The sequence below is a fragment of the Pristis pectinata genome, chromosome 4 (genome assembly GCF_009764475.1).
Source record: "Pristis pectinata isolate sPriPec2 chromosome 4, sPriPec2.1.pri, whole genome shotgun sequence".
Classification (NCBI taxonomy): Eukaryota; Metazoa; Chordata; class Chondrichthyes; order Rhinopristiformes; family Pristidae; genus Pristis; species Pristis pectinata.
This window is the reverse complement of record NC_067408.1, coordinates 47861008-48138632: the sequence shown is the minus strand read 5'-3', so window position 1 is coordinate 48138632 and position 277625 is coordinate 47861008. Positions and strand designations below refer to the sequence as shown.

Here is a 277625-nt window from a genome sequence, read left to right as displayed (position 1 = left end):
TTTCCCTGTTTACTCCCACTAACCACTGTGCTTTGCAGCATGTGTCTCAGGAGTAAAATAATCCATTGTACAAATAACAAACTCTTTAAAAAGAAGTATTTGAAGTTGCAGTCAGTACCAGCAACAGACCTGAACCCATCAAACTCTGCCCCAGTGTTATACAATGAAAGACATGCTTCGACGAATGTATACCCATTGAAAAGCAAAACACTGCAGATGCTGGAAATCTGAAATCAAAACAAAAATTCTGGAGGTGCTCTGCAGGTCAGACAGCATCCATGGAGAAAGGAACAGAGAGAAAGTTTCAGTACTAATGAAAGGACATTCTTTTCCCCCACCAAAACTGTCTGAATTCCTGAGAATCTCGAGCATCTTCAATATACGTTTTACCATTGTACCCATATTACACAGCGATAGGCCTTAATCCATCTCTACTGTATCCCAGTACAGGCTATTCATGAGTTATGAACACCCCCTATATATAAAAACGAGCTCCCATAATGTTATTAAAATCTAATATCTGACATACACACATACGTTTGATCCTGCAAATGGTAGAACCAGTTTTCTCTCTTTCTCCACTTTTAGTAATTATTCTTTCTTATCAGTTTCATGTGCCTTTGATGCCATTCATTACAATACTGTGGGGGTGTGGTTACTATATTAAGTGATTTTTGTTTATCTTCTGACATGGACAAAATCAACTTACGGATGTCTGTAAAAACAGAACCCATTTGTTACCCAGGGATGTTACCCAGTATTATCTCAGTGTACCCCATTGTTACACAGTGACTGACCGAAACTCACCACTTCTGTATCCCAGATATTGTAAAGTATAGAACCTGAACCAACCACTACTCTACCCATCACTACTGTAGTCAAGTATTATACAACAAACCTAGAGTCATAGAGCAATACAACACAGTTACAGGCCCTTTGACCCAACGAGTCCATGCCAACCATGGTGCCCATACATCTAGTCCCAATTTCCTGCATTCAGCCCATATCCCTCTAAGCCCCACCTCTGAATGTACCTGTCCAAGTGCTTCTTAAATGATACTATTGTACCTGCCTAAACTACTTCCTCTGGCAGCTCATTCCATATACTCTCATCCTCTGCGTGAAAAAGTTGCCCCTCAGGTCCCTTTTAAATCTTTCCCCTCTCACCCTAAATCTATGCCCCCTAATTTTGGACTCCCCTACCCTGGGGAAAAGACTGTTACCATCCACCTTATCTATGCCCTTCATTTTATAAACCTCTATAAGATCATCACTCATTCTCCTACATTCCAAGGAATAAAAACCTAGCCTGGCCAACCTCTCCCCTTAACTCAGGCCCTCTAGTCCTGGCAACATCCTCGTTAATTTTTTCTGCACTCTTTCCAGTTTAACTACATCTTTCCCATAACAGGGTGACCAAAACTGTACACGGTACTCCAAGTGCGGCCTCACCAATGACTTATACAACTACAACATAATGTCTCAACTCCTATTCTGAGGGACAGGATCTACCAGCTACATGTCTCGGTCCTACGCTGGTTTGACTTTCCAAAATGCACCACCTCACACTTAGCTGTATTGAAATCCATTTGCCACTCCTTGGCCCACTTCCCTAACTGATCAAGATCCCCCTGTCATCTACGATAACCTTCTTCACTATCAACAACACCTCCTAATTTTGTGTCATCCACAAACTTACTGATCAAGTCTTGTGCATTCGAATCTAAATCATTTATATAAATAACGAATAACAAGGGTCCCAACACTGACCCCTGCGGCACACCACTAGTTACCGGCCTCCAGTCCGAGAAACAACCTTCAACCACCACCCTCTGCTTCTTACCTCTGAGAAAATTTTGAATCCACCTAACTAGCTCTCCCTGGATTCCATGGGACCCAACCTTCCAGACCAGCCTACCATGCGGGACCTTGTCAAAGGACTTGTTAAAGTCCAAATAGACAAAATCCACTGCCTTACCCTCATCTACTTTTTTGGTTACCTTTTCAAAAAACTCTAAAATGTTCATCAAACACAACTTTCCACGCACAAAGCCATGCTGACTCTTCCTAATCAAACTCTGTCTATCCAAATCCTGGTAGATCCTGTCCCTCAGAATTCCCTCCAGTAACTTCCCCTCTACTGATGTCAGGCTGACCGGCCTCTAGTTCCCTGGCTTGTCCTTGCTACCTTTCTTAAACAATGAAACAACATTAGCCACCTTCCAGTCTTCAGGTGCTCCACCAATGACTAACGATGAAGCAAAGATCTCCACAAGGGCCTCCGAAATTTCTCCTCTAGCCTCCCGCAAAGTTCTAGAATGCACTCAGTCAGGCCCTGGGGATTCATCCACCTTAATGTTTTTTAAGGCTGAAAATACCTCCTCCCTGGTAATATGAATGTTCTCCAAAACTAGTTTCCCTTATCTCTTGAGCAACCATGAATTTCTCCTCAGTAAACACCAAGGAGAAATATTCATTAAAAATCCTACCCATCTCCTGCGGCTCAAGAAGTAGGTGGCCCTGCTGATCTCTAAGGGTCCTACTCTCTCCCTGGCCACCCTTTTACTCTTTATATAGCTATAGAACCTCTTGGGTTTTCCTTAACCTTACCTGCCAGATCCATCTCATACCCTCTCTTTGCCCTCCTGATTTCCTTAATTCTTAATCTTTTTATTGTCATCAAGGGATTCACTTTTTCCCCGACCTCCTAAACACAATGTATGCTTCCTTCTTTTTCTTGACCAGAGCCTCAATATCCCTCATCAGCCAAGGTTTCCTAAACTTGCCAGATTTACCCTTCACCCTAAACCCACCACTACTGTAACCCACTGTGACAGACTTAAATTTTCCATGATAACATCTCAATATTACACAATTTTGACATGAACTTGCCAGTACAGTAACTCATTGATATTACAATGACAGACCTGAGTCCACCTCAAATGCACCTCAGTGTTATACAGTATCAGCCCTGAACCTAGCACTGGTGTGATGAATTTTTGATGGAGTTATATTAAAGTAATCAAGGGATATGTGATTAGTACTATAAAGTGAAACTGAGGTAAAAGGTCAGCCTTCATCTTATTGAATGATGGAGCAGGCACAAGGAGCCGTCTACCCCTGCTTCTGTTTCTTATACTCTTTGATGCATTGGAGGAGAACCTGAAGGTAATGGGTTTCCCATGTCTTTGATACCTTTGTTCATCTGAGCAGGTTTAGGAGGTGCTGTCAAAGACAGCTGAGGTAATTAACTGTAGTGCTTTTGTAGATGATACACGCTGCAACCACTGGTCTGATGGTAGAGGGAATGAATGCTTCGAGTGATGGATGTGGTGTCAACCATGTGAGCTGCTTTGTCCTGAAGCTGTCAAACTTCGTGAGACTTGTTGGAGTTACACTCATCCATCATTCTCCTGACTGGTGCCTTTGTAAATAACTGAAAAGCTTCGGGGTGTTGGGAGGTGTCATTTACTGCAGCTTATCTGGTCTCCAACATGCTGCTGTTGTGCCACTGTTTATGTGACTGTTCCAGTTGTGTTTCTGGTCATTGGTGATCCCAAGGTTCAAAGCAGGGTCTCAGCAATGGGAAAGTGAGAGTCTAACCACCTAACGTTGATATTCAATGGTTCCATTGAATACCAACATTCAGGTGTGGACTGTTTCCTTTCCTTTTGAGGGTTGTGACATTGAGCTTCATGAGTGTTGCTGGACCTGCACTAACTGAGGCAAGTGGAGGCCACTGCATCACAACCTGTGATAACAGACCTATGCCCTATGCCCATCAGTGCTTGGCCTGTGCTCAATTCATAGACATAGACCTGGATATCAACTCTCACCCCAGAATCCCTCAAACCTGCCCACTCAACCCCTCTAATCCTCCCCATTAACCCCTCCCCAATCACTTTTACCCAATCCCTCAACTACAATATCAACCAATAATTCCAGAGAACAGCTTGATGTCCTCATTGAGGAAGGAGATGGATGCCACCTGTGGGCAAATTGCTGTTCTGAGGGGGAGGCAAGTTGTCTTCAGTGAGCAGGTTGCTGCTGTCCATGGACCCAGAGATATCCCCTGTAAACAGCTCACAGTCCTTCAGGAATAAAGGTCAGCCAATTGCTCTCCTGTAGGGACAGAGAGATGGCACCCACAAGTGGCTCACTGTCCTGCAGGAGCAGAGGTATGCTACCATGTGATCTTATCTCTGTTCTTCAGGAGTCAAGAGATGCTGCCCATTAAGACTTAGATGCCTCCCCATCTTGGGCAGAGCTGATCAGATGTTGGTGTGGGTCACAGCAGATTAGACCAACACTGGTCCCCTGGTGGTCCACAGGCATTACACAGTTGGACATTGCTGTCTTCACTGTAAGTCAGCAATTCCTCCCCCACTGCTGCCTCTCAGGCAACATGGTCACCCATGACCCACAGCCAGCTAGTCCAGATGTACTTTCAATTAGCTCAGAACAGCAGTCTGAAGCCAGGCCACTAAGGGCAAGAGCTTCTTATGACACCTATCATGGTGATCTGAAGAGACTCATAGTAAAGGGAGCAGCCACAGTAGTGTAGCGGTTAGCATAATGCTATTACAGCGCCAGTGACCCAGGTTGAATTCCGGCTGCTGTCTGTAAAGAGTTTGTACGTTCTCCCCGTGACTGTGTGGGTTTCCTCTGGGTGCTCTGGTTTTCTCCCACATTCTGAAAAGATGTACAGGTTAGGAAGTTGTGGGCGTGCTATGTTGGTACTGGAAGCGTGGTGACACTTGTGGGCTGCCCCCAGAACACTCTACGCAAAAGATGCATTTCATTGTGTGTTTCGATGTACACATGACTAATAAAGATATCTTATCTGATTGAGGAGGGTGCCCACTACTTTTCAATGGTTTTCTCAAACTATATCATGTTTAGACAGAAAAAATTAGGACTGGCACTGTGGATTCTTCGCTTAAATTTGAGGAAGTTTGGAGAGCATTCATTCAATATTTCCATATGATATAGATCCCTTTTCAATAATCTTTGAACTCAGAGGAGTGGAGTTGACGACATAATAATGCTCTTTGTTCATCGAGAAATGTCAGTCCAGTTTTTTTTCTTCTGAAATTTATTTCTAGTTTGTTTTGTTTTATTACTTATAATTTTTCTTTCAATTTGGGATATTGATCTTTGGTGGTCTTTTATTTCCATTGAGATTGTTAATGACAGATGAAAGATCATCTTTCAGCCTGGGAACAGTCTTTTTTTATATCCTAAAAAACTGACAATCAATGAGTACAGTTATAAATAATGAAAAATGCAACTAATATTGAATCATCTTTAATTTCCAGCTGAATTGAACTTTTAATTGACTAATGTTACAATTAATATTAAACTGGCACTGCTACTAGAGATCTTAGGGCAATTATCTTTGAATAATCTTTTGCCTAATACTAGGTGGTTGTGTAATCTAGAATTGGTGCCAAATAGCCTCAATTCATTGTCTCAGGCAAGTGCAAAATGTTCATATGGGCATTAGAGTTAGGGTCAGATTGGTACTGAGTGACCAATGTTTTATTCAATTGAGATTGTCACCAATCATGATCAGAGGGGAAAATATGATTGATTTAGGTTAATCAATGCATATTACAACCGCTTGTAGTACTGACAACATTATTGACTATTGATCATCATTAGACTGTCATTTCTGCTGACCAATGTTTTATGTTCTGTTCAGCTGGACTAATTACTGCCTGGCTTCCAAGTATTATTGGTAATAGTTGTTGATGGCCAGTGTTTCAAGTTATTTTGGAGTTGATGAATCTACTCTGTGTAACACCGGAATTGTTACTGACTGATACTACATGTCCCATTCAATTGGAATTGTTATTGGCTGCCATTAAATTCCTGCTAGACTAATGTTTCATACCTTGTTGAAATGTAGTTACTGTCTTATTGTTTTGGGATGGCTACTGGCTAAGTTTCATGTCTGTACGTCTGGAATTGTTGCTGGGGCAATTGGACCTGATTGGACTGCTCTGGCTTTTGTCTAGTATTAGTTTTAATGATGATATAGACTTGCTATTGGTTAGCAATCAATCTCTTATTAGTTTGGTTGATCTACTGATTAATGATACATGTCCTATTGGACTGTAATTGCTACTGGCTTGCAAATGGCTCCCTTGAGGATTGGTTTAACTATTGGCTTCTGGATTATTTTGGTTACTGGCTATTGGATTGTTTTTGGTTACTGGTTGGTATTAGATATTCTGATGGAACAGAATGGCTCTGTTTGACAATTGATATTTTAAGAACTTGGCATAGCTACTGACAGGGGTTAGATATCCTGCTGGAGTAGAAAGGGGACTGAATTGTAATGGGTTCACTCTTGGAATGTTTTGGCTGCTGACTGAAATTACATAATCTACTGAACTAGAATTATTACTGCCTGACAAGTGATGAATTACTGGTTTCTGATAGTTACTGACTAATTCTACATATTCTGTTGAATTGCTTCTGGAATGTGATTGATTCTCTGTTGAAATGGTTTGATTGCTGACTGATGGTAGATCCTCTGGGGGGAAAAAATAGAATTGTAAGTAGCAGTCAATGGATGCCTTATTAGTTTAGGATGGCTCTTAAATCGTGTTACATGTCCTATTAAGTTGGAATAGATGTTTTATGGTATTGATTTTCTGACTGGTATTTTATATGCTATTTGGTTTCATTAGTGGCTGATAATTGGCTCCCTGTCTGATTGTGTTGGCTGCTGACTGGTTTTCCATGTCCTGTTGATGATCTGGAAAGCGATTGATACTTTTTTGCACTTTTGTGGCTTCTGGTCTTAGTTAAATGTTCTCATGGACTTGAATTATTACTGGCTGACAATGAACTTTCTGTTGGAGGTCTCTTAATTATTGTTCCTTATTCGGTTTGACCAGCAGAGCTACTGGAGGACAATAAGTTCCCTGCTGGACTGTGATAATTAATGACCAGCAATTCATTTTCTAATGTAATATTACTGTTGCTGACTGTCAAGAAACCTCCTGTTGGACTCCCAGCTAATGCTACTCCTTCCAGTGGAGACATTTCACTGCTGGCTGATGTTACTTCTTCCTTTGGAGAGGATTTTGGGGCAGCTGACAATCTCTGTCTTATTAGTTTTGGATAGTTAGTGACTGGAGTTTTAACTTCTTGTGGATGGTGATCCTTATCTTCTTTTGTTTGTCTCACTTTTGATTTGATGTGACTCCTGCCCATTGTTATAAGATTTTGTGAATGGGAGTGCACTCTGGTGAATAAAGAGTGTCGCATTTGTTTGAGATATCTACTGACTGGTGGTTCCTGTTCTCCTTTATCAGAATTGGTACTGACTGATGTTGAAAACTTAGTTGGGCTGAAAGAACTACTGGTTGTGGTTTCATGTGATAGACTGGATTTATGACTAGCTGATTGAGGGTTACTTACTGGGCTGCTAGAGCCTCTGGTTGATGAAGTATTTCTTGATGGACTAGAACTGCTACTGATTGCTAGTGGCAAAGTTACATAATAACTATCATCTAATGCTTCATTTACTACTGGACTGGAATTGTTGCTGGTTTCTAGATGAAGGTTTGTTAGGCTGGAACTTCTGCTGTATGGGCTAGCGCTATCTTCTGTTGGGTTGTCAACATCTGGCATGATATTTTCTGGTTGGCTGGAATTAGAACGGAATACCTTGTATTGTTTTAGCCAGGTCATCTTTTCTTTAAATAAATTTTGTTGTCTAAGTTCATCCTGAATTCTGTCCATTGTACCTCGAGGAATTATTAAATAAGAATCATAATCAATGAATGGTGGAGCTAATGCATTTTCTGCTTGAGTAATGGTAACTAGAGATATGGTTCTTGTCTCATTGGGAGTGGTCTTGAAATTGAATTCACTTTGTATTGGACTTGTGTTTTTCCTGGTTGAAATTCTATGCTCTTTTGGATCCTCTGTTAAGAAGCCAATTGATGGTAAAACTGTTAAATTAGGGTTTTGTAAGGTAACTTCATTAGCTGATGGAATTGGATTAGCTGTAACAAACCTCGGGAATTTTCTTGGAGGATCCATATCTGTGGCGGAAGTACTATTCTGTTTTGTAATGGCTTTTTCACTGACCACTGAGTATTGAGATTCTGTATTGTGTGTTCTGACATCATGCTCAAAAGCTACTTCAACATAATTCGGAATTGTAGCAGCATTAACTAAATGAATTTCTTCATGATTGAAGTTTTTTCCAGGTGACATATGACCATCTGTTAAAACAGCACTGTTGCTGGTATCTAGTTCAAGTCCAACTTCACTGACAACCTCACTGACAGAGCTGTCATTTTCTGTCCAGCTAGAACTATCACTGTCTGACGAAGGAGAATTATCCTTTTGGGATTGTACCATAAAGAAGTTGCCTGTCATTGGATCCTGACTTGCTGGAAAACCAGCCATGGAGGTTGATGACTTGGATTCATTTAGAATATATTTATTGTCGATCATACCTTGAAATTCTGCTGAATTAACACTGTCTGTCACTGATACTTGAGTAGGTATTAACAAGCTGGCATTTTCTATGCTTTGTCTTTGATGTCTACTTTGACCAATTTTAATGTTGCCATGGTCGTTGGCCAATCTTTCATGCCCTGTTACACCGGAATTTATGTCATCGGATGGTTTGGTTTCTTTCTGGGGTGAAAACTCACTCGCCATTACACTTGGTATTGTGCTGATCACTGTTCAAGCTCCATTTATAAAATATTAGTTACTAAAAGGTGTTGAATGTATTTTTTCAAAAATGATAGTCATTGATTCAATATGACTCTCTAGCAAGCCTTTGTTGCTATTGGCTGATGTCGCGCTATCTGCTGTACAGTGCATATATCTTGGACACTTGGATGGAATTGCCATTCATTGATCTTTAATGTTTGTATTGGATTGTCATCAACTGATATTAGACAGCTAGATGAGATGTTTGTTCACATTTGAAGAGATGTCAAATTGTCACTGATGAATGATGATTTTCTTGCCAATTTTTATTGTTAGTAGAACTCCTATTGGACTTGGACTGTTCAGCATTTAATTAAATTGGTGTGGCTGAATGGCTTGTCTGGTGGTGATTCATGTAAGAATTCACCTTAAGATCAAATTTTCCTCTGAAACTGAATTTATTTATGAGTGATGTGCAGCTACTTGTCAACCTCACAGTCACGAACTAAGAGCAGGCCTCTTCGCATAGCTTAACTTTCAGTTATTGACAGATGTTTTTCCACTCGCTAACACTAGATTCTTTATAGGACTCTCCAGTCCTTATGAAACTGCTGGCATAACCAGCTAACTTTAGAGGCCCTGATGAGCTGGGACTATCTCTGATTAATCCTTGATCACTTGTTAGCTGGTGGCTGTCTTTGATTAAAGTTAAAATAATCAAAGTATCAACGTCTTTAATGTTAAACCTAATTTTAGACCAAGATCATCATTAACCTTATGGACTAAAGGGAAGGCTACTCTCCAAATTAGGTCTCTTGTTGACTTGGTGTTAGATGGAGCAATGATTCAACATGTCATCACACTAAAACAGCCCCTGGCTGACCTTGGAAAGCTGATTGTTTGGGGTTTGTTCCTAGTTAATTCTTGATGTTGTAACAGACATGGAACTGCCTGTTAGAGCTCCGTCCAGTCTGTAATTGATGCAGGATTGATATTAGAGTTCTGATTAGACTCCAGCTGAAATAGAACAATGGGAAAAAGAATAAAACAGAATCTCAAATTTTCTTTAAAAATTACCATGTTAATAACATTTGAAAATTCTTCACGCTCAGTGATCATTAGTAAAGAAAGCTTAATGGTCAAAAAAAAATTGAATTCATAAGCTTTGAAACAAACAGCAAAAGAAAAATGTAATTTCAAATACAAATACCTTGCAGTGTGAGAAACAGGTATAGAAATTATTTTACTACATTTTAAATGGTATTAGCATAGCACTGTGTGTTAACCTAATGCTAATTCCACAAATAGCTCCATCTTCAATTTGCATTGTTCCCCAGAACAGTGGTTATAGGTTTTTCTGCATTATGTTATGTAATATTTCAGTGCACATTACTCTATTATCACAGGTTCTCTCAAGGACTACGACCAGGTACTTCTGGCAGGTGAGTCCAGCAAGGTCTCTGTAGGGAGTAACTCTACATGGGTGTAGTCTACGAACCTCTGCACTATGAGATCCACTGCCTGATTTGCCTGCTCCTGTGGGTGAGAGATTCCTATGCACATGCAAGAAGTTAGTGTGACCTCACTAACACAGCAGTGAGCAGCAGACTGTGACTATGGCAGAAACCACCATTTTCCACTTGGAATAATTGCGAGCTGGGCATTTCTCCCCTATACTGCTGGCCTAACTGCAGCTTGCTGGTGCCAGATGTCTCTCCACATGAAACATGTACCTCATACCTAGCCTCTTCAAAACTTGCAGTGCCATTGTATTAACTGGTGGTTTGTGGTGTCAGGCACAATGATGCATCATTTGCCTTCTCTATCTTCTTCTCCTCCTCCTCCTTCCCTGATGATGTGGTAAGTAGGGCTAGTGGTCAGGCACTACCTCTTGACACCGCTCTTTTTGCCCTTATTTCAAAGCTATGGTTACTGCATGGTGCTCTCGCCCAGAGCGGTCGACTCTCCCGCATTTACTTAGAGACACACAATTGGTTCGTATGAGAGAAGGAGGCATGGTAATGCTTACAGCCTAAGTTATCACGTTGCCTGTAGCATCAAGATCCTTTTCCTCTGACTTGTTGTGCAGATGCCTGTTGACAGATGTTAATTGCACAATACTGTAACAACATGGTTGCCACACTTGAACTGTTGTGAGAGTGAGCATTTGCGGTGTGTGCTTTGAACTGTGTGCGTTGCAGTGAGGAGCCTTGGTGGAGGGTTGGAGAAAGGTGACTGAAGTTAGATACGTAGGTGCCCATATGTGCAAGTGTGAGGAGTGTGATTTGCATATGTTTGAAAATAGCATGAGGCTAAGTTATTGTAAGTCATTAAACTTTTATCACCCCAATGTTTCTGGGTCTAAAAGGACTTATTCTGGGAGGTGATTTTAGTGGATGCCTTCTGGAATTTGATCTTCGTTAAGGACTATTTCTTAACAATAGTTGTGAATGCCAACATGTGATTGAAAGAGATAGTGCTGGCTGCATGCATGAATAATATAAATGCCTTTTAAATTAGCTCTCCCTTCTTTCTGCAGTCATCATGCTTTACATTCCAGAGATTAGCATTGTCTTATCACTACCTACTGATTTACCTCACTTCCTTTTGTTTATCTTGGAAGTTTCCTGCACTTTCTTCATTTAGGTCACTTATCAAAATGTTACATTTAATCACTGAGCTCATAACATTGCTGCAGGAGACTATTTGTCTAAATCATCCATATTTTGCCATTTTCTGCCACGTATTCAGGGAATGCGATTGCCGTTCACTTTTTTCCCTTGCTGGAATTGCCCCTCCTATATCTAGAGTCAGTTGCTTTCTTGTCACCTTCCAGAGAGAATCTACGAGTGGCTCGGCAGTTTAGTGTAACGTTGTCCCTCCACAATTTGCATTTTTCCAGTGGTTGCTCTGATGTCACAGTAGCTGCCTCATAACATCACAATGGAATTCACGGATCCTTCTGCTTGCTGCTCTCACTGACCGCCTAAAGGGAGCTCCTGTCAATTTGTTTTCACTCAGAAGCCAGGGTCATCACCAAGGATAGAAAGTAGATGTTGTAAACTAGAAAGGAATAACAATGTAATATAAAGCTTGGGTTTGGAAAACCAGGAACTTAGGAGGGAGGAGAGTGTTCAGATGCTAAAGAGTTCCAGAATTTTGAACTCTTAGGAAGCTCTAAAACAACAAATTGGAATAAGATACAGGGAGAAAGGATGGGGCAACTCAGCCCAATGCACTATCTCCATCCATCACTCCCATTTCAGTTCAATGTGAGCCATGCGAGAAACAGTGGTGATTCTACCAAGTTTGCAGGCTGACCCTGTGGCACATTCCATATCCATCTGGTTGCATCAGCTTGCAGGGTAGGTCACGTGACCGGCCCTTGTGCGTCCTGATAGCGTAACTTCCTTTGTTCACAGGTGATTGATCCGGAAACCCTTGGTGAAGTTTCCCAGCTGAGGCCTCATTTGGGGTGCCCAGTCCCAGCCCCAAAACTGGACACAGCTGAGAAACCTCACCAGGATTTCTGTGTCAGGAATCGGGAGTTAGAAAAGTCTCAGTGTCAGTCTCTGTCTTCAGTAATTTGCTTCAAATTCCTCTACCTCATTGGTGATATTTGGTACAAACCATTACATGGATGCTCAATATGTACCACATATATTCTCCCCACACACTGAGTGCCAGATTGAGCCAGAAAACCCAGTCCTCCTTGGGGTCTCGCTCAGCCAGAGGCCTACCACCATTCAATGGTGCTGATGTGCTGAAAAGTCTCCGTAGAGCTGGATTGGTGAATGGCAGAGACTGCCCTTTGCCCCAAAGGCCTGGATATTCTGGCTCCACGGTAGGCAGGCACGGTAGTGTAGTGGTTAATGTAACACTATTACAGCGCCAGCAACCCGGGTTCAATTCCCGCTGCTGTCTGTAAGGGTGTTGTACATTCTCCCCGTGTCTGCGTGGGTTTCCTTTGGGTGCTCTGTTTTCCTCCCACATTCCAAAGACGTATGGGTTAGGAAGTTATGGGCATGCTATGTTGGCGCCGGAAGCGTGGTGACACTTGCGGGTTGCTCCCAGAACACTCTACGCAAAAGATGCATTTCACTGTGTGTTTCGATGTACATGTGACTAATGAAGATTTCTATTCTATCCCTAGTGGTGCAGCAAGGGATCAGCTTCGCTGGCAAGCAGGCAGCAAGTTCTCCACTGTCCCAGCAGCTTCCAGTCAAGGAAACACTGTTTAGAGAAAGAAGACAGCCATAATATGAATTGTTTCACTCATATTATGGCCACCTTCTTAGAGGTGCCTTCCTCTGAAAGCTAACCAATACAATCCAGATATGGTCATAATTGTACCTCACTCTGGGGAAAATGTAATGTTTCAATTTGCATTATGCCAAAAATCAGTGCTACCTATCTGGTGAGTGGTGCAGACTGTGTGAAATTTCTCTTTGAGGCAGCCACTAAACTGGTGCTACCAGGACTTTCATACAGTGGCTTCTCACTGCCATGGCTGGAAAATGTGCAGGAGTAAGCAGCCAGGGAGGGGAGAGCAGTTATCCCCAGTGTCCATTAACCAGGGGTGTATGGCCTCTGATGGATGATAGGCAGCTGTGACTGCCCTAGGAACGAAGGAGTTACAAGAGTCCCAGGACACCAGGAACTGACCATGAGGAAGTCCACCCAACCTCCAACCTGGACACAGAGGGTGTGGAAGCCCCTGCAATTCATGAATGTTCTGCAGTGGAGACTTTGAGGTATAGTGCATGAGAGCCTGAACAGTGGGGAAGCTGACAAATCCACACACCCATTCTGCCTTTCTGTCTCGATGGAAGGAATCTAGATGCCCCGTTGACCCAAAATTTAATTGGCTGAAGAAGACCCATTTTGTGGGCAGAATCATCCGATTCATGTACATACTATTGTTTTAAGTCAGAAGTTGGGTTGGTTGATTGCTTAACAATCAATCACTTGCCAACAAGTCTGCTTGGTCACTGGCCTAACCTCATCATTGGAAGCCAAATCTTCCAACTGCTGCATCAGCAGTCACTCCTCATCCAGCGATCCAGGCACTGCAGGGAATTTTCAGCACACCTGGACCACTGAGTGACGTGAGAGCGTGACTGAGACACGAGGAAGAAACAAGGATTCTAGCTCAGTCTGGAATTCAGGGAAACAATGGGAGAGATTTTCCCTGAGTAAGGACAATCAGAGGTGGATTGGGAGATGGAGATTAGGAAATTGGGTTTGAAATTGGGTCAGGAACAGCTACTTTCCAACAACCATCAGGTTCTTGAGCCGACCAGCACGACTCTAACCCTACCTTAGCAATGGAACACTATGGACATCTTGCACTACTATGGACATGTCTTTTTTTTGCACTAAGGTCTTGTTTTTGCACCGTCTTTTTTTCTCTGTCTTCATTGTCTTGTTTAATTTATGTATAATTTATCTATATTTATATTCTGTGTTGTCTGTACCTACATGCCCGTTACGCTGCTGCAAGCAACTTTTTCATTGCACCTGTACCTCACTGTACTTGTGTTTGCTGATCTCCATCAGGAGTTCATTAGGCTAACCAACAATCAATATACATCACACATTTGCAATCACAACTCAACAGTGAGTGGTGGGCAAATGACAATTCAGATGATCCAGCCCAATGTATTCAGCAGCATGTAATTACTGCTACTGATGGCCTTCTGATTTTTCTGTTTGACTGTTTGACGGACTAATAGTATATTTGATGGAAAGTGATATTGGTGCTCATAGAAATTCAATCTCTCATCAAATTCTAAACCTGGCTGAGCATTGTTAAATTAATTAACTTGCACTGGCATGAAGTGTTGTTGGGAACTGCTTACCTCGAGTGAAAATATTGCATCTTTCGGTTAATTAGGATTATCACTGGCTGACGTTGAGCAATTGTCATTTTTTATGATCAATTGGACCATAAATGATGATGATCTCCCAGGTGAGAAGTGACACTGAATGTTTGTTTTGCACAAGCTAATACCTGATATTCTGTTGCTCTGAGGTTATCATTTGCTAATATTGACCTGCCAGAGAGAAGTGGATTACAGCTGACTAATGCTAAGTAAGAGTTGGGATTGTCTTTGGTCAATACTAGGCTCCTGTAAGTTTCAAATTTTGTGTGTCTGATGTCCATTTTATTTGATTTGTTTACTGTCTGCTGTCAAACCCCTGGTGTGAACCCCAGTGTTGAATTATAGTCATCACTATTCATGTGATGCCCTGATGGATCACTGGCAGTCATGTTGTTTGATTAGAATTGTGATTGACCAGTGTTGAATATATTACCAGTTGAGAATCATTGTTGGCTAATGTTTCACTCTCTAATTAAATCAGATTTAAAATGACTTGGCATTTGAACTCCAGATAAATTTGCTTATTATTGTTTGAAAATAAATCTCTCAAGTGATTAGGATTATTGATGTTTAATGTTTGAATTGTGTTAGGTGAGGATTAACATTTGACAAAGATCTATTTCTCTCTTTGACCAAGGTCTTTGTCCAGCATTTTACGTGCGGGTGGATCAGGAATGCCATTTTTATCACTGGCTAATGCTTGAGATTCTGATATATCAGCATTGCCTTTTTTAGATAATCGTGATTTCCTTTGGGTTGGATTGGAAGTTGCCAGCGTTTGCTGCTTCTGCTTAGGCAGCTTTCTGCTAACTGAATTACTTTGCTCTGACTTCTCTAGCAGGTCCTGACTGAAAATTAGACCAATTGTTCTAGTTGAATTCTCACTCCCCAGAGCAGAACGTTTTTTCAGATAGGGAATATTGCTGATTGGAAGGTGGAGTCCTGTTTGATGAAAGCCACCATTGTTTGATGTTTGACGTTCAGATGGACTAGATTCATTACTACTTGTTATTGAATTTTCTATCATGGCTGACTGCATGTAATACCTTGACTGTTGAGCATCATTACTGAGTGATAATTTCTCTCTCATGTGATGAGGATCAATATTGATTGATGTCAAATGCTTTGATCTTCTGTGCTTGGCTCTTTCTGATGCTTGATGTTCTGTTTGAGTAAGTGGATCAACTGCCATTAACTGATTTCTTGTAAGATGGGGAATATTGCTAATTGAGCTTTGACCTTCTGTCTGATTAGAAGTGATGCTATCAGATGGACTGTCTCTCCTGAGAGGGTCGTTTGGCGTTAAACATTCTAGTTGAGTGGGATCAACATTTTCTAATGTGGAATCGTTCAGAAAATATTTTTTTCTGACTGGGATTTGATTTTCTGTTTGATTAACATTAATGCCGGATGACTGACCTTCTGATGTACTGGGAGATTCATTGGCTGATACTTGACTTGTTGGAGTTTGTAAGTCATTGATTAATATATTGATGTTATGGTGTTTAACTGTAATTTTACTTCTATTTTCCTGTAGACTTGCTATCTCCCTATCACAAATGATCTGATGTTCCGATAGCGAAGGCTTAGAAGAAATCAACTGTAGATTATTCGTTAAACTAGGATCACTGGTTGGCCTTAAACCTTCTGGCCAAATGTTAGTGTTATGGTCCATCATTAAATTTCTTGTGTCAAAGCTGCCAGTAAGTGACTTCAGACGTCCTATTAGACCAGGATTATCTTTGACTGACATATGCCTTCCATTTAGGATATCATTATTAGGAGTCAACATTTCAGAGTTTTTGTGGAACTCCTGCAGACGTGTTGTCGAACTGAAATTGTGTTCATCTAATGTTTCACCTCCTGTTAGAATGACACAATCACTGACTGATTCCAGAATACCACTTAGACTTCGGTCCACAGGAGATGTTGCAAGTCTTAAATTGTCTCTGGATCCCTGAGAAGATAGAAGGTGATCATTTCTGCTTTCTGCTTTGTGTTTATTTGTACGTTTGCTGTCACTGACCATTGATCTTGGTCCTTCTGTAGGCATCCTGCTTTTCCTGCTTGATAACAGAATTCCCATGACACTGAAATTAAAATGGCTAACTTTTAATCTTGTACCTCTTTTTAGATAATATCACTAAGTGACTGTCACAGATGGATATTCAGAGTTCCCATCAGAATTCTCGACCATCCAGACATGTGTAAGGTGGTTTATCCAAACTCATTTATCACAGAAAGGATCCCAGTTAGTCTAGGTTTGTCAATGACTGATATAAATAGCCTGTTAGACAGTGAGTGATTTGGTCTTCGTTTTGTTGTTTATTCCTCTTTCTATAAGTCTGATCTTTGTTCTTCTGATACACTATGATTGTGATTAATTAAATGATGTGTTTTTCTTCAAATTGAATTCTCACTAATTAAGCTAACGTGATCAATGGCTGGCATTTGTCCAAAAGACAGTAGATTTTTGGTTATTGAACTCAATAACAAAGTTCAGTTTGACTGATACTGGCTCTTCTGGGGTTGTTGTTATCCAGTGAAGATGGAGTTAGAAATTGTGATAAACATCAATTTCATTCAAATTAAATATTGGTAGTCTGTTAGATTTCGATAGATGATGATGAAAAATCACACTTCTTTTGAACCAGATTCAAATTCATTGATGTTTTAAATTTCTAATTACTTTAGGACTGTTATTGGATGAGTTTAGGCCTTTTGTTAGGGTGCGATTTTTGCTAATTGATGTGCTATGCTCTGTTAAATGGAGTTTGTCACTGAAAATTGAGGTACTTTCAAATTGAAATTGAGGTTGGTCTTTCTGTTTGAATGGGATTATCACTGATTTACTTTAACCCACCCAACAGAACAAGAGAGTTAGTAATCAATGTTCAATGTCCTTTTGGAGAAGGAGGAATTTACTGATTGATGTTTCATGTTCCATCAGATTCAGCTTGCCACTGTGTCACTGACTCACTGGTTGGATTTCCTGTAGATTTGTTCTAAAGTGGAAATAGAAAACAAATTAAAGATGGTCAAAGCATTGTTTTTAATATGGGAATGATTGTTTTCAAAGCTGATATCTTCACAAGTGGGACAAATAGATTCCTTCCATGCTATGTATTTTAGTTATTCTAGTTTGCTAATCTACTCTTTCGAGGCAAGAGGACTTTGTGTATTTAAAATTAGTGGCCATGGGAACAGGTTATTGAGGTGTTGCAACCTCCTCCTTTGTCCATCATCTTAAACACCGGCTTGCGCTGTTGCACTTGCACTGGTGGCAAAAGGATTGAGAAGAGGTAACAAAGACTTAATGCACAGTTCTCAGTTGTGTGTAGGAACAAAGGGTCTGGGGCTTACATGCCTAGACTTTGAAAGTGGCTGGACATAATGACAGTAACAACCAGAACACATTTTACTCAAAATAAACCAACATTAAAGGGTGATTTGTAACGTAAAAGGCAGTTTCATGACCTTCACATGTAATAACCGATCAAGCTTCATATCCCAGAATGCTGCAAGATACTAATATGTGTTTAAAACAAGCTGTGAGATGAAAGGAAAGCAGGAAAAGTTACTTATCCAGGGCATAGATGCAATTGTTTGATATTAGGAATATATTAACCAAGAAAGCTGCTAAAGTAATCAGTCATAAAATGTCATGAACTTGTTCAAATTCATTTGCTTGTACTGTCATTGAACTCCTGCAGACTATTAATGAAAGGTGCAATTCAATGGGACAGGAAACAACCAAGTTTGGATTTGTCCCCTCAGCCTTTGAAAAAGTTAATAACAGAGTTGTTCCCAAAACCTATGCTATAATGCTGAAACAATCAGAACTCTTCTCCATCAAGACACCTTTTCTGCGATAATGGTTGAACACCAAAAAGTAGGTCATTTCCTTGAGGTGATGCTGAAGTAATTCACAGAGTATGACTTAACATGACACAATTTATGACGCAGCAAACGGACAAGGTTAAGATGGGAAAAGGAAGGGATATTGCATTTTATGATTTTTCTTTTATGGGAAGTGTCCTTTTATGGGCAAACTATAACAACATCCAGGGAAGCTGTGGACAGATATCACTGTCCAACACTCTCGTGCCGTGACAAAGCTGTCCAACACTGTCACACTCTGGTGACACCGTCCAAACTTTGTAAAGTTTTGCTTGGACCATAACTCAGATTCAGGTCATGGCACTCTGGGATGGACATGAATGACCTCGTAAAGTGATTTGCCAAAAATATTTCCAGGTTTGAAGAATTTTTGTCAAGGTTAAATTGTGGGGTGATTTAGTAGAGGTTTACAAGAAGATAACATAGGCAAGGAAAAGCTGTTCCCATTTGCTGATGGTACAAGGACCTTGCTACACAATTTTAAGATTTTGGGCAAGAGGTACAAAGAAGATTTGAGAAAGAACCTTTTACTGCAGCAAATGATAGTGATCTGGAACCTGGTGCCTCGGAGGGCGGATGAAGCAGAGATGATCAATGATTTCAAATGGAAATTGGATAGGCCCTTGTGGGAAATAAACCAAGAGGGCTATGGGGATTGAGAGGAGAAAGGGAACTGATTGGATTGCTCTTCAGAGAGCCAGCATGGACTCAGTGGGCAGAATGGCCTTTTTTGTGACATACTGTCTCTATGACTTTGTTAAATTTTGATGAAACATCATTGGTCTGAATTTTTCAATCTTACTCTCGACACAGAGATTGCTTGACCAGCTGAGTATTTCCAGGATCTTCTGTTCTGTTTCAATCTGCATATTTTGTTTTTTCAGCCATCACTTCTGTATCTTTATAGATGTGGTTTTGAGTGATAGCATGGGACTGCACATGGATATTCTTGACACTCCTTTGGAGGGAATGTTAGTCTACTTTTACATTCAGGAAATGTTATGGGAAGTGCTTGCTACTTACAGCAGCTAGAAATAGAAAAGATGCACTATTTGCCAGTATTTATATTCTTTTATCCTAATACATACATAAATTCATCACATTGTAAAGCTAACATGATCAAAAATTTGGTGCTTAGGAATATAAGGAACAGGAACAACAGTAGATCAGCCCCTCAAACCTGCTCGGCCATTCAGTAAGGTTGTGTCTGATCCAATCTTCACTCTTTATACCATTTTCCTGCTCTCTTCCCATTCCCTTGACTCTCTTGTGGTTCAAATGTCTGTCAATCTCTAACCTGAATATACTTAACCTCCACAGCTGTCTGGAATAGAGAATTCCAAAGATTCACTATCCTCTAAGAGATGAAAATCCTCTTTATTCTTAAATAGGTGACCCCTTTCATCTGAAACTATGCTCCATTGTTCTAGATACCACCACTTGGGGAAACATCCTCTTGCCATCCACCCTATCGATCTCCCTCAGACTTCAAGTGCTTGAATGAAATCAACTCTTGTTCTTCTCATCTCCAAGTAGCCCAACCTGCTCAGATTTTCTTCATACATCAAACGAGCCTTCTCTGCACTGTCTCCAAGTGTATCTTTCCTTTAATACAAAGTTCATAACTGTTTTCAGTACTCCAAGTGCAGTTTAATCAGCACCCTGTAAAGTTGCATCAGAATGTCCCTGCTGTTCATTGCTTTTGGAGGTGTGGAGACAGGTGATATGGAGACATCTTCACAGCTCACAGGCAATTTAATGAAATTATGCTGCTGGCGACTTCCTGCTTGCAACCAATATGTATCAAAAGATTCCTGGACTGCGTTCCCCAATGATATGGATAGGTTCACAGAAGCCTTTAAGTGAGATTTACACTACTCAATCGCATTGGTCAAAACCTACTTCAAGATGATAAACTGAGGACAAAATTTTATAATCAATAACTGCTGTTGTTTCCCATTACTGACTATATGTTCCATGATCATTTGTCAGAGAGCCTCTTCAATTGGATCATCATCTTTTTCTTAACCTTTCTCTCCACCTATAGCTGGGAAATACAACCGCCAGAATACTTTGATTTAACTTACGTATTGATCAGCCATTTCCCATGGGAGGAGCAAGCTAAGAAGATTTCAAATTTTAAAAGTTCATGAGCAGTGGGAGGAGATGGAGATGGGGGCAGACATGTCGGGGGAGGGTGCACAATTATCCTTCCACTGTTTGTAAATTGACAGTGTTTTGTGACGTCACTGTAGTTGCTCTGATGCCACAGTTTCCACCTCATGTCTTGCCTGCCTTCATTGCTGACTTGTTTCAGAGAGTCTGAATGAAATAACATTCCTTAAATCAACTGATGTTAAATACAAAGAAGTTACATGCAAGTACATGGAAACCCAGAAGTTCCCAAAGCTATCCTCTACTCATTAGGTTTAGCAAACACTTTGAACTGATGCTACAATGTACAGTTAGGAACTTACCAAGCAGCATATTTCCTTTTTGTCCCATAGTAGAATCAGCAAAACAGATGCTGAATGAAACTGTTAGAACTTGGGTAAAACAAAATGTTCCGAAAAGCAATGTTTCTTTTTTTTCTAATTTGAATGTGGGGCAGCACAGCAGGTAAGACTGCTGCCTTACAACTCCAGAGCCTAACCTCTAGCACAGTTTGTGTGGGGTTTGCACGTTCTCCTTATGACTGCCTGGGTTTCCCGCAGGTGCTGTAGTTTCCGGCCACATCCCAAAGATGCGCTGGTAGGTTAAATGGTTATTTCAAATTACCCCTAGTGTAGGTGATGGGGAGTTGACGGGCATGTGACAGAGAATAGATCAAAGGGAAATTACTAAGGGAATGAGAATTCTGTGAGCTTGGCAAAGAGTGAATGGGCCAAATTGACTCCTTCTGTGTTGTAAGGAAATATGAAATGTGGAGTATTTCTTTACAACCCAGAGGGCATTCTGCTCATCAAATCAACATCAGCCCCAAGGGAGGCAATGCTTACAAGTGGATGGCATTGGAGGCTGGCAAGTCAGAAGGTTGAGGGGGAGGACCGGGGTGGGCATTTGAGCAGTCAGATGGCAAAAGTGGGAAGAGGCATTTTCAGTGGTGGGGTTGTGGCGTGGGGCTGATCCCAGGGTCAGGTGACAAACTAGAGAACAGGGGTTGAAGTGGGGAGTCCGTGCAACATTGGGGGTGTGGGGTGGACCAAGGATGAAAGTACCAGAAGCCAGAATGGTAGCATTATTAAGTGCTTTGTATTTGTCCTATGCATTTTAATATGATTTTGGTAAGATGTTGTAAGATGACTTTATTAATTGTGTTACCACACGATAGATATATGCAGCAATATTTTCTGTTCTTTTGTTACACCAGTAGAGCTAAACAGCATCCAATTACGTTCTCATTGCAGGACAAAACAAGTTGTCCAATTCCAGAGCACAGCTGCAACATCCACAGCTATCTCTAATAGACATGATCACACAGATAGATCTACCTCCACATTCATAAACTGCCAACACCTCAACCCAGGACGTGGAGCAGCTAAATTGTCCACCACCTAAGAACAGGTATGTAAGAGTTTAAGACATTGTAAACTTGAAAAGTATAGAACTATTCACAACTGCAGACTCACTTACTGTATAGAGTCAGTTAGTTTAATGTATGCAACGTCAAGACCACAATGCAGGTTGCGAAGGCAGAAGGACTAGCGACGTTTGAAAATCCATCTGTGGTCCCAACATTGGAGTTAAACAGAAGGCTGGAAAATGTGCTTTGCAATGGAAGCTTGTACTAAAGTGGAGGAGTGAGTGTGTGTGAGAGAGAACACTGCATGGTTTCAGGAGTCGCACATGAACAGTGAACTCGCCTGCACAGTGTGACAGGATGGCTGGTGCTCTTAAAATGAGATTCCTCATTGGAACTGCTGCTTGAAGTAATGGGGCACGGTGGGTCATTTGCTAAGAATGCTGGAATGTACATGAGATTGGGCACCTTGTTTCTCCACCACTTGAGTAGACGTTGTGGCAGCAGAGGCAGACACCCAGGGGTAAGGATGTAAATGCCACTCCCAAAGAATGTACACCTGATTTTCAAGATGCTGAGAAATCTGAACTGTCAGTGTATTGGAGAGATGTCTAGCATCGTGTCTGACAGGGTCTCTAATAACTGCTCAAGGTCTCGCTCTTTAGGGAGAACTTGGGCAAGTCGTCATCTTTCTATGAAGGCTGCTTTTCAAGTCAAGACCCCTTCTATTCTGTTGCCAAGTATTTACACTTCAATGTTACAGCTGTGATGTCAAATGTGCTGTATCCCAATTGACACTACTGCTGCATGCCCTGCAACCTCCACATATTGGTGTATCACCTGATGGAAGCAATGTATAGCTATGTACCTCACTGGGAAGTTCTAATCAATTTCACACTTTGATTCAGAATCATAGTGAATAAAAAAAAGGGGTTTACACCATGGAGTTGTCAGGCCAGTTTCTCTATCTTTGATCCATTACGTGGCACAAATCTAATTCTTATGGATGAGCTTTACTTTGGAATTACAGAAACAGTGAGTTTGCGTTATAGGTGCAGTTCCTTGTAATCATGGAGAAGGATATCTGAGGAAGAAAATTCATTGCATCTTGTATTTCTGTTTTATGGTGTGTGATGCAGTATAAATCAGAGCAGTATACAACATTCACCTTAGAATGAAGGTGGCTCTAACTGAAATAATGTTGTCAGATTTTTCTCAGTCCACCAGTTGTTCATTTTCCTTATCTGAAAGAATGATGACAATTGTCACAGGACAAGTCACAGATTGCCAATAATCCTGACTCTATTTTATCTACCCAGCCAGGGGGAGCAGTTACATACAAGACTGTTCAGGTATGAAGGAAATGCAATATGGATTGCTTAATCATATCAGTGAAAAAAGCCTAACCTTTGTTTTACACCTTTCACATCTTCAGGACCTACAGGACTTGCAGCCAATGAAATACTTTGGTAGTGTGGTTATAGTTGTAATGTAGGAATACTTTCACATTGCTCCTCCTAAATGGTGACTTTTTTTTTAGAAAGATCTTAAATGAGGCAATGAAGAGGGGTAGGGAGGCAATTCCAGAGATCAGGGTAGACTAGTGATGGGGCAAAGAAATTTTGGCCAGAGCTGGAAAACCACAGGTACTGGTGAAGTAACTGTGAAAGGGAAAGCTGAAGTCTTCAAAATAGGAATCCTGATGCAGGGTCTCGACCAGAAATATCTACTGTTCCTTTGCCTCCACAGATGCTGCTCAACCTACTGAGTTTCTCCAGCAGTTTGTTTTGTTTTTGCAGCCTTCAAAGCACATGAACATATGGATGAAAATTTTAATCTGAGACAGTGGGAGACTATTACTTGAATGCCAGATCATAGGATGGCATGTAATTCCTGTGCGCAAGAGCTGCCAGGCAAACACATGCTGTGCTTATTATTTAATCACCGGAGAAAACAGAATTCATGATATTGAATGTTTTATTAATATTGTGAGATTTATTTCCAGTTCCATTCTGCGCAAAAAGTGGTCAAAGCATCCTGAAATATGACAAAATAATTTCTAAGTACTACTTTGGCTCAGCCCAATGGGTGCACTCATGCTTCTGACTCGGAGGTTCATGTGTCCAAACACTATACCACGAAGCACGTAATATAGGTTGACAATTCGATGCAATGGTAAGGGAGCAATATAAACAAATGGTGCATTAGAATGAGGCCAGACTGGTTAAAAGACTTGGATGGTCCATGCACAGTTGGGAGAAGAGCAGTGGACCTGCCCTGGTCAGCATTGGAGAAGAGGTAAACTAATTACTATTACATGCTATTTCTGGAACCATGCTGTGTTTGCCTACATTCAAAACAGTGAGTACATTTCAGAATATGCTGGTTCAGGAGGGTCTTTAGTGAAGGGATGAAGAGGTGTGTGAAGGGAATGACAGAAATCAGGCCAGAAACAACTGAAGGTGTTGCCTGTGCATTAGAATGTTGTGGGTTCAAGTTCCACTCCAGGAATTTGAATACAGAAATAAATCTAAACTGAAATTTCAGTACAAATCGAAGGGAATGTTGCATGTTGGGATATGCTGTTAAACCAAAGTCCTATCCTCTCCCTCAGGTGAATGAAATAGATGTCTGGAACTTTCTGGAAGAATGGCAATGAGTGTTCTGGGCGATATTTATCTTTAACTCCATATTACTGAAACAGATTATCTGGTCATTATCACTTTACTGTTTGGGAAAGTCATGAACAGCCACAGTGGAGCATTATGCAAAGGAAAACTAAAGACTGGTAGTAAGAAAAGATAATCACCTGGCTGTCTTAGCCATTGCTACATTAAGTTTCTGTGTTATTAGTCACATGTACATCAAAACACACAGTGAAATGCATCTTTTGCGTAGAGTGTTCTAGGGGCAGCCTGCAAGTGTCACCACACTTCTGGTGCCAACACAGCATACCCACAACTTCCTAACCCATACATCATTGGAATGTGGGAGGAAACTGGAGCACTCAGAAGAAACCCACGCAGACACGGGAAGAACATATAAACTCCTTGCAGACAGCGGCTGGAATCGAACCTGGGTCGCTGGCACTGTAATAGTGTTACGCTAACCGCTAAAATATATAAATATTAGTCTGTTGCACCAATTCCCCTTCATGCCCATTCTTGGTGGCTGGATGGCAAGTTGCCTATTAAGATGATCAGTGCCGGATTGGAAGTAAGGAATGGGAGATGACCAATGGCAGGGGATATGAAAGGGACATCTGTTTCTTTGAATTGTTTTGTGCAATGACATCGGATGGGAGGAAGGCAGAAATGTGGTGCTTGTGATAAGTGTACGTGCTTGTGAGGTGTGTGTACTGATGAACTAGAAAGTGAATGGGTGAGTTCACTGAGCAGGCCTAAGCCTTGCTGTTGTGCAGGTGCTGTAGGGAATCCAGCACTTCACAACTATTCTGAAGATTTGGCTGGGATATTCTAAGGTGGTCCTAGATCTATCCAGGCACCTGATAGCTGGTGATGTTGGCTTCTTTGGGAACATAACTGCCGATAAAATGGCATTGATAGTAACACTGGGTGAAAATTCCCCAGCTTCTAACCAATATCAGCCATGTTTTAAGTTGGTATCCCTTCTCACCCAGCAATTGTGAAGATGTCACTGAAATCTGTCTGCTTCAGGTCTGAAGCATTGTGGCAGCTGCCTGAAACTTTGCACCCATTTGCATTGGGATGGGTGGAGGCCCCTGCATGCTCTGTGACTGTGTCAACAGTGTTCTATACATAGCTTAAGCCAAAAAGCTGACCACTGGATCATTCTGACACGTGTCATCCCTGGTAAAGTTGAGGCGATTGCTGGCCTGACAAACAAGCAGTCCTCTGCTTTATGCATTTTGTGGGTCTTCCACTGGGAAATGCCCCAAGCACCTCCCAAAAGAGCCCTGGAAGGATGCAGAGGTGTGTGGTGACCATTAGGTCCAGCCAGCTGTAGTCATTCTAGGAAGTTTCAGATGTCTACCCCTACCTGATGCAACAACCTGAGCAACCTTGAGTCACTTGTGTTTCAATGTATCATGACATATATCCCTGCCTGCCTTCAGCCTCCTCAATTACTGCTGTGCTCTGGCCTTGCTTTCACTTCTGAGCATTAGATAGCCAGTAAACCTGTAGATCTCAGAATCAGGTTTATTATCACTGACTTGTATGTCGTGAAATTTGTTGTTTTCTGGCAGTAGTACAGTGCAAAGACATAAAATTACTATAAATTATGAAATAAGTAGTGCAAAGAAAAGGGAATAATGTTCATGGGTAGTGTTCATGGGTTCATGGACCCTTCAGAAATCTGATGGCGGAGGGGAAGTAGCTGTTCCTAAATTGCAGTAATGAGAAGAGGGCATGTCCCAAATGGTGAGGGTTCTTAGTGATGGATGCTGCCTTCAAGAAGTGGTGCCTCGAGATGATGTCCTTGATGGTGGGGACAGTTGTGCCTGTGATGGAGCTGGCTGAGCCTACAACCCTCTGCAGCCTCTTGCGATCCTGTGCATTGGAGCTTCCATACCAGGTGGTGATGCAATCAGTTAGAATGCTCTCCACCATACATCTATAGAAATTTGAAAGAGTCTTTGGTGACATACCAAATCTCCTCAAACTCCTAATGAAGTAAAGCCACTGGCATGCCTTATTCGTGTTTGCATCAATGTGTTGGGCCCAGGATAGATCCTCTGAGATGTTGACACCCAGGAACTTGAAGCAGCTGCTCACACTATCACATTATACTGATCTCACATTATACTGAATTTTTATTCCAGCTCCACTCTGAACAATGATTATATGGCTGTCAGCACCAGGTCTACCTGAAAGGTATTGTTCATGCACAGTCCAATGCTCTGGACTGAAAGCTGGAAGTCAGCAGGTTGGGGCAAGCTTCCTGGTGGCTGTCAATTCCACCAGATTTAATTCTCCACCTTCTCCTAAACCCAGGTACTCCTCCATTTCAAAAGTTAAATGTTTCAAAAACACAGAATACTGCAAAATACTTCAACATCTGTAATTCAGATGACCTTCCATTTGAAAGGCTTGTATAATATCACAAATCGAGAACTACCAATTTCTTTCCATTTGGGAAACTTCTGGAGACATCAGTCTTCAAGACTCCCACCCAGGAAAGCAATTACACTGTGATGGGGACTTCCACATCTCCATTGGAATGTGAAGACATGGCTATGTGGGTGGGTCTAACATAAACCATGAAAGATTGCATGGTAACTGTAATCCTAGCAGTAATCACAGGAAATGGCTTCAGATTTGGAGTGGGACCTTTGAAAAGAGGTGACTCTGTGTGTGTGTGTGTGTGTGCTTGTGAATTTCACCTTGCAAGAGTCGAAACGAGGCACATTTGTGAATTGTTACCAGTTGATTGGCTTATTAACAACAGCAAATAAAGGGAAGCAGGTATAAGCAGAGCAGCCATTGTGGCAGTGGACTAGTGTTAGAGTGGGGTATTGAGACTTTGGCTCAAGAGGCTTCTGTGAGACGAGGCGAAGGTAAGTCTCTGGTAAGTTCCTTTCTTTCTTGCTTTGGTGTTTCCTTTAGTGCCAGGCCAGAATAGTGAGAATGGCTCCAGTGTCAGTGGTGTGTTCAGCTTGTGAGATGTGAGAGTCCTGGGATACATCCAATCTCCCTGATCACTACATCTGTACAAGGTGCATCCACTGCTGCTCCTTACAGACTCTGTTAGGGAATTGGAGCTGCAGCTGGATGACTTTGGGCTCCTACGGGATAACAAGGAGCTCAGAGCTACAGGGAGGCAGTCACTCCTAAGCTGCAGGAGGCAGGTAGCTGGGTGACTGTCAGGAGAAGGACTGAGAATAGGCAGGTAGTGCAGTGTACCCCTGAGGCCATTCCCCTCAATAACCAGTATACCACTTTGGATACTGTTGGGGGGTCAACCTACAAGGGGAAAGCTGGAGTGACCAGATCTCTGGCACTGAGCCAGTTCATGAGGTGCAGAAGGGAAGGGGGGAGAAGAGGTTGCTAGTGATAAGGGATTCCATAGTAAGGGGGAGGACATCACATTCTGTGGATGTGAAAGAGACTCCCCAATGTTATGTTGCCTCCTGGGTGCCAGGGCCAAGGACATATCTAATCGGGTCCACAGCATTCTGAAGGGAGAGGGTGAACAGCCAGAGGTCATGGTACATATTGGTACCAATACATATTGGTATGTGGTACATATTTAACCTCTCCCTGCTTCGATCTCAGGTTCCCACCTGTTTTAAGAAGATTGCTATCATCGTGGTACCGAAGAAAAACAAGGTAACATGCCTCAATGACTACCGACCAGTGGCTGTGACATCCACCATCGTGAAGTGCTTTGAGAGGCTGGTTATGGCACGCATCAACTCCAGTCTCCCAGACAATCCTGACTCACTGCAATTCGCCTTTCACTGAAACAGGTCTACAGTGGATGCCATCTCCCTGACCCTACACTCAGCTGTGGAGCAGCTGGACAGTAAAGCCACATACGTTAGACTATTGTTTATTGACTACAGCTCTGCCTTCAATACAATAATCCCAAGCAAACTTGTCACCAAATTCTGAGACCTAGGACTCAACACCTCCCTCTATAACTGGATGCTTGACTCTCTAACCAACAGACCGCAATCAGTGAGGATAGGCAGCAATACCTCTGGCACAATTATTCTCAACACTGGTGCCCCACATGGCTGCATCCTCAGCCCTCTACTCTACTCCCTCTTCACTCATGACTGTGTGGCCAGATTCTGCTCTAACTCCATCTACAAGTTTGCAGATGATACCACCGTTGTAGACTGTATCTCAAACAGCAATGAGTCAGAGTACAGGAAGGAGATAGAGCTTAGTGGAATGGTGTCATGACAACAACCTTTCCCTCAATGTCAACAAAATAGAAGAGCTGGTCATTGACTTCAGGAAAGAGTGGTGTACATTCACCTGTCTACATCAATGGTGCTGAGGTTGAGAGCTTCATGTTCCTGGGAGTGAACATCACCCACAGCCTGTCCTGGTCAAATCACGTAGATGCCATGGCCAAGAAAACCTACCAGCATCTTTACATCCTCAAGAGGTTAAAGAAATTCAGTTTTTCCCCTTTGACACTCACCAACTTTTATCGAGGAACCATAGAAAGCATCCTATCTGGATGCATCATGGCTTGGTATGGCAACTGCTCTGCCCAGGACCGCAAGAAACTGCAGAGAGTTGTGGACACAGCCCAGTGCATCACGGACACCAGCCTCCCCTCCTTGGACTCTGTCTTTACTTCTCGCTATCTTGGTGAAGCAGCCAGCATAATCAAAGACCCCACCCACCCAGGTCATTCTCTCTTCTCTCCTCTTCCATCAGGTAGAAGATACAGGAGCATGAGGGCACGTACCACCAGACTTAAGGACAGCTTCTACCCCACTGTGATTAAGACTATTGAACAGTTCCCTTATACAAAGAGATGGACTATGACCTCACGATCTACCTTGTTGTGACCTTGCACCTTATTGCACTGCACTTTCTCTGTAGCTGTGACACTTCACTCTGTGCTGTTATTGTTTTTACCTGTACTACATCAATGCACTCTTTACTAACCCAATATAACTGCACTGTATAATGAATTGACCTGTACAATCGGTATGAAAGACAAGTTTTTCACTGTACCTGGGTACAAGTGACAATAATAAGCCAATACCAAAACCAATGACATAGGTAGGAAAAGAGAAGTTCCTGAAGAAGGAATATAGGGAACTAGGAAGCTGAAAAGCAGGACGTCAAGGATAGTAATCTCTGGATTGCTGCCTGTGCCATGTGCTAGTGAGGGTAAGAATAGGATGATTTGGCAGATGAATGCATGGCTGAGGAGTTGGGGCAGGGTTTCAGATTTGTTGATCATTGAGATCTCTGCTGGGGAAGGTACAACCCGTACAAGAGGGATGGGTTACACCTGAACTGAAGGGGGACCAATATTCTTGCAGGTAGGTTTGCTAGAATTGTTGGGGGACAGTTTAAACTAGTTTGGCAGGGGGATGGGAACCAGAGTGATAGGTCAGAGGTTGGTTCATTTAGTGTACAAGTGGATGCAGAGTGTAGAAAGACTGAGGAAGGATAGGCAGTTGAAAGGGCAAAATTGCAGCCAGTTGGATGGACTGAAGTGTCTACTTTAATGCAAGAAGTATCAGGAACAAGGGTGATGAACTTAGAGCATGGGTAAGTACTTGGAACTATGACCTGGTGGCCATTAGAGACTTGGCTGTCACAAGGGCAGGAATGGCTGCTGGATATTCTGGGATTTAGATGTTTCAAAAGTGACAGGGATGGAGGTAAGAGGTGGGGGAGTGGCTTTGCTGATCAGGGACAGTGTCACAGCTGTAGAAAGGGAGGATGTCTTGGTGGGATCGTTTACTGAGTCAGTGTGGGTGTAAGTCAGAAACTGGAAGGGAGCAATCACTCTATTAGGAGTATTCTACAGACCCTCCAATAGCAGCAGAGATGCTGAAGAGCAGATCGGGAGGTAGATTTTGGAAAGGTACAAAAATAACAGGGTTATTGTCATGGGTGATTTCAACTTCCTTAACATTGATTGGCACCTCCTTAGTGTAAAGGGGATAGATGAGATGGAGTTTGTTCGGTGTGTCCAGGAAGGATTCCTGACACAGTACGTGGACAAGCCGATGAGAGGAGAGCTCATTCTGCACCTGGTACTAGGCAATGAGCCTGATCAGGTTTCAGATCTCTTGGTGGGAGAGCATTTTGGAGACAGTGACCATAACTCCTTGACCTTTACCATAGCCTTGGAGAGGGATAGGAGCAGATGATATGGGAAGGTATTTAATGGGGGGGGGGGGGGGGGAGGAGGAATTAAGATGCTCTTGGGCAGGAACTTGGGAGCGTAAAATGAGAACAGATATTCTTGGGGAGGTGCACAGTGAAAATGTGGAGGTTGTTTAGGGAGTACTTTCATGGGGTTCTGGATAGGTTTGTCCCATTGAGACAGGGTAAGGATGGTAGAGTGAAGGAACTGTGGTTGACGAGACGTAGAATATCTTGTCAAGAGGAAGAAAGAAGCTTACATATGGTTTAGAAAGCATGGATCAGATAGGGCTCTGGAGAGTTACAAGGTAGCCAGGAGGAAGCTTAAGAATGGACTTATGAGAGCTAGAAGGGTGCATGAAAAGTCCTTGCTGAGTAGGATCAAGGAAAACCCCAAGGCATTCTACACGTATGTGAAGAATAGGAGGATGACTCATGAGTGTAGGACCGATTAGGGTAAAGGAGGAAACGTACCTGGAGTCGGAAGAGGTAGGGGAGGTCCTTAATGAACACTTTGCTTCATTATTCACTAGTGATAGAGACCTTGGTGATTGAGGATGGTGTACAACAGGCTGATATGCTGGGGCACGTTGATGTGAGGAAAGAGGATGTGCTGGAACTTTTGGGAAAAACATTAGGATAGATAAGTCACTGGGACTGGATAGTGTATATGCAAGGTTTTAAAGGGAAGGGAGGGAAGAGATTGCTGCGCCTTTGGCAATGATCTTTGCATCCTCACTGGCCACAGGAGTAGTGCCAGATGATTGGAGGGTGGCAAATGTTGTTCCTTTGTTTAAGAAAGGGAGTAGAGATAACCCTGGGATTTACAGACCAGTGAGTCTTATTTCAGTGGTGGGCAAATTACTGCAGAAGATTCTTAGAGACAAGATTTATGGGCATTTGGACAAGCATAAGATGATTAGGGACAGTCAACATGGCTTTGTGAGGGGCAGGTTGTGCCTCACGAGCCTGATTGAATTCTTTGAGGATGTGACAAAGCACATCGATGAAGGTAGAGCAGTGGATGTGGTGTACATGGATTTTAGTAAGGTGTTTGATAAGGTTCCTCATGGAAGGATCATTCAGAAAGTCAGGAGGCATGGGATCCAGGGAAACTTAACTGTGGATTCAGAGTTGGCTTGCCCATAGAAGACAGGGTGGTGGTAGACGGAGCATATTCTACCTGGAGGTCAGTGACCAGTGGTGTTCTGCAGGGACCTGTTCTGGGACCCCTGCTCTTTGTGATTTTTTTTTATATATAGATGACTTGGATGAGGGTGTGGAAGGGTGGGTTAGTAAGTTTGCTGATGATACAAAGGTTGGTGGTGTTGTGGATAGTATAGGAGGTTGCTATAGATTACAACAGGATATTAATGGAATGCAGTCCTGGGCTGAGAAGTGGCAGATAGAGTTCAACCCAGAAAAGTGTGAAGTGATACACTTTGGGAGATCAAATTTGAAGTCGGAGTACAAGGTTAATGGCAGGACTCTTAGCAGTGTGGAGGAACAGAGGGAACTTGGGCTCCATGTCTATAGATCCCTCAAGCTTGCCATGCAGGTCAATAGGGCTGTTAAGGAGTATGGTGTGTTGGCCTTCATTAGTCGGGGTATTAAGTTCAAAAGCCACAAGGTAATGTTGCAGCTCTATAAAACCCTGGTTAGACCACATTTGGAGTATTGTAGAAGCTTTAGAGATGGTGCAGAGGAGATTTACCAGGATGCTGCCTGGATTGGAGAGCATGTCTTATCAACATAAGTTGAGTGAGCTAGGGCTTTTCTCTTTGGAGAGGAGGAGGATGAGAGATGACTTGATAGAAGTGTACAAGATAAGAGGCATAGATCAAGTGGACAGTCAGAGACTTTTTCCCAGGGTGAAAATGGCTAACACAAGGGGGCATAATTTTAAGGTGATTGGAGGAAGATATAAGGGGAATATCAGGGGTAAGTTTTTAGTGGTAGGTGTGTGGAACACACTGTAAGCAGAGTTTGTGGGGGCAGATACATTAGGGACATATAAGAGAATCTTAGATAGCCACATGAATGATAGAGAAATGGAGGGCTATGTGGGAGGGCAGGGTTGGATAGATATTAGAGCAGGATAAAATGTCGGCACAACATTGTGGGCTGAAGGGCTTGTACTGTGCTGTAGTGTTCTATGTTCTAAATGTCAGTGATATTGGCCTGGAAATAAACTCATTCATTAAAAAAAATGTTAAAATAAAACTCCAGTGGGGGAGCTCCCATAGTTATGTCCAGTCCAATAATGTGATTTGTACCTTGCGCAATGACTTGTGTCTGTATTGGAGGTGCTGATTGTCATAATTACTCCTTAAACACATTCAAAGCACAAGTAATCTTGGTGGTCAGTTCACTGCCCAGAGTGATTTCCCCCAAAGACCAGCTTCTGTGGCCAAAAGTTTAATGATCTTGCTTGTATGATCAAGGTCAATGAAAATGTCAACAAATCTCATCTGCCAGCACGCACACTACTACACTCTCCTACATACCACTAACCTAACTGGAATGGTAAGTCATGAGTCACCAGGCAGAAATAGGCTACAAGTAAGTGAGGCAGAAATGATAGGTTGTGCATCAGCTGCCTATAGAGTGAAGACATGCATCATGTGCTCTGGTAGAGGAGGAGTAAAATAGGCAGGGGATAGATGAATGGGGCATTGCACTGCGTACAGTTCAGGTCACCACACTACAAAAAGGATACACTAACGTTGGAAGAGTACAGAAGAGATTCACCTGATGTTGAAGAAGAAAAACACTATCACGCTGGAGGAACACAGTAGGTCAGGCAGCATCCGTGGAGAAAAGCAGGCGGTCAACGTTTTGGGTCAGGACCCTTCTTCAGGACTGAAGTTAGGAAAAGGGAAAGCCCAACATATAGGAGGGAAAAGCAGAGCAGTGATAGGGGGACAAAAGAGGGGAGGCAGATGAAATGTGAGGACAAGGGGGTCCCTATCCCCATTGGGTCTGGGAGGGGTGGATGTGAGAAAAGTGAGAACAAGGGGGACCCTATCCCTGTTGGGTCCGGGAGGGGTGGGGGTGAGTAAGGGATAGGGCCCCCCTTGTCCTCACATTTCATCCCACCAGCCTAGTATCCAACACACCATTCTCCGCCACTTCCACCTTCTCCAACAGGACCCCACCACCAAGCATATCTTCCAGTCCCCACCCCTTTCCACCTTTCACAGGGACAGCTTTCTCCGCGACTCCTCTTTTCTTCACCCCACTCCCACTCCCCGGGTACTTTCCACTGCCCCTAGGTGAAACACCATGGGTGCAACACCTGCCCCTACGCCACCTTCATCACCTCCATCCAGGGACCCAAACAGTCCTTTCAGGTGAGACCAAGATTCACCTGCACCTCCCTGCTGCATTCATCAACTGCATTCAGTGCTCCAAGTGTGGCCTCCTCTACATTGGTGAGACCAAACACAGATTAGGTGACCGTTTTGCAGAACACCTGCACTCTGTCTGTAACCGTGATCTGCATCCCCCCCGTTGCCAGTCATTACAACTCCCCCTCCCACTCCATCACAGATGTGACAGTCCTTGGCCTCCTCCACTGCCAGGAGAATTCCAAGCGCCAACTAGAGGAACGGCACCTCGTTTTCCATCTTGGGACCTTGCAGCCTAACAGCATAAACATTGAATTTTCCCACTTTAAGTAGTCCCCACCCCCCCCCCCCCCCCCAATGCTGCTTCTCTTCTTCCCTTTCCTAGCCTCTTTTCTTTCTACCCCATTTTTCCCTTTCTCTCCTTACCTTTGACCCATCCCCCAGTGGATCTGCTCTCCCCACCTCCCCCATACCTGCCTATCACTATCTCTTACCTACATCTACCTATCACCACCTTGTGCCCACCCTGCCTCCCCTCTTTTGTCCACCTATCACTGCTCTGCTTTTCCCTCCTATATACTGGGCTTCCCCTTTTCCTGTATTCAGTCCTGAAGAAGGGTCCTGACCCGAAACGTTGACTACCTGCTTTTCTCCACGGATGCTGCCTGGCCTGCTGAGTTCCTCCAGCGTCATCGTGTTTTTCATCTAGATTCCAGCATCTGCAGTCCTTTGTTTCTCTTCACCTGATGTTGCCTGAAATGGAGGGCTTTAGTTACAAGGAGAGAATGCTGCCTCAAAAGCACATAGGAGATGTCCTGGAGCATGGGGAATCTAACTCCAAATTTACACTTGTTTTTCCAGGGAATTGGGAACCCATTCTTTCCATCTCCGAAGTTGTGATCAGCTCCACGTCAGTTCCCACAGGCTCAAACATGTTGAGGCATTGGCTGGTTAATGAAACAAAATTGCACTACACCACATCAGAAACCACCCAACAAATTGAATACTTTTACTGGAAGCTCTGTCTTCTGCCGTCATGGCTCCAGAGTGCACTGTGGCCAGGGTTTTCTGATCTACCCTGGAGAAGCAATCATCCTCTAGCAGCCACTGAGGGAGCACTGCGTATGAGTGGTAGGGAAAGGCACAAGGAAGGCAAGTACGAAGGAGAAACACAGAAGATTAGTGAGTAATTCTATGGTTTACATCATGAATGATTGTATAACTTTGCATATTAGGTCGTCTGTCTCCTGTGCTCTTGACTTGTGGAGAAGAGGACAGTGAGATAATCAGTAACAGAGGAATGATGATGTGGGAACTGAATCACCATGGGAAATTTGTTTTCTTTATTCATTAGCATGTAGGTGATGAGTCTGGCCAAGATACCAGCATTCAGAGCTCATCCCTGCTGAGGATAATGAGGAGCTGTCATCAGACCAGCAGCAATGTTTATGTGATGGAAGACCAATATTGCCTCAATAGGGACAGCTCCAATATGACCAAGCACATGGGAAAGGCATTTTATATTTCCAAATGATGGACGTAATGCAACTCAGAATCCATTTTGCCCATACTCAAGTATCCAAATGACAGCCCTTGCTTTCCTGGATGGTACAGGTTGAGGCTTCTCCCTATGATGGAAAGGAAATTTGCTGCGATTCAGTAGGATAAATGGCAGACTGCAGGCATTGCACCATTGTTGGACCACAATGAACGCTCAAGGAGGTTCATGGGGTTGAGAAAGAAGTGGGCTGCTTCCAGGTGAAAGAAGCAGGGCATTCTTTAGTATGTTTGGATCTACATTTAAAGAGGCAAATAGAGGTTTCCTTCAGTGTTTTGGAGCTTCTCCTGCAACCATGAGTTAAACTTCGCAGGTGATGCAATAAAAGAGGAGTTGTGTCACATTTTAGAGTCACAGAGCTGTACAGCACACAAATGGGCCTTTTGGCTCAACTTGTCCATGTGACCATGATGCCTATTGAGGCTAATCCCATTTGTCTGCATCCCTCTGCTCCTTTCCTATCCAAATACCAGTCCAAACACCTATAATGGTATCTGCCTCTGTCACCTCCTCCAGCAACTCATTCCATATAATCTTGTATTTTCACGAAACTTGCCCCTCAGATCTCCATTAAATTTCTCCTCTCTCACCTCAAACCTATGCCCTCTAGTTCTAGACTTTGCTACCCTGGGAAAAAGACTCTGACAGTCTACCTTATCTCTGCCCTTCATAATCTTATAAATCTCCATAAGGTCAGCACTCAGCCTCCTACATTCCAGAAAATAATCCCAGTCTATCCAATCTCTCCTTATAATTAAAGCCCCCCATTGCAGGTAACATCAGGTGAATCTCTACTGCATTCTTTCCATTTGTGTAGTGTACATCCTTCATGTAGTGTGGCGACCAGAACTATACACAGTACTTCAACTGAGGCCCAACCAATGTTTTGTATAGTTGCAACATGGCGTTCCAAGTCTTGTACTCAATGCCTCAGCCTATGAGGGCAAGCATGCGGAATACCTTCTTCACCACCCTATCCACTTGTGTCACCATTTTCAGGGAACTATGAATTTGCACCCCCAAGCACTCTGTATATCAACACTCCTAATGTACTTACCGTACATGCCCTGCCAGTGTTTGATGTCCCAAAATGCATGATCTCACACTTGTCTGGATTAAATTCTATCTTCCACTGCTCTGCCCAAATTTCTAGCTGATCAATGTCCCTCTGTGTCCTTGGACAACCTTCTTTGCTTGCTACAACTCTACCAGTTTTTGTGTTGTCAGCAAACTTGTGAAACTTGTGAGTCAGGCCACCTACGTACTTGTCCAAGTCTTATAATGACAAACAACAAAGGTCCTGGCACCACTTCCTGCAGTACACCACTGCTTACAGTCTTAAAGTCAGAAAACAATCCTCCACCTCTATCCTCTGCCTCCTATTTCCTCCTATCACCAAGTCACTTTTGGATACAGTTTTCCAACACACCTTGGATCCCATGTGCTTTAACCTTCTTGACTAGCCTACCATGCAGGACCTTGTCAAAAGCCTTGCTAAAGTCCATGTATAGCACATCTATCACCCTGCTTTCATCAATTTACTTTGTTACCTCCTTAAAAAAAAACTCAATCAATTTTTTGATACAGGGTTTCCCCTCCTTCCCCATGCTGACTGCTCCTAATTAGTCACAAGTGAACAGAAATCCTGTCCCTTAGAATTTTTTCTAATAATTTCCCTATTACTGACGTAAGACTCACCAGCTTGTAGTTTCCAGTCTTATCCCTATTCCCCCTTTGAATCAGCAAATAACCTTTGCTATCCTTCTGGTACATCAACCAAGGCCAACAAATGTGCTCTGTCAGAGCCCCAGCAATTTTCTCCTTTGCTTCCCATAACATCCTGAAATAGATCCCATCAGACCCTGGGGATTTATCCACCTTAATCTGTGCCAATATCTTTAACACTTCCTCCTTCCTGACACAACCATGTGGCAGAATATCAGCATACCCCTTCCCATAACTCTCCATCTTCCACATCCTTCTCCCTGATGAATACTGATGAAAAGTATTCATTTAGGATTCTGCTTATATTCCCTGGTACCACACACAGATTTCCCTGTTGGACCCTGAGGGGGACCTACTCTTTCCCTAGCTACCATCTTGCTTCCATCTTGACTTTTCTAAATCCTGCAGCCTTTGACATTTTCTTGCAGCCAGGGGCATACCTTGGTCAATGGTAATGCACTGGACGTTACTGTCAGGGTGTATGGTCAATAGTAAACATCAAGGAAAGAGAGTAGGAGTTCGACTTGACGTATGTTGTCAATGCCAGGCAGCAGAGAGGTGCAGCGGTAACTTACTACACAGCATTCCATCTAATTTTTGGCACTGCACATTGAAGTATTCAGCCAGAGATTGCCTGTCTGATTGTACCTCCAGCTAATGAAACAAATCTGTAAAGTGAACTTCAGAGCTATATATAATGTGTCCTGAAAGTGGCCCCCCAGAAGAATGCTGTCTGCTGCCTTTCCACTCCTGCTCCTCCTCCTCCCTCGGCTGTAATACAGCAAGAAACGTCTGTTCCCTGGTGAGGACCAGATATTTCAGCAGGCAGCAGATGTCCATGAAGTATGCAATTTTCTCTGGAAAGTACTACAGTATTCTTCCTGAGTAGCCTTGCAGTAAAATAACACCCTCAGAATTCCAGGGAGCCCAGCCCAATGCTATAGTCCATTGGCTGTGGTTATACTTGTGCTACCCTGCATGATCAGGTGCACAGACTAGGTTAAAAAAGTGAAAATGTTACTTGCCAGAGAGTGAACAGGAAATTGTGGAGAGAATCACTGGCATAAGTTCAAATAAAACCAGGATTATTGTTCTAATATGGTGCAACCTTGTCATTATATCTTTCTGTTACTGCAAATCCTTACTCTTCCATATGTTAGCACCGTGTTTCCTCTGTATTTCAGCCACAGTGGCTTCACTAGACATAGTTGCAGGTTGCTGAGATCCCTGCTCTGGCTGCTGAGTTGTCCATGGCTTACATTCATTTGGCTTTGTAGATGGAGGGGGTCCCAATAAAGATAATGTCTGCATGGACATTAATTCAACTATTAGCACATGAGACTGGAGGTGCTGGAATGTAACATTTGAAAATTGAAAGCGATTTGGCCAAAGTACCCCATGTTGTACTGTTCTCATGCTCACTTGGTTAGCAATGAGATGGTGGACACGTTTCAGTAAATGCTGGGGTGATGATTAGCCAAGGAGGTATGATAGCCTAACCTATTTAAAATGGTCATCCTACCTATTGGTGAAGATTCACTTGGAGGTGTTGGCAATCAAAAGTGTTCTCCGTGAAGGACCTCACAGCAAACTTGATGAATTGTTGTGTGATAACATGGATCCATTGTTGAATAAAGTCAGTTCATTTGATGGTCACGTTCAATGCTGTGCAGGTGGGCACTATTTCCATAAATGATGGGCATCATCACGAAACCTGGCAACTCTCCCTCGATGTGTTCCTTTTAATTCCTCTTCAAATGTGCACAGTGCCATAGAAATGCTTGATGATCCAGCACACAATCTCTGCTGCTATTCCCAGAACAGCCTATTAAGAGTACAGCACCTGTAATTACCTCTCTGCTGATTAATTACTCCTTTAGTGAGACTTGGGGTTACAGCTGCCTTTTGTAAACTGGACCAGAGGAGCCTTAGTCATGGAATGAACCAGAAAATTACTGTGTTGGCAAATGCTGCCCCTTTAGCATCTACACCAAACCATACCATAACTGAACCTTTAGAGTTACACAGCCTCAGTCTCTCTGAAACTGATCACCACTGTATCTCTTTCTGTATAAATCATGAGAGCTAGGTCAAAGCATACCAAACATTTCTATACATCCAGTCAAAACCAAAGCCAAACAGTCATGACCCATAAGGCTTGTGAATCCCTTTAATGACTTGCTTCCACACTTTTTTGCCTGTCTACTGCTATATCTATGTAGCATTCCCACAGTGGCTGCAGCCATGCTGGTGAATGGTTGCTCTCATGTAGGTGGAGACTGTTGCTGATGAAAGTTGAACCACAACCCACTCTGGTTCTAGATGGCTTGGTCTTGGACCGCATCGTCTCACCAAAGGTCATGTGCTACACAAAAGGCCAAGGAACAGAGCAGTTATATTGGTTCACAAAGAAATGACAGCTATGATAACTATCACAGAATTTTGTAGAAATTAAGCATACAAACCACAACAGATGTGACAATTCTTTGAGGTGGATTGATCATTCAAACGGTAGAAGCTGAGATCAGCAAAGGTCATCTTCTATCCTGTCATCAACTTCTTGAGCTTATCAAGGTGTCAAGCCAAGGCTAACATGAAGGGCCCATCTCTCATTATCTGTTTGTTATTCTTTTACCTTCCCCTGCACAATCTTATATACTCTATTTTAAGGAGTTGGCAAATACTCCCTGTCCATCACTATCCTAATTACCTCAGCCCATTCATAAATCAATCGTACTCAACCAGCACCCCTTGATAAAGTAGTGTAGTTGTGACCGTTCCCCATCTCTAGCTTCACTCAACTTTTTTTGCTAAGCCCTAGAAGCTGACACCAACTTAATTTACTGGACTCACTTCACGACTAAACATATTGAAACCCTTCTCTTATTTGCAGCCCAGCTAGCATGGTGTATTCATTTTATTTCCACATAGCAAACGTAACCTGGCCTTACCCGGACAACGGATGCACAGTGTTGCTTTTAGAGCTCTGCTAAAAACCATCCTACTTCTTCCTCACCCCGCAACCTCTTCTGCTTTTTAATGTCCTGATGATCTGGTCCTGCTTTACCAGGCTAGGAAACTTTAGACTATTAAAAACACCCATAGAAAATCTATTTTCACTGGCTGTGCTGGGGCAATAGATGCACCGGAGCTAGTTTAAAGCAATGTGCTGTATTTCCCTGTTATATTGTGTCTGGTTTCACCAACAAATTACTCACACCACCCCTCCCCAATGAAATTGTTGTCACTCATGGGATATTAAACAAAACAATGCCTCCAGTAGTTTTACTTAAATTAAACATGGCCCTTCCTCTCTGTCTCTCCCTCAGGGAGCTTGATACAACATAACAAGGCCTTTAAAACCAGAATTAGATAACAGTGACCAAAACATGTTGTGCTGGCTGAATGCCCCAGGGCTATAACAAAGAATTGCAAGTAGAGATTTTGGTTGATGGGAAGGCTGGAGAAGTTGGGGACTTTGTGTGGCAGCTTCTACCCTACTGAAATCTTTGAAACTTTTGTGAGCTGAATTCATGAATAAGGGAAGAAGACGTGAGTGCTGACAATATTATTGTCTTTGTTTAGCTTTGAAGAGTCTTCAGCCTCTGGTTTAGACCACATGGGGCATGACTGATGTTGCAATCACTACGAAACTTGTACCAATGCCCTAAAATCATATTGGAGTTGTAATTGCTTAGGCCCTTGACTGTTACAGCGCAGAAACTGAAGTGTGCCAAGGTAGTCAGGACCTGACCCCATGCAACAGAAGCTGGAAAGGACGTCGGCAGCGGGGGGAGTCCTGCTGTCTAGGAGGAGGGCTGGGCCAATTAACCACCATGTCCCAGGAGAGGATACCTTATCAGAACTTGACAAGTTGACCTAAATTACACATGATATTCAACCAGTAATGAAGGTATTGATGCATTTAAATGAACCTAGATTCAGTTGGTGTGAAAATATGCCTGAATATTTCCCTGAGCATTGCCTGTGTGAATGTATGTCTTTCAAAAATGTCTGCTATTGGTGTTCAGTATCACTTTAAAGCTGTAAACCTTTTATAGTCTTGTCTTTGTTGTTGGAAATATCCAACCCTGCTTTAAGAACACTGAATCATGTTTTGGTTTGGATGCAATTTAACTGATGTGAATGTTTGTTGGTTCATGACCTCAAAATGTTCCTTAAAAGTTGGCAAATTTTAGAATCCCTAGCACATGGATCAGTGCTTCTGAGTTGTTTGAAAAGCAGTTGATTTGTTGATCTCTTGATTTGTTAATTTTAAAAGTTTGAATGCCCTGTCTTCGTAGAAATTTTGAACTAAAGACTAACGACTAAAGAAAATTTTCAGACGTTTTTGTTTTTAACTAGAGACATCTTGACAGCTGTGAAGAATTATGAGATTTTTGAGAAGTATCCTTGAAGCTTAAATTCCAAGTCAAAGTGTTTTGGTTTTGAAATGATTGGTTTACAGATGTAGAGGTTGTTTTTACTTCACACAGTTTAATTTAGAATGAATGAGTGAGGAATAGTGTTTACAGTTATATACAGTTATTTACACTAACCCAAGGGCAACTGAAGGAAGAACAAAATACTATTATAAATGATTCAATTTGTTTACAATATACGATCTCTGTTTATCTGTCCTTCTTTCTTTCAAGTCTCATTTTATCAGTTTATAATATTGATCTGAATTAAAGCTGGAAGAAATATGGGTCTGACATCTAAATGGTCATGTGAAATTCTGTTTAATATTGAGTTATGCGGTGGTGTCTAATTCCAGATATGAGATTCCCTCACATTAAACACTGGTAACTGCTGAATAATTTGAATTGGCTTTTCAAAATATTTGAGATGACTTTGTTGATCTGACTCATTTTTGCTCTAAGGGAAAAAGAAATGAGGGAAGTTTTGAAAATTGCAAAGGATGAACCCTTTCCTACAGTGACAAATTAACCCATTGGTCTCCTAAACAGGTAGCATTAAAATTTTGGAACTACAAGAAGCATAGCAAGAGTTCTAATTTTAAGAACCTAAGAATCTATCTGCAGAATGCCATTATCTCAAATATCGAGTTAACTGGGGAATAGTAGCTCATTATAGTGCTATCTCTCTCTTTTAAAAATTGGTACTATATTGGCTACTTTCCAGTCCTCATTTACAGTACAGCCCAAATGTATATGTCCAGAACTTCTTCAATTTCCTTCCTTATATTGCTCAGGAACACTGTATCCAGTCAGATCTGTCTGGTTGAAAAAATCTCTTAGAAAGGAAATACAAACATACTTAAACTACAAAGTTATAGATTACATCTGTCAGTTTATGACTGTAATATGAAGGCATCAATCACCCCTTATATGGTAATACAGGATGGAAGAGGATAGAGAGATCTTACTCTAATAGTGATCTGTATTCTTAATGGAACAATGAAGAGCAAGATTTAAGTAGAAATGTTTATTGCTGATAGTAGGTAGCAAATGAAAAATGTTACAATTCTTCACAATGCTATGGCTTAATGTGAACCAAAATTCATCAAACAGTAAAGAAAAAATAATGTATAGAATTAATTCTGTGATGTTGCAAGAAAGAGGCCATTTTAAATGTAGCTTCATAATTCCCAATACCATATCAAACAATTGACAGGAATAATTTCACAAGTCTTTGTTTCCAATAGACTCTTACACACCAGGAGCACAGAACAGAAATACAGGTCCATATTGTGTCACAAACCAGCAACAAAAGAAACACACTGAGCATGATTCAGTGTTAAAAACTATTTTATTAATCACTACTTATGATAATACGTAAAATAAAAGTTAAAAAAAAGTTAGTATGTTAGAATTCGAAAATGTTAAACCTCGAACGTTAACCCCAAAACTAAACTCTTTGTGTGTGTGTGTGTGACAAAGTCCAAAACTCCCAGTTCCGGAATGGTTCTTAAAGTTCAGTTCCGCAAGCCATAAGGTGAAACATGAGCAAGGGCTTCTTCAACAACCACCGTTGTCTGAAGATAAGATGTAGATGTAGAAAAACATAGAGAGAGTACATACGAAATCCAAATGTTCCACGATGGAACCCAAACGACACTTCAGTGTTTACTCGGTAGTGGACTTCCTCACCCGCAAGCATCCGAACCGTGGTCGTCCACACACAAATACCTGTTTCCTTCTACAGGTCAGCAACAAAGTGAACTCCACCGGATTACTTCCAACTTCCATACATGGATTTCAGTGGCAAACACAGTTATTGTTTCTCATCCATCGATAGAGAAAACAAGCAGGCTGGTGTCTCTCTCCCTTCTCTCTCTCTCCTCTCTTCTGACTTCTCAGCAACGTCATTACGTCCTTTATCTTCTATGACGTAAGCACGCCCCACACACACATACACACACACTCTCTATCTTAAAGGGACTTTCACTGAGTCCGTAAACAATTGTACATTTATTTTCCATTGTGTGCTCCTGGCAAGCAATATTTCCTATGATCAGTGCCAACTCCTTTACCACATGCATGACTCATAACTATTGCTGTATTTATCAGAAGTACGATACTGCTTACTCACGTTGTAATTAAACACAAGTTACAAACACACTCCCAAATTTGATATTGTGCAAACAAGCATCTTAATATTAGAATAAGAAACCAAAAACAATGCATAGTTAATAAATTAAATTCCTAAAAATTACATCATACACTCTATCTTGTCGGGAAAATCAAATCAAATAATATGGGTTAACATATTCACCATTATCAATTTCATCTTCATTTTCTCTATAAACGTAAATGAGCTCTATCAGTCAGAATCCTATCTGATACAAGATTATGATTTCTCAACAACCTTCCATTTTATAGCAGCTTTAACGTAGTAATATTACAGCTCTCTTTTCCATGTTCTTCTTCATCACTGTATTTTCTCACAGAGAGTGCAGGTGGGTCATCAGATTCATGTCCAGTCCTACCTGCATGCACTCGGATACTATTGGCTGTTCCAAAAGGCCAAAAAAATTGGAGGAGTGCAGACATCTCAATCAGGTTTGAACCTGAAAGGGATTATTGAGATAGGAAGGGACAAGATACTGGAGGGATTTGAAATACCAGTGAGAACTTTAACTCATAGAGTCATAGAGTACTACAGCGCAGAAACAGGCCCTTTGGCCCATCTAGTCCATGCCAACCTGATCTTCTGCCTAGTCCCATCTACCTGCACCCAGACCATATCCCTCTGAACCCCTACCGTCCATATACCTATCCAAACTTCTCTTAAATGTTACAATTGAACCTGCATCTATCACTTCCTCTGGCAGCTTGTTCCACACTCACACCACCCTCTAAGTGAAGAAGTTTCCCCTCCGATTACCCTATATATTTCAACTTTCACCCTAAAATTATGTCTCTAATTCTAGGCTCACCTAAACCTTAGGGGAAAAAGACAGCATGCATTCACTCTGTCTATACCCCTCATAATTTTTGTATATCTCTCTAAGGTCTCCCCTCACTCTCCTGTGCTCCAGGGAATAAAGTCCTAACATTCAACCTTTCCCTATAACTCAGGTCCTGCAGTCCCAGCAAGATCCCCATAAATTTTCTCTGCACTCTTTCAAGCTTGTTGATATCTTTCCTGTAGGTAGGTGACCAGAACTGCACACAATACTTTAAATTCAGCCTTACCAATGTCTTGTACAACTTCAATATAACATCCCAACTCCTATACTCAATGCCATGATTTATGAAGGCCAAAGTGCCAAAAGCTCTCCTTACGACCCTATCTACCTGTGACGCCACTTTCAAGGAACTGTATTCCCAGGTCCCTCTCTTCTACCGCACACCTTAGAGCCCTACCATTCACTGTGTAAGTCCTACCCTGGTTTGTCTTCCCAAAATGCAACACCTCACACTTGACTGCATTAAATTCCATCAGCCATTTTTCAGCCCATTTTTGTAGCTGGTCAAGATCACGCTGCAAGTTTTGATAGCCTTCTTTGCTGTTCACTGCGCCCCCAATCTTGGTGTCATCCGGAAATTTACTTATCCAGTTTACCACGTTATCATCTAAACCATTAATATAGATAATAAACAACAAAGGACTCAACACCAATCCCTGTGGCGCACCACCAGTCACAGGACTCCAGTCAGAGAGACAACCATCTACTACCACTCTCTGGCTTCTCCCATTAAGCCAAAGTTGAATCCAATTGGCCACTTTATCCTGAATGCCAAGCGACTTAACCTTCTGGACCAGCCTGCCATGGGGGACTTTGTCAAAGGCCTTACTAAAGTCCATGTAGACAACATCCACTGCTTTTCCCTCATTGACTTCTTGGTAACCTCCTTGAAAAACTCTATAAGATTGGTTAGGCATGACCTACCACACACAAAGCCATGTTGACAATCCCTAATCAGTCCCTGTCTATCCAAATACTTATATATCCTGTCCCTTAGAAAAAAACTGCAAATTTTTTCTTAATCTTATCATTAACCTCCAGGATAACGCTGTAGTAAGAAACGGTTTTGACAGGCTATGTGTGGTCTAGCCAGATTCTGCGGTACATGGCCAAAAACAATTGTTTGCCTTATAAATTCAAGTCCACATTACTTAAAATTAAAAGTCACCAATAACTCAGTCAGTAATTGATGTACCCAAATTCTGGTGAATTTCTTCTCCTGCATATCTGCATTTTCACTATGCTGAAGTCAAGACTAAATGAACCGCTTCCTAGACAGATGTCATTCCTCTACCCAGTCCCTCCAAATTACCTAGTCCCTCCCCAGAATTTTGGAAGTCTGCCCTTCCTACCTTACCTTCTTCTTTAATTTATAGACCACTCAAACAGATTTAGATTAGTAATTCCTGATTTACTGCAGTCATAAGATCATGGTTTGCACCAAATATCTTATGACTTGCACCAACAGTGTTCTAATTTTAAAAATTAATTTAATTATCAAGGTGGATTGCATTTCTAAGAAGCAGCATTTATGTAATTTGTATGTTCTTGTACCTCAAGTCTAATGCAGAAATTCATTCAGTTTGCTGAACTGAAGTCTTTTGTAACTTGAACATACCCTTTGCCTATCCTAGTGGAAAAACAGCTGAAGCATTTTTGTTTTGTGAAACTCAGCAGTCGGACAAAAATAAGAGCTGCCCCTTCCACAGTTAGTATAGTTACACTTCTCTATGGTGCCATAGTTCTGATGTTAGCTTTCAAGAATTGTAAGTTTAGATTTCAATACCAGCATACAGAATAGTGCACTTGCTCCTGTGGGCTGAATTATTTTTTAAAAATTGGAATACTAGAAATACCTAAGCAATTCTGATACCTAGGCAGTGTTTGCAAATCACTGCAAAAAAAAATTCCACAAGAAAGATGGACCAGTAAAAGGAAGAACTGAGGCAAATCATCCCTGTGCAGGATGGTGAAAAAGCAAAGCAGGTAAATGGAACAGGAAGGAAAACAGCAACCCTAATATCCCACATTGTTAAACTCCAGAGAAATTAGATTTAAAAGGTTCCAAGTATTTTACAAAAATAATAAAACTGAATAATAATTTCTTAGTCATTTTAACTGTTTCAGGGTACTGTAGACTACTGAAAGTTGGCTATGCAACTACTTTTGTGCCTTTTCTGTTGGCTTCCATTCCCAGTCAGTTCCTACGAACTCATTACTTTGTGCATGAATGTTTCATGTCCTGTGCACTAGTGTCCACCTGAACAGATCTTTCTCTAGTCTAGTGTTTCCCATTAGTGTCAAGACAGGAAGCAGTGATGCCTAACTGTTCTTCAAAATCTGGTTCATCTTCATCTGACACCCCTTGAGGAGGACAATATGAAGAGGTAGAGCAACAAGCTGCTTCAAAGCAGAGTTTACATGTCACATTCAGTGGTCTTTTAGTTGGACAGGAGGATTTCATGGTCTAGTTACTGATAGATAATAATATCTACAGAGGAAGAAGAAGTAGAAAACAAGGGCAAACCTTCGGTGGGCAAACTACTGTCCTATTTTCTTACTTACAATATCCTTCATTGCTGTATTTCTTTTAATGTGTGAGAGGCAAAGTTTCAGGCATTTGGAACAGTTTCCAAGAATCTGTAAGATTAATTGAACCTATTATTTCTTTGTTTTATTGATAATCTTCTTTTTAAAAGTATGCAAAACGTCAGAATGATCTCCGATTTCCATGATGCAGGCATCAGACAACAATCCATAATCAGGGTCATAAAGGATACATGAATGAAACAGGCATACAGAAAGACATATATAGTCCCAAGCAGGGTATCTCAAAACACTTTACAGCTAACAAAACACCTTTGAAGTGTTGTAATGAAGAGAACATAGCAGCCAATTCACACATAGCAAGCTCACATAAATTTGTATTTTGTGATACTACTTGATGGATAATATTGGCCAGGACCCCAACAATAAATACCCAACTTTTCTACACAATAGGGCTTCAGTTTAACACAGCACCCCTAGCAGTGCAGCATGCCCTCAGCCCTTCACTGCAACATCAACTTAGATATTTGTGCTCAAATCTCTGGAGTGTGACTTGAACCCAGAATCCTGTTACTCAGGGGCAAAGTTGCCAGCAATAGAGGCAGTGTGGAAATGGCTGCCTAATTTGTGTATTCCACTGCATTGCTCACGATGAACCTCAGGTTATGATGCTCCAGGAAAGAAGTTAGCAATTTATAGTGCAAGAATTCAGATACTTGCAGAGGATTTGCAAGAAGATTCTAAAGCATTTGTTTTTTTGGAAAGTACATTGTAAGCTCAGTTGCAGTGAATGAATGATTGCAGACGTTCATAATGTTTACATTTGTACAGAGGTTTTCCCTGAGATTTTGCATTGTTGTTTACTTTGGTTAGAAAGCTACTTAACATGGCTCCCGCTTCTGGGGATCTCCAACCTATTTCAAAAGGGAAAGCAAGCATATATCTCCTTTACCAATCATATTGAAGAATTGGTATGACCTACAAAGCCTTTGAACCAGAAAGTGTAAGTTAGAATAGTTAATGCTAAGTCATTCACAGAATTGAAATAAATATCTTTCTTTCTCTCTTTAAGAGAAAAAGTGAGAGACTGATAGAAAAAATGTCAGGAAAATATGTAAACCTTATTTTCAAAGAAAGGTCAAAACTTACCAATGTGCCTGAAAGGTGAAACTATCAACGATGTAGGAATCCCTCAATGCCCCATTGTGTCATCAGCCTACATTTTCTGCTGAAGTCTCTGGAGAAGGAGACCACATTTAAACCTGTTCAAAGAAAAAACATTACTAAATAAGATAAAACTATCCAACCTCAACCCACACAGAAGCTTCAGCCATGACGAAGCCATACCCAGACAGCTCAACCTCACTATTTCCTCTCACAAACATCCAGAGACATGCCTAAGTTAGAGGAGCTCTTCGTCCAACAAATCAAGCAATAGTGTGCCAATAAGTGCATTTAAGAGGCCGTTAGATAGACACATGAATATGCAGGGAATGGAGGGATATAGATTATGTACAGGCAGAAGGGATTTAGTTTAGTTCGGCATCATGTTCAGTACAGACATTGTGGGCTGAAGGGCCTGTTACTGTGCTGTACTGCTCTATGTTCTATGTAAATCATATTTGCAGAATCATAGCATTTAGCCAATGACCCCAATACCTTCGTTACAATCCCTGGACAATGGGAATCAATATTAACTCCACCCCACTGAGGACTCATTGCAATGGATCAAAATCAGACAAGGAAGCTTCCTGCCAGCTATCAAATATCAACCTCCCTCAGGATATAATTTCCTAAATCTCTATGTTGAAATCTAGATGCAAAAAGCACGGAAGCAAGGGCACAGAGCATTCACTTGGAAGGTGACTTCAATGTTCATCACAAAGAGTGGTCCTATTGGCTGAGCTGGTCAAATCCTGAAGGTCATAATTGCGAGAATAAGCCCATGTCGTGGTGAGGGAACCAAAGAGCAGAAGATACATTGTCCATTCCAATCTATCTGTCACAGATGCACCTGTCCTTCACAATTTTGATAGAAGTGTCCACTGCATTTGTGTCCAATTGTATCCATCACAATCTTCAACCTCTTAGCCTTGGATGTCCCTCAGTCAACCATTATCTACAGCTAGGAGCTCACAACATGATGGATAGGAATAAACAAAGTAAGAGAGGAAATTTTAAGGGGTTTAGCCTTTTGGAAAACAGATAAATCAACAGGCTTGAATAAAATATATACCAGGCTGTTAAAAGAAACAAAGTAATATATGGCAGAGGCTCTGATTATCAATTTTCAATCCTCCTTTCTTTAAAACTTGATGAAGATCCACATTAAATAATCCGCTAAATACTTTTAATCATTTTTGAATACTCACAAGTACTTAAAAGAGTATAAATTTACAGTCAGTCAGAAAGCTTAATAAAAGATTAAAATGGTACTTTATACACAAGAAAGCTTTCCATTTGGTTTTCTTTAATATTAAAAAGCAGATAGCTGAGGCTCTCACACCCATTCCCTTCCATCTAAACCCAAGGGGAAAGAGTGTCACTGCTCATTCCTAGTGCAGTATGGTGCAGCAAGCCTAGATAATGTTACTTTGTCTATTTGTTTACAGGATGAGGATGTCACTGACAGTGCCAATATTTATTGTTCATTCCATTTGACCTTGAACTAAGGAAGCAGATAAGAGTTGATCACGTTGTTGGAGTTGCATACATACCAGAGCAGGTTAAGGGTATTAGTGAAGCAGACAGGTTTCATGGCTACCGTTATTGATGCCAGCCATTCTTGGGTCTAATTCCAAATTTTATTGTATTTCATTCATTTTAGATTATCAAGCTGCTCTAACTAGCTCAAACCCATGGGTCAATAGTCCAGATCTCTGGCTGTTAGCTCAGTAACAGAATCACTGGAATTCTCTGCTCCCAAGGGTGGAGATATACTTAAATGTATTTAAGGTGGATATAGATAAATATTTGAAAGATCAAGGAATTGAGAATTATGGAGAACTCACACAAAAGAGGAGTTGAGGCCAGCATAGATCAGTCACGATCATCTTGAATGGTGGGGCAGGCTGGAGAAGCCAGGTGACCAGGAGAGGCCTGCTCCTATTTTCTTGTGTTCACTGCTACTATAAGTGTAGGTCATTTTGTTCAAATTCTTACTCTTATGTTAAACTCCACCAGGAATCCAGTGTTGCAATGCAGCTGTCCAGCTGTAGAGCATTGACTACAACTTTGGGATTTGGTGATCCTGTGCATAGATGCAGAGAAAGCAAATTCCCTGTCACTCAGCCAGAGTAACATGGGTGAATTCTCGTCACATATCCCCACAAAATTCGGGCCAGTGTTGTAAACCTCACACAGAATAAGAAACAGAATAACTAATATACTCAGAAATTAAAGTAGAAGCTGAAATGTTAGAAGTGAATATTTTGAAATAGCAAGAAATAATTTTTCTTGGCTTCAGGGTTTGTATATTACTCAATGGACAAATCATAACAATTACTGGCCCACAGGTCTCACGTTGCCATTAGTGGTCTAAACAATGCAACATTCTAGTTGTTTTAAACGCTATTGTGTTGTAATGTTCTGCTGATTTTATAGAAACATTAAGGTAGAATGCTTACTTCTTAAAAAGCAGAATTGGGAGTGTCAAAAATTGGAAACAAGGCAATACTTTCATCTGATTGAATTTATTAATTCTTATCTCAAGTAGTGGACAAGAAAATGTCTATGCTATTATTTATATGGACATTCAAGAGGGTTTGGATGAAGTCACTCAAGAGGTAGTTAAAGTTGAAATGCATAGACATGAAGCAAAATTATTGGCCTGGCTGAGAAGCCAGCTGATCAGCAGGAGGGCAGGGATAATGGGCAGGAACCCAAATTGACAGGACATGCCTTAGTGGTGTTCTGTGAAGGGCTTGTTTCTGTGCCGTATGACTCTATGACTCTGTGTAAGGGTCTGATTCTACTTAAGCTATCTGTAGAAGATGAGACAGAAGCCATGTATCTACATTTGCCAATGATATAAAAATAGGCAACATTATAGGAAGTGTACATAGATGGAAGTGCAAGATTACAACAAGATGCAAGTAGATTAAGCAGAAGGACGAAAAAATGTGGCAGATAGATTTGGGCCTAAAAACGAGTACTATCTGAATGATGAAAAGCTGGAAATACTGATCATTAAAATTTCTTGGACAGGCACAAAATATATAGTCAAAATGCAAATAGAATGCTGGCCTTTTATCTGGGTCAGAAGTGGGTAGAGGTTAAGCTACATCTGCACAAAGCCCTGGCTAAATCAAATCTGCAGCCCTGTAAGCAGGGTTCTGGTCACCACACCAAATAGGACAAATTGGCCTGAGAGAGAATTTATTACATATTTACCAGGATGATGCACATTTCCAATGGCTTAAATTAAGGAGATACTATACGAACTAAAGTTATATTCCCCATAATTTGAAAGCTTGAAGATTGATTTAATTGAAGTATTAAAGGTGTTAAGGGAAATAAAGGGAAATTATTTCCAATAGTTGTAGAGTCTTGGACCTGGGCCACAATCTGAAAAATACAGCCAAGTCTTTGAGGTGTGGTTATGAAACATTTCTACACTATAAAAGGGTAGTAGTAGTTGGAACATGCTTCAACAGTCATTGATGCTGGATTTAATCATTAGCTTAAAAGCCAAGACTGAAAGATTTTTCCCCCCAAAGCATTTTAAAGGATGCAGGACACTACAAGTATGGAAGGTGGATAACAAGTTTGACTGTAAGAGCAAGCTCAAAACCACTATGTGGTCCACTTATGTTCCTGTTTTTCTACCAATTACAGGTTGTAAATAAAGTACTGTGGAGGGAAAGCAAACAGGTTCATCCAGTTCCTGAAACATGAATGATAAATTAACATTTTAGGAGTAAGACTGCATCAGAACCTTGGTTCTAACAAATGTTTGTATGTTAGATCTTAACTGAGATTTTCACCAGTTTTGAAACATTTGACCAAATCCAGTAATAATGTCGCATGTGGGTCCTAACTGGAATGTGTGAGTTTATGACCATGCTAAAGATATTGCTGCAGTCTGCAAATAGTGGGGGAGAAAAGGCATTTAATTATTCACAGTTTGTTTATGAAAACTAAAATTACTGGCAAGTCACCCGTCTCTTGAAAACTCATTCTGATGTTTCAGTTTAAGAAATTTGCTCTGAGAAGGATATGAATCATAGCTGAATAATCGGTTCCATATCTTGGCAGTTGAGTCAACTCCCCATCAAAATGTCATGGCTACCAGATGGTGGTCACGATGCTTTGTACAGAAGCTGCGTTTACGTATTGTGAAGAACCATTCTTCTTGTGTGATGAGTCCGGAAATTCTATTGCAACATCTGGTAACATCAAAGAACAAGCTCCTCTGTCTTCTTCTCAGGCAGTCTCTTGGTGTTGAGGATGAATTTTCTCCTGTACCAACCCTGAGGAGTGAAAGATGCCCGTGTGCAAGTTTATTTGGGGTGGACATTGCACACCAGTTCCTACACCATCAAGACATAGTGAGGTCTTGGTCCAATGGTCAGCAGGTCTAAGACAATTGGAGACAAGGCGCTGCTGCACAGACTTAACGGACAAATGTGAAAACGCACATCCCTCCCCCCCCCCCCCCCATTGTGCACGCGCACACACACACACACACACACACACACACACACACACACGAATACAAATCACATATGGACGGACTATCATATAGATACACAGACACCACACGGATATACACACACACACACACAAACCTTTGCTGCAATTATTTCAGCTCCTTTTCAACATTGTGAATTATTCTCTCAATATCTCTATAATTGTTTTTGAGGGATATTTTTTACTTAGACCTTATAGTAGGATTGGTAATAAAAAGGGCTTATTTTCCCTAAAGGCTGTAAAACAGGACTGATCACTTACAGTACATACGCAGAACAGTGAGAGAAGGCACATGAAAAATATTTTTCCAACACCCAGTTTTGCAGGAATTTATGAGACTATGGGAAAATTTGATGAGGGTTGTTGGTTTAGTTACAGTCCAAGGTGTAGAATTTCATTGATGATGCTCACTGCAAGAAGCAAAAGGGGATGAGGGGGCAGGGGGGGCGAAGGAACATTTAAACCAGAGGTTTTCAATAGAGCAGTTTGGTGGGGAGTAGTGTTTGCGGAGGTGAAGGTTCTTCTTAGGTAGTCCCTTGTTATCGAGGATGTGTTGCTTCCACTCCAGTTCTGTGCGTCAATTCTTTCAACATAGGGTAACTGTTGTACACCAGCTCCCATACAGCACCCAATGGCAAGGGAAAGCCTCTCAATTCATTCATGGAGCCAACAGGCAAAAGTGTTTAAGACAGCAAGAAGTCCTGCACTTTCCACACAGCTCCCTGTCATCATTCTCAACTTGCAACTCAAAAAAAGCACCAACTAACTGTAGAATACAGTGGCAGTCAACGAAATCAACCATCAACTAATTTATAATTAGCAATGGATAATTGTTTAAGTTATGACAATAAGGGCTCCTCCCTGCTGTTGACTATGTGTTCAGCAGTCCAAAGTTAGGAAAGGGCATTATCTAGAATATTAAGCTCCAGAGTGATTGCAGTGGAGCCAACCCTGTGTTGCATACTCATGTACTCCCAATTCTGCAAACTTTCAGTAGACATTGACTACCAGTCCAAATTACACATCAACCATAAAGCAATCAATGTAAGATAATAGTCGCTGAAACCATCCATAAGAAAAATCTTTGCCCAGAGAGTAGTGGGAATGTGGAGTTTATAAATCAATGAGTGGTTTAGATAAAGAGCACATGTGCAGAAACAAGATAATCACATAGAGAATAAAGTTTGATAAGAAAAGAAGAGGTGGTCTGAGTGGAGTATAAGCAGTGGCATGGGCTGCTGGGATTCAATAGATCCCTTCTGTGTTATAAATTCCATATTGTTTTAGATAATTCTATTTCAGCCAAATTTTTCAAAGCTGTCCAGATGTTGTTTTTCCACCTTTTGGATTAGAAATCGGAGAACTACAGACATTTGACTTTAATGTCAGTTGTGGGGAAATTACTGGAATCTATCATTAATGAACAGATTGACAAAACATTTGAGCAAGACTGAAGGGACTTGGTATAGTGGTGTGAAAGATTGGGCCTGTATGATTAATTCTGTTGTATTTGTTGAGGAAAGCTATTAATATGGTTTTAATTAATTCATATTTCAGAATGTGGACATTACGGACCATTTACTAGCCTTCCCTAACTGTCCCTGCATAGATCGGCTTGTTTTACTTTAGAAATAGCCACATTATTGTGGGTCTGGAGTCACATATAAACCAGACCAGGTAGGAATGGCAGATTTCCTCCTCTGGATCAATTAGTGAACCAGATTTTTTATTACAATCCAGTAGATTCATGGTCATAATTATTAAGACTAGTTGCTTAGTTTTTAAACTTAATCAGTAATTTAACCAGTATGTCACTGGATGATAGCGATATGGACTTGCAGAAGGATTCGATACAGCCCACATAAGAAACTGATTTTATGAAAAAACCACACAGAATTAAATTTGCAACTATATGGAATGCGTTTGGAATCATTTTGGGAATAGGAAGGAGGAAATTGAGTTGGAGCTTAAGGAATTGTTTTGTGAGGAACTGGATATGATGAATAGTGTTCCCCGATGATCTATTCAAGGGCTTCAGATTTTACCATATTTGACAAAAAAAAAACTGGAAGAAGAGATAGCATTGTGTATTCAGTTAGTAAATGGGCAGCGCAGTACCACAGCTGGTAGAGTTGCTGCCTCACAGCTCCAGTGACCATGGTTCAACCCTGACCTGCGGTGCATCTGTGTGGAGTTTGCACATTCTCCCACTGACCATGTGTGTTTCTCCCAGTCCTCTGGTTTACTGCGGCATCTCAAAGGCATATAAATTCATAGATTAATTGGCCACTGTAAATCGGCCCTAGTGTGTAGGTGAGTGGTAGAATCTGGGGGGAGTTGATGCCAATGTGATGTAAATGGGTTCTTTATGCTCAGTGCACACTCAGTGGGCTGAAGGGCTTGTTTCCGTGCTGAATGACACCATGACACTAATTTAGGAGGCACAGTATGTTGTGTGGCGAGGAGCAGTAGAATCCAGAGGCTTATAAATAAATTCAGTGATTGAAATTTAACATTCAGAAGTATGTACTCATCTACTTTGGATCGATGTAAAACAATCACATTATATTCTAAATGGAGAGAGGCTAGGGATGTGGACAAAGAAAGGAATGTCGGTGTACTTCAACACATCATCAAAGCCTGTGCACAAGTGGAAAAACTAATCAAGAAGGTTCAATATTTTTTATTATGAAGGAGCTGGAACATAAAACAAAGTAAACCCTCGGTACATGCTCTTTTACTGTGTTAGTCCATCCAATACCTCACAGTCATTTAATTACAACAATGCATCATTCCCCTCTTTGGTAAATGCACTCACAAAGGATACATTAAGAACCTTCCACATCCTCCATCTCCTTACACATGTTGTCTTTTGGTTTGTGATAGGCCTTACATTTTCCCTAATTACCCTTTTGTTCTTGATGTACTTACAAAATATCTTTGGATTTACTTTGCTTTTACTTGCCAGAATTTGTTTCTTACTGTCTCTTTGCTTTTAGAATTTTCCTTTTAATTTTACCCCCACACTTTCTATACTCTTCCAGGCTTTCTCTGTGAATGAAGTTCTCAGCATCTGGCAGACCCCTTTTCTTTACCCAATCCTGACTAATGCACCTTGTCATTCAGAGAGCTCTTGATTTGACAGTCCCACCTTTATTCTTTGTGGAAATATGATTGATCTTGATCCTTCAAATGCCCTTCTTAAACCTCCCATTGTTCGGTAGCTGATGTACCTTCAAGTGATTGTTTCCAGTCCACTTCCGTTAACTCGCTTCTCAGTCTCATAAAATTAGCCATATTCCAATTCTTAGCCTATAATCCTATTTTATCTTTGTCTTTTTCTATAGATGTGCTAAGCCTAGCTGAATTATCATCACTACAAAAATATTCCCTCAACAATATTTCTTCATCATGCTCCAGGAATGAAGAGCTATAAGCACATGAATAGTGTGGAGAAGCTAGGATTGTTCTCCCCAGAGCAGAGAAGGTTGAGGAGATTTGATGGAAGTGTTTAAAATAAAAGTGTTGAATAAATAAAAACTTACTATTTCCATTAACTTAAAGGTTATAGTCAGAGAGCACAGATTTAAGGTGATGGTTAAGTTAGAACTAGCATTACAGAAGACACGTGGATGGGATTGGCTGGTGGAAATAGGTTCAGTTGTTGCCTTCAAGAGGGAGTTGAATAAATACTTGAAGGAGAAACAATTGCAAGGAGATCCTCTGTGCTGTACCATTCTATGACTTACTATTGTAGGTGTGGGTGCTGAGCATTACTGTTAAAAATGGTGACAACAATAACATCATCTCTCCCAGAAAATCTAGCATAATCCATAGCAAGGATAGTTCCCTGAAACATAGGCAACAATTGCGGGAAGCAATTTGAAGTTATAATACTCCCCCAGGTTTCCTATTGACTTGAAGGAAGCAAAGAAACAACAGGAAATGTTGCCAGTGTAATTTGAAATGTAGAACAGCTAAAGATGCAACTAAATAACAGTGAATGGTGGGAAGTCAAGATCGGCTTATGGGCTGAAGTAGCCTCAGATTTATTGCCCTTAATTAAACTTGAAATATAACTACATCAATGAGGAATTCATCAAGCTGTTCATAATTATGTTTCTTCAAAACAACAGAAAGCAGTCAGTGCAGTCACACTGCCACTTCCCGTAAAGGCATAAGTCACAGTTGCTTTTGGGAAAGGGAGAAAGAACAGGAACACTGTATTGTGTGAAGGGTCATCCATATTTTCTCTTACTCAATCAGGTACTTCTCGCTGCAATCATGGTGAACTTTTTGTCACCCTGCTCGCTGCATTGACCCTCACAGTGTAACTCATGGATTCTGTCCCAGACTCAACAGGGATGTGCTCAAAAGGTTTACCATAAATACTTAAGCATGACACATGTAACAGCTCAGAGTTCATGAATGAGTCTACAAACAGAATGAGTTTAACCCCAGGACCCAGCTTTGGGCTATAAACAGTGTATACTACATACAAAGAACTTTATGTTTTGAAGGAGGCCTTGGGTGAAATCAAGGGCAAACCCTACAAAATAAAGAAATTTCAATGATGGGATTTTTGTACTTTGCAGGTCCCCTGGCTTATTATTGGCCAGTGTTTTATTCTCTTTCCCAGCAGATGATTAGAGGATAGGTTCCTGTCTGCTCAGAGCAGCTGATTTACAGAAACTATTCTTGTTTGTCTGGCATTTATTGTTGCTGGTGGAATATACTGACAATCACAGTTAGCACTTTTTTAGTTTGACAAGCTGTGTACATGCAGGTCAATGGGGAATGAGAAGGACTAATTAGATAGCTTCTTAACTGTACCAGTGCAAGCATGAATAAGCAGAATATCTCTCTGAAACTTCAAGATTTGGTGACATCTGATGCACAAGTCATAGGTTTTCATTGATTTTGTTTTAAGTCTCCTCAACCAAGGTACAACAAGGAAATTGTTTTAATGGTATATTCACCAAAAATTATCCTAGGATGACCTGAATTAGGTGTCATTTTAATGTTTGAAAACCAAGACAACTAGTTTGCAAAATATCTCTGATTTGTATTTTCACCGCCAGGAATTTGCTCAAGCCTTCTCCTAGCCTTTATCTTATCGAAGGTTTTCTTCAGTGGCCTTGACCAGTGACAACAATCCAGTTCTTGTGGTAGTGGCTCCAATGTCTTGAGCAAGCAGTGGAAACCTCTTGAAACCTCTAGGGGAAAACGCCACAACCTGAGGTGGTCAGAGTAGACCATCTCCTGTGGTCTGTGTGGACCTCAGTGAAAAGGTGAACCAGGGACACAACAGCTGCCTTCCCTAAACTTCAAAGTCTCTTACTTAAGCTCATCTGAGCCCTTATCATGTTCCTAATCACAGTTATAAATATGAGGATATCTATGTGAAATCTACCTCCCAATGTAGAGCAGGACCTTGAGCAAAGCGGAGTAAACTAGTAGCAAAAATACTGTCAAATCTACAAAGTTTTTAAGAGATGAATGTGTGAGTAAAGTGACACCAACCTCCAGTAACCACAGACAAAATTTAGTGTGTTATCAACCTAGGGAAAGCTTCCTGAACCTTTAATACCCTACTTATATTAAGACTGTAATTAATTCAGTTGGGTTTGGAAAAGCAGTTGGGACAATGTGTCAAGAGAGTTAACCATTCCACTTTAACCCAGTGGCAGACGGAAAACATGGGAAGTCCTGAAAACAACTTTTCAATTGATTTCCATTCCATTTCTTTTGCTCATTATTTACAAAAAAAAGCAAGCAGTATTTCAGGTGATGATCCCACCCTGTCTAGGTACAACAGAAACCTTTATTTACATTTTACTTCTAACACTAGAAATCAAGGTGCCTCCAAGAGGCAAAACCAGATGTTAATAGCCTTCAACCAGAGAAGGCAGTAGTTGGAAGGGTGGCCAAAAACTTGGGAATAACATGAGCTTTAAGAAGGATCACAAAAGATTTTTAAGAAAAGGAGCTAGATGGACAGTGAGAGGGAATTCCAAAATGTAAAGGCTGGCCATCAGTGGCAGTGCAGTGTGAGGGATGTTGCATTCAAAGCAAAGTCAGACAAAGTTGGACTTTGATTTGGGAGGTAACAATATGTTTAAGAAGGAAGAGTGGTTGGCAATAAGGCCACTGTTTAAAAGGGACAATTTCTTTGAGAAGAAGAAGCAGTTTTGAAACAAAGAAGATGGAAGAAATCACTTGCAATGGAGCTTCTTAGGGTTGGGACCAGGGAGGAAAGTTGGGTGGGGAAGCAGTTTAGTTGAAGTGAGGTTATAATGTGTAGAAGGAAGGTCTCGCTGACGAGATAGACCAAGAGACCACATGAGCAGAGATAACTAGGACACAAAAACTAGAAATAAAAACAGAAAGTACTGGAAATACTCAGCAATGAAGCAGCATCTGTGAAGAGTGAAACAGAGTTAATGTTTCTGGTTGATGACCTGAATTCTGATGTTTTGGATAATGTTGGTTAAAAAAGGAATTTTGGCTAGGACTTTCAGAGAATATCATGTTCTTTGCCAAATCACCAAAACCCATATGAATGGGTGGATGAACATCAATGTGATGTCTTTACTGAAAGATAGCAGCTCCAACAATACAGCAAGCCCTCAGCATCACATTTTAAAATAACAGTATAGATTACAAACTCAAATTCTGAACTGGCACTGGAATTCATGTTCTTCGATACATGAATTCAGTAGACAAAAATGAAGTTAACATCTCAGGTCAATGACCTTTCATCAGAACTGGAAAAAGGTAGGAAAGACACTAGATTTAAGTTGCAGAGAAAGGGAGAGGGGCAGAGAGAGATAAAAGTGGGTCTGCAGTAGTGTGGACACCAGTTGAGATGGAATGCACTTCGCAGTGGTCCCAGCTGAAGAGGGTGATAAACGGGTGCCTGGCAGAGATGTAAACAGGAGGGGACCAATGAAATCTGAAATACCAGGAGATAAAAAGAAACTGAGTCTGGAAATGTGAGAATCAAGATTGGTAAAGCTGATTATCTGAAATGGTTGGATCCAGAGTTGAGTCCTGGAGCCTGGAAAGCATCATATCAGAAGATGAAGTGCTGTTCTTTAAATTCACATTGAGCATTGTTGGAAGCCAAATAGAGAGAGGTCAGAGCAAGAGTGGCATGGAGACTTACAATGACAGGCAAATGGAAGCACAGGGGTGACTATCGCCAACTGAACACAGATCTTCTGTAACAGGACTGAAGAATGCCTATGTTGGTGTCAATGAGGGGTGTCAGTGTTGGTGAAAGATGCCGATACCCAATGATTTCGTGCTTTATTCCAACATGTTTACAATGAGGGCTAACAAGCCACTAGATTTCCTAATCACTTACTGTAATTGTTGGTTCATTTTCATATACCAGAACATCCAGATTTCTATGAGTCTAATTTTAGCATCTTTTTAAAAAAATGTTGTTTTTTTGTTTTCCAACCACAATGGATAATTACACATTTCTCTGCATTGTATCCCATCTGTTCTAGTTCTTGTCTTATCATGCTGAACTGGTGGCGTTTGCTTATGGGTATGCTTGATGAGATCAGAATAGCTCAGCTCTGGGTTGTTGAGCCAATGATTTCAGCTATTCCAATGCCAGCTGCTCTTGCTCTTCCTCACTTGTGTTCAATCCTTCACCTCCAGCTCCCTCCTCTACCTCACATTCTAAGTCCCCCCTGGTGGAGTGACCACTGGTGTCACTTGTCACAGTTGAAGTGAGGTGCTGGCTGTTTCATAGAGTGCCTGAGCTGCATTTGTTTTGGAGGGAAATATTATACTTCACAGTAGGTGTAACAGTACTTATCAGTATTCACTAAGGAAACAGACTTTGGAGTTGGAGAAATTAGCGAAAGGGAAGGTGGAAGTCTACTGCAGGATAAAGCTTACAGCTGGATAAACCATAGAACCATACAGCACAAAACAGGCCCTTCGGCCCACCGTGTCGTGCCGTCCATCAGACCACCCTCACACTACCTAACCCCTTCCTCCCGCATATCCCTCTATCTCACGTTCCTCCATATGCCTATCCAACAAGCTCTTGAACCTGTTCAATGTATCTGCCTCCACCACCACCCCAGGCAGTGCATTCCATGCACCAACCACTCTCTGGGTGAAAAACCTCCCTCTGACATCTCCCCTGAACCTCCCACCCATAACCTTAAAGCCATGACCTCTCGTCTTGAGCATTGGTGCCCTGGGAAGGAGGCGCTGACTGTCTACTCTATCTATTCGTCTCAATATTTTATATACCTCTATCATGTCTCCTCTCATCCTCCTCCTTTCCAGTGAATAAAGCCCTAGCACCTTAAGCCTCTCCTCATATTCAATACCCTCCAATCCAGGCAGCATCCTGGTAAATCTCCTCTGCACCCTCTCCAATGCCTCCACATCCTTCCTATAATGAGGCGACCAGAACTGAACACAGTACTCTAAATGTGGCCTAACTAGAGTTTTGTAAAGCTGCATCATAACCTCGCGGCTCTTAAACTCAATCCCACGATTTATGAAAGCCAACATCCCATTGGCCTTCTTAACTGCTCTTTCCACCTGTGAGGCAACTTTCAACGAACTGTGAATATGAACCCCCAGATCCCTCTGCTCCTCCACACTGCCAAGTACCTTGCCGTTTACCCTGTACTCTGCCCTGGAGTTTGTCCTTCCAAAGTGTACCACCTCACACTTCTCCGGATTGAACTCCATCTGCCACTTGTCAGCCCAGCTCTGCATCCTATCAATATCCCTCTGTAAGCTCCGACAGCCCTCCACACTATCCACAACACCGCCTATCTTAGTGTCATCCGCAAACTTACTAACCCAGCCCTCCACCCCCTCATCTAAGTCATCTATAAATATCACAAAAAGTAGAGGTCCCAGAACCGATCCCTGCGGGACACCACTAGTCACTGCCTTCCAATCCGAGGGCACTCCTTCCACCACAACCCTTTGCTTTCTACAGGCAAGCCAATTCCTAATCCACACAGCTAAGCTTCCTTGGATCCCTTGGCCTCTGACCTTCTGAAGAAGCCTACCATGAGGAACCTTATCAAATGCCTTACTAAAATCCATGTAAACCACATCCACCACACTGCCCTCATCAATCTTCCTGGTCACCTCCTCAAAGAACTCTATCAGGCTTGTAAGGCAAGATCTTCCCTTCACAAAGCCATGCTGGCTGTCCCTAATCAGTCCATGATTCTCTAGGTGTTCATAAATCCTATCCCTTAGAATCCTTTCTGACAGCTTACCCACCACAGACGTGAGACTCACCAGTCTATAATTCCCTGGCCTATCCCTATTACCTTTTTTGAACAAGGGGACCACATTTGCAATCCTCCAATCCTCCGGCACCACCCCCGTAGACAACGAGGACTCAAAGATCCTTACCAGCGGTTCAGCAATCTCCTCCCTAGCCTCTCGAAGCAGCCTGGGGAAAATCCCGTCAGGCCCCGGAAATTTATCTGTCTTAATATTATTTAACAACTTCAACACATCCTCTCTCTTGATATCAACAACCTCGAGAACATTACCCCTACCAGCACTCCCTTCCGCATCATCAAGACCCCTCTCCCTGGTGAATACCGAAGAGAAGTACTCATTCAGAACTTCTCCCACTTCCGCCGCCTCCAGGCAAATTCTCCCACCTTTGTCCTTAATCGGACCTACCTTCACCCTAACCATCCTCCTACCCTTCACGTACTTGAAAAAGGCCTTGGGATTTTTTTAACCCTACTAGCCAATGCCTTTTCATGTCCCCTTCTAGCTCTCCTCAGCCCTTTCTTAAGTTCCTTCCTCGCTACCTTATATTCCTCACGGGCCCTGTCTGAACCTTGCTGCTTATACCTCACATATGTTACCTTCTTCTCCCTAACAAGTCGTTCCACCTCTCTCGTCACCCACGGTTCCTTCACCACGCCATTCCTTCTCTGCATCACCGGGACATATTTATCCCTAACATCCTGCATAAGATCCCTGAATATCGACCACATCCCCATGGTACATTTTCCTTCAAAAAGGACATCCCAATTTACACTCCCAAGTTCTCTCCTTATAGCCTCGTAGTTCGCCCTTCCCCAATTGAAAAACCTCTTGTCCTCTCTGCACCTGTCCCTGTCCATGACAATTTTAAAGGTTATGGAGCAATGGTCACTGTCCCCCAAATGCTCACCCACCAATAGATCCTTCACCTGTCCCGGTTCATTTCCTAAAACTAGATCTAGCATGGCATTCCCTTGAGTCGGCCCGTCAACATACTGCGTCAGGAATCCCTCCTGGACACATTTAACAAATTCCGTCCCATCTAAACCTTTGGCACTAAGCAGGTTCCAGTCTATATTTGGGAAGTTGAAGTCTCCCATTATAACAACCCTGTTATTTCTGCTTCTCTCCAAACACTGCCTGCCAATCTGCTCCTCTATATCTCTACTGCTACCGGGGGGCCTATAGAATACTCCTAGTAGAGTAACTGCTCCTTTCTTGTTCCTTAACTCCACCCATACGGACTCTAGAGATGATCCTTCTACAACATCCATCTTTTCCACAGCCGTAACAGTGTCCCTGACCAGTATCGCCACCCCTCCACCTCTTCTCCCCCCTTCCCTATCCCTCTTAAAACATCGAAAACCAGGAATATTCAATATCCACTCCTCTCCTGACGTCAGCCACGTCTCAGTAATAGCCACGATATCATAGTCCCCCATACTTATCCAAACCCTCAGTTCATCCCCCTTATTCCTGACACTTCTTGCATTTAAGTAAACACACTTCAGTCCATCTACCTTACTACTTTTACAGCCTGTATTCTGCTTCTCCTTCCCCAAAGCCTCTCTGCCTGTTTGATCTAACTTTTCCCCATTCCCTTCTTCCTCTGACCTTCTCCTCCGGTTCCCTTCCCCCTCACAAACTAGTTTAAACCCTCCTGTACCACCTTAGCAAATCTCGCCGCAAGGATATTGGCCCCCTTCTGGTTCGGGTGTAACCCGTCCTCTCTGTACAGGTCCCACCTTCCCGAGAAGAGATCTCAATGCTCCAGAAATCTAAAACCCTCCCTCCTGCACCAACTTCTCAGCCACACATTTATCTGCCACCTCCTCCTATTCCTACCTTCACTATCACGTGGCACTGGCAGCGATCCCGAAATTGCTACCCTTGAGGACCAGATGGAAAGGGACTGCTGGGACCTTAACTGACATTTTTAAGTCCTCGCTGACCACAAAGGAGGTTCCTGTTGACTGGAGGGCAGCAAATGTGGTCCCCCTTTCCAAGAAGGGCAGCAGGAGAAAGCCTGGTGTTTATAGAACCGTGAGCCTAACATCAGGAACATGGAAGTTATTGGAGAAAATGCTGAGATTAATGATTACTTGGCACAACAGGGTCTAAGTAGGTATAGCTAGTTTTTAGGGAGATTTATGGAGTGTTAGCCTTTAGTGCAATGGAGTATAAAAGTAGGACATTTCTATACGACTGTACAGAGCATGACTGTGCATGGAGAACTGCCTACAGTTCAGGTCTCTACGTCTTAGGAAGGATATATGTGTATTGGAGGCAGTGCAGAGAAGGTTCATAAGGCTGATTCCTGGGAGGTAACGGTTGATATATGAAGAAAGATCAAGCCGGTGGCCTTATATTCATTAGATTTAGAATGATAAGAGTTGATCCTAATGAAACATGTATGATCCTGAGGGTGATGTCCGGGCTTCCTTGAGTGAGGATATCTAGAACCAAAGGATATAGTTTCAGAATAAGGTTTGCCAATGTTAGGTGGATCTGGGGAGGAATTCCTTCTCTCAGTGGGTCACAAATCTTTGGAATTCTTCACCCCGGAGAGCTATGGAGACAGAGACATCGAATATATTTAAGGAGGAGCCTGACAGACATTTAACCCGCAAGGGAGTGAAGGGGAATTGGAAGAGAACAGGAAAGTGGTGCCAAAGCCAAGATCTGATCAGCCACAGTCTTACTGAATGGTGCCAGAGGCCAAAGGGGCCAATTGGCCTCCTGTTTCTATGTTCTAATGTAACAGCTGGTACTAGAATATCCTTCCCTTTCTCCTACCCCTCTTTCTCTGACCTGAATCCTGTGTATACACGCAAACATCCCCAGGATAAATCTGCCGAGAACTCTGGATTACATACCAGGTGATCAAACACAATTTCAGTAGTTATAATGGGATTACACGTTTCACTTCCAAGGGTTTCAAATGGAAGAGCAGTTTCCATTGAATTATTTATTGATAATGGGGCTACACATCAATGGAAAATACAACTTAAAACTTCCCAGCATCTGTCCTCTGTTCAAACTGAACTAAACCCAGATTAACATAAAATGCCATTTTGCTCTTTCTGATTTTTGTTTCAATAATTTTTGTCGATTTGCATTTCCAAAGTTTCTAGGAGAGAACTCCCAACAAACAGCCTCCACTCTACAGCAGTATTGTGAATATTACAGCCCTCTTGACAGTGAAAAACCATGGAGGGGTGGGGTGAGGGGAGTCAGAGAAGAAAAGACATTGTTAAGCAGCAATGAATCTCTCTCCTTCTCTCTCTTTCTCTATCTATCCATCTACTCTTGCTCCCTCTTTCTATCTATCTGTCTATTCTCATTCTCTCTCTCTCTCTCACTTTCCCTCTCTCTTTCTCACTCACTCTCACACCTGGGATATTGAACTTTTAGTTAATGTCTGGATTTGTGAACCACAAATAGTCTCTTACTTTGCAGTGAACCAGCCCATTTAACATAGGTACGATTAACCATACTTCCTGCAGGTACTTCTGCACAGTGAAAACTCTGCAGAGGTAACCAATGCAACACATGTAAAATGCTGGGGGAACTCAGCAGGTCAGGCAGCATCTATGGAGGGAAATGAACAGCTGACATTTCAGGCCAAGACTCTTCATCAGAGGTAACCAATGGTCAGCTTTATTCCTTCCCCTCTGTTTATAAAATGAAGTTATAGGCGTACAGCACAGAAACGCACACATTGTGCACCATCTGTGCCAACCATCAACCACCACTTACACTAACCCTACACCAGATCCTATTTTATTTCCCCGACTTTCCCATCAACTCCCCCCCCCCAATTCTATCACTTAACCACTAGGGCTAACTTATAGCAGCCAATTAACCTACCAACCTGCAGGTCTTCAGGGTGTGGGAGGGAACTGAGCATAGCCTGAGGAAACCCAAGCGGTCACAGGGAGAACAATGCTAGCTCCACACAGACAGGACAAGGTCAGGATTGAACCTGGTTCACCGGAGCTGTGAAACAGCAGCATTACTCCACTGTGCTGCCCAACAGTGCCCATAAATGCAGTAAAAGTTAGGGTCTCATGAACATTGCAATAATTACGTATGAGTACTTACATTTCCTTCATTCCAATTTACTAATTATGGCTTGTAAATAATAAATTATACCAGATACTAAGAATCAGTGCCATTGCAGCAGTATGAGATGAACACAAAGATAACCTTTTCATCTATTTTACCTTGTGGATAGGTATTCTGGAAGTACAAGTTGTAGAATCACATTCTCTCAAACTTATCTTCCGAGATTGTCAGAACTCATCCCGTGGAGTCAAAATCCATCAGAGAAATGACTAACATTGACTGTCAACAGCTCAAAATACCGGAAAAGAAATCCACCAAAATTAAGACAACATATTGGCCATTTCATTAATTCTGTTGATTAAGATGATGATTGCAAGAGGTGGGAAACTAAATATCTAATTTTTATCACCGTGTTCCCAATAGGTGGATTAAAGGGCGATGTTATGAGTTACAGCTTCAAATGTCTGAGGCTGCAAATGTTCTCACATTTTGAGTGCATTCTTAGAGTTCCCTTTTGACAGGGATTAAGGTATTATATACAATTATTAGGGTGGAAGGTCACATTAGTAGGGTTTGCAAGCTATAAGGGAGTAGAGTGACTGAAGCAGTCAGTTCTACACCCATCAATGTGAGTACTGTCACTCTGTCCCTGAAGAAATGCAATAAACTGACAAAGTTACCTAATGAGAGTCTGGGTTTCCTTGCCGGCGTGAATACTCTATCATTCGTAAGGAGTTCATCAATCCTCACCCATCTTCCACCAGAACTCCTGGACCCAGGCCTGAATGTACATCCCATCCCCTGACCAGCCACCTGATCACATTCCGGCCCTCCTGACCTCTGATTGCCCATCACCTGATATGTTCCTACCCCAAATCTCAATATACCCAGCTACCCCCAGTCCCCACCTCCTGTCCCAATCCTCCCTACTCCACTCCACCTCAGTCCTCTACCCTATTCAACAACCCCACCACTCTAAAGCACAGCCTAATGGGCATCCTCCCTTAGCTCGTTCATGATGCCTATTCTACCCTGCACCAAACCTCCGTGTGCATTTCTCACACAAGGCCAATTCTATTGCACACAATGATTTGGGCCTTTGCCAGAAACAAATGATTTCTGAGCTAACCTTTCCAAAACATTAATCACCATCTTTTTGAAAATTACATTGTCATCTCATTTTGCCTGCCTCAAGGGCTGTATCTAATTTTCAAGGACAACAGTCTAAGTGAGCGATACACCTCTATCTTGTCACACCAGCACATGTGACAAAGTGTTATGTCAATCCCTTCATCAACAATGTCTTCATATCCCTCCAGAGAGAAAGATTGTCTTTTCCATTTGTAGGAGACCAGACTGGATTCACCAATACAATATAATCATCCATGATGCCAACAGGGAATTCAGAGGAAGCTTCCAGGAATGACCACCATATGGAACCCATTACCACAGGTAGTGGCTGAGAGACATAGCATTGATTCACTTAAGGAAAGTTATGCTTGAGAGAGGATAGAAAAGCTGGATATTCTGATAGATTAATGATGAGAAGGGACTGGAGAAGTCTTGCATAGAACACAAATAATTACATTACCAAGATGAGTCCGATGATTCCCTGCTGCATTTTATAAGTAATCCCATCTAAACTCAGTATCAAAGAATAGAGGACCACGCAGTGATGCTGAAAATCCTGTTGACAAGGTCCCTCATGGGAAGGTCACCCAGAAGATTAAGATGCATGGGATCCACAGTGAATTGGCCATTTGGATTCAGAAGTGGCTTGCCCGTAGAAGACAGAGGGTAGTGGTCCATGGTACTTATTCAAGCTGGAGGTCTGTGACTAGTGGTGTTACTCAGGGATCCTTCCGTACTGGGAGGTCTGCTGTTTGTGTTGTATATAAATGACCTGGATGAAAATGTACATGGGTGGGTTTGTAAGTTTGTAGATGATACGCAGATTGGTGATGTTGTGAATAGCATAGAAGACTGGTAAAGGATACAGCGGTATATGGATCAGTTGCAGATATGGGTGGAGAAATGGCAGATGGAGTTCAACCCAGCCAAATGTGAAGTGTTACACCTTGGGAGATCAAATGTAAAGAGGCAGTACACTATTAATGGCAAGACCCTTAACAGTGTTGATGAGCTGAGGGATCTTGGGGTCCAAGTTCATAGCTCCCTGAAAGTGGCTAAACAGATTGGCATGCTTGCCTTCTTCAGTCAAGGCATTGAGTTCAAGAGTCAGGAAGTTATCCTGCAGCTTTATAAAACTTTAGTTAGGCCGCATCTGGAGTATTACATTCAGTTCTGGTCGCCTCATTATAGGAAGGATGTCGAAGATTTGGAGAGGGTGCAGGAGAGGTTTACCAAGACGCTGCCTGGATTAGAGGGCATGTGCTATGAGGATACGTTAGACAAACTTGGGTTGTTCTCTCTGGAGTTGTGGAGGCTGAGGGTAGGTCTGATGGAGGTTTATAAGATTATGAGAGGCATAGATAGACAGCCAGTATCTTTTCCTTAAGGTTGAAATGTCTAATACCAAAGAGCATGCATTTAAGGTGATAGGGGGTAAGCTCAAAGGAGATGTGTGGGGCAAGTTTTTTACACAGAGAGTAGTGGGTGCCTGGGATGCACTGCCTGGGGTGGTGGTGGAGGTAAATATGACAGGGGTGTTCAAGATGCTCTTAGACAGGCACATGAATGTGAGGGAAATGGTAGGATATGGATATTGTGAAGGCAGAAGGGATTAGTTTAGTTGGGCATTTTATTACTAATGTAATTGGTTCGGCACAACATTGTGGGCTGAAGGTCCTGTTCCTGTGCTGTACTGTTCTATGTTCTATGTACATATGGGGAGGGAACGTGTATCTGAGTACAAACAGATGAGAGGAATGGAAGAGTTTCAGAGTAATGTGCAACTGAAGCAGAGAAATGCTCACTTTAATAAGTCTCATAATTGCTAAGTCCTTACACTTAGCAATTATTTCTTCAAAGGAAAAATATAAATGCCTGGAAATGCAAATTTTCCTGTGGTTCACATCTTCAGGATGGCTTTCAGGAAGAGGCTAGCCACAAGGATGAGCTTCTTCCGCTGGGAAATTAACTCCCCCAACCACTACATCAACGGCTCTCACTTCGTCACTGACTGAACACAGCATCCTCCGAGCAGCTATGTAAAGGAACACCCTCAACTCTGTCACTAGGTCACTAAGCACTAGTGTGAATGAGAGTCCAGCTGTACAAGAAAAGGAAGCAATGGAGATTTGAGAAAGCAGTGCACTCCACTCAAGGAGAATCGAGACCAGACCTCGAGGCCAATTCATATCAAGGGCTGTGATTAGCAAGAATTCATCTTATGCAAAATCAGGCAAAATGCTTGAAATTATGGAATAATCCACTACACACGCCTGTAAAATTACACGAGAGGTTTACTCAGACCTGCAGTACTCCTTGAAGGATCTGATGGACGGAGCGGTTTCTGTAGCTTCTGACTATCAAGAACAGCCTGCAAGGAGATTGATAGTTTCTGACATGGCAGCTTCCATAGATGCTTTAAATGGGATACTTTCACAAGGTCATAGTTAAAAGAATTTAGTCTGAATCTCCACTGGACATCAGCAGCTTTGAGCTTGTGCCCAGTGGCTGTGGGCAGCACAGAGTGGGCATGGACATCACTCTGTCCAGAAGGTGGTACAGAATCTTTTCCTTAAGGCCTCCTTCAGGTGGAAGTTTCAAATGAGGTTTAAAGTTTTACCCAGAACTATTACAACCTTAGTCCAAACAAGTACAAAAGAGCTGGATTCCAGAAGAGATATAGGTATAACTGTCAAAGCAGCCACTGAGTCATTACAGGACTGAAAGAGGCCATTTGCCCATTGAGTCTAGGCCAGCTCCCTGTAGAGCAATCAAGTCGTTACCATTCCCCTACTCCATCCCTGGAGCCCTGCAGGTTTATTTCCCACAAATACCCTGTTCAGTATCTTTTTGAAATCATTGGTCATCTCTGCTTCCAGTTTAGGCAGAGTTCAGGGTTGTTACCACTGATCATATTAAATGCCTGTGAAAGTTTCCAGTTCAAACCACCTTTTCCTCACAAACCCCCTGCATTTCTTAAATCCGTGTCCCTAATCCTTTTGCCATGAGTACATGGGAACAAATTTTCTTAGTCCAACTTAACCAAACCTGTCACCAATAGAACATAGAACAGCAAAACACAGGAACAGATCCTTCAGCCCACCATGTCTATGCCAAAATGATGTCTATCTAAAGTAATACCATCTGCATGCACGTAGTCCACTTCCCTCAATTCCCTCTGAACACGTCTGTCTAAATGCCTCTTAATGTTGCCATTGTATCTGCTTCTACCACCTTCCCTGGCAGTGTGTTCCAGGCACCTCCCACTCTTTGGATAAAAAAAAAACACGCCTCACAGATATCCTTTCAGCTTTTCCCCTCTACCTTAAACCTACGCCCTGTAGTATTTGACATTTCCACCCTGGGATAAAGACTGGACTGGCTACTCTATCTTTGCCTCTCATGTTTTTATATACTTCTGTCAGGTCCTCAGCCTCCAGCACTCCAGAGAAAACAATCTATGTTCGTCCAACCTCTCCTTATAGCTAATACGCTCTGATCCAGGCAACATCCTGGTGAACCATCTCCAAAGCCCTTCCTATAGTTTGGTGACCAGAACTGCAGACAATACTCCCAACGTGGTCTCACTAAGGTTTTATACGTCTGCTGCATGATGTCCCAACTTTTATACCTGACGCCCCAATTGATGAATGCAAGCATACCGTACACCTTCTTTACCAAACTTTGCATGTGTTGCCACTTTCAGAAAGCTATGGACTTGCACCTCAAGATCCCTCTGTATGTCAATGCTCCTGTATCCTACCATTTACTGTTTACTTTCCTCATTTGACCTCCCAAAATGCATCAGCTCACACTTGTCTGAATTAAACTCCATTTGCCATTCCTCCACCCAAGTTTCCAGCTGATCTATATTCTCCTATATTCTTTGACAACCTTCCTCATTATTCACAACTCCAACAATTTTTATATCATCTGCAAATTTACTAACCAGACCACCTCCAGTCAATTTGTACAGCTCTGTCAAATCAGCCCTCAACCTGTTCTCCCACTTTGAAAGATATATGAACATGAACCCTGGGGTCCCTCTGTTCCTTCACACTCTTCAGAACTGTGCATTGTCTCTATCACCTCTCCCCATACCTTCTGCCAAAATGTAACGCACTGCACGTTCCTGTATTAAGTTCCATCTGCTACTTGTCTGCACGTTCTATCTATGTCCTGTTGCAGTCAGCTACTCCCATCCTCACTTTTACCTCTAAGTTTGGTATCATTAGGAAATGTTTAAACTGGATTCACATATCCATGTTGTTTGTATATCACAATAGAAGCGGTGGTGCTGGTTTTCACCCAACAACACTATCCACCATCCACCAATCTAAAGCACACCATTTACCACCATTCCATTTTCTGTCTTTAAATCAATTTTTTATTCAATATGACAGTGATCCTCCTATTCCACAGGCCTTGGTTTTGTTAACCAGCATCCTATGTGGCACTTTGACAAATACTTTCCTGAAATACATATAGACAATGGCTACTGCATTTTCTTTACTAGTCTTCCCTATGACTTAACCAAACAATTCAAGTAGGTTTATCAAACATGATCTATCTTTTACAACTCGTTGTTGGCCCTCCTTAATTGGTAATTTATCTATTATTGTCACATATACCAAGATAGAGTGAAATGTTTATGCTTGCATGCCGTCCAGACAGATCATTCCTTACATGAGTACGTTGAGGTAATACAAAAGGAAAAACAAAATGCAGAATATGGTGTTGCAGTTACAGAGAAAGTGCAGTGCAGGTATACAAATAAAATGCAAGGGTCATGATGAGGAGAGTAAGAGATCAAGAGTTCATCTCCATGTTACCGCCCCAACCCAGTGGGTGCATTGCATAATGTAACACCTTATTGACTTTGCAAGCATCAGCCTAGGAAGATGCCAGAGTGAGCAAACTGAGAGACACTCTCACAGCTACTGGCAAAGTGGTGTGTACATGGCCAAGTGGCTGCAGTTGAGGCTTCAACATGTGGTGGATCTTGGTCAGAACTTTCTTGTTGAAGAGGCAGGGCTCCTCACCCAGGTGCATGTACTGCTGGGGCCCTCTCCCCTTCATCATTCTGCCTCTTCCGACAGGATGCTCCACTCCGTCATGTTGGAGGCCCAGAGGAGTTGGCTCTGATACCCGCTCAATACTGATACCTGCTCCTGTCAGCAATTGGGTATGGCTATGGGTACAGCTTGAGAATGCAAGCTTGATCAGAACTACAGCAATCCCTGGAGAGTTTTAAGAACATTACCTCTGCAGGTAAAGTGCTTACTGAGGTCCTCTACAATAAACTCTTTCAATCAATGTCCAACCACACATCAGTGGATATCTTTTAAATAGTGCATTGATGGCGAGATGGGTGTTCCAGTTGGTTGTGATAAGTACCTGATGGATCGTCTTAGACCAGTTCCAATTTGACAGTAATGCAGTCAAACCAACACTGCACAAGTGTTGACATCACCAGCTGCCCACTCTGCATATGTCTGTAATACATGCCACGCAAGTGCTGCTGTGCTGTCCGATTCGCTGGGCCGTGCAGTTTATGCTGCAAGAGGGTGCTTGTGATTCATGACTGAAAGTACAAAGAAACAGGTACTTCTAGCATCAAAGAAACTGGTGATCCACAGCCCAATCTCCCAGCCTATGGCAGCTGCTGATTAAATAGAAACTCTGGCAGGTGGCGTTTAGTTTTACAAAATAAATCGGGTTGCCAGATCAGTTTACAGATTTTAGTGCCGAAAAATGAACTCACTTCTGCGCACAGATTAAAAATGTATTTTTGGTCAGGACTGTCCAATCAAACCACAAAGCCAACAACAAAATAAACAAATTGCTTTCTTGGAATCTATGTTGAGAAGTTATGCATGGCCAGGCTAATGCCAAACTAGCCTTTGTTATGTTCAATCCAATTCCAGGCCAATTGAAAGGTTAAGTGTAGTTTATACAGGGATTACATTTCTAACATTCATTCAGGCTAAAAGTAGGATTTGTTCACAAGTTAAATAATTCAGTGAAATATTGAAATATAGTAAGACACCAAGAGAGATCTGAAAAGACAATTTGAAATATTAACATATACAATTAAAAAATCTCACAAAATTAACAAATTTCATCATTTGTTTGTTGACACATGAAGCAAAATGTTTGCAGGAACACAGTAACATCTGAACTAACATCCAGCTCACAGATTCTGAGACCTGGCAAAAATGTTGTAAGGTCTTGCTCTCGGTTCAGAAATTCACTCAGTTGGACCACAGTTTGAAGATAGTTGCTGACAATCTTAGGACCAATTTTGTAGTTGCAGAAATGTACAAGTTTACTTCAGGTCATTCAGTCCATTGTGTGCACCCATGGAACAAAAACCAATATTAGCAGCGTTGGGTGCAGGAGTTGGGATGTTATGTTGAAGTTGTACAAGACGTTGGTGAGGCCAAATTTAGAGTATTTTATGCAGTTCTGGTCACCTACCTACAGGAAAGATATCAATAAGCTTGAAAGAGTGCGGAGAAAATTTACAAGGATGTTGCTGGGACTTGAGGTCCTGAGTTATAGGGAAAGGTTGAATAGGTTAGAACCTTATTCCCTGGAGTGCAGGAGAATAAGGGGAGATCTTATAGAGGTATACAAAATTATAGATAGGGTCAACGCATACGGGCTTTTTCCCCTAAGGTTGGGTGAGACTGGAACTAGAGGACATAGGTTGAGGGTGAAAGGTGAAATATTTAAGGGGAATTTGAAGGGAAACTTCTTCACTCAGAGAAACGAGTGGAACGACCTGACAGCGGAAGTGGTAGATGTGGGTTCAACTGTAACATTTAAGAGAAGTTTGGATAAGTACATGGATGGGAGGCATATGGTCCAGGTGCAGGTAGATGGGACTAAGCAGAAGATCAGGTGGCATGGACTAGATGGGCCAAAGGGCCTGTTTCTGTGCTGTAGTGCTCTATGATTCTAGCAGCCTTACTTCAACAAATTTAGAATAAAAATAGATGTTGGTGATATTATGCTGGGGATCACCCCTTGTTTCTAAGTCAAAAATCTGTTAGATTTGAATCTTATTTACTGTAGATGAGTTAATTTGAGTCTAAAGCAGCTAACATTGCATAACTCCTGTGCTAATAATGAGATCTATGAAAGTCATACAGAAATGTAGGAAAAAAGGAAAAATAGTTGTTAGAGAAATCTCAAATAACACCATGTGAATTTACTAAAAGCACCATCAAACACATGTATTGAATTTCAAGATACAATGCCTAGAGCTTCAGACCTCAGATCAAATTCCCAAAACCAACACAAAATTCATAGTCTACCTTGCAGCTTCCTGCCTCCTATATGCTTCTGAGATTTGGACAGGAAGAACCTCGAGGTACTGGAGAGATACCAGAAACACTGCCTCCACAAATCTTCCAAATCCACTGGCTGGACAAGTGAACCAATGACAGCTTCCTTTTCCAGGTCAACATCCCCAGAAATGAGGCCCTAACTATACTCAATTTGCTCTTGTCATTTGCACATTCACCAGATTCCTGAGATAGACACATGGGAAGAGATTCCCAGGTGGATAGAGAAAAAGATTCAAGGATCTGCTCAGAACCTCCTTGAAAAAAATTCAACATACCCACCAACTCCTGGGGATCTCTGTCCCATGAACACTTAAAGTGCAAAAGGAGCACTTGGGATGTTATTGAGAACTTCGAGTCAATGTATCAGGAGTATGGAAAGGCCCTGTGTAAGTGGTGGAAGGAGCCAACTGCCCTAGAAACTAACCACTCACCAGCCCCGTCAGACGCCTCCTGTTCTATCTGTGTGAGAGTCTCCAAGTCCTACATTGGCCTCACAGTCACCTCAGATTCCACACCACTGAAGTGAAGACAGATCATTTCTGATCCTGAGAGAACTCATGGGCTTTGTGATTTTTATGTTTTCTGGGGAAAATGTTTAATTGTAATAAAAATGTCACCTCTGATCTTTTTAAAACAATTGGACATGCATGTTCAGCAGACTCACCAGTCCAACAGAGACAGCAGGCCATGTTATTGACTATAAACAGAAGATGTGATTTCCATGTGTGCAATAACATAGCACAATAATGTACTGGTAAATGCTTTCACAGTGGTGTTTCAACAAAGGAATGCTCGATCCAATTGGCTTCCAATCTAGTATATCCACAGCAGAACAATAACTTCAGAGTTTTCTTGAAGGGATCTTGACTACATTTATGGTTCTTTCAGGCCAGTATAATATTTACTACTGACTGAAGTAAGAATGGCTTTGAGTGGTTAACAGCAATAGTTTTTTCTAATTTAATACAGACTTCTGTTGTAATGACTGAACTGTTTGCCATTAGGCAGCTTCTGATCATGAGTAATCTTCCAAATCATGTAGAGATCCCCCCCCCCCCGACATGGCACAGTGATAACATTGATTCATGAACACAGAACCCTGCCAGTGACAGCTTTAACTTTCCCGTGTTATTCTGAGAAATGGTGCTGGGGTAAGGTATTTCTCTTCCTATTGCTTGTCTCGGCATATGGGGAATTCCATATCTAGGTCTAACTACTGAAATAATAGAAAACGTTCCCTGTTGGTGATGGGTTATAGATTTTGATTGCACTTATTAGTTGCCAACTTGACAGGGAAGATCCTGGTGGAGGGAGGGGTAGAAGGGAGCTCTTTGACACTCACCTGTAGGATGGAGCTCAGGGGGAGAAGAGGAGGGCAGTGGTAAAACTGATGATTCAAAGATATTATTCCATTCTGTTTCTGTTATCAAAACTATGAACAAAAGTGCACAGAATTTCACGGCTAGGTTCACACTCTTCCCCCAAGTTAACAAACTGGTACACATGTGTCAAAGGTCATAAATGCACCTACTTACTGAACTGTAAGGAAAGCACAACACTGTGTAGAGGTGATCTGACTCCTTGTTTATTACCTGGGACTTATTGTTCATCAGGTAAGCACCTGCAGCCGATCATCAAGTCTGCTACCAGCTGTCACTACACCTTTCACTTATATTTGTCAACCCAGCCCTTATTGGAGTTGGAGCAAGATCTTTGAAAAGAGGTGAGTCCCTGTGCCTGTGCCTGTGAGTTTCACCTTGCAGAGTCAGGAGTTGGAGTGAGATTTGGAGCAGGACCTCTGAAAAGAGGTGAGTCTCTGTGCCCGTGCTTGTGAGTTTCACCTTGCAAGAGTCTAAACAAGGCACACTTGTAAATTGTTACAAGTTGATTGGCTTATTAACAGCAGCAAATAAAGGGAAGGCAGGTATAAGTGGAGTGGCTATTGTAGAGTGTGGGAGTTCTGGTGGCTTCAGTGAGAAGAGGTGATGGTAAGTCTCTGGTAAGTTTCTTCCTTGCTTGCTTTGGTGTTTCCTTTAGTGCCAGGCCAGAGTAGGTAGAATGGCTCCAGGGTCAGTGGTGTGTTTGGTTTGTGAGGTGTGGGAGTTCTGGGAGACATACAGTCTCCCTGATAACTACATCTGCATGAGCTGCATCCAGCTGCAGCTCCTTACAGAGTGTTAGGGAACTGGAGCTGCAGCTGGATGACCTTTGGCTCCTATGGGATAATAAGGAGTACATAGATAAGAGCTACAGGGAGGCAGTCACTCCTAAGCTGCAAGAGGCAGGTAGCTGGGTGATTGTCAGGAGTAGGATGGAGAATAGGCAGGTAGTGCAGTGTACCCACCAGCCCCCCCCCCCCCCCCACCACCCTACCTGGCCTCTGGCTGCCCCTCTCAATAACAGGTTTACTGCTTTGGATACTACTGGGGGAGGGGAACCTACCAGAAGAAAGCTGTAGTGACCAGGTCTCTGGCACTGAGCCAGGTTGTGTGGTGAAGGGGAGAGTGATAGGGGTTTCCAATAGTAAGGGGGGCAGACAGGAGATTCTGTGGAAGTGAAAGAGGCTCCTGGATGGAATGTTTCCTCCTGGGTGCCAGGGTCTGGGATGTCTTGGATTGGATCCACAGCATGGGGATCCAATGGGGAGGGTGAACAGCCAGAGGTTGTGGTATATTTTGGTACCAATGATGTAGGTAGGAAAAGAGATGAGGTCCTGAAAAGGGGATTTAAAAAAAAGTAGGAAGCTGAAAAGCAGGACCTTGAGGGTAGTAATCTCTGGGTTGCTGTCTGTGCCATGTGCCAGTGAGGGTAAGAATAGGATAATGTAGCAGATGAATGTGTGGCTGAGAAATTGGTGCAGGGGGCAGGGTTTCAGATTTATTGATCATTGGGATTGCTTCTGGGGAATATATGACCTGTACAAAAGGGACTGGAGGGGGACCAATAATCTTGTGGGTAGGTTTGCTAGAACTGTTGGGGGAGGGTTCAAACATGTTTGGCAGGGGGATGGGAGCCAGAGTGATAGGTCAGTAGTTGGTTCATTTAGTGTACAAGTAGATGCAGAGTGTAGAAAGACTGAGGAAGGATAGGCAGTTGGATGGGCTGAAGTGTGTCTAATGCGAGAAGTATCAGGAACAAGGGTGATGAACTTGGAGCATGCGTAAGTATGTGGAACTATGATGTGGTGGCCATTACAAAGACTTGGCTGTCACAAGGGCAGGATTGGCTGCTGGATATTCTGGGGTTTAGATGTTTTGAAAAGGATAGGGATGGAGGTAAGAGGTGGGGGAGTGGCTTTGCTGATCAGGGACAGTGTCACAGCTGTAGAAAGGGAGGATGTCCTGGAGGGATCATCCACTGAGTCAGTGTGGGTGGAAATCAGAAACGGGAAAGGAGCAATCTCACTATTGGGAGTATTCCACAGACTCCCTTTTTCTTCCCACCCCCCTGCCAAAAAATGTCAGCAGACACTGAGGAGCAGATTGGGAGGCAGATTTTGGAAAGGTCCAAAAATAACAGGATTGTTGTCATGGGTGATTTCAACTTCCCTAATATTGATAGGCACCTCCTTAGTGTAAAGGGGATAGATGGGATGGAGTTTTCTCAGGAAGGATTCCTGAGACAGAATGTGGACAGGCTGACTGGAGAGGCCATTCTGGACCTGGCACTTGGCAATGAGGCTGATCACGTTTCAGATCTCTCAATGGGAGAGCATTTTGGAGACAGTGACCATAACTCCTTGACCTTTACCATAGCCTTGGAGAGGGATAGGAGCAGACAATATGGGAAAGTATTTAACTGGGGGAGGGGGAATTATGATGCATTAGGTAGGAACTTGGGAGCATAAATTGGGAACAGATGTTCTTGGGGAAGTGCACAATGGAAATGTGGAAGTTGTTTAGGGAGTACTTGCATGGGGTCCTGGATAGGTTTGTCCCATTGAGGCAGGGTAAGGATGGTAGTGTGAAGGAACCATGGTTGATAAGAGATGTAGAATATCTTGTCAAGAGGAAGAAAGAAGCTTGCATAAGGTTTAGAAAGCATGGATCAGATAGGGCTCTGGAGAGTTGCAAGGTAGCCAGGAGGAAGCTTAAGAATGGACTTGGGAGAGCAATAAGGGGGCATGAGATGTCCTTGGTGAGTAGGATTAAGGAAAACCCCAAAGTGTTCTATACATATGTGAAGAATAGGAGGATGACTAGAGTGAGGGTAGGACTGATCAGGGATAAATGAGGAAACGTGCCTGGAGTCAGTAGAGGTAGGTGAGGTCCTTAATGAATACTTTGCTTCAGTGTTCACCAGTGAGAGAGATGTTGACATTTGTGAGGGTGGTGTACAAAGGCTGATACGCTAGAGCAGTCGATATGAAGAAAGAGGAGGTGCTGGAACTTCCGAAAAACATTAGGATAGATAAGTCACTGGAGCCGAATGGGATATATCCAAGGTTATTATGGGGAGGGAAGAGATTGCTGCATCTTTGGTGATCTTTGCATCCTTACTGGCCACAGGAGTAGTGCCAGATGATTGGAGAGTGGAAAATCTTTTTGTTCAAGAAAGGCAATAGGGATAACACCGGGAATTACAGACCAGTTAGTCTTACTGAAGATTCTTAGAGACAGGATTTATGAGCATTGGAGAAGCATAGGCTGATTAGGGACAGTCAGCATAGCTTTGTGAGGGGCAGGTTGTACCTCATGAGCTTGATAGAATTCTTTGAGGATGTGACAAAGCACATTGAAGGTAGAGCAGCAGATGTGGTGTACATGGATTTTAGTAAGATGTTTGGTAAGGTTCCTCATGGAAGGCTCATTAGAAAGTCAGGAGGGATGGGATCCAGGGGAACCTGGCTGTGTGGATTCAGAATTGGCTCACTCATAGAAGACAGGGTGGTGGTAGATAGAGAATATTCTGCCTGGAGGTTGGTGACCAGTGGTGTTTTGCAGGGATCTGTTCTGGGATCCCTGCTCTTTGTGATTGTTATAAATGATTTGGATGAGGATGTGGAAGGGTGGGTTAGTAAGTTTGCTGATGATACAAAGGTTGGTGTTGTGGATAGTGTAGAAGGTTGCTGTAGATTGCAACAAGACATTGATGGAATGTAGACCTGGGCTGAGAAGTGGCAGATGAAGTTCAACCTGGAAAAGTGTGAAATAATACACTTCAGGAGATTGAATTTGAAGGCAGAATACAAGCCTAATGGCAGGATTCTTAGTGTGGAGGAAAAGAGGCATCTTGGGATCCATGTCCATAGATCCCTCAGGTTGCCACACAGGTTCTTTAAGGTTGTTAAGAAGGTGTATGGTTTGTTGGCCTTCATTAGTCAGGGTATTGAGTTCAAGAGCTAGGAGGTAATGTTGCAACTCTATAGAACTCTTGTTAGACCATACTTGGAGTATTGTGTTCAGTTCTGGTTGGCTGATTATAGGAAGGATGTGGAGGCTTTAGTGAGAGTGCAGAGGAGATTTACCAGGATGCTGCCTGGATTGGAGAGCATGTCTTATGAGGATAGGTTGAGTAAGCTAGGACTTTTCTCTTGGGAGAGGAGGATGAGGTGACTTGATAGAGGTGTACAAGATAAGAGGCATAGATTGAGTGGACAGTAAGACTTTTTTCCCAGTGTGACAATGGCTAACATGAGGGGACATAATTTTAAGGTGATTGGAGGAAGATAAGGGGGAATATCGGGGTAAAATTTTTTGTGCAGAGTGGTGGGTGTGTGGAATGCACTGCTGGCAGAGGTTGTGGGGGCAGATACATTAGGGACACTTAAGAGATACATGAATGATAGAGAAATAGTGGGGCTTTGGGAGGGAAGGGTTAGATCTTGGAGCAGGATAAAATGTTGGCACAATATTGTGGGCTGAAGGGCCTGTACTGTGCTGTAGTGTTCTAATTCTATCACCATTGCATGTTTTCCCTCAATGCCACAGTCCATGTGAGGACTCACTGAAATCTCCAACAACAAACTATGCCATCCCAGTGTTCATTCATGCATTCTCTATTAGAGGTGCAGATCATGTTAGATCATATATGCCCAATATCAGACCTCATTGTCAGACAACACAGGTTCAGATGAATTTCATCACCCATTGTTTTCCCAATGCTGGAATGTGCCTTGGAAAGGTCCTGCATTCAAAACTGGGGAAGGAAAATGTTGCCTTGCACAGAAGGTTTGTTGTTCATCATTAACTGCCCTTACAAAGGTGGTGAGGAGCCATGTTCTTGAACCATTTGTGATGGCAGTACTTCCACTGCTGGGTGGAAGATTGCAGGACTTGAGTGCATCAACAACAATAAAATGTACACCTCCAATTCAGGATAAGATATCTTTATTAGTCACATGTACATTGAAACACTGAAATGCATCTTTTGCATACTCTTCTGTGGGCAGCCTGCAAGTGTTGCCATGCTTCCAGCACCAGCATAGCATGCCCACAACTTCCTAATCACCACATCTTTGGAATGTGGGAGGAAACTGGAGCTCCCAGAGGAAACCCATGCAGACAGAATTGAACCTGGGTTGCTGGTGCTGTTATAGCATTACACTAACTGCTACACTACCATGCCTGCATACTATATGATTGGAGGGAACTTGAAGGTTCCCATGCTTGCCCCTGAAGGCTTGAGAGATCACAAGACTGAGAGGAGCTGTCAAAAGTTTTAATGGGAAAAACGAGCATATTTTGTAGATAAGATATGCTGTAGCCACTGTGATGGAGGGAATGAATGTTTGATGTGAATGCATTGTCAATCAAACAGGTGTGGTGAACTTCATTAGAGCAAGTGGAGAGTATTTTATTGTACTCCTGACCTGGGCTTTGTGGCAAGACTTTGAATTAGGAGGTGAATCATTCACATAAAACAACAAACCTCTGACCAATCCTTGTAGTTGCATGTATTCATATGGCTGGACCTGTTCTATACAGTATCTCATCAATGGTGACAGCTAGGATAAGGATGGGAAGTTACTTGGTGATAGTAATTCCTTAAAAGTCTGGCCAACTATTACCAACATTAAAGTTACAATTATTACTTGGCACATCACTCCATGCCTGAATGTTGGCTGTGTCTTGCTGTATGGATGCATGATTGCTTCATTTTCTGATGAATTAAACATTGTGCAATCATCAGTGAATATCCCCACTTATAGTGGAAAGATGGACATTCTCCTGCAAGGGGAGAGGCAATCTGATGGCTGTTCAGTGAGAGTTCACTTGGATGATTCCTGGGATAAAGGGGGTTTTCTAACTGAGGAAAAGTTGAGCCTTGTTTAGAAATACGAGAAGAGATCTTTGCACTCCAGCAATGAGGCTTTCCTGATTGGTGGAGATTGTACTTGGTCTGCCAATACAGAGCAGGAGGGAGGAGGAGTGAACAGGACAGTGTCCCTAGCTGACTGTCAAGGAGTGAATTGTAATTTCGGTAACGAAATCCTGAGCCAAATCACCACATCCTGAAGACAAACTCCAAACCTGCATGAAACAAAGAGCTGGTAAATGGGAAGTAATATTTGCATCAGACAAGCACAAATGTTGACAATCTTCAATGAGAGCCATTCAATGACATTACCATCACCAAGTCTCCCACCATCAACATGCTGAGGGTCACTATGATGCTGGAAGAACCCAGCAGGCCAGGCAGCATCTGTGGAGAAAAGCAAGTGGTCAACATTTTGGGTCAGGACTCTTCCTCAGGACAAGATGGGAAAGGGGAAGCCCAATAACTCAACCAGCCCAGCCCCATTTAATTGGAAAGGCAGGTTGGAGGAGGCTGTGGGTCTTGTGATCAATGACTCGCTTCCTGGTTCTCCAAAGCTTTTAGATTTGTTGGGAAAGGGACTAGTTGAGAACCAAGTAAACAAAGTCATTAAATGTCTTGTCATTGCATCTGTATCCTTGGGTCTTAACTCCTGGTGCCAACCTTATTAGTGAACACCTGATTGTAGCTTAACTTTGTCTGAAGAGCTTCCTGGAAAGTTATGGGTGAAATTCCTCTTATTTCTCTCTAGCTCATTCACCTGTGCTTCCAGAGAAGAAAAAATATAGGCTGCCTGCTTTCAGTACTCTTCCATAATTTTCCCAAGTGGCCAAAACCTCTGAAGTGACTTCCACAAGGCAGGCAATGACATGCAAGCACTGGGTTCAGTGAACCATAGAACTATACAGGCCCTTTAGCCCACCATGTTGTGCCAACCTTTAAACCATGCCTAAGACTATCTAAGCCCTTCCTCCCACATAGCCCCCCTATTTTAAATTCCTCTATATGTTTATCTAACAAACTCTTGAATTTGACCAAAGTATCTGCCTCCACCACCACCCCAGACAGTGCATTCCATGCCCCAACCACTCTCCAGGTTTTAAAAAAAACTCCCTCTGATATCTCCCTTGAACTTCCCACCCATTACTTTAAAGCCATGCCCTCTTGTATTGAGCATTGGTGCCCTGGGAAAGAGGTGCTGTCTACTCTATCTATTCCTCTTAATATTTTGTATACCTCTATCATGTCTCCTCTCATCCTCCTCTCCAAAGAGTACAGCCCCAGCTCCCTTAGTCTCTCCTCATAATCCATACTCCCCAAACCAGGCAGCATCCTGGTAAATCTCCTCTGCACCCTTTCCAACACTTCCATATCCTTCCTATAATGAGGTGACCAGAACTGGACACAGTACTCCAAGCGTGGGCTAACCAGAGTTTTGTAGAGCTGTATCATTACCTCACAGCTCTTAGACTCAATCCCATGATTTATGAAAGCTAACATCCACTAAGCTTTCTTAACTACCCTATCCACCTGTGAGGCGACTTTCAGTGATCTGTGGATATGGACCCCCAGATCTTTCTGCTCCTCCACACTGCCCAGAATCCTGCCATTAACCTTGTATTCTGCCCTGGAGTTTGTCCTTCCAAAGTGTACCACCTCGCACTTCTCTGGATTGAACTCCATCTGCCACTTCTTAGCCCAGCTCTGCAACCTATCAATATCCCTCTGCAATCTTTGACAGTCCTCCACGCTATCCACAATACCACTGACCTTTGTCATCTGCAAACTTGCTAACCCACCTTTCTACCCCCTCATCCAAGTCATGCATGAAAAGTAGAGGTCCCAGAACCGAACCTTGTGGGACACCACTAGTCACGGCCCTTCAATCTGAATGCACTCCCTCCAACACAATCCTCTGCTTTCTACAGGCAAGCCAATTTTGAATCCACACAGCCAAGCCTCCCTGGATCTCATGTTAGCTTCAACTGGTGCTAACTGCTCATGATATTGGGCCCTGTGGATATGTTTTAAGTAGTAAACCATTCAGTTAGCACAGCCTGAATGCTGAAATTATTGAGGTGCCAGCACAAACTTTATCTACGTCCTGCATCTGGTCAAGTAGCAGTGGAGTCCCAGTGCACTTTTTTATCAGTTCCTCCCCACAATTTTTTATGTAGACATGTAATGAAGAACATAATTGAATCTTTTAGTAATGCACTACTGCATTGAAACATTAGTACTGAAGCCAGTTCCAGTGAAGTAATTCTATTTTGATGTGTATAAATAAGAAGACACGGAACTACAGTTAACTAGGAAGTCCAAAAACAAAGGCTTTACAGTGGAACATTCCACTATCATCACAGTATCTTCTGCAGCTGGAAACAAGTAGTGATACAGCTGATGATAAAATCAGACCACACTCCACATACTCATCAGAACTTAAAAGAAGAAAGAACCTTGTTCCTGATAAAACCCTGTTATCAAGATAGAGGAGGTTTAATGAAGAGATAACATATAGCAGTAACCTATTAATATTTCCTTTCAGATTTTGGACATTCTGTATAATCCCAATGTTTTCTATTTTTCCTTTCAGATTTCTAGTAGTTTCCATGTTTTATTTTAATCACTGCAATATTGTTGACTTGGGTTTAGGGATTACACAAGGGAAGGAGTGCATCCCACTGTACAACAAACATAACGTCAATAACAAAGTCATTAGTGAATTGTAAATACTTTACTCATGAATAGATTAATATGGGCATTTCCCAATCCCACTAATTCCTTTATTCATTCAATAAGAATGAAATGTTGCAGTTTAAATATAAATTATTCTTTGAAATATTGTTGCATGAAATAACTATGCTGTTGGAATTGCCTTTTGCTTCCCAGGGATAAACTGATATCAGCTTAAAAATCACTTCAGCATCAATCAAGCTCACTTTTACAGTACTGGGCTAGATTCTTCTTCTTAAGAGTTTTCAGAAGTAAAATACATGAGGTAGCAGACTCCCAATGTTAAGAGTTTTATTTGGATTCCAGAGAGCTATCCTTCCCAAATCCCAGATGTCTCACTCACTGTGGTACTGTGTGCCACTTATTGTTTCCTTTATATAGATTAATAAATAATTTGTGTGAAATGTATTGAGAAGTTTCTATAAGGCATGATAAGATGCTATATAAATGCTGGTCTTTTTAAATAAGCAATGATATCAGGACATACGCCACCAACTCGAACAGACGCTGAGCCACAGACAAACTGTAGTCAATAGGGTCATGGATTCTTGTAATTACTAAATGACTTCTTTAATGTTGTTGTGAACTGGTGAAAGACTAAAGTTGAATTTGTAGTAAGTGATATTTTGTTAAGAGATGCTATAAATGTGTTCCCCAGCTGTAGAAAATTAATTGAAATCTCTGCCATCCCAATGCTTGCAAAGTCAACTTGTGAAACTGAAAATGATTTCCAAAAGCTCTTCTGAATAATGTCCGGTCATTCAATAAAAGTGAAAATGAGTACAGAATGTTTTGGCATCTTTAACTGTACAGTCTATCGCACATTAGTCATTTATTTTAGCTCTTCCTTTTCTCCTGACTATATTTTATTTACTCTCTCAATGCAGCAAACGTCACATTTATTTCTAAGCTCCCTGTATGAAATAATCTGTCCAAATGTGTTGTGGCTCCTATACAGCAGTCTTTTTTGTAGCTCTCCAGATGCTCAACAGATTACAAGATTGTGGAGAATCACTTAACGACCTGAATAATGTACCCCTGCTTGCCTCAGATATCTAGAAGAGGATCTGATCATCAAGCTGCTGTACCTAGAGCGGGTGAGGAGATGGAGAATGTGGGTGAGAGGTGGCGAATGGTGGGTGGGGGAGAGTGGGTGTAGGGATTGATGTTTGGCTACACTCCAGTGAAATACCAAACCACTGAGTGTATATTCAAGTCTCTATATATAAGGACTATGTAGTTCTAATTCAGATCATTGCAATTGGTCCTCTGATGCAAAACCACAGGGCTCTTCAAACTACAAGTAGCTAATTTTGGTCCAGTTTTGTTAGCGCTATAGAGTACAAGTCTGCTCTGCCAAAGGCTTTTGTTTAGCTAAAACTTCTGAGGATGGTTCTAATGGCAGCATTGCCATTCCTGATCAGCCTTTTTGCTTCTGTGGCTCCCACCATTCTTCTAGTGGCTGTCGGCACCTATCTGTGGCAGCTTCAATGGAATCTGAAACGAGACAGGAATTGGAAGCTCCCTCTGCCTCCAGGATCCATGGGACTTCCATTTGTTGGTGAAACTTTCCACTGGTTCCTACAGGTACGTCTGACTGGTAATTAAATTAACTGACCCTTGAATGATGACATGATGGAAAATTAAACTGGTAGTTGGGGTTAGTGTTTTTGCTTTTAGTTTGCATCACTTTTTTTAATGTTCTGACCACGTTTCCACTTGTGTCAGTATTACCCTTGGGGTAAACTCCTGAACAACTTGTATAGCAGAACTCTGTGTAGAAAGGTCTAAAGGAAACAACTTGCTGCAATCTGGAGACATAGCTTTTCTTTAAAAAAATATTTGCTTATGCATGATGTCAATCAATACCCTTGAATTTCTTGAAGCGTTTTCCCATCATGAAAGTCTACTCGCTGCTGTATGTCAGAAAACCTGACAGTCAATGTGCGCACAGCAAGCTCTCTCAAACAGCAATTGATAATAACTAGATGTGATGTTGATTGAGAGGTAGATGTTGGCCAGAAAATTGGGGGATTACTTGAGCTCTTCTTTCAACCAGGTATTTTTGAACCTTATACATCCATCTATGAGGGCAGGCAGGGTTTGACTAAACACCTTATCTGAAAGGCAATGCAGAATTCACTGTGGTGCTGAAGGAGAGTCTGTCTTAATTTGTGCTCCTGTATATATATTTTTTAGTATCAGTTACAATAGAGTGAGAGAACCTGCAATATTTTAATCCCTTTTACAAACTCAATGTTTAATGTGCTTTCTGGGCAGGGAATCCTACTCAGTTTTGTAAATAAAAAGATGAGAACCAACTTTCACATAAGTCTGCAACAAACAATGAGATCAGATGATTTAATTTATACTGCCCAGCACACCAGGAAGAACTCTTGCTGCTCTTCCAGTTGTTATTATTATGGGACTTTTCACCTACTTGGTAAGGCAAACAGAATCTTGGTTTAATCTCAACCTCACTGACCAGTGTATAGAGTAGTGACTGATCACTGTACTCCAAATCTCAGGAGCACTGAGGTCAACAGAACCAGAGTTCAGTGGTACAGTACAGTGAACAGCTGCTCCTAGCTATGTTTGTTTAGTAAAAGTATCTGAAGGCAAATTTCCAATCCAACATCTTGAAGCACAGCATTACCTTGGTACAAGGCTGGAGCAACAGCTCAGATCCCATGTTCAAGTGTCTGGTGTGAGACTGTGGCATGTGGCTCAGTGGCATGAACTCCTCCATTTGAGCTGATACTGACATTATGGATTCTGGATTAAAGAGAATAATTCATTCCATCTCTGTACTTCACTTGCATCTTGAACCAGCTCCTTTGCAAACCAAGTACAAACAGTAAAAGGAAACCACCAGCATTCATTTAGTGCTGCAATTTGGGTGTGCTTCCTTAATTCTCACCCATGCACACATGGACCTTGCCACATATCAGGATTGGACACCGATGTAGATAAGTAACAAGCTGTACTAATGCTAGAATAATGATTCTATTACAGAATAGGAAGAAATAAAACCAAACTACAGGTTTTACAAGAAATGTACAGCAGGTCATTTGAGTGGAAAAGAGCAGTTAACTCCTTCAGAATTTATGCTATTTTTAAAATACCCAGAGGGAAGAAATGAAAAACACAGATTAATAGTATAGAAAAATAACTACCCTTTCAAAGGGCAGTGAGTGGGTTTAATAATGTATGGCAAATGCCAACAGTCATATAAAGAAATTCATTATGAGAGGAGGAACAGAATACCTTCAATTTTATTTTTGACTCCAGTAGACCCTTTTCTGAACAAGAGGTTTGAATTTGTTAAACATAATCATTTACCGTGTATTCTAGTGGCATTCTTCTGCCTATTGGCTCAATGGTCTCAGCAACCAATTTAGTAAACGTTCCTGTTAAGATAACATGATGTATTGTCACATTGGATCCTCAAACACCAGTGTCACAGACAGATGCTTCTTGGTATCAATTGTCCAGAATTTTTTTTTTGTCAGGAAGAAGTGAGTAACAGCAAAATCATTTAGTGAGCAAATAGGAGAGATGGGTGCGTGTGTGAAGAGCCCATTTTCAAACCAATACTTTTCTGATGAGAACCTCTGGGACTTGAAGATTTGGGCATGCTTGCAGGTAGCTGTTTTGTACAGCTATGGTTTGAAGATCTCTAGAAGATCTGTTCTATGAGCCTGTGTAATCCCTCCCCATCCCACAGTGTTTCACCTTACTGTCTCTTTTGCGCACTCATGCTTAGTGTCTCTCTGCCTTTCTTTCTGTTCACTAAATGTCCTCCCTTTCTACCATGACTCTTGTATTGATCACTCCCATTTGCAATTCTTTTTCATAAATTTCCCACAGAAAGAGCAAATCTTTAGAAGCTGAAACTTGAGCCCTTAAGACGGAGTTATCAGAGCTAACATTGGAGGTCAGGATGTATGCACATTCACTCTGTTTTGCTTCACTTCAGAACCACATTATGCCAGATCCAGGACAAAAGCTGTGAGGGAAGATGTAATCATGATAGAGGCAAGGCAGTGAGTAGAGGGAGAGGGAACTGAGAATGGTAATTGTGGATGAGCTTATGATTTTGTGTATGTGTGAAGTTTTGAATTAAAGTGCAAAAGTTGCTTCACTATCTCATTGCCATTTCTAGGAGAATTTCCTGACCTGGCCAACTTTATTTTTCTAACAGAGTTTTGTATAGGAAAATAGGAAGTTGAGTTAGAAAGGAGGACCAAATATTTTTGCACGTGTACTTTTTTTACTGGACAGTGTTTGAGTTTGACCTCCACCTTTTTACAGGGCTCTGAGTTCCACGCCTCCAGAAGGAACCAACATGGAAATGTGTTCAAAACACATTTGCTTGGACGACCTGTGGTTCGTGTGACAGGGGCTGAATACCTACGTCCTCTGCTTATGGAGGAGCATAATTTGGTTGGCGTCAACTGGCCTCGCAGTGCCCAAGATATGCTGGGGTCCAGCAGCCTGGCAAACTCCATCGGAGACATCCACCGCCACCGGCGCAAGGTACCCACCCTGCTAGTGAACGCCAAACGTGAAACTGGTTCCCTCCAATAGGGCAGCAAGTTTCAAGTGACGTGTGGTGGCAAAGATTTAAATTGGTGAACAATGAGCCTTAAACACCAGATGAATTCAAACATCTCCAAAGTCAAATGATTTGTAATGTGACCTTTGACTGTCTCTATCTCAATACTTGAGTTCAGAATTGAATGAGGTTCAGCCCAGGAGTATGATAATCCCAGGATTAATTCCACAGCTGTGAGTCCCAACATTCCTTGACCAGGGATACCATTAACTCAGAATAGGGGATGTGAGCTGTAACAAGAAATCAGTCTCTTCAGAGTCATGGAGCAATACAGCACGGATGCAGGCCCTTGGGCCCACTGAGTCCATGCTGACCCCAGTGCCCACCTAGCTCATCCCAAATTCCTGTGTTTGGCCCATATCCTCCAGGCCCCTCCACTCCATGTACCTATCCAAGTGCTTCTTAAATGATACTATTGTACCTGCCTCAACCACTTCCTCTGGCAGCTCATTCCATATACTCCCCACCCTCTGCGTGAAAAGTTGCCTTTCAGGTCCCTTTTATATCTTTTCCCCCTCAGCCTAAATCTATGCCCCCTAGTTTTGTACTCCCTACGCAGGGGAAAAGACTTCTACCATCGACCTTATCTGTTCCGCTCATAATTTTAAGCATTTCTATAAGGTTGCCCCTCATTTTCCTACACTCTAAGGAATAAAGACCTAGCCTGGCCAATCTCTCCCTATTACTCAGGGCCTCTAGTCCTGGCAACTTCCTCATAAATCTTTTCTGCACTCTTTCCAGTTTAACCACATCTTTCCTATAACAGGGTGACCAAAACTGTACACAGTACTCCAAGTGCAACCTCACCAATGACTTGTACAACCGTAACATAATGTCCCAACTCTATACTCAGTTCCCTGACTGAAGGCCAGCATGCTAAATGCCTTTTTCACCACCCTGTCTACCTGTGGTGCTGCTTTCAATGAACAATGCACTTGTACTCCTAGCTCCCTTGGTTCCATTACACTCCCTACCATTCATGGTACAGATATTGATTTGACTTTCCAAAATGCATCACCTCACACTTATCTGTATTGAAATCCATTTGCCATTCCTCGGCCCACTTCCCTAACTGATCAAGGTCCCCTATAATCTACGATAACCTTCATTATCAACAACACCTCCTAATTTTGTGTCATCCACAAATTTGCTGATCAAGCCTTGTGCATTCACATCCAAACCTTTTAAATAAATAATGAATAACAAGGGTCCCAATATTGACCCCTGCGGCATACCACTAGTCACTGGCCTCCATTCCAAGAAACAACCTTCAACCATCACCCTCTGCTTCTTAACTTGAGCCAATTTTGAATCCACCTAGCTAGCTCTCCCTGAATTCCATGGGACCTAACCTTCCAGACCAGCCTACCATTGCAGGATCTTGTCAAAGGCCTTGCTAAGGTCCAAATAGACAACATCTGCTGCCATACCTTCCACAGTTTTGGTTATCTCCTTCCTTGAGGCTAAGGTTATGGTATCAAATTATTCCCCAGGGAAGAGATTGTCTGTGTATTTCTTTGGTATTGCTGCAAATACTTTCCCTCACTAAACAGAACTGACAACTGACACTTCCTCTAATGAGAGCTGCCATTCTTAAACTAAAACAGCAGTGTCCGGTATAATAATGTATCGGGTTTCTACCACAAGATACACTCAGTCACTACAGGTACTCTTTCACCCTGATGTACTAATAAAAGGGCTGTTCAGCCTTCAGTATATATGTGCCAGTAAAGAGAGGTTTTAGACAAATTCTGCGTATAAAAGAAATTTCAAGGTAGATACTGTAAACATTTCATCACTCTGCATATTACACATTCAATGATAGTTATAGTTACCTTCATAGAATGATAACAGTGCAGAAAATGGTCCTTTGGCCCTTTGAGTCCACATTTTCTTTCTGCAAGAGCCTTGCTGCTAGTCCTGCTCCCTTTTCCATTTCCTACAGCTCTCATCATCTCGTCTGTTAAATACTGAACCAATTCCCTTTTGAAATCCACCATTGCATCTGCTTTCACCAAACACTTGCTGCATTTTTAAAAAAGTTGCTTTTGGTTCTTTCGATGACTGAGCCATGAATAAATCCCTAAAAGTATGTTGCAAATATATTCCAGACTTCTCAAATGTGAGGACAGCACATGGCATGACTAAGTAATGAGACCAGGAAAATCCCAGATTCCTTCAGGGGCAGGACAGGAAGTGCTGCAATTTGCCCCAGAGCCAATCAGCTGACAGTTCCTGCTCCTGATCATTATTATTAGTGGAGTGTGTGGGAGTCTGGACATCAAATTGAAGTAGAATCAGACTCCTGTGAGTCCTCTTGATTATTAGCAGAGGTCGATGGCGAAGGTGAATCATTTATAACCATCTTCAGCCAGAAGTGCTGAGTGGATGAGCCATTCTGACTTCCTCTTCAGATCCCCACCGTCTCGGCAGCAGCTGATCTTCAGTTCAATTCAATCCATGTGAAATGGCTGAGATCACTGGATGTGATAAAGGCTATGAGACCTGAAACATCCCAGCCACTGTAATGAAGGCCAGAAATTCCAAACCGGCCACAGACCTAGTCAAACTGTAACAACACCACAGTCCTACCTGACACAGGAAATGTGCCTAAGAGAGGTCCCATCCACAAAATACAAGACAAATCCAATCTAGCTAATTACCACCCAATCAGTTTACTCTCAATCATCAGCAAAATGACGCAAGGTGTCATCAATAGTGTTATCACACAGCACTTAGTCACCAATAAACTGCTCACTGATGCCCAGTTTGGGTTTCTCCAGGATCACCCTACTCCAGATCTCGTCATAACCCTGGTGTTGAACATGAATAAACAGCTGAATTCCAGAAGTGAGGTGACCCTTGACACCAGAGCAGCCATTACCTAACATCAAGGAGAACTGGTAAAACTGAAGTGAATAGAAAAGTCTCCAACACTGGATTCACCTTCCCCATAGGAAGGTGTTGTGGTTGTTGGAGGTCAGTCATCCCAGTCCCAGAACATCACTGCAGAGTTCCCCAGGGCAATGTCCAAGGCCTGACCATCTTCAGCTGCTTCATCTTTGACCTTCCTTCAACCATAAGGTCAGAAGTGGGGATGCTTGTTGATTCCACAATGTTCAGTTCAAGTTGTAACTCCTCAGATATTGAAGCAGCCCATTCTGTTCACAGCGAGGCCTGGACAGCATTCAGGCAGAACTAAACAAGTGGCAACTAACATTCACATAACGAAAGTGCCAGACAATGACCATCAGCAACAAGAGAGTCTAACCCTCTGCCCTTGACATTAAATGGCACTGCAAATGGATATGGCGGTTCTAATACATTAGCATGCTGGTACAGAAAGTAATAAGGAAAACCAATGGAACACTGGCCTTTATTGCACAGGGTATGAAGTACAAAAGTAGTGAAGTTTTGATGCCCTTTTACAGGACATTGTTGAGCGGGCACCTGGACTACTGCCTACACTTGAGGTCTCCATATTTAAGGAAGGCTATTCTGACACGGGAGGCAGTGCAGAGAAGGTTCATTTGTTGATTCTATGGATGAAGGGGTTGACATATGTTTTAAAAAAAAGGCCTATGCTCCTTGGAGTTTCAGAGAATGAGAGGTGATCTATTGAAACAAAGAATATCCCAAGGGTATTGACAGGGCAGATGCTGACAGTATGATTCCCCTAATGGAGCTATCTAGAATTCGGGAAAACAGTTTCAGAGTAAGGGACCACATACTCAGAGGAACATGAAGAAGAATTTCTTCTCTGAAGGTTGTGAATCTTTGAAATTTGAGCGCTGTGGAGGTGAAGTCATTGAAAATATTTCAGGCAGAAATTGACAGATATTTAAACTAGGAGGGAGTCGGGGGAGAGAGTGGGAACGTGGTGTGGAGGTCAAGATTGGATCAGCCATGATCTTACTGACTGGAAGAATAGGCTATTCCTGCTCCTTATGAAGTCAGACGGCATGGAAACAGGGCCTTCAGCCCACCGAATCAGCAATGACCCACTTACACCGATCCCATTTATTCTCCTCACAATCCCTTTGGCTCACCCCAGATTTTACCAGCCACCTCCTTTAGGGGCCATTTACAAAGGCCAGTTAATCTACCAACCCGCACATCTTTGGGGCTTAGGAGGAAACAAGAGTACTTGAGGGGGTACCCACGCAGTCACAGTGAGAGTGTGCAAACTCCCACAGTCAGCACTAGAGATCAGGGTTGAATCCGGGTCACTGGAGCTGTGAGGCAGAGTTCTACTAGCTGTGCCACTGTGCTGCCTTCTTATCCTTCCTCCTATTTTCCTTTCTTTTCTGTGGATAAGATTCTTTCACAATTTTGGGGTGTGGGAAGAAACCAGAGCACCCAGGGGAAACCTACACAGTCACAGGAGGAATGTGCAAACTCCACACAGACAGTGTCGGAGGTCGGAAGCAAACCCTGGTTGCTGGATCTGCGAGCCATCTTGCATCATGTTTCCTCACTTTTAAATCTTCCTGTCAAGCATCTCAAAGCGACAAATATGCACTTTAAATAGAAAGAAAAGATGAAATCAAAAATGAAAACTTGCATTTCCTCTGACTGAAGGAATTCATTTGTCCTTCCTCTGAACAGCTGTGATGGTCACACACAGGAGTACTGGGAGTTGGTGTTTTCTGTGAGCTGCTAATTAACTTTATTTCCTTGTCCACATAGAAACAGAGGAAGGACCACATTGGAGAATGATCTTGTCCAGGGAGGGATTGCCTGTTGATCAGTATGCTTCTTGTGCATGGATGCTGAAATTACCACAAAAATTATTTGTTCCCTTTTCTTATCCTCTCAAATAGCTGATATTCCAAGGAATATTTATCCAAGTGACAGGAGGAGAAAATTCAGACTGGATAATTGATTGCTAATGTGAAAATGTCTAGATTCTACAGCACTTTCAATGTTATGCTGAAGTTTTATACAGAAGTTGGACTCCAGAATTAGTATCTTATTATTTGATTTTACAATAAATATTAGTCTCCATCCTCCCAAATGTTCTTTTCAGTTCAAACCTATCTCCGTGCTATTACTGTTTGGCAACAGGTCTACGCAAGAATTTTCAGCCACTCTGCTTTAGAGAGTTACTTGCCGCGAATTAGGAAGTTGGTGGGAGAGACAGTAAAGGACTGGTGTGCCAGGGAACACCCGGTCACCGTGTATCCAGAGACCAAGCAGCTCACATTCCGAATAGCCGTGGCAGTACTGCTTGGATCCTTGCCGGGCGAGGAGGAGCTGACTGACCTGTTCACCACCTTTGAGCAACTCACCAGGAATATTTTCTCACTGCCCTTTGACATTGCAGGCAGTGGCTACAGAAAGGTATGCTTAAATCTTGTCTCTAATTTTCTCATGACAAGGTCTCCTATCTTAGAGCAACTTTATGGGGTCATAGCAACTACGAAACCAGTGTTTGAATGGATCTTCAGGGGGACGATGCTCTCTGACAAGCCTGTGGTGTCTTTTTCCTTGCAGGGTAACAATGTTAGACATATTGGTACTTCCTTTGATAGAAAGAGCAGGAAGTCACTGTGCATTCTACCCTTCTGCTGTACAGTCTGTTGGAACTATAACTCACTCTGCCACTGTGTGTAATGAATTTCATCACTCCACTCATTGTCTCTGTAGCACAAAGTCTGGACTTCCCTCCTTTAATCTCCACCTCCCAACCCCTCACTTTCCTCCTTTAAGACTCTTCATAAAACCCTCCCCTTTGACCAAGTTTTGGCCATCTTGTCCTAACGTGGCCTTTGTGTGACTTAGTGTCAAATATTGTCTGATGAATTGCCTTGTCCACTATGACAAAGGCTCTGTACTACTCTGAGTTCTGGTAGACTTGCTGCCTTACACTGCTGGTCCAGGTCCATCTTAAAGTGTCGGTGCCAAAATGAGATTCTCCTTTCTGTGATCGATTTCAGTACAGACATCGGCCACAAAGCACAGTGCATTTGTGTGCTGAGTTTCATTATCAAAAAGCAATGTTTGGGAAGCAAACTTCCTGAAATTTGCACTGGATCATCCGTGTGAACGGAGGATGCCACACATTTGCTGTGATGTCAAACCAATGCACAACACCCACCATGACATCACTAGTATGTAGTTCTCGTGCACTTCAGAAGCCTGTGTAGGTCTAAGCTCTGGGACAGAGGACCCTTCAGTGTTAGTTAAAGGGGGTCTATCTATTTTTGTTCCACTCTTGGCAAGTCTGACACACACACTGTCTTAAAGCATGTCAGCCTTTAAATGGTTCTGCACTGCAGTTACTTGCTGAGGCTACTCCAGCAGCACCTCCCAAACCTCTATCACCAACAAAGGCAAGAGCAGCAGGCACATGGGAACGCCACCACCTGCAGGTTCCCCTCCGTGTCGCACACCATTCTGCTTTGAAAATATATTGCTGGTCCTTCATCATCACTGGGTCTCAACTCTGGAGCTCTCTCTCCTATTCTGAAATAACCTTCACCAGAAGGACTTCAACGGTACAAGAAGGCAGCTCACCACTACCACCTTGAGGACAATAGGAGTGGGCAATAAATACTGGCCCAGATTCTGAAAGAAAAATAAAAATATTCACTTTTCCACTCCCACCTTTACTACTGACGTCCTCATGCTCTTCTGATTGCTTCTGTGACTGACCCAACCATCCACCTTCCACCAGCCTCATCACTGACATTCTGCCCACCCTGCCTCTGAGCCTGGTTCACCTCATTCTGCAGTCCACTAGGAATCCTGGCTCTGCATCCTGTCTGAGCAAACCCTTCCTCTCAACCAGCCTGAATCTCCCAATCTCCTCTTTCTCAGCCACCACAACCTTATCCTGAACCTCTCACCCCCTACCATTCACAGCCCAGGTGATTTCCTCAAAAGGCTCCACAATCTGCCTGACCGTCCTTGGAACACACAAGGCTTGACTCTCAGACATGACTCCTAAATAGAACCTCGCTGTTGGCTCTTCAAACAAACACTGGTGTGGGAGCTCATGTGCAGCCCTGTTTTGACATGCCTTGTACGGGTCTCGCTACAGTGTCTTTAAAGCACTTTTGCAGCATCACAAAAAAAACTGATAAGGAAGGATATTTATTCTGTTTTAGGTTGATAATGTGCAGTCAGATTCCAGAGCACTGATTAAACTGTTTATGAGAAGCATGTCTGGATACGTGTGCAGTTCTGGTCACTGCACTATAGGAAGGATGTGATTGTGTTGGAGAGAGTTCAGAGCAGACTCATCAGGGTGTTGCCTGAACTGAAGGGCTTTAGTTATGGGGAGAGACTGGATTGGCTGGGCTTGTTTTCCCTGGATCAATGGAGGCAGAGGAGTGACCTGATAGAGGGATATAAATTACGAGAGGTATACATGGGATAGATGGTCCAGAAATTTTTTCCATGGTAGGAGTATCGAAAACGAGGGCATAGGTTTAAGGTGAGAGGAAGGAGTTTTAAAGGGGATCTGAGGGGTAAGTATTTTACACAGAGAGTAGTTGCTATCTGGAATGTGTTACCAGTGGAGGTGATGGAATCGGATACAATCACTATACTTAAGAGCATTTGGACAGATACTTAGAGACAAAACATAGAAGGACATGATCCTAATGAGGGCAATTGAGGTTAGTGTAGATGGGCAAAGAGGTCAGCATGGACCTGGTGGGCCAAAGGGCCTGTTTCTGTGCTGTACAACTCTATGTTCATATGCAGAACAGTCTCCCAAAGGGAAATCTTCACTCTGAAAGCATTTAATGCCCATCAATATCCCAATGTCAGATAAAACCTTAAGCACGTTGTAAACCAGGTTTTAGCCCAGACTAGATTTATACTCAATGTTGCAACAAACTAGAGGAGCGTGAGTCAGACCCTCTCTGGACCTTTTGTTGAATCAGGTCACACCCTGACACCAGGTTTAGTCTGCCAGATTCATTGGAAAGTGATACCCTAGTGTAAGGAGTAGAAATTAAAGTAAAAGACAAGCAAAGCACTTCAGATGCTGGAAATCAGAAATAAAAACAAGAAGATGTTTGATAAATGCAGATTAGACAGTATCAACCTGAAACACTAAATCTGATTCCCTCTCCACAGATGCTGCCTGACCTGCTGAGTATTCTGAGCATCTTCTGTAGAAATTAATCTGCCTCTTATGAAACTTAAACTTCAGCAGACTGAAGTGTAAAAATGTATTACAATAGGCAGCATGAGGTTAATCAAGGCACTTTTAAACATTATCTCCATTATAATCTTAAAATTCACATTTTCTTAATCCAGCATAATAGATGAAGTTCATGTATAACTATTGAAACCTATCTTATTTATTCAATGGCAAGAAAAACTTGTACAATTGGCTGAAAGCAAAGTGTTTATACGGCAGGAGTTTACTGAGGCGGCGAGAGATAGTGGCATGGGATGTTGGGCATGAGATGGTGGTATGGCAAGGGGCATTGTACATTAAGTATGCTTAAATCTAGCACTGGTGTCAGTTCTGGCTATTCCCAACTTCCTTGGAATCAGATGGGAAATTCCAATCTCTCCAAAGTGAATTTGACTGACTGGGAACTTCCAGTTTGTGTACATGTGCAAGCAATTCATTTATCACTATCTGTCAGCCCAAAATGAAATAAAACCCCAGTCATTGTAATGCCCTCCAGACCTACCATCCAAAAAGATTTCTGCACTCTTCCATTTCTTCCTAGTGCCACAATTGGCAGATATGCCTTCAGCTGCCTAAACCCTCAGGCTTGGACTTCCTTCCCTAAATGTCTCCACCTCTCACCCTCTTTAAAACACTCCTTACAACTTCACCAACCAAACTTTTGGTCCTTTACCTTGTTGCCAGTTCAATACAGCACACGATAAATACACACAAGACAATGACTTTGCCTAACAACTATAATTCTTTATTAATCACAATTGATTCAAACAATTCAAAGATTCACCACATAGTTTCAAACAATCACTTAACTCTTTAGTTTCACAACTCAATATATTACTAGCACAACCCTTTCGTTTACTTCCACAGCCTCCAAATCCCACTACTTGTATTCTGATACTGCTATTGGTTTATTATTGTCACTTGTACCGAGGTACAGTGAAAAGCTTGTCTTACAAACCGATTGTACAGGTCAATTCATTACACAGTGCAGTTGCATTGAGTTAGTACAGAGTGCATTGATGTAGTACAAGTAAAAACAGTAACAGTACAGAGTAAAGTGTCACAGCTACAGAGAAAGTGCAGTGCAATAAGGTGCAAGGTCACAACAAGGTAGATCATGAGGTCATAGTCCATCTCATTGTATAAGGGAACCGTTCAATAGTCTTATCACAGTGGGGTAGAAGCTGTCCTTAAGTCTGGTGGTGCGTGCACTCGGGCTCCTGTATCTTCCACCCAATGGAAGAGGAAAGAAGAATGTCCCGGGTGGGTGGGGTCTTTGATCATGCTGGCTGCTTCACCAAGACAATGAGAGGTAAAGACAGAGTCCAAGGAGGGGAGGCTGGTGTCCGTGATGCGCTGGGCTGTGTCCACAACTCTGTGCAGTTTTTTGCGGTCCTGGGCAGAGCAGTTGCTGTACCAAGCTGTGATGCTTTCAGATAGAATGCTTTCTATGGTGCATCGGTAAAAGTTGGTGAGAGTCACGGGACAAACCAAATTTCTTTAGCCTCCTGAGGAAGTAGAGGCACTGGTGAGCTTTCTTGGCCATGGCATCTATGTGATTTGATCAGGACAGGCTGTTGGTGATGTTCACTCCCAGGGACTTGAAGCTCTCAACCCTCTTGACCTCAGCACCATTGATATAGACAGGTGCATGTACACCACCCCCTTTCCTGAAGTCAATGACCAGCTCTTTTGTTTTGTTGACATTGAGGGAAAGGTTGTTGTCATGACACCATTCCACTAAGCTCTCTATCTCCTTCCTGTACTCCGACTCATCACTGTTTGAGATATGGCCTACAACAGTGTTATCATCTGCAAACTTGTAGATGGAGTTAGAGCAGAATCTGGCCACACAGTCGTGAGTGTATAGGGAGTAGGGTAGAGGGCTGAGGACGCAGCCTTGTGGGGGACCAGTGTTGAGAATAATCATACCGGAGGTATTGCTGCCTATCCTCACTGATTGCGGTCTGTTTGTTAGAAAGTCAAGGATCCAGTTACAGAGGGAGGTGTTGAGTCCTAGGTGTCGGAGTTTGGTGGCAAGCTTGCTTGGGATTATTGTATTGAAGGCAGAGCTGTAGTCAATAAACAATAGTCTAACGTATGTGTCTTTACTGTCCGGCTGCTCCACAGCTGAGTGTAGGGCCAGGGAGATGGCATCCACTGTAGACCTGTTTCGCCGATAGACGAATTGCAATGGGTCCAGGTTGTCTGGGAGGCTTGAGTTGATGCGTGCCATGACCACCCTCTCAAAGCACTTCATGATGGTGGATGTCAGAGCCACGGGTCGGTAGTCATTAAGGCATGTTACCTTGCTTTTCTTTGGTACTGGGATGATAGTGGTCTTCAATCTCAGGTTCCCTCCTGTTTTAAGAAGGAGGGAGAAGTTGAATATGTCCGCTCTTGATGAACCTGGCCGGGGTTCGATCTTGGCGAGTTTATCTCTGAGTCCCTATCTCAGGGTCTTCTTCAGTGGTTGGTCTCCAGTGTCACTGGCTGCTGGTCATCTCGTAAGGCAACTTTTTATACATTTGCTCACATACCTCCCAAACATTGCTTGGTTCTTTATTGCCTTTAACTTCCTTAACTTCTTCAAATTTCTGCTGGTGCCATCCTACAATTATTTTAACCATATTTATTTGAGACCAGTGTTTATTTGAGATTTGTAATCTATCAAATAGTACTTTTCCACAAGATGTCAGGTCCCAAACACCTCCATCTGCTTGTCCTGTCTTCCAGATACCTCACAGTGGGATGTTTACAATGGGAGAGTCCACAGGGCTATAAAGCTGTCTCAGTGATCTTCTCACTTGAGACTATCCAGGTGTTGATTACATGAACTTCCTTCACTGTGCCCCTTTGTTCTGTGGTTTCCAGCATTTCTTCCAAGGCTGTAGTGTATCCTCCCAAAGCATAATGGGATACTTGACATCGCTCTGGCTGCTACAACCTTAATATTTCATTAAGAAGCTCAGCATCAAATTTGTTTCACAACACTTCTCTGGAGTGCCTTTAGACCTTTTGTTACACTTAATCAAGTTGCTGTAACAGCTAAACTTTACTTATATCTGCTTTTATTTTACATTCCCTGATTCCTCCAATGCTGTCATTTTAATTATCAGTGCTGTTTGAGTCTATGTGTCAATGCAATATTAGTGGATCTTTGTTCTTTAAGAGAGAGTTTCAGGTATTTCCTTATTGTTCTGCTACCATGTCCGAGACCCACTGTCAGTTTTGGAGATGACAGGAATGCTGGCTCTGTAGGTCAATATTTCAGTCAGATCTATTCTTGCCAGACCATTCTTGTGAACCTCACCTGATTTGTTAGTCCCTTACGAATGGAGATCTATGGTTGTGTATGTGACTCCAGAGCCGTGGAATAGGTTGGACTCTTAACTGCCCTCTGAAATGGCTCAGCAAGTCATATAGAGTTGGCAAATAAACTCTGCTCTGCCTGGCAACTTCCATATCCCTTGAATGAATATAAAAATGTAAGCCCTTGATAATACTGGTTTATTAAATACGATCTATTGATGTGTTTAATTTGTAAAATATGTGTGAAACATATCCCTCTAAAATTGGTGAAAGTTAAATCCTTGAATATGCCCAATCTCAAAATAAGTCTGACAAATTCTTAGTGATAGGTGTCGCACAGAACTGAAAACAAATGCAAAGTTCACATTATTTTACCTTAATTTATATTACTATTATAAACTTGATAATATTAATTTTGCGCTATGGCTTAGTGGTAGCACAGTTATTTTTGAGTCAGGATATCATGGTTTCGACGCTCTTCAGGGATTTGAATAATAACTAGGTCAATTTTAACACAGCACTGAGGAAGATTTGCTCTGTCCTAGGCACTAAATTTTAGGAGTTAAACTGATACCCTGCCTGATAACTTGGGTAAAAGATCTGTTGACACCATTCCAAAGGAAATCAGCAGAATGGGGGAGATGGGCCTCCTGTTGTCCTATCAGATCACTAAAACAGGGCAAGTTGCTGTTTATGAGATCTTTGTACAAATTGACCACTGTAGTTACTGTATTACAAAAATGACAAGTTAAAAGCCACCTTTATGCACCCTGAGATCATAAGATCACTGGACAAGCACATGATTCGTTTTCCCCTTTTAATGTTGTTGTAAAGTTATACCCTTTTTTTTTTAGTCCAGTCTGTCTCTAATATTCCAGCAATGAATGCTTAGAGATTGAAACCTGGGTTGAATGTTGAAATACAACAAGAGCCACCTTATTGTAGAAAACAAGGTACCTGTTGAATGTGACAGAAGAACATAAGTCAACAAGAGCAGCAATAGGTCACTCAGCCCTTCAAACCTGCCCTATCATTCAACATGATCACAGCTGATCTGTCCCAGGCTTCATCTCTTCTTCTGTGCCAGTCCCCTATCTCCCTCAATTCCCTGACCTTTCACCAATTTATCTACTTCCTCTTTAAATACCCCCAATGCTCCAGCCTTCACAACCCTCCAGGGTAGAGAATTCCAGAGATTCACCACCCTCTGCAAGAAGTTCCTACTCACCTCAGTCTTAAGTGACTGCTCCCTGGCTTTGTAACTGTGTCCCCTCGTTCCAGATTCTCCCACTAATGGAGGCATTTCAACATCTACCTTGTCACGCCCCTCATGATCTTATATGTTTCAATATGATCACAGTCTATCTCTAGTTCCATGCCAGGATACCTATATAAAGAATCCAGGAAGATGAAGATATAGGCAGGGAAGTCATACTTTGCTCTCTTATTCCAGGGTATTCGAGCTCGGGACAAGCTCCACCTATACTTTGAAAAAGCTATAGATGATATACGTCAATCCAGTCCCTATGAAGAAAACTCCAGTGCCCTGAGCATCCTGATAAAGAGCAGCAAAGAACACAGGATGGAGATGAGCACACAAGAATTGAAGGTAAGGATTACTCGGCCAGCAAGCTAGAGTTCATAGTCACATTTTTTTTAGCATTTTGATCCTGTCCAGGTCAGCTTTCCAGAGCTAGGAAATGGACCTGTCCACCTAGTGATGGGGTCTATCACTTCCAAGTCAGAACTAGCACAGAGAACACAGGAGGAAGATCTCCATCCAACCTTGGAAGAAAGACACTCACACCCAACCTTCACCACCAATTACTCCTAGGTGCCATTTTCAGAAGAGGATTGTAAGACGGTAGCTGTGCTTTGGCTTGTGGACAGTGCATTGAAACCTGGTCTTTTCTCTGATGTGTTTCTGATTAAGTGATGGGATTCTCACCGAGACACCTCCTCAACTCTATAGTCCAGTGACATCTACTGGCATCAGATATTAACTCTCATAAACATTTCAAAACAGAAGCTTCTGCTGCATTCCTGATAGAACAAAGGGCAGGCCCTGCTAACTCAACAAATGTAGTCTCATTAATTTGTTACAATATCAAAGAGGATCCCCGTTGATGGCAAAGTTGTCACTATTTAACTGCAGGAAGCGGCAGTGGAGCTGATGTTTGCTGCCTACGCCACCACAGCCAGTGCCTGCACCTCCCTCATCCTGCAGCTGCTGAAGAATCCAGCCGTCTTTGCCAAGCTGAAAGTGGACCTCCAGACGAGGGGATTCTGGCCTGAAACCACCGGCAGAGAGGACACCTTACACCACGCTGACATCACCCATCTGCAGTACCTGGATTGTGTGGTGAAAGAAGTACTGAGGGTGCTCCCACCCGTGTCGGGGGGATATCGAGTGGCCCTCCGGACTTTCGAGCTGGCGGTGAGTTGATTTGTTTTAAGGTTAACTTCCCTTCCTCCTGACATCTTTCTGTGACTGCACTGATTTATGCTCCTTTGGAAAAGCTTGAGATGTTTCATCACATTAAAGGTGCCTTAAATATATTTGATGCTGTTGCTCTTGCTGGAATTGAAGGATAACTTGACTTAAAGAGGATTTATAACATTTAGAACCATGTATAATTTCTTGGCAGAGATTAAGAAAGCGAGATTGTTACATCTCATCTTTTACTTACAATGACGCACTCATCCCAGTGCTGGTTCCCAATCCCAGCAGTCCCAATCCCCCTCATGCCCCTGTAACCCAACAATTTAATCTCTCTCACTCATACCTATTAAGTCCCCTTTGATTCTTTTGCTCCTTGCAGGCATTAAAGCATAATTTACATTAACCTAGCAGCTTGTCTTTGGGATGCAGGAGGAAACCCACATAGTTGTGAGGAGAACATACAGACCTCCCACAGGCAGCAGTCAAGGTTGGGATCAAAATTAATTTGTGTGGGGGTTTGTGAGCTGCCCTAAACTGGATATTAATTACATTTAGTGCCCAAAGGATTTTTTTCTGTCTGTTTCTTAAAATATATCCAGTTTGCAGAGAGGGAGAGAAACTTCTACCTTGATAGCTAACACCAAAAATATGCAAGCACCAGCTGCTGGCCTTCCTCACCCCTCGTACAGTGGGAACTGTTGTGTGGGCAGTGAGTACAAGCAGTGGGGTGGCTGGTACCTCCGGTACTCTTGGTTCTGGCCTGGAGAGGAAAGCTTCTGCAGATTAGAAATGTATCGCCATCACTAAAATAAATTGCCTGTAGTTATCAGAATTCCCTGTCCTTGGGATTATTTCCCATTATCTGTGGTAGCTGAGAGTAGGAGCCAATTCCAGTTACTGGAAAACAATTTGATACAGAATCATACTGGGGCTCAGTTTATATGACTATGGGTGAGGCTTGTGGTGGAATTCATGCACAGAAGGCTCTGCTTGTGAGCATCTGGACAGATTTGGCATGGAAGCTGGCACCAGTGAATGAACTTAGTCAGGAGATGAGTGACATCCCAGGTAGCTCTCCACTGCCAAGAAATTCTGGACCGTGAACGTGATCTGCCCTATCTTTTAACAATTACACCCAAGGCCTCTCTCAATTAGCCCCCCCAGTGACCTACCACCTAACACCAACAGACTAGATTTTCAGGACACAATCACCAGGGTAGCTCTGGGTTTCTATTTCAAAGTTATTTCATAATATGAAAAATCAGTTTTAAAATGTTATTCTCTTGTAAAAGAGATTCCATGAACAAGGTAAACATTGACAATGTTTCTGAGAGACACAAATGAATATATAATCAAGCCATACTTTGTTTCTCTGACAGGGTTTCCAGATCCCCAAAGGATGGAGTGTGTTATACAGCATTCAGGACACACATAATACTGCCCCCATATTCCAGGATCCTGAAACATTCGATCCGGATAGATTTGCCAAAGATCAAATGGAAGGCAAGAACATCCGCTTTCATTATCTGCCTTTTGGTGGAGGTGTTAGACGATGCCTTGGCAAAGAGCTTGCAAAACTTATCCTGAAAGTCCTTGCTATTGAGTTGACCATTGTCAGTCATTGGGAGCTAGCCACCAAGACATTCCCCAAAATGCTGCTGGTGCCAATCGTTCACCCTGCTGATGGACTAAAAGTGCAGTTTTCAGCTCAGCTTTGCAACAGGAGCTAAGTTTCTAGAAGAAACGTGCTGTACTGTGATCGAATGTTCAAGAACTCACTATCATGCTGGTGGTTCAATTTGCAAGTAACGTTTCAGGATATAATATCAAGGAGAACTCATAACTGATGGTGTTCTGTTCAAGTAAAACCATTAACATCCCTGAGCTATGATAAGAACATTAGACTCTTTATTCTGTGATACAAGGGGATTTTTGGACCCAGTGTCAGTGTTAAACACTCCCAGGTGGGGAAAAAAAGGCTCAAGTTAGATGCAGGGTAGAATTTCGACTGCACTTAGCCTAACATTTGTACAAGCTCCTTCTGAAGATTGTATGGTGTGAAATTTGGACTTGTGATCAGTAACTCTTATGGGTTTAAATTACTTAATTAGTACCTGATCAGCAATACTGGGTTGAAACATTTCAGATTGATTCCAGGTCAGAGGCCAATAGTTATAATTGGTATTTATCCAATTAGTCTGTTTGTACCCACCTATTGTGCTACCTAACCCAATATTTTGATCACTTTCAGGAGGTTTTTAATGCCCTCCCAACAAGCATTTTTCCACAGTATCATGTTTTAATCAGTAGAATGAATTGAGACATACAAGAGTTAAAAGTTATTAAATCTTTGCTTCAATTCACATACCAGAATTGGACATTGCACTGTGGTAGCTGTGTCCATTTCTTTTGAACACAGATGTGAATGTCAGATTTACTTTATGCAAGAAACTATGCAGCTCCAATTGGATATTCCATTTGGTGCCACTGAGTGTTTTGATAAGTATTCACTTATATCAGTACTGACTATATATTAATTATGGTAATTACCATTTAATGATTATTTTTGCCAGGTGTTACCTGCCTTAGAAATGAATGTCTACTTTTCTCTATTTCTGGTTAATTTATTTCTATTGAAGCCATTATATGCTTTATAACAAGTACTCCATGGCCCTCAAATGGAAGTGGAATAAACCAAGGAATACTTCTTCCATCTTGCTCATTCTCCCATTGCCACCAGCTGCTAAATCTCTTTGGATCATTTTCATCTTTGCTGTGTTGGTGTCAACCTCCTCACCCTATCCATTGCCTTGGCATTGGAGCAAAAGCTTGGAATCATAAAGCAAAATAATAAGTAGACTGAGAAAATGGAAGACCTTGTAAGGTTGTTGTCAAAGTATAATCAACGATAGCTCCATGAAAAAGATCGCAGTGTTCCAAAAATCCAGTTGAAATGCAAGCAACTCTTATCGAATTTAGATTGTTCATACAGTTTGAAGGTCTTGGTTTACTTAAGTGGATGAAACAATTCAAAGATTCAAGGAAACCCTTTCATTTAGTTCAAGCAAAAGCAATGCTATTCTCTTCAGTTGAAAAACAATGTACATATGTGCAGTCTAGCTGAAACTGTCCCATTCTTCCTCTTCTCTCCCGGTTCCTTCTTTCCTATGCTCTTGCAAACTCAAAGTGGGTGTAATCAGTTCACCTCCACCAAATGCCTCCCTTTCCTGCTGACTGGACTGGCCAAACTGCACTAACCCAGGATCCCCATTACATACTTCTTATGAGCCAAAAGCTGGTTGACTGCCCACTGGTTGTGGGACTGCAGAACAGGTGGGATGTATATTTCCACAATTTCAGTTTAAACAAAATTCTTTTACTAATAAACAGCAGTCTGTTTTGCAGCCTCAAGGGGAGTCAGACTATGCGGTGCTGTTTGCTACACAGCAGAGTTTCATGTAGATCAATGTGGTAATGATCAGGTTTGTCTCAAATTGCTTAAAAAGGATGAATGTTGGCTGGGACAATGGGGGGGAAAAAGCCTTCTGTTCTTCAAACAGCATTATCAGACCTTTTCTGTGACACTGGTTTCACTTTAACTTCTAGCTGATGCATTTTGGGAAGTCAAATAGAGAAAATATACAGTAAATTACAGGACCCTTAGGAACACTGATGTAGAGGGGTCTTGGGGCACAAGTCTGTAGCTCCCTGAAAGGGCAACACAATTGGATAGGGTGGTAAAGGTGTACAGTATGCTTGCCTTCATTGATCAGGCCATTGAGTATAAAAGTCGAGATGTCATGATAGATGTATAAAATTTTGTCTAGGCCACATTGGGGTACTGTTTCAGTTCTGGTTGCCATAATATAGGAAGGCTTTGGAGAAGGTGCAGAAGAGATTCATGGGACATTGCCTGGATTGGAGTATTAGCTACAAGAAGTTGGACAAACTTGGATTATTTTTTCGAGTGTTTGGTGGTGGTGTAGGTGACCTGATACAAGTTTATAAAATTATGAAAGGAAATAGAAAGGGTAGTCTTTCTCCCAGGGTGGAAATGTCAAATACTGGGGGGCATAGCTTCAAGGTGAGAGGGGGAAAGTTTAAAGATTAGGTGCAAAATAGAGCACAGATAACAGAGCTTTGGATGATCTTCCTGACAAAGGTAGAGTAAGGAAATCCAACTGGAAATATGCTGGAACTGTTAAGCCAAGGGGCAACACAGGAGCTGGAATCAGATAGCATTATAGGGTTGAAATATGAGATCTTAGTAATGGCATGAATGGGAGGATCTAAACGAATACTTAATATATGAAGAGTTTGGTCAAGTTTCAGGCAATAGATTAGGAGAGGGAAAGACTTAGTGCCCAGGGAAAGGAGCTTGTAGTTGCGATGATTGGGGAGGGGAACAGTGGCTCCAGTTGAAATAGAATCTATTACTAGAGCATTATTTTTCAGAAAAGATAAATAAGATTCAAGAGAATTTGTAAGGGCCAGTGGGATATTATTTGGAACAGAGAATTAGGTCTCAGAACTGATTGCAAACAATCAGACCTTAATGGCTCTCACTGCATGATACAGCAGTGTTTAAGCACCCACAACTTCCTGATGCCAGTTTGTACATGCTTGAGTATTGGATTTTTAACTAGAAATAGTATTCACATTTGAATGTATGTTTGCAATTGGGGGAAACACCAAAATTAAAAGTTGTGCTCTAACCAGAAGTCACTTCACTCCATGTGTTGGCAACACTTGATACACTGACCATTGGCTATTTGCTGACAATAAGTGCCTGGTTTGACATGTTTTTCTGTGACTGGGATCTTTGAAACATGGCTCCTCTCCCAATGGTGCTCAACAGCCCCGCTCATTTTCAGTGGACACAAAGAAACATTTTCTAGGCCTGGCAACCACATTCATTTTAGTAAGTATTGTTTGATATCTGCAGTATAAGGGAGAAATCCAATTTCCTCCCACTGCAGTGAATGATTAAATTATAAACTGTTAATGAAACTGCAAGGGTCAATAGCACTGCCTGGGAAATTGACCCCTGCTTTGAAACAGAACCTGTGATCATAGCCAAGGGAAAATAACTTCACCCAAAACTGCAAGGTTATGACGATCAGGAAGCATTAAATAGGCTGGGGTTCTCACTAGCAAGGGATGACCTGCTAGATTACTTTAATTCTATGAAGAAGTTTGTTGATATAGACAGATATTTCCAAAAAAGGTCAAAGGTGAGAACCTTAGAAAAACCACCTAAAGAAATTTAAAAGGAATTAAAAACTAAGTGGTTAGAATGTGAAACTTATTACCACATTCAGTAGTTGAGGTTACCAGTGTAGATGCATCTCAAGGGAAATGAGGTAAATAAGGAGAAAGGTGGGAGTTGCAAGTAAGCCACCCACAAATGTTTTTGAAGAAAATTTCAATGGGATGTACTGGGAAAGTACATTTTAAGTATCACTTTTAATTTGGATTCATTCCAATATAGGTTGTATTTAAGTTTGGATTAATTATTCATCCTCTTATTTGTGTTTAATAATTTCAGCTGAAATAAAACTTCTGGACAATCAAAAATTAAGGTTCATGCATAAAAATTACTAAAAGTAATTGAGACAATACTTAAATGTTATGATTAATAACCAATTCAGCCTTTCAACAATTATCATTTTCCACATAAATTATAAACCAACATGGTTTTGCTATTTCAGGCTTTATATTTGCCTTTAAGTCTAATTGACTATTAATGTACTTGTCATAGCTAACTCTCTAACACTCCATCTTTTCATATCTGAATTATTTAAATAAAACGAAACTGCTTTAGGTGTGGACTTGATTTTAAAACATTGTAAATACCGAGGGAAATCATAAAACTGCTAGCAACTTAGACTGAAATTTTATGAGTACAGAAGTCCTCAACATCTAGCACTAACTAAAATAGCATTTTACACAAGAAAGACTGGGTTCAAATGACCAAACACTGGAACGAGTTAAAAATCTCATATCCTTTCTTTATAAGTTAACCCTCATTGTTGTTATGGTTTGAAATATCAAGACATTATTGCAAAACTCATCTATCCCTACTTAACTAGAATATCTTACAAATTAATTGAGCAAATGGGAAGTTTCACTCCAATTGTACATATACTGCTGGATACGTGCATCAGGGCACCTGACCACAACTAACCAAGTAATGTGATAGCAAAAACAGAAAGTCTGGAAACACTCATTAGGTCAGGCAGCAGCTACAGAGAGAGAAAGCAAGTGACTATTTAAGGTTGACAACCTTTCTTTGGAATTAGGTTCTGATGTTTTGGATAATGTAGGTTAGGAAAGGAACTTTGTCCAGGACTCCAAACATATGAGAGACTCTTTGACATCCCTAGTGCCCACATTAATAGGTGGAGGAGCCTCAGGTGGAGGAGCAGCTCCAACAATAGAGCAATCACTCAGCACTACATGAAATTAACAGTATGGATTACTCACCTAAGTTCTGAAGTGGCACTCAAGTTCACATGCTTCTATTCAGTATAGAACAGAGGAGCTAACCTAACATAGCTGGGTCTTATATTTTTTAAGCTTTTTCTACCCCTACATAAAACATCTTATTGCTGTATTTCTCAGTTCAAGTTTTGACACTTTGATATATTACTAGGTAAAAAAAAATTCAAGGAGTTGATTCTCTTAACAGCATCTTTCACCAATAACAATATAAAAGTTTTTATTGTGTAGTGTTCAGGTATAACAGGCTCTCCATTCCAGCCAACCTTCTCAACAGCACAATTTTAAACAAACAAAATAAACCAACAATTTCACATTTTATCATTTAAAGCATGTTTTCCAACTGATCCTAGACACATCAAGGTTGAAGAAATGGTTTAAAAGCAAACAATTTTAAACAACACTACAATCAAATGTGAAATCAAAGGAAGCCGGTCCACTTCTTTCACTACCCATTTTTCAATGGGTAACTTGCTGTCCAAGGAAGGATTTCTGCTTATTGCAGCATCTACTTCAGCTATTCTCTACTTGGAAAGTCCATTTAAGCTAGATGAGTATCAGTCATTCCCAAGCTGAAATTTTATGCTACCAAATGCTGTGCAAGAACTGGGAACATTCCCTCTAAGTCAATCCGATTCTAGTGATAGGCATGGTATTCCTGCATGTTAATTCTGAACCCTTGTTTGGAAGGCAAGTGATCTACCAAGGCTTCTTTGTATTGTATTTGGTTCGTTATAGATCAAAATCAAGGAACTATGTTTAAACAGTTTGAATACAAAACAATATCTGTACTAAAGACCACAAATTTAAACAAGAATACATCACAGTTGTAATTGGCAATGATTTAATACGTCTGAATACTTTAAATACCAACACCATCTCAGAAGTCTACTAAGTACACACTTAGTTCTAGAAGCATGCTTGCTTTAAGAAACGCAAAAGCAAGAATTTGAGTTCAAGTGCAGATGAAGACAAAGACCTGGTTTAACTCGGAGACAAACTGAAAATAACAAGTCACTTTATATAAATTCAGGACAGTGAGACAGAAACCTCTCACCTTATCTTTGACACCATACCAGCTACAAAACACAATAATCCATAGCTTTTGGAGCAGTTCTTTGAAATGTTCATTTTGCCACTGTTATATGTTCCACCTAGATTGTAAAATATCTGTGCTTTAATTTTATACTGCACTTCCTAAATACTCCATATGATATTTAGAAAATGTACAATTAATAAAAGAAAAATCAAATGTTTGAGTTTTTTTTAAAAATAGTCCAATGCTGTGAAACTTATTTTGAGCTGTTTGGGTTTTCGTGGAATATTTCCTTATTAATGCCAAAAATATCTCAAATAGCCTTAAAATATGTGCAAGAATTTACATAATGAACTTTGAGGCCATGCATGACACCACTGATGCATAATTAACACAAATATCTAAACTTCGGTTGCATTATATATGACTTTGCATAATATGCGAGATCTGAAGCAACCATTGCAATTCGTGCCTCTTCATTATCCATTTTGAAAGCTTATACTCAAAATGGATGGAGCACAGACAACAGTGGGAATAAACTTAGCAAAGTAACCCCACCATTCCATTCCAGATCTTGTGGGTTTTCATGCAGGTATGATCCCAATATCTAAATTCCCTAAGGCAGATATGTTATATGGAAGTCCCGATTTCACCATGCACTCTTGAAATATTTCACTTCAATATACATAACTAAAGTATAAGATCTTGGGAAGCCAAATGGATTGACCATATAAGGGGTTGTGAACAGTATCCCAAGTCTACATCAGTCTAGAAATGTAAACAACAGTATTGGGGACTTTCAAAGCACACATCTTTTTATTCTTGTATTGAGAATTAGTTTGTTGGTTCATCCAGATTCACTGAGCCTTCCCATATGTCATTTTAGGACTTGACAAGTTCACAGAAATTGCAACGCCTCACATACAAGTTAAAATCAATACAACAACAGTATTCTTAAAAAGAAAACTATTCCACCAATTAAAACCTCTACAATTATGGTTATTTCTGTAACATCTAACCATCACGTTAACTGATCACTTGGTCCTAATGAAACTGCATGTGACAGTACTCAGTAAGAGTTGTATGTTTTCCAGTATAAAGAAAATCCATACAAGTGATATTTGGAAAACACTCATTGCAGATTGAGTTTGATTTGTAACTGTATTTATCTAACATCACAGAGTTGAATGTTGTTCTTCAACATGCTTACAAAAGCAAAATGGTCGATAGCTTACACTAAATAACTTTTTTGGGAGGAAGAAATAAATTTTCACAACAATTCATGCTAATCTATGGTAGGAAAGAAGACTCGAGTGGGGCAGTGAGATCAAATTCAAATGCACTTTGTACACTTAGATACTGACAGTTTCTTTCAGAGTCAGTATCTATGATGGCTTATGTTTAAAGGCGACAACATTTCCTATTTATAGGAGACTAAATAAATTTATGAATATTTTAAGAAAACAGAATATGTGGTGCATTTTTCCAATGTATACACACTTAAGGAAACCTCTTAAAATAAAATGTACTTAGTTTGGATTGAGATGGATGGATTTCAGTGTTGGTCCAATGTATCACAAATCCAGATTACAAAATCCCTACTTATGGTTGAAAACATAACTAACAGAACTCCAATTTCAATTTTAACCAGCAGTAAACAATGATGGATGAGATTCATTTTCTTTAATCCGTTCATTTATTTTCATTTTACTTTTTAAAATGGATTTCTTTTACTCCATCACTATCAGTTACAATGTTATCAATTAGTTTGAGAAAACATGACTAGTGATGAGTGATTAAAAAATTCATCTTTCCACAAACAAATTTCAGGTGTTTAAGCAGAACGAGTACTGCATGCTAGAAGTTTTTGATGCACTGGGCTATTTTCGTGGATAAGTCCACTCTTCAAAAAGATTTTGAACCTTCATATTTCTACCATTGAAAGCATCATCATTGCTTTAGTGTGGAAGTTTGAAGACAATGCAGGTACTGATGAGAAACAGAACTCGCAGTAAGAAATGTCCAAAATACTAATGAAAGATCAGAATGAGCCACTGGTAACTGAATTTCATAGCTGTCAGAATAGCTGCAAATGGGGATACATTTAATGAAGCTTTAAAACTAAAAAGAAAAATGAACATGAAAAGTTGTGACATATCAATGTTTCAAAACTTTTTTGCAGCCCTAAGTTTTTGAACATTAGAACACAAGACTCATGTAAATGTTTCCAGTTTTAAATTACTAAAAGATGTCTTCAGAGTTAATATTCAATATCTTCAGTAATACTGGAAATATGCTTCTCATTGGTTGGTAGGTTCTTGTTCAGTCACTCTGGAATGATTTGCTGCTGCTTTTCTTTCCAGTATTCCACAGCTTGCTTGTCCAGTACTTTCTTTAAAAATGCAAAATAAAATGTGTTAACAGCAAGGTGGTCTTTGCCACACAAAAAAAATCTATCCTTCCTGATCGGCACCAAATGCAAGCTAACTCTACAATGACAAACAGTGTCAATGATCAAGTTGAATCCTGTTTCTGATACATGGATCTGTGATAAGTCTCCTAGTTATAAGATTCTATAAAATCGTAAAGAAAATGTGCCCTACGACAGAAAGGATGGTGGATTGTGCGAGGTGTGCCCCAATATCAGTGCACTTCAAAGGCAATTCAATGGATGAGATTCTGCTGGAAGAAAATCAGAATAATGCATACAGTGTTTAAAGATGAGCTGTCCAGCAATGTAGGGAGGAAAGAATATTGCACTAATTATACTCAAAGGAATTCACAACACTGAAGAAAGCTATTACTCTCTATCAATGGTCCAATCCTCCAGTCCACTAAATCCCCTCTGCAACCTCTCTAGTGCTATCTCTTCACCCTTTGGTGTGGTAACTGGGGGTGGGGTGACACATTACTCTAGGGTAGCAAAGCAGCTAGTGCTGCTTTCTCACAGCCCCAAGGACCTAGGAGTCATCCTTGCAGAATGTGCACGTTTTCTGTCACCACAAGGGTTTCATTTGACAACCCAAACACATGCTGGTAGCAAGTTAATTAATTAGTATAAATGACTACGACTGTAGGTGGATAGAGGAGAATCAGGGTGGAATTGATGGGAGTGTAAGAGAGATTAGGTTACAGGGAATGGGTTTGATCTCATAGCCAGTATAAACTTAAAGCATCAAATGGTCTCCTCCTCTGTTATAAAAATAAGAAAAATAAGATCAAAAATATGAAACTTTGTTTTACATAGCTCTACCCTGCTCTATGCCTCTGCCGATAAAGGCATTCCTCAATTTACAATAGGAATGCATTCCAAGAGTGGTTTGTTAAGAAAAATGTCATAAATTGAAAAGGCCGGGCATATTGCACTATAGGCATTTTGGTGTGCTATTCATTATAATGAAAAACAGATTCGTAAATCAAATATATATACCCCAAAGAGTCAATGGTGTGACCACAAAAATAAGTAAATCAAATGTTTATAAATCTAGGAATACCTTAATCACTTTATCTTTATGTTCTTCTGCCTTCACAGATCTCACACCTCAAGAAGTGCAGAAAAACATGGCTCCTACCATGCACTGCATATTCTTTTTGCTTTGTTTGCTCTCCCAAGTACATAATCTCACACTTCTCCAGACTGAATCCCATTTGCCACTTCCGTGCACACTTAACCATAGCTGATATTTTCCTGCAAACTTGAACCACAGCCTTAATTCCAACCCTGGTGCTAATTTTGGTACCATCAGCAAATCTTAATCATTGTCCCTACATATAAATCTAGGTAATTAGTAAACATCACATGGAGCAAGGAATTGGTACAGCGTCCTGTGGAACCCCACTGCATGCAGCCATCCAGTCACTAACACTTGTGTTTGCCCATAACTAATTATTTCCTTTTTCTAAGCCACTTTTCCTTGGATCAGGTGTGCTTTTTAGTTCCCTGATCAATCTGCCACCTAGAACAATGTCAAACACTGGCCATTTTACACCCTTCTCCAGTAGCTTCACTCACAGGCTTCCTGTGACCTTTATGAAATTGCTGTGTTTGCAGATTAATTTGCCGTGGAATGTATGGTATCAATGCCAGCAGCCTTTTAACAACATAATAATTATTAATCACTGCCAATCAACCCACATTTGCCCAGAAAGTAGACTGTGATTTCTCATTTCAGGTTGCTATACAAGATTTTAAAAACAAATTTTGCATTCTAACATTTTATTTGTACTCACTTAATCAAATCTTTCTTCCCTTTTGTATTATATTCCTGATTAGGCAATTAATTTACCATGTCTCCTTCACCCTCTTTTGTTATTTCTCAATCCTTTAATTTCCATGATTAAGAAGATAGAATGTTTGGTCTGTTATTCACAAAAGGCCCAGATGCCCTGCTGCTCTCACTAAGGCCACAATCCAAATAACTTCTTGGTAAAATTTTAGATAATCTAAACACACAATTTTAGGTGCAAATGATGAGATATTGCTTTAAAAAAAAGTCTATTTTTTATGCAGAGGATGGTAAAGATCTGGAACTCGATGCCTGTGGTAGAAACAGGACTTTTAAAAGGAAAGGGCACTTGAGAGAAAGTGATTCACAAGGTTACAGGAAAGAGCAGAGAAAGGGGACTGAGTGGATTTCTCTTCTGGGTGTTGGCATGGATTTGATAAACGGAATGGCCTCCTATGTCATAACAATTCTAACTGCATAAAATCAGGCAAACTATGTTGAGTCACCTGAGATGTTTCAATGATTCAATCATTGTCTCATTGTGTCAATCTTTTTCACATCAAAGGATAAGAACTGCTAAATTAAAGCAGTCAGTTTACCCCTTGTTGAGGATAAATGTAATAACCCAGGCGGCAGTGTAGATTCTAGAACAATATTGAACCAAAAGCTGCTAAAGACAACAATGAACTAGCAATTAAGAGGAATTTTCAGTTTTCAAACTACATTATCCTTCATATACAAAGACTGACTACTGTCTTATTTTTGATGAAAACTACAAATTTGACCGTCCCCTTTCTACAATGCACAACTACATACTCATGCTGGCTTACAGGCCTAACTCAGAGGGGCTCTCAAGAACATCAGTACAATCAAAGATGGCAGTACTTCACATCCTGAGATGACTAAACCTTGCTCCTTGCTAAGCTGCACTACTGAGAACACAAACTGATCAATATTCTATGTTCCAATATGTGTTTCTCATAATGAATACTATCCCTGCAAAACAAGAGACTTTTCTTTTGAAAAAGTGACAAAGGGATGGTTACAGAAGGATAGCAAAACCTGCTCACCTGAAAAAAATCAAACTTACCTTAAGTCTCTGATAATGTTCAATGGTGCCACAATGAGTCTGCTTTGCTGTCTCCTCGCTGGTGTAGAAGAGACAGCAGAGTTTGCAGTAGAAGCCTGTTTTTGGAACCACATAATCTAATCCTGAAATAAAGCATAGTGTGTCATAGTCTTTCTGATCCTTCAATTTCCTTTCCTTATATAGAACCTGTAAAGGTGATGGTGCAGTCCATAGCAAATGTATCACATTAACAAACAGAACCTACATCAGTCTTACAGAAGTCTCCAGAAACATTCAAATTAAGTACTTGCAAGTTCCCAGAAGCTATTGGGACCAATATGATTAAAATAACAAGGGGAAAATGCAAGTTGCTAATTATATAGGTAAGGCATAAGGAGTACAAAACTTAATAGTTATTTGGTGTCTTGCCAGACAAAAGATGATGCACTAATAGTACGATTCTCTTTTACAAGCACTTCCTTTAGTTTAATGGCTGATACATTTTGAACTATAAAGGAAAACATTTACAACTGAAAAGCTCTTTAAATGAACCTTGTTTCAATTCTTGAATGGGTAAGTTGATGCTTTTGAGCCTACTGCTATATTTCTCAGCTTAGCCTTTTACTTAAGCTGTATACTGATGAATCTGATGTTCAACTTTAGTATGTTTTGTAGCTAACTCAGAAATACATCATGAGGTAAAATGTTTGTGAAAAATACAATGCTCAAAAACTCTAACATTTCTACAATGTGGTATTGCCTTCAGGAAATTAACTGGTTCCCTGATGTATGGCTATATCATCTAAAATACAGGCACTGGATTCTATTGTTGTAAAGATCTCAAACAATTTTTATCAGCCAATGAGTACAGCTTGTTCAGACTGCAGAATCATTGGGGATCTGGATTTTCAAGAATAAGAGGAGAAAATGCCTGAAATACTAATGAGAACAGGCAGCATCTGTACAGCTTCAGGTTGATAAGCTTTAATTTCTCCACAGATGCTGCATGACGGACTAAGTACTCCCGTTTGCTTTGTTTTTAATTTTGGAACTCCAGCATCTGCAGTATTCTGCTTTTGGATTTTTAAGAACTTGGTTAGAAGGTATTATAATAAAGAAAGCATAACAAAGAGGGCTTAACAGAATGAGAAAAGGATCCAGGGTTAAGTAACAGTCCATCCATTTCAAGTAGTCCAAGATAAACCTTGGGTCAGTTTACAAGATATTCTAACCAACCTAACCTACCTACCTTGACAGTTATATTGTTGGGGTCATAAAGTCAGTCATAATCCAAAAATAGCAGGGGAAAATGAGGTAACTGGGTTTTTGCTTGGTATCATATCACAAAGAATTTAAACCTGCCAGCAGTTATTTAAAAGCTTGGTGGGTAGTTGAACAAGACGATGCCCAATTGCAACTGATCCATTAAAACTGGTTATAATTGGCCTCAGTGCTAGACAGTGTGGTCACCATAAACAAGTGGTTTCCTGTAGTCATGGCGTAAGCTAACTCACAAAGAGTAGCTCTTGGGTAATGTAAGAAAAGCCTAAAGGTCCTGTAGAATGTTCAAGTGATAGGAAGCAAAAATAGAAAATGTGAAAGATGCTAAATTAAATGAGAAACATCACATTTATATCACCGTCCAATCACAATTATTCTGTCTTGCATGTGGTGGGCAACCATATTCACCACATTCACAAACCCTGAGAAAAGATGATAGGATAGAAAGCCATGTAGCATTGCAAACAATGCCACTTATCCAAGTTTGCCAATATTGATGGAACATTAAAATAGAAACAGAAATGAATAGATTAAGGGCAAAACTATGGTAAATGGAGTTCAATGCAGGTAAATCTGAGGTAATCTATTTTGGACTTGCTAAATGATGTAGTTAAGAACAGTGACAGTCCAAAAAGAGTTTGTGGTCCATGAACTTAGATCATTAAAGTATCACAAAGCTATAGAAAAATAAACAAAATGTTAAAGTAACCTTAATAACCTGAACAAAACCTTAATATCTGGTGGGCTAAATACAAGCTGATGCTGCAGATCTACAAAGTCCTTGTTTACATAACACCTGGCATACCAAGCAATTGTGAGTCACTCAGAATACCAATGATAGGAAGGATATATGGCCTTAGAGTAGAACATATATTTAACAAAGTGATACCCATTTCAAATACAAGGGATAAAGTATTTTATTACTTCAAAAATATAACATTTTGAACTGCTTTAACCAAAGTTTTCAAAATATCAGGGAAACTAATTGGGTAGATGGAAAGGAAGTATTTCTGTGGTTGAGGAATCTAAGACCGTGACAATGACTAAAAACTGGACCTGGGCCTTGTAGGTGTGATGTCAGGAACATGTACACGTGGTTGAACTTCCTTTCCACAAACAGCAATTGTTGCTTGATGGAAGTACTTTTTTAAAAATACTCATCTGGTTAACCAGAGGGACAAAGATGGATAAAGTACATGTAGTTACGTCCCAGATCTGCCACAGGCTCAAGGGAATTAAATGACCTCTGTCTTTTGTTGTCAGAACATCTAGAACAATATAGTCTAATAAAACAAACTAAACCTAATCTGAGGAAACCTACAAAATGCCATTTGGCATGGAATATTATTGCAAAGCAAATGAGAGTCAAAATAAAAGCTCACTGAAATCTTTATGTAAATGTTTTGTCACCTTACCTACAGGATTGTTGGGTTTATATGGCCCAAGCTTGTATTCATCTGGTAGAGGAGAGAGAGCCTGGATCTGCTCAGTTGATGGTTCTGCACTTGTGGGACTGCTCATCTTTAGTTCATCATCACCTTGAGCGTCAACTTCAGTGTTTTCAACCATGCTGTATCTTGCATCATAACTTTGACTTTTGACATCTTGCTCATCTTTGACAAAGTTAGCATCTACTTTGTCTCCTTGCACAGATCTTACTTTCTTCGAAAGAACAGCATTTGAATCATCCACCTCATCCAGGGCAAAGAATTCCTCCGTATATTCTGGACAATGTATGCCTTCTGATCTCTGAAGGGAAATTTCAAAATATTGCTCATAAAATCTTAATGTTTCATAATGGGATATAGAAGCTGCACTTATGGATATGTTTAACTGTAGCCAAAGCTTCTGGGCTACTATAATGTTTTTAATTAAGGCAATAAAATAATGGATTAATAAAGATAATTAGGGCATGATCTCCTGTCAGATTGGAGGATTGCATAGAATTTAGAGCTTGCTTATATGTTGTTATACATATTCCAGAACGGCTTCAACACTGGTGGTCAATGGGAAATTCGGGCAGAAGCTTTTGAATGCAATTGCATTTCAGATGGAACCAGAGTTATCACCATCAAAAGTGATAACGCAAAGGTGTCCTGTAAAGATGCAATCATCTATAAACTCTGCGCATAGTTATTTATTGGAATTAAATTTTAGTAACTACAAAAGTAAACAAATTAAAATATTTCCCCCCAAAATTAAGTATGATACAAAACTGTGACCATAAAGAGCTTTAGTTTTTCCAAACAGAAAAGGCTCTTTGTATCATCCTCCAGGAGATGAAGCAGTATTCAGCAAAAGGGTACATGAAAAAGATTCAACACCTTCAGCCACAATTTTGTTTGCCTAAGGAGCTTGGGGGCAGCAGTTCATTCCAGACTCTTCAGTTGCAGTAGCACTTGTAAAAGAAACTGAAGAGTTAAGTAACTTTTTTTTTAGTAAATAGGTTTAGAATCATGGAGTTATACAGCATGGAAATAGGCCCTTTAACAAGTTTATTTCATGTAAAGTGTGACTCTGGGCCATTTCTTACTCTTAGCAACACCAGTTGTCCATTTGTCTCTCTTCCCCAACTTCACATTGCAGCGTGCAAATCAGAAAAGGTTGGAGGTCACCTGCAGTGCACATGAACTCCTTCCCAATCCCTGCAGGACTCCAAACCAAATTCTGCAGCACAGCATTGATGTAATGGACATAGGGCCTTTATGCTAGTAGTGACTGTTATGAATAGCACAATGTATGCATTTAAATGGAGTTACCAGCCCTGTGTAAAAGGTAAGTGAATGTAAGTGACTTACTTATTTTTATATTTATTTTATCATTGTGGGCTTATTAATTTCCTGGGCTTAAACTATTTTTTAGAAAATTATTTAAAAAATTATTCAAGCCTACTTGGTGTTTTTAAATGTGTCTAATTATCAGAGACATCTAAAAGCAGATCAAAAGCCACTGAGAATAGCGAGCAGTCTTAATGCCACTGAAGTATTTGGAAGCAGGATCTCAGGATTCATTGCCCGAGACCTAGTCGCTGCTTGCAACCCACTTCAAGTCACAAAGGCGACTTGGGGATGAAGGGTCAGCTAAGCTTACCCTCTGTTTCTGGATCACATCATCATAGGCAGGCGGGCATCACAAATGCTGAGAGCAGGCAGCAACCTGGGTCTTCTGTTTCATACCCATTACAAAATATTGCATACTCCTACCATTTTACTAACATTTCCCCATCAGTATACTAGAATTCAAAACCAGTGAAATTAAAATAAGGCATGAATTCACAAACCACTCATTTTTTTCTTTTATATATTCCTTCTTATGATAGTGAATTACAAATTAGAGAGTTCCTAAGTATTTGTTGCTGGTATAATGGCTGCAAGTCTCCAACCTTCTTAACTTCTAATGCCTACCTTTTCAGATAATTGTGCTGCTGTCTGAGAGCTTGGTTCTGCATCATTAGCTTCACCTTCATTGAAGTGCCCAACTTCCATTTCTCCTTCCAATTCCACCTCCATATCACCCTCTCTACCGCTAAGTTCAGATTCAATGTTCATTGACTCGTGATAGGTCAACAGTAAGTCTGCTGACCCATCAGGTTCCTCACAGTTCTCAGTGCCTGCAGAAGGGCCACCTGGTGATTTTATTTTTGCAACATTCGCTCCTTCCACCTGTTTTTGATCCGTCCCTTCTTCAACCAAAGGAGAGCCCATCTGTGTATTGTCATGATCAGTTCCCTTAGAATTTTTCAGTTTTTCTTGAGCCTTTCTCTTATTGCTAGGGGACCGTGCTCTTTTAGAAGGAGGACTGTGAGAACGACCCCTTTTCCTGAAATCAAACCGATAAAATGAGAATGTAAGTATTTTTCAGATATTTATACAAGTTCCAAACCATTTGTGCTCTCTTAAAGAAAAAGATCAGAACTCTAACACAATGAGTTACAGAATAGTATAACATTTGTTTGTAATCAGAGATAACTTTGAATCACAGAATTTTGATTATGGAGCTCTAGAATGAAAAGGTTGCCTTAGGAGGAAAGATTCAATAGATTGAAACATGAAAAAATAGGAGCAGGAATAGATTTTTTTTTGGACATAGTCACATTAAAGAGAAATCATGTTTGATAAATTTCCTCTTGTTCTTTATTAACATAACAGAGTAGATAAAGAGGAACCAGTAAACATGCTGCACTTGGATTGCTGGAAGACATTTGATAATGTGGCACATAAAAAGGTCACTGTACAAGAGTGCATGGGGTTGAGGATAAAAGTGGTGTGGATAGGGGGCTGGCTAACTAACAGAAAACAAAGAGGGTGGATGGTTCATTTTTGCATTGTCAATCAACAACTACTCTATACTGAAGACTTGGACAAAAAGAAATTGATGAAGATACAAAATTAGGTGGGTCAGCAAGTTATGATTATGACACAAAGCCTGCTAAGGGATACGGATAGGTTCAGAGATTGGATAAGAAGTTGGCAAAGGAGTATAAAATGAGAAAATGGAGATTAACCACATTGAAAGGAAGAATGAAAATCAAATTATAATTTAAACAGAGTGGACTATGAAATGTTGCAGTACAAAGGAATCTGGGGGGTCCCGGTACATAAAACAGAAAAAGTTACCATGCACATACAGCAAACAATTAGGAAGGCTAATGAAATGTTGACACTTATTGCAAAAGATACCAAATAGAGAAATTTTGATACAACTTTACAAGGTGTTAGTGAAACTGCAACTGGAGCACTGTATATAGTTTTGGTCTTCATATTTAAGGATGGATGTGCTTGCATTAAAAGACTTTGCAGAGAAGATTCATAGGTTGATTCCTGGGATGAAGGGGTTGACATATGACAAATGATCAAGCAAGTTGGGCCCACGTTTATTAGAATTTAGAAAAAAAAGTGATCTTATTGAAACATATAAGGGTATGAGAGAGATTGATGGGATCTTTGCTCTGGCTGGGTTAGCTAGACCAGAGGACAAGGTTTCAAAGTGGCTGCCCGTTTCAGACCGAGATAAGGAAGAACTCTTCTCAGAGGATTGTGTATCTTTGGAATTCTCAACCCTGGGCAGCTGTGGAAGCAGAGCTATTGGATATATTCAAGGAGGAGACTGAAAGACATCTAAACAGCCAGGGAGTCAAGCAGTACAAGGAGAGCATGGGACAGTGTTGTTGAGGCCATAAGTGGATCAGCCTTGATCTTACTGAATGATGGAGCAGGATCAAGGGGCTAAATGATCTACTATTTTTTCTTATATAATTACCCAAATGGAGTGTTAAGGTTGCCTGAAATGCAAATGGAATTCCATTAAAGATTATAAATAAATCCTAAAATAATACGTAAACATAAAGGTCCAAATTTGATTTACTACTGTTCAGAACAGGGCAAGTTTCAAAGGATTGCTAATGGAATAAGAATGGCAAGAGGCAATTGTTCATCACACAGTAAATTATCCTACTCACTCCACCTCAGACAGAATACTGCTCATAGAAGACCCAAGGTATGGTGAACACAAATTACCGAATGCTGGGAGAAAGCCAATAGCAAATGAGGAGAGATTTTCACTTTTCCTCCCTCTCTTTGCTTTTCCTACTTATTCACATGCTGCAAACAAGCTATGGCAAAGGTGGTATCTGCAAGTCTATAATAAAGATGGCCAGAAGTCAGGGACAGAGGCAGATATAACAACTTTGATTTTCACACTCTCATCATGAGTCAGAAGGATGACAGGTTCAAATTCCAGATCAGAGGTTCAAGCAAAATAAAAATTTGGGACTACAGTGTAGTTTAAGAGAGTTTGCTGTGCTCAAATTGGCTCCTACATTTTTTTTTACTATATTTCAAAATAACTTAATTGGCTGTAAAGTAGTTTGAGATAATGTTATGAAAAGCACTGTATGAATGCACATTTCTCCTCCTTTAATTTGGTTCTGGAGAAATTAAAAAGCTTCTGGTTAACTTCCTGCACCAATGCAGCAAACTAAATTGATATTCCAGAAAGCCACAGCACAAATCACCAACTGTAGATATGATGCCTCTGCTTACATTTCTCAATAGCTATTTATGGCTAAAACTATGCAAGTATCTTAAATTGCAGCCTTATTGCATCATCTTCAAACAAAAATAAATTTTAATCAGCTGAACAGCTCTCAGTTTTTACAATTTTAAGTGCACAACTTACCGGTTTTCCCGTTCTCTGTTTCCGAGCAGTTCGTCAACACCCCTACCTTGTTTCTGAAAGAGGAATCAAAATCATCAAGTCCCTTTTTGGTCGCATCAATAATTCTTGAAGCATGCAAAAGGAAATTGTAAATTTGTAATACATAACACGTATTTAAATGGGAACTTCCTTGCCACAGAGTTCAAGTTACTGGTTTGTTAAAAGAATGACATCCTACATAAAACTTAACAGTAATTTTCATTTTTTGACAAAAGGTGGCCAATGTGCATGCAGTGACTAATTGGTCAAAACATTGTGAATGTATCTAAAACCATTCAGTTGTTTAAATTACCATTCAGCACTTTACTGGCTTTTCATGGAACAGTACTGATTCTATTCAAGTAATAACTCAATGTATTTTGGTGAACGGAAGGATGTCAGAATAACAATACAATTTAATAGATTACTTTTAGATAGCAACAAAGCAGTGTGAGCACTGCCTGGGCTGTCTTCTTATGAAGACTTCACATTAATCACATGACTTACTCTTAACACAAGATTCTTGTATTTTTGAGACAAATATACTTTCAGTTCTCTGCCATGGAACATCAGAGGTACTTTCTTAAACTTCTCAATCATGGTCATCGCTATATGGTGTGTTTCCATTTCTAGGAAAACCTGTAATTCATACAAGGATCATCAGGAAGCATAATTAAGACTAAATTCAATTAGTGGGTTCTGCATCACATCAGAAATCCAAAAAAGTATAACAAGCTTTTAAAGGAAATATAAGTATAAATAGTAGATATTCAGCTTCTCATGCCTGCTCCATCGCTGCGCAAGATCAGAGCTGATTTTCCAACTCATTAGCATTTTTCTGCCCTATCCCTATATCACATAGTTACTTTAACATCCAGAAATCTGTTTTGAATGTAATCAACGATCGAGCCTCTGCAGCAGAGAATTCCAAAGATTCATCAACCCGAGTAAAGAATTCTCCTCTTTTCAGTCTTAAATAGCTATTTTGAGACAGGCCCCAATTTCTAGATTTTTAGCCATGGTTTTAGCCGTCCACCCTGTATCTGCACCGTCAAGCATTCTAATTTTTTTTTAAGTGTGTTAATGAGATCAACTCTCATCCTGTTAAACTCTGTAGAATAGAGACATAGCCTACTCAACTTCTCCTCACATGACAGATCTGCTATCTCTGGAACTTGCCTGTTGAATCTTTGCTACTCTCCCTCCATAACAAGTACATCATTGTTTTGGATAAAGACACCAAAAATTATACACAATACTCTACATAGGGCCTTGATGAGACTGCATGTGATCAGAGGAAGTCGTTTTTTACTCTTATTCTCAAATCCTTTTACAAGTTAAAGTTAGTAATTAGAAATAACTATATATAACAGTGAAGCGGGTATTCCTCCCACATACCACTCTGTTCAAAATCTTCATATTAAACAGAGATTCAATCAAATCTTTTAAGGCATTACACAATTGTAATAAATATTTAGCCTTATGAAATCTAAAACTCATGACACAGGTAGGGGCCATTCAGCCCATTTTGTCACCTCCAGTTGAAAAAGATCCATACAACCCAACCCCTACAGATCATAGCTCTGCAAATACACAAAGTACTGTTTGAATGAGATGAGGATTTCTGTCTTTTCCACTTTCCACGAAATGTGGGTTTCAGACCCCCTCAATGCTCTGGGTGAAAAGAAGTTTCCCTATCTTCTCTCTCATCCTTCCACCAATTACTTTAAATCCATGTCCTCTGTTTTTTGACCCTTGTGCTGAGGGAAACAAATCCTTTCTTTGTACTCTACCTAGGCTCCTCAATTTTGTTTAAACATACCTCAATTAAGTCTCCTAAAGGGTTCTTCATAAAACACCTTGAGAGCATTTACTCATCAGCTGCATTTAAATACTTATACTTTTGGGATGCAATTTGGTTGAGGATACAAATGGTAATCATCTAAGAACCAAAGAATGACTCATTTCATTCCTGTGATGTAGACAACACTGGAAAGATTAACATTTATTGCTCAAACCTAATTGCCTTCTAGTTGATAGCATTCTTCATGGGTTACTGCAATAGCATTTGCTAAACAACCATCTGCCCATATGACTGAGATGTCAATGCTCCAATTATGTATCTAAGTACACTGGATATACCAATTCATTCCAAAATACTGGGAGCAGTGAAGCTGTATTTTCCAATGTTAAACAGTACTGATAGGGTAAATCAACTGCCATGGATCAAAAATAAAAAATGGAGAAACAAAAAGAAAGATGAAGTATCTTTTATAGACGCCTTGATATTGACAAGAAAACAACCTCGAAAACAATCCATTAAAAAAGCTAAGGCCATCACAGCAAAACTTATGTGCAGAAATATACAGCTCACTTAACACTCATTCATCATTTTTTAAGCTATTTGATAGTTTTCTCTACAGCATCCACTTTCCAAATACAGTGTAGATCTACGACAACATCACATCTAATTCCCTCCTCAAGCTTCAACTCATTCTGACTTGAATTTGTATTATTATTACATCATTGTTCATGTCATAGACTGCAACAGTTTGAGATGGCAGCCACCATCACCTGAAAGGCAATGGATGTCAACCTTTCAAAGCGTTTGACTATTTCCAAAAATGAAACAAAAATCACTTAGATGACAGCCAAGTGCATTGTACACAAAATTTACAATTAAAATGCACCCTGTAAATAATAATAACCATTTCAGCTGAAGCCCTGAAATAGCGAAATAGCAACTAAATACTGAATCAAACTAAATACCACTGTAAACTGAATATTTACCATCTGAATGATTCAAACCAAATCAATGTTAATAAAATGAAGGAGCAAAACCAGGAAATTTACAACATGGCACAACTCTGAGGACAGTCTGCGAGAGATCAGTGTTTTCTGTATTTTGTGGAAATTACGTAAGTATTGAAATATAATTTGCCACTCACTGCAATGCCAGTTAGTGAAATTCACTGGTATTTCTTTGTATGTTAATATTTCAAACTGAACCCAATCCTTAGAAAATGCACCAATATGCTGCACCATGAATGAAACTACTTGTTGGTGAAGTATTTCACATTATTACTAGCATTTTAAATACTTCAGTACCTGATTTTTAACTCTCATCAGTAGGTAGTTGGTCACTTTGCCAAAGGGTGTACCAAGGCGCACAATTTCTGAGTCAGAGTAGCCAACAGAAGGCAAGTTACTGATGTGGACCACTCGGCTGCGTTCTTCACTTTCTTTGCCCTACAGGTAAATGAGGGAAGAACATTTAAATGGCATAATCCCTAGTATATAAACTGGGGGCAATTCAAGTATAACACAAAAGCACTTCATTTTTTATTTTTTAAGCCCCAGAACTGTAAATAAGTGGTTGATCAAATGTGGAACTCACAAAAGTTCAAGTTTAAGACTAAAAAGGTAATTTGTTGTGTCACAGCACCATCACCGCAAATTATGTTACAAGACAAATAATCATTTGATACATTGCCAGTGAAAAATTTCTAAGTGGGAATGTTCAAGGAGCAGACTTCATTCTATAGTCCAAATTTTTAAAACTTCTTTTACGGTTCAGTAATGTTCAGAATTAGTTGACACAAAAATTAACTGACTGGTCGAATTATGTTTTCCAGTTAGTGATATATTTCCATTACCTTATGCTACTTCAAGTGGAAAGCAGCAACGTTATCAACTCAAGAAGAGACAAATGCTCAGAAGGAGGCCCGTTAAGAGAAGCAGGAGCAGAAAGAATTACCTTCAAAGAAGAAACCTATTGCAACAAGAAATCCTTGTTGTCTATAAATTAAATATTTTGTCTGCAACATTCCTTAACACTCCACAATTAAGCATTTACCTAGAAAGGTATTGTTAAAACATAATCTCAAGCTTTCTTAGGGACACACTCAATGAAATCAGCTTGTTCTGAATGTCCATTGTTGACAAGAGAGAGCTAGCTATCTCGTGCTCCTGAACTTAGCTGAGCTCAGCAGGAGTACGAGGTAGCTAGCTGCTGCAAATATATGCTCCCCTTGGAAATGAAAGGACCTTAATTCACTGGAGCAGAGCCCTGAAATGGACCAATACTTTCATAAAGATGTGGACATTCTTACTCTGTGGATTTTCTGCCACAAGCAAGCACCGAGGTAAATAGCCAAAAGCAAATCAGATGCCACCTGGTGACACTGCATCAATTCTGTCCATATTCATTAAACCTTTGAAGCCGGTATTGCCTCAATATGGCATTGAATAAATGCCAGTAGACTTTTGTAAAGCCCTAAGTTATGATTCCTTATTACTAATTCCCAAGCTGTTCCACAGTTGTCCAAGTGCTCAGAGTAACAACAGTATTTGCTTTCAGACCTGTCAAAGAACTTTACCAGAATTATTTCACATTTCACTCCAGATATCCTACTTCCCAAAAATGATACAAGATGTTCAAGAGCCCCAATTTAAATAGTAAATTAAGCCTCTACAAAAGAAGGGAATATTTTTGAAACATTTTGGCTGTTCAGTTTTATCAAAGAACAGAAATTTCATAGAGTCGTCAATTTTGGCATCCCTAAGAGTTAAACACTGCTTGGTCTAATTCCCGTCAATGCATTTAGGTAACCAGGCTTTTTTTTTTGCTGGATTGTACCTTTCTTTCTTTTCTCTTTTGTCTCTGTCAATATTTAGAGTAACACTTACCTTAACAACTTTGGACTGCATCCTATCACAGACATTCTCTCTGTTCTCTGCAACCCCTCCTCCTTTCTGCAACTTAAAACAGACTTTTCTCACTTTTCCAGTTCTGATTAAGAGTCATTCGCCTAAAATGTTGACTGTTTCTCTTTCCATGGATGCCACCTGATCTCCTGAGCGCTGCTGGCATTTTTTGTTTTTGTTTCAAATTTCCAATAACTGCAATATTTTTGCTCCAGGCATGTAAATACTTTGGTTGCAAGAGCAACTCAGAAGCTGGGTATCCTGCAGCAGATTACTCAGCTCTTGAAATGCCAAAGCCTCTCCAGCATCCTTAAGGCAGAATTCTGGAGCATAATAAAATATATTCCACTTGCAGAACTCCACAAACATGCAGGAAGCTTGACATCATGTAGGAATGAGCAGCCTGCTTGACTGGCATTATCCACCATTTTAAACATTCACTCGCTCCACTACTGGCACACCAAGCAGTGCATACCATCACAAAATACACTATAGTTACTTGTCTAGATTATGCCAATAGCATCTCCCAAATAAATGACCTCAGCCATCCAAGAAGGAAAAGGGCAATGGGTGAATGAATAAACCTGAAATGTTATGCATCAATGCATAGTGAATGCACATTTTCAACCATCAGAATTAATTAATAAAAATGACTTAATTACAAGGCAGTTTTCAGAACTTTAAAACTGCACACTGCAATTACAAAGTCCTGATAAACTGTGAGGTCTTATGTCAGTGGTTCTCTTGCCATAGACCTTATTGTTTACTCTTATTGTATACTCTTGTTTCCCTTTCAAAGTTGTTGGACTGCTCCCTGTTCTGCCATTTCTATACTTGTTTCTAGTGTTCTGAATTCCATCAAATAAAACTCGAAAAGGAAACCTGTACAAATATGAATGAAACCGATTAAGTAACTATTTTGTCCATAAAGTACCTTTATTGTTAACTTTTTATATTTCTGAGACAGTTCTGCTCTAATGACATTGCCATCCACAAAAGTAGGTTTCATTTGGTAAAATTTCACCATGGCTTGAGCTGCTTCAGGATAGGCCAACTCCACAAATCCCTGCAATTAAAAACACAAATGTTAATGGCAAATAAATGCTAATAATCACTTGTCTTTTTGTTTAGCATGACTAGGTCAAATTTAATAGCAAGTATCATGTAAAGAGGAAAAAAGGAAATCACAATCAATGTATTAGAATTAGCATAGAGGTATTTTGAAAGGGATTCTATTGTAGAGAAACAACCTTACACACAAAACAATGATATTCCCAGCAGAACTGTTGAGAGCCACTCAGGTTATGCTGAGGATGAGAAATCCAATCTTTGACAAACTGAACAGCTTTTCTTCATTTGTTATTACACTGGGTCTTATTGGTCAAATCTCTTAAGGGAATCATTCTTTTCTAATTTAGTTTGTGATATGAACATAATACACATGCAATTGTAGAATAATTATTACATTGTTAACTTTAATATAATGTCATTGTTTTTGCAACACACTCAATGTGCTTACCTCACCCTTTGACTTTATTAGCAAATAGTTGGTAACCTTTCCAAATGGTTCAGCCAGTTTGATTAAGTCACGATTCATACATCTACCTCGCTGCAACTCGCTAATGTGAACCACTCGCCCAGGCTCATCATTTACATTCTAAAGAGAAAAATAAAACTGTCAGCAAAAGACATGCATTATGATTAAGTACAGCGTAATGCTAATTTACACACCATTCCAGTTTATAAACAGACTCGGCCAAACAATGTCCCATATTTGCAATGGCACATTGAGTCAATTCATAATCCTGAAGTAAAAAGTATTCCCCAGGTCAAGCAGTGACAATTATTCATTCCCAAGACGCAAACCAACAATCTCATTTTATATTATGCTTCCCAATGCAATGCAATGCAATTTTTAGATCACTCACTGTTTTCCAAGATCTATGTACTGCTTAAGCACAAGGTACTTCTTAGGCAATGTGTTTTAATCTTACACTAGATGTGCAAACCGTATCATTAATATAGACAGTCAGAGCATTTTCAATTTGGACAGACAATCGTGATCTGTTTTTTCCTAAATTTGAAACCTCTCAATTTAATATTGATTTATCAAACTGTAATCCTAGTTTCTAGACTTAGATTTTAACAAGATTTGAATTTATTCAATATGATAGGAAAGCATTTAATGCAAAATCTACATTAAAAGCCTCTTTATTTTGCTCTTGTTTAAATATCTTTGGAGATAATCCTTGCTACTTGAGCAATGAAATAAATTTACTTCATTTTCCTTACTTTCCAAGACCCCTAAACAATACATTTATAATAAATGGAACAGTGCAATCCATTGGCCTTCTTGGTGATGTTCAAAGGTAATTTAAAAAAGCCTTCAATTAAATTATCTCAGTTTGAAAAATATATACAGGATACTTTACCTATAAATTTAACAAAATAAACATCAGATATACTAATACCATTTCTAGTACCTTATTACACATACGGATTGATCAGCACAAAATAGACATTAAGCTTTACATATTTGGACAGAATTTACACATCTTTCCTGCAAAATATGCCCATTGTTGAAAATGAAGAATGCAAACAAAGAAGAATGCATTCACAGTTTAGTTTGTGGTGGCAGTATTCTAACTCTCCATTTCTTAATATTCTTTCAGACAGAATGGACAATTCTATTGAGGAGATGGTATAGGACTAATGTGTGACAATTTTTTTGCCAACAATATCCAGTAACTATCCACGAATATGTACTGGTAAGCTGCTTGGTTACTCACCTTTATCTTTCTTCATCCCAAACTTCTACTCAGTCTCAACTTCAGACTTTTTTTTTCCCCCCCCAGTATCAGAAGCTTAACCCTGGTCCACAGGCAACCTCATATCTCCATCCAACGTATTCTATATATATGCTGCTATGAATGCACTGGTGAAAACCAACTCTACCAGATTTTTTTTTGATTCTTCTACTGTCCCTTAGGTAGCCATTTTGCTTGTCAGACAAGCAATACTGGATAAGCAGAAATTTCTTCCAATTAATTACAATGGGAAGACTGAAGTCCTCATCTTTGCAGCCATTCTCTCCATCCCATCCCCATCCGACTAACTCTATTACCTGGCAACTCTGAGGCTGAACCAGACACCTTGATGACCTATTTGATTTCATGAAAAACTTCAAACCACATGTTTGTGTCATCACTAAATCACCCACTTCCACACCTGTAAAACTGCCCAACTTTATCCATGCTTCATCCCACCTGCTGCTAAAACCTTCAAGCATGCTTCTGTTACTTCTTTGACCAATCCAAAACATTTTTGGCCTGGTTCTCATCTTACACCCTCCATAAACTTCAGCTTATCCAAAACTTTGCTACCCTTAAGCTAGCATGCACCATTATCTGTCCTAATAACTTCTCACGTAGCTAATGCTACGTTCTTTTTTTTAAATGCTTGAGTGTAGTGCCTTGGGGTATTTTATTATGTATCTACGTTAATGCAAATTGATGTTTCTGATAACTACAGATACTTCACTTATACCTACTTTGTTTAACTCCATACAACTCTGCTACAGATACTGAAAAGGTTGCAATTTTGCTAATCTATAATATGATTAGTTAAGCCCTGCATAAAATTAGATTTTATGTACATAATTTTAAAATATGGTTTACAAGAGTATGAAACACTAACCATTCGGAGAGGCTTCTTTATCCTCTGAACATTGTTCCCTTGCTTGTTATCCATAGGACCTTTCCTATTTGATGCTGAAACAGAAAGAATCAAACAATATTTACTCTTTTGTTTTCTACTCAATTCTTTCATTTTTCATCACCATTTATATTTTTACTCTTGAAATAATGCAGCATAATGTAGAAGGCTTTGCTGAAAATCATGGCCATCAAAGCAAATTATGTCAATCATCACAACTCAAATACCGGTATTACATGACATTAACTGCATAGTTACAACATTCAGTTAAGTTTTTGATGAATGGTACCCCAGGACGTTGACAGCAGGGGAGATAGCAATGTCACTGAATACTTCAGAGGGATTATTTTGTTTTTGCCTGGCATTTGTGTGGCACAAATCTAACTTGCTATTCATCAGCCCGAGCCTAGTTGTCGTCCATGTCTTCCAGTGTGTTGGCATTATCTCAGGAATTGCAAATGGAGCTGAACACTATGCAATTCAGTTATCAGTAGATACACCATTCTGACCATATAATAGAGAAAAGACAATTGATGATTTTTTGATTAAGATAAATGGGTATACATCATTCCTGTCCTGCAATTAGAGTCATAGAATCATACGGCATGGAAACAGGCCTTTTGGCCCAACTGGTCCATAACGACCAAGATTCCTATCTAAGCTAGTCCCATTTGCCTGCATTTGGCCCATATCCTTCACATCATAGGACAGAGATGACTGGGCTCCAAGATAAGCCATTTTCCTCTGAGCCAGGCAAGTTATATATAGTAAAATGTTCAGATTGACAGAAGAGGCTCAAAACATTAAAATGAAAAAAGAGTCTGCCTTCCTTTATGTATTTAAATAAAATGCATCATTACAGACTAGCAAGACTAAATAGAGTTAGAGACTGATACAATGAGATTTAGGGAATGAAAGGGCAAATGCATTTGTCTTGTTAATTTCTTGGTTCCTCAAAGAAATGCATCCACAAAATAGCAAATGTTTTCTACAAACTAAAAACTGGTCATCTTTGATTACGTAACTTAACATTGATTTGTATTGAAGTTGACAGGAAGCTAAAATTATCTAGCAGTAGTGACAGATTCTGAACAACCAGCATTCTCCTCCCTAATGAGGAATAAAATCCTACAATTATGGGTTCATCATCAATCAAATAAATTCTCAGATTGGTTAATCTGCCATCACTCATCTACTTCAGTTTTATCAAGATGAAATTCTGGTGTTCATACTTATTTCCCCTTTTCTCTATTGCCAGTTTTCCATTTATTTTTCTACAAATGGTAGCTAATATCCTACAGCAGTGGTAATAAATTTTAAAAATTGTATACAACAATGGACAACAGTTTCCAGCAATGCATGTGGTACTGAAAATTATAGTATGTTAAAATGTAGTTTAAGAGTTGAAGATCATTACCCCCATGTGATTCCATTCCTCCTAGCCCTCTGTTGGATGTCAGGAAGGATCCAGATGGTGGGGGTCCCAAAATACCAGGAGCCAGATTTGTTGATTGTAGAACAAGTGGATCGCCCCTGGAAATAACACAAAGGACTTTACAGAGTTCACACACAAATAAGGAACTAAGTTCAATTGAAATGACATTCCAACATTAATTCTAATACTTAAACAAGTAGTTATAATGAAAAAATATACATTTATTGTTTTTATGCAATATAATTTCTGAACTTCTTAAACTGGATGTGTTGAAAAATTGAAGTGGGGCTAATGGCTGGTTAAGGCAGCTACCAATAAACAATTCACCTAGCTTTGCAATCCCTTCTTTTAAATGGAAAAAAAAGCATTAACTACAAACTAACTTCAGCCAACAAAACAGTGAACTTTAAAGATATAATGTAATTAAAGCAAATATTGGAACACAGATTCACATTTAGCTACGAAATGAATCTATGGCTTGATAATTCTGCAAACAGGTTTAAAATCAGTTCCACAAATGACCAACAGGTGTTAAGTGCATGCTGTTCTAAATTCCATTTTTCTTTATATACATTGCCCATAAACAATTTTAGCTACATGCAAAATGCACTGCAGCATAAGCTATTTGAATCCAATCATTCTGTTGAAAATTGTACCAGCTATTTCAGGTGTATAAACTATATTATAGTACGTATCAAATATTTTGACTTTTTTTTATATAGTGTCTGAAAAATAATAATCATTCAAAAAAATCTAATCATACCAACTGCCTGCACATTAAAGCATGCTCAAAAGCATAAAAACATATAATGTTTTAATTATGATTGCTTATAATCCTTAAAAAAAAAACTCCCACATATTAACTCATGAAGAAATGAATGCATGTGCAAAACAAGTGTTATTGTTCATGTTTAGCTTTGTCTGCGAATGCCCCAGTGCAGAACATTGGTTCAAATGATGTGAGGACCATAGTTTCAATCCACTACAAAGAGTGATCCATTGCATTACGTATATGGTAATGATTTTCTTTTGTTTTTCTGTGTTTTACTTTAACTAGGGATTTTTCCTAAACTTGCTTGGTTTACACTGCAGTAAGAGTCCTACATACAAACAGAAAACAGATTGGGATTTTTTTTCCATGAGTTATGGCCTACCTATTCAGCTGATGCACACAAAAGCAACACTGCATATTGCTAGAAAGATTTCCTAGTGCAACTCAGCAAGCAGGAATTATTGAATGTTCAAGGGATGAAAATGCAAATGCTGGCTAATACTATTATGCTGAGAAATGCCAGATAATGAGCACTTTGCAGGTCAAAACCATTTGAATCATGGAAGTTCAAACAGCCAGGATATGGAAAGATCGCTATACTGACAGTGCCCTGCAACAGAAATCATCCCAATGGGCATGCTTTGTAATGATAGTCCACCATGATGATTCTGAGCCCCAGATAACTTATGTGAAATGCTCATATCACTATATAATGCATTAATTTATCTAGTTTCACCAAAAAAAAGGAAGGGTTACAATCCAGGAGAGGTTAAATACACCTTTCCCTCAATACTTTCACAGCAATAACTGGGCTAAACACATACTGAGTAATGCTTGTGAACACAAGGAATAAATACTTACATTTGAGGTTGGAAAGCATCTGGGTTCCATTCTGGGTATCTAGAAATGAGGACATAATTAATCATAGAACAAAACCCTCAATTATTACTGTAAATAAAACATTAGAAGCATTTTACCAGATACTCAGAGCTAATACTTAAATAATTATAAATCACCTGCAGCCAACCTTTAACACAGTGAAATATTAAACAAATATTGCAAATGGATATAGAATAACACCTTGAACAACTGTGTAAAATGCTTACAATCAACTTTCTAACAGACCTTCATTTTACATTCTTGCAATATAACATATTAGTATACATCTTATTTACTAATTACTAATCACCAAGTGCAACAGTAATGTCGTGGATAAATATGTAAGTTAGTAAAGGTATAGTGTATAATATCAATAACAATCAAAAAACTCCATACATTTCCACAAGTAGGTCACAAAGCCGTCTGTGTGTTGAACTATTGTTGTGCTGATTCCAATCCTATGAGGAGAAAAGATAATATTACTAAACATGCTATTAATAAAAAAATAAAATTCTATGTGGAATACCAATTTATCAATTCAAATGGCTAACAAACTGTAGTGCTACTGACTATTTGAAATGCACAATTACAAAACCAGATATTAAAAATGGAGTATCTACATTATTTTTCTCACCAGTTATATTCCTCATAATTCATACAAGGTTATTCTTCACATATCACCAATGAAGTTATACAAAACAATCATATCACTGATAAATTACATCTCTTACACAAATTGAATTTCCTATTTTCTATCAAGGCTACTGCTGGCTACGATGATTTTTTGTCAATCAGAACAAGATAAAACAAAGATTTAAGTGATCACTGAGTACTTCAAATTCTATTCCTGGGATATCAGAGCCTAATATTGTCAGCAATATCCTGAAGATGATATAAAGTGCACCTGAAAGATAAGTAACATAAAGACAGAAACTAAAATAGGATCCCATTTTCCTAACTCCCTCATGTGCCACTAGATATAAACGTTGAACATTTATCATTTTAAAACCATATTAGATGAAAATAAACATACAAAATGTGATAATTATTTGTGGACCTAAAAATTAAGAGCAAAGATATAACAGAATTTAGTTGACTGCCATAAATTTGCAACACCGTAAATGTTGGCATGCATGTATATGGTAGTGGTTGGGTTAGATGGAGGCTGTGCAGGGTTGGTAGGGAATGTTGCTGTAGAAGAGTACGGAGATGGGTGAGACAGCTATCTTTAAAAAAAATCAATTCAGCAGCCATGTCTCATTTTATTGTATACAAAGCCTTGTTTTGAAGTAGTTCATTTTTTGAACCATTTGGTTCACTGTGTTAGATCACCTAACATTAAAATACCTGGATGACTTAATAGTCAAATTATTCTAATATCATTCCACTTGAGTATACATTATTTTATGAAAGAAAAATCCACAAAAATCTTGTATCTATTCCTAGACAGCAGATACCACAGACTATGAAGTACATTATGTAATATAAACAAACTTGTACTACAGAGATAAGTTACAGGATGGGTAAACATCTAAAAATGCAGGTACACACTTATCCATAATACCAGCATATGCAGCTCAAGGCAGGAATGCAACTTTTTTTTTGTAAATGTAATGCAACATTAGCATGATATGGACAGATAGATGCCATGGACATGCAGGCATGTTAGACAAGGAACACTTTGGATCACAAAAATCAGGTAGAGTTTATGTAAAATATTATTAACAATGTAGTAATTCTTCTTTACAAAAAAAAATCTCCTCCACAGAATTGTGGTTAGAGTTATTATCAGCAGGCCTCTTGCTGCAGTGGTAACGATTAAAAAATTCACTATGGATAGCAATGGGTTCACCCAAAATTTTGATCTCTTTAATTTTCAAAATTCTTTCTAACTTTTTAATAGTCTATGAAATATTACACAGAAAAAGGCTTCCACACATCTCATTTGGAAACAGAGAGGTGCGATACTTAAAATGCTGAGATATCCTGATAGGGAACACTGATTTGATGTTAAGTTATTGGGCAGGTTATCCAGAGATCTCCATTAACAATGAAACCCTACTTGTTCAATCAACAAACAAAGACGTGTATTAACTCTTAATGATATCTGCCAATGCTCCTTTTAAGGAGTTAGGTACTGCTGGTTAGCATATTGAGTATATCTTTATTTATGTATTCTTTATCACAAGCCTTTTCAGAGACTAAGTTCCAGACTCCCACTCCTCTTTAGTGAAAAAAATAACCTCAGTGAGCCTGTTAGTTCTTATTGGGGTTTTTTTTGCAGCCTGATGTCTTATAGTTATGAGATAAAAAATTTGTTTAAATACCAACCGGCCATACACACAAACAATTCACTTTCCTCAGGTGACTAGACATCCTAATGATAATGGGGCTGTTGCCCAATGTCCGTCCAAATTAAATTAACTTCGGGGTGTTATGTGCATATAGCATGCATTGCAAGAGTGTTCAATGTATTCAGAAAGCATGCTCAGAGTTATCCCATTTCAAGTACCGCATCAATTAAAGAATGGTGTTGTCCGAGTGGCACTACGGCCTTCTCTCTTCCCATCTGCTGCCATTGAGTGACAGTTTAAAAAAAAAGCTGCAGATACTGGAAATCTGAAATAAAAACAGAAAATGATGGAAGGACTCAGCTGGTCATGCAGTATCTGTGGAAGAGAAACAGAGTTAATGTTTCAGGTTGAAGACCCTAGGTTAAAAGGGGGAGTATAGATTTTAAGCCGCTCCTTGTCCCTCCTCCTGTAAGACCTAGAAAATAGCTGTCCCCCCCCCCTCCACCCCAGGAAGTGGAAAGCCTAAGAAACTAAGGTTCATCCATGTTCTAACCAGGGTACGTCAGTTGCCATAAAGCTCTTCATGCAAAAGCCCAGTTGAGAGAAATTGTGTTGACAACTATAAGGCAGTTTGACACAACCATGGGAATTGTCACTTGCAGCTTGATTACCAGATCGTTTCATCTACAAAGTACGCAGCATTTCTTTAAAGAAAGGGAAAGAATTGTTTTGCACCACAACAATATGAAGAGATTTATTTCCTTAGTGAAAGGTATTATCAGAGGAAGGGAAAGATGGAGGAGTAATTCTATTGTGGCTTTGGTGTGAATGGGCAAAGTGAGAGAAGCTTAATTAACAGCTGATGCAATATTGCTCAGATCACAGAACAGCACATTCTGCAGGTTATATAAAACCCAGCATTTTGCAATGAGATTGACTAATGGCTTCATCACTAAGGCACCCTAAGTTAGCAGAGATCACAGCATGATTGAATTTTACATTCATTTTGAGGGAGAGAAGAATGAGACCAGGACTAAAATTCTAAATTTAAATAAGGGCAACTATGAGGACATGAAAACAGAGCAATTGCAGAGTAAACTGCTAAACTAGGCTATGGTCAGTCGAGATGCAGTGGCAGACAATAAATAAGATCCTTCTCATTACAAAGAAAAGACAATCCAACAGGAAAGCAAAATTTCAAGGGAAGGACTGAGCATCTGTGATTAACTAAAAAAGTTGGTGTCAAACTTATAAAAAGCATACATTTGTACAAAGACAGATGGAAAGTCAGAACATTGGGCAGAATATGAAAAGGACAGAGAATGACTAAAACATTAATAAGGAAAATATTAAGGTATGAGATAAAGCTAGCCAAAATTATAAAACAAATAATAAGATCCTCTGCTGATATTCAACAAGAAGTTAAAGTGAGCCCTGCTCCTGCAGAGTGCAAGTCTGGTGAATTAATAAAGGAAAACAAGGATATCGCAGATAAATCAAACAGGTATTTTGCATCTGCTACAAATAATATCTCAAAAATATCTATAGATCAGGAACTGGGTGCGAGGAATTCAGGAAAGTTCCAATCATCGGGGCATTATACTGAGTAAACTGTTAGAGCTGTGGACCGACAAGTTTCCAGTTCCAGATAGATTTCATCCAAATGTCATTCTAATGACTAGTGTGACAGTTGATGTATATTGGATTTTAACTTTCCAAAATTATCTAGATTCAGAGAAGGTCCTACTAGATTGGAAAAAAAATGTAAACAAATTCAAAAACAAAAGATAATCAGAAAGCAAGAAACCAAGTGGCCAGTTTGTTGAAACTGTCCTGCCAGATATCCGGTCTATGATTTTTTTCGTTGTTATATTTCAAAATTTGCTTTTGGAGTCACAGCTGAATTTCTTAAGAGTTGGAAGCAATTGTTAAAAGTTTGAAAGATCTTAAAAAGTTGTGTCAAAGAGGGTTCACAGATATGATCAATCCCTTCTAAAACATTTCAGGGTTTTCTCTGATTTTACTTTCCTGTAGTGCTGTACCAAATTATACTCTTGCCGTAACCTAACTAGCGACTTATACGATTCTAGCAGTGTCCCTACGCATGTATTCTATTCCCTTCTGGTAAATCAAGTATTCCATTTATCTTCATCACTACCTTAACCACCAGTCTTGTTGTTCATAGGGATCTGTGGGCATGCACTCCAAAGGTTCTTGTCCCTCAGTACTTCTCAACATCTTACCAATACAAGGGGAGGACGTTCCAGGAGGTGGTCACCAAACAACTTTTAACATATATAGGGTGAGGATTAGATGAAAAGATCTGGAGAACCAGGCTGTTAGTGCATCACCCTAACAGATATTTACTTCTGAATACTAGAGAAGACAATAACAAGGGTGCATAAACTGATAATTCAATATCAAACCTAACTTGCCACTTTCCCTTGGATCCCATGAGCTTTTAATTTCTTGTTCAATCTGCCGTGACTATGTAGACTATATCAAATGTACAGTCCTCAAGAACACAACTCATAAAATTTAACCTTGTTAGATGCAGCCTTCATTTACAAATCAAACAGATTGTCCTTGAATAACTAGTACCTCTTTGAGCAGTGATTCATGCTCCTTGGAATTTTTTTCCAATGCATTTTCCATCATCAATGTTAGTCTGGCCTTAGGAGCAGGAGAAGGCTATTTGGCCTTTCAAGTCTGTTTTGCTATTCAATGTGGTCATAGTTAATTAGCTATCTTAATACCACATTCCCTGCTCTCCCATCTCCTTAATGCCTCTTGCCATTTCTCTACAGTATTCTCTGTGTGTTCTTTCTGGAGACTGAACATAATACTCCATGTGGTTTCACCAAGGCCCTGTATAATTGCAGGAAGGCATCCTGCTCCAGAACTCAAATCTTTTTGCCGTTCAGAACAAGGTACCTGCATGTTTGCTTTCTGTGGCTAATGCATAGGGTCACCCAAGTATACTTGTACACTAACACTTACCAATCTAACACCATTTAAATACTTCTCTTTTCTGTTTTACCAACCAAAGTGGATAATGTCACATTATACTGCATCAGATGTTTCGTACACTCCCTCAATCTTGTCTAAATCACCTTGAAACCTCTCTGCTTCCTCCACCTAGTTTTGTGTCATCAGCAAACTTCCAAATGCCACATATGGTTCTCTTATCTAATTCACTAACACATATTATGAATAGCTGAGGGAGAGCCAATAATCCCTGTAGTATCCCATTAGTTAATGCCTCCCACTTGAAAAAGACCCATTTATTCTCACCCTGTTTCTACTATGTCAACCAATTTTCAATCCATGCCAATACATGACTCCCAACATTATATGCTTTAACTTCACACCACATCTAAACATCCCCCCCTTGTATATTCTAGTAGATTTGTCAAACAATTTTCCTTTCAGAAATCTGTGTTGAATTCATCTAATCCCACTGATATTTCTCAAGTGTCCTGTTAACTCATTATTTATATTAGCCTCTAGCATTTTCCCCACAAGTGATGTTAGGCTAATTGGTCTGTAGTTTCCAGTTTACTCCCCCTCCATTCCTAAATAGTGGGGTTACATTTATCACCCTCCAATGTGTACTAAGTACTTCACAATCTAGAGGATTCTGGAAAATGGTAATCAATTCACAATGGGAAACATGGAAGTGGAAAAATAATTAACGGCAGAATGCCAGGGATGACAGTTGAGAGAGAGGGTTGGTTAGACTTATACTCGCTGGAGCACACAAGAACGCAAAGGAATCTCATAGAAACCTTAAAGATTCTGATAGGCCTAACAGATCAGGTACAGGAAGTGAAAATCGTAAAAAAACTGCAGGTGCTGGAAATCTGAAGTAATGACAGAAAATGCTGTAAAAACTCAGCCAACAGTTCTGATGAAGGGCCTCGGACCTGAAACATTAACCATTTCTCTTTCCAGAAATATTATCTGACCTGCTGAGTGTTTTCAGCATTTTCTGTTTTTATTTTTAAGTACAGGTAGGATGTTCACAATAATCGGAGAGACCAGAATCAAGGGTTACACCACCAGATACAGGGTATCTATTTAGAATGGAGATCAGAAACAATGTCTTCACCCAGGTGGTGGGGAACCTGTGGAATTCTCTACCGGAGAAGGCAGTGGAAGGTAAATCATTAAATACGTTCAAGGAGGATATTTCTTAATGCTGAAAAGACCAAAGGATACAAGGAAAATGCAAGAACAAGGTAGTGAAGTGTATGATTAGTCATTAATGTTAATTGGTGGTGCAGCAGACCCTATTTTCTGAATGGCTTCTTTTTTTTACGTTTCTGTTTCAATGCCTTCACAATTTCCATGGCTTTCTCCTTTAATACTCTGAGATGCAAATTATGAGGCCATAGGGATTTATCAATTTATGGTGCCATTAATTTTGCCAGCACCATTTCCATTCTAATACCAATATCCTTTACTTCCTCACCTTCATTTGGTTCTTGGTTCCCAAACATATCTTGGTTACTTGTGTGCTCTCTGTGAAGACGGACCAAAGTAGTGGCTTAATTGCTCTGTATTCCCCATTATGAATTCTCCCATTTCTGAGTTCACTAATCTTTTCTTGTTTAGACATCTGTAGAAGCTTTTATAATTCACTTTTATGTTCACAGCAAGTATACACTCTTAACCAACTTCTTTGTTGTCCTTTACTGAAATCGAAACCGCTCCCAATCCTCAGGTTTCCTACTTTGTCTGCCATTCTATATGCCTCCTATTTGGATTTAATACTCTCCTTAACTTCTCATATCACATTAGTGTCTGGATTTTGAGGAAGTGGGTTAGGGAGGCCTCTGGTGGCTTTATGCTTGCCTTCAACTTGAGTCTTCAATATTTCTTTCATATGGATGCTCAATGAATTCTGCATAGAGGCATACAGAACTTATCATGGTGTGAATATTCTTTATTGATATAAAATAATTAATGAGAACCATTTATGTTTCTATCGTGGACCTATCAAAACTTATAAAACTACTTTCGCTTTCAGAATTCAACAACATGTACACCTCAACCCACTTTTGTTTTACTGAGCATTATGCATTTAAAATTCATTTTTCCACTAGTAACATTCATTTCCAGGCTATTCTGCATCACTCTGTAAATCTGACTAAGCACTTCCTGCCCCGAACCAACTTTGCTGCCCCATTTTGTCAGGGCTGCAAGGGAGAACGTCATGCCCTGTGCAATACTTCGTATAGAGCACTGGAAGGAGAATGTGGACCACATTTTTCTAATTCGCCTTCCATTACCAGGAGAAATTGATTTTATTGCAGCAGCATCTGCACACAAGTCATGACACCATCACTGCTGCCCTCCCCCATCCAAACCCCTATTAAATGTACTCCCCAGTCTCCAGGAAACCTCTTCTGAGCCCCTGCCCCCATGATACTCGCCGCCAGCTTACCATGCAGCCTCCAATCCCTTGCCTCACAATAGTACTTGGTCCTGCGAATCCCCAATATACAAGTGCCAGTCACATCCTCTCTTCCCCCCCAACCCACTCCATTCATTGAGCATGCTGATGTAATCGTGATTCCCTTCATCTGCCAACAACCTGCACCAAGTGCATATGATCCAAGACCCCATCAGCTTGGGGATGTCCTCCCAAGCCCATGCAAGGAGGACAGGCAGATAAATGTTCAAGTTCAGCATCCACTCTCTCCAAACAGGCCTCAATACAAAATTTTGATGCACAAAGACAATGATTGATGGCAATCCAACATTATTCAAGTTATTTAGGGTGCACTGGAATTTCTAGACATAGCTTGCCTTCCCGTCCTCCATCACCACACCCAAGTGAATTGGAAAATATAGTCAAAGTCTACAGAATTTCCTTACTTGCTTTCTTATTAAAAACAGACCTGGGCCAAATATTTAACTGGGACCTTATCCACTCTAGAGATGCTAACCCCCTTAATATATCCACCACCACCCCACCCCCGGTCATTTCCAAGATTTCACATTCTTTCTCCTTAACGCCAGTGCCTAAAACCTGGTTCATTCAGTGAAGGCAGATTCAAAGCCTTCAGCATCAGATATGTCATTCACCACACAGGTTACTATTCTGGGCTCTAATAGGCCATGACTCTTTCCATCATCTTCTTTCACTTTTCTTATTTATAAAATAGGACTTTATTTGATTTTATTTGCCAATATTTTTTTCATGCATTTTTTTGCCTTGCCAATTTTCTTTTTAATTTCCCTTTGGGTCAACCATATCTTTCCAAGTATGTCTCAAATTCTCCATCACAATCATTGAGTGTGCTGGCTCCAAAAGCTGGTGGCAGAGTTACATGCAATTGGGAAAGAATGGCCTTGGCAGTCTTCATTACTGACTCTGGAACCCCATGAAATCTCATGGGATCAGGTCAAACTTAGGCAAGGAAACCTGCTGATTCCCCAAATGTATTTTCTCAGCTGATGAACCAACTTGTTCTAGCTACAAGTGTCATTGACAGTGTGAGTAAGATTGATCATCAAATAGCCTTAAACTATGTTGTCTTTGCTGTGAGGACACCCTCCATCATGCTAAACTGGATATCTTCACAACAGATCTGGCAGCTCATGCACATCAGGAACAGCAGAATTGTATTCCATCATAATCTATAACATCATAACCCAGCATAGACCTCATTCTATCATTACCATCCATTCAGGACAGCAGCCCTGGTTTGCACGAAAAGCATGTAGGGGCATGCTGGGAACAGCACCACATACCCCTCGAGAACAATGCACCAACCTGGCACTGACAGCACTACATGCATGCACGGAAAAGGTTGAGATGTTAATTATATCAAGAATTAGCGGCTTCATATAGAGATTACAGAAACCAAGATTGCTGTCCTAAAATGTCTATCATGAAACTTAATAGAAATGTTCAAAATTCTAAAGGGATGCCAGCAAAGTAGACAAGGAACATTGTCAATAGCCAGGAAGGTCAACGACTAGATAAGACAGATTTAAAATAATTGGCAAATGACGCATAGCTGAACAGGATGAGAATACTTTTTACCCAGAAATTTTGACTGCACTCTGGGATGGTGAAAACAAATTCAACAGTAAATTTCAAAAAGGAATTTTTTATATATATATATATATATATATATATGAAAAGGAAGAAAAAATAGCATTATCACAAAACAGTTGAGGGTGATGTCAAGAAACATTTGTGAGTACTGGATACAGCAAAGGTTATGGAACCAGAAAACATCCCAGCTGTGGTTATGAGAATCTGCACTTCAGAACGAGCTGTGGCTCCCACCAAGCTGTTCCAGTACATTACTGACATCTACTTGACAATATGGAAGATTGCACAGGTATAACCCGGTTCATAAAAAACAAAGGACAAATTCAATTCAGCTCACCACTGGCCAACTAGTCTACTCTCAATCATCAGCACAGTGATGGAAGCTGTCATTGACAGTGCTATCAGCAACACTTTCTCACCAAGTCCAAATTTGGATTTAACCAGATTCACTGGGTTCCTGACCTCATCACAACCTTGGCCCAAACAAAGCACTGAATTGTAGAGATGAGATGAGAGAGAATGGCCTTGACCATCAAGGCCACATTTCACTGGGTGTGGCATCAAGCTGCTAGGGTAAAACTGATGTCAATGCACATCAAAAGGAAAGCACTCCTTCAGTGGCTAAAGTCATACCTCCCACAATGGAATATCATTGTAGCTATGGGAGGTCAATTACCCCAGATTCAGGACAGCGATATTGGAGTTCCTCAGGGCAGGTTCCTAGACCCAACCCACTTAAGCTGCTTCACCAATGACCATCCTTTCATGATAAGATCAGAAGTGGGGATGCTCAACAATGATTGCACAAATGTTCAATTAGAACTTTATTGCTCATTCAACATCCCTGGTTAATGGTGAAACCTCATATGCTAGATTAATAACTGCTCCACAGAACTGGAAAAAGTTAGAAATATAACATGTTTTAGTGAGACAAGAAAAGGATCAGGAATGAATAAAAGGAAAAAAAAATTTACTGTCTTAGGGCTAAAAGGAAAGGTAATAGAATAGGAAACACAAGAACCTCACAGAAACCTCATTTAATTTTACAAGCTAACCATGCATCGTTTTATTTACACTATTTTGGCTCTAATAATTGCCATCCTTTCATTCCCCCACAACCATCTTTATCTAATACTCTTCAGTTGCTCAACCCTATTTCTCTCTTATCCAGTTTTGACAAAGGGGCTTGGACCCGAAATGCTAATTGTTTCTCTTTCCTTAGATGCTGTCAAGCCCGCTGAGTATTTCCAGCATGTTCTGTTTTTCATTCAGATTTCCAGCACCTGCATGATTTTAGGGGTTTTCAACTGCGCTGTTGTGATTGGATGAATCAATTTCTGTTTGCCTCCTCTTCCATATGGGAAGAGATTCTGTACCTTAAGTTGCCTACTGTACTTTTTTTAACCCTCACCCCTAATGTCTTTTGAAGTTAACAGTACAATTTGGTTTAAGGTAACTATCAAACACTGTCACCAGCTGTCACCACTCAATATTAAATGCATGTTTTAGGATTACAAAACACCTGATTTCAAGGAGCTGTTCCCTTAACTTGATATGGGAAACCTTACCCAAACACTGATACAGGACAGATTCCTTGCACAGTATAAGAATGCCTGTAAATATAGTAGCACTGTGCCAAATGGCAATGATGTCAAACACAAATTCCAGTTACTATACAGAACTACATTTACAAAACTAACGTGAAGCACAGCTTCAATAATATTCCAATATTCAAAACAAATCAAATACAGCATCTTTGAGACTGACAGCATATTTATAGCTATATTTGCAATGTTCAAGTCAATGTAACACTTGATTATTATCCAAAGCTTCAAAACATTTCAGAAACTCCCCACTAGCGTTAATTCTTTATACCAACAGATCTCAAATATTTCTATGGCAAATCAGTGTGCTTTTAATATAAACGTTTTAATGTTTTGATCATTTTATAGAAGTACAATATTTATATGGAAATATAAAACAAATGGCCCAACTGACATGCTTTATAGCTCACACGTGAAGATTATGTTGTCTTAAGGCCTTTCTTGATTTTGAAAATTTCCTTTGTCTTCGAATTGTGGCCTCAACTAGTTAAGTTTCTACTGAACGTTAGGACCAAATAAGTCATTAACAGGCTCTTGCTAAGTTGATCATTATGTTTATTACTGAATTTTATATGAACCTACATACAAAAGACTTCCTTCTCATACGTTACAGAACTAGTTCAGAAATATCTACCTCCCCTTTTCCACTCCCACCACCAACAATGGGCGGCTAAAAATTGACAAGGTACAGCCATTCCTTTACTTAGGAAAGGAATGCATTCCTGAAAAATGTTTCATTAAGTGAAATCTTGTAAGCCAAACGGACACATATTTTGACACACTGTATTCCTATTTGGGGGGAAGAGAGTGGTGTGCTATTCATTCTTAGGAAAAATTGATATATACATCAATAGCTTTACTGCAAAAACCATGAATTAAACATGCGTAAATCAAGAAAAGCCTGGTTTCTAAAACTGTATTTGCTTGATCATGGTGTTTGTGAAACACTATTTTGATACTTTGTTCAAATTGTTTTGTTTTGAACCCCACTATGGATATCAAACAATTTTTTTTTATTCCGGTTTCTCCTTAAATTGCAAAACATACCTCACTATATAAAATCCAAAACAGAATACCTTAAATACGAAACAAGCCCATTTCTTTCACTTCCCTCTTCCTTTACATCACATACCATGCCTAATTAATCTAGAGCACAAATGCTTTTGTATGGTGTAAATTAACAATACCATAATTATTCTTGATTCATACTATGTTGGCATCTAGTTAATTTTCTGCTGATAATCACCAGAGCATCAAAAAATTTGGGATGACAGACTGAAATCAGAAATAGCAGGCCAATGAAGGAGGAGACATGGCACATGTGCAACCAAGAACAGCCCTCCAAAGTTGGGCAACATGCCATAGAGCAGCCAGAGAAGATTCTACAACTAAGAATGCACTACTTAACCCGCAGTGGACTGATGAGCAGCAGGAGGTCAAGATCAAGCCACCAATACAGAGAGACTGTGTAGTAACTAAGGCACTGAGGTAATCATGCCTGAGAGCAAAACAAGGCTAAAAATGTGAGAAATTAATCAACTGAGTAGTTAGAGCAGGAATTTGCAGTCGAGACTATTTTATTTTTGTATGGCACTGAGCCAGTTAGCAAGAGCAAGTGAAAATTTCTCTAGCTGAATTCTCTCAAATTCCCTTCATATCATAAAAATGAAAAATAGAATTTGATGCTCAGAAAGCCAAGGAATGCAGTATCAAAAGACTCGGCCAAATACATGTAATCCTTATGTTGTTCACATGAAACTAAAATGGGAAACTGCAGTCACAACACCACCTATAAATGCTGTCCTACCTAAGCGTTGAACTGATTGGTAAAATGATGTTAACAAACTTAATAATGTACTGTTAATGAAATTAAACCCACAAGTAATCTGCAAGCATAACCAATTCACTGAAAGTAATCATGGCTCAATTTGTATTTTGTGTTTAATCATTAGCGAATACTCAAAAATAAATTTGAAAAGATGTCATAAAATATTGTGAAATAAAATAACATTTAGAATAAAGTTGAATAAATGCTTCAATTAAAAATTCTTTCCAAACATTTAAAAAGAACAGCCACTTTAACAGCATTTGTCAAATTATGGTTTGTTGAAATTATAAAGTCAAAGTTTTACTAATACTTGCTTCATAATTAAGGAGATTTTCCCATCAACCAGATTTTGACATTTTTCAGGTAAAGTATATTTTTCTTAAGTTACTTTGCTATAATTATGATAACTAACGCAGCCACATTCATTCCCTTAAAATTTGCTTGCCTACAATAGGAAATAACAGTATAGTATAGTTGGGTATACTATACTTACTGCACCTTGCCTGGTAAAAAATCTTTGTGACAAGCAACTTCTAAAGCAGGACTAAAAAAAAGTCCTGTATTTTATGAGGTAGCACTATAAATATATTGAATACAACATCAGTTCTGGGTCCAATACAGTGAAAGCTTTACAAAACTAGATGGTCAGTGATTAAGGCCCCAGGGACTGCAGCTGAGCTATGGACATTGAAAAATAAATCCAAATCTAAATGTTGCATGAAAAATCAAAAGGAATGCTGCATGTTATCCACACAAATGAGGTCAAAAACATCTACATCTAAAAAAGAGTCATTCTTGAATTTTAAATGAGAAATGATGAACTAAATATGATAGTTTATTATTAGCTCATTACTGAGGCAAAATAGAAGAAACTAAGAATCTAATGCTAAATGAGGAAATAATTGAAATTTTCCTTCTGCAGGCACATTTCCATAATTCTCTACTTGAGACACAATGTTTTCTCACAATTGATTCCCCTAAACGGAAATAAACTACACTAATCCCATCTACCTGCGCTTATGCCTTCTATGCCTTGACAATTCACGTGCTCATCCAAATACCTTTTAAATATTGTGAGAGTACTTGCCTCCACCACCTTTTCAGGTAGTGCATTTCAGATTGCCACCACCCTCTGGATGTTTGTTTTTCCCCTCAGATACCTCTAACCCTCTTATTCTTCACATTAAACCCATGCCCTCTGATTTTAGACATCTCCATTGTGGGAAAAAGTTTTTCACTATCCACCCTATCTATGCCCCTCATAATACTGTATACTTCTAACAGGTCCACGCTCAGCCTCCTCTGCTCCTTTGAAGACAAACTGAACGTAATTCAGTCTCTACTCATAAGTTAAAAGTTCAGGACAGCATCATGGTAAATCTCCTCTGCACCCTCTCCAGTGCAATCATGCTCTTCCTACAACTTGGTGACCAGAAGTTCACACAACACCCCAGCTGTGACCTAATTAATGTTTTAATCAAACTGCGCCAAAACCTTCCTCTTCTTATATTCTATGCCCTAGCTAATTAAGACAAGCAAACCACACGCCATTGTCATCACCCCACCTACCGGTGCTGCCACCTTCAGGAATGTTTAGTCCCTCTGTTCCTCAATACCCCCTAGAATGCTATCATTCATGGTATATAGTCTATCCTCATAAGACCTCCCAAAATGCATTACCTCACACTTATCAGGATTAAATTCCATCTGCCATCGCTGTGCCCAGCTTTATCAGCTGATCAATATTATTCTGTAACCAAAGACTAACCTCCTCGCTATCAACACCACTACTGATTTTCATGTAATCTGCAAGCTTACTAATCATATCTCCTAATTTCATATCCAAATCATTAATACAGCAATGATCCTTATGGTACAGCACTGGTCACAGGCTTCCAATCAAAAAAGCAAAGCTCCCACGATCATCCCCAGTCCCCAATTACCAAGACAATTTTGAATCCAATTTGCCAACTTGTATAAGCAGGAGGGGTTGCACCTGAACCACAATGGAACCAATGTCCTTGATGTGAGGTTTGTTTGTGCTGTTGGGGAAGTTTTAAACTAATTTGGCAGGGGAATGGGGCATAGACTAGGTATATAGTTGGGGGGGAGGGGTGTTAGGAGGACAGTCAAATATAAAAGAAAAACTAAGTCCATCAAATAGGCAGAACAAACATGGACAATTAAAGAAGGATTGAAAGGCTAAATTGCATCTACTTTAATGCAAGGAGCATAGCTGGCAAGGCAGATGAATTTAGAGTATTGATTAGCACACAGGAACATGATATTGTTGCAATGGCAGAAACTTGATTGACAGAGGGGCAGGACTGGCAACTCAACACTCCAGGGCACAGAAACTTCAGGCATGATAGGGGAGGAAGTAAAAGAGGAGGGGCCATTGCAGTACTGATTCAGGCCATCACTGCAGTAATGAGGGAGGATATGCTAGAAGGCTCATCAAATGAGGTAAAGCAGAGAAATAAGGAAAGGGATGATCACTTTGCTGGGGGTACATTACAGGCATCTCACCAATCAGCGGGAGATAGCAGAGCAGATGTGTACACAAATCAGAGGTATAAAAGCAATATGGTTATAGTGTTAACTGGAATCACCTAAGTGTAGAATGCAGCTGGGCAAGTAGTTGGAAGTGTCGCAAGTGTCGTAAGGAGTGTACTCACTCCTTAGTGAGTACAGATGAGAAGTATTAATTTAAGATCTCATCCACGTCCTCTGGCTCCATGCAGATTGCCCGTTTGGTTCCTAATGAGCCCTACTCATTCCCTGGTTACCCTTTTGCTTACTTATAAACTATCCCCAAAATGCTCACCCAGCGACACTTCAACTACTTAGGTGAAGTGAGAGTAACTGTCCTTGCATCAAAGCAGCAGTTGATTGAGTATGGCACCAAGGAACTGTGGCTAAACTGGAGTCAATGGGAATCAGAGGACACCACCACCACCCGCTTCCCCCCCCCCCCCCCCCAACCCCACTGGTTGGAATCATACTTAGCACAAGGGGAGATGGTTGTAGGTCAATCATCTCAGCCACAGGACATCTCTGCAGAGGTTCCTCAGGCTACAAAGGTTCAATGTGGCAGCACACCACCACCTTCACAAGGGCAATTAGGGATAGGCAATTAAGTGCTGCCTCAGCCTATGAAGCCCACATCCTTTGAATGAATACAAAAAAAACACTAGCACCTCAAACAGGACCACTCAGAAAGTTCCAAAATTATGTGCAAAATTGGTTCCTAGAAATAATTCAGATTGTGAATCTGACTCAGTTTTTTTCTGATTGTGAGATAATAATGTCCTATGCATAATCACTGGCACATTAAAATGCATGATAAGTTTTGAACAGACATGAATATTGTTATATATAACCTTGTTCATTTGGTAGAATGCAACTTTGGCAAAAAGATTTAAAGTTTAGGACAATGCACTATTTAGTTCCACGTTGTTTATATTTTTTTTAAGTGAACACTATAATCACTCACCTCTGTTGATAAGTTCAGTTTTACTTTCATTTTATTAATAAGTGTATTAAATGGCTGTCATTATCACTGGCTCCTCACCAATCCACAGGATTTGGCACTTAACATTTTAATTTTAGGAGTCAAAGACTCACAAAGTAAACTTAAAAGTTTCAGTGAAAATACAATTGAATTTATTTTGTGTCTATGTTAAAAACATCAGTGTTAAAATAGGCATCATATATTGAAACCATAAATCCAAAATTACATTCCCTTTATATTTGTAAATGACAATAAATGAAATTTGTGCAAAGGAAACCTAGTCATCAGCTGAGGACTTTAGTATCTTTTCTTTTTAATACGAATCTTTTGGCAAAGGTTTGATTCTTTCAAAAACAGATCCCCCAGTTTTTATGAATTTGCTGGATAAAACAATGAAAGCCTCACACAATTTTGTGGAGTTGAAACTCTAAAATTCTTAGAAAGAAATTACACCTATGCTAAGGAGCACAGGGAAGAAATACCATCATCAGAGATGGAAGATTGATGGGAATTAAAGACAGAAAATAGGAGAAAGAGAATGAACAGAAAAAAACTGTTAGAAATCAAATACAATATCAGATCTTATTTGTACAGCAAATTTCAGGTGCTGGTGGTTTGGAAAATGATTTCTGTTGCCATATCAGAGACAGAAAAAGAGAAAAAAGTTTACATGGACTACGATATGACCCTTCATATTCGATGGAAATAAGACCATTCAGTAAATCTGGTAAAAATCCATCCACTCAACAAAAGCAAATTCAAATCTTAAAATAGATCAAAAGTACAGACTTAGAAAACTTCATATGGCTTTTTGAGTTTCTAACCTGAAGGAAGTGATTTGAATTTGAACTAAGTGAAGTTCAAGTATGCCGCCAGGAGAGTGCAGAAGCCAAACGTAGCTGAAACACAATAAATGAGCTCAAAATTCAATAAGGACTTAATTTGTATGAATATCTCTCCACTCAAAGAAAAGAATGTGTAGAAAAGTAGATTTAATTGCATTATACTTTTTGAAACTGGCAAACAAGACATCAGAAGCAAAGGTTATCCAGAAAGTCATCTAAGACAACCTTAAAACCAAATGATGTTTTCCAAGTCCAAGGAGAGCTGCAGCTGTTATAGTTATATTTTTTTCTACTGTAACTCTTAAAGAATTTAGAGGTCACTCACCTGTACAGAATGAATGGTTAGATCACACAGCGAGCACAAGTAGGGGAAGACTGCTGGCAAAAAACCATGGTAATCATTTATGTTGTTCAATGAAGGTGATCCTCGTTTTCTCTCAAAGAGAGACCTTTCATGTGTACGAGGAGAAGGAAGACGAGCAGCTCTTCCATAATCAGAATCAAATTTATTGAAATTGTGCGAGGACTCAGAGAGGTGCATTTCCTCTCTGGAAAAGTCATCATTGCCTCTTAATCGTTCACGTTCATAGTCCTTCCGGTCATATCTAGAACTTGACTCTCGAGAAGAATGACCGTGGCTATATTCAACCACTGAGTCAAGACTGGAGTCACGACTTCCATAATTATGTTTCCTAAAATGTCTTTCTTCCTCCCAGTCATCATGAGAGGCTCTGTAGGAACGGTCATGTCGTAGAGAACCATCACCTCTGTTGTATTTTGAAGATGTTCCTTCATTAGCCCTTCTTCTTTTAATCTCCATAAGAATTTCTGGCAAGGATTCAGGTGTAAGTTTATCTTCAGGATAGTGGCTCAATTCATCCAAATCCCTGGATGAAAGGCCAAATGCAGCTAAAATGTTACTTGCCCTGTCTGCATCAATTTGTTTCTGAACAGCATGAGATTGTTGATTTTGATTTCTAACTCCAAACAAGGAAGGCAAACTATTGCTAGCAGTATCGCTGTATCGTGAGGGCCCACCTGCTGAAGACATCAAACCTTTAGCTCTTTGTCCCACACCTTGCGGGCCAAAATTCTGACCCTGTCCCACACCTTGCGAACCAAAGTTCTGGCCTGGTCCCACACCCTGTGGGCCATAATTCTGACCCTGTCCTGTACCATGTAGGCCATAACTCTGACCCTGTCCGGAATTTATTAAGCCTGCCAAGTGTGGATTCTGGCACAATGTCCCAAGAGCTGCTTGGATATTCAAAGGTGGACCTGCAGCATGGCCTCCAGCGTCTGCATCATGAAAACGACTCTTCCTCTTAGTACGCATTTGATTGCTCTGGCCCCTGCCAAAACTTGCCATTTTGGCACAAGAAAGTGTATATTCCAATTACGATAAAAGCAGGCTAGGTTCTTTCTTGGTTAGTAGAAGGTCTAAAAAGTTGTTTCACTGTCTAACTTGGTCTAAAAGTTGGCCGATTTCATAAACTACAGGGATGTAATTTCTCCAAGAATTTTTGTCAGGCTGAAAGTTAAAAGAAAAACATTAGACCCAAGAATTATGAAAGAATCGCAAGGAAAGATTAGAATAAGCTTCAGGTTCTGAAATTCAAAAATGACCTGAGGAATGTAGCTTAAAATAGGATTCAGAGTTATATATACACAGCAGTTGGATGAAAAGTATGAGCAACCCAAACTCTACAAATAACTCTACAAAACTTACCTCAAAAAAGCATCCTGTAAATGATTTCAAGGACAGAGCAGCATGAACAAAGTTCTTTGCAATGTGCATTTAACAATGGTTATGAGCACCATTAATACATTAAATGCCACTCTTTATTTCTATTTGTAGAAATTAAAGCTTCAAAAAAAATGTCAGCTGAGATGTCTCAAAAAGGAAAAGATAAATGAAGTCCACAGAATTTTATACTTTTGATGCTTTTTTTTCCATCACATTAACCACAGAAGAATCAATCTTCTGAACGCTATCATTCTTGACCTATATTGCAGATCATCAAGTATTGAAATGCATTAAAATCACTGCAGGCATTATTTGGTGAAGAAAGGTTTGCCCATAACACATTAAACACTGCCATAAATTGGAGCTGCTTTAAAAGCATGAGTATGTGAAATAAGACTCAAAAGCAAATACAATGTAAACAAATTTTGATGGCTATACAGAATTATTCTTACAAAATGTGCAAGCCAAAGCTGTTCAGAAAAAAATTCAAAAGTCAAGTTTTCCCACAACATTCGGCTCTTGCTGGTTTTGATCTGCTTTTCAAAGGGCAGGGTAGATAACAATTTGTTAAGAGAAAATGTAAACAGATTAGTGATAAAAGCAAAGGATGTGTATCCCAATGGGTTGGCTCTCATTGCAGAGGACATTTATGTTTCAGCAGCTAAAAGGATTAGTTTTAAGCAGCATAAAGTTTCAACACTTTTGTTGCAATCTCCAAAAAAGTGCTATGCCCACATAAGAAAATAGATTTTACAATTCAACCAGCTGAGTTTGATTCAAAAATTATCTGGTATGTAATGTGACCTAAACAGGTGACAAGCAAGAGTGAAGGAGAGTTGGCTGGGCTCAGGAACAAACTTTTAATGATGTTGTGGAAACATGGCAGAAATAATATGAGCATGAAAGTGCCCAAAAGATTGAAAAGCTGAATAGATTCATGATTTAGAGTAGAGTCAATGTAAAATATATATATTCTACCTTACACTTACATAACTAGTGCAAATTTTTAAAATATTTTGTACAAGTCTGGACACCTTACATTCAAAGGGATATTGACATATTGTAATGAGGATAATTTTAGGACACAGATTCTGAATTATGAAGATTTAGAGAAATAAAATTGCTTTCAAAAGAAACATGCTTATAGCCTTTCCTCAAATGCATAAAGAAATTATGCATATAGGACCATAAATCAAGATCAATGGTCAGAAAACATAGAAAGGCTAAATCAAGATTTGTTTCATTTTTACTCCCCAAGTCTGGAAATGGGGCAAATCGATTTCCAGAAATAAATTTACCAGTGTCAATGTAATAAATAAGTTTTATGTACTTCAATTGTTCCATGCCTTTTAATCTTACATAGTCATTGATGTACTGTGAAAAGCTCTTTTTCACTAGGATATTTTGGTGTGGATTAAGGAAGAGCCCCATGCAAAGTTGCTCTGTAAGTCTGTGTTCCAAAAATCAATGGCATTATGACAAAAACCTCCTGCAATCCAAGCCAAAATTATGGTGCCTGACTGGTGGAATAGGTTTCTCATAGTTGATCGAACAACCGTATTTCAGGTGATGGTAGCTTCAAAGGTTATCCATTAGCTACGTATCACAATGTTTAGGGCAAACTGAAGGAAAAAAGAAAAAAAGATTATAGAGATTTTCACAAGCTTAGGATTTTCTAAGTCAGTTATTAACCAAGAACTTTTGAAGTCTGGTCACTGCTAAAATTCAGGAAACCCAGGGGTTATTGTACAACACTCCAAAATGCAAAGTGTTATTGAATAGACATTTTCGACTTTGGCTGAGAGGTAAATATTAGCTATGATATACTATTCTTTGGAAAAGAACAACAGAGATCTTTACTTTCACTTGAGAGGACCTCATCTTAACATTCAATAGAAAATGTGACACATCCAATGCACCTTGCCAATATTATGGTTGGGTTTCAGCCTAGACTTCTGTGTTCAATATCTGAAGCTGTACCAGCAATCTACTGAGACAGACTGACAAATGCCTCACTGCCTCTGTGACATGGCTAGGATCCTGACCTCAGGTACAATGTGGAATTTACAGATTGTCCCTGTAACCATGTTAGTTTTCCCTCCAAAACTGGCAAGAGAATAAGTTGCAAGGTTACAAGAAAATAAGAGTGGGAATGGGACTGAAGGGATTGCTCTGCCTGGAGCTAGCATGGACCCTATAGGCAAAATAACCTCATTCTGTGTTGTAAGGAGTTAAAATAATTTTATTGAAACACCACATTTCTCTCAATAGTTTACCTTTTACATTTTTCATAATTGAATATATTCTAGACATGAACATTATTAAATGCCATGTTTCAGTAATTTTCTTTCAATGCACAAAAAAAATCAAAAACTTATTTCAAAAACAAATACAATAGCTAGTGAAGTTAAATTTGCCCAACCAACTCCTACTCTGCTGTCTTAACTTTTGCCAAAGCTACGGTAATAGTCTGGAGATGTTCTGAGAAAATTCACAACTCACCAACAACATTTGAGAGAAATACAAAATGTTATCACTTTGAACTCTGAAGAGTTTAAAATTGGCCTTGAACACAGTGCTCTCAATTTACCAGTTGTAGGAGAACAAAGTGACTTAATTTGGGTTTTCTCAACCCAACATTAAAGGGCAGTAGATTAAAAAAAGTATTCACAGTGACCCACAAGGATCTTGCTTTCACAATGTGACCCAAAGTGATTTGGTTCTCTAGTCTGACAAGCACAAATTCTTGCCATTTTGAACAGTAATTGCTTGAATGGAATGAAAGTTGGAGTCACATCCAACTCAGTATAATGAAAACAACATCCAATGAATTACTTAAAAACTGTGAAAGATTTTTGATCAAATCAAAGCTTGACAGAACTAGGGTGGGGGGGGGGGGGGGTCAGCAAAAAAGAGCAAATCCATTCAAATTGCGCAATTTATGACTATCAATTTGGTTTAAGTAATACTTAAAAAGATAAAAAGCAAAATACTCCATATACTGATGTCTGAAAGAAAATTGAAACACACAGCAGGTCAATCTCATCCATGGAGAGAACAGATACATTTCAGGTCTGTACCTTCTTCAGAACTGAAAAAGAAGATTGACAGGAATATTAATATGGTGAGAAAAGGGGAAGAATATAAATATATAAAATGACATAAATACAGAGAGAAAGCAGAATGGAATATTTCTAGTTCATGTCAAGTAATAGGGCTAAACTACAAAACAAAAATTAGAGAAATACATGTAAGTGCTATGGCAGTGAAAGGAAAGCACAAGAAAATGGAAGATTTGTAAAACCCAGGAGGTAGATATAAATTACAATAGGTCTGACAATCAGAATATGGATAACACCTTAAGTTACTGAAATCATTGTTCAGGCAAAAGACCTTCAGGATTTCTAGAAGGAAACAACTGTCCCAGATCATTTTTTATAGAAGGACAAAGGCCAATAATAGGTCAAATGGAAATGGCAGGAGGAATTCAAGTGAAGGACCTTAGGCCACTTGGGGTTGAACTTACAAAGAGGTGCTTAGCAAACAGGGCACTTATGCTTCATTTGCTCTCCCCAATGTGAAAGGACAAATACTATCCCATATATCATAAGATAATGCAAATTGCTACCTCAGACAGAAGGTGTGCAAGGGGCCATGATCAACAATGTGGAAAATGACAAAAAGATAGGGAAAAAGGCAGTAATTTTCCAGGGGTACCAGCACTGTCTGGAAAGCAGACACAGGAAATGGATTTAGTGCAAGACCTACAAAAAAACAAGAACTCACTATGCCAAATGGCCTCCTTCTGTGCCATACTATTAAAGTTCTATGTTGTGAGTGACAGAAATAATGATGACATTCTGGAAGATACAAAGACTTTTGGTGCAGAAGTTGAGCATTAGTGACAATCTCTTGGTTGTGAGAGGACTGGAAGCAGAAGAACACAGAATGGAACTATCCAGTGCAGAAGGGATTTGTTCACAATTTCTCATTTTAATAGGAATTGCCAGAGTAGATGTAACTGAAACAGAGAAAGAGATGAAATGTTTACAGAAGGCAAGACAGAAAGTAGCAGATTCCACATAGCTGTGGGAGTGGGTATGGCTGCAATACATTTTTAAGGAAAGCTCACTGCCACAGATAAGGTCCAGGAAGGATAGAAATAATATGTAAGAGGTGGACCATGAAAATGAGGGATGTGTGGAAATTGGAAATATAAGTGAATAATATTCTCAGGATCAAAGAGGCAGCAAGAATCAACAATGAGCCAGTCATCACCATAATGAACAGGTGGAGGTCCAGTATTGGTCCCGAAAAGATTTTCAACACAACCTATAAAGAGGCTTAACACGCCATTCCCACAACTTTATCTTTCACCTGGAAATGACTAACAGAGAAGCTACTCAAGCTGAGAAAGTGTTCTGCCAGGTGGGAGGTGGCGGATGAGGACTTGCTGTGCTACAATATAAAAAGGGGCCCTACAAGCATTCTGATAACAGAATGTGCACAGTGACCATATTTCACAGTGAATATGATAGGGGCTGAAAAGTATGACATTAAAATAGCAGAGTACAAAGTTATCATGAATGCAAGGGAAAGGAAACAGCATCTCTTTAAAAGGCATTGAAAAAATGATCTCCACCTGTGACAACATGTGCACATGAAGCAAAATTGCATATGGTTTAATTTGCTAATGGAAATCACTTTTTATTGTGACATAGGATGCAGCTCAGATGGTCACTCTGTATATTGATAAAAATTTCGTAAGTCAGGATGCGGCAGAATTGGAGGCAAAGATCTAACAGATTAGTGCTGTCTTCATCTTATGCAGACCAACAAATTCTGAACAATATGCAGGTTACATCAATGGTGAAGGTGGAGAAGAATTTCAAAGTTGTTTTCTCCAATTGGATGCCAATTTGTACATTTAGTAATGAAACATTATCTATGTGGCAGCTTTACAGATGTTGCAGTGTAATTGAGTCTCGTTTCATAGAGCAGTGATGTTTCTGTCATTAATGTTTGTCTTATCAGAGAATTAAACTTTTGGAGTTTACTGATGGATGACTTTTCTTCCAATTGTCAATTACATTACAGTACTATCAGAAATACATACTTTAAAGATTGCATTTTAGTCACCCACAACTCTGCCAGTTTTGATTTTGAAAATATTGACCCATTCCATTCTACAGATTTTCACCTCTCATCTGCTGGAATGAGGTCTACTGTATTTGCCACAACATGCATATAATAACAATTGATATTCCAAAAACCATGCCTTCTCAGGGCAGGAAGAATGGTCCACTGGAATATTTAAAGCTATGGGAGATTGCAAGTCCAAAAGCAATTTTACCAGCAATACCACTTGAAGAACCACCTAAAGTGATTTCTCATTAACAAAATTAACCAAGTATCTGAAGAGATCAATTTGTATTTTACCTCATGAGAATCATCAACATGGATGTCTATCAAGATCTCAAGCCATTTCAGTAGCATGCATGATAGGCTGTACGCAAGCATCTGAGAAAGGCAGTGACTGTGGATGCCACATTCCTTAGCCATTGGCATTCTCCCCAGCCTCACCTTTCCTTGCACTGTTGCTGGACGCCATTTCATTTGCTCAGATCCTGCACACTAAAGTTCTTTCCCTAAACCTTTTTCTCTTCACTTGCAACCCTAATGAAAATTCTTGGGCCAAAATTTTTATGGCTTCTACTAGTATTTTCTTTGCTTTGATGCTCATTTTCTCTACGCCTCTGAATCACTGTGGAACATTATTCTACATTAAAGATGCAAGTTGTTGTTGCTACAATCCAATTCCCATAAGATTACTGCATGCCTCTGAACTTCTGAGTTTGATGTATAAATCTTGCTATTGCTACTTATTCTTCCTCCATGTTTATTATTTGGCTCACGTCTCAAAATTACTGCCATCTCTAATATTCCTGAAAAACGGATTCCATGCTTTAGAACTATAGAATCATAGAACAGTACAGCACAATACAGGCCCTTTGGCACACAATGTTGTGCCGACCTTTAAACCTCGCCTAAGACTATCTAAGCCCTTCCTCCCACATAGCCCCCGATTTTAAATTCCTCCATATGCTTATCTACCAATCTCTTGAATTTGACCAATGTACCTGCCTCCACCACTACCCCAGGCAGCGCTTTCCATGCACCAACCATTCTCTGGGTAAAAAACATCCCTCTGATATCTCCCTTGAACTTCCCACCCATTACTTGAAAGCCACGCCCCCTTGTATTGAGCACTGGCGCCCTGGGAAAGAGGCGCTGGCTGTCTACTCTATTCACCTTAATATTTTGTACACCTCTATCTTGTCTCCCCTCATCCTCCTTCTCTCCAAAAAGTAAAGCCCTTGCTCCCTTAGTCTCTCCTCACAATCCATACTCTCCAAACCAGCCAGCATCCTGGTAAATCCCCTCTGCACCGTTTCCAATGCTTCCACATCCTTCCTATAATGGAGGTGACCAGGACTGGACAAAGTACTCCAAGTATGGTCTAACCAAAGTTTTGTAGAGTTGCATCATTACCTCGTGGCTCTTAAACTCGATCCCCTAACTTATGAAAGCTAACATCCCATAAGCTTTCTTAACTACCCTATCCACCTGTGAGGCAATGTTCAGTGATCTGTGGATGTGAACCCCCAGATCCCTCTGCTCCTCCACACTACCCAGAATCCCGTCACTAACTTTGTACACCGCCTTGGAGTTTGTCCTTCCAAAGTGTACACCTCACACTTCTCTGGATTGAACTCCATCTGCCACTTCTCAGCCCAGCTCTACAACCTATCAATATCCCTCTGCAATCTTCGACAGTCCTCCTATCCACAACACCACCGACCTTTGTGTCGTCTGACAACTTGCTAACCCACCCTTCTACCCCCTCGTCCAAGTCATTAATAAACATCATGAAAAGTAGAGGTCCCAGAACCGATCCTTGTGGGACTCCGCTAGTCACAGCCCTCCAATCTGAATGCACTCCCTCCACCACAACCCTCTGCTTTCTACAGGCAAGCCAATTCTGAATCCACACGGCCAACCATCCCTGGATCCCATGCCCTCTGACCTTCTGAAGAAGCCTACCATGTGGAACCTTGTCAAACGCCTTACTAAAATCCACGTAGACATCTACTGCACTACACTCATCAATCTTCCTGGTCATCTCCTCAAAGAACCCTATCAGGCTTGTGAGACATGATCTGCCCTTCACAGAGCTATGCTGGTTGTCCCTAATCAGTCCATGATTCTCTAAATGCTCACAGATCCTAAGAATCCTTTCCAATAGTTTGCCCACCACAGACGTAAGACTCACTGGTCTGTAATTCCATGGACTATCCCTACTACCTTTTTTGAATAAGGGGGCCACATTTGCCACCCTCTAATCCTCTGGTACCATTCCCGTGGACAACGAGGACTCAAAGATCCTAGCCAACGGTTCAGCAATCTCCTCCCTCACCTCGCGGAGCAGCCTGGGGAATATTCCGTCAGGCCCCAGGGACTTATCTGTCTTAATATTTTCTAACAGCTCCAATACATCCTCTCTCTTGATATCAACATGCTCTAGAACATTAACCTTACCAACTCTGTCCTCAGTGTCATCAAGACCCCTGTCCTTGGTGAATACTGAAGAGAAGTATTCATTGAGAACCTCACCCACTTCCACGGTTTCCAGACACATCTTCCCACCTTTGTCTCTAATCGGTCCTACCATTACTCTCGTCATCCTTCTGCTCTTCACATAAGTGAAAAAAAGCCTTGGGATTTTCCTTAACCCTACTCGCCAAGGCCTCTTCATGTCCCCTTCTTGCTCTCCTCAGCCCCTTCTTAAGTTCCTTCCTTGCTACCCTATATTCCTCATGAGCCCTATCTGATCCTTGCTGCTTACACCTTACGTAGGCTGCCTTCTTCCTCCTAACTAGTTGTTCCACCTCTCATCACCCATGGTTCCTTCACCCTGCCATTCTTTCTCTGCCTCACTGGGACAAATTTATCCCTAACATCCTGCAAGAGATCCCTGAACAACGACCACATCCCCATAGTACATTTCCCTTCAAAAATGTCATCCCAATTCACTCTCGCAAGTTCTAGCCTTATAGCCTCATAATTTGCCCTTCCCCAATTAAATATCTTTCTGTCCTCTTTGCTCCTATCCTTGTCGATAACAATGCTAAAGGTTAGGGAGCGGTGGTCACTGTACCCCAAATGCTCACCCACTGAGAGATCTGTCACATGACCCAGTTCATAACCTAATACTAGATCTAATATGGCACTCCCTCTAGTCAGCCTGTCAACATACTGTGACAGGAATCCATCCTGGACACATTTAACAAACTCTGCCCTTTCTAAACCTTTGGTACTAAGCAGGTGCCAATCAATATTTGGGAAGTTGAAGTCTCCCATGATAACAACCCTGTTATTCTTGCACCTTTCCAAAATCTGTCTCCCGATCTGCTCCTCAGTATCCCTGCTTTAAATCTCGAAAGTATTTTTCCACTTCATCTATTAAACTTCCATTAATCAATTAGTAACATTGGTTTATTTGCAGAATTTGCTATGTGTTTGATCCAAGACTTATTAGTTGCTACCTAAAGTTTTTTTTAATTGTTCTAGACATTGCTCCATAAAGCTCGCTGTTTGCCAGTATTTTCATTTACTCATGTTGTTTATTACTCAATGTGGATTTTTGGTTCAAGATTACCAAGTTGGATGTGGTCAGGAACTATAATATTCTGCCCTTGCAAAAACTTGCATTTTAATTTTGGTCCCACCACATGGTGCTTGACACACTTGACCATGAAAGCATTAAGAGAAAGCCCTCTAAATTACTCTCCATGCAAAAACCTTCAATGCACGATAAGGGGAATGCTGCCGGATAATATAAAGATAACTATTCACTTAGGTGAACAGGTAGGTGGACTGAGAAATGCATTTACTGTGGTCTATTGGAAACGATTTAAATCCCCTTCAGGGAGCAGAATGTGATTTCCAATTCTTCCAAAAATGATCCAAGATATTATATCACTGTATAAAATATGAGATTACACATTATTACCATAACAAATAAGGGCAGTCTACTGGACCAGCAGGTCCAGTCCTTGGTTTTCATATTTGTTCTACCATTTAAATTAATAGTTTTTGCTGTAGTTTGGCTTTTTATCTTTAGACTCATTTGGCTCAATTGTCAGAAACATTTATGTTATCGCTCTCTGAGATCAAATCTATTCCCAGTGCTTTATTTTCTGGCTTGGTGTGTTTTAAAATAAAAGTTCTGCAAGGTGCATTAGGTTTTCCCTATATCTACAGGGCATTCTTTTCATTTCTTTATCACCCTGGTTTGGTCTCTGGCAATTTATTTATTACTAGTTCCCTGAAGCTTATTTGTGATTCATGAAACACATTTACTGCTTTTCTAGTGTTTAATTGCTGATCCCCCAAGAGACAATTTCACGTTCTTGGAAATTTTGTTGATCAGGTTTCTTTTAGTTTGGTGGTGTTCCTTGGTTCCAAAGGTTCAGTTTTCCCTACTGGAAGTGTATTCCCTTATTTCAAACGTATTGAAGATTGATTTACAACCTCACCCTATCACTGCAATTTTTGGATTACCAAGGATAGAGGTCTGGCCATTTATCTGCTTCCGCTAACCGTATGATTGCTTTTGTTATATTAATGGCCAAACAATCCATTTTTGCTTAAATGGAAGGATCCAATACCCCCTACTACTTTTCAATGGTTTTCTCAAACTATATCATGTTTAAACTTGGAAAAATTAGGAGTGGTACTGTCAATTCCTTTGCTTAAATTTGAAGATATTTGGAGTCCATTTATTCAATATTTTCACATGATGTAGATCCCCTTTCAATAACTTTCCAACTTGGAGGAACGGACTGACGACATAATATTGCTCTGTTTCTACTGAGAAGTTTTAGCCCAGTTTTCTTTTCTTTTTTTTTTGTTTGTTTTTTTAAAATTTTTTTTGTTTAGTTTATATTGTTTACAATTTTTCTTATAGACTTGGTTTTTTTTTAAAATTCATATAATAAATCTTTTTCTTTCCTTTCTTTTATTATATTCATTTACTAAGAGATCGTTGGATCTACAGATTTTTTTTATTGTTCTTTATGATTATCTATGCTATGATTGTTATCCTGATCTCTTTGTATTACAGGTATAAATATTGATGTTATATATCAATCTGTATTAATTTGAAAACTAATAAAAAGATTGAAAAAGAAAGGAAGTGTATCCCTGCACTCCCGCAGACCTACAGCTGCTCCCCATACTTCAGTATCTCTACCCTCCCGCGGATCTACAGCTGCTCATTATACTTAAGTATTTCCATGCCCTCCCACAGACCTGCAACTGCTCCCTACCTTTCAGTGCTCCCCTGCCCTCCCACAGACCCGCAATTGCTCCCTACTCTTCAGTATCCCGGGCCCACTCACAGACCTAAAACTTCTCCCTACCCTTCAACATTTCCCTGCCCTCCCGCAGACCCGGACTGCTCCCTACCCTTCAGCATTTCCCTGCCCCCCGCCCCCCGACAGACCCGGACTGCTCCCTGCTCCCCGCCCCCCCGACAGACCCGGACTGCTCCCTGCTCCCCGACAGACCCGGACTGCTCCCTGCCCCCCGCCCCCCGACAGACCGGACTGCTCCCTGCCCCCCGCCCCCCCCGACAGACCCGGACTGCTCCCTGCCCCCCGCCCCCCCCCGACAGACCCGGACTGCTCCCTGCCCCCCGCCCCCCCCCGACAGACCCGGACTGCTCCCTGCCCCCCGCCCCCCCGACAGACCCGGACTGCTCCCTGCCCCCCGCCCCCCCGACAGACCCGGACTGCTCCCTGCCCCCCGCCCCCCGACAGACCCGGACTGCTCCCTGCCCCCCGACAGACCCGGACTGCTCCCTGCCCCTCAGCATTTCTCTGCGCTTCTGCTGCGGGTTTTTCCTTTGACACAAAATGGCGGCGGCTCCTGCCACCGACGACAAACGGCCATTAAAGACGACCGACCTCCCCGCACCTTGGCAAAAATCGGACTTTCCTCTCACACACACTCCCCCTCTTCCCTAAAGCGTTCCACTCCACATATTCTACCGAACAAAGAAAAGTTTTCACCTCTTTATCTCACCGCTTCCCCGCTTCGTGCCGGTTTCTTACCTCCAGCTGCCGCTCCGACGAGTGGAAAGGGCCTCACAAACTCCCACAATCCACTGCGCCGCAGCCTGCCAGGATTCCCATGGTACGCCGCACGGCGGCGCCAGGAATCCCACAGTGCACCGCTCCCTCCCTCCTCCCTTCCCCGCGCATTGTTCCCGGGCACGCGCAGCGGTCGCCTAGCAGCAGTGCGGGGAAGTGCCTCGCGGCCGCCGGTGTCCCCACATGTGCACCGAGTGGACCTACCCCGCTGCGGCTCTCAACGCTGCACCCATTGGAACTAAACACCCCCGGATAAACGAAACACCGGATACGAGCAATGCAAGAAATGCAGCAACAGCTACAAATATTTTGGTTGGGTTTTGTCCCAACTATGCCATTAACCAACGATTCATGGAAAGAAGGATTTAAACAAAAACGATGTGCATGGAATAGTGGCGATGCTACAAGCCTTTATATATACAGAAGATGTTGGTCGGATAGACCTGCAAAGGCAGGGTAGCTTTTGTAAAGTTAACAGAAACGACAAAGGTGTAGAAATGTTTTGGTTTTTACCCCGGAAAGCGGGGACAAGTAACAGATAACGGAGAACGTCCGGGAACTGGTGATAACGTAATTAGTTAAATATTAAAATTGTGAAGATAAACGACAACAATAAAGGAACGATTGGAAAAAGGGAGAAAAAATCAAAAAAGGTGGCGGACCCGAAACGTTAACTGTTTCTGCCCCACTGTTACAGAGCAGGTTGCTACTTGGTGAATGTCCCTTTAAAATATAGTACCATAGAGAGAGTGAGAGTGTGTGGGTGGTGTCATCAGGATAACAGCGTGCTGACGTTCTTTGCTCAGTGAGTCATTGAAAAGGAAGGAAGAGAGGGAGAGACACTGACTGCTGGTCTCTGTATCAATGGATGAAAAACAATAACTGTGACCGTCACTACAATCCACATATGGATTATTGGAGCAATCCAGTGGAGTCCACTTTGTCGTTAACCTGTAGAGGGAAACAGGTATTTGTGTGGATGGCCACGTTTCCAATGCCTTTCAGGGTGGCAGATACTTCAGAACAAAGCAATTGAGATCATCAGTGATTGAGGTGTCGTATGGGTTCCATTGTGGAACATTTGGATTTTGTAATTTCTCTCTACATTCTCTCTTCAGTCAACGGTGGTTTTGCAAGAGCCTTTGCTCATGTTTCACCTTATGACTTGCTGAATTGAACTTTGAGACTTATTCCTGGACTTGGAGTTTGGGAATTTGCCACACACGCACACTTCGAGTTTAGTTTTGGGGTTAATGTTTACTATCTAACATTTTTACTTTTCTTCTTATTATAAGTAGTTATTAATAAAATAGTTTCTAACATTTATACATGACTCGGTGTGTTTCTTTTGTTGCTGGTACGTAACACTGACCGACTTGAGTTTTCCCAGCATTTTCTGTTTTGTCTGGAAAAAGGCCGTTTCAATGATATAAAGAGAAAAGTTTCAAATAAACAAGGGAAAAACAATAAAAGTGCAAAAACTCTGAAATATTAAAAATATTGAAGGTATCACATATTATTCAGTTTCTCTGGGTCTCCACCTTATCAAAGTCAAAGTCGAGTTTATTGGCATAAGTACATTTATGCACGGGTACAATGAAAAACTTACAGCAACATCACAGGCACACAGATATTATTAAAACAAAACTGATGAGGCCCCTTTGACCACAAATGTTAACCATTTCTCTTTCCACAGATGCTACACCTGACTTGTTGAGTGTTTCCACATTTTCAATTTTAATTTCATATTCCAAGCATTCGCAGTTTTGTAATTTTTACAGGCATTCACTTTGTTCATTCTGTCCCTCCCCTTCTCTTGCAACTTAAAACATGTTTATTTTCGTACTTTTGCAAGTTTTAATGAAGCCATTGCCCTTCATCAGTAACTTTTGTACTTTCCACAACTGCTGCCCAACCTGCTGGATATTTCCAGAATCTATGTTTTTATGCTTTTTATTAGGGTGCAATTGGAAAATATGACGGAGCAAAAAATTCCTTTGATAAGCAAACTTAAAATGATACAAAAATGCATAATAAATCTAAACCAAATATAAGGGAAGTGTGATGGTTGATATAGAAATAATTGAACCATTTATTTTGCAGGCAATGTGGTAAAGTGAAAGAAAGCATATGCCATTTCTAGGATTCCAAGGCCTCTGTTGAAATGCAAGCTAAATGGCAGCAGAAGGGAATGTGCAAGGTTGAAATGCAAAAGGTTAAATTTGAGGCAGAGATCCAGGTGAACTATTGATCATACTTTGCTTAATCTTACATGGCTAATTGTCTTTGAGCATTTCTGCTTATAATTGTTCCACTAGGTCAATAATTTATGTACATGTCTGGGATCCTGGTCATAAGGTGGTTCTAAACATTGGTCTGCTATGCTGTGCCTTGATGTATAGTTGTTACAAAATAAAACGTAAACTCAAAAAATGGAAAGAAGCTTTTTGAGGCCAACTCTAGTGTGGTGATATTTACATTCTATGCCTCCTCTCATTTTATCCATCCTTAGCCCTTCAGCGTATTTTTTTTCTCACTAGTCTAGCCTACATTGGAAAACCTATTAAACAATTCACTTCAACTATTTCCCAATGTTATCAAGTTCCATAGTCTAAGCACTTACTAAGCAAATCAATTTCCCTTATTTTTCCTAGGACTATCAATGAATTATTTCACAACAAATTAAAACACTTTCCACAACTATCCTGTCCAGTCCATTCATAATTTTTAGACATCCCGAGAAAATCACCCACATCTTTCTGAAAGAATAATATGATTGTTGTAACCTCTTCTTCTTGATACTATCCTTGTAAACTGTTTTCCCATTTTCTCCAATGCTTCAATGTGCCTTTAATAGTAAAGGGGACTAAAACAGTACAGACTACTCCTGTTACAGGGCCACAAGTTCAAAGTACATTCAGTACTTTCAGGAGCAAATCCTAGTATATTGTTAAACTAATGCTGTTTGAAAGGTCATTCATCTGCATTCAGTGCCCATCAGGTTTCCTTTTCTCTGAGGTACAAGTGATCAGGCTGGATGATACCCAGGTCTTTGCCCAGATTTAATGTCTATGGCCACTTCTACCTTTTACAGATGTGGAGGACCAAATAACCTGACCCTTTGCACACTAGAGCAGAGGAGTCCTTGGGTAACGTACCATTGAAGCTCCAATCTCAGAACGGCCCAATGTTTTTGACAGTTCAAAGTTCAGGGGATCTAACAACCATTCAAATAAATTTAAATACTTAAGAATTAAAAAAGACTAAAATACTAACAAATCAAACACTTACCTGCAATACGTTTTTCCATAGGATCTGCAACCCATTCAGATTAATAAGGTCTTGTAGGTATGCGGTTCAAATCTGGGGTAACGATGAGGGGTTGGGTGCTAGGCATATCTATTAACTCTTCTCAGCTACATGGTAATTATATTCCTTCCATCTGAATAACTACTCTTTAACTCTTTGCTTCTGCTTTGTACATTTTAGCCAATTTACTAACTCGGTCCATTTTTCTTTACATAATTTTAACTTAATCATGAGCCTAACCTTATCAGAAATACAAGAGGTGGAGCAATTAGATATAATCTATATTTTAAATGCTGGAAACAGTGTGTCAGGCAGCATCTGTACAAAGAGAAACAGAGCTCATTGGAACTTCGTCAGATGCTCTGAGGCAGGATCTCCAACCCAAAACATTAACTCCATGTCTCCTTCCACAGATGCTGCCGAACCTTAGTTGAAAAGCTCATTCATGTAGCAGCCACCAGACTTCCTCCCATTCTGTTTTTATTCTATGAAAATAGTTTCTCAGACCAACTAATTTGCTAGCCAAAATCTGCACAACTGCCAAAAATACTGTTAGTGCCTTTTGGTAAAAAATTTTAAAAAATAAATACTTTGAATAATTTTCATCTTATGCTTCACTTGTTATACACTATATTACTTGGAGCATGAAATGCTTTGACAGTGCATGGTTAAAGATAGGTTAGTCTGAGATTGCTATAGCAAAGAGCTGGCAGGGCAATGAGCCATACTATACATTTTTCTACTATAATGCTGGTTCTTGCGTCCTATAAATCTATCTTACCCTCTACTCACTCCATGGCTGTTCTGATAATGGAAGAATATTATAGCAACACCTAACAAATTTTCATAACTTTGTTTCTTAGATCCTCTTTGTTCTTCAAAACTAATAATTTTCCTTTTAGATTTCCACATTATCTGTTGGGTCTTCTGGAATATTCCACACTGGTGATCCAATATTCTCAAAGTGCACTGTGACCCTTCTGCAGAAGAATCAAAGCTCTAGTAGAGACCACAACATAGTCATTATTCTACCTTCCTTTTTCATATACTGATCAGTGTAATGGTCAAGCATTCTTTGTATATTGTACAAGTCCCAAAACTTACAAATGTACAGTCATGAAAAATATATTCCCTTCTGAATAGCACTGAGGTCGGAATTCCTGGAACTGTGGTGAGTATAGATTTTGACCTAAGTCAACACCTGGTTTGGATTCCAATCACTATCATTATTTGTTCCAAAGCATTAAAGCTGGAGAGAGGCCAGGGGATAACAGACTCTTCACTATGACACCGACTGGGCTGGAATTGGGACATGACTGTTACGGAAGATGATTGTATGGCACCTGGTACGCTATGTACTACCTCCTCTCTTGGCCTGCGAGCCAACATGCAGTAATCAGAACATCTTTAAGCCAAGCCTAGCATCTGTTTCCTTGAGATGTGGAGGCAACACAAAGCCGGAAGCTAGCTATACCTCTGTACCAAGAAATGCCGAGATTTGAAAAACTGAAACCTAATTTAACAAATGAGCCACTCAAGAAAAACAAAACATATGAATGATTTTGAGAAACTGTACATTGATAAAAAGCATGGGAAACTGATGCCATAGGACTCAGTTACCAAAAAGTATTAGTTACATTCCCAGTGGATTTTTAAAAAATGGCCTGGACCCAGTTGCAGCTTCCAAAGAGGACAAATGTGGTTATTGCAACACAGCAGCATAGAATGACTTATTTAATAAAATAAGCAAAGATACCTTATAAACAAAACTGTTGGCTAATTCACATAGTTAACTCCCACTTCAAGGGGTTCTCCATGTAACTCACAAACTGTCTAATAGGAGGATAAAATATCTACAAATACAAAATTAAATCAACAACAACAGAAACCTACCCTTTTGGGGACAGTAAAGAACTGAAGTCCAACAACAAACCAATGATACACATCAGAGCGGAGGCTAAAACATTGGATCGAAGTATCATGCAATCTTAAACAAAAACAATTTTTATTAACATATCTTGATGGAAGTACCAGTCATTGCAGCAACATAATCTGCATTAGTACAATAATCCATATTTTCATTGCTGAATTCCATAAGCCAAGTGAACAAGATTAAAACTCTTTTCCCAGAATAAAATATGCCAATGTTCATAGATTAATTATGGACATGTTCTTATTTTTGTCACATTGAGCATTTATTTTGATCACATCACAATACAATGGTAAGAAATAGAATTCAGTACAGGAAACATCATTGAGTTGGGTCTCATTCAAAAGATAGGATCAAAGTAGACAATCTCACCCATGTCTTGGGAGGAGTTGCCAAGAGCCAAGAACAATTACTCCAGAAGGTTTGGAACTAGTTCCAGAGCACTAGCAGAGGCCACAAATTAAGTCACCCAACTGTCTCAGACAAAATGTATGTGCAGAATTGATCATCAACCCACCAATTTGGCTGAAGAACAATGGAAGAATGGTAAATTTAAAATTCCTACTTCTTTAACAATAAATCCAAGAAAAACATTTTTTATTCTAATTTTAAGTTTATTCAACTGACAGAACTGTCTAAAACAATCACAAAGGGGGACGGTATCCTTTTGCTACAAACCAGTAGATTTCATCTCGTTCTTGCTGGTGTTAAGAAATGTATCTGTCCTAAAAGATAGGGTGTCCTCGGGGATGTCCTCGAAATGATCTTCCTGCAATGAAACAATTAGGGATATTATAAATACGCATTAGCAACAAAGATTTTAATATTTGGCCAAAGTTGTGATCTGACACCATTATATACAGGCAAACCCTGCATACGGAAATTCACTCTTACGGAATTCACAATTCACTACCAAAATATCTGGGATAAGTAATAAAAATTTGCTCCTACAGAACCTATGTGAAAAACAGTAAATAAATAAACATTTTTTTAAAACTCTTCTTGATGCATGCATACATGATATGGCTTCACTTTACAGTAAATTGCAGTAAGGACCATCTTCTAGAAATGCAACCTCCCTGTAAGGCAAGGGTCGCCTGTATAAAGATGTCTCAGAGTATTTGGTTAGAAGCTTGCATCCACACAAGGTCCAATACAAATTTACTTGGATATCTTGCATTCATGAACAGGACAGGTGGTGTGTTGATTGGTGGCACATGTTAACTAACATAAGAACCTACATTATTCTTCAAAAGAATACAAATACCAACTTTCACAGTGGCTTGGATTTGATAATCAGCAACATGATCAAGCAACAAAGAAAGCTCCACCCTGTCAAGGACTCTTACCCCAAATTTTCTGCAACAATGTATGACACTAGAAAGTAGCAATCAATGTTTGCCATTATGCACAGCCTATTGATTATTGGCTTGATGTTAGTGTCTTTGTGCAGAGGTTTTCTCCATGCTTGAATATGAGGTACATTGGCACAAAGTCCATCTTTTCTCCTGCTATAATCATTTCAGGGCAATTCTTGGACTTTGAGAGATTTAGTAATCTCACCTTCCAAAACCAGATTTCGCCACTTAATTCCCTCTTTCTAGCCTAATTTCTTGACATACTTCTTCAACGGTCCACATCTTATTAATACTGATTATTCTAACTATTTTTGCTTGAGGGTTAAGTCATGGATTAAACATTGACATAGAGCTAAATACTCCACACCTAGTACAAATATCATGGAAGAATAATACAATGAGGACACAGGATTGCAAACTATCATAAACAAATTGCATTAATATAGCCACATGTTTCTTGGGGCAAGAAGGCAAGCAGCTGTAGACAAAGCTATAATTGTTTCTTACAAACAAATAATTAAACAATTAGTTTTGCTACATAAGAAAATACTGAATAAGACCACGCAAACTATAAGGTCAGCCCCCTCCAAAATTAATATTCTTCACTACTACAATCCCTTGAATATTAATCTAATTCTTCAGCACACATTTTTTTAAAACAGTAGCTGTCCTGTAGTTCCTCAACAGACCAGTCATCATACTTATCAGACCTTTTGTAATGCAGTGAAAATGTTTGTTCACATGCCAACATTAAGCTTGCATCTTCTTTGCCATATTCCTTCTTTGAAGAGTAACAGATTTGAAAGGACAATGCAACATCTTCAGTTATTTCCTGATGCCAAACTTGAATTCACATTCTCCAGATCCAATATCATAGCACTACTTTGCCCCCAGTACCTACTGCCACTTCTGTCCCAACTGGTTATATGTCACTTGTGCAAACTTTTTTTGAGGGAGGGCCAGATTGACAATCCTAATCACCTCTATTGATCACTCACAGAAGTGTGGAATTTTGTGACCATGCTTTGGTTTTGCACTCATGGAGTTCAACAGTGGAATGCCAACTTCTTGCTGTTTAGGAAATCTGACCTTTGACCCCGCACCAGGTCATACCTAAAAGAGGTTCATTTCATTGAGAACAACTCCCAGAGAGAGGCAAGTTTCAGGTAATTTTCATATGTTAAGTAATTGATCTAATTGTATTTAGTTGAAAGCTTGTTATAGAGTCATAGAGTTGTAAAGCAATACAGCATGGATACAGGGCCTTCAGCCTATTGAGTCCACGCTGACTAGGTGTCCACCCAGCTAATCCCAATTTCCTGCATTTGGCCCATCTTCCTCTAAGCTCCATCCCTGCATGTACCTATCCAAGTGCTTCGTAAATGATGCTATTGTACCTGCCTCAACTACTTCCTCTGGCAGCTCATCCCATATCCTCACCACCCTCTGCATGAAAAAGTTGCCCCTCAGGTCCCTATTAAATCTTTCCCCTCTCAGCCTAAATCTATGCCCCATAGTTTCGGACTCCCCTACCCTGGGGAAAAGACTGTTACCATCCACCTCATCAATGCCCCTCATAATTTTAAACATTTCTGTAAGGTGGCCCCTCATTTTCCTGTGTTCCAATAGACCTAGCCTGGGCAACCTCTCCCTATAACTCAGGCCCTCTTTTCCTGGCAGCATCCTCATAAATCTTTTCTGCATTTTTTCCAGTTTAACCACGTCTTTCCTATAACAGGGTGACCAAAACAGTACATAGTACTCCAAATGCGGCCTCACCAACAACTTATACAACTGCAACATTACGTCCCAAATCCTATACTCAGTGCCCTGACTGATGAAGGACAGCACGCTAAACACCTTTTTCACCACCCTGTCTACCTGTGACACCGCTTTCAACGAACTATGCACTTGTACTCCTAGGTCCCTCGGTTCCATTACACCCCAGGTGCCCTTCCATTCATAGTAGAAGGCCTACGCTGGTTTGACTTTCCAAAATGCATCATCTCACACTTATCAGTTTTGAAATCCACTTGCCACTCCTCAGCCCACTTCCCTAACTGATCAAGATCCCCCTGTAATCTACGATAACCTTCTTCACTATCTTTGTGTTATCCATAAACTTACTGATCAAGCTTTGTGCATTCGCATCCAAATCATTTATATAAATAATGAATAATAAGGGTCCCAACACCGACCCGTGGCACACCACTAGTCACCAGCCTCCATTATGTGAAACAACCTTCAACCACCCTCTGCTTCCTACCTCCGAGCCAATTTTGAATCCACCTAACCAGCTCTCCCTGGATTCCATGGGACCCAACCTTCCAGACCAGCCTAACATGCAGGACCGTGTCAAAGGCCTTGTTAAAGTCCAAGTAGACAACATCCACTGCCCTACCCTCATCCATCTTTTAGTTACCTCTTCAAAAAACTCTCAAAGGTTCGTCAAGCACTACTTTCCATGCACAAAGCCATGCCGACTCCTCCTAATCAGACTCTGTCGATCCAAATGCTGGGAGATCCTGTCCCTCAGAATCGCTTCCAGTAACTTCCCCACTATTGATGTCTGGCTGACCAGCTTGTACTTCCCTGGCTTGTCCTTGCTACCCCTAAACAATAGAACAGCATTAGCCACCTTCCAGTCTTCGGGAACTTCACCAGTGGCTAACAATGAAGCAAATATCTCCACAAGGGCCTCTGCAATTTGTCCTCCGGCCTCCCACAAAGTCTGAGGATGCACTCAGTCAGGCGCTGGGAATTTATCTAACTTAATGCGCTGCAAGTCTGCAAATGCCAACTCCCTGGTAATACAAATGTTCTCCAAAACGTCACCACTTGTTTCCCTTATCTCTTGAGCAACCATGATTTTCTCCTCAGTAAACACAAATGAGCAAGATTCATTAAAAATCCCATCCATCTCCTGTGGCTCAAGACATAGGTGGCCCTGCTGATCTCTAAGGGGACTTACTCCCTCCCTAGCCACCATTTTACTCTTCATATAGCTGTAGAACCTCTTGGGATTTTCCTTAACCTTACCTGCCAGATCCATCTCATACCCTCTCTTTGCCCTCCTGATTTCTCTCTTAAGTGTATTCTTAATCTTTATCATCATCATCAAGGGATTCACTCATACACGAACTTCCCAACCCTAATGTATGCTTCCTTCTTTTTCTTGACCAGAGCCTCAATATCTCTCATCAGCCAAGGTTCCCTAAACTTGTCAGGTCTACCCTTCACCCTAACAGGAACATACTGCTCCAGGACTCCTGATATCACACTCTTAAAAGCCTCCCAATTGGCATTCGTTCCTTTCCCTTCAAACAGGCTCACCCAAGTGATGTCTCTAGATCCTGCCTAATTCCCCCAAAATTAGCCCTGCTCCAGTTTAGGACCCTAACCAGTGGACCTGTCCTATTCTTTTCCATCACTATCTTAAAACTAATAGAATTATGGTCACTGGAGCCAAAGTGCTCCCTGACTGCCACTTCAGTTCCTTGCCCTGCCTCGTTCCCTAAGAGGTCCAGTATTGCACCCTCTTGAGTAGGGCCCTCTATATATTGACTCAGGAAACTTTCCTGGACAGCTTTCACAAATTCCACCCCGTCCTGGCCCTTAACACTCTGGGTAGTCCAGTCAAAACCAGGGAAATTAAAATCTCCTGCTAATACAACCCTATTATTCTTACAACTATCAGCAATTTCTCCACACACCTGCTCCTCAAGTTCTCACTGACTATTGGGGTGTCTATAATACAGCCCCACTAGAGTGACCTTCTCCTTCTTGTTTCTAAGTTCTACACATATGGCCTCACTGTACGATCTCCCAAGAACGTCATCTCTAATCCTCCCTTATCAAAGTTACGTCCTCCCTTATCAAAAAGGCAACACCCTCTCCTCTCTTACCTGTACCTCTGTCATGCCTGTAGCATCTGTATCCTGGAATACTGAGCTGCCCATCCTACCCTTCTCTCAGCCATGTTTCTGTTATGGCTACAACATCCCAGTTCTCAGAGCCAATCCAAGCTCTGAGTTTGTCCACCTTACCTGTTAAACCTTGTGCATTGAAATTAATGCAGTTTAACTAAGTATTCCTTTCCCTGCCTTTACTCTATCCCTGGCTATCCTGGTTACTAAACTTGCTCTCGCTGGCTACTGCTTTATCCTATGACTTGCTCCTGCTCAGAGTCCCACCTCCCCGTCAATCTAGTTTATAACCTCCTGTGTACCATTAGCAAATTTCCCTGCAAGGATACTGGTCCCTCTCTGCTTGAAGTGCAACCCCAATCCTCTTGTACAGGTCACCTCTAATCCAGAAGAGCTCCCAATGGTTCAAGAACCTGAATTCCCCCTGCACCAGCTCCTCAGCCCTGAATTCATCTGGTCTAACCTTCTACGATGTGGTGGCCATTACGGAGACTTGGATGGCTCCAGGGCTGGAATGGTTGATTCAAGTGCCAGGTTTTAGATGTTTCAGGAAGGACAGGGAGGGAGGCAAGAGAGGTGGGGGAGTGGCACTGTTGATCAGAGATAGTGTCAAGATAGGTGGATGTTGTGGAGGGATTCTCTATGGAGTCTCTGTGGGTGGAGGTTAGGAACAGGAAGGGGTCGATAACGGTGCTGGGTGTTTTTTATAGGCCGCCCAATAGTGACAGGGTTATTGAGGAGCAGATAGGGAAGCAGATCCTAGAAAGGTGTGAGAATAACAGAGTTGTTGTGATGGGGGATTTTAATTTCCCAAACATCGATTGGCATCTCCAGACAGTGAGGGGATTAGATGGGGTGGAGTTTGTTAGGTGTGTTCAGGAAGGGTTCTTGACACAGTATGTAGATAGGCCTACAAGAGGAGAGGCTGTGCCTGATTTGACATTGGGTAATAAACCTGGTCAGGTGTCAGATCTCTCAGGTGGGTGAACATTTTGGTGATAGTGATCATAATTCTATCTCCTTTACGTTAGCACTAGAGAAGGATAGGAACAGACAGGCTAGAAAGGTGTTTACTTGGAGTAAAGGGAATTATGAGGCTCTCGGGCAGGAAATTGGAAGATTAAATTGGGAACAGACGTTCTCTGGGAAAAGTACGGAAGATAAGTGGCAAATATTCAGGGGATATTTGTGTGGGGCTCTGCATAGACATGTTCCGATGAGACAGGAGAGTGATGATAGGCTACAGGAACCGTGGTGTATGAAGGCTATAATAAATCTAGTCAAAAGGAAAAGAAAAGCATACAAAAGGTACAGAGAGCTAGGTAATGTTAGAGATCTGGAGGAATACAAGGCTAAAAGGAAGGAACTTAGGAAAGAGATTAGGAGAGCCAGAAGGGGACATGAGAAGGCCTTGGCGGGCAGGATTAAGGAAAACCCCAAGGCGTTCTACAAGTATGTGAAGAGTAAGAGGATGAAATGCAAAAGGATAGGGCCTATCAAGTGCAGCAGTGGGAAAGTGTGTATGGATCCGGAAGAAATAGCAGAGGTACTTAATGAATACTTTACGTCAGTATTCACCACGGAGAAAGATCTGGGGGATTGTGGTGGGGACTTGCAGTGGCTTGAAAAGCTTGAGCATGTAGATATTAGAAAAGAGGTGGTGCTGAAACTTTTGGAAAGCATCAAGTTAGATAAGTCGCCGGGACCATATGAGATGTACCCCAGGTTGCTGTGGGAGGCGAGGGAAGAGATTGCGGAACCTCTGACGATGATCTTTGTGTCGTCGATGGAGACTGGAGAGGTTCCAGAAGACTGGAGGGTTGCGGATGTTGTTCCCTTATTCAAGAAGGGGAGTAGGGATAGCCCAGGAAATTATAGACCGGTGACTCTTACCTCAGTGGTTGGTAAGCTGATGGAGAAGATCCTGAGAGGCAGGATTTATGAACATTTGGAGAGATATAATATGATTAGGAATAGTCAGCATGGCTTTGTTAAGGGCAGGCCCTGCCTTATGAGCCTGATTGAATTTTTTGAGGATGTGACTAAACACATCGATGAAGGGAGAGCAGTAGATGTAGTGTATATGGATTTCAGCAAGGCGTTTGATAAGGTACCCCATGTGAGGCTTATGGAGAAGGTGAGGAGACATGGGATCCAAGGGGACATTGCAGTATGGATCCAGAACTGGCTGGCCCACAGAAGACAAAGAGTGGTTGTTGAAGGGTCGTATTCTGAGTGGAGGTCGGTGACCAGTGGTGTACCTCAGGGATCTGTACTGGGACCCTTACTATTTGTGATTTTTATAAATGACCTGGATGAGGAAGTGGAGGGGTGGGTTAGTAAGTTTGCGGATGACACGAAGGTTGGGGGTGTTGTGGATAGTTTGGAGGGCTGTCAGGGGTTACAGAGGGACATAGATAGGATGCAGACTTGGGCTGAGAAGTGGCAGATGCAGTTCAACCCAGATGTGGGAAGTGGTTCATTTTGGTAGGTCAAATATATTGGCAGAACATAGTATTAATGGTAGGACTCTTGCGGTGTGGAGGATCAGAGGGATCTTGGGGTCTGAGTATATAGGACGCCCAAAGCGGCTGCGCAGGTTGACTCTGTGGTTAAGAAGGCATATGGTGTATTGTCCTTCATCAATTGGGGAATTGAATTTAGGAGCTGTGAGGTATTGTTGCAGCTATATAGGTCCCTGGTCAGACCCCACTTGGAGTATTGTGCTCAGTTCTGGTCGCCTCACTACAGGAAAGATGTGGAAGCCATAGAGAGGGTGCAGAGGAGACTTACAAGGATGCTGCCTGGAATGCGGAGCATGCCTTATGAAAGCAGGTTGAGGGAACTCGGCCTTTTCTCCTTGGAGAGACGGAGGATGAGGGGGGACCTGATAGAGATGTATAAGATGATGAGAGGTATTGATAGGGTAGATAGTCAGAGGCTTTTCCCCAGGGCTGAATTGGTGGCCACAAGAAGACATAGGTTTAAGGTGCTGGGGAGTAGATATAGAGGAGATGTCAGGGGTAAGTTGTTTACTCAGAGAGTGGTGAGTGCGTGGAATGGGCTGCCGGAAACGGTGGTGGAGGCCGATACGATAGGGTCTTTCAAGAGACTGTTAGATAGGTATATGGAGCTGAGTGAAATAGAGGGCTATGGGTAAGCCTAGTAATTTCTAGGGTAGGGACATGTTTGGCACAGCTTTGTGGGCCGAAAGGCCTGAATTGTGCCGTAATTGTTCTATGTTCTATTTCAGACCTCGCTAGCATGTGGCACTGGGAGTAATCCAGAGATCACTACCCTTGAGGTCCTGCTTCTTAACTTCTTACCTAACTCCCTGTACTCATTCTGCAGGACCTCATCCTTTGTTCTACATATGTAATTTGTACCAACATGTATAATGACCTCTGGCTGTTTGTCGTTCCCCTCAAGAATTGTTCGAGTGTTTTGATCATTGCTTTACATTTTTGTAGAATTTTCTTTAAAAATCTTTTGACGTTGAAATTCACAGATATTTCAAGCTACTTGACCACTTTGGGCTTGGTTTCAACCAGTGTTAAAGCATTTCTAGGGCAGAGTTTACACTTTCAGTGGAAGGCCTTGTGCACAGGTGCTCATGACAGTTGCTGTGCTGATACACCCAATTGTGCACTATTATCATGGAATATTTATGACACAGCAGGAGGCCATTTGACCCATCGAGTCTATGCTGAATAAAAAGCAAGGCTAGCAGGTTTAGGGAACCTTGGTTATCGAGGCCCTGGTAAAGAAAAAGAACGTGGCACATATCAGGTATAGGCAGTTAGGATCAAATCAGACACTTGAGGAGTATAAGAAATGCAACAGAACTCTTAAGAGAGAAATCAGGAGGGCAAAAAGAGAACACGAGGTTGCTCTGGCAGACAGGATGATGGAGAATCCCAAGAGTAAAAGGGTACCAAAGTTAGTCCTCTTGAAGATCAGCATGGTTATCCATGCATGGAGGAAAAAGAGATGGGGGAGATTTTAAATGAATTTTTTGCATCCGTATTTACTCTGGAGACAGATACAGAGACTATAGAACTGAGGCAAATGAGTAGTGAGGTCATGGACCATATCCAGATTACGGAAGAGGAGGTGCTGGCTGTCTTGAGGCGAATTAAGGTGGATAAATCCCCAGGGCCTGACAAGGTCTCGCCTCGGATCTGGTGGGAGGTTAGTGCAGAAATTCCAGGGGTCCTGGCAGAGGTATTTAAAATGTCCTTAGCCACAGGTGAGGTGCTGGAGAATTGGAGGATAGCTAATATTGTTCCGTTGTTCAAGAAAGGCTTTAAGAATAGGCTGGGAAATTATAAGCCGGTGAGCCTGACGTCAGTCATGGGTAAATTACTGGAAGGCATTCTAAGGGACAAGTTACATAAGTATTTAGATAGACAGGGCCTAATTAGGGATAGATAACATGGTTTTGTGCATGGTGGGTCATGTCTAAACAATCTTATAAGGTTTTTCGAGGAGGTTACCAAGAAGGTTGATGAGGGATAGGCAGTAGACATTGTTTACATGGACTTTAGCAAGGCCTTTGACAAAGTCCCATATGGGAGGCTGGTCCAGAAGGTTAAGGCATTCAGGATGAAGTGGCCAATTGGATTCAACATTGGCTTAGCAGGAGAAGCCAGAGAGTGGTAGTAGATGGTTGTCTCTCTGACTGGAGGCCTGTATCTAGTGGTGTGTCATAGAGATCAGTGCTGGTTCCATTGTTGTTTATCATCTATATTAATGATTTAGACGATAACATGGTAAACTGGATCAGCAAAATTGCGGATGACACCAAGATTGGGGGTGTAGTGGACAGTGAGGAAGGCTATCAGAGCTTGCAGCGTGACCTCGACCAGCTAAGTAAGTGGGCTGAAAAATGGCAGATGGAATTTAATGCAGACAAGTGCGAGGTGTTGCACTTTGGGAGGACAAACCAGGGTAAGACTTACACGGTGAATGGTAGGGCTCTGAGGTGTGCGGTAGAAACAAGGGACCTGGGAATACAGATCCATAGTTCCTTGAAAGTGGCATCATGGGTAGATAGGGTCATAAAGAGAGCTTTTGGCACTTTGGCCATGACAAATCAGGGCATTGAGTACAGGAGTTGGGATGTTATGTTAAAGTTGTACTAGACGTTGGTGAGGCCGAATTTAGAGTACTGTGTGCAATTCTGGTCACTGACCTACAGGAAAGATAGCAATAAGTTTGAAAGAGTGCAGAGAAAATGTACAAGGACGTTGACGGGACTTGAGGACCTGAGTTATAGGGAAAGGTTGAAAAAGTTAGGACTTTATTCCCTGGAGCGCAGGAGAATGAGGGGAGGTATACAAAATTATGAGGGGTATAGATAGGGTGAATACATGCAGACTTTTCCCCCCTAAGGTTGGGTGAGAGTAGAACTAGAGGACTTAGGTTTAGGGTGAAAGATTAAATATTTAAGGGGAATCTGAGGGGGACCTTCTTCACTCAGAGGGTGGTGCAAGTGTGGAATGAGCTGCCAGCGGAAGTGGTAGATGCGGGTTCAATCGTAACATTTAAGAGGAATTTGGATAGGTACATGGATGGGAGGGGTTTGGAGGGTGCAGGTAGCTGGGACTAGGCAGAAGATCAGGCAGCATGGACTAAATGGGCCAAAGGGCCCGATTCTGTGCTGTAGTACTCCATGACTCTATGATTCCTAATGGAACTGTAACAAATTGGAACTAACTAAATTCCTAAGTGGAATAATTGCATTAGTTCCAGTTCCCCCACTTTTTCCCTTTAGCCGCACAGTAGCTGGGCCACCTAATGGTTCAGAGTAATTTTAAGTGCAGTGCTCCTTTAAGTGCAGATTTCCTTAGCCTGGCTTTTGATGAAACATCTGTGTACGAGGCCTCACCACCTTTTAAGTGTAGGAAAAGCAGGTGGTTCACTGCTCACTGTGCTGCATCAAACTATCCTACACAAGAGACCGCATATGCTGGAATCCGGAGCAAAAAGCAAATTGGTGGAGGAACTCAGTGGGTCGAGCATCATCTGTGGAAGCAAATGAATGGCTGACGTTTTGGGTTGTTACCCAGATACTGTGCACCACTGGGATGAAGTGTCAGGTGTTTAGGACAGAAATGAGGAGAAATTTCTTTATGCAGTGAATTGTAAATCTTTGTAATTCACTACCCTCGATTATGGGTGCTCAGTCATTGAATGTAGTCAGGGCTGAAATCAATAGGTTTTTAGTAACTGGCAGATCATGGGATATGGGGATTTGGCAGGAAGGCAGGCGAGGTACCAGATTTAGCTTTGATCACTCAATGGCAGAGCAGGCTCATATATTAAAGTTTTTCTGTTTTTATTTAACTTTTATAATTAAAAAAAAATTTAAAATCTTTAATTACTTTTGATTGTATGATTAAAACAGTTTCTAACCACATTTCAATGTCTGTGGCAAAGACCTCGAGCACTTTGACAACATAAGACAACCTAGACTTTGTTTCTGCCCACCACAAAAGAATTTATGGGGGCATGCATACATTTTTGGCAGGAAAGCCCTCCACTCAAATGCCTTACACAGCCATTGATATACCAGATTTCACCTCACTGCACACATATCCAGGGAATTCACACATTGATCATTGCTGTGCTTTGGATAGAACCATTGTTCATTGGACACCCCGCATGGATAAGAACAATACTGAAAGCTTTTCTGCCATTCCTCCCTCTTCTACTTGGAGTTTGTCCTACACTGCACAAGCTTGATTCCTAAAGGAACGTATTGTGTATCTGGGAAAAAACTCGTTGGTGCAAAAGCCTTGATGTCAGCAAAATATCAGCCGCTTCAACGCCGTTCACTGTAGACTTGTAACCTGTATAAATTAACCAAGAACTAATTTGCAAGTTGTTAATAATCCTTCCAAATCATCTGATGGGGAGCCCTTGGGGTACTGCTTCTTCCATCTTCAGCAATGTAAAGTTAAGTCAGGCTGGAATGAGAAGCTGGAAAATGCAGTGCTGGCAACAAATCAGTGCTGATTCATGCAGTAATCTGATCAGCCAGCCTACATTTATATTATAGCTAAGGGTTAATTTTAGCCACATATCTTTATTCAAAAATGACTACATTGCAATAAGTTACACTAACTAAAAATCTGTACTTCCACAACTCCAAAATGGTAATATTTACACTGAATTTTAATATAAAACATACAATACTTTCCATATATACATCATATCCTTCAATAATCTTTGAACAACTTGATCTAACTATGATCTTGTAATTTTCTTCTCAAATCAACAGTTAAAAATCTCTTATCCAAAATACTTGGTTTTAAATTATCCCATAACATATAAACTATACTGTTAAATAAAAGGTCTTGAATTTTCAGTTAATGCCAAAAACAATCTGCTTTCATTGCTACAACCAACGGCTGATGTTTCTCCACTACAGTGTCTCTACTATCAATTACTGAAGACATTTTTACCCCCTAAAACAAAACTCCTTGAGCAAAAATTCCTCTAATCCATGCCATATGTGCAAATGTAAATGACAGCATTGAATTGATCCCCTGCTTTGGAAAGTGAAGCTCTGAAAAGATTTAGTGCACTCTTGGTCAAGGTCAGGGAGAAAATTGAATACCGTGGGATTGAGTTAGGTATACATGCAATGATTAGAAATATCAAAAAAAAATAGTTGGGATTCTGCCAATAAAGCCAGTCTACATATCTATTAACTTTAAAAGATATGCAGCCTAGCTGATCAGATTACTGCATGAATCAGCACTGATTTGCAGTTTGAAAGCCAGAATAAATATTGAGATTTTGGGAAGGTGCAATAGTAAATAAAAAGTTGCCCCCTCTCCACCCCCCCACCCCAGTTAATTTGTCCCTTTTTGTTCTTTCTCTGCAAACAGAAGTGACTTACCACGGCCTCTGAATGGCTTTGGATTACGATAATATGGTTGTTGCCACCTCTGCTGTTTTTGGAAAACTTTTTTCTTCTTGAATACATTGATGGGTGTTTTTTTCTTCAATGGTGGTATGGTGGTCACACGCTTCAAAACTTCACCTTTCTTTTGTATTTGTTCCACAAGTTCAGCACCCAGTAGGTCAGATGATGTCAAATTTGGATAGTCTTGTGGTTTTATAGAAGTCTTGCCAAATTTGAATAACTGCAACAAATTCTCAGTCCGAAGGCCAGTCAACCACCGGTGAGTTTGTCCAGCACATACAATCGATTGATGACATGAAATTATTGTTGACTGCAGTCTCTCTATTAATTGTTCAGTAGTAAGAGAATCTAATTCTCCAGACAATTCATCCAATTCGTATTTCTGTATCGCAAGCATAAGTGGACCTACTATTTCTGCTACTTTTGACTGTGCCTTACATAATACCCTCTCTGGTTCACCCAGCTTCTTGTCCAGATCATCACGTGAACTTACAACTTTCTCACCCACCAGGAGTTGAATAAATGCATCATCTATCTTGGGTGTGTCTAGCTCATACATATCAGGAGTCCCAGTAATACTCCGTAAGTATTGTTCGTGCGTATCTAACATTGAAACTTTGAAAGCATATGGTAAGAATCTGAAGCAGTCAAGTTCTTTCCCTTCATAGGTCTGTGGATTCCACCTCTTATCTTTAGTTGGCATGTTATCCTCAAGTGGTACATTGGCCCACCTCAGAAGCTGTGTTGAATATTTAGCTCTAAGCTCAGCTAAAGTTGGGGTGCTTGTTGGTGCTAATATGTCTTCTTCAGGCTCAGGCATATCTTGAGGGGCACCAAACTGTCTCCGCTGAGGTACTCCAAAAGAAGACATGGAATCACCAGCTGGTTTCATTCCAGGAAACTGCAGTAGAAAATCAATATAAAGGTTATCAACAATCATTCACTGTGATACATTGACTTTTCATTTGACTTCTCATACTTATAAACATAATAAGGAATGGTTGTTTCAATAACACAACTAATCCTCATTTAAGAGTATTCCCCATCTTGTTCATTTTTGGTCTGACCAAAACATTATGCAGGATTGTGGAAAATGAAGCTTATTCTTTTCTTGGCCTTTTCCAGTTTCCCAAAATCTCAGACTACAATTAAGCTTCGACTACAAGCTGAGTGCCAAAATCCCATTTGCCCTGTCAATAATACTTTAAAGCTGAAAAAGGCAACACTAAATGTATGATTCATTTATACCTTTGACGAAAAAAAGAACCTCTCTCTCTCTCCTCATCACTTAAATGACAGAAATGTCAACCAATTATATAATATTGCAGACACAATTTCAACAGGTAAATTCCTGAGATTGGGGGTTAAATTCCAAGAGGAAAACTTAAGATTTCTTTGTGGTGTGTGGTGGTGCACTCTGCTCCTTCAGGTTATGAGGGAACTTTCTCAAGTTACCTTCTTTACTTTTATTTTGGCTGGCTTCTCCTTTGAAGCAGGCCTCACTGCAAAATCAACTATGGGTGCCCAATGCATGACAGTGGATCCTATTTACAATAAATGAACCCCACCCCACCTTTTGCCTGTATACAAGACTTTCACCTGCTTGCAGAGAGGGAATCGATGTTACTGCAAAACATCATGAATGAGCATCATATTATCCTGATTTTAACAATCACATAACACTGATTTTGGGTATAAAGGGCTATTCTGGCACATTTCACAACATTCCGTTGCCTGTAATTAGACCATAAGACACAGGAGCAGAATTAGGCCAGTTGGCCCTTTGATTCTGCTCTGCCATTCGATCATGGCTGATTTATATTTTGCTCTCAACCCCATTCTCCTGCCTTCTCCCCGTAACCTTTGATGACCTTACTAATCAAGAACCTATCAACATCCGCTTTAAATATACCCAATAACTTGGCCTCCACAGCAATCAGTGGCAATGAATTCCACAGATTCACCACCCTCTCTGTTCTAAAGGGACATCCTTCCATTCTGAAGCTGTGCCCTCTGGTCCTAGACTCTCCCACTACTGGAAACAGCATCTCCACATCCACTTTATCCAGGCCTTTCAATATTTGTTAGGTTTCAATGAGATCCCCCTCATTCTTCTAAACTCCAGCAAGTACAGGCCCAGAACCGTCAAATGCTCCCTGTGTGTTAACCCTTTCATTCTCAGGATAAATTTTTGTAAACCTCCTCTTGACCCTCTCCAATGGCAGCACATACTTCCTTAGATATGGGGCCCAAAACTGCTCACAATACTCCAAATGTGGTCTGACCAATGCCTTATAAAGCCTCAGCGCTACATCCTTGCCTTTATATTCTAGTCCTCTCGAAATGAATGCTAACATTGCATTTGTCTTCCTTTCTACTGACTTAATCTGCAAGTTAACCTTCAGAGAATCCTGCACTAGGGCTCCCAAATCCCTTTGCACCTCCAATTTCTGAATTCCCTCCCGGTTTAGAAAATAGTCTATGCCTTTATTCCTTCTACCAAAGTGCATGACTGTACACTTCCCTACACTGTATTCCATCTGCCACTTCTTTGCCCATTCTCCCAATCTGTCCATTTCCTTCTGCAGACTCCCTGCTTCCTCAACATTACCTTTCTTTGTATCATCCACAATGATCATCCAGATCATTAACATATAATGTGAAAAGTAGCAGACCCAACACCGACCCCTGTGGGACATCAGCAGCCAACTAGAAAAGGCCCCCTTTATTCCCACTCTTTGCCTTCTGCCAGTCACACAATCTTCTATCAAGTACCTTTCCTATCTAGTACCTTTCCTGTAATACCATGGGCTCCTATCTGGTTTAATAGCCTCATGTGTGGCACCTTGACAAAGGCCTTCTGAAAATCCAAGTAAACAACATCCACTGACTCTCCTTTGGCTATCTTGCTTGTTACTTCCTCAAAGAATTCCAAAAGATTTGTCAGGCAAGATCTCCCCTTAAGGAAACCACGCTGACTTCGGCCTAATTTATCATGAGCTTCCAAGTACCCCAAAACATCATTCTTAATAATGGACTCCAACATCTTACCAACCACTGAAGTCAGGCTAACTGGTCTATAATTTCCTGTCTTTTGCCTCCCTCCTTTCTTAAAGAGTGGAGTGACATTTGCAATTTTCCGTTCCTCCAGAACCATTCCTGACTGTAGGGATTATTGAAAGATCATTACTAATGCCTCCACAATCTCTTCAGCTATCTCTTTCAGAACCCTGGGGTGTAGTCCATCTAGTCCAGGTGACTTATCTGCCTTCAGAGCTTTCAGTTTCCCAAGCACCTTCTCCTTAGTAATAGTGACTACACTCACTTCTGCCCCCCTGACTCTCTCGAATTTCTGACATGTTCTAGTTCTCCAGGTTTATGTTGTGCAGTTGATTTAACAAAGTTCTTCATGTATGTAAAGGTGTATGTAGAGAAACATTTACTCCTCATGAAGCATAGAGGTACATTACTTGACTCAACAAACCAGGTGACTTGGTTACATTCTGATAATCATTAATACTGCCTATTTCGCTGACCAAATCCCAGAATTGTTAGTCACTTTCACATTACCAGGTCAAAGTATTGCACACCCTCAATTTTAAATCCTTATTCATAAATATTTTCAGTTCACAACTATAGATGATCCACTTTTTCTTTATTAATGGCACATCAAAGTAGACTTTTATGTAATTTAGAATGCAATTAACATTGACTTGACTGTACAGCCTGTGTTTAAAATACCTTCAAATGCAACTTCTTATACTTCTGGCACAATTCCACTCTGATGACCTTGCCTCGAATAACAGGTGGTTTTGCTTTGTAAAACCTCACCATGGCTTGAGCGTCTGCACTGTTGTACATTTCCACAAATCCCTTAAAGCATATGCATAATACATACAGGTAAATATCTGGAAAATGCCAAAGGTTATTAATATCTTACATCACCAAATACAAGTAACAATACAGAATGTAATTCAACCAATGTAAATCACACCATACTGTACAACTGCCTACAGTATTTTAGACAGTAGGTTTATAAGCTGTAACATTGACAGTTAGATGACCATGATGGAAGAAATAAGTTGGGTTTGTATAGACAGTTTATTTCAAGCTTCAAAACCAAATGACCTATATGGAAATTTTAAATCATGCTTACTCACTAATGCTAGACTGAATCCATGCCAGTACCTGTAGCCAGTAATCAAAACCTTTAGACTCAAGGCTGAAAAGATCGCCTCCAAAATTTCAAATTCAATGCAGGAGCAAGAACTAACTTAAAAGATAACACACAGTCCAAATCTGCAGCTTTCTTTGAAGTTCAGTGGACGTAATCAGAATGGTATATCAAGCTGGCTGCACTTCAGATGGCCCTCCAGACATAATGCAATTGAAGAATTAACATGTGGCTGCATCATGCTCACAAGAAAAGAAATGGCTATCAAAGGCCAAGAAGGCAACTGGAACATCATTTAGTGGTAGTATCACATTTCTTCAGGAAAATTAAACTGTGTAGAGTGCAAAAGTCACCATGTGAGAAACTCCAAATGAGTGACTTGATGAGACAATGGAGAAATAAATGATACTTAAGCAGGTTAATTTCAAGAGCCATTGTCGTAGGACATGATTTTGATTATCATCACTCTCATTTCTTTTATTTTGGTTTTCAATGTGTAACATTACAGTAATAGTGAATTATTTTCCACTTCAGTCACCTACTCAACATGTCAAGTCTTTGCCATCGTTCAGCAAAGCCCCATCTACTCTACCAAAAATTGTAATATTAATTTGATAAAAGCTCTAATACAAGTATGAACACTAACCTATTTTCCAAACGTGTATCCTTGTGATAACACAGCATGTTTTAAGCTAGAGCCATTTACACACATTGATGTGACAAATAAAATTTTGCTTGATTTACTAAATTTTATTTAGTAAATCAGGCAAAAATTTGTGCTCAATCTAATCTATTGGATTTACAGCCATTCTGGATTAGAATCAAAATGTCTTGCCACACATATCTTTTTTATTTATTCATAGGATGTGCATACCATTAGCAAGTCCAACATTTGTTGCCTATCTTGAGAATGTGATGTGTAACCTTCTTGAAGGACTGCAATCCTTGTGATGGAGATTCACCCACAGTGCTGTTGAGTGGGGAGATGCAGGATTTAGCCCCTGTGTTGAAGCAGATAGCTATATATTTTCAAGTCAGGATGAAATGGAGAATTGACTGCTGGTTGACTCTGCTACTCTCACACATATGGGAAGTACTGTGGAATTAGCTTTTGCTGTGCAATTTTTAGATGGTACACAATGCAGACAGGAAGGACTGATGATGGAGAGGGCATATGTTCAGGCTGCTTTATCCTGGATGCTGTTGTTATGATGGAGCTGTGCTCTTCTAGGCACATGTGGGCAATTCTCATTTATAATTTGAAAAGGATTGTTATAATCACAGCATTAGATTGTTTCAGCTGCTGAACCTAAAAATTATCTTTTCTTGTAGATGAATGTTGGCCTTTGTTCTTCAACAAGCCTTTAAATGAGTTTGAACACAAATCTGAGATGGACTTTCACTAATTTATTAATCCTTTTGTAACCATGCAAGAGTGAGAGGGAGATGCAGAGGGTACTGTAGAATGTCATTGTTGTGCACCTTCTATCTGTAAATCATTTATGGGAATTGCGTGTCACTGCAAGGCCAACATTTAATGTCCATACTGATTTGTCCCTTAAGCTAAGTCGCTTGCTGCACCACTTCAGAGGATACAGTGCTTTGCTGTGGTCTGAAAGTGAATGTCAGGCAGACTGGGTAAGGATGGCAGATTGCCTTCTCTAAAGGACATCAGTGAACTAGATCAGTTTTTATGGCAAATTGGTTGTTTCACAGCTACCACCACTTCTGTTTCCACATTTTAAATTAAGAAAATCTGTGTAAATTCACCTGCTACTGTGGGTAGATTTGAATTTATTTCCATGAATGATTGGTGCAAGCCTCTCCGTGAGATTCAGCAACATAACCACTGTGTTACCGTATCAAATATATGACTCTTGATGCAGAGTTTCTTCTTTTCTTAGTTTAGGGGAGTATTCCGGGTAATACAGCAAGTCTGTTATGGCCTTTGTTACAGTGAAATTATTTGAAATAAAACTAATTAGCAGTTAATAGCCCTAGCCACAATGGTAAACTTGATTTAAATCAATGAAATTTCAATAAAATCAATGAATTTGCCATGTAACTCAATAACAAGGGTTGCTTTTTGACTAGCCACATATCAGATGGTAAACTTCCAGCTTCTTGTACAATCTAGATTGCTAAACTGCCTAAGATGAAGTCTAGTTTCTGCACTACACTTCTTTGTTAAGGTATGTAGACTGTTAATAAATGGATACTATCCTTTTATGCAATGATACAATAGATTCAATTCCAATTTAGTCAATCCTTGTGCTTACCTCACCCTTCCTTTTGATTAGCAAAATATTACTAATCTTCCCAAATAGTTCAGCAAGGTGGATTAAATCACCATTCTTACATCTGCCTGGCACCAAGTGACCAACGTAAACTACACGTCCAGGCTCTTCAGTTTTATTCTAGGAACAAAGAAAATGTCCAACAGTCAGAATGATAGCTGTAACAATGTAATGCTCTGCTGAATCTGTGCAGCATGCACTGCATGTAGCACAGTACTCATACTGCACAAAAGGCCAGTTATATTGTTCAGATCACACAGCACTACATAAATGGCAATATACCTGAAATATTGACATTCATTGATACTTTTTATACTTAAATACTTCCTCAAAAAATTCAGTTAAGGAGTTTACGCTTAAATCTTTCCTGCATATGACATCTTTGCAGTTAAACAGGCAGTTTACCACCTGCCCTCCCCAGTCCTGTCCACTTTACGGGTGCTGAGATATACAGTTATGGGAACTTATAAAGTATGATTTTCAATAGTTCACATGCACATTTATAGTGCATCATATTTATAGAAAGCAAATTTGCTTTTGTAAACAGTGCAGATAACTATAGAACGTGAGGCCTTGTGTTGACACTTTTGTGCCTTTTTCACATCATTGTATAATACTTCCAGCCATAAAAACATTGCCACTATCATAACCTAGATCTTGTACTATCGAAAATATGAGAAAGTTCCAGAAGTAACTAGTGGGGGGTGGGAGTGGGATGAAGAAGATAGAAGAAAATATTACAGTGATTTAGTTCATTCTGTCCCATACACGTCAATGCAGATTGTACAGTGAGTGCATTCGACAAAATTCATTTTAATGACAATTTTTGACATGTCTTGACCCAACAAAATAATAGTAACAGCCTCTCACTAACACAAATACACACTTCAATCCAGAGGCCATGGATTCTCAATTAAGGCAGTCTGAAAAGAGTACCTGGCACCTGTACTTACTCTGCATAAAAGGCCAGTTATCTTATAGAGAATGAATTTCTCTCTCTTTCCTGTTTAGAGGTTTGGGGAAATATTGTTAAATAGTTCAGCAAGCAATCTTGGCTGAGTAATAATGTTATAACCATAACACCTTATCACATCACATTATCATAACCAATACAATTCAATTAGGCAATTCCAAAAAGTGTGAGTATTTTGTAGCTAATGCAAGAGTCAATGTACAAAGATGAAGGTCAAGATGCTATAAAATAGGTCTAATCCGAAAAAGTAGCACGTTTGATCAAGTCTACTACTTGGAGAAAAGAAGTCCATCCAAGACCCCTTCTTCTACCACCCCTCTGAAGCTGAGCTGCAAAATTCCTTTGTCATAGCAAAGGAGTTCTGCTATTGTTGTAGTCAAGAACACAAAGTCAGACAAACTAGATTCAAATATATGTAAGGAACCAAATTTCAAAATTCTTGCAAGAATTATTTTCGATTGTTTGACCACATTTTATAAAGTAATACAACAAGGTTTCAAAAGCAGTTATTGGATCCAGTCATTGATACGATCCTTTTCCAAAAATATATAATTTATATAAAGACAAATGATACAAGTTTTGTCCTTCTCTAGAAGTTGAATAACTCAGTGCAGAGAAGCATGGGGACAAGCCATTCTGCCTCTTCAGCCTGCTCTGTCATTCACATAGTGCAAGTGAGTATAAGAAAAGGAAGATAAGACAGATGACTACATGGCTAAATAGCTGGTGCAGCAGAGAGGGCTTCAGGTTTTTGGATCATTGGGAACATCATATTAAAGTTGAATAAAATATTGGATAGATTGCATTTGGAGCATTGTGTACAGTTCTAGTCACCACACATTTAATTAATCATAGAACTTAAAAAGAGATATAGAATTATTTTATGTAAAAAAAATTAATTTGTGTCTTTTATCCCTGGGGTGGCAGCAGTGAGCAGCAGACGACACCAATCTCATGTGGAAGGGTCACACATAAAGTTTCCCCTGTGGAACTAATGCAGTCTCTCTCTGTTACTGAACAACTGAGGAATAATATGTCTTGCTATACCTGATTCATATGCCTCAGCCCATACAATTCTGCACTTGCCCAAATTTAGTATCAAGTTTTTCAACAGCAGCATCATTAAAACCTATAGGAGACTGGTTCTCAAGTAACATCTGATTCTCCGGACAATCCTCTTTCTGTTTCTTAATAGAAATAGAAAGAGAAAGAAACCATATTAGAATAGATAGAACTAGGTTTCAATTTCTGTTTTGCTTTTTTAACTTTTTAGGTTCCTACACATGTAGATTTAGCAGAGGACACTCTTCTAAAGTTTTAGACTGAGAAGCACCATTGCATTCAAGAAAATTAATCATGGCCCTGCTCCAAGCATCTTACGCACAACTGATTTTGACATACAGTAGAAAAACTGTGGAAGTGTTGCATTCTCTGGCAATCAAGATATTGTAAATTTGGGAAAACAAAATCAACAAAATATTAAAAAGGTCAAGGTTCATATTTGAGACTACAATGGTCTGATTAGGATATACAAAATGGAACAGCTGTATTTGAATTAAGTATTTCATACACAGCAGTAACTTTATTTTGGGGTTATCACAGTGTTGGCTGCAACACTTCTCTATTCACAATATCATTAGACAGCAGATTCTATATAAAGTTTTTACTCTTGGGTAGCTTCTAATCTGCAATTTTACACATTAAACATAGTTATGTCCCCTGTTAACATGCAGCCATCTGATATGTACATCTGTTTATGGATAATTCTCCAGGAGAAATTTTGAGACTTGTTTTATTCTAGTTAACATTTAAATCATTATTTCTAATGTCAATTCTGCAATATCTCCTCAGATGAATTTGTGAATGGGGCTATATGATCTTATATTATCTGGTGACCATGTCATGGAACTCTTTTTGGTCTGTATCTGATGACTTATGAATAGGTATTGAAATGCCTAGTCCTCAACAATAGTTTAGAGTACATTCTATATAATCTTTCATTTCCCACTCTACACCAATAACCTTGTTGAACTAAATTATTAAATCCAGTTGCATTGTTTTGTGAAACCCAAAATGTCACCAAGAAAATAAGCCAGCATCTGAGGAAGTAAAGGGTTAAGAAATTGTGACCGTACATATAACTAATGAAAAAGTACCACACACGCAAGCCCCTGACTCAAGACCAGGTGGTTGTCCTAAACAATGAGTGTGAGGTTTGTCTTAAAACAATGAGTGTGATGGTTGTCTTTGTATCTTAGGCTCCCCAAATGAAATTGGTGTAGCCGCATTGTTTAAGTGTGTGACAAGAACTGTATAAATGAATGCCTGCCCCTCTGTATTGTGGAGACCTCCGATAAAGACTCTGCATGAGTTAGGGGAGGATTCTCCCTGGCAGTATACTGCTAATAAACGCGTTTTAACAGAATTAATCCGTGGCACTATGTGATTTTGCAGCAGGCAGGAGTGGGAACTTAAAATTGCGATAACAATTTGGCGAGCCAGCCAGGAGTCCAAGATGAGGTCTCGGAAGCGGCGTGAGTGATCGATGGGCATAACAACTACCTGAGACGGAAGGGCCCACAAGGTAAGATTCACCTTGATCCCTTTCAAGAAGTCGGACACTTGATCGATCCCTTCGCTTATCGAATATCCTCTGACGGACTCCTCGCAAACCTGTCTGAGTGCCACAGGTAAGAGGAGGTTAGAGTCCTCCGGATAAATTATCTGAGGTTCGAGTCCTCGGAGTAATAACTGTAAGGGGTTTGAGCCCCCAGTTTTGGGTTTTAAGTTTTAAGTTTTGAGATTGGTTCTCCAACACTACCACCCTGCCTTAGACCGGTTCTTAAGAGGGGAAATCCCCCACGGGAAGGTCAGGAACCTGAAGTGGGTGAAGAGACCAATCTTATAGATAATTGTAGCAATTTGTACCTTACAGTCGAAAAATGAGAATAACTTCTGTAAATTATCAGCATGCCTCAATAAGAAATTGGGAAATGAAATATGGCCATTAGGGGGAACTTGGGCTGTGGATAAGCGTCTAAAGGCAGAAAAGGCGATTTGGGAATGCAATACAGGAGAAAAATGGAAAATATTAATGTCTACTTGGAGAAAAATGGCCAAAGACCTGACAAATAGATCTAAACAGAGTAGTTGGGAACATAATGCACGTAGAAGGGAGAGGGAAGGGGTAGACCAGGGAAAGAAGGAAAAACGTAGGAATAAAAATAGAGAAAACAAGGATAAAGTGGAGGTACCTCCTGACATGTCTGGCGTGCCCCTGTTGTTCCAAAGTAATGATATGAACAAAAATGAAGAGGATTGGATGGTCTGACCCACAGCCCCTATCTACCCCCCAATTTCACTGCCGCCCCCATATAATGTAACTAGTCCGCAAACCGTTCCGCTCTCACCACCAATGACTGCTAGCCAAGTCCCGTCCCAAGGACAATTCTGTGGCCCTATTGCGTCCCGAACTAGAAATCAGGTTAGACAGAGATTAAGTCCACATACGAATGGCTCTAAAGCCACAGATAAGCAACGGAACTTTTTGGTAGGGGACAGACCTTTAGTAGATCCTCAGTCGGACACCGATTATGACTCCGATTCTACCACTGATAATGACGACACTAAAGATCCCGACCCATCACCTATGTTGAATGAAGTAAAGGGAGCCAAGGCTGAAAGACATTTCCCCAATAGGAGTGTTCCCAATCCTGATCCAGCCCAAGCGAGCGCTAATCCTACGATCCAAATATACATCCCTTGGAAGTCTCAGGAGATGTGCCTAATCATGAGTCAGGCACCCAACCGTAAAAACAACCCGGAGGATTTTACTTGGGGATACATAATACCTCCATAGAAAGTAAAACGAACCCAGCGCCAGGTGAAATTTATGGGCACCCTTTTAAGTGCAACTGGGCGGCAGCTCACTCCTGAACGTATTACACCCATTATTGCTACCCCACCGCTCTCTACATCGAAGGGTACACGGGCCTTCTTAGTTTTAGTAAATTTCTGCAGACAATGGCTACCTAATGTGGCCCTCCTTACTAAGTACCTCACACCCCTGGCTTCAAGCCAGTCCGTAGAACCTTTTGAACTTACAGAGGAACAAAAGGAGGCCTTTGATAAGCTCAAACAGGCCCTTGCCAGCACCCCGGCCCTGGGATGCCCTCTATATGATCGCCCATTTCACCTTTTGTGAATGTTCTGGAGGACTGCACTACAGCCGTCCTTACTCAAACCCATGGGGATAGAAAAAGACCGGTGGCATATTACTCTACTTGGCTGGACCTGGTTGCTATGGGACTTCCGCCGTGCTCACAGATGCTTCCAGCAATCTACTCCCTGGTAACAGCAGCCTCCAATATAACCCTGTAACAGTCAGTGGTTGTTTATTCCTCCCATACTGAAACAGCACTCCTGACCTCCCATCAGACGCAATACCTTACCCAGGCCTGCTTAAACAGATATGAGGTAGCACTCCTGAATAACCCACTCCTCACTTTTGCATACTGCACCACCATTAACCCTGCCACCTTTCTAGAGGCCCCACCTGAGGATCTTGAAGATCCACCACGTGACTGTTTAATGCGAAACCACTTTTTGACTACACCCCGTCCGGACCTTTCCAATAAGGCCTTCCAGTCAGCAGACTTAAACCTGTATGTCGACGGTAGTTCTTCTGTTCCTGAACGGGGAATCCGCCTATGCGGCTACGCCATAGTAAATGACTCCAACATCGTGGAGTCTGCGTCTTTGCAGCCCCCAGTCTCTACCCAAAAAGCAGAACTCTTTCCCCTGACCAGAGCTTGTATTTTAGCCAAGGACAAAGTAGCTAATATCTTTACTGATTCCTGCTTTGCTTTTGGAATCGCCCATGATTTTGGCCAACTATGGACGCACAGGGGATTTCAGACCTCTACAGGTAGCCCCATACAGAATGCAGCTTACGTAAAGAACCTCCTCCAAGCCATCCTCCTCCCTAATAAATTAGCCATCATTAAATGCTCAGCTCACCTCTCAGATGCCTCCCTAGTAACACAAGGCAATAACAGGGCAGATGCAGAGGCTAAATTGGCACCAGGGGACTAATATCGTTTCAACTGTGGAAAAACAGGCAGTTGCTTATAAGCCAACAATAACAACGCAGGGCACCCCAGACATTGTCACTGTACAGCACTTACAGGGGGACGCCCCTGACTTAGAAAAACAAGTATGGAAGGCGCACGGGTATACGCACTCTGCGTCACATGGCCTCTGGACTACTCCAGTCAGTCAAGTATGTATACCTGATACCTTGTTACCAATTCTTATTGGCTACCTGCATTCTGACACCCACCTTGGCAAGGAGGGATTGAGTAACATTTTACTACGTACCTGGTGGCACCCCAGATTGGAGGAAGCAGCACAAGGCAAAATACAATCGTGTTTAATATGCCAACAAACCAGTGCTGGGAAAGGGGTGAGGTGCACCCCAGGCAAAACCCTCTTGCCAGGTGGTCCTTTTGAATGTATACAACATGATTTTATTGAATTACCGTGTGTACATTACTATAAGCACTGTCTTATTATTGTTGACGTATTTAGTAGATGGATTGAAGCTTTTCCAACCACCAACAATAAGGCCTCAACGGTGGTAAAGTTATTGCTTACAGAGATCATACCAAGGTTTGGGGTACCTGTTACGGACTCAGTGAAAGTCCCTTTAAGATAGAGAGTGTGTGTGTATGTGTGTGTGGGGCGTGCTTACGTCAATAGAAGATATAGGACGTAATGACGTTGTTGAAGAAGTTAGAAGAAGAAGAAGAGAGAGAGAGAGAGAAGGGAGAGAGACACCAGCCTGCTTGTTTTCTCTATCGATGGATGAGAAACAATAACTGTGTTTGCCACTGAAATCCATGTACGGAAGTTGGAAGTAATCCGGTGGAGTTCACTTTGTTGCTGACCTGTAGAAGGAAACAGGTATTTGTGTGTGGACGACCACGATTCGGATGCTTTTCGGGGTGAGGAAGTCACTACCGAGTAAACTGGAGTGTCGTTTGGGTTCCATCGTGGAACATTTGGATTTCGTATTTACTCTCTCTATGTTTCTCTACATCTACGTCTTATCTTCTGACAACGGTGGTTGTTGAAGAAGCCCTTGCTCATGTTTCACCTTATGGCTTGCGGAACTGAACTTTAAGAACCATTCCGGAACTGGGAGTTTTGGACTTTGCCACCCACACACACACACACGAAGAGTTTAGTTTTGGGGTTAACGTTCGAGGTTTAACATTTTTGAATTCTAACATACTGACATTTTTACTTTTATTTTACGTATTATCATAAGTAGTGATTAATAAAATAGTTTTTAACACTAAATCATGCTCAGTGTGTTTCTTTTGTTGCTGGTTCGTGACATACCCCAACAGATAAGTTCAGAAAATGGTCCCCACTTCATAGGGAAAATAAATAAGGAGTTGTGCGAGGCACTGCATATCGACCAACAGTTCCATTGCACCTAACACCCTCAGGCAGCAGGTATAGTAGAAGGAGCCAATGGCATCCTGAAGAATAAATTAACTAAATTAGTGTCAGAGACCAGTCTAAATTGGCTGAAGGTTCTCCCATTAGCTTTATACCACATGAGAATTACCCCCCACTCAGCCACCGGGGTGTTGGCTGCCGAAATTGTCTACGGACATCCGGGAAGAATCCCATGGGATGCTGACACCCAGCCTCCCACCAAGGTTGACCTTAACATCATGGGGAATGAACTACAAAGGTATTTCAGACAGCTAATGTCCCCTTTAAAGTTCCTTCATTCACAGGTGGAGAGTGCCTTTAAACCACGGGAAGGACAGGATGTGGAGTTGCCTGACCTGGAAATTGGAGATTCAGTACTGATAAGAGATTGGGAGCGCCCTAAATTGGGACCTCGGTGGAAAGTCCCCTTCCAGATACTACTCCAAACTCCTACAGCTGTGAAAGTACAGGGCCAGGAATGCTGGATTCATCTGAGTGACTGTAAATGATCGCCACTGGAAGGAAAATGATGTTTCTTAGATTTGGACTCCTTACCACTACTGGTACTCTTGCATTGGCATTACAGGAAAATTTGTTTTATAAAACACATATGCAGCTACATGGAAATCACACCGTTTGCCACCCCCTGGCAAAATCAGTGTAAGGTCTTTTTGTAGCCACACCAAGTTGGAGCCCCAGGTCTCTCTTAAAATACGAATATTCAGAAACAAAGTGTATTGGGCAGAAGGGACCTTACGGGAGGGTGTTGCCGGGTAAATGTTTGCAAAGAACAATAACAGATCCCAGTAGCACAACTAGCTACCAATCCTTCCCCTGCTTTGACGGTAAAGGGTGGGGTTGTGGGATAGTGATCGTACAGCACACAATATCATCTGCCACCACCACCTGTATAGAGAGAATATGTGAATTTAGGGGAGGGTGGTTTGGGTGCGAGTGTGCCACCACTAGGTCTGTTAAATTACTTGCAGGGGAGCGATGGGTTTGTGGGGAAGGGAACGGAACCCATGTGAAATTGTCTAATGTCTCTTTGGAATGGCTAACCAGGGAAAATTATCTGAGAAATCATGGAAGGAATGTTACTAGAATCTCTTTGTATTCTCAGATGCCCAGTCCACAGCAAACAGGTAACGTAACCTGTTACTGGGTCAAGGAAAGGTACGTGTTCCTTTTCAATGGTACTTATACTAGTGCCTCCCCCACTCTGACAGCCTTGTTTGCAATAGGAACGACTGGGCCAGTCACGGTCTCCTGTCCCCAGAAGGCTCATGTCCGATGAAGACTCGTGGCGCGGTCAGTAGGTGAGAAGTTCTGTGAAGAATGGAAGGATCCTGTTAAGATGGGCTCCCCCTTATCGTCATAAGGCCATGGGTTTCTGAGTACTCTCTCTCTGGGGGGGTTCAGCAGGAACTATAGCCGCAAAAGACCAGAACTACCTTATTTGTGGACTGACCGTACTGGGAAACAGTACCATAAAGGGCCTGGAGGCAGTGAACCAGGAAATGGCAGAACTTCGACTCTATGCCCAACAGACCCGGTATGCTGTGGACTACCAGTTGGCTCAGCAAGGAGGAGTATGTGCCATAGTAGGGGACAAACGTGTCACCAATGTTAGGGATGAGTCCTACAACATTTCCCAGGACATTCAGAAGCAATTAGATAGTTTTAGGCAGGGACCTGCAGGAGGGGAGGGTTGGTTGAGGTGGCTATTAGGAGGATCATTGACATCATACCTGCTGCATGGAGTAGTAGTGTTAATCGTTATTATTATAGTATGCTGTGTGGTGCTGACCTGTTTAAATACTTGTTGCAAGGTCTTTATAATAAGCTCTCGACCCCGTTCTCAGCACCCCTCTAGGTTATCATGATAATGATAATAGCAGGGAATGAGGAAGTAAAGGGTTAAGAAATTGTGACCGTACATATAACTAATGAAAAAATACCACGCATGCAAGCCCCTGACTCAAGACCAGGTGGTTGTCCTAAACAATGATTGTGAGGTTTGTCTTAAAACAATGAGTGTGATGGTTATCTGTGTACCTTAGGCTCCCTAAATGAAATTGGTGTAGCCGCATTGTTTAAGTGTGTGACAAGGACTGTATAAATTAATGCCTGCCCCTCTGTATTGTGGAGACCTCCGATAAAGACTCTGCATGAGAGCTAGAGGAGAATTTTCCCTGGCAGTATACTGCTAATAAAAGCATTTTAACAGAATTAATCCGTGGCACAGTGTGATTTTGCAGCAGGCAGGAGTGGGAACTTAAAATTGGGATAACACATCCATTACCTTCAAAGATATTGGTTCTTGTAGATCCATTTCTGCAACAGCTTGATTTTCAGTTGTTTCTATTGCCTCCTTGGCTTCGTACTGCGTATCCTCTAGTTCAGCCTCATCGTCATCTGATTCATACTTTTCCATTAGATCTTCAAGTTCTGTGTCACTCTCTAAAAATGGAATAGGAGTTTCCTCTCGAACTTTCTCTGATTTCATTTCTACATCATTGTTCAGTTCAGGATCCTTTATGTCCTTGGAGATACAGCTTTTGTAATGTTCCCATTCTGCACTCTCTATAGCATCATCATTTTCCCATTCTCTTTCTCTGCTCTCAGATCTTTCTCCTTCCCCCCTCTCACTGCCACTTCCCCACTCTCCTCTCTCACTGCCACTTCTCCATTCCCCTCTCTCACTGCTGCCTCCCCATTCACCCCTCTCGCTACTGCCTCCCCACTCACCCTTCTCGCTGCTGTCTCCCCATTCGCCCCACTCACTGTCACTTCTCCACTCACCCCTCTCGCTGCCTCCTCTCCACTCCCTTCTCTCACTGCTGCCTCCCCACTCGCCACCGCTTTTCCACTCGCCCCTCTCACTGCTGCCTCCCCACTCCCCCCTCTCACTGCTGACTCCCCACGCTCCCCTCTCATTGCTAACTCCCCATGCTCCCTCTACTCTCTCGCTACCCCTTACCCACATGGCTCTCTCACTGCTGCCTCCCTGGACTCCACTTTCACTACTGTCTCTTCGTTCTCTTCTCTCACTACAGGCTCTCCATTCCCCAATCTCACCACTGTCCCCATGGTCTCCTCTTTCACTACTGCTTCTCTGTTCTTCTCTTTCAACACTACCTCTTTGCTGCCCCCTTTCATGACTAGTTCTGCGCTCTCTCTCACAACCATCCCACGGCTCATCTCTTTCAAAGCTATCCCTCCACATTAACCTTTCTGGATCACCCCTCTGCAATCTTCTCATGCGCCTTTGGCGCTCCATTATTTCATGACTTAGCCCATGCACCCTTTCACGGTTTCTTGGCTGCATTGTCTCATTGCCTCCAGTACTTTTCCACTCTGCTGCTTCATTGCTTTCATCAGAGCTCTTCGACTCTTCCCTCTCACTACTTTCAGAGCTCTTTCTCTCTCTTTCAGATGTCAGGTGCTTCTTCAAATTATCAGGTTTATCCTTCAAGATAGGGCCGAGAAAACATTCTCTTGTACTGAAAGGGAAAACAAAATTTTTGCACCCAGAATAACACTATCTTGTTTAGACTGTAATTCATTCTCAATCACCTACCCAAAGAAACACTTTCATAATCATTTCGCAAATGCACTTCAGTTAGCAACATCTATAGCCAAGCTGCGGATGTCAGTGCAACTTTGCATTTGACTCAACAGTGAACAATGGAAGTTATATCTTTTCTCTTTCACAATTGTTTGTTCCATCTTTGCATGGAAAACTCATGGGCTAAACCATGCAAACTGTGACTGACATTTCCAAAGGGAGCAGCCATTCAGCTGCTCCCAAACAAGTCCTGCAATTACTGAGTGACAGATGCCAACACATTTATCACTCAGCTCCACGTGGAGTCCAATGGCGGAGGCCAATCTTGCTAGAATTCTCCAGCATCATGCTGAGGAATCAGCTTTTCCAATCCTGCACCAGGATCGTAAACACTATTCATTTAGATGGGGATTCTCAACTCAGAATGGCAAAGGTATGCATTTCACTTTAGTTCAATGTTTTTATTGCTATTGATCTGCAAGCTTCTTTTTATTGAACTTTATCTTTTCAACTTATTAAAAGTGATGTAAATAATTTTAATATAACATTTAGTTGTTCCCAAATATCAGAAGCATTCAAGACCTAAAGCAAACCATGTGGGTTTTGAAACAAGAGAAATCTCTGCCCTAACTTTGCCTCCTGTCAAAGATTTCTGGGAGTAGTGCCTCAGGACTACAGTGCTAAGCCTTGCTTATGTCTAACCACACAACTCACAGACACAGAAGCTAGAAAGATGACCCTTCACAAGCAAGGGTGAGCTTGTAAGATCCATGGACAGGGGACCGAATTGAACTTGATCCAGCCCATACTTTTTGGTGTATGCTTTTATGAGCACAGACTGCCCTTCACTAATTCTCTCAAGTCATTATTCTTCCATTGTACAATGTGTATGAGCAGGCCATTCAGGTAATAACCATTCCACACTGGGATCTGCAAAACAGCTGGAAAGGCTAATGGTTAGGTTTGGATTACCTGCACTTCATGCTTAATCAGGCAAAGGAAGGAAGTGAAAAATAAACAGCACTGTATGCCACTACTGAGAAAAATCTTAACTTTATATTTATTATATTAAATCAATGGCAATTATCTTCAATTCTTTTAGTTATGTTCAAGGCAAATGTATAATGTGAATCTGGATAAACACAAAACTATTTTATTTACCTCATATCAGCCTGATTTACTTTATTCAACATTTCTTCAATCTTTGCAGACGGTTTCTGGAAAAAAATGTCAGCCGTGAAGTTTTATGACTATCACAAAAAAAATTCTGAAATCCATGATTTTTTCATTTTATATTTGCATGTTATATTTACAATGCAAGTAGGTTAATTGGATCCAAAATTGGCTTGGCATAGGAGGCAGAGGAGAGTGGTGGAAGGATGCTTTTCGGATCAGAAGTCTGTGACCAGTGGTGTACTGCAGCGATTGGTGCTGGAACCCTTATTGTTTGTGATATATACTAACAACTGATGTGGCCGTAGGAGGTATGATTAGCAAGTCTGTAGATGACACAAAAGTTTATGGTGTTGTGAATAGTGAGGAAGGTTGTCTAAGGCTACAGCAGAAGATAGATCAGATGGAAAGATGGGTGGAACATTGGCAGATTGAACTTAATCTCGACAAGGGCAAGGTGATGCTTTTTGGGAAGTCAAATTGGGGTCTGGTATGTACAGTAAATGGCAAGGTGCTAAGGAATGTTGATGAACATAGGGACCCTGGGGTTCAATCCACAGTTCCCTGAAGATGGCAACGCAGGTAGATAGGGTAGTGAAGAAGGCAAGTGGCATGCTTGCCTTCATAGGTCGGAACAAAGAATATAAAAGTTGGGATGTTGCAAAACACTGTTAGATCTCACTTGGAGTATGATGTTCAGTTTTGATTGCCACACTATTTAGGCAGGCACTTGAATAGGCAAGGCATAAAAGGATACAGATCCAATGTGGGCAAATGGGATTAGTGTCGTTGGGCAAAAAGATCGTTATGGATGTGGTGGGCCAAAAGGCCCGTTTCTGTGCTGTACAAATCCATGACTCAGTGAGTAGTATTTTCTAATATTTGATCTCTTTCAATTAACAAAATGCAATGAAAATATATCAGAGTATACAGAAAATTAGACACAAATACAGCTACAGTTACGCACCTTTAACAATGGTTGAATTTGAGCAGAGGATATTTCTGCAGACAGTAATCTACCATAGAACAAAGGTTTTTTCTTGAAGTGTTCAATTATGTTATTGCAGGCCATCTCTGAATCCATTTTCAAGAAAGCCTGTTAATTTATAATAAAACAGATCACAAGTGAACTACAATTATTTATCCCTTACAACAGCAAGATATTAAAAGGTATATTTCTTATCAAATTCCTCCTTTACTGAGTATGCTTTACACATCACACAGTTAAAATTTAGGAGCAATGACCCAATAGTTATTATGGAAGCTTAATCAACTTTACAGTATGGTACCATCATACACATTACATCATTGAGCATGTCCTACACTTAGTAAGCTGCCACTGTGCAGTTGGATTTAACAAGGTTATTATCTTTTCTCTCATGCCTGCTGATACATGGAATGATCCCTGTCTTCCTTTTACATCAAGCCAATCAAACTCCAAGTTCTCTACACAAAAGTGTCTGAGCATATCACTAGCAAATGGATAATTCCATACTAGAGGAGAAGCTGGAAATGATGGAAGTGCACAACTAAACTACACTTTTAGGCTATGAATTACAGGCTAGAGCTTTCATTTACCCTTACAGTGGCTGATTCCAGTTGTCTCTATTTTCTATATTTTGAAAGGCAGATACACTATTTTTTTTCTCTCTGGACATTCAAAGACTACAGAAACAGCAGCAAACTGTTGCAAGCGTTGGACTATTGGAGCAGTTAGTTATTCTAGGCATAACGAGAATCAAGACAGGAGCAGTTACTCTACTAGGAGTATTCTATATGCCCCCAGGTAGCGGTAGAGATATAGAGGAGCAGATTGGCAGGCAGTGTTTGGAGAGAAGCAAAAATAACAGGGTTGTTATAATGGGAGACTTCAACTTCCCAAATATAGACTGGAACCTGCTTAGTGCCAAAGGTTTAGATAGGACGGAATTTGTTAAATGTGTCCAGGAGGGATTCCTGACACAGTATGTCGACAGGCCGACTAGAGGGAATGCCATGCTAGATCTAGTTTTAGGAAATGAACCGGGACAGGTGAAGGATCTATTGGTGGGTGAGCATTTGGGGGACAGTGACCATTGCTCCATAACCTTTAAAATTGTCATGGACAGGGACAGGTGCAGAGAGGACAAGAAGATATTTAATTGGGGAAGGGCGAACTATGAGGCTATAAGGAGAGAACTTGGGAGTGTAAAGTGGGATGTCCTTTTTGAAGGGAAATGTACCATGGAGATGTGGTCGATGTTCAGGGATCTTATGCAGGATGTTAGGGATAAATATGTCCCGGTGAGGCAGAGAAGGAATGGCAGGATGAAGGAACCGTGGGTGACGAGAGAAGTGGAACGACTAGTTAGGGAGAAGGAGGTAGCATACATAAGGTATAAGCAGCAAGGTTCAGACAGGGCCCGTGAGGAATATAGAGTAGCGAGGAAGGAACTTAAGGGCTGAGGAGAGCTAGAAGGGGACATGAAAAGGCATTGGCTAGTAGGATTAAGGAAAATCCCAAGGCCTTTTTCACGTACGTGAAGGGTAGGAGGATGGCTAGGGTAAAGGTAGGTCTGATTAAAGACAAAGGTGGGAGAACGTGCCTGGAGGCGGCAGAAGTGGGAGAGGTTCTCAATGAATACTTCTCTTCGGTATTCACCAAGGAGAGGGGTCTTGATGACGCGGAAGGGAGTGCTGGTAAGGGTAATGTTCTGGAGGGTGTAGATATCAAGAGAGAGGATGTGTTGAAGTTGTTAAATAATATCAAGACAGATAATTCTCCGGGGCCTGATGGGATTTTCCCCAGGCTGCTTCGAGAGGCGAGGGAGGAGACTGTTGAACCGCTGGTAAGGATCTTTGAGTCCTCGTTGTCCACGGGGATGGTGCTGCAGGATTGGAGGGTGGCGAATGTTGTCCCCTTGTTCAAAAAAGGTAGTAGGGATAGTCCAGGGAATTACAGACCAGTGAGCCTTACGTTTGTGGCGGGTAAGCTGTTAGAAAGGATTCTAAGGGATAGGATCTATGAACACCTGGAGAATCATGGACTGATTAGGGACAGTCAGCATGGCTTTGTGAAGGGAAGATCTTACCTCACAAGCCTGATAGGGTTCTTTGAGGAGGTGACCAGGAAGATTGATGAGGGTAGTGCGGTGGATGTGGTCTATGTGGATTTTAGTAAGGCATTTGATAAGGTTCCTCATGGTAGGCTTCTTCAGAAGGTCAGAGACCAAGGGATCCAGGGAAGCTTGGCTGTGTGGATTAGGAATTGGCTTGCCTGTAGAAAGCAGAGGGTTGTGGTGGAAGGAGTGCCCTCGGATTGGAGGGCAGTGACTAGTGGTGTCCCGCAGGGATCGGTTCTGGGACCTCTACTTTTTGTGATATTTATAGATGACTTAGATGAGGGGGTGGAAGGCTGGGTTAGTAAGTTTGCGGGTGACACTAAGATCGGCGGTGTTGTGGATAGTGTGGAGGGCTGTCGGAACTTACAGAGGGATATTGATAGGATGCAGAGCTGGGCTGACAAGTGGCAGATGGAGTTCAATCTGGAGAAGTGTGAGGTGGTACACTTTGGAAGGACAAACTCCAGGGCAGAGTACAAGGTAAACGGCAAAGTACTTGGCAGTGTGGAGGAGCAGAGGGATCTGGGGGTTCATATTCACAGTTCACTGAAAGTTGCCTCACAGGTGGATAGAGCAGTTAAGAAGGCCTATGGGATGTTAGCTTTCATAAATCGTGGGATTGAGTTTAAGAGCCGCGAAGTGATGATGCAGCTTTACAAAACTCTAGTTAGACCACACTTAGAGTACTGTGTTCAGTTTTGGTTGCCGCATTATAGGAAGGATGTGGAGGCGTTGGAGAGGGTGCAGAGGAGATTTACCAGGATGCTGCCTGGATTAGAGCATATGGAATATGAGCATAGGTTTAAGGTGCTAGGGCTTTATTCACTGGAAAGGAGGAGGATGAGAGGAGACATGATAGAGGTATATAAAATATTGAGACGAATAAATAGAGTAGACAGCCAGCGCCTCCTTCCCAGGGCACCAATGCTCAAGACGAGAGGGCATGGCTTTAAGGTTATGGGTGGGAGGTTCAGGGGAGGTGTCAGGGGGAGGTTTTTCACCCAGAGAGTGGTTGGTTCATGGAATGCACTGCCTGGGGTGGTGGTGGAGGCAGATACATTGGACAGGTTCAAGAGTTTGTTGGATAGGCACATGAAGGAATGTGAGATAGAGGGATATGCGGGAGGAAAGGGTTAGATAGTGTGAGGGTGGTTTGATGGACAGCACAACATGGTGGGCCGAAGGGCCTGTTTTGTGTTGTATGGTTCTATGGTTCAGATTTTAAATAAATGTAGAAAATAACAAATAAAAACAATTTCCTGGAGGAACAGTGCATTTTGGTTAGTTCCTGACATTAAACAAAATCAAGTATTGGAGAAACATTCCTCACTTTTGTAAGAGGACAGAAGGATGAAAAGCACGACATGGAAAAGAGCTGGGGACAGCAGACTTTTAATTAAGGAGAGAGAAAACAAGACAAAATAGTTTTTTTGAAAATAATCCCCATTGGATGACAGGTGGCACCAAAAGATGCATTTCCAGTACAACAATATAAACAATGAAGAAGTGACCAAGAGCTTGTGAAGCTGAAGGCAGGAATCGAGAGTATATAGTTTGAAAAGATTATTCAAGTGAGCTACAACAAGCATACAGTGGAAACAGCACACAGACATGGAGAATAAAGAACCAGGTAAAGAGAAAGTAATGGGATCTTCTGAAACAGTAACTCATGCCACAAAATGTTTAGAAATATTTGGAGTTTGTGAATTAAATAATAGTACTGCATGGGAGGCTACCATTCAGCCCATCTAGACTGCACCAGCTATGTTGAAGACCAAACTGGTCCCACTTACCTGTCCTTTCACTGTATCCCAGCAATCCTTTTATCTTTCAAGAATTTACCCAATTTTTGTTTGAAGGCTTCTAATGAATCTATATCCTTTATCCTATATCCTCAAGCAATGAATTCTCAATCCTAACACTCTTTATATTAAAAAAAATCTTCCTTTCATTGTGATTCTCTTGCCAATTGCCTAAAATCTGTTTTTCATTAAAAACTCCTCAGCCACTAAAAAAAACCAGAATATTTTATTCTAAACCATGATTTCAAATAGTTCCAGTACATTTTCCCATAGCTTTTGCTGTCTAAGATAGATAACCACATCTGTACTCCATCATTACTTGATCTAATCTAACAGTTACATAATGTCAAGCCACACAATACAGACAGAATTCTTTCTCTGAGCTAACTTTAAAATATAAAAAGACTGTTACATTACCTTTTCCCCCACTTTTAGGTACTTGAGTACTCTTCCAAAAGTAGAACCAAGTCTCACAGTATCAAAGTCTGAAAAACCAGATGAAGGCAGATTGCCAAGTACCACAATTCTACTATGTGGGTCTTTCTAGAGGAGACAATGTTAAAAAATAGTGAGAGGTGGAACACACACAAAACGCTGAAGGAACTTAGCAGGTCAGACAGCATCTATGGAGAGAAATGAGAGGTAGTTTATTTTAAATGCTGAATCTTATAATGATGCATTACTACTGAACATAAGTGTTACAATCACTGGCCCAGTACTTTATCAAAAGGGAAAAGGCATGGTGTGAGAGAGGTGGGGCTGGGGAGAGTGATTTGTGCTCAAAGCGAGGAAAAAAAATCAGAGTATAAGAACCTACAATATACAACCATTTGTTTCACTGGTTAAATCAACAACATAATTAACAACAATCTTAGAACAGCTCATCACTCGTTCTCTAACAGGAAATAAGTAACACAGAGAAGCTAGAGCACTCATTATTTGGGATTAGATTGGCATCACCTGAACATGCATGCAACTCCTTTCATAAATTCTTGTCACATCATCAGACAGAGGACTGAGTAATTCAAAAGTGGCATGATGGAGCAGCAGTCTGTGCTGCTGCCTCACAGCTCCAGGGGGACTAGGTTCAATCTTGACGTTGGGTGCTTTCTGTGCCGATTTTGTACCTTACCTCAGTAATTGTGTGGGTTTTTCCTGCATGATCCAGTTTCCTCCCCCATCCCAAACATATGCCAGTGAGTTAACTGGCCACTGTAAATTACCCCTTAGTGGAGACTAATAGCAAAAAAAAAGAACCAAAGGGGAGTTGATAAGCAGGTGTAAGAGAGAATAAGTTGCAGAGGTACAGGGAATGAGGGAGAGAGGAAATAGGATAAGAAAGACGCCATTATGCCAGGAAGAGTGCAGAGGAGATTTACAAGTACGTTGCTGGGACTCAAGGGGCTGAGTCATGGAGAGAGGTTGCGCAGGTTGGGACTTTTTTCATTATAGAGTGTAGGAGAATGAGGGGTGATCTTATAGAGGTATACAAAATTATGAGGGACGTAGATAGGGTGAATGTGCACAGTTTTTTCCCCCCAGGGTTGGGGAATGAAGAACCAGAGGACACAGGTTTAAGGTGAGAAGGGAGAGATTTAATAGGAACCTGAGAGGCAACTTTTTCACCCAGGGAGTGGTCAGTATATGGAATGAGCTGTCAGAGGAACTGGTTGAGGCAGGTACATTAACAACACTTAAAAGGTGCTTGGACTCGTACATGGATAGGAAAGGTTTAGAGGGATATGGGTCAAACCAGGCAAATGGGACTAGCTTAGATGGAAATCTTGATTGGCATGGATTCATTGGGCCGAAGGCCCTGTTTCCATGCTATGTGACTTTATGACTATTAGGATTTCTCCCCTGGAATCCAGCATAGATCTAATGGTCTTGTCCTGTGTTGATATAAGCACAAGATAAGAGAGAATAACATCAATCAGTTAAAACAAAATACTCGGAAGATGGGAGGTGCCAAAACAGTAGTCAGATTCAGTAACACACTTCCACTTAAACTGTTCTTTAAATGAAATGAGTATCATTCTCGAGTGTACAGTGATCAAAAATGAAATAGAATTTCACAATATCTACCAAAAGTCTTTTGCCAGTTTCTTCATATTTTGGACTCTATCATAATGAATTTGAGCAGCCCAATATTGTATTTCTAAGAATTACATGTACATTAGAATTAAATTAACACTGACCAGGCTTTCTCGTTTGCTTGGCATAGGAATATCTGAAAATAAACCACAGAAACATTTCTATGAAGCTTGCTTTCAATGCAATATTTACAGAAATTAACTCAAAGACTTTAGCATATTTACTGCAAATCAATGTCTTCTTAGCTAAAGACAGAAAATTAACCAAGAGTTCAAATACACTTAAATAGATTAATTTTCTCTTCCCTACTGTTTTCATGCCTTGTTATACAATAGACAGTAACAGGTGCTTACCTTTGATTTTGCATGTTAACGGGTGATTCTATTACAAATTCAGTATAAAGGTATAAGGAGCAGTCACAGTAAAACAATAATCTATCATTTCCAACAATATATGAAATTTGTAAGGATAACAGAAGATTAAGTAAAGCTTTCAAGCTATTAAGGGAAAATAATAAGGTAAATACAAATGATAAAAGAGCAGTGGATGTTTTTATATTATAATTGTTTTTTCTTGTAAAAATTATGTATAATTTATGCATAATTTATGTTTTTCCTGTGGATGTTGCTTATATGATGCTATGTGCCTGTGATGATGCTGCAAGTAAGTTTTCATTGCACCTGTGCATCCATTTCCTTGGGCATATAATAATAAATTTGACTTTGACTTTGTATACATGGATTTTAGTGAGGCATTTGACAAGGTCCCAGATGGCAGGCTCATCCAAAAAATTAAGACGTATGGGATCCATGGTGATAGCTGATTGGATCCAAAATTGGCTTGCCCATAGAAGGGTAGTGGTGGATGGGTCTTATTCTGGATGGAAGTCTGTGACTAGTGGTGTTCTGCAGGGATCTGTACTGTGACCTATGTTGTTTGTCATATATATCTATATCTATCTATCTATATCTATCTATATCTATATATATCTATCTCTCTATATCTCTCTCTCTCTCTCTTTGATTTGAATGAAAATGGGTGAGTAAGTTTGCAGATGACAGAAAGATTGGTGGCGTTGTGGATTGCATAGAAGATTGCCAAAGGATACAGCAGGATATAGATCAGTTGCAGATATGGGTGGAGAAGTGGCAGATGGAGTTTAATCCGGGCAAGTGTGAGGTGTTGCACTTTAGGAGATACAGCATAAAGGGAGAGTACACAATTAATGGCAGGATCTTTAGAAGTATTGATGAACAGAGGGATCTTGGGGTCCAGGCACACAGCTCCCTAAAAGTGGCCGCAGAGGTTGATAGGGTTGTAAAGAAGGCGTATGGTACGCTTGCCTTCATTAGTCAAGGCACTGAGTTTAAAAGCCAGGAAATTATGTTACAGCTTTATAAAACTCTGGTTAGGCCACATTTAGAGTATTAGGTTCAATTCTGGTCACCTCGTTGTAAGAAAGATGTGAGTACAGAGGAAGTTTACCAGGATGCTGCCTGGTTTGGAGGACATATGCTATGAGGAGAGGTTGGACAAACTGGGGCTGAGTGGAGACTTGATAGAAATTTATAAAATTATGCAAGGCATAGATAGAGTACATAGCCAGTTTCTTTTTTCCCAGGATTGAAATGTCTAATACTAGAGGGCATGTATCTAAGGTGAGAGGGGGAAAATACAAAGGAGATGTGCAAGTCAAGTTTTTTTTAAACAGAGAGAGTGGTGGGGGCCTGGAATGCACTGCCAGGGGTGGTGGTAGAGGCAGATAGCATAGGAATGATTAAGAGACTCTTAGGTAGGTACATAAATATGCAGAGAAGGAAAGGATATGGTCAATGTGTGGGGAAAAGGGATTAGATTAGTTAAGAGTCATTGATTTAATTAGTTCAGCACAACATTGTGGGCCAAGGGGCCTATCCCATGCTACACTGTTCTATGATATCGTCGCTTAATAAATCTGGATCTGGGGGCAGAATCGAAAGACTAGAAGCCAGACTTCTCAGAAGTTAGGTAACGCTCCTACATATTAAAACAGTTTTCCATAAATGACAAGAGACAACACTTAACGTTAAATCTGAAACATAGATTTCCATTAGCCAGAAATATAAAGGGATAAAAAGGGATCTGAGGCATATGATATCCCTGAATAGGAAAGGCTTGAGAAGCAAAATAGCTTAATCCTATTCCTCTGTTCCCTAGACAAAGTACAACAAATATAAATAAAGGTAGCAGCTTCCAGACACTTACAAGAGAAAGTGCTAAACTGATGAGAAAAGGACAAAAGAAAATACTGAAACTAAGATACCTACCAAAATCAAATGAAAGAACAAACTGCTGTGCAAGGGCCACATTACCACTTAGGAGAATAGGTAAGGATCTCCCCTAGTGAAACAGCTGCATTTAGAGGTATGCTGAATAATCGATAAAACTAAAATAATATGAGAAACAAAACTGCAAGTGTTCATCATCAGTAGCATAATTCAGTTTAATTTTACCTGCATTGCTTTTCATCTTCACCTTTTTTTTGAGTACAACAGTTGTAACCTTGTCTTTCTCAACTAGATTTTTCCTACATGCAACCAAAAAAATATAGCTTTAATGTATTTTAATAACATTACTTTAGTAATTGAGTATCATACACAAATTATAGAGAGCACCAACTTTTAAAGTTTACAAAACTAATTATATATTACTTTTAAATTAATAACTAACTTAACTCTAATTACTTAGGTTATGTAGAAACTGGCAAGACCACTAACTGTTAATCCTCCTTCAAAACTTAGATAAAATTTAGTTGTGACCACATTCACAAAAATTCTTGGCTTTAGTTTTCATTGTAATTCAATTACCTTGGTTTCGACTTACTTCTTAGTTAAAATGGAATGATTAAATAATTACAGTGGTTCAAAGTAACTAAAATATTACTTAATAATGTGGGAGATTTATATGAAAGAAACTTCTATATCTGAAACATCACCTTTTGAGAAGACAAAAAGGTAAAATATTCTAGATACCAGAATTCTGAAATATAAACAACAAAAAAACTCACTCAGAAGATCTGACAGCATTTGTGGAGAAGGAAGCAATTATTTCAAGTTTGTGACCTTCCATCAGAAACAGAAAACATTACGGATGTTAGCAGGTTCAAATACAATTACAAGTACTATACAGCAAAGGCTGAGGTATGTAGAGGCAGAGAGGGAGGAAGTGGAAAACAAAAAACAGAGCTTCCCTCTTGTCCTTACTTCCTCTGCCCTGCTGCATACCACTTTCCCTGAAGTTGTACTGTATTTGCTTAAAACCATTAGATTTGTAGCATTTTCCTATTCTGACAAAGTCACAGATTCAAGGCAACAACTATGTTTCTTGCTCCACAAATACTATCTCTGAAGAGTAATTACAGATTTTTTTGTTTACTTCTCAATCAATTGTAGATTTTTAATTGAATGGTGCCACATTTAGCTCTCCATCTGCCACAACAGTTCTTCAATTACAGCAGCCATAGCAGCAGAGGGGAGGAGCTAGCAGTTTTTGTTTTAAAGTTGTGTGATTGGCTAAGTGTGTGGCAACTCGGCCAATAAAAGGAAGATGGGGCAAAGCACAGCAGCCATAGTGAGAGTGGGAACTCTGAAGCTTTGGTGAGGAGGCACAGGTGAGTAGTGGGTAACAACAGGTACGGATTTTTTTTATAATTGTTAAATAAAGACATCAAATTATAACTAATCAAATAAAGTAGGGATGCAGGATCATGTGATGTGTTGTAGCTGCATGATGTGGGAGATGGTGGACCCCTTTGTGGCTCCTGGTGACCACATCTGCAGCAAGTGTTGGTTGCTCAAGGAACTCAGGCTCAAAGTTGATGACCTGGAATCTGAGATTCAAACACAGTGATGCATCAGGGAGGGGGAGAGTTACCTGGATGCTGTGTTTCAGGAGGCAGTCACATCCATCAGATTAACTACTTCAAATTTGGTCTGTGGTCATGGACAAGAGGGTGTGACTATGAGTGAGGCAGGAAGGGGGATCCAAGAGGTAGTACAGGAGGAGCCTCAGCCTTTGAGCATGCACAGCAAGTGTGAGATCCTTGCTCCCTGGGTGGATAAGAGTGGGGCTGCAGGAAGGATGAGCAACCAAACTGTGGTTTGGGAAGCCATTTCAGAGGGGGCAGAGAAGAGAAATTAGTTGTGAATGGGGAATAGTATACTCAGGGAATAGACAATTCTCTGTTGCAAGGATTGAGGGATCTGAAGGCTGTGTGCCTGGGTTTAGGGTATCTCATCTGACCTACAGAGGAATTTAGAATGGGAGGGGAAAAATCCAGTTGTCATAGCCCACGTGGGTACCAATGATGTATGTGGAGCAAGGAAAGAGGTTCTGCTGTGGGAATTTGAGCAGCTAGGGACTAAATTAAAAAGCAGAACCAAAAAGGCAATAATCTCTGGATTGCTACCTAAGCCATGTGCAAATTGGCACAGGGTCAATAAGATTAGCGAGTTAAATGCCTGCATCAAAGATTGGTGTGGGAGAAGTGGGTTTGAAGTCGTGGGACATTGGCACCAGTATTGGGGAAGGAGGGAGCTATATTATAAATAAGGTAGAGGAGCTCATAACGCAGTTAGAAATTGGCAGATATGATGCTGTGGGCATCAGAGTTATGCTTGAAAGAAGATCACAGCTGGGAGCTGAACATCCAAGGATACACATGCTACTGAAAAGACAGACAGGTGGGTGGGCAGAGGGGGTGGGGTGGCTCTGTTGGTTAAAAAAAAAATGAAATCAAATCAAATCCTTAGAAAGAAGTAATATAGGATCAGAAGATGTAGAATCCTTGTGGGTAGAGTTGAGAAACTGCAAGGGTAAAACAAAAAACCCTGATCAGAATTTTATACAGGCCTCGAATAGTAGCCAGGATGTGGGGTACAAATTACAACAGGAGATAGAAAAGGCATGTAAAAAGGGTTATGTTACAGTGGTCATGGGAGATATCAATATGCATGTGGATTGGGAAAAATCCAGTTAGTACTGAATTACAAGGGAAGGAATCTGTATAATGCCTACGAGATGGTGTTTTGGAGCAGCTTGTGGTCAAGCCCACTAGGGAAAAGGCAGTTCCGAATTTGTTGTTGTGCAATGAACCAGACCTTACAAGGGAGCTAAAGGTAAAGAAACCCTTGGGAGTCAGTGATCATATGATAGAATTCACCCTGCAGTGTGAGAGGGAGAAGCTGAAATCGGATGTATCGGTATTACAGTTGAGTATAGTTAACTACAGAGGCATGAGAGAGGAGCTGGCCAAAGTTGATTGGAAGGGGACCCTACCAGGAATGACAGTAGAGCAGCAATGGCAGAAGTTTCTGGGAGTAATTTGGAAAACGCAGGATCAGTTCATTCCAAAGGAGAAACAGCAGAAACAGCATTCTAAAAAAGGATGAGGCAACTGTGGCTGACAAGGAAGGTTAAAGCCAGCGTAAAAGCAAATGAGAGGGCATACAATATTGCAAAAATTAATGGGAAGCTAGGGGATTGGGAAGATTTTAAAAACCAACAGAAAGCAATTAAGAAAGCAATAAGGGGAGAAAAGATGAAATATGAAGGTAAGCTAGCCAATAAGAGGATACCAAAAGTTTTTTGAGATATATGAGAGAGAGTAAGAGGCAAGAGTGGACATCAGACCGCTGGAAAATGATGCTGGAGAGATAGTAATGGGGAACAAATAAATGGTGAACAAAATAAATAAGTATTTTGTCAGTCGTCACCATGGAAGACACCAGCAACATGCCAGAAATTCGAGAGTCGGGGGCAGAAGTGAGTGTAATCGCTATTACTAAGGAGAAGGTGCTTGAGAAACCAAAAGGTCTGAAGGTAGATAAGTCACCTGGACCGAATGGACTACACCCCAGGGTTCTGAAAGAGGTAGCTGAAGAGACTGTGGAGGCATTAGTAGTGAACTTTCAAGAATCACTACAGTCAGGAATGGTTCCGGAGGACTGGAAAATGGCAAATGTCACGCCACTCTTTAAGAAGGGAGGCAAAAGACAGGAAATTATAGGCCAGTTAGCCTGACTGCAGTGGTTGGTAAGATGTTAGAGTCCATTATTAAGGATGAGGTTTTGGGGTACTTGGAAGCTCATGATAAATTAGGCAGAAGTCAGCATGGTTTCCTTGAGGGGAGATCTTGCCTGATAAATCTGTTGGAATTTTTTGAGGAAGTAACAGGCAAGATAGCCAAAGGAGGGTCAGTCGATGTTGTTTACTTGGATTTTCAGAAGCCGCACATGAGGCTGCTAAACAAGATAGGAGCCCATGGTATTACAGGAGAGGTACTAGCATGGATAGAAAATTGGATGACTGGCAGAAGGCAAAGAGTGGGAATAAAGGGGGCCTTTTCTCATTGGTTGCTGGTGACTAGTGGTGTTTTCCAGGGGTCAGTGTTGGGTCTGCTACTTTCAAGTTGTATGGTAATGATCTGGATGACAGAATTAAGGGCTTTGTGGCCATGTTTGTGGACGATACAAAGATAGGTGGAGGGGCAGGTAGTGCTGAGGAAGCAGGGAGTCTGCAGAAGGACTTGGACAGGTTGGGAGAATGGACAAAGAAGTGGCAGATGGAATACAGTGATAAATATGGTCATGCACTTTGGTAGAAGGAATAAAGGCATAAACTATTTTCTAAACGGGGAGCAGGATTCTCTCAAGGTTAACATGCAGGTTGAGTTGGTAGTAAAGAAGGCAAAGGTTAGCATTCATTTCAAGAAGACTAGAATATAAAAGCAAGGATGTAACGCTGAGGCTTTATAAAGTGTTGGTCAGACCACATTTGGAGTATTGTGAGCAGTTTTGGGCCCCATATCTAAGGAAGGATGTGTTGGCATTGGAGAGGGTCCAGAAGAGGTTTTAAAAAAAAATGATCCTGGGAATGGAAGGGTTAACTTACGAGGAGCGTTTGATGGTTCTGGGCCTGTACTTGCTGGAGTTTAGAAGGATGGAGGGGGCGGTGGGGGGGAATCTCATTGAAACCTACCAACTATTGAAAGGCCTGGATAGAGTGGATGTGTGGAGGATGTTTCCAGTTGTGGGAGCTTTAGGACCAGAGAGCACAGCCTCAGAATAGGATATCCCTTTAGAACAGATGAAGATGCATTTCTTCAGCCAGAGGGTGGTGAATCTGTTGAATTCATTGCCACAGACGGCTGTGGAGGCCAAATCATTGAGTATATTTAAAGCAGAGGTTGACAGGTTCTTGATTAGTAAGGGCATCAAAGGTTACGCGGAAAGGCAGGAGAATGGCGTTGAGAAGTAAAAATGAATCAGCCATGATTGAATGACAGAGCAGACTCAAAGGGCCAAATGACCTAATTGTGCTCCTATGTCTTATGGTCTAAACTTTATCCAACGATGATCAGTGAAGATCCAGCAGAAGAATATCCACAAGTTTTTTTTTGTCCACCACAGGCTTGTCATCAGACCTGTCTTCTCTGCTCAGATCTTATCAATGTTCCTGGACTTGAAAGGAATACAACTCAGTGGAGAATAACTATTTTGACTCTAGTAATGAAATTTTCAATAGTCCAACAGCATCACTTCCTTCTTTGTGTGAAGGACAATAAACCTTGATGGTACAGATGCTCATCCAGTGAGAGGCCAGCTGTGACTGATAGTGCTGATCACTTTGAAATCCATAAGGAGCAATTGATCAAGTGAAGGACTCGGACACTAAAAATTCCTATTGAAACCAAGATTTATTGGCGCAAATGCACCAGAATTCATAGACTTGAATCAGAATTCTCACACTTTATCTACCAAACACTTTGGACAAGTGAGGACCACCACTATTCACAAAGTTCTAAATGTAGCTGCACTTACTTTGCAACTGGTAATTCTCCAGGAACCCAATCTGGGTAGCTAGAAATAAATTTGGAGAATATTAACTTGATCAGCAACATCATGGTGCACTATAGTAGTTGTTAAATACATGGTCACCTAAATGAAAAATAATTTCCTGTTTTAAAATGTACAATTTTGGGTTATTTTTCACAGAAAGCAAACAGCTGCTAAAACCTTCTGTAAATCATAGAACCAAATTTGTCTTGTTCTCAGCTCAACCAACTTACTTTCTCACTGCACCACCTGAATAATAATCTTACCACAGTAAGCACAAAAATAATACATAATGTACAAATGGTATATTACCACAAATCACTCTACATTATTTGGATGGAATGCATCTCGTACATAACTCATCGGAAATCCCAGTGTATTGATAGCAGGAAGTAGGATCCTTTGACTGTTATGATAGTAATGTCACATTGTATTTCTCAACTGCCTTTTCTTGATATTTAAAGAACTCCATTGTCAAATTTAATTGAGAATTTTAATAGCATCAACACAATCCATGTCTATTTTCCAAGAAATATGTGGCTTTCAATCATCCCAGCCATACTCCTTTTCTCTAAATTCCAAAATGAATCTGCACTCCTACCCCATCCTATTAAACTTAAATTGCATTTATTCATTTACTTTCTTTCTCATACAAATTCTGAGAGAGTGAATTTTATTCCTTATCTCAAATGTTTAGGTACTGATTTGTGAATTCTGTAAGGTCAAATTTCCCTTACCCATATGGCAGTAACAAAGGAGTTGCCTGTATTGAATTTGAACCTCAAAAGTCCAATGTTTCCCATAATCCAATGACACTAGATCAGAAAATGAAAACCATTTGTAAATATACTCCTGCCTTATACCTCAACCATAAAAAATATTGGTGAGAGCAAGTATTTGATCAGCATAATATTTGTTAAAAAATTACATACACTCTCTGAAGTAACAGGCAACGTAGCTTGTGTAATGGATCATTCATATGCTGATTCCAATCCTGTACAATATGAAAAAAAAATTAGATTATTTTAACAATAAAAGGTATAATTATCAATTATACTAGTCTTAAGACAAATTGGAATTATATACAACCAATAAAAGCAACTTTGGTCTGAACCCAATTATAGACATTCATTCCTTCTGTTCTCTCTACCCCTCCACTTCTCTGCAACTTAACATGTTTGTCTTCTCACTTTTATAGTTCTGATAAAGGGTCCTTTACCTGAAATGTTGAATCAGTTTCTCTCCCCACTGATGCTGCTTTTTTCAGCATTTTCTGTTTTTGTATAGAGCCAAGATCATATGAAGTTGAATCTTATTCATGTGCACTAAACTAAGCTGCAAAAGGCAAGTGTGAATTGCACTAATTGATCATAGGCAAATCATTAAAGGCTATCATAGTTTGTGTCAATATCAGCTCTACTTCATTAGGAGTTTGAGGAGATTTGGTATATCACCAAAGACTCTTACAAATTTCTATAGATGTATGGTGGATAGCATCCTGACTACTTGCATCACAGCCTGGTGTTGAGCCTCCAATGCACAGGATCGCAAGAAGCTGCAGAGGGTTATAGACTCAGCCAGCTCCATCATGGACACAACCCTCCCCATCGTCGAGGACTTCTTCAAGAGACAGTGCCACAAGAATGTGGCATCAATCATTAAGGACCCTCACCATCTGAGACATGCCCTCTTCTCCTTACTACTATCAGGGAGCAAGTACAGGAGGCTTAAGGCCCAAACTCAATGATTCAGGAACAGCTTCTTCCCCTCTGCCATTAGATTTCTGAACAATCCATGAACACTACCTCAGCATGCTGAACAGTGTTATTCACAAAGTGGAGGTATAAAATTTAATGAGAAATACAATTGCCTAAGAACATTTTGTAAACAGTATTTAGAGTTTTTCACCAAAATAATAAAATAAATTCACAACCTTAAGTTGAAATCTTATAATCTCATCAAGGAGCAAAGGTGAGATGTCAGAAATAAGAAAAAGATATTACCAAGTAACTCACCTGCAGAGTATCAATTGTTTTGTCACAAAGTGAACAACAGTGTGGGAGTACCACTGGCAAATAACCAAGAAAATCCTTTATGTTTTGCAGAATCGGAGTTCTCCGCTTTTTCTCAAGGACAGATTGTTCTTCTGCACATGGAAAAGGAAGCTCCTCAACTACTTCGTAATCAATTTCGGATTCAGAATCGGAATCGAATTTACTTACATGATGTGGTGATTCAGAAAAATGCCTCTCTTTTTTATGGAAAGCCTCACCACTTTTTCCTTCCTGTTCAGATCCAGCACTTGACTCTCCAGAGGAAAGATCATATCCATAATTGACCAGAGGTTTGCACACTGTGTCCTGACTTTCTGAACTCCTTTCTGTTGACTTTTTTTCTCCAATTCCATCATCACGGGGAATCCTGTTGGACTGGCTTTGTTGTGGAGAACTATCACCTTTAATGTGTTTCAAAGATGCTCTTTTCTTTTTAATCTGCTTAAGAATCTTTGGCAAAGAATCAAGTGTTAGCTTGTCTGAAGGATAGCTCTCCACTTCATCCAGATCCTTAGATGAAAGGCCAAAGGCAGTTAAAATGTTACTGGTCTTTTGTGGACCAACTAGTTTCTTAACACTTGATGATGGCTGGTTTTGCTGTCCAGTTTCAGAGAAAGGTAAATCACTTGTTGCAGTGCTGACTTTACAAGATGGAGCATCACCCAAAATCTGCTGTTGAGACTGCAATCTTATACCTTGCCACTCGATACTTTGACAGGTTTCCACATCCTGCTTAATTTTCTGATCCCTTCCTAAATGTATTGTACCATATGGAATTTGGCCCAGTTTCTCGAGTTCTATTTGAACAACATGAGACTTCTCTGGTGCAGGAAGATTAACATTTGCATCTTGAAAATGAACCTTTTTAGCATAACCAATTATGTTCTGACTCTTTGACATTTTGGCAGGAGAGATGAGCTACATCAAGTCGATTCAAAGTGAATTGGACCTTCAGTAGTTAAGTTTCAGTAAACATGTCCATTTTGATAGAAGTATGACTAATAATTTCACCAATGCTGAAAAGTAAAGAAAAACATTAAGTCTATGAAAAAAGTTTTCAAGATACTCAAAAGGTCCAGAACTTTAAAAGACAAGTGACCGTAATATTTACATAGTAACTTGGACAAGCACCTAATTAAATCTTTTATGAAGAATTTATGTTTGCATTTACACCATTCTCAATATGTGTGGACAGATAAGCACAAAAACATGGGAAAATGAAAAATCAAAACCTAATATTTGGGGATAAAAGCAATCGACTTGATATTCTTTTGATGTACTATTTTTATATATTCTGAACACTAAGCAGCTAATGAGAGGACACAGCTCCATGAACATCCTCAATTTCAATGATGGAAGAGCCCACAAGTGAAAAAGAATAAAAAAATTGCGAGTTTCTACAGTTGCAAAGAACCAACGTGGAGGAAAATACCAATCTACCTGCTGTTGCATCTTCCCAGAATGGTATAAATAAGAGAGGACACCATGCAGTGTTTCTGGGAACAAAGTCCTACATTCACAGTGAGGACATCCTTTTTGTTGTGTGACACCATCACTGAGCTAAATATGACACATCTAGCGGCTCAGTTAGGGTTTTCTGAAATTCTCGCCATTGCAGATCTAGTCTCCAACTTACTTAATTCACTCCAGATAGTATCAACCAACAGCAGCAAATATTATACAAAGGAATGGCTATGGGTTCCAAAACAATCCCTTCTATAATGCTGTAGATTTGTAGCTCAAAACAAAACCTTGCTTCCAGGCAAGCTGGTTATACTTGCTACTCTCAGATTTACAGAGGGAATAAATGGAAAGTGGAAAGAGTTGGGCCTAGGATACTGCCTTGGCTAGTACGAGTAGATATTTGCTGGATCAACTGTGCTAAGATGGTGTCTTCTCCAGCAGCTTTGTTTAATGCCAGGTGGTCCATTTGGTCTATTACTTCTGACGTATACTACACAATAGTACCATTAGACATCTTTCCCTCCCCTCTCATCCTCTTTCAATATTCCAAAGGAACCAACTTCTCAGCAATGTGCTGGTCCGCACTTCCATTTTCACCAACACCCAGTCAACCTCTCGCAGCACCTTCTCATGAAACCACAGGAGATGCAATATTTGCCTTTCCATAATCTTGAAATGCAATCTGTTCTTACAGGTGAATCAGTGATTTACTTATATTTCTCCCAATTTAGTAAGCTGCATTTGGTGATTCCCATGTGATCTCCTCCACTCTGGGGAAACCAAACACAGATTGGGTGACCACTTTGCAGAACATCACCAGCCAATCCACAAAAACACCACTGAACTTGGAGTTGCATGTCACTCTCATTTTCCATCCCTCTTCGACCTTTCAGTGTTTGGCCTGTTATACTGTTTCAAGCAATCCAATATAAGCTCCAGGAACAGCACATCTTCTGACATTGTACATTACACCATTCTGGACTCTACACCAAATTCAACAATTTCAAATAATCAGCTATTCAAGTTTTGTAGCACACATTTCCAGAATTTGGATTTTCTTTTCTTTATTCTTATATTTCAGATTTCCTTTGTGATGATCGATTTATATCACTCTCTTTACTGAGCTTCACTTCCACTTGTGTCATCCAATCTCCTCTCTTTTCTTCCATCTATCCCTCCCCTCTTTATCCTTAACTTAAAACTTGTTCCATTTTTAATTTTTCCCAGTTGATGAAAGGCTAACTGTTTCTCTTTCCACAATCATGCCTGACCGGGATTTCCAGCATTTTCTGTTTTATTTCATGTTTCAAATATCTGCAGTACTTTGCTCTTGCATTTGGTTTTAAGTTTTTCTTAATAAAGTGATGTGATACAACTGAGTGTTCATTTCAGAGTTAAAGTCAGAGTCATAAGGAGGTACAGCACAGAAACAGGTTCCTTTAGCCTGAATCTTCACTGGCCATCAGGCACCCATTTTTACACTAATCCAACTCTAGCCCATGTTATTCTCCCCCACATTCTCAAAAACTGCCTCTTAACTCTACCACTCATCTACTGGGTGCAATTTGCAGCAGCCAATTAACCAATCAACCTGCACACTTTCGGGATATGAGAGGAAACCAGAGCACCATGCGGTCACTGGGGGAATGTGCAAACTCCACACAGGCAGCGATGTAGGTCAGGGTTGAACCTGAGGTTGCTGGAGCGGAAGCATCTGCTCTACTAGTTGTACCACTGTCAGCCAATAACGAGATGGTTCTGGAGTCTATTATGGATGACAGATCTTTTTCCAGATAGGGTTTTATGATAATTACTATTCATGGTCATTATTATTGATATTATTTTTATTAAATTCTGTTTATTTTAGTTAATTAATTGAATTTATCTGCCCTCTGCTGGGAATTGACCATATCTTTGGATTATTAAATTATACCTCTGGATTTCTTGTCCACTTCATGCCACCTGTCTACCATACCCCTAAATAATATACCAGTCATTCCACTGGAACATTTACCCAATTCTTTTGTCATACTTTAGAATGAAATCTTTTGCATGAAAGTTCTTAAAATGTATCATTAGAAAAATTCCAGAGACATGGATTAAGGTTACTAAGGAACTGGAGGTTGTTATTAGTAGAGCAGAAAAGGCCGTGAAGAAACTGGATACAGGCCTTTAAAATGATGAAGAATTTATATAAAGAATACGTTTTCAATGACTGAGTCAATAAAGGAGGGCATAAATTTCAGCTGATTGGTAAAAACAGGTCACATGAAGACTTTTTACCCCAAAAATGTCATAAGCAGTTACAATTTGGAATGCATTGCCCAACAGAGTGTTATGTGCAGGTTCAATGTAATCCTTAAAAGGCAAGGAATCACTAAGTGTGAAGGAGAAAAAAAAATTGCAAGAATATTGGAGTTGGAGGAGTGAAGACGTGCTGACTGGATCACTTTTTAAAGAGATGGCACATACTCATGGTCTGAGTAGTCTGATTGATCTTGTTTTCTGGCTCGTTTCTAGTGAATCTATAAGGCCTTTTTATAAAAAAGCACAATGGCTCAAATTCTACTTTGCAAACAAATGTGAGATGTTAAAAATACAGACATCACAGAACACCATGTGTAATTTCTATGTTTTTCTTATAAAGTAATGCAGAAGAAGAATTTTCAGTGTACTGTAAAACATCTCTCTGGGTTATTAATGTAAACCTATCTCAACCAGATTTTATATTTCACTTCTTAATGTAATGTTGTCCTCTACTTGTCCTGCTTTTGTGGTGTACTTTGATCCATATTGGCTTCAAGTAGCTCTAGGGAAAAGTGGAATACCGATTGTTCTCAATAACCCTTCTACTGGGCACATATGCCTACTTTACATTCCTGAAGACCCGTCTTAAATGTAATCAAACTTTCAATTTATCGCCTGTAAGCTAAAATAGAAAGGCAACTGCAAGGATTTTACCTCATTCCAGGTGGTCCTATGATTTTTTTTGCAAAACTCTATGTGAGTAAATTCTACAGGGTATCAAGAATAAAAACATGCTTCCTCTTGTTAATGAAATTGACTTTCCCATGCAAGAACTTGGGTTTGGTCAGTTTTTTTTCCCCCCAGCTAAAGCATAAAAGTCCTTAAATATTAAGTGAGAGAAGTCAGCAGGTGAAAAAAACTGTGAAAAACATTTAATGGGTATTATTATATCAATGAGTTTTTTGCTTATGGTAATAACTTTCAGAAAGGTTTATAGATTCGGAAACTTACAGCACAGGAGGACATTTAGCCCCTGTCCATGCAAACCAAATGGACTTTAGGTTAACATTACTTCCTAAGACTTGGTCCATTGTACTGCAAGGCTTGGTGCTTTTAAGATGTGTTTTAAATGTGGCAAGAGTTTCTGTTTCCACTGCCCTTCCAAACAACGAGTTCCAGACCCTCACCATTCATTGAGTGAAATCATTTTTTTCTCAACTCCCCTCTAATCTTTCAACCACTTAAATAAAATCAATGCCCCCAATTACCTTTCTGCTGTGAGAAGTCCAGTTTATCTTAAGAGTTCATGTAATTTTATACACCTCAATGAAACGTTCCCTTGGTCTCCTTTGTTCCCCAAAGAGAACAAGCGCAGCTGAGCTAGTTTTTTTCCATATAACTATACTTTCCCATTACTGACAATATCCTTATAAATCTCCTCTGCACCATCGCTAGTACTATTACATCCTTCCCGTAGCAATACTGAACTGTATGCAGTACTCAAGCTATGGCCTGACTAATGGTTTACACAGTTCTAGCATGAACTCCCTCCTCTTGTACTTCAGTTATGCCTCAGTCAACAAAGCTATCCTGGATGCTGACACAACCACACTTTCTGCTGTCCTGCCACCTTCAGGGATTTGTGTACATGTGCTCCAAGATCCTCATTCCTCTCCAATTCATTGTTTCCGACCATTTATCATCTATTGTTTCAGTTTGTTTGCCCTTCTCAAATGCATTTTCTCACTTCTATATTCTGAAAGCTATTTATGCTCTTGTGCCACCTAACTAGTCCATTGATTTAATGTTTTTTGTTTTTTTGCAGCCTAGAACTTTCTTCCTCAGTGTCAACCACACTGTCAATTTTGATTATCATTGGCAAATTTAATTGTGGCAACCACACACAAGTCCAAATTATTTATACTACCAAAACTAAGCATGCAAAACATCAATAAAATTCCCGAAACAATTATCCTTGCTTTGTTTCACTCAACCAATTTTTAATCCAGCTTGTCATTTCCCCTTGGATCTCAGTTATTTTGATGCAATTATTGAAGTATCACACAAATGACACAAAGTGAAAAAGGGAAACAAATCCTTTGGATAATTCAATTGGTGTAAATAATATAGCATGGCAAGGAGAATATCAAGGAAAGAGATCATGTTCATGCATTGATGAGCATGTCTGCAAAGAATTAGTAACATACACAGATGTTTCCATGGTAACTTTGGATAAAACTCAAAAGGGAAAGCACTATTTATTTTGCTAACAGATTAGGAAGAATAAATCAGAAATGTAAATGCAAGAGAAAAGAATATTTCAGAGAAATAAGGAGACAATATGGAATGCAAACAAACGCAGAAAATGCAAAAAGCAAAGTAGACAGTGGAAAACAAGGAGAGGCAGTTCTAGAATGTGTACTTTTACCTGAATGCAACATCTTGCAATTACAGAAAAATCATTAGAGAATTTAAAAAAAAATCCTGCATTCTTTCATGCCCTTGTGAGTTCAACTCGAAATGCTCTCTAAGATATTAAGTAGAAAAGTATGGAATGCAAGTTATTTAAAATCTCGCAAACCATCTCATAGGTTTAAAATAAACCAGTGTGTTATAATGAAAACTTCTACATCGAAGACGACCATATAACAAATTGCAATCATCTGGACTAAAAGCCGTGGGCATTTAGTTTTAAAAGAATTGTCAGTACAAAAAGAAACAAAAAACAAGGGGATATTTTAATGGTGAAACAATAAAAGGAGATGACTTTTCAACACAGAACAGAAATATCCTTTCAGTGCTCCTTCCCACTGAACATGGAAGCGGTGCATCCAAACTGCTTGATGTCCCTGGCATTGCCTCAGATTTTGTTCTACACCAACTTGTACCTCCTTCCTTCCAGGGGAGCTGTCCCACACACATGCACACACACTGTCCCACACACGCACGCACAAACACACTGTCCCACACGTGCGCACACTGTCCCACACATGCACACTCACTCACTGTCCCGCACACACACACACACACACACTCACTGATACATCCTATCTGGATGTATCACGGTATGGCAACTGCTCTGCCCAGGACCGCAAGAAACTGTACAGAGCTGTGGACACAGCCCAGCGCATCACGGACACCAGCCTCCCCTCCCTGGACTCTGTCTTTACCTCTTGTTGTCTTGGTGAAGCAGCCAACATAATCAAAGACCCCACACACCCGGGACATTCTCTCTTCTCTCCTCTTCCATCAGGTGGAAGATACAGGTGCCTGAGGGCACGCACCACCAGACTTAAGGACAGCTTCTACCACACTGTCATAAGACTATTGAACAGTTCCCTTATACAATGAGATGGACTATGACCTCACGATCTACCTTGTTGTGACCTTGCACCTTATTGCACTGCACTTTCTCTATAGCTGTAACACTTTACTCTGTACTGTTACTGTTTTTACCAGTATTACATCAATGCACTTTGTACTAACTCAATGTAACTGCACTGTGTAATGAATTGACCTGTACGATCGGTTTGTAAAACAAGCTTTTCACTGTATCACAGTACAAGTGACAATAATAAACCAATACCACACACACTGTCCCACATTCACACACAAATACCCACACACACTCACTGTCCCACACACACACACTATCCCACAAACTGTCCCACACACACACACCATCCCACACACAGTCATTCACATTCACTGCCCACATTCACACTGTCCTACACACACTGTCCCACACACACACAGTCTTACTGATACATTCTATCTGGATGTATCACGGCTTGGTATGGCATCTGCTCTGCCCAGGACCGCAAGAAACTGCACAGAGTTGTGGACACAGCCCAGCACATCACGGACACCAGCCTCCCCTCCTTGGACTCTGTCTTTCCTCTCGTTGTTGTGGTGAAGCAGCCAGCATGATCAAAGACCCCACCAACCTGGGACATTCTCTCTTCTCTCCTCTTCCATCGGGTGGAAGATACAGGTGCCTGAGGGCACGTACCACCAGACTTGAGGACAGCTTCTACCCCACTGTCGTAAGACTACTGAACTACTGTATCACTGTACTAGTGACAATAATAAACCAATACCACACACACTGTCCCACACTCACACACAAGCACCCACACACACACAATCCCACACACACACACAGAATCCCACACTGTCCCACACACACACCATCCCACACACACTCATTCACACTCACTGTCTCATACTCTCACTGTCCTACACACAGACACTGTCCCACCCACACACACTCACTTACTGATACATCCTATCTGGATGTATCACGGCTTGGTACGGCAACTGCTCTGCCCAGGACCGCAAGAAACTGCACAGAGTTGTGGACACAGCCCAACGCATCACGGACACCAGCCTCCCCTCCTTGGACTCTATCTTTAACTCTCGTTGTCTTGGTGAAGCAGCCAGCATGATCAAAGACCCCCCCACCCAGGACATTCTCTCTTCTCTCCTCTTCCATCGGGTGGAAGACACAGGTGCCTGAGGGCATGTACCACCAGAATTAAGGACAGCTTCTACCACACTGTCATAAGACTATTGAACGGTTCCCTTATACAGTGAGATGGACTATGACCTCACGATCTACCTTGTTGTGACCTTGCACCTTATTGCACTGCACTTTCTCTGTAGCTGTAACACTTTACTCTGTACTGTTACTGTTTTTACCAGAACTACATCAATGCACTTTGTACTAACTCAATGTAACTGCACTGTGTAATGAATTGACCTGTATGATCGGTCTCTAAGACAAGCTTTTCACTGTTATCACCGTACAAGTGACAATAATAAACCAATACCACACACACACACCGTCCCACACATGCACTATCCCACAGTTCCACACACACTCTCCCACACACTCACAGTCCCACACTCTCACATAGAGCCCCACACCCACACACATTCACACACACCGTCCCACACACTCACAGTCCCACAAACCGTCCCACACACTCCCCCCCACACACAGTCCCACACTCACACACTGTCCCCCACACATTCACTGTCCAACACATACGCACACTCACCGTCCCACACACAAACACACCGTCCCACACGCACACTCACTGTCTCTCACACACACTTCCACACACAAACTCATACACTGTTCCACATGCACACACTCACACACAGTCCCACCCACACACACCATCCTACACTCACTGTCCCACTCACCCACAGTCCCTCACACACACACTGACACAGTCCCACACACAAACTGTCCCACACTCAGTCCCACTCACACTCCCACACTATCCCACACACACGCACTCACACTGTCCCCCACACAGTCAAACACACACACATAGTCCATCCACACACACACACTCACTGTCCCACACACACAGTCCATCCACACACACACTCACTGTCCCACACACTGTCCCCCCCACACACAGTCCCACACACACACACTCACTGTCCAACACACACTGTCCCCCCCACACACTGTCCACACACACTCTCGCTGTCCAACACACACACTGTCCTACACACACACACTCACTGTCCAACACAAACACTGTCCAACACAGTCCTCCACACAGACTCACTGTCCAACACACATACACAGTCCCCCCCACACACTCACTGTCCACACAGTCACCCAAACACTGTCCAACATTCACTCACCGTCCCACATACACTTACACATACTGTCCACACACTGTCCCCAGCTCACACACTCACTGTGTCCAACACACACACACCCGCCGATTCTCTGCTCACTTATTTTCCCCTATTTGATGCAAAATGGTGGAAGCTCTGACCCAAGCTGTCATTTAACATGGGGGAACATTGTTGGGCACTGATTGCATCGACGGTGTGGTCAACACTGCACCGGTAACCGAATTAAGCATTTGTCCGCCCTCTCTTCGCGCCGCTCTCCTACCGTCAGCCGCCTCTCGACATCTGGCACAGGCCTAGCGAACCCACAATCCAGCGCGCCACAGCGGCGCCGGCGGCCAGGACTCCCAGTGTGCACCGCGCGGAACCCTTCTTGCCAGGAATCCCACAACTCTCCGCGCGGAACACAGGCTCCGTCACAACCTTCCTCGCCAGGACTTCCACAATGCTCCGCGCGGCCCCTTCCCCACTCTCCCTGTGAAGAGTTTGATTTAATTGTCCGGGCAAATTGTCAAATGTGTGTGAGAGAGACAATTGTGAACTTGTTCACTTGATCATTATCAAGTGACTCTTTCATTCACAGTCAAGGGGAGCTGTGTACTTGTGCAGTTCGTATGATTTCCCCTGTGGCTACTGAGACCCAATTGTAACACTGTTGGTAACACAATTGCTTCTCATTTGAAATTTCTGGTTTCAAGTCCCACTTAGCACAATGAAAATCAAGCTGTCACCCAAGTGTAGAGGGTAGAGGGTTTTGCATTATCAAAGGTACCATCTTTCAAATCAGATGCTCTCTCAAGGAGAAACTCTTGAGACTTTTGAAGCAGCTAAGTAATCCACACAATATTTAAAGTCAGAGAATCACCACCCAGCAAGAGCAATTTTATCAGTTTATGCCCTTGTAACCCTGCCGCTTAGTCTCTCTCACATGCCCGTCAACTCCCCTTTGATTATTTTGCCATTTATCCACAGGGCAGCCAGGCGTAATCCGTATTATCAGTGAGAATGCGCAAACTCCAGAGAACAGCCAGTGTTAGGGTCGAACACGGAGTTCAGGCAGCAACTGCTGCATCATGTCAGATGTGGAAGGCACCGTAAAAATGAAAACGTTTTTCTTTAATAAAATATCGATATACTAATTAAAAATACTTTAGCTGCAGAAGCATACTTTCATTATTTTTGATGTCTTAGCAGCTCACAGTATTTAAAAGTTTTGTAAAAACATGACAGCCAAAAGGACATATTTTGATATGGTTGAATGGGTTTGTCAATAATTTGGATGTTAATGCTGTGTAACAATGGGAGAAGTCCAAACAAGTATGGAAAGGCTATTCCCTGTGATCATCTTGGCAGTTGCTCAGAATTGATGATTTGCTTCCACTCCACTTTTGTGGGTTCAACGGTGACCCATGAGACCAACATAAAAACAATCCTAGTCTTTTACAGATAGGGCAGGAGATGGCTAATAGTTTGAGGTGATACACTCCTGCTGATTCATGAACTCAAAGTTCTCAATATCATCTCAAATATTCCTTCTCCACTTTGCTCAAAGTCAATGGGGATGTTGTATTATTTTTTCCAAGAATATGCTAATGACATAGCTCAAAATAAAGTACTTGTTTTAGGAGTCGGGCATTAGACATGATTACAACGTGGCCTGCTTGATAGAGCCAAACTGAACACAATAATGTTTAAAAGTGTTGGTGCTGTTGGCCTGGGAGGACAACCATAGGTGTGCTAAAACTTCCAGTGAATGTGGAGTATTTTGAGGATACAATATGGGTGATGTTTCCAGTGCCTTGAGGTGCCTACTGAAGGTCTCTGAAGCACACAGGACGGTAATAGATCACAAGCTTTTGGCCTAGTCCAAGATCCTGATATTCAAATACCCTTTTTCTCACTCGATTAAAGGCTCTGCTGGTGCATTGAAAGCAATGGTAAATTTCACCACCTCACTTTATTGCATGCAACAAAGCTTGGGCAGGAATTAAGAATTTTTGCAGGTGATTGGGAGTGTGTGAAATCTACTGCATGTGGGAATACATATGGAATGTTCCCACCCCTACTACCTGTGTAAGAATGTCCCTTTCAAGTGTAAAAGCACAAGAATTGGAAAAATATGAAATCAGCACAGTGCAGCTGGAATGCTCAGCAAATGCCATGATTTTCACTCTATGCCATGATACAGAGTATGTTTCTCATGTGAAACTGAAAATTCAAAATACATGTAAAGGCTCAGAAGACATTTGTCATTTATTCAAAAATCAGTGATATAACATGGGATGAATTTGAGCAAACCTAGTGCTAAGGAGACAGTGAGAAAAAAAAAATTCAGTGTCAACTTTCAGGATACTATTGAAGATATTTGGGGGGGGGGGGGGGGGGCAGGGAGGAGGGAAATATAGCATTTCAAAGTAAAATGCCAAAATGAATTGCTCATACAAAGATGCAAGTGATGCCAAATGTGAGGAACTGAGGTCATCAGTGTTGTAAGGTGAATGGTCAGTCTTTTTCCCAGGGTAGAGAAGTCTAAAACTAGAGGGCATAGGTTGAAGGTGAGAGGGGAAAGATTTAAAAAGGGACCTGAGGGGCAATGTAGACCCAGTTCATTTTTTCCCACACAGAGGATGGTGGGTACCTGGATCTAGCTGCCAGAGGAAGCTGTAGATACAGGTACAATTACAAGGTTTAAAAGACTTTTACAGGTACAGGGATAGGAAAGATTTAGAGGGATGTAGGCAAAAGCAGGGAAATGGGACGAGCTCAGGTAGACAACTTGGTCAGCATGTTGGGCCAAGTTGGGCCAAAGGGCCTGTTTCCATACTGTTTAACTCTATGACTAAGTTGTTGTCAATGAACTACATAAACATTAAAGAGGCACAGATGTAGACCCAGTTCATTTCAATCATAGGGCAAAAAGATGTTCCAAGTTCAAAGGTTGAACCACTTAAAAACCAAGAGTGTACATTGATAGTTGGATTTTCTCCAATACAGATCACAGTCCACCATGGCGTCTAAGCATAAGCTAGATTGTTACCTCATCATCATACAAAATACTTGTAGTGATGAGCCATAGTGAACATATCTTTGAAGTCATCGGATACCAAAGATGACAACTGTAGACATCAGGGTCAGAAATGAAGTTGCTTATTGAACCTCTCTCTAAATAATTTTATTAGCAACAATAAGAATGCAGGCAAATGGAATTGACATTTTTGCAATGGAGTGATAGGCTAAGATGCAAGAATCAGGAAATTCAAAAGAAAATGAGTAGAAACATTTATGCAACTAACTCAGTTACAAATATTACTAAGTTCAATTTCAAAAATGAAATTGTCCTGAAAATCCTTTATTACACACATTTGTCAACAAAAGCAGAGAAATTCAAGCAATCATAGAAACCTGGAGCTTTATTTGAACATAAGAATTACAAAACTACTTGTTTCTACTCAAACCAAAACATGACATAACAGCAGTTTTCATACTTTGCTGCCTCTTGATTAAAGCTGCAGTGCTTCACACAATTCTCTTCATTAAACACAGGTGGTGGCATGTACTGTATTCTGTTCAGACAGATACCTTCATTAGCAAACTTAATCCCCTGGAAGCATGTGTTATTCCACACCCATGCAGGATATACTTGTCAAAAAAGCACAATGCCCATTATGTCATATATTTATCAAGAAACAAACCAAAACATTTGTCTGCATTGGAAGTCCTACACATCTAAAATAGATACCAACATTAAAACATACCACCCAAAAGAGGCAAACTTGGTGATATATGCTAAAAACAAAGGGACAAACTTTTATGACAGGATCATCAGCACACTACGCCAATGTAACCCCAGTCAGACAGTAATCTTAAACTAGTCACAAGAATGAGTCATTAAAAACTATTTACAGTAAATTTAAATGCACTAAGTTGTGTCAAAGAGTTGCTCACATTCACTTGTTTACAACTAGCTTACAATAGGGCAAATCAAAGACCAACTGGGACACAGAATTTTTGGGAATTTGTTCAATTTTGTGTGCATATAGATAACTTGTTGTACAAAGACATTTGTTTAGTACCATGGTCAAGTAAATATGCATTGTGCTCGCAATTTTTGAACATGTGTGGATCATTGGTAACCATTGCAAGCTGATTTTATCACTCACAAATGAGTACTACACAGTACTGTACAAGTTAATCTCAGGTTACTCAAGAGAAACAGTGTTTGAATTCCTTTCCTGCAAGCTTAGCCCTTTGTGTAAAGTAACCAAACTACATTCTACAAAAGTAAAAACTTGAAATTAGTTTTAATGGAAACAAACTGTAGTGATTCTACAAGGATTCTAATATTAAAAATTAATATAACGTTCCTATTTTCAGAACATTTCTCACAAAGCCAGCAATTTTCTTTAAAGACACAGCCCTAGCAGATATACCAAAAAAATGGGAAGTTCAATTTATCTTGGCTGATTATAATTTAGGTTTTTGCTTTAAAGGAAGCATTTGAGAAATTGTTTTAAAAATCAGTTTTGTAAAATGTGTATTTTGTTGAAAAATTGAAGTGATGAGCTAGTCAATATATGATACTGCCCTCATTAAATGCAGCATAAATGACACACTGCAAAAACAAGACAAACAAAACTGCAGATTGGTTTTGGTGCTAACTCGTATGGGTTTTATTTTAAACGAGCTAAATAAACCACTGGAGCCATTTATATGCAGGGCCATGATACAGAGTGTACTAAAAGCAAAATTTGAGAATTTGCCAGACAGAAATTAGCTGTTCAACTTCCAGCACCCCCTACCCTCCATATCAGAAAAAAAGAATGACATTAGTTCAAATCAAACAAAATATAATTGTATTTTGGTCTTCACTTTTAACTTGCAGAGCATATTGCTCCACAGAATTATCAGGATTTCTACCCTTTTAATGGCTCAAACATCTCACCATATCAACACCACATTCATCCTTTCTTTCCCCTTTACCATCAGTGTCATGCAAGCTTTGTTATTGTGTGAATGTGCTGCAACAATGTGAACATTAGACATTTCTTCTACAGATTTCAATAATCATGTAATTAATTCTTGGCAAGACATTTCCTGTTTATATGCAATACAACACTGAACTTGGACATTTGCTGAATGTTTTCAACTTAACACTTTACAAAAATAACCAACTTCCTTTGACAGCTTTTGATAAAATAGCCCAGAAAATGGTACTCAACACAAAGCAGTTCCTTGAACAACTCAATAACTGGTATTTTGTCAATAGCACAGAAATCCATCAATTCCCACCACTTCAACGGTCCTTGAAATTTAACTGTCCCTACCTACCCTGCCCCGAGAATTTTTTCCTATTTAACAAATACAGTTACTGCAAACAAAAATGTGATCACTGTTGCCAATCCATTCATGCATGTCTGTACATTGCAATATTAAGACATATCTAAATATTGTTAGAAGGGCAAAAATAATAACAAATAAAATCAGGAAGCTATGAGAATTGCCAGCTAATTGGTTAGATGTTATGAACTATCATCAGTGGGATCATTGGTCAGTTTGTTCTTCAATCTGCACTTCAGGACTTTGTTCCATTTTAGTTTTCCGGTAATCTTCAGCTTGCTTGTCCAACATTTTCTTTAAAATAAAGAACATTAATGTAGCAACATCATCATGGTTTTAGGAAAAGTCTTTACCCCTCTAATTATAATATGCAGGATGCTGCCAGAACCAGAGGGCCTGAGTTATAGCAAGAGGTGGGCCAGGCTAGGTCTTTAATCCTTGGAATGTAGGAGAATGAGGGTCGACCTTAGAGAAATGTTTAAAATTATGAGATGCATAGATAAGGTGGATGATAATAGTCTTTTCGCAAGGGTACGAGAGTCCAAATCTAGGTGGCATAGATTTAGGGTGAGAGGGGAAAGATTTAAAAGGGACCAGAGGGGCAACTTTATCACGCAGAGCGTGGTGAATATATGGAACAAGCTGCCAAAGGAAGTGGTTGAGGCAGGTACAGTAATATAATTTAAGCAGCACTTGGATAGGTCCATGGAAGGGCAGGGGTTAGAGGGCTATGGGCCGAATGCAGGAAATTGGGAAGAGCTGGGTGGGCACCATGGTCAGCATGGACTTGTTGGGCCAAAGGGCCTGCAGCTGTGCTGTATTGCTCTATGACTCTATGTTATCAACTGGGTTTAATAAGAAGATTGTTATAGAGCCGAAATCTGAGAAAATAATCATGTTCTTTAAAGCATCTGTTATGTAGGTCCAGGTACAAATTCACAGTGCAGCTTCAAATTTCATCACTCTATTCACAAATTAATGTGAATCTCTCTCATTAAATTCTGAATGCTTCTACCAAACTCACCATAGTTGCATTGAATGGCATTCTAGTTTCAGAATTTAATTCAGAGAGAAGCCTTATCCCATCACATTAATTGTCAATGTTCAGATAGTTAAAAACATACTCATGATTTCCTTCACAGTTGTGTAAAATTAATAAAAGGTCCACAAATCATGTACACAAGCATACATTTTCTACCCAAGCAGATTACAGCCCTCAGGACTAGACACTGAATTCAATAATTTCAGATGAGCATCCTTTCCAGTTTGTGTCACACTTACCAGTTCCTAATGCAATGCTAATGTTAACTCAGCTTTCCTCTCCACAGATGCTGCTTGCTTCATTGAATACTTCCAGCAATAGTTACATTCTATATCTCAGTTCCAGTACTGTTTCATTTTCTTTTGCCTGCATACTCATCCATCCTCCTTTATTTATGCACTCAGCCAGATTAGCTGCAATTACTAAACCTTAATCACCCCTTTCAACCAGCATCAACACAATCTGCATCATTCTATCTATCTTGGTTTCCACACGACCACAGAGATTCCTTCTGTTCTCTCCAGACCCCTTCAAATGTGCAACTTAGAAAACCAGCTTGTTTTAATTTTTCTAGTTCTGATGAAAGATTCAAACCCTGGGCCTCTGTACCTCCCTCTGCAACTGGAACCTCGACTTTGATAGGTTGAGCGAGCTAGGGGTTTTCTCTTTGGAGAGGAGGAGGTTGAGAGGGAACTTGATATAGGTGTACAAGATGATAAGAGGCATAGATCGAGTGGACAGTCAGAGACTTTTTCCCAGTGCGACATTGGCTAACACGACAGGACATAATTTTAAGGTGATTGGAGGAAGGTATAAAGGAGATGTCAGGGGTAAGTTTTTTTTTTGCACAGAGCGGTGGGTGCGTGGAACGGGGGCAGATACATTAGGGACATTTAAGAGACTCTTAGATAGACACATGACTGATAGAAAAATAGGGGGCTATGTGGGAAGGAAGGATTAGATAAATCTTAGAGCAGGATAAAATGTCAGCACAACATTGTGGGCCAAAGAGCCTGTACTGTGCTGTAGTGTTCTATGTTCCTCATCAGGAGAACAATCAGTACAGATCGGTAATAACATCTCCTCCTCACTGACAATCAACACAGGCACACCTCAAGGATGTGTGCTTAGCCCACTGCTCTACTCTCTCTACACTCGTGATTCTGTGGCTAGGCACAGTTCAAATGCCATCTAAATTCGCTGATGACACCACTGTTGTTGGCAGCATCTCAGATGGCAATGAGGCGGCGTACAGGAGTGAGATAGATCAGCCGATTGAGTGGTGTCGCAAAATCAACCTTGTACTCAATGTCAGCAAGACCAAGGAATTAATTGTGGACTTCAGGAAATGGAAAATCAGGAGAACACACACCAGTCTTCATTGACAGGTCAGCAGTGGAAAGGGTGAGCAGCTCCAAGTTCCTGGGCATCAACATCTGAGGATCCATCCTGAGCCCAACACATTGATGCAATCACACAGAAGGCATGCCAGCAGCTCTACTTCATCAGCAGTTTGAGGAAATGTGGTATGTCACCAAAGACTCTTGCAAATTTCTACAGATGTACGGTGGAGAGCATTCTGACTGGTTGCATCACTGCCATTGTGCAGGATCAAAAGAGGCTGCAGAGGGTTGTAGACTCAGCCAGATCCATGACGGGCACAACCCTCCCCACCAGAGGACATCTTCCTCAAGGCAGCGGAATCCATCATAAAGGACCCTCACCATCCAGGACATGCCCTCTTTGCATTACCATCATCGGGGAGGAGACACAGGAGCCTGAAGACACACACCCAATGTTTTAGGAACAATATCTTCCCCTCTATCATCAGATTTCTGAACGATCCATGAACACTACCTCGTTATTCCTCTTTTGCACTATTTATTTTTAACTTAGAGCAATTTTTATGTCTTGCACTGTACTGCTGCTGCAAAACTACAAATTTCACAACATATGTCAGTGATAGTAAACCTGATTCTGAAAGATCAACAATCTGAAATGTTAACTATGGTGCTTTCCACAAATGCTGTTCAACCTGCTGGATATTTCAAGAATTTTTTTTTCAGTATTTGCACTTTTTCTTTCTTTTTGATTAAATTTGATCTGCAATGGAACATGTTAATGATTTCTCTTCCACAGATGCTCCATCTGCTGAATACTTCACTGTTTCAGCATCTACAGTAGTTTGTTTTTGTCCATCTCAATATACACTAAAGTGGTCCTAATACTTATCCCTGGGAATACTACAGTACATTTCTTGCCAATCCGTTGAGCAACTGTTCATTATTACTCTCTGCACTTCAGCCAACCTAGATTGTTCCTTCCCAAAAATCTTTGTGATCCTTTGACAAACACATTTAAAATATTCAACTGTGTCCCCTGCTTTAAGAAAATCAAGTTAGCAAACAAAAAAAAAAATCGGTCTTTGAGAAATCTATACCAAGATTTAGTTATGAGAGAATACTTTTAATTTTGACAAGATTTTCTTTACAGATCTCCCTACCAGCAACATTAGACAGACCAATTTATAATTGCTGAATTTATCCATCTTCCATTTTGTCAATAGGGTTGCAAAACTTTTACAAGCCTTCTGCACTCGAGCAGCACTTGCATACATCAGGGTTGGAAGATTCTGGGCAGAACCTCCACAATTTTCATTCTTTCTTTCCTCACTAACCAAGAATGCACACCATCATGAAAAGCCCTTCTCACTCAAGTAATTCCAACCTCTCTTTATCCTATTCAATATTGTTGCTATCTCTTCCTTACTTGCAAAATTGAAGAATGATGAAATGTATTCATTTAGTATCTCAACCATGCTCTCTGCCTCCAGATCTCCTTCCTAGGCTTTCATTGACCCCAACCTTCCTCCTCTACTCTTCTAATATTTATAAATGATTATTTTTGTCTTCCATTTTATAGCCAAGAATTTATTGGTGTGCCCCCTGCCTCTTATTATTCCCTTTAGGAAGAGATCTCTACTTATTTTTGTATTCAGCTTGGTTCTCTTTTGTATTATGAACCACACATTTAACATGTTTCACTTAACATCAACCCAAGGAGATTGACTCAGGGGGCCTTTCTTACCCCCTCCCTCCCCCCACCAAGGGAAACTGTCTAACCTGTACACAAACTGTCTCTCCTTTGAAGCCTTCCCTATTAGTCAAGGATTGGTTGAGCAAATTATAGCAAGGCTACATCATTTTCAACTCACTCACCCCCTCCCAGTTATGTATTTTATGGATGACTGTTCCTCATCCTTTACTATACTAAACCCAAAATTACACTCACTATTTGTCATACAATTCCCAAAATTGTAATGCTGTCCACTTCAGTCCCCAAAACCAAATCCAGCACTGTTTCCTTCATGATTGGCTTTAATGACTCTTGAACCTTTTAAACCTTCGGTTCTTTTGCAACGTTTTTCTCTCTTTTGTCCCTTGCCAATATTCTTATGGCTCTTGTTCCTGAACATCTGCCCTCTTTTTCCCATCTCACTATGGTAGACTTTAAGAATATACCCATAGCACATTAGACACCCAATTGCAGATTCACCTCAAACCACCTTTGAGGACTTAAGTTTTCTTCTGTGCTTCTAGTTCCCACATGGACAACTAATCTTAACTACTCCTGAACTTCCACCCCCACCACCCTTCTTAAATATCAGAGAGACCACAAATTACATGATACATGTTGGCAATTGCCGATATCTGTTTTCCCATCTCCATATGATCACCACGGGCAAAGAACAGATAGACAGCCTGTGCCTCTATATAACTGCCTTTATTCTTATGAATTCTTTTGTTCCATAGTGTTACAGGTTATGTCTTGTGTCATTATCAATCTTTGTATCACTGAGAACCCTACGTTCCCACAGTATTCCTGCATGGTCTATTCCTACAGGACTGGGTCAACACATCCTGAGCTCAAAAGCAACACAGAAGACTATGCCTGAGCTGTCTGATCCAACAAGTTCTAAGGAATCCAAATTTTAAGTAAAAAGTCATTCCACTAACTTTTTTTAAAAAAAGATAAAAAATCTATAAAGTTTGAATGTTGAACGACCTGATAAGTAAACTCACTGATTTTTGTCTAAAAGGTGTGCATGTAGATATTACAAAGAGATACATGTATACATGGTTACAACAAGTTTTCCTACTTCCAATCAAGTTTTTATTCAAATAATACTAGCACAGATATCAAGTAAAGAGAGGAAATGGCCCCACCTGTTTCCTATGGACAATTGCTGACACTTTTCCCAGTCACTTAAATTCTGGATTATCAGACGATGAACACATTGTGAATGAATACATCTTCACTTGCCTGAACAGAGTGAAGAAATACAAATAAACACACAAAACAACCACCTCAGGATTCCAGACACCAGGAGACTCACCTTCAGTTTCTGATAATGAGGCAGGCTGCTACAATGGGTTTTCTTTGCCACTTCCTCCTTTGTGTAAAAGAGACAGCACAGCGTGCAATAATATCCAGTCTTTGGAACCACATAGTCTAGTCCTACAGTTTAAAAAGAGACAAACAGTTTTCATAAAAGCTTATTACAACTTATAAATCAACAATGAACAAACCTTTCCAGGCAAGTGAAGACTAGATCATCACACACCTGAACATGCACATTCTAGGGGAGCAAAATGGAAGGGAAAAGCAAAGGTTAGTCAATACAGGATATCCAGCCACCAAATTTGTGGCTGTTGCAGTTGAGTTTCTGGATAACAGCTACCAAATGCTTTCACTGTACTCACACCAATAATATTTACATATTGCACAAAGTTAGTTAGATTAAAACATGCCACTGCTACAGGATAGCCAGGTTGCACTAATACCCAAATGGACCAGCATTGATACATATGTGAATATACAGCAAGTGTGGCATTTGGATGAATTTGAGTACATGCAATAGATTTACAAACTGTTTTAATTAAGTTTACGAACATTTTCAATGTATAGTAATATGACTTTTCATACTCAAACACTAAATTTTTTTTAAAATCGCACTCTTGCAAATCTGCATTTTATTAATAAACAAAATCTTTTCCTACCAACAGGATTGTTGGGCTGATATGGTGCAAGTCGGTACTCATCTGGAGTAGGAGATCGTGATCGAGCACGCTTGCTTTCTGGTTCTACACAAGTTGAGATTGTCTCGCCCTGCGTTTCATTCTTTTGATCTGTATCCATCTTATTTTCAATCATTTCATCTCCATCTTGTTTTACTTCATTTTCTTCACTACTATCTTTTTTGTCACTTTGTTCTGTTCTTTTAGTTTTAATGTTTTTTCCCCTCTTTCGACCACGTTTTCTTTTAGGTTTGTCTACATCCTCTTCTTTTTGCTCATTGGTGTCCTCAGATTTCTCTGTTAGAACACTTACATCGGCTTCATCAGTTTCCAGTTTACTACTGTTCTCTGCACAAGATGTCAGATCTTCCAGATCCAAATTTCCAGCTTCTACATCACCAACCTCATCCACAGTTACAAATTCATCTATGTTTTCAGGAAAGCACTCTTCCTTCAACTCCTACAGGAAATCAAATTATGTTTATGAAATCCCTTGAATCTCTGCTTCAGTTTATTACGGGCAAACATAATTTTACTCATCAAAAATGCAATTAATCTTCTAAAAGACTTTTTTCCTCAATATCAAAAACTTTTGCCAATAAGTCAGTACATTTCCTTTCTAAACAAAGTAGCTATGGGAAAAAAATATGGTGTAATGAAGCATAAAAACTTAATTGGAAGGACTAATATCATTGACCGATAGAAGATCTGGCCCATGTAGACGGGAAATGTAATTAGCAGACAAAATGTACAACAGGAAACCTTGGGAGAAGGTGGTTCAAGTGCAGAGTAAAGAGTGAAGTGAAGAGAATCCTAAACTAGATCACCCTGGATGACTAAAGATTGCTAAAGTGAGATATGAAGCTGAAAAGCTTATTATACAGTACAATGTACTGTATAATATGCAAATGTACTGTATACAATGTACAGTATACAATATACTGTATACAAATTATACAATGTACTGTATAATATGCAAAGAAGAGTACAATGATTAATAAACAAGATACTGGAGGAATTCAGTGGGTCATGCGACATCCGTCGAGGGGGAGCGGACAGTCAACATTTCGGGTCTCAACCCGAAACATTGACTGTCCATTTCCCTCCACAGATGCTGCCTGACCTGCTGAGTTCCTCCAGCATCTTGTTTGTTGCTCCAGATTCCAGTGTCTGTATTCTCCTGTATATAACAACTATCAGGGAACAGGGAGAATATAAACAGTAAAGAAGTAGTCAACCAAAAGATGGGGTTAATGAGGACCATGGGGAGATATTTTTGTGGAATTATCAGGCATGGATGAAACATTAACTAGTTATACCACATCTGATTTAATGAAAGTGATGCTGTTGCAGTAAAAGAGGCAACAGCAGAGTTGCTGGAATGGGATAAAATTAGGGTTGTCAATTTATTCTCATTAATGCACACAATTAACAAATGGTTGTAGCTTGACAATGCCCAAACTGCCCATCTGTGCAGTCAGGGAAAAGCAGTCTGCAAAATGCAGCATGGCTGCAAACTTGCAGTGCAACCTTCCTACTCCTCCCTCCCATAACACCAGCCACGCACATCCAACCGGTTGGTAAGATAAATGACATCCAGTGACAATGACTTAAGGTAACAGCCATAGCTTGGGCCAGGGACTTGCTTCTGTAGTGATGCAAGCATCCAACTTACCTCACCATAACTGTTTAGTTGGTCCTCCCACCACACCTGCTAGGCCTATTGCTGGGTTCTCTTTTAGTGTTGCCTCACTGTTTTGACAGTTATTCTCCTTTCTCAAATCCCCACACCCTCCAATTATGCCTGGAATCCAGCTGTAACATCAAGTTGATGGTCACATGTTGAAGTGACTTTCAGTATTAAAAGCTCCATTCACAATGTTTTAAAGTTCAATCACATAACCATATCAAGGCTTCTGGGAAACTGGCCCTAACTGGTTCATCTGTCAAATCATGGCTTTGTACTTCACAGTAGCTTTGACTCTCACTCTTTTGACTGACTTTGATTACACTAATATCACCTTACAGTGCCTCAGCCAAAAAAAATTCTTTGCTTTTTAGCTGAATTAAGCTCGCTGCTAAGCTTTTTGAAAATGTGCCACAACTGACAATGGTGGGGCAAAGGAAATTAGGGATGCACAAGAGACCACAATTGGCAGATTGCAGAGATCTGAGGATTATAGAGATAGGGGGCAAGCCCTTGAGGGATTTAACCACGAGAAGTTTAAATTAAATTCTTGAAGTAATAATAAGAAACAATAGGAGTATTTCCTGTTGGGCCATTTAAGTTTGAAAGCAACATACTATCATTCAAGCAGAAATATTGTATGATTGTGAAATTGTAACCTATTTTTCCCCTCTTCCCAACTGTTTAAAAAATTGACAGCCCAAATAAAAGTAGATACTTAAGTTTGGGAATATTCTAGGACTTTGGTTTTGAGAGAAGTATAGACGGAAATTGCAGAGACTCTCGGCACAAAATTTTCAATCCACCTTTGACAAATGGATGATGTTGGAGCACTGGAGGATTCTAAAATTTACTTGAAAAGGGGAGATAATATGAAGTAACATTTTGATCTGAATAAATTACCCTTTTCAAGCAGTTCAAGGAAACAAATTCAAGATGCAGATCCACAAATCTTTGAAGGCAGCTCGACAGAGATTGTTATGAAAAGCATATGGGACCCTTGGCATTAACAGAAAGTAATACAAAAGCAAAGAAGTTTGCTAAACCCATGTAAGCCTCTAGTCAATCTCAATTTGAACAATGTTTCAAATCAGGGAACAACACTTTAGAAGAGATGCATCAGAGCAATGGTTTTCACACCTTTTAATACATGTAATCCACTTTAACAAAATGGCTCACCCACACAACCCAATAATAATAATTTCTCTAGTCTGTGGATAGGCATTTATTTAAAGGTGGGGACATTATCATTTTTCTCAACATCACATGACCCACTTTTAAACCAATGCCTTGGAGGGTGTGTTGTAACAAATGTAACATGAATGGGGGAAAACTTAACATCAAGTTGTTGAATTGCGGAAGAGTCAGGAGGTAGACACTAAGAACAATCACAGAGAGAAACATAAATAATTGTGGAAAAACAGGGCTTGGGGGAGGGGCAGTGTAGTAAGGAAAAATGGTATTAATCAATAGCTCATTACAGGAGTTGGCACTGGCTCAGTGAAACAAATGCTCTTCCTGGAATACATAATTTGTAAGCAGTACCTGTAATAATAAATAGCAAAGCAAATTATAAAGTTTCAAACACTCCAAATCAGTAAAAATCCAAAACAAAAGTCAGCTACTTTGTGTTTGACATATTAGCAAGATATTGTACAAAGGCAGAAGACACTTAAGAAATCTCAAATTCCATGCCTAATTCACATATCCACCACCCAATTGAGATGATCCTATTTTAATCTGAAGTCTAGCTAGGGCACTTGTTGAAGATCTATGGAAACGCAAGGAAGTGTTTGAGAAAGGAAAAGTGACAGAAGCAGGGCTAATGACTTAGGATTTAGGCCTTGAAATGCTACTGGGAGTATTTTTGCAGGGTGAACCCCTAGAAGTGGACTTCTTTTGAGGATGTCATTTGTTTATCTTAATTAAATCTTTATCTTAACCCCTAGATTTTCAGTCAAAATATAGTCTGCTACTCCCTACAACCCAAAAAAATGTCTATCAACAGGGAAATCAAACAGCTCCTTGGCAACTTCTTTTTCTTGAACAGCAAAATATATCAAGATGCTTCATATAAATATTAAAAACAGATGCTGGTTCTTTTGAACAGAAGTCTAAAACATTCAACACAGTACTATCAGAGAGCAGAAGTCAAAGGCTGACTGGTGTTAACAAATTACTAATAACTAGATAATGACCATCACATATTTAAAACTTAAAATATACAATCAAAGAACTCATGCTGGGAAAAAAAATACCTGGGATGACATTTGTTGATTTCTTTTGCTCCTTTGAACAGCTGGTGTCTGTTTCAAAACAGAAAAATTATATTTTTTAAATTGCCAATCAGATAAAAATACAAGGGCAATTATAAACATCAGAAGTGGGAGTCCAGCTCTGCCATCCATCATAACCACAGCTGATCTTCTACCTCTGCTACATTTTCTTGCACTATTCCCATAACTCTCAATCCCCTTAATATTCAGAAATCTACCTACCTTGATTTTGAATGAACATGACCAAGCCTCCATAGCCCTCCTGAATAGATCATTCCAAAGACTCACCACCCTCTAAGAGGACAAATTATTGCTCACTTCAGTCCCAATTGGCCCACCCCCTATCCTGAAAGTGTGACTCCTGGTTCTAGAGTCCTCAACCAGAGGAAACGTACTTCCCTGCACCCTGTCTGTTGAGCTCCAAGAATTTTTAAGTTTGAACAAGAATTCCTCTAATTTTCTAAACTCTAAGAGACTAAGGCCCCCAAGTCCACCCAATATCTTCTCGTACCATTCCTAGATCCAGTCCAGAAAATCTTTCAATGGCAAATACATGTTCAAGTATTTTTTCCTTAGGTAAACAGATCAGAACTGTGCAAGTACCATCTCATCTAGGCTTTGTGTATAACTGTAGTAAGCCATCTATACTTCTGTACTGCAAAGGGCAACATACCATTTGCCTTCCTAATCAACTGTGTGTTGGCAGTGACTTGTGCACAGGGACACCTCGGTCCGTTTGGACATCATTATTACCCAATCTCTTTCACCATTTGAAACATAATACTCTGTTCCGTTTTGTGCAGTAAAATGGCCAACCTCACATTTCTTTCTCCACAATATGTTGCATCTTCCATGTTTTTGCACACTCACTCAATTTCTCTATCCTGTGAAGCCTCTTCTCTATGTACAATCCCACCTAATTTTGTATCATTAACAAACATGGAAATGTGACATTTAGACTCCTCAGCCAAGTCATTTATGTAGATCATGAATAGCTGGACCCCAAGCATCAATCCCTGCAACATCCCACTAGTCACAGCCTACCTACTGAGAATGATCTGTTTAATATCACTTGTTGCTTTCTATCTGATAACCAACTCTCAACCCACCCAAGTACACCACTTTGTGCTCCAACCCTTTTGACCATCCTCTTGGGTGCGACCTTATAGAAAGCCTTCTGAAAATTTAGATATACTGTATCTACTTCTTCCCTCTTATCTACTCTACTAGCCATACCCTTAAAGAAACATATCTAAACTTTTACCGTCTCAGTTGTTTCTGATGTATTTTGCATGCTTGTTTCCACATCTATTTTGGAATCTGGTTCCACCAAGTCAGATACTTCCATTTCATGCATCGTTTCCTTCAGTAAACCTTCTTGATCAATTTCATTCTCTGATTCACTAGTGCAGAGCCCCTCAACCATAGCTTCTTCAAGTTCCACATCACTTTCAACAACTGCAATTGCTTCTTCCCGTGAAACTTCCTCTTTTATTTCAGATTTAATTTCTCCTTCATTATCTCCCTCGGAGTTTTCCTTCTTGATTTCTTTCGAAGGCGAACTTTCAGAGGTTCTCTGTTCTCCTTTATCTCCATCAGCTTTTGGAGGGTTCTTTGATTTGCTAGGTAGTTTTTTCTTAAAAGAAGGACTGCGGGAACGTCGTCTTCTTCTAAGAGTGAAACAAATGTATATTAAAAAAGTGGATAACATCTAGTTCTGGTAACTGATTCAAATTGATTGCAGACAATCTATGGGCTGAACTGACCTAGTTGGCCCCAAACTCCCAATTGTCAAAGTTTTCGCAGCACATAGAAAACAAAATTTGATCCAGGATGTTTTTTTGGAGATTGAGATGGAAAACAAGTTAAAAACTTAAACCAGAGAAAGTATGTTTGGCAGGTCAAAATTTGGACCATTATCATAATTAATTAAGCCACTATCACTAAAAGTACTTTGGCTGCCAATTTCTATCTTGTTCTCAAATTCATTTGCTCCAGTGGACTTTTACCTTCCCTTTATGGATCTGTCTCCACCACGTTCCACCCATTGCCCTCCCCGACCTTCTGTGTTACTTAGACTGAATTGCTTTCTTTCTCAGTTCTGATGAAGGAGTCTTTGACCTGAAACTTTAACAAGTTTCCTTTTTTTTCCACCTCAGACGCTGCTTGACTGGCTGAGTTCTTCCAGCATTTCTGTTTTTTTTGCTTACTTCCTTGGCAAACCTAACCTGACCCAATTGGTCATGTCTAACACATCCTTCCTAGAGCTTCTCTGCGATTTAAAACCATTGTGTTTTCTGTCCCAGACAAAGAATATTCATCCTGAATCATTAACTTTCCACAACTGCTGCATGATCTGCTGTGTTTCCAGCATTTTCTTTTTATTTCTGGTCTTTATGTGACTGCAGATCCATTAACGTGATCAAGTCCTAACTACCTTTTCAATTCAGGGGTAATCAGGGATGGACCAAAAATGCTGGCATTGCCAGCTGTGTGCCTATTCCATGAATGATTAAATCTGAAGATATACTTCATAAAAGAATGTTATTTGTCACAAAGCGTCTAAGGGCTTGACCATCTATTGAAATAAGAGCATTCCTTTCTGACCTTGCCAAGTAACCCATCAAAGAAAATGGCTTAAGAAAGTGACAGTCAAACATATCATAGTAAAATACATAACTACAGAGACAATTTACCTATCTGCTTCATCCTGTTCTTTCAATAATTCTTGAACCTTTATGCTCGGTTTCTAAAATAAACAGAAGAAAATTATTACAAGATCAGGAATGCTGTAGAAAACTCCCTGGGTTCAAATCATGGCTGTTCACAGGCTCTCATGCCCCATATATAACAAAGTTACATAGCCCAATACCAAGGACTGAAGTTAGAAGACTATTTACCCCTCAAGCCTAATTACTACCACTTCTATAGTTTCTTACCTTTTCTGCTAAAAAGACTCCATATTTTAGTCTATACCCAACCAGTAGAAACAGCAGTATATCAGTTAGATAAATATTTTGAAAACACCAAATCATTCCTGAAAATGTCTCAGTTCCAGGAAATTGAATACTAATTTGTGGAATCTCTCTGGATAATTTAACCCTCACAAACCAAGTATCATCCTGGCAAATCTACACTGCACTCTTGCAAAACCAACATCTTCCTAAGGAGTGTTGCTTAGAATTGCTCACAGGATGAGGTGTGATCAAATAAGGACATATTATAAATCCAGGTGACATTGCAACAAGGAAAATTCTCATGTGTACATTTATAAGTTCACTAATGAGAAAGCAGCCAGTAAAAATGAGGGCAGAGAACTTTTTGAGCTGCTTTAATAGTAAATAAAAAGGATTCATTTCCCTTGGAAGAAGGATTAAAAATAGGGGCACAGATTTAAAGTAATCAGAAGGCTCTTTTTCACCCAGAGGGTAGTAGAGTCTGAAGACCAACTTAAGACATTTTTAATGTCTGCCAACAACCTCACCAAGAGATTAGAACTAAAGATTTCCAGAACAATGACTGGAATTAATTTGCTAACTCATCTGGCTGACAATTTAGGATCTTTGGGGAAAATGAATACTGTAATCACCCAGAGTAGGAGAGGATAACTGATATTATGCTTTTAAAAATTCATTCATTTTTCAGAATGGGATATCACTCACAAAGCTAACATTAGTGCTCATCCCTAAATGCCTTTGAGAATGTGGGCACGAGTCATTTTCTTGGAACTGCTGCAATTCCTCTGGTGATGATAATCTTGGTCGCTGCTTGGTTTGCAGTTCCAAAATTTAGATCAAGTGAAAATGAAGGATCAGCAATACATTGCCAAATCAGGCATTCCCATGGATTTGCGGTCCTAGTCCTTCTTGGTGGTAGGGGTCACAGGTTCGGGAAGTGCTCTACGAATAGCCCATGCATGCAGTGGTGGAGGAATTCGGTAGGATGCCAGTTAAGTGAGCCATTTGTCCTGGATGACATCAAGCATTAAGCGTTTTTGGACCTGCACTCATCCAGGCAAGTGGAAGGTATGCCATTACACCTGTGCTTTGGGACATCAGGATGTTACCTGCCACGTGACAACTAGCTTCTGGCCTGCTCTTGTAGGGCATCCAACAATGGTAATGCAGTTGAATATCCAGGGTGAGTTGCAGTCGGAGATCATCATTGCCTGACACTTCTATTCAGCCTCGGACACTGCCCTGAGAAATTCCTGTAGTTACATCTTGGGGTTGGGATCATACTGGAAAGGAAATAATTGCTAAACCAGCTGATTGCCAACAACCACAATTTGCAAGTGCATTGTATAAGAAATGACTCCAGCCATTAAAAAGTGTTCTCTTTGATGCCTTTTGTATTCAACTTTTCCAGAGATCCTTGATGCCAGACACTGTCATATGATGCCTCAATTCAAGGATGGTTACTCTCACCTCACCTCTGTAATTCAACTCTTTGATCCATGATGATCTTTGTGGCCAAGTGAGCCTGGTAAAACTCAAACTGGACATCTGTGAGCAGGTTATCCAAGAGCAAGTGCTGTTTGATAACACTGCTGACACCTCCCAACACTTTGGTGTAATTAGCTTGATCGAATTTGTCTTTTTGTGAACTGGACATAGTTGGACTATTTTCCACATTGTCAGGTAGACGACAATGCTGTAACTGTACTATTGCATGCTCTTTTGTGTAGCAAGTCACCATTTCATTTTTAGGTCCACCTAGTACTTTTCCTGCTCTGCATTCCTCATTGAACCAGGGTCAATTCTCCAGCCTTCCTAAAGTGAAAACTATGCCAGACCATGCAGTTTATAGATTGTGGTGGAATGCACTTCTGCTGCTACCTTGCGAAAGTCTAATTTTGAAATACTAAATCTGTTCTTAATCACTCTCATTTAATACAATAGTAGTATCATACAAAGAGAGTCCTCGTGTTGATTTGCTCACCGTCACTCTAGATCTTGGACAGATCGGTAAGTAGTAGTGTTTCCAAGTCATTCTTGGCAATAGACATTGTAGTCCCAAACCTAGAATACATTGTGTCCTTGGTACTTTCAGTCCTTCTTCCAAGTGTTGTTCAACATTGCAAAACAATGATTCATCATGGTAAGAGGGCAGTAGATGGTAATCAGGAAGTTCCCTTGCTCATGTTTAACCTGATACCATGATACTCTAAGGGGTCCAAAGTCAGTATTGGGACAAAGCAGCAAGCTGTGCATGACTAGGGATTTTGAAGTTGGAGACCATGGAAAGATCACCTCCAGAAGAATAAAGGCCAATAACTGCAAGAAGCAATGATCTGATGTTCCATAGCAGGGTCATGGTCGAGAGGGAAGTGTGAGGGGATGGCGGAAGAGTTGGTTTTAGGCTATGCAAGCCAGAAATGAATCTGTCTTACATAGACTGAAGCCAATTCTCACAGCACCACATCTGTAAGCAAATGTAATGACAAAATTTGGGTTGGTCTTTAACGAATAGAGTGCTGCAAGCTCAGGTGAACAATGGTTGGCGGAAATGTTATTTCAAGTTTTCAATGTAAAGATTGAGAGAGGGCAAAAAACCCAGAGGAAGAGATCCAGGAGTGTGTTGGGAAATATGAAACCAGAGAACAGTTCTATGTGGTGAAAACTGCAGACTAAAGTAGTCCCGTTTCCTCTCACTGCATCTTAAAACGTTAACTTTTTCCAGTTCTGATGTTATCAATCTTCCTATTAACTCTCTCGCTCTTCCAAGATGTTACCTGATCTGCTGAGTATTTCCATAATTTTAGATTTCCAGCATAGAGTCATAGATTCATACTGAATGGAAACAACTCTAAACCTTTCCTATCCATGTACCTGTCCCAGTATCTTTTAAATGTTGTTAATGTACCTGTCTCAGCCACTTCCATCTGCAGTACTTTGTTTTTGAAATATTTTTTAAAAAGTCAAAAGACAATGCTGAATATTTAGAAAATGATCACTTAAAAAGAAAAAGGACCTGCATTCATGTAACAGTTTTTACCACCTCAGGAAGCCCCAGAGAACTTCATGGACAATTAATTACTTTTAAGTATAGGCACTGTTGTAATACAATTAAAAGGTACACCTTACCTTCAGTACAAGAGTCTTGTATTTCTGAGATGCATCCACCGTTACCTTTCTACCTCGAAATATTAAAGGTGTTTTCTTGTAGTGTTTAACCATGTCTACCATACATTTTTTTGACTCCATTTCCAGAAATGCCTGTTGGTTACAGTATTAATATAATCAAGTCCATGGAAGATTAATCATAGCATTTCTTTTAACTATTTAGAGCATGGTAGAATATATATCCCTGGTTCAACTACTGCCATGTTCTTATTCCCCTTGCTCCTCCTTTAGTCATGGTACTTTCTGAACATGGGCAATGTAAGTGTTACAGCAAATTTTCATGGCAGGTATTCCCAATATATAATTGTAACCCCTGCCTTCCTTAAACAAAAATACTTTTGATGATACCTGGTTCCTGAGTCTCATCACAATGTAATTGAGCACTTTCCCAAAGCTGGTACCAATTTTCACAACATCAGCGTCCGAGTACCCAGACGGAGGGAGATTCTGCAGAAGCGCCACCCTGCCACCACTCCTTTCTTGTTTTTGCTTCTGTAAAGTAAAGCAATTTTAGAAAAACTGTTTTACTGCCAAATCATTTTTAAAATCATTTCTCTGATGAAGTTATGCATGAGAGAGATTTTTCTCCCCAAGTATATTCCTTAGATGGATTCTAACTGCCAAATGCTTAGTCCCAGATGCAGGCCCATGTTACAATTGCTGGTCAGAAGAAACACCAAGAGCAAAACTGAACACATCATCTTTTATACTGATTTAAAAGCAGAAAACAATTTATCTGAAACATTCACCAATAGATTTCAATTACCTTCAAATCTATCTCTTTGTACTTGTGAGACATATCCACTCGGACCTTCTTGCCATAAAGAATTGCCGGTTTCATACTGTAAAAGGCGACTGCCGTTTGTGCTTGTCCACTTGTGGCCATTTCCACAAACCCCTAAATTTTTGGATTTTAAACACAAGTCCAAAATAATGCTTGTGACCATTACAAACATCGAGCTACAGACTTCATTATCAATAATTAGAAGTTACTGAAAATAGTGGTGGGTATTGTATTTCTTTAAAAATACTTCATTATCAGCAAGTCAAATTTAATTGCACCTTTAAAAGCTTCATATACAATATGCTTTTAGAAACGGTTTGACAAGTCAGATTATTACCATCACTTAATTACAACTGGCTTAATCTGCTTCACTACATTTTCTTCCTGGTAGTACCAATTCCCTTTACTCACCTCGCTCTTTGTATTTAAAAGCAAGTACTTTGTAATGATTCCAAAAGGTTGAGCGAGTTTGAGGATGTCTTTCACTTTGCATTTTCCTTTAGGTAATTCTGTCATATGAAGCACTCGGCCAGGTTCATCCATTGCCTTCTGAAAGGAAGGACAACTTAACTGTATGTTTCAACAACCAAATACTTTAGTGGAAAGCAAGTAGCATTATCATTTTAAGCACTTAATTCTTAAGCTAATTGCACAGGTGTAGTGAATATTATTGTTTTAATTTAGCAGCACTCGAGTGGTGAACTCACAACCCCAGGTAGAGCTGAAGCAGCTAACATAGGTGCATTTGAGGAGGAGGATGAAAGAGAAAAGAATCTAGAAGTATGTTAAATAAAATTGGATGAAGAAGGGTGGAAGCAGCTTGCTTGGAGCAACAAGGACCCAATGGGCCAAATAGTTTGTTTCTCAACCATAAATGGAATGTAATATAATTCAAGCATAAAACAGGTAATAATTTCTTGGATCCTGACCTAAAGGCAAAAATTATGGAATCTACTTGCACATTAATTTACCAGAATATTTTTCAAAACAGTAAACTACTATTCAGGAATCAGTATCCATATCACTTTTATTCCACTTTCGCTCTTAAACTAGAAAAATAGTTTTTCAAACCCAGACTAAAGTACCAAATTGAGAATTTAAACAGTGTAACTTTTTGACCTCTGATATTATTCATATTGTAATAAATGAAAACAGACCATGTTTCGTTTGTTCTGGATTTGACCTTTTCTGTTGCCTGAAAAAACACAAAACACACCATGAGCTCTCTGCGAGGTACAATTACTTCAACATGCTAGAGCTAAAAATATTATTGAACTATAAAATTATCTAATAATCTTTACATGTTCTACAAAAGAAAGTTCATTAACAGCACACATCCCCCAAATGTAAAATTATACAGCTCAATGTTGAAGTTTTAAAACTAGGGGAAAAACTCTCCAATAATATTCCCACAAAACAGCACTGCATGGCTGAACTTACAAAATTCAGTGTAATAACAATCCCATGGAAATAATTCCCTCCAATGATTTATTAATGTGTGAACTTAAGTCACTCGAACGTCCTCTGCATGACCTAAGGATCCATAATACAGGGAATTGCCATAAATTGACAATGAACACTTTTTTTTTTGAAGAACCTTCAAGTTACTATAATGATTTTGGGAGGTGAAGTTCTATCAGATTTTATTTCACTTATATGCTGCAAACAGACCAACTGAAAATACTACAATGAGAGAACTACAAACGTAGAAAAATGACAAATTCATTTTATGAAGAAATTCCCTACGTATAATGGATCTCAGCACATCACAGCAGTAACCAAATGTCCATGTTTTTGATTTATTGTCTATAATAAACTGTGGGATAAAATGTATACTTCACACCAACTCCATATGAACATTACTTTTTTCTTTGAAAAGATAACAACTAGGTAGGTGTCCACGTCATCAAATGATGTTAGAAAATGTGATGCAGAGATGAACATGAGAAAAAAAAAACTGATTTCCCAATGGAAAAGCACACAAGATAATCTTATCCTGACCTCCATGAGGGTCCAGTGCATCCAACTGTCTGATGGCTGCGAGGATTGCAGATGCAGCATCTGGAGCAAGATTGGACTGCCGGGCAGAAGGATTGTTCCTATATTTAACACAAAGGGATAGCAAGCTGAGTATTCACATACAATCAATATACTAATTACTAGTCACAACACATCACTTCCTATGTGAAACCAATACAAATCAAACAAAGGATCTGTGTGTACACAATCAGCAGCTGAGCATGTGGTAACCTCTGAAGGAGCAAGTTTGGAGTCTGAAATTGGAGGGGAAAAACAGAACATACATCACGCATTCATACTTTTTTTTTAAACTACTTTGTTTAGTACAGGCTCAAACTCAGTTCTCACATTCTTTTATAAAAATCAGGCTGCATAGCAACCATTAGTTCAGTGAAGCAGATCAAACTGTATGCAATTTAATAGCTGTACAACCTTTGGAGCAAAATATACTGCTTTCATTACTATACACTAGTCAATATACAGAATAAGCACCATCCAGACTTAGCCATCCTTACCCAAATATCACTTAAAGCAATTTAGACTTACCTTGTGGTTGGTACATCTTCTGGAACCCATTGAGGGTAACTAGAAATAAAAGACAAAAACTGCCATTACATACTTACAAAAAGCATTCCCCGAATTCCATCAATGATCGCTTAATAAAAGGAGATGCAAATGAAGAGAGCTAACATTTCTAACTATGTGTTGAAATGGAACAGCATACTTGGTTGTGCAGATTAGAGGCTAGGTTTTATGAAGTGAGTCGATTCCCCAAAGACTTTCCACCATATACAAGTCAGAGGTGTGATACAAGGTAAACTATGTTAATCCCTCCCAAATGCCACACAGAAATTGAAAAAAAAATTTTAGCTCATCAGTAACACTGATGAAAATTACCTTGGTTACTGTCAGAGCTTACACATTCAAAAAGCATGCATACAGAGCAAAATTGAAGGCACAAGAATAGGGAGGAGGTAAGTAATTTACTTCAGAATTATCTCCCTTTAATATTTTTTAAGTATTTAGGAAAACATGCACAAGAATAAGGGGCACGATTTTTGGAAGAGAACACAATAACTATATTAATTAGGCCAGATGATATGAAATCCAGGAGAGTGATCAATGATTATAACCACACTCTGATTTTCACCCAAAGGAAACTCCACAAAATATTCAGAACTATCAAGGAAACTGAGTAAGCAAGGTTCACTGAAAAACAGGAAATGGCTTTCTTCCTTTTAAAAAGATTTTCTTTCATTTCTTAGCATCTGGATACTTTGTGGAACAGTGTACTGCTAACATATTCCTATCCCCTTTACCTTCCTATAATCAACTCAGGGTGGCATCCTCCAACTCAATTAAATCCACCCAACAGCAGTATTTCCATTCTCTTCATAAATGTCATGCTTTAAATGAACTGGCTTAATTAGGACTGTTTAGCCAACAACACAAGTATCAGATTGTGTACAGTGCTATGCATCCCACATGATTATGCTGTTAAACTTACAAAAGAATGCAAGTTACTAATCTTTTTATAGTAAATAAAGAACTGCATACATTTCCAAGAGCAGCAAGCAACGCCTTTTGTGTGCTGGTTCATTCCTATGCTGGTTCCATTCCTGCATAATGGGCATGGGGATGGGTGGGGGAAAAAAACATTGTATTTAACAAATAAATCATACCACTATGTTTCAGTACAAGCATATGAAAATCCTTTTGTCAATACCCATATTTTAAGCAAGAAAAAAGTTCAATCCAATACAGCAGAAATTAGATATATACTAAAAGACTGCACTGCAACAACACTGGATGAAACCTTAAACTTAAATGCAATTTAAGTGTCAGAATCAAAACCCATAATGTTATTTTATAATATACACTGTGTATGAATGCAGTTTGAAAATCTATTGTAGATTACATTTCCTTGCTATGGGCATAAAGTTCATTCTCCATATACAAGTGAATATCCCAAATTCAATTTAAAAATCACTGGGACACAATTTTAACAATAGTTTCTTCAACATTGCTCATCTATTTTACTCAGACTTATTTACAAGCTCTTATTCTATATACTTCTGAGACCAGAAAAATGGAATGATGAATTTAAACATGCACTGTTCCTTGTACAGCAAAGCTAGTTTAAATTGACTGTGTCAAGGAATGTTTGCTCCACACAAACAAATCTTAGGAGACAAAGATGGATGGGAGATGGTTTGTCAGTGGAAACTATTATATAATGCCTCCCAGTCAATGACTATTCATGAACAACAAAATGTATCCAATTAACAAGTCCTGTGACTGAGAAGAAACAGTTTCAAACACATGTCAAATGTACTTAATCAGGAGTATTATAAATAATCTCCACTATTCTATAAGTGATCAACTATGACTCCATTCATAATTGCTAGTAACTATCTTTGCTAGATGCAGAAGTTGAATGAGGGTATTATTGGGTTCAGTCTTAATGCACCTACAGTCAAATAACTGGATACAAAAATTTCAACAGACTGTACAATCCATAGCCGGCTGTATCCAAGTCAGAAATCAGGATCATTTGGGCGGAAATTGACAAAACTAGCAGGAAACCACAAGGATCAAAACACATCTTATTAGTCTTCCAAACAATGCCTTGCCAATAAATGTTGACATTCCCAAGATCCTGCAAACCTTACAGAAGCAATTAACCCGATTATGAAATATTCTGGCTGTATTAAGATATACCCAGTTATCTCTGGAGTAAAACAAAAATTGAAAGAAGTGCTTGATATCATTTTTAATTTGGATTTATACAAAGCACATTATTTCAGGTTACTACAACATTAGCTAGACTGCTACAAATGTAATACATTTTTTTTTAAGAGAAGATGGGGATGAGTGGAGCTTAATGAGTTAAATAAAAAAGTTAACCTGAATAGGAACAAATAGCAATTTAAGAGGGATAGTGTAATGGGCCATACTTTGGAAACATTCTGGGTAATGATAAACAAATCAGAAAAGTTTGTAGTAATTACAGGCGGGTTTCACAAATTCTGCTCATTCAGACCTGAAACCTTACAGCCCTAAAACTTTTGCTGCAAACCTAGGGATGTTGTTATTTATAGCACACTCAAAGTTATTCTGTTCTTGAAGTTGGAGTAGAAACTCAAGTTCTCGAAAGGAAAATTTTGAGAGTCTTTAAGACCAAACTTCTTTGGTTGAACTGCTCTGACAAGAGCCCCAAGAGAATCTGCTGGAACTTCACTCAATCATCTGGTTTGGTTTCCTAAATTAAAGGGTCCATGTGATTTATCTTTAATTATTTGCCATCTTTGTATAGAATTGCTCAGACAAATTCTCCTACTAGCTCAGAGGGGACTTTATATAAAATTTGTCAGGTAAGTTAACAGAATGAAATAAAGAAAATCCTAAAAGGGATTGACAAAATGGGGGCTGAGGTAGAGACCAATACTGTGTGTGTGTGTGTGTGTGTGTGTGTGTGTGTGTGTGTGTGTGTGTGTGTGTGTGTGTGTGTATGTGCGCGCGCGCACACACGCACACAAGGGAGAACAATATCAGAATAAAGATTCCTTTACAAAGATGAGGAAGATTTCCTTCACTCAAAGAATTACATATCTTTGAAATTCTCTACCTTAAGAGAGCTAACCCATGGATGTTCAGTTGTTAAGTCAATTCAAGTGCCACTGACAGATTTTTGGACACTAATAGAATGAAGTGGTAAATAGATCAAGCAGGAAAATAAACAAACACAATTGGCTAACTTATTGAAAAACACTACAGGTCTGAGGGGACAACATCTATATTTATTTAGAATACCTAGATAATAGATAATGTGTGTTCCTGTTGGGCACTGCAAACTCATACTGCATGCATAGTGGAACCACGGTAGTATTGGAATAAACTGGGCATCTCAGCTAGTCTGGTCATTCATTCTGTATATTTATAATGCTCACATTGGTGATGATGGAGAAATAAACATGCTCTGGATTCTCCCATGATCTATCACCAAATACACTTATTTCTGCAACTACCCCCACCTCTTTTATAGCTAACAATAAATCACTCATTAACCAAGTATGTTGGTTATGTTGGTTCATAACAGAATTTGAACTCAAGCATCTTTTAGCTCAACCTGCCCTGTACTCTTTCCACAAGAGATTAATTCATTTTGGAGTTTTGGTGCCTAAAATTGATTGCAGGTAGGGTCTGAGCAAAATTCTTTATTTAAATTGCTTCCTCCTTCCCCCACCACCCCCCAATGTCCTGAGATAAAGCCATACCCTCCATTATCTTCAAGATAAATAGGCAGCAAATCAAGAGTATGAAGATCGCTTGATTTTTCTTTCCCTCCAGCCAAAGTGTGGTGAAGTTAATATACATTTTGCAACCCAGGTTGTGCTTAACTCGGCAGAGTAATCAAATTTGACACTTTAAATATTTGTTTAGCTTCATGTCATGCTGTTTGCCCTGAGCTACAGGAAAACATACAGTATCTACTGAATTTGACACCAGTCCCTAGTAACATCAGAAACCAAAATGAAATGTTGAATGAAATGCGCTAATTTATAAAACTTAAAATTAACACACAAGCTGAATAAAATTACAACCTAGAACTTACTAAAACAATTTTTTTTTTGAAGAAAATGTTTACAAACAAAATGAACAAAAATGAGAATCTCAAAAGCTACTGTAATTTATTCTGCTGCTGGTGCCATTATTCATTTGTATATGGAAGGTGAACAAATAATTGTATAATTTTGATAGGTTACTCTTGCTAAAAATAGTTGAAACATTTCATTGTGCAACCACATTGACAAAGCACATAATATAACTAACTAGGGCATGGTACCAAAGTTTTAAAAGGTTTTCTATATTACAGTTGCAATGATTCCCCATGGTTTTCCTCTTAGCATTTCTGCCAGGTATCCTTTTCAATCAATTACAGCTTTCTTTTCCTGCGCTTGTTCAATTTTTCTAACTCCCAATTGAACTTAAATACTTCTTCAAATAAAAGATCTTTAAAAATATCCTGGTGATTTATGAACTTGCAATTTTCCAATTAAATTCCAAATTTGTTACATACACAGTACATATTATGTGAAGAACCAGACTTCTTATAACCCAATGAGATAATTTCTTTTGTTACCATCTCTAAACTGCAGTTATGGAACATGCAACACACACTGTAATGTTTTCTGAAACTATTACATTTTAACACATTGATTGGGCGAATATTTGTGCTTATAAATAAGGTCAGCTCATGAAATTGTATTACTCACCCCAAGTGCAGCGTACTTCATTCTTCAAATTAAGTTTTCCCTTCATGTACGAGTAATCATCCATGTCATGGCCCATAAATTTATTTCACCTATCACATCATCTCATTAAGGGATTTCATGTCAATGCATACCGCACCAATGCGAGCATTTCCTTTGCTTTTGCAAATGGTTATTGAAGATATTTCAAGCACACAGCACAGGACTCAAATCTAAACCATTCTTTTGGAAGGGTAATGGAATATACAATGACACATCTACTACAATATCATTTTCATGTTGAGGAGAATTACCGTGCACAGGCTTTCTTCCGCCCTTTTTTCTCCTCCATACATCCTACAGTGTTTAAAAAGTGTAATTTCAAACATGGAAAGAAAGGGGTTGCTTGATTAACGAGAGCAAGGGTTAGATAAGCCTTGCCAAACCATATATTCTCAGTAACCATCAAATCTAAATGTCAGGGCAGGCAAAAAGAAAATCATTAGAGTACTGCAACTGGACAGTCTAGGGCCTGCAGGTAACATTCTACAGATTGACAGCTTTTGTCCAATCACTTGTAGAAATTATTTTTTTCCTCTTTGAGCATTGGGTTTAAGGCTCTGAAATCCAATTATACTTAATTATACTCTACAAGGAGCACAAATGGAAAAATGTTTTGTGCTCAACTACTGCAAGACCAGTGTCGTTTGGCACAGTGCATCTAGCCATTAAATACTCTACAGTGGTTTCTACCCATTAAAGAAAATAACATTTCTATGTCCTTTTCTCAAGTCTCGCAAACACTGCCATGCACTCCACAATCAACGAGTTACTTTTCCAGATCATTCATTGTTATGGGTACAACAGCCAATTTGCAGGCAAGGCCTGAAACGAGCATGAAAAAAATATTGATCTGTTTGTGTTAGTCCACCAGAGTTGTTCAACATTTTGTTGGTAACAGCTGGCAGCTTGTGACAATTTAATACTACTCAGTGGTACTGGCACTAAGAACCTAGATTGTTCCTCCAGTTTTTAACCAACTACCTCTGACTCACAGACGGGACTGCCATGATTGAGCCAAGTCAACACCATGACTGGTCAAACTTATGAAGATATTTAAAGCCCTTTAAAAAAATGCAGAATCTTTCAGAGAAATTGTGGTAATTCACATTAAGATTACTTTTCAATAGCCAAACTGCTCAGTGGGTACTGTGGAAAGCCTGATTTTAATTGACAATGCAATGAATAATGCCACATTGACTAATGTTTGTGAAGCACAAAGGGATATGGACTTAGATTGTTTATTCCTATTTTAAACATATTCCTATCCAGACTTCATCCACGATCTCTACGTATACATATTTGGAATTTTGGGGGGTGGGGGGTGGGAAGAAGAGCGAGAAATGACCACGAGTTAAGGCATCATTAAGTACTGCCTTCCAAGTGAATAAACCAGTGGTATAAACATAACTGTGATACTGAACAATTTTTGAGTTAATTATCCTTCAAGCAAGGAGTGAATGCTTCGAAATTAGGTCAGAATGTAGCAGGTCATGATTAGTCTTTACTTCATTGTGACTGTAAAGGGTTTTTTTGGAAAAAGGAAAAAAATTACATTTAGGATACCTGCTTCATGGATTTAATTAATCTTTTATTTATCAGGTTCAGAAATTAAAACTTGTCAGTTTTCTGTTAAGTAAACAGTTTGATCCAGAGTCTTCTGAGCACAGTACTAGTATCTTCTCAAGTCCAGTACTAGAATAAAGCAATCTGGTCAACAGGTATAGCTTTACTAAAAAGAAATTACCTATCATTAATCATGGCATTACTTCTAACTTACTGACTGGCATTGCGTTGTTACCCAATCCAATCAGAATGGGGAAAGAAAGCATTTTTATGCAAAGACAATTCAACATCTGAACTTTAAAAAACTCTGTGGTCTGTTCAGAAAGAGGTCACTGTGCTGATAAAGTTCTGTGCAAAAACTACCCCCAGGCAATGAAATGAAAAGCATTGGCAATATATGACATTAGTATCACATGAAAGTCACTTAATGAGATACTTCTAGGGCCTTTCGGAGGGCAAGGTCTAAATTATCATGAGCTATTAGACATTTATGATACAATATGCACTAAATAAAAAGTTAGGAACCTTTATATGACTGTAATATTACCACACGAAGTTAACCAAATCACCAAGTGAAGCAGCACTTAAACATTTTGAATCTCTCTTGTAGAGGAAAAGTGCATTGAATAACTAAAAATCATCGGGACGTACATCTATTAAATTCTGTACTGATTTTTTTCTTATACCAAACATTTACGCACGCTACAACAATAAATGGTATTACTTGATAAAATGGAAGCCTAGTCCCTTCAAAAGGAATATAAACAATAACATTTTATACAACAAAATCAAATGTGTGCACAGTACTGTACCACTCACTTACATTTTTAATGTACATAAATCTTCACTAAGCATTTTTTAAAATAACAGAAGCTATTAGCAGAGCCAAAGTTGACTCCTGTCACATTAACCACCAATTCTTAACAGATCTTAGCAATAATCTCCTTCTGTAGCTAAGAAACAGGGTATTGGACTACAGGATACTAGTGCCAACTGAAAGTTGTTAAAAAAAAATCATGGGTTCTGATGGAAGATCATCAATATTAAATGTTAACTCCATTTCCTTTCAAGCTGCTTGACCTACCTAGACATTTCCAGCATTTTCTGCTTTTATTTCAGATTTCAAGTATCTGTAGTTTATATTTGCTTTCCATTTGCTAGAAAAATATTTCAAATTTCTCTTTTAGCTAATAAGGGGAAGAGAGGATATTAGCTTAGGATTTTCTGTTTGCTTTCCGAAAAATTGCCCAGTATGCAGAAAGAAACCTGCTTTGTATCAAGGTGTGCGATACACACCACTAGAGCATGGTCTTTGGAACAGCCATTTTGCATGTAATAAGGTGCACCATTTGCTGATGTTTAAGAACACAAACATGAAAAAATCTGAGACCCAAGGCCCAGTAGCTTCATAACAAATGCTGTCAAGGCGATGTGTATAATTTCCTTTAGAGATTGCTCATTTACCTTATTTTCACTGATAAAGCAATGGGTTACAAGTACTGCACACCCCTTTGATTTCACGAAGTATTCTCTAAATTTTGTAATTTCCACTGGCAATCTGTTCATGAATTTGACTTGGACATTAATAATAACTGCTTCTCAATGATTTTAAATGGTTGTCAGTGTTATGACAATAATGCAAAGATCCTATGTAGAAATTTCATGTTGCTAAGATGTTCCAAAGAATATCTGGAACAAATTAAGACCCAAATGAGGTTTCCACAAGTCCAATAAGAGCTGTTGCTTATACTTTATAAAGCAATTTTTAAATTAGAGGTCACTCACCTTCACAGAATGAACAGTTACATCACACAGCGAACACAAATGAGGGAACATTGCTGGCAAGAAACCATGGTAATCGTTTACGTTGCTCAGTGAAGGAGATCCTCGTTTTCTTTCAAAAAGGGACCTTTCTTGGCCACGAGAAGAAGGCCCCATTTTTCCATAATCAGAATCATATTTATACATTGGGTCAGACAAACGCATATCATCCCTACGAAAGTCATCACCTCTTAATCGTTCAGGCTCATAGTCCTTCCTGTCATAATATCTAAAACTCGACTCTCGAGAAGAACCATGGTCATAATTGACCACTGGATCAGCATCGGGATCACGACCTTCAAAATTATTCCGAAAGCGCCTTTCTTCCTCCCACTCACTACGGGAGGCTCTGAAGGAACGATCTTCCCGAGGAGAACTGTCACCTCTGCTGTAATTCAAAGATGCTCCATCATCATTTCTTTTTCTTTTAAGCTGCATAAGAATGTCTGGCAAGGATTCAGGAGTAAGTTTGTCTTCAGGATAGCGGCTCAGCTCATCCAAGTCCCTGGATGAAAGGCCAAAAGTTGCTAAAATATTACTGGCCCTGTCCGCATCAATCCGTTTCTGAGCGGCAAGTGAGGGTTGATTACGACTGCCTACATCAAATAAAGAAGGCAAACCACTGCTGGATCGAGAAGGCCCACCACCTGAAGACATTATATTCTGATGTCCTTGTCCCATACCTTGTAGGCCCACTGCCTGACCCCGTCCAAAATTCATATAGCCACCCATTCGTGCACCCTGGTTCATTCTCCCAAGATTTGCATGGGTATTTGCAGACTGGGCTGCAGGAAAGAATCCAACATTATGATTGTCTTTCTTCATGCCACGGCCATGATCTTGTTGGGCTCCATCCAATGACATTCTGGCACAAGAGAGAGTCTAATTCAAAACTGGCAAGAGCACCATAAAATAATTCTTCAGTAGTTAGTAGATAGCCTTTGCTGGCTCTGTAGAAAGTTGTTTCACTATCTAACTTCGTCTAACAGATGGTTGATGCGACAATGGCACAGATTCCCCAGAGAACTTTGCCAGGCTGAAAAGTTAAAACAAAAATGTTAGATCAAGGATCTCAAGGCCTTTAAAGGACCATACGTCAGGATCCATCTTCAAAGTCAGAAGTCCAAAACTGGTCTGTAGAAAGACAGTTTAAATAACAAGATCGAATGCAACATTTCACAGTTGCATGCAAAATCCAATGCAGTGGGATAATTTCTTTGTATTCTATACAACCTCTTAACGAGAAACGATAAGAATCTCAAAAGGCGTGTCAGTAGGAAAACATGGCCAATACCAACAAAATGGTAACTGGCCACCAAACCCTTTCAAGTAAATAGGATTTTTCCAACTCAAGTTTATAGGAAATCTCAGCCATTTTGAAGAATGCTAATAAAATCATTGTAACATTTCAGAAAAACGTTTTTGTAAATTTTTAAGATATGTGACAATCCCCAGAAAGGGAAGTAACACGGAGTGGATGTGTTGTAAGCCACTGAAAAAAGAAAGAAGTAGTGTATTACAGCACTCATTTCACACTTTGATAAAGCAAATCATTTTTACTTAAGGGCTTTTAAATGATTTAATGCCTCATCTTGCAAGGACACGTCTCTTGAACACGTTGCCAGTAGCCAACAAACTGAATCAACTGGTAACCAAACAGTGTGCACAGAATTCAAGGGATACACTTTAAAGGTATAAAGCCAACAAGTCTTAAAATAGCAACCAGCCAGCAAGAAATAGCTGCAAGTGCTGAAATATAACTGCTGTGCATCCAACTCAAGAATTTTTGGTTGGACAACTGAAACACCGTCGATGCATATTTCGTCTGTGATCATTTCCCCCCACAAATTTCTTGTCAACATGGAAATGTAATTATAAACATTACCCATTCTAGAAGCGCCCTGAAATGAAAACCTTACCTCTGAAGAGGTTCTGAAAACTAACAGAAAAAAATTCAAGATCAGACAACACATCCTACCTTGCTAATCCATGCAGTCAGCACTCAAGAGCATATGTACTAAAAAGATGGTTGGCAAGGCAATGAGAATCAACCAGTGTACATTTTTCCCAACAGTTGCCAAAACAACAAAAGATCTAACTACAAACACCAAAACTGTAGAAACAACGTAGTCTTTGACATAGTTCTTCAGATAATGGAACCTCGATGAGATGTGGGAAATATCTGCATTAAAGTGTACATTCTCAAATGTTTTAGCACACAGTGGTGCTAAAAATGTATTTCTTAAAGGACTAAAGCCATGGCATATTGAAGCTGTCTGTTAACAGTTGTCTGTTAAATTTGTCTGAACCCAAGCAACATTCTCTACCCATTAGAGTAATAGGGACCAACAATTCTATTCCGCGTTTCAAACATGGTATCATAACATGATGAACCCCTGTTACACACGCCAAGACTTACCTGTTCCGAGACCAGTTGAAATACCAAGCTATCAAGAAAGCAAACCAATACTGAATAATATGTCTATCGAGATGGCACATGACTGTAAACAACATTGGAACACTGATCAAGTACCAGTCATGTGACCAAAACAGAATGCAATTCAGATAAGTTAAAAGAAAAATCAACCAGTAGGGTAGTTCCTTTCACAAACTGAACTTGATCAAGTGTGTTTAAATACAGAGTTGAATTCTCAATCTGTATCTTTTCACGTTAAAAAGATCAAAATTGCTTGATTTTGATTTTAAACATTTGCACACATTTTCTTCTAAGCAAACTGAAAGCTTGCTTCTAAGCCACATAACCTTTATGAAATTAACATCAATAACCAGGAGACGTATTTATTATTTTATTGGAGACCAATGAAATCCTCAGCTGCATAAAATGTACTTCTCAAAAAGTTAATTAAAGTCATGCTTTCCACGTGAAGTGCAATGAAGCTGCCTGTGTTCCCCAAATAGTTCTTAAACATAGTTTGTAATTAAGCAATCCTTTGTTATTTGATGTGTGTGATGAATGGAAGTATTCCAATTATGCTCACAAATGACTCAGCACTGAAGATAAAGCTTTTATACTTTTAAAAACTACTTTTCAACATTAACAATATTCCCCTTAAGTAGAGTTGATCCCATAATTGACAAAAAAAGCCATATTTGACACAGGAGTTACTTGTTCCCCAATTACCCTAGAACACTAAGTGACGATTAGAAACTTTTCTTCAGCACAGATTTTTTACAATCCATTGAACTGTCCAATCTTAACAGAGCATTTGCATGTGTACCTGCAGATATACAAAAGATGTTTTGTATATGCATGAAGGGAATACTGCAAATGCTGACTGGACCAATGACCAGACTAAATGCAAAACTAACCATGATCATTCACAGAATGTGCACCTGCAAAACTGAACCAGAGAAATATTCCAAAGTGACCACAACAGCAATGGATACAATTTACATTCTACGCTTCAGTATTACTAAGCTAAACAAAGAGTAAGCAATATTTCATTCCAACCTATCACTGACTGACCTGTTCTTATATTGCAAAGCTGCAGCATCCATAATCAAAAGCAAGGAAGATCAACTAGGGAAAAGAAAACTCTTAGGCCATAAAAATCACAGCAAAAAGGACCTATAACCTATTTGTATACAGTAAAATCTCAAACAACAAGAAATAAGTTACCAGTATCTACTTTTCGTGATGTTGGCTGTGGAAGAAATATTTGCCAGGACACAAAATCCTTGCTCTTCTTCAAATGGATGCAGAGTACCTTTAATATCCACCTGAACCTATATTAGTCATTTTGCCTTGCACTGGAGCATTAGCCTAGATCACACACCCATGTTACAAAGAGATAAGAGTCAAGTTCTAAATAAAATGCAATAACCAACTACTTCTCTCTTCTCTACTTACCCACACCAAAATTTTCAAAGCTCTATCATTAAAATATTATTCATTTTGACTGTAGATTGACTTTTGTACTAACTGTATTACACCTTTCTCTATCACTAAGAAAATTCAAAAGGAGTTTGGGAAGTCCAATGTCAACTTTAACTACCAATTAATTACCAACCAACATTCTTTGAAGCATGCAACAATTGCAGCTTCAAAGAATGTACCTGTGGGGCTGCTAAGATTATTGCATAAACAGAACTGGGGCCTACACACACACAAACATACGTGTGTGTGTGTGTGTGTATATATATACACACACACATATACACACACACCTGTTATAGCCTTCTCCTACATCTAGGAAGTAGTTTCTTTTCAAAAGATATCAGAAAATTCCTGAACCACTTTCCAGCAACCAAGAATGTAATTACAAAATCTGAAAACAGGGCATTGACATTCATTTATATTTCCCCAAATAAGCTTTAAAAACGTTCTCTGAAAATTAAATGCAAACATACAATGTAGATAATACTGAAATTCCAGAAGCCTATACTGCCTCCAACGTCAGAACATGGCATTACTATTCAATTCCAAATTTAATCAAGAATATCACTATCTATGGATTATCATGAAACAATGGATAAATGGCCAATGTATCACTATCAAAGCAACACAAGTCAACTGGCTTTACAAAGTCTTGTTTTCACACCCACCAAATACGTTTAACAAAGTACTAGGTGTCATGTCCAATCTTCCTTTCTGTTCAAATGAATATTAATCATTTGACAGTATCACTGAGGTGGAAGGCATCAAGATCAGAAATTCCCTGTTTGGGGTGATTAGGTGCAGAAGGAACTCAATTCCCTAGCCAAACTAAATATACATTTAAGTGTTAAATGTCTTAACTGGCATTGACAGAAATAAGTCATTTTCCAAAATCATGTTGGAATATGAAATGCTGCATAGGAAGAATTAAACTAAATATCTTTTAGAAAATAGGATTATAACTTAGAAATGGTGTGTATAATGCCCAAAACAGGCAGGAAAGCTCTATATGGTAACTTTCAAAAAGGGTGAATAATTATTTTGGGGGGGGGGGGGGGGAGAGGAGAAGAGGAGTGTACAGTACAAGGGAAATTAATCAATGACCTCTTTGATTGAACTCCACCCACAAAACCATGAGAATGCCTTACTAGAACTACTGAAGTGATTCAAGGTGGCTCCCACCACCTTCAAGGGAAAAAAATGCTAGTTTGTTAGCAATGCCCACATTCCAAAAAAAGAACTTAAAAATCCTATTAAGCCATCAGTGCAAACCCTTCTGTTTTGCATGGTCCAACTTTGCCATTGCTTCAAGGAAACAAACAGTCCATTCATGCTAATTTTGCCTTATTTCTGAATTTCACCTCTCAAGCCTAGTCTTTGTCACTGCACTTCTAGCCTTTCGCCATCCCATTTCCTGTACAGCTAGTCCTTTCATAGAATCATTTCTTTCTGATCAACCGCTTTTTTCCTCTGCCACCTTCACTTTACTCATACACCATCCACTTTTATTAATTTAGCCCAATTTCTTTCCTCACTCCCCTTTGCAAAAGAGGAATCATATTAATTTATTAGCACAATAGTGACCTATATATTCAAATTCACTACTGGTACAATGATTGAAATGAATAGAAAATAATAGGAATGAAAGCATAATATTATGAAAGAGACAATGAAAGGGTGCAGGGTGAAAAACTGCAGCAAATAGATTTCACTGCAGACAAGTGTGAGGTCATGTATTTGGATGCACAAATCCAAATGTTATTTTAAATGGTCAAAAACTAGAAACAGGAGGGATTCAAAAAGAATTAGGGGTCCATCAACACAGAACACTACAATATAAGGCAAAAACATCAGTGGAATGGTAGCCTTGAGAACTATCACTAGAAAAAATAAAGTCTTTGCACAGGTACACAAAGCACACCTTACAAGAAGTTGTCAACAATATCAAACATATGATACTAAACCACATAATGAGCTATTAGGGCAGAAAATGCAAGTCTTAAAAAGATGAAGAGGCACTTAGGTGTAGGGAAGGTATTGTATAGATTTAAGTGTTGGCAGGTGAAGACTCGACTGCCAACAATGTAACAAATTAATTCAGGGATACTCAAAAAGCCAGAAATTGAGCAAGATATTGGCCTTGGAAGGAATGCAGTAGAGGTTCACCAGAAGATTTGTTGTATTTCCTGGAATATAGAAGGTTAAAAGGTGATTTGATTTTATGATTGTGAAAAGCATCAGTAGGGGCAGCAGAAACTTTAACCATCCAGGGGCAGGCTACAACAAGGTAATTAAACATTAAAAATCTGAGCCCAGCCACTCAGAACCAACAAACAAAACTATGCAAAGAGTGATAGAGGTGTGGAACACCTTCAGCAAGAGTAGATTAATAGCTCAACTTTTTTTTAAAAATTCAAGTTTACAAGCCAAATAAAAGGATATATAAAAAAAGTTGTGGACAGAAGTTAAATGCAGATCAGGCATCATACTATTCAAAAGGAACAAACCCAATGAGCTGCTCGGCCTGCTTTTGTTCATATGTTCCCACGTGACATCATATATTCTCCTTTCTACAGACATTTACACTCCATCCCTTCTCTTTATTCTAGAAGAACTGCACCTCATAATATCCCTTCCCCATTTGTACAATTACATGTATTTGTACATGTAATTCCTTCCCCATTTGTACATGTTGCCTTTCTGTAAATGCCTTGCTAAAGCAGTGAGAGTTTCTTCTGGCTAAACAGGAAGATCAAAAGAGAGACACAAGAGAAAATGTATTTAGTTTGTTCCAGTGTTTCTTTTCCTTAAAAACTGTCATCAAGCTGTAATTGTATTTATATTGGGCCATTTATATAACACTATATCATATAACAGTATTACAGCAAACTATAGCTAAAAAGAACACGTGAAATTTGTTTGACAAATGCTCCCGTAATGTACCCTGGGATTTTTCAGTGACAGGCACTATATAAACACAAGCCGGCATTCCATTCTTCTTAACTTAATTACCACGCTGTTTCTTGTCTCTCTCCTATACTCTATCGACACTTTCAACTGTTCCATTGATTATTTCAGAGCTTTTCTATCCATTTATTCTCACTCCCACTCCTCTGTGCGCTTTCATGCTGCGCCCATTTTGTTCTCTTTTCACTCGGTAATATTCTCGGTCTACATTAAGAAAGCAGCCACCCTTCTCGTTTCCTCCTGCCCTCCACTCTCCCCCGGATACTAGGTCTCTTGGGCTGTAGGGAGACCGTTTCCTCCGCGGTTGTCTGCGGATCTTTTTCCCCTCCGCTCGTTCATCAACAAATGGCGCCGGTCGGCGCGAAAATAACAAGGAGACCTTGGGCGAGTATCGGGCGGCTCACTGACGCCACATCATAACGTCCTACTTGGGAAGTAAATTCCACTCCCAAACTAAACCCCGGTGGATGGTCCAGATCGTCTGGCGGCCCTTTCCCCTCAGCTTCTTCTCGACCTTCATTTCGCCATTTCTGCTCCCGCTTTCTACCTCCAGCAGCGCGTCCTCCGGCCAAACGCCGCGCATGCGCGGGCTCCCCCCCCCCCCACGGAAGGCTCGCTCAGAGCAGTCTGCGCCTGCGTCCCAGGAGAGCCTTCACGCATGCGCATCGGCAACACAGGCCGCAGAGGAGAAATGAGCTTCGCGCTTTTCGGCGTGTTCCTCGTCGTTGGGCGTTTGCGATGGATTTGGGTTGCATTCGAGGTCGGCAAGTTGCAAAGCAAGAATTGCTGTGAATGTTGGAGTATTTAATCATAAATAATCTCCCTCTTTGAAAGAAAATTACGTGAATTTGGTCAGTTTTTTTGATGTACGCAGCATTAGGAAACATAATTGTTGATGAGCCCCATAATTAATTTTCGGCTGTTTTAAAATAATACTTCATGCTTGTACATACTTTCCTGTGGATTTCGGTTTGCCTTAAGAGCTTGACCATATTAGCGAGGTTGTGCCGAGGATTGACAACATTATCTGAGGCCCCGTATTTTAGTCGAAGTAAGGAATTTTCCCAGTGATCTGGCCATTTATTGGAAGAACCTAACAAAACATCAGGAATAGCTCAATGCACCCTCAAGCCTGATTTTGCCATTAATAAAATCAATAGCTAATATAATCATGGTTTCAAACACAGCTTTCCACACTTTTCCCCATACCTCTTAACTCTCTTATATTTTAAATGTCTGTCAATCTCCACCTTGAATGTATTCAATAATTCTGCACCCATAGCTGATAAGGAATTACAAAGAGTCATGAAGAAGAAAAGAAATTTCTCCTTAACTCTATCTTAAATAGACAATCTCTTATTCTGAAACGGTGGCCCCCTGATTCTAGATACTTGCACTAGGAGAAATGCTCTCTCACCACATGCTGCCTTATTTCCTCTCAGAATTAATTGTTCAGTAAGATCTTTTAACAAGTAGCATAGACCCCACCTTGCTTGACATTTCACTATATACCACTCCCTTCATTCCCAGGAATCAACCAATGAACCTCCTCTGCACTGTCTCCAGTGCAAGTATATCCTTCCTTAAATATGGAGACCAAAAGTGTATACGGTACTCCAAATGCCCTGTAAAATGACAACAAACTTGAGCTATAAAGAGAGGTTACACAAACTTGGTTGTTTTCTCTGGAGTGTCAGAAGCTGAGAGGAAACCTGATGGAAGTTTATAAAATTATGAGAGACATAGACAGGGTAGACAGTCAACCTTTTTTCCAGGGTAGAAATGTCAAATAAGAGAACATGATTTAAGGTGAGAGGGGGAAAGTTTAAAGGAGATGTGTGGTGGGGTAGAAGCAGATATGATAGTGGTGTTTAAGAGGCTTTTGGATAGACACATGAATATTGCAGGGAATGGAAGGATAAGGATCATGTGCAGGCAGAAGAGATTTAGTTTAGTTCGGCGTCATGGTCAGCATTAGACGTTGTGGGCTGAAGGGCTCATTGCTGTTCTATCCCTATTTTACTTCATATTCCTTGCAATAAAAGCCAACGTTCCATTATTCTCTCTTAATTATTTGCAGTTCCAGCATAACAACCCTTGGTGTTTCACACACTGGGCCCCCCCCCCCCCCCCCAGATCCCTTGTTCTAATTTTTTTAATACGTTGTTCTTTCATTCTTCTTTCCAAAGTGATAACCTTACATTTTTTTCCACATTACATTCCATCTGCCAACTTCTTGCACTTACTTAACCTGTCTATGTCCCTTTGCAGGCTCTTTGTGTCCTTCTTACAACTTGCTAACCCACTAGCTCCTTATTGCCAATTTGAAAGTGACCCATTTAGCCCAACCTTTGTTTGGCTTTAGTTAGCCAGTCCCTTATCTATGTTGATATATTACCTCCAACCTTGTGCAGTAACCTTTTAAGTGGCAGCTTATTGAATCCCTTCTGGAAATGCAAATACGCCACATCTACAAATTCCCCTTTATGTACCCTATTTGTTACATCCTCAACTTTATCAAATTTGTCAGACACAATTTCCCTTTTGTAAACCTTCCTCTGCTCCAAGGAAAACAACCCAGCCTATCCAGTCTCTCTCCTTGTAACTGACATTATCCGTTCTGGTGAAACTCTGCTGCATTCTCTTCAATACAACATAATTATTTCTGTAGCCACTTTCTTTAAGACCCAAGGATGCAGTCATCCAAGGGATTTGCAGGTCGTCAAAGGATCCCACACAGACCTGTCAATCCTCACTCTTCCCCACTGCCCTGGTGACGCCAAATGCACCACCTCATATTCCACCTGGGCAGTCTACAATCCAATGGTATGAACATTGAATCTTCCAACTTCAGGTAACCTACACTCCCTGTGTTACTTTGTCTCTTCTCATTTACCACACACCCACCACCTCTGGTTCTCCTATCCCCTCCCCCAACTAGTTCCACTCTGCTCCTCTCCCTCCCTTGTCTGGTTCCATTTATCACCTTCCTTATTTATTGGATTCCATCATCTGCAACCTCTTGTTTCCACATCACCTTCTAACCTCTATCTCTACCCCAAACCCTGGGCTTCATCTGCTCCCCTTTTTTTCTCTTTCCTTATTTGTCTCTACCTATCACCCACTAGCCACTGTCTCCCGACTCCACCTTCCCCCTCCCCACCTGGCTCCTCTATTTGTCCATCATCTACCTCATCACCTGGTTCCATCTATCACTTGAGACACAAGAAATTCTGCAGATGCTGGAATCTGGAGCAATACACAAAAGGTGCTGGAGGAACTCAGCAGGTCAGGCAGCATCTACGGAGGGAAATAAACAGTCGAGACCCTTCATCAAGGAAGAGGGCAGAAGCCAGAATAGAAGGTAGGGGAGGAGCACACGCAAGCAGGTGATAGGTGAATCCAGTGAGAGGGGGAAGGTAGGTAGGGGGATGGGGTGGGGGGAGATGTAATAAGCTGAGAGGTGATAAGTAGGAGAGGCAGAGGGCTGAAGAAGAAGGAATCTGGTAGGAGAGGACAGTGGACCATGGAATAAAGAATAGAGGGGGGAAGGAGAGGAGATGGGCAGGTCATCAAGGTGGGGGGAAGGGAGCCACAGGAATAATGGAAGACACGGGAGTGGGGGGGGGTGAAGAAAGAGAAGGGGTGGGATTACCATCTATCACTTGCCAGCCCCTGCCTCACTCTTCCCTCTCACCTCTTTATACTTGCTATCTCTCCTTTGCGCTCTTAGTTCTGATGCAAGGCTCCTCCACCCAAATTGCTTACTATCCCTTTGCTGCTGCAGATGCTGCCTGATCTGCTGAGTTCCTCCAGCAGTTTTTTGCTCCAGATTCCAGCATCTACAGTCTCTTATATCTCCATCAAGGGATTTGTTGGTTTTTAGTCCCATTAGTTCACGTGATGGCGATTATTTTCAAGTCTTCCCTCCCTATAGCCCCTTGATTGCTTATTAATATTGGGATACTTTTAGTGCCTTCTACTGTAAAGACTGATCAAAATAATTATTCAGAATCTCTGCCATTTCTCTATTTCCCATTATTAATTCCCCAGTCTCATCCTCTAATGCACCAATGTTTACTTTAGCTACTCTCTTCCTTTTTTATGTATAATTGTAAAAGCTCCTATCTGATTTAATTTACTTCTTCCTTTTCCCTTTAGTATACTTTCATAAGTCATCCCTTTGCTGGTTTCTCAAAATTTCCCAATTGTCCTGTCTTGAACAGCATAAATAGGAATAACGCATCACTCCCTGATTCAGGTTAATGACTTCTATGCATGCTTTGCTAATAATAACACACCTGCATGAGTCTCCACAGCACACAACAGTCTTGTGATCTCAGTCTTGGAGGCTGACGTCTGAACATTCTTTGGGGGGAGGGGGTGGGGGGATGAACCCTCGCAAGGTGTCAGGCCTGTGACTGGTCGAGTTTTTAAAAACCTGCACTGACCAACTGGCTGGACTGTTCAGGGACACCTTCAACCTCTCACTTCTGTGGTCTGAGGTTCCCACCTGCTTCAAAATGGCATCAATTGTACCAGTGTCCAAGAAGAGCAGGAAGACTTGCTTCTGGTAGCACTTGCATCCATTGTAATGAAGTGCTTCGAGAGGCTGGTTATGAATTGAATCAACTCTTGGACCCTGAAACAGTAAGAACCTGGACCTGCTTCACTTTGCCTTTCACCACAATAGGCCTACAGCAGACACTGTCTTGCTGGCTCTCCACTCTACTCTGGACCACCTGGACAACTGGAACATTTACGTCAGACTGTTGTTCATTGACTACAATCGGCATTCAACACCACCATCTCCTCAAAACATCATCAAGCTCCAAGACCTGGGTCTTTGTACCTCCCTCTGCAATTGGATCCTCGACTTCCTCACTGAGAGACCACAATCAGTATGGATCGGACACCTCATCTCCTCCTCACTGACTGTCAACAAAGTTGCATGCCTGGGCTGCGTGCTTAGCCCCCTGCTCTACTCTCCCTATACCTACAACTGTGTGGCTAAACATTACTCCAATGCCATCTACAAATTCACTAATGACACCACTGTTGTTCGCAGAATTACATATGGTGACGAGGAGGCACATAGTAGTGAGTGATGTCATAACAACAACCTTGCACTCAACATCAGCAAGCCTGATTGTGGACTTCATCCTTATTGTCTCTCCATCTCTTAGCAGCAGTTTCTTAGCACCTGAGTTTTACTAGTGTGCCTATCTTCTTTTGACTGCCCTTAAGTTACCTTTCTGCACATGTTCCTCTGGCAGTCTTTCGGTTGTTGAGAGTTCAAGTGCATCTACTCCACACAGCACTGCATGTCATCTCGGGTTGGCCTGCTGCTGAAAGCTTGGATTCTCAAGTATGGGTGATGCCTTAGCTGCCTCCAGCAGTTCTTTAAGAGGCTTATAACGTCATCTGCTGTGGGCTGTGGCCTATTACCTGTGATCAGGTAATGCCATATCTGGTAAACTGTCCTTTGAGTTATAGAAAGATCGTTGACGACTGGGTGTTTTCTAAAATTCTGTTTCCCTCAAATTTGAAGAATAATCAAATGACATTAAATGCATTTCCTAAGTAAGGGAAACGAATTTAACCTGACTTTTGCTGGAACTTTGAGAATAAAATCTTTCCATTGGTTGGTTTCTTTAAGTGAATTTGCAGCCCTTGTGTTTCTATGCTTAATTCCTGATCTTCCATTCATCCTTGGCCAATAGAGACAACCAACCATTCATTCCCAAATTTTAAAAGTGGAATGCATTCAGGTCATTTCACCGTGCATCAAGGAACTGAGAGAATCCACAAGGGCCACTGTATGAAGAGATGAGAGGAAATGAGTTGTTTCCTCCAGGAGTCAGAATCAACACTTAACAGAACAACATCACAAGTAATTTCATAGCCTTACAAGATACACCAAAGGAAGCTGCAGACCGGTAATATTACAGCTGTTTTACAGTGCCTCACAAGCTTACAAACTGTTGAGAGCTGTTGAGGGTGAGATGTCCACAAACATCTGCACATCCCACTCTTTCTTACACCTCCCCACACTCTCACAGTGACATTCTACCCCTGAAACTCCCAGAGAGATGAAGATTCAAATGTAGGATAATGAAAACTTTATTCAGCCTGCTTCATCTCCACTGAGTTTAAAGCAGTGAGGAATAAGCCACCTGGATGTGATGGCCAAGCCCTTTTGAGTGCTGCACCTCATAAAACTGGAAGAGACAATTCATTTTACAAGCAGAGACTGTACAATATCTCTGGGCATGCTCATTAATGGTGTTTCATTGAATTTTTCCTTGAATTAATCCACAGTTTACATATTCTACACCATGTATCTGCTGTATCACCAGAAAGAAGTCTAGGGAACACTTTACTGTGCAACTATTTTCTATTTTGTCTTGACAGGGTATTAAAAGAAGTCGCCTGTTTCCTCCCTCCCCATTATATCATTGTGCCAGGTAACCCACAGCACGAACTCAGAGTAAAATAAGTCTGAGCATTGGGTTTGAGCAGGAGATAGTGGGCTGGAGTCTGGTGTGAGGTGTAGGAAATCTGGTGTAGAGGCTTGCTGGAGGGAGAGTCCAGGCATCTGTTCTACCCCAGAGGACTTGAATGGAGACCACAATTATGGTTTTTTTCATGACAAGACTGATATCATGGAGCATGGAGGAGATCATGATTTCATGGGAGAGTTTATGGAGCCAGAAGTTGATGTTCTCCATTTTGGAGTCAAATGCAATCTTCTATGCAATGGCTTGTCAACAGTCCCATCACATAACACCTACTGCTTCAGTGAATGCTGCCACAGAAGGAGGTGATGCATTTTACTGTTTATATGTAATGTCACCCTGATTCTAACTGGAGGTCTGATCTCTGCCATACAGGAGCAACTGGACACAGTTCAGGAAATAGGTTGATCTCTTCATAGAGGAGAAAGATGCCATTTGTGAGCACAGGGCACATAGTGACACTTGGTGCCCACATACTTGGGTTCCACGCACAGCCTGATGCAGCCACAGACGAAGGCGAGGTTCTACCTGTCCCTGCTGTTGCGAAGGATAGGCCTGGCCCTATGGCCACACGGAGTCCCAGTCAGCTGGACGCTGCCGAGCTACCTGTCCTTCATGGAAAAGTTCTTCCAGACCAATACCTTTGACCACAAGTCCATCAGGCAGTGGTCAGCACGGAACATCCTGCAGGCACTGCAGAAGAAGGACTCAATGGATACTGTGGGGTGGTTCCCTGAGCAGACTGTCCAGACCATCTGGCAGAATGTCTCATCGCCAGAACTCACTAACAAGCACCAAGACCTCGCTTTGCAGGCAGTGAGAGGGGCCCTCCCAGTCAGATCCTTCCTGTATGGTTGGAACCTCACTCCCAGAGTGCGCTGTCCCCGGGAGGACTGCGCTGGGGACGAGACGGTCGCCCACCTCTTTTTGGGCTGTAGGTTTGCGAGGAGGGTGTGGCGAAAGATGCAAGGGACCTTGTCACGGTTCATCCCCAGCAGCAGCGTAACAGGATTCTCTGATCTATGGGCTGTTCCCGGGGACACACACAGAGATGGACATCAACTGCTGCTGGAAGGTCATCAGCTCAGTGAAAGACGCTCTTTGGTCTGCCCGAAACTTGTTGGTCTTCCAGCACTGTGAGATGTCCGTAGGGGAATGCTGCCGGCTGGCACATTCCAGGCTGCAGGAGTACGTGCTGAGGGACGCACTGAAGCTGGGCACAGCCAACGCAAAGGCTCGGTGAGGAAGGACTACAGTTTAGGGTTCTTCTGCCACTGGAGAGGGAGGGGCAGGGACAGGTGAGAAAGCCCCTAAATATTGTAAATACAGGACCGGGTAGCTTCCAAGGAGCCACACGTGTGGCATCGGTGCTGTTTTTTTTTGTATACATATATATATATATATATATATATATATATATATATATAAAAAGATAACACTAATGAATGATCTGTACAAGAATGTAAAGGTTTGCACTGTTTTGTAATTGTATATAGTTTGTCTTTTATTATGAATAAAGTTTATTTTCAATAAAAAAAATTTGTGAGCACAGGGCACTATAGATGTGCAGCATGTAGTTTTCCACATGCAAAGAGAAACTACATGAGAGTAGCTAGCTGTTCTTCAAGAACAGAAATGCTCCAAGTGAAGAGATTGCTTTCATACAAGAGAATAGCTATGGTATGCGTGAGCACATTCCCTATAGAAGTAGAAGCAGAGACGTGCACTCCTCTTCGACATGAGCAGAGCACTGCTCAGATTGAGCAGCAAGATGATTGCAAGAAGGGAGAAGTACCATGACATAGGCTTTGTCACCAGGGTGTGGAGGTTGAATCAATGGTGGAGCAGTCTGAGTGCAAAGCAGATAGTGATAGTTGTCAGAACACTGATGTTCCCATTAGGAGGATGACAGTTCACCTTCTAACCTGGTCTCTTGGGCAATATGCTCATCTGTACCCCACAGCCAGCCATTTTAAACCGCTTCTTCAATTGGTTGGACAAGCAGTATGAAGTCAACCAACTAGGGCAAGAGCTTCTTATCAGTTATCAAGGACATCTGTACAAACCTGAAGGGGGAAGGAGAGCCTACCATTGGCCAGACTATAACTTTACAAGGGGCACATCAACGTAGCCCCAGGACATCACAAACTATACACAAGGTCGTCAAATGACAAAACTGCTCAAGATGGCATGGAGAGAGGCAACACTTTGCTGGCAGCTAACAGCGATATAGTTTCATACTCAAGATCTGACCTTTTAAACCTGAAAACTGCAGTGGAAAATACTGCAGTAAATAATGTGCTTTTAAGCCATTTAAAT

General features: G+C 40.5%; 4 protein-coding genes across 10 annotated transcripts; 1 reads left to right on the top strand and 3 right to left on the bottom strand.

The window, feature by feature from the left end:
* The first annotated feature begins 76906 nt into the window (after positions 1 to 76906).
* Positions 76907 to 106201, top strand: LOC127569511 (cytochrome P450 26B1-like). The gene is made up of 8 exons (XM_052014228.1): positions 76907 to 76968; positions 85933 to 86056; positions 86419 to 86546; positions 89274 to 89498; positions 94645 to 94920; positions 102501 to 102656; positions 103203 to 103484; positions 104870 to 106201. Exons 2-8 carry the CDS (start codon positions 85990 to 85992, stop codon positions 105218 to 105220), a joined length of 1485 nt encoding a protein of 494 aa, XP_051870188.1. The 5' UTR covers positions 76907 to 76968; positions 85933 to 85989; the 3' UTR covers positions 105221 to 106201.
* Positions 106202 to 110185: 3984 nt separating this feature from the next.
* LOC127569244 (matrin-3-like) lies at positions 110186 to 165448 on the bottom strand. 5 transcript variants are annotated; one of them, XM_052013685.1, is made up of 16 exons: positions 165387 to 165427; positions 152788 to 153993; positions 135702 to 135763; positions 135288 to 135326; positions 133637 to 133752; positions 132202 to 132275; positions 130025 to 130162; positions 129440 to 129571; positions 128488 to 128559; positions 126907 to 127047; positions 124306 to 124437; positions 123781 to 123833; positions 121008 to 121422; positions 119019 to 119352; positions 116344 to 116465; positions 110186 to 113419 (listed from the first exon to the last, which is right to left on the bottom strand). In XM_052013685.1, the coding sequence occupies exons 2-16, from the start codon at positions 153829 to 153831 to the stop codon at positions 113354 to 113356; spliced, it is 2940 nt and encodes a 979-aa protein (XP_051869645.1). In that variant the 5' UTR covers positions 153832 to 153993; positions 165387 to 165427; the 3' UTR covers positions 110186 to 113353. The 5 variants fall into 5 exon arrangements, with proteins under 5 accessions (XP_051869645.1, XP_051869648.1, XP_051869647.1 ...); XM_052013688.1 differs by having other exon boundaries at positions 128488 to 128553; XM_052013687.1 differs by having other exon boundaries at positions 165345 to 165424.
* Positions 165449 to 170741: 5293 nt separating this feature from the next.
* Positions 170742 to 229142, bottom strand: LOC127569204 (uncharacterized). Its single transcript, XM_052013609.1, has 14 exons — positions 229020 to 229142; positions 219466 to 220520; positions 218383 to 218444; positions 217436 to 217474; positions 212069 to 212142; positions 209681 to 209712; positions 207900 to 208025; positions 203547 to 203675; positions 202568 to 202623; positions 200141 to 201341; positions 190338 to 190475; positions 187626 to 187757; positions 183858 to 184785; positions 170742 to 171433 (listed from the first exon to the last, which is right to left on the bottom strand). Exons 2-14 carry the CDS (start codon positions 220402 to 220404, stop codon positions 171390 to 171392), a joined length of 3900 nt encoding a protein of 1299 aa, XP_051869569.1. The 5' UTR covers positions 220405 to 220520; positions 229020 to 229142; the 3' UTR covers positions 170742 to 171389.
* A 3126-nt stretch (positions 229143 to 232268) lies between these two features.
* Positions 232269 to 269444, bottom strand: LOC127569245 (matrin-3-like). 3 transcript variants are annotated; one of them, XM_052013692.1, is made up of 16 exons: positions 269336 to 269444; positions 261888 to 262959; positions 254782 to 254843; positions 253771 to 253809; positions 253207 to 253304; positions 252363 to 252400; positions 251617 to 251754; positions 251188 to 251319; positions 250770 to 250913; positions 250383 to 250514; positions 246993 to 247045; positions 245561 to 245966; positions 244279 to 244326; positions 240316 to 240793; positions 239652 to 239773; positions 232269 to 234507 (listed from the first exon to the last, which is right to left on the bottom strand). In XM_052013692.1, exons 2-16 carry the CDS (start codon positions 262785 to 262787, stop codon positions 234418 to 234420), a joined length of 2880 nt encoding a protein of 959 aa, XP_051869652.1. In that variant the 5' UTR covers positions 262788 to 262959; positions 269336 to 269444; the 3' UTR covers positions 232269 to 234417. The 3 variants fall into 3 exon arrangements, with proteins under 3 accessions (XP_051869652.1, XP_051869653.1, XP_051869651.1); XM_052013693.1 differs by having other exon boundaries at positions 251617 to 251751; XM_052013691.1 differs by having other exon boundaries at positions 269248 to 269346.
* Positions 269445 to 277625: the final 8181 nt, after the last annotated feature.

Coding starts and splice junctions, on each gene's coding strand:
- LOC127569511 (XM_052014228.1), top strand. CDS start 85,990: ATGTACCCCTGCTTGCCTCAGATATCTAGAAGAGGATCTGATCATCAA. Junction 86,547..89,273: donor CTTTCCACTGGTTCCTACAG/GTACGTCTGACT, acceptor ACCTTTTTACAG/GGCTCTGAGTTCCACGCCTC. Junction 94,921..102,500: donor CAGGCAGTGGCTACAGAAAG/GTATGCTTAAAT, acceptor CTCTTATTCCAG/GGTATTCGAGCTCGGGACAA.
- LOC127569244 (XM_052013685.1), bottom strand. CDS start 153,831: ATGGCAAGTTTTGGCAGGGGCCAGAGCAATCAAATGCGTACTAAGAGG. Junction 133,753..135,287: donor GATGCTTTCCAACCTCAAAT/GTAAGTATTTAT, acceptor TGTTATTTCCAG/GGGCGATCCACTTGTTCTAC. Junction 121,423..123,780: donor AACAGAGAACGGGAAAACCG/GTAAGTTGTGCA, acceptor GTTTGATTTCAG/GAAAAGGGGTCGTTCTCACA.
- LOC127569204 (XM_052013609.1), bottom strand. CDS start 220,404: ATGTCAAAGAGTCAGAACATAATTGGTTATGCTAAAAAGGTTCATTTT. Junction 190,476..200,140: donor AAGAACCAATATCTTTGAAG/GTAATGGATGTG, acceptor CTTTGTTCCTAG/AATAAAACTGAAGAGCCTGG. Junction 184,786..187,625: donor ATAAGAAGTTGCATTTGAAG/GTATTTTAAACA, acceptor TTTCTACTGCAG/TTTCCTGGAATGAAACCAGC.
- LOC127569245 (XM_052013692.1), bottom strand. CDS start 262,787: ATGTCATTGGATGGAGCCCAACAAGATCATGGCCGTGGCATGAAGAAA. Junction 250,515..250,769: donor TGATGAGACTCAGGAACCAG/GTATCATCAAAA, acceptor TGTAACCAACAG/GCATTTCTGGAAATGGAGTC. Junction 240,794..244,278: donor ATCAACAAATGTCATCCCAG/GTATTTTTTTTC, acceptor GATTTCCTGTAG/GAGTTGAAGGAAGAGTGCTT.